This window comes from Hemiscyllium ocellatum, chromosome 31 (assembly GCF_020745735.1).
Source record: "Hemiscyllium ocellatum isolate sHemOce1 chromosome 31, sHemOce1.pat.X.cur, whole genome shotgun sequence".
In the NCBI taxonomy this organism is placed as follows: Eukaryota; Metazoa; Chordata; class Chondrichthyes; order Orectolobiformes; family Hemiscylliidae; genus Hemiscyllium; species Hemiscyllium ocellatum.
The window spans coordinates 49,415,209-49,703,566 of record NC_083431.1 but is presented as its reverse complement, the minus strand read 5'-3'; the positions used below and the strand labels follow the sequence as shown (position 1 = coordinate 49,703,566).

At 43.4% G+C, this 288,358-nt stretch overlaps 3 protein-coding genes and 1 non-coding gene across 5 annotated transcripts; 2 read left to right on the top strand and 2 right to left on the bottom strand.

Annotated features, from left to right (window-relative positions):
* Positions 1–7,857: 7,857 nt before the first annotated feature.
* LOC132830385 (sphingosine-1-phosphate transporter SPNS2-like) lies at positions 7,858–102,664 on the top strand. Its single transcript, XM_060848042.1, has 13 exons — positions 7,858–8,228; positions 24,589–24,654; positions 58,898–59,034; positions 72,416–72,567; positions 74,433–74,499; positions 76,107–76,249; positions 77,107–77,259; positions 78,865–79,054; positions 86,638–86,703; positions 88,603–88,701; positions 90,829–90,992; positions 97,495–97,536; positions 98,854–102,664. Exons 1-12 carry the CDS (start codon positions 7,931–7,933, stop codon positions 97,529–97,531), a joined length of 1,572 nt encoding a protein of 523 aa, XP_060704025.1. The 5' UTR covers positions 7,858–7,930; the 3' UTR covers positions 97,532–97,536; positions 98,854–102,664.
* Positions 102,665–110,592: 7,928 nt separating this feature from the next.
* Positions 110,593–204,521, bottom strand: mybbp1a (MYB binding protein (P160) 1a). The gene is made up of 27 exons (XM_060848179.1): positions 204,250–204,521; positions 201,566–201,661; positions 199,412–199,495; positions 194,281–194,355; positions 192,872–192,979; positions 184,713–184,903; positions 183,480–183,647; positions 180,824–180,941; positions 175,706–175,995; positions 173,729–173,839; positions 172,733–172,858; positions 172,310–172,516; positions 167,626–167,734; positions 165,577–165,670; positions 163,774–163,925; positions 162,743–162,841; positions 160,289–160,435; positions 158,713–158,886; positions 155,835–155,992; positions 151,056–151,190; positions 149,787–149,901; positions 146,514–146,645; positions 145,069–145,137; positions 124,211–124,324; positions 118,257–118,358; positions 117,571–117,695; positions 110,593–111,431 (listed from the first exon to the last, which is right to left on the bottom strand). Exons 1-27 carry the CDS (start codon positions 204,418–204,420, stop codon positions 111,023–111,025), a joined length of 3,879 nt encoding a protein of 1,292 aa, XP_060704162.1. The 5' UTR covers positions 204,421–204,521; the 3' UTR covers positions 110,593–111,022.
* Positions 157,006–157,142, bottom strand: LOC132830628 (small nucleolar RNA SNORA50). Its single transcript, XR_009646408.1, has one exon. It is a non-coding gene; the product is annotated as a small nucleolar RNA SNORA50 (small nucleolar RNA).
* A 165-nt stretch (positions 204,522–204,686) lies between the features above and the next one.
* LOC132830429 (eukaryotic translation initiation factor 4H-like) lies at positions 204,687–255,232 on the top strand. Of its 2 annotated transcripts, XM_060848109.1 has the most exons (6): positions 204,687–204,767; positions 234,055–234,233; positions 239,170–239,234; positions 243,512–243,605; positions 247,095–247,244; positions 254,970–255,232. In XM_060848109.1, exons 1-6 carry the CDS (start codon positions 204,703–204,705, stop codon positions 255,107–255,109), a joined length of 693 nt encoding a protein of 230 aa, XP_060704092.1. In that variant the 5' UTR covers positions 204,687–204,702; the 3' UTR covers positions 255,110–255,232. The 2 variants fall into 2 exon arrangements, with proteins under 2 accessions (XP_060704092.1, XP_060704093.1); XM_060848110.1 differs by lacking the exon at positions 243,512–243,605 and having other exon boundaries at positions 254,970–255,112.
* The last annotated feature ends 33,126 nt before the right edge of the window (positions 255,233–288,358 follow it).

The window sequence follows — 288,358 nt, the reverse complement described above, 5'->3', positions numbered from 1 at the left end:
GGATTGTGGGGCAAAACTGGAGTATCCAGAGGAAACCCACACAGACACAGGGAGAATGTGCAAACTTCACACAGACAGTCACCCAAGGCAGGGATTGAACCTGGGTCCCTGGTGCTGTGAGGCAGCAGTGCTAACCACTGAGCCACTGTGTTGCCCATTAGGCATCAGGGTATTGGAGGAGAAATTGACTTGAAATTGAATCAACTGTTGATGTTTTGTGTTGTCATTCCATTAAACAACAAGTATATTTATACTGAGATAAATAATTTTTAAAATTATAATTGTAAAGACTAATAGTGTTTGATAATTTGGAGATGCTGGTGTTGGACTGGGGTGAATAAAGTTAAAAATCACACAACACCAGGTTGTAGTCTAACAGGTTTAATTGAAAGCACTAGCTTTCGGAGTGACACTCCTTCATCAGGTGACAATCACCTGATGAAGGAGCGTCGCTCCGAAAGCTAGTGTGCTTCCAATTAAACCTGCTGGACTATAACCTGGTGTAGTGTTTGATAATGTTTTGCCGGTTTATCAAGAGTGCTAGTTAATAAGATGCTGGTTAAAACAAGAGTTTGCTTATAAGTCAGTGAGTCTATGATCAGCTGCTATACCTTTCCTGCAAACTGCAAACTGCTAATGAATAGATCCTCAGTTCTCTTTGTGATGCTGATTCAGCCATAGACATTGACCAGGACATCTGAGTGAACTGCCCTGTTCTTCTGCCATGGGATTGCCGTGCTATCTACCTGAGACAGGCAGCTTAACATCTGAAGACAGACACCTCTAACATGCAGTGTAGCACTCCCTCAGTGCTGCACAAGAGTGTCAACTTTGATTTTGATATTCATTCCCTAGCATCGAGAATTTAACCCAGAGCTGTGTAGCTGAAGGGGCAAGAGAGCTACCAGCTGGCAGTGTAACAGATTTGATCCAGGATTTAGCTCAGTCCCAATCTGATCACACTCTCACTCAAGGTCAGCAAGATCCAAGATTCTCAGAGAGCACCTTCCAAACCCATGACTACTTCTATTCAGGTGGACAAGGGCAGCAAAAACATAGGAACACCATCCCCTGGAAGTTCCCCTCCGAGCCACTCACCATCCCAAACTTGGAAATATATCACTGTTCCTTCAGTATGGCTGGGCCAAAATCCTGGAATTCCCTCCCTAAGGGCATTACGGGTCTTCCTACAGCAGGTGGGCTGCGGCGGTTCAAGAAGGCAGCTCACCACCACCTTCTCAAGGGTAACTCGGGACGGGCAATAAATGTTGGCCCAGCCAGTGATGTCCCATGAGAGAATGAAAAAAAGAGGTGGCTCCTCAGGGGCAGCGGGCCTTGCTGGCTATTTTATTGAACACTTCTTTTCCCAAGAGGGACAGTGAGCATTTGTAGCTGCCAGGTATGAGTAGTTTATTAGTGATGGTACTTGGGTGGGGTAAATGCTCAGGGTTCAGAGGGGCAATCCACAAGTGAAAATTTGATGGCAGTGTTTTAAACCTGTGAAACTCTTGTTGGGGCTCAGTGGTTAGCACTGCTGCCTCACAGTGCCAAGAATCCGGGTTTGATTCCAGCCTCGGGGGATTGTCTTTGTGGAGTTCGCACATTCTCCCCGTGTCTGCTCCAGTTTCCTCCCACTGTACAAAGGTTAGGTGGATTGGCTGGTATGATTTTCGAGTAAAAAATGAGGTCTGCAGATGCTGGAGATCACAGCTGAAAATGTGTTGCTGGTTAAAGCACAGCAGGTTAGGCAGCATCTCAGGAATAGGGAATTCGACATTTCGAACATAAGCCCTTCATCAGGAATGAGAGAGAGTAGCCAAGCAGGCTAAGATAAAAGGTAGGGAGGAGGGACTTGGGGGAGGGGCGATGGAGGTGGGATAGGTGGAAGGAGGTCAAGGTGAGGGTGATAGGCCGGAGTGGGGTGGGGGCGGAGAGGTCAGTAAGGAGATTGCAGGTTAGGAGGGCGGTGCTGAGTTGAGGGAACCGACTGAGACAAGGTGGGGGGAGGGGAGATGAGGAAACTGGAGAAATCTGAATTCATACCTTGTGGTTGGAGGGTTCCCAGGCAGAAGATGAGGCGCTCCTCCTCCAGCCGTCGTGTTGTTATGTTCTGCCGGTGGAGGAGTCCAAGGACCTGCATGTCCTCGGCTGGTATAATTGCCTATAGTGTCCAGGGATGTGCAGATTAGGTGGGTTAGCCACGGGAAATGCAGGGGGATAGGATTGGGGGGTGGGTCTGAGTGGGATGCTTTTCAGAGGGTTGGTGTGGACTCAAAGGGCTAAATGGCCGGCTTCCACACCATGTGGATTCTATGGTAAGAGCCAATATGTGTAAAAATGACCAGGAAGCTGTCAGATTGTTGCCACAAGAACCCAGTTGGAGAGATACCAGACCATCATTTGGTTGTGGGTGCCTTCAATGCCACAACCAGCCACTCCCTGTACGAGGGGCTAGCATGTTTCTGTGCCCAATCACTACCATCTCACAGTACACAGCAATGGGACAATAAACATCACGCAGCACCCACGTACCAAGAAAGAACAGGAATAATGTGATAAACCCACTGCCTATTCCCTGTGTGAGCATTTCCTTAACCTGGAACTCCCAATGGGAGGTAATCTCCTGCAGTCCTGCTGGCTCTGTCTAAAACCTGATATCCAAATACTCGGAAAAGTTTACTTCAAAAAGGGAAATTATGGGTGGCAGAAGTTGAACTGCAGTCCTGTCAGATTATAATTAAGCTTGCAAAGTCATTCCCTTCCAAACAGCTAAAGTCTGCGCCTGTGCCAACAGCTTTTTCTGATGCCTCTCTGATTTACGTTGTCAAACATTTCGTGTTTATCTTTAACTAATGTCTAGGTTGAAATTATACAGCTTTCACAGTATACTTTAAAACAGTCTCTCTCTGCAGCTAAACATTGGGTATCGAGGGAAAAAATAGTTCTGTGGCTGGTAGAATGCAGAAGGAGTGCTATACTACGGAATGGGCAGGGCAGTGGAGCCCAACTTTAACTGGTGAGCTAGCCTAGGCAGTGCAGCATTTTCCAAATCATAGAATCCCTACAGTGTGGGAGCAGGCTATTCATCCTATCGAGTCCACACTGATCCTCTGAGGAGCATCTCACCCAGACCATTCTCTGTAAACCTTGCATTTCCCATCCACCTACCCTACACTTCTCTGGACACTATTGGGCAATCTAGCACGGCCAGTCCACATAAGCTGCACATCTTTGGACGTGACCGTGGTGAGGCAGCTGGCACCTCCCTGACCCAGAAACAAAAGACTGCAGATGCTGGAGAACTGAAGTCGGAGCAGCAAGTTCAGGAAACGCTCAACAATTCTGGCAGCATCTATGGAGTTTAGCATGATTCAACCAAGGAGCTGTAGAAGGTGTTATAGGAATCCAAGATCTCTCTCCTCCTGCTTTAATATGGCATTAATAATGCTGGTGAATGGAGCACTTCATTACACATTTAACACCCACAACAAAGGATCAATTTATATTCACATTGCTGCTGATTGTGTACAGCTATGTTTCTAACCCTACTGTGAACCCTATAAGAATGATGTGCTTATTTTCACGAGAATGGTTGTAGCTGTGTAACTTTTATCAATAACAGCATTGACACAACCCTCCAGCTCCCCCATTTTAGACATCAGGAAACTGCAGCTGGCTGCTCCCAAATACCTTACAGCCAAGCCTTCAAACCCTGAGCCAAATTGAGATACTGTAGGCACTTTCTCATTATTCCACAAGGAGGAATTTCATAGACACACTTTGAAATCCATTTTAAAACTATTTAAAATGTTTATAAATTAGTTAATCTCAGGTTGATCCGTTACAGTTTTGAGCTGAAATATGAATCTTGTAGCACAATGACGGTGTCCCTCACTCTAGGCTTAGGTTCAAAAAGTCTCACCTGCTCCAGTGGTGTGTACTAACAATTCTGAACAGGTTGATTAGAAATATCTCTGAGGCTGGATTGAACCACCGGAGGAGAAAGTGAGGACTGCAGATGCTGGAGATCAGAGCTGAAAATGTGTTGCTGGAAAAGTGCAGCAGGTCAGGCAGCATCCGAGGAACAGGAGAACCGACGTTTCGGGCATAAGCCCTTCTTCAGGAAATCAGTTTCTTCAGTTTCCTGAAGAAGGGCTTATGCCTGAAACGTCGATTCTCCTGTTCCTCGGATGCTGTCTTGAATCACCGGAGCAAGGCTTGGAGGTTAAAGTTCAGATAATTTGACCTAATTTTACATCATTTTGATATTGTTGTGTGCACTCAGTAAGCTGGTTGTTCTGCAATGGGCTGAGGAGGAGAAAGATTTTAAAAAGACATGAGGGCAAATTCTTTCCACAGAGGGTGGTTTTCATGTGCAATGTACTTCCTGAGGATGTGGTGGATTAAACAATTACAATGTTTAAAAGACATTTGATTCAGGATATGCATGGGAAAGCTTTGGAGGGAGGTGGGCCAGAAGCAGGCAGGTGGGACTAGTTTAGTTTGGCATTATGTTCAGTATGGACTGGTTGAATCAAAGGGTCTGTTTCCATGCTGTGTGACTGTATGAGTTGCAAAACGGAGAAATGTTCTACAACAGCACCACCAGTGGCAGGAGAGTGCAATTACAGTGTGACATGTTTACATAGGCTGTTTGCATTGTAAATGTGAACACAGACATTTATCAGGGAAAAATCTTGAGACAAGAACTGAAGTAAAGAGAGCAAAGTTTTGGATTCAGGAAGTGTGCACTGATTTTTGGAAGATATGGTTTAATACACTGCCATTTCACCTCTGAACCTTGGATTTAAATCCAAAATGAGGCAGGTTGGATTGAAATCTGTCATCTACCGGAAGAGCAAAATAAAAGAAGATGAAGCAACTCAAACTCATAATTTATTGTAATAAATTAAGACTGGAAATGGAAGTGGAAACTTGAGTCACATATAGTTTCCTTCAGACTGTGATGTCAGGATCTAGTGTTTGAAGCATATAGCTGCCAATGGTTTGAGACAGAGACAGAGCTAGCTAATGGAGGAAGTTAAAATGACATTTTAGTATTGTACTGTAGTAAGGAGACATCCCTGACCAAGGTTGTACTGACCTGGGAGAACTTTAATGTTGGTACAGGGTATAACCCCTATAATTAAATAAATCTTCTGTAGCTGGATTATTTATTAAGTTCCACTAAAGATTAAAGAAAGCAGAATTAATGGGAGGAAATACATTTTAAAAAAAACCACTTGTGCAGATAATTCTGTGTATAAATACTGTAACTGTATTTTCATCAGTGCTCATTAAGAGGGTATGAATTCTCATCAACAGTAATTAATAAAGTACATGTTTACATCCACTAAATGCTTGTGTTGTTTCTCTCACAAAAAGCCCATGACATTTCAAAGTCTTTTTTTAAAATTCACACACTAGATGCAGGAATTGCTGGCTGGGCAGCTTTTTTTTGCCCATCCATTATTGCCTCAAGACCACCTTCTTAGAAACATAGAAAATAGAAGGGGGAGTAGGCCATTCAGCCCTTCAAACCTGCACTGACATGCAATATGAAAGTAGCTGAACTCCCAGCTGAGTATTCTGGCCCCACTTTCTCTCTATACCATAGAATCATTAAACCCCTACAGTGTGGAAGTAGACCATTTGGCCCATTGAGTCCATGCATACTCTCTGAAGAGAAGCCCAGCTCCCCGCCACCCCCCCCAATCATGCTGCACTTCCCATAGCCAATCCATCTAACCTGCACATCTTTGTGACTGTGGGACAAAACTGTAGCACCCAAAGGAAACCCACACAGACACAAAGAGAATGTGCAAACTCCACACAGACAGTCATTCAAGGATGGAATCGAACCCAGGCCCCTGGTAATGTGAGGCAGCAGTACTAACCACTGTGCCACTCTTTTGATCCCATTAGCCCTAAGAATTATCTCTATCTGCTTGAAAATATTGCAACTGATGGTGTTACCCTCCAAACCAATTTTATGAAGTGTAGCCATTGTTGTAAAGTCAGAAACGTAGCAACTCAATTTGTGAACAGCAAGCTCCTACAGTTGATAACAGACCAGATGATTTGTTTTCATGATGGAGTCATAGAGTCATACAGCACAGAAACAGATCCTTCGGTCCAACCAGTCCATGCCGAACATAATCCCAAACTGAACTAGTCTCACCTGCCTGCTCCTGCCATGTCCTTTTAACCTTCATGTACTTACCTAAGTTTCTTTTAAACATTGTGACTGTTTCTTCATTCCATACATGTACCACCCTCTGTGTAAAAAAAATTGCCCCCATATCTTTTCTTTTAGATCTCTCTCTACTCAACCTCAAGAGATGGCCCTTTGTCTTAAAATCCTCCAACCTAGGGATAAGACACCTCCCATTAATCCTATCCATACCCCTCATGATTTTATAAACGTCTATGAAGTCACCTCTCAACCTCCTATGCTCCAGTGAAAAGGTCCCATTCTCTCCAGCCTTTCTCTATAACTCAAACCTTCCATTCCCGGCAACATCCTGGTAAATCTCTTCTGAACTCTCTCCAACTTGATAATATCCCTGCGAAAACAGGGCAGCCAGAACTGGACGCAGAATGTTGTTCAAATATTAGCCAGAGACGATTCCCACTCAAATAACACAATGGACTCCTTCCCCTTGACTGTAGAGAAGTTTAATGCATATCAAAGACAGCATTTCTGACAGTGCAGCACTCCCTGTAGAGCTGCACATAACTCTGGAGTGGGACCTGCACCCACAGTTTTTGACTCAAACAGGACCATTCTTTAACTGAGGAAATGTCATCTTTTGGGAGTTGCAGAACAACGCATCTTTGACAATTATCATCATATGAATTTTCCTTTGCATAATTCTGAACAATTTCTGGATATTCATCTTTGACTTCAGCTCCTGTGTCAGAAACTAGTGAGAAACGAATTCTAAGAAATAGCAACAGAAAAATGCACATAGTGCAGTCGTAGAGTCATACAGCACAGAAATAGACCCTTCCATCCAACTTATCCATCCCATTTAAGTTTCCCAAACTAAACTAGTCCCACTTCCCTTTGGCCCATAGCCCTCGAAACCTTTCCTATCCATAAACCTGTCTAAATGCCTTTTAAATGTTGTAATTGTACCTGCATCTGCCACTTCATTCCACACAGGAACCACCCTCTGGGTGAAAAAGTGCAGTGCTCTCTTTAATGATAGAACTGTACATTCCTCACAACCTGCGTTTAAATGCGAGCGAGTTTTAAACCAGAGAGTTGCAACTGGTCAAATTCACTGGATTATTTACAAAATTTTAAATGAAATATTGAAAGAAGCCTCATCGTGAAGGTTTTCTCAAATAGTTCTGACGCAGTGTGGATACGACAGATTTAAATTCACAAGTTAACTGAGCGAGGGGGTAATTTTGATCCTTGCAATGTCACAGTGGTTTGAGGCAGGGCGTTGTTGGTGGACTCTCTCCAATCACCCCGAATCCATTCCGAGGAAGGGACATAGCAGACTCGAAACACGAACTCTTGTTTTTTCTCTCTCTCTCTGCACAACCTCGACCAGGTTGGGCTGAGTTTTTCCAGCATTCTGTGTGTGTTTGTTTGTTTGAGATCCCCGCAATGTTTTGTTTTCTCTGTCGGAGCCGGATTTCAGGGGAGGGGGAGAGAAAGGGGCCCAGGACTAGAGCATTTGGCAATAATAGCACAGTCAGTGCAAAAGATGCTTCTGTCTGGGGATCCGGGAAGACTGGTGGGCTTTATACAGAGGGAGGGTGCTGATGTGAGTGTATTGGGGATGTTGGTTGGGACGGCGACATGCTGTTTGTTGTTTGAGAGGAGGGGCTAGTGTAGGTTTATCTCCGCCCTTGGTCTCTCTCTCTCTCTCTCAGTGGTTGTGTGTCTGTGTGTGTCTGTGTGTGTGTGTCTATGATCCTGCAGGGCTCCGCGTCAGTTACCCTGAAACCGACATCCCCAAAGCAGCGAGCTCTCTCCTTCGGGACTATGTGTGTGGAGAAAGAAACCTCAGACTGCCCTCTCTCCGGTTCCTCGGAGGAGATCCGGAGCCTGAACGGGGCTCCCTCCGCCGGCTCCTCCGCCGCCGCAGACACGCCGTTCAGTCCGGCGGAGAAATTCCGGGCTCTGTGCCGCCTGCGCCCGCACATCGCCGCCGGGGTGCTCAGCTTCGGCTACGTGGTGAATTATATGGACCGCTTCACAGTGGCAGGTAAGAGGGGGAGATGCTCTGGGACTTCCCAGGTAACTTCTGCCTGTTCTTAAAACGAAATCACCTTCCTGAGAGATCACCTGGGGAGGTGGGCAGACGGATGCTGCCTGACCTGCTGTGCTTTTCCAGCACCCACTCTAATCTCCAGCATCTGCAGTCATTGTTTTTACCGAAGCAGGAGATTTAGCCCTTTCTGTGCTCCTCCTGTCTGTCCAGCTTTCCTCGGGATGTTTATGTAGCTCCCCTTTTCTCAGATTTTGTGTTTCCTTCCCCCTCCCAAGCTGGCAGTAATGTTCCCCCTCTGAGACCAGGAGGGCAGTGCCAGCCTGTGGTGCCCTTGGCCGACCCATCCCCGTGCCACAGTTACCCGGACAGGTGAGAGAGACAGCCCCTAGGCTGTGGGTCAGACACTGTTGGAAAGGGTCCCAGAATCTCCACCTCCCCCCTCCCACCAATGTAACTTACAGTCTGACATCAAGTCTTGAGGCTGTTAAACCATTGCCACCACTCTGGAAGGATCTGACAGCAAGCACCTGTTTCCAGGGTCCAGTGAACACCAAACCCTGGGAAATGGAGCAGACTTGAACATGTCCAGCAGCCAAGCTGCAGCCGCTTCTCAGAGAGTGAATGTTATAGCCTGACCATCGCATACTTTGCCTCCTTACCTTTGATTCCCAATTCTTAGATTTCAGTGTTTTCTTCATCACAAACAGCTCTAAGGAGCTTAAAGGTGATCTATAAAATCAATGGATCTTGTTCTACTAAAGTTATGTTCTTGCGTGGTTGTGCTATGTTCTATTGTAATGATATACCGTAGTAACGTTATAGTAATATTATGGTGTGTAATTGTATAGTTATCTTATAATGTCGTTATGTTATTGTGTAATGTTACAGGGCACTTGTGTTATACAGTACCTACATTGTAGTGTAGCCATGTTCTAGTGTAGATATGTTCTAGTGTAATGTTACACTGTAGTTACACTATTGTAATGCTATTGTGTAATGTTCTAATATAGTCATGTTATCATGTCATCGTGCACTTACTATCTATGTTACAATGTACCAATGTTATAGTGTAGTTATAGCGAGGTTCAGTCTCTGCCTGAGCATTTATGTTCAAAAGAATGCAACATAGAGGTGGAGTCTCACCCTGCCCTTTTGCCGTACAGGACACTTGGCTATTTTGGGTTAGTATGGACAATTCTAATTAGACTCTCCTCTTAATATCATTCTAATTAATAATCATCACCAAAAAGTGCACACATTATTTATAATATTACTGTAGGTAATCAAAATACACAGGCAAGTAATTCAAGGACAGTACCTTCATTAGCTGTAAACTAGTATTGCTAAGTGTAAAGATTATGTCTAGTTTGAATTCCCTAGCAGTTAACCTGGGCTACTGTCTACCTATGGGAGGTCTTCTGGGACGGTGGATAATTTTCCTGTCTCCTGATCCAGAAGCTCATCCCAGGAGCCAATGGCTTAGGAAGATGTATGCACAACAAACAGGGTGGGTATCAACTAAAATCAAAGTTCTGAATGTTTGAAATAAAAAGAGAGTGCTGGAGGAATTCAGCAAGTCTGGCAGCATTTGTGGAGAGAAAGCAGAGTTAACAATTCGAATTTAGTGCCTCTCTTCTTTGGAATAGGTTAATTATCAATGTGTAAATTTGTCCTACCCAATCTTAATAAGTTAATGATCCAGCCCTGAATGTAAAATCTATCCATCTACAGGAGCTACATAACTGTCTCAAACACTATCCTATTCAGAATTTGTTGCTAAAATATAGTGCATTAATGAAGATGCTATTACTTATGTGTAAATCATCCAGCAATTTGTGACAAGGAAGAGATATGTTGGGAATGATAAACTCAGTGCACGTTGTCAAAAAGCGTGTGTTAGCCTCATCAATGCCACCAATTGTTTTCACCTGCTGTGTTCAGTGTATATAGTTGTTTCAGTTAAAGCTGAGGTTTCCAACTTAGGCAGATTTTTAATAAGGATTTTTATTTTCCTGTAATCTCACACATCCTCTCCACCTCAGAAAGGAAATGAGTGAAGCTGAGGAATAATTTCTGTAGGTAGAAAAATGTTTCTAAAGGAATTTAAAATTTGAATTTTACATCATGCTTTCCTTTCATATCATCTCTCATTGTCTCACCTCCTCTTTCTTCCTCTGTTTCTCTTTCTGTCCCTGATTTCATTCCAATTGAGAATATTTCCTTCTGTGATACCTCTCTTTCCCACTTCAGCTTTAGATCTCTCTTTGGTGGAGAAGATGAACTCGTGATCCCCATTGTTCAGTAAAGTTCAAGATTCCCTGTTGCCCTCAATGTGTCAGTCAGAATTAGAGTTAGGTTTCATTTTCACGTGTACACAAGTACACGAATACAGGGCAAAGTCACCATTCTGCTCACACTCACACAATTTGCAGGACAATTTGAGCTAAAGGTTGAGGCATAAAGGATAGATAAAAAGGTGCATCATGTAATGATCCACTGCAAGAAAATCTAGAGCTTATATTTTCTTGTATTGCGCTTTTTATGATGAGGCCACTTTTAACACTGACATGGACCAGTCACAGACTAGTAGGTATATGATGGGGTCTGTATGTTGAGTAGATTCAGTGCTCGCACTGTATTTGCTGTGACCAATTTGTTGTTCGCTGGGTCAAAACTCCCTCCCTAATAACACTGCGGGTGTCTCTGCTGGGCAGACACTGTAATGGTGCAAGAAAGCAGCTCAAAGATAATTAGGGTTGGGCAACATAGGCTTACCCTTCCTAGCAAAGCTAACATTCCATGAACAATTTAAAATAAAATCCATTTGAGTAATTTTAATGAAGTTTTTTTTACTTCTGTCAAGTAATATAAATGACCCAGAGCAAGCACTTTGAACTGCATTGTGAATATAAACTGGCATGAAAATGAGGGCACGTAAATGAGCTAAGGTGCAAGATATCTGAAGCATTGTTCAATGTTTAAATCACAGGCATAATGGATCACAAAATTTCCTGTTTAAATTGGCTGAACTGGTTACCCAGAGAAAAGAAGTATCACCAGCATCTTAGAAACGATGGTGCAGTGAGGTGTGAGTCTGTCAGGAAGATGAAATGATTTGTTTAGGGAGGGGGTCTGCTGAGTGAAGAATGTGACCCATTGACTTAAAAAAATCCATTAAATGATTTGAAGAAGATGATGTTCATAAATAAAAATGTATGTACGTCCCATATTGAAACTACCTGAAGAGGACTGTCCCCATTTCTGTTGCCAAGAATCGCAATTAGTTTCTCAAGAGACACGCGACTGAATCATATTTATTGTACAGTACTCACTCTTGGTGCTCACACAATTGTATATTTCACAAGTGGGGACATGGTATTTCTGTATGTTGCAGGGAGAAGGGGTAATTAATTTTATATTTCGTAGATGAGAAGGGGATAATGTATGCAGAAATAGGTGAAAATTTCCATTTCACAGGTGACGCCAATTGTATATTTTAAGGGGGTGTGGGGTTAATTGTATATTTTAAAGCTGGGGAGGGGATAACTCTATATTTAAAATATACAGAGGGATTTAATTGTATATTTTAATGATGGGGGAGTCATTATATATTTCACAGCTGGGGAGGGGTTAATTGCATATTTAAAATATACCACGGGGTGTAATTGTTCACTTTAAAGGTGGGAGTAATTGTCTATTTTAAAGGTGGTGAGGGGTCATTGTCTATTTTAAAGATGAGGTTGATTGTTACATTATGTGGGTGCGGGGAGGGTAGTTATGTTTATCCTCCCACACGCCACCCTCCCCCCATCCCATCGCCACCTCCAGTGTTTGTTCAGCTCGGTCAGTCTGATCTGAAGAAAACTAATGCAGGTGAAATACTTTCTCCCCTCAGCAGTGGATCAATTGTAAAGGACAGGCAGAGTGAGCACTCAATTATTCAAGTCTGAAAGCAGACCAGCTGGACGCAGAACACAGTGATCATTCTTTGTCCTTTTAAGCTAAGGGGTAGTGGGAGCCATTGCTGGGTTTACCTGTGAAGTACATCACTGCAGGCTAGTGCGTGTCAGCGTTTGTGTGAGATTTTGTGTGTGAGGTTGAGTGCATTACCGACTGATGCAGGGTGAACAATTACAAATGAGAGAGGCGAAGGCTGTGTCTGCTTTTGTGGCGATTCTATAGCTGCAATAGATTCAGTGACCGGGGCGGGAGGGAGACTTTAGAACATCTTTCCCTTTCATTTGATGGAAAGCTGCTTGAGGTGATCTTGAGTCAGCAGCTGCATCATTTAGCTAAATACTCAGCCCAGAGCTGCACATCAGCAAGGGGCCCTGACCAATGTCTGATTTGTGCTGACATTGTCTGGAGTGGCAACAGAGCAAGGACAAATGGGGTTAGCACCTAGTCCAGAGAAGGGAAAGATCAGCATAGCCTCAATATAATCTTTAGCTGGGCAGAAGATAAGAGCTGTCAGACTTCCTTCACACACAAAAAAAATCTTGAATTGGGTTTTAGGGTGAAAAGTTAAAATTGTAAGAAAAGAATCGAAAAAAGTTCTAATCAAAGTGAACATGATCATGTTCCTCTGATCTGTTCAATGTTGCTTTGTAATGGTCCAAAACTGATAACTGATCGATAACCATAAAGCATAAATTAACGTGTCAGCATTTCATTGTCAAATGACCACAGTTTGTAACAATGCATGATGTTCATATTGTTCATCTTTGGCCTCTGCCTTCTGGGAGATGCCAGGCATGTAAGCTGGACTGTGGCGTCAGCAAACAACTGGAGAATGAGTAATTTCAGAAGTAGTTCCTGATTCCTGCAGCACAGTAATCATTTGGGCTTTGCACTGAATTGTTTCATGGAAGTATAAGGAAATGGGCTATTGTTGAGAGAAAATGGAATTCCTGCTCAAGACGAACCTGCCACCGTTGGAAAAGAAAGGGAAGGGAACAGACTGTTTGTTTGTGTTGATATGACTCAGCAGGGAGCACTCTTGTCTCCAGCTCAGAACATTATGTCTTCAAGTTCCCCTCCACAACTAAGGGAGTATAGGAGTCAGGGCATCATGTGGAGTTTACAGGACATTGATGAGACCTCTTCTGGAGTATTGTGCCCACTTCTGGTCCCCCTAACATAGGAAGGCACTGGAGAAGGTTTAGAAAAGAATTACAAGGATGTTGCCAGGAATGGAGGGCTCGGATTGTAGGGAGACGCTGGATAGATTGGGACTTTTTTCACTGGAGCATAGGAGGTTGAGGTGTGAACTTATGGAGGTTTATAAAATTATGAGGGGTATAGATAAGGTGTCTTTTTCCTAGGGGTGAGGAATTTCAAGACTAGGGGGCATACTTTTAAGGTGAGAGGAGAAGGATTTAAAAAGACATGGGGGCAACCTTTTTACACAAAGAGTGGCTCATGTGTGAAATGAACTTCCAGAGGATGCAGGTACAGTTACAATGTTTCAATGGCGTAATAATAAGAAATGTTGGAGCAATATGGGTCAAGTGCAGGTAGGTGGGACTAGTTTATGTTGGGATTATTGCTGGCATGGACTGGTTGAACCAAAAGGCTTGTTTCTGTGCTGTATGACTCTGAGTGTTACATTGTCAAAGTTCCATCTTTCAGATGAGATGTTAAATAGAGGCTCTGTCATGATGTACAAATCTCAAAAAAGAGCAGAGAGGTATCTCTGGTATCCTGACCAATATTTACCCCTGAATCAACAGCATTGAGACAGATTAATGTTGTTGTTTATGGGATCTTGCTGTGTGAAAATTTGCTGTCACATTCCTATATTGGAACAGTAACTACACTTCAATACTCCTTTGTTAAATCTGCCCTTTACCTCTTTCATGTCACATTATGCATGATGCTCCAGTCGAGAGTTCTTGTAGACATGTAGCCTGTCTCTAGCAGTAATTGTACACTCAGACATGGTAGAAACAGTGGGATAACATCAGCACAATTGAAGACAGCCCAGTCTACATTCATTGCCCTCTTTGCAAAGCCATAGCTTAGATTATCCCAACTTTACAGCAAGACAATTAACAATTAGCAGCTGTATAATCCAGAAAGGGAAGGGTCAGTCACAGGGTTAAAATCATAAGAAACAGAAAAATGGGATATCTGGTCGGTATGGATGGGTTGGACTGAAGGGTCTGTTTCCATGCTGTACGTCTCTATGACTCTATGAGTAGGTCATTCAGCCTCAAGTCTGCTCCACCATTCAATTGCTGATCCGGTATTCACTTTCCTGCCCATTCCCCATAACCTTGATTTTCCTCCTGATCAAGAATTGTTTAATCTCAGCCTTTGTCTGAGGGTAGCATGGGAGTTCAGTGATTAACATTAATGCCTCATGGCACCGGGGACCTGGGTTCAATTCCAACATTGGGCAACTGTGATGTTTGCACATTCTCCGTACGTCCGTGTGGGTTTCCTCCGGGTGCTCCATTTTCCTCCCACAGTCCAAGATCGTGCAGGTTAGATGGATTGGCCTTGGGAAATGCAGGGTTACAGGGAATGGGTGGGAAGTTCTCGGAGATGTGGTGTGGACTCAGTGGGCTGAATGGCCTGTTTCCACACTGTAGGGATTCCATGATTTTGTCAGACCATGCATGATGTATGCAAGAAAGACCTCCTGGTATAAATACATCTTTCAGGCCTGGGATCATTTTATTTCCATTGTTGGCTTCAATCAAACTTTTCTGCATCAACCAGCTGAGATACTTAAGTGATCTGTTTGTAGATGGTTATTTCGGGTATCAGCAGCTGGTTACTTAATCTAACTAGATCCATACCCTGTCTCAGTATGTGGATGATCCTGAACATAAAAATCAAACTAAAATATCACTAACTCCAGACTACAAACAGAAAGTGTTGCAGAAACTCTGTGGGTCTGACAGCACTAGTGGAAAGGGAAACAGAGTTAATATTTAACATTGAATCTGACTTCTTCATAACTGTTGTCGCTGCAGTCTACTGTCTGGTTAGTGCACACTGCTACCACAGTACATGGAGAGAACACCACTGTCTCAGGTTCCGTGTTTGTTCTCGCAGAAAGAAATGCCCAGTTCAAAATCCCTGGCCATCAGTTAATAGTAAGAAGGAGCGGCCTCATTGGGAGAGGCCAGGATAGGACCCTAAACCTGTACGTGAATGGGGTGTTTAGTCCAGCTTGCTGGAAACTGTAACATTTAGCTTCCTGAGCTATGTGGTATCTGTACCGATGCTGGAGAATGTTGTACAATCCCAGCTTGATACTATATTCCAAACAAATCCCAGGAAACCTTATCTCCTTTGGAGGACACAAATTAGAATATTTTTCTCATGCATTAATAATGATCTATTCATCAAAGTGGCTCGAAGAGGCAATACCATGTTCAGTGTGATGCCCTGTCAAACTCAATTTAACAAATCCCTTGCTTCCAAGCAGTCTCGGGGTGCAGGCATAGCTGCCAACTCTGGCATTTTCAACCCCGTCTCTAGATTCTCCCAAGAGTTCTCCTGCTTGCCCCATGAACTGATACAACTGTGTGGCCTACCAGGCAATTTCAGAGGGCAATGAACAGTCAGCTGTACGGTGTGGGACTGGAGTCATTTATAGATCCAGCCTGGGGGAAGGAAGGAAGGCAGGTTTCTCTTTCAGAAGGATGTGAGGGAACCTGATGGATTTTACACCACGGACTTTGTGCTTGCTCTTTGAGATACGGTCTGTTTTGTTCAAATCGAACTCTTAAGCTGAAAGGGTGGGATTTGATTGTATGTTTTTTTCTGATTGGTAATCCAGTATTGCAATACCTACATGACGACGCCTCTTAACAATGTCTGATTGCAGCCCGAGATAGAATAAAATCAATTAAACTTTCATCTCCTCAGTGCAACATGCTTTCAAGCAATCATCCCCAATACCAAAGCAAGATTATTACTGTGTCAAAATTGCATTTTGTCCCACTATTTGAAATGACAAAAATGAAATAACTAAATTATTGTCAAGTACACCTTCATCAGTTCCGTCTTAAGGATTCCTTGTGCAGTTTTGGATTAGCACCAGCAAAATCCAAACAGGTTATCAGCAGCTTGGATTACACTCTGTCATTCAGTTCTTTGGGTGGTTTCAACATTATCTGGTGCACTTTTGATTTATTTCTATCCCAGTCCTGGCAAACTCACACCTTTCACAATTGCCCCACCTAACTGACCACTTTAAAAAAAAGCTCACACATGAAGCAGTTCAGAAGACTCTCTTCAACCAAGTGTTGATAATTTTTTTCAGTGGCATCTAATGTGATGAGCTGTAAAAATAGCTAGAGTGTGTAAACACACAGGGTGCAAAGATCTTTCGTTTTACAGTGTGTTACTGTCAGGTTGTTTCATGTATTTTGGGGGGTTGAATTTTTAGACTCTGTAAGGTGAGGAATTAAACACTTCTATTTTTGGTCACCTGTTGCAGGGATTTACTGATTTACAGGGACAATGAGAGTAAAGATTTAGAGATGAAATAAAGCTCTGGTTATTCACTCTCAGCAATGTTCCTCTACATTGTATAGCACCTCCTACTGCCACAACGTGAGTTTCTCAAAACCTCCTTGTATTGAGCTTTCTGTACTTCACATCATACCTGCTCTGTCTTCAAGAGATCATGACTTTTCTTGCTGTGCGGAGCACTCTATTGCTAGGAGATAATGGTGTGGAACTTGAATGGAAACCAAAGTTGGGGTGGGAGAGGTGAGGGGGGAAGGTGGAAGATAGAAACAAGCTTTGATCATTCAGGATACACTCTGTGGGATATGGGATGGCAGAATATTGTGATAATGGACACATTATCAATGGACCAATGCACTGGGGTGAGGCAGTTGAGAGTGGAAGGCCATGTGATGAAACCTCCGAGACAATGTCAAAACCAGAGTTGGCAACGGTGTATGATTCATTTTACTGACACCCCTGAATATTCAATGATTAGAAATGAATGTAATTGAAGACAGTTGAAAACAGGGACATTTCTAACTGGAACAGCATTTATTGCCCATCCCTCGTTGTCCCTTGAGAAGGTGGTGGTGAGCTGCCTTCTTGAACCAGTGCAGTCCTGTAGGTTGATCCATATTGTCATTAAGGAAGGAATTCTGACCCAATGATACTGGACAAACAGAAAATACTTTTCTGAGGCAGGATGGTGATTGGCTTGGGGGGGAACTTGCAGGTGGTGGTGTTTACAGGTACCTGCTGTTCTTGACCACCTTGTTATATGCAATCTATCCAATCTCAGACACAACTGAGTGGCTTGTTAGATAATTTCCAATTCAACCGCATTGCTGTGGGTCTGGAGTCACATGTAAGCCAGACCAGGTAAGGATGGCAAAATTCCTTCCCTAAAGGGCATTAGTGAACCAGGGTGTGTTTTTCCAACAATGGTTCAGATTATGCGAGCTTTTCTATTGAACTGAAATTCCATCATCTGCTACAATAGGATTCGAATCCATCATCCCTGAGGTTCAGGATTACTAATCCAGTGGCATGTTAGTGCATTACCACCTCTTTCTATGACAGTAGGTGTAAATGGATGGGTTATCCACATAAGTATGCAAGCTCGCAACCCTTTTTTTATTACATACATTACCAGACATTAAGAAGGTGTGTTAATATCATTCTGTGTGATTCCCTCAGGAATTAATTTATCTGCCATTATGTTAAGTAAATGTTTCCATGTTATCCAACATGTTATGCAGCATACCCGGATGTTGCCAATGGTCACATGCAGCTGCAGAACTCTCCTCTCCTTAGTCAAGGATGTTTCCCGTCACTGACATCCCCCAGTGGTTCCTTTGGAGTTTCCCTGTCCAGGCTCTGCTTGCTGCTAACTGCTGATTAAGACAAAAGAAGGTGACCAGCCCTTTCTTACTGCCCTTCCTGGTTGCTGGGCTGGGTTTGTTTGAGCCCCGGTCTGTGCCTGCAGCATTTGTCTGAAGGCCCTGACAAAAAGGTCCATCCCATTCCTTTTATTGACTCAATTGAGACAAAGCTGAAGGGAAACTTTGAACAAAAGGACCTCACGTGGCCAAGAGTTTTATAGTAAGCCTCTTAATTGGTAGTTTTACAGGAATCTTGTGATCATAGCTTTCCTGTTTTTGGTATTAAGGAATTCCAACCCCTATAATTCCCTGAGAACTATTTACTCGTTGGAACAGAATACCTATTGAGGCTCTTTAGTGCACAGAGCTTCAATTGACTCGAAATCTCACTTAAAATGCAAGGTGTGACCATGTTAGAACAGCTCTTCACTGTTGGCAGTGAAGATAGAAGATGGTGTAGGGTTCTGCATCTCCTGGGAATTTGGGATTCTTTCAGGATGCTGTTTATAAGGGAGGGAGCTCTGAAATTCCTACAAAATGCCAGAATCCATCCAAAAGCACTGGTGAGAGGTGAGGTGATCAATTTGATCAGCTGTTTGTCAAATGTCACAGTCCCACTCCAGTCCAGGGACAATCACCATAGGGGTGGCACGATGGTGCAGTAGTTAGCATTGCGATCTCATTGCAGCAGGGAACCGAGTTCGATTCCACCCTCAGACAGACTGTCTGTGTGGAATTTGCATATTCTCCCTGTGCCTGTGTGGGTTTCCTCCCACAATCCAAAGAAGTGTAGGTTAGGTGGATTAGACATGGGAAATACAGGGATAGGTCTGGGTGGGATTCTGTGATTCCTTCTATTACAATGATTACACTGTACAAAGTAAAGTATATGGGGATGTCCTGAGGTTGTGAGGCTGCCAGTAAATGCAATTGATTTTTACAGAATCCCCACAATGAGTTAAGAGGCCATTTGGCCCATCAAATCTGTACTGATCCTCCAAAGAGATATGTACCCTATCCCTGTAACCCTGCATTTCCATGGTTAACCCACCTAACCCTGCATGTCTTTGGACTGGGAAAAGTGTGCAAATTCCACACAGGCAAACATCCGCAGCTGAAATCAAACCCAGGTCCATGGTGCTGTGAGGCAGCAGTGCTAACCACTGAAGCATCATTGTCATGCATGGTACCCTAGAAATGCAGTAGGAATTGCTCTTTAATTACTTGCACTTTCCTGACCCAGTTTCTGTGGCAACATTTTCTCTTGGGCAAAATCACTGACTCAGCTTGACGTGTTCATTGTGTGGCACATCGAGTTAGCTCCGTCCTCTTATTTTTAGGTCTCAAGCGAGTGTCATTCCACTGTGATAAAAGTCTTATCTCACTTCGGGCCATAGAAGAGATGACATTGGAGACTGTCTTTTTAGTCTGTGTTAATATTCGATGTCCTTCACACGCCTCCTCATCAGTTCCTTGAAAGAAAGAGGACACTTACTACTGACAAGATTAGAGTGGCACTGGAAAAGCACAGCAGGCCAGGCAGCATCCAAGGAGCAGGAAAATCGCGCTTCAGGCAAAAGGCTTTCAGTCCATGGAAAGAGTTTGTGCATGGAACCCTTTGTTGCCTCCTGGTTCTGACTGAGCAGAAGGATCTTTCCCCTCTATTAAAAGGATTTACAGAGTGACAATCTGACCACATTTATTTGTTTGGTCACATGCAGTTTGACAACATTACAAATGCACTTCCCATTGAGTCCCAGTGCGGGAGTTGAACCCAGAACTTCTGGCTCAGAGGCAGGAGCTACCCGCTGCTTCACATGCCAACTTCCCCAACCCAACCCTTCCCATCTCCATCTAATTCATTAAAACCACAAACATCCGCGAAACCACATGAAAAACCAGACTCAAAGAATGTTTACTCAAGTATTCATCATAAAACAAACCACAGCACAATAAGCTGTGCTACTTATCCATCAGTAAGGAGTCCACGTTTTCTTCATTATTCTGTCTTTTTTTTACTGGAGTTAAGGTGTGGGATGTCTGAGCACAAGGTTCACAAATTCATTAATACCACCTTTGGGGTCAGCTTTTAGTCTGCAAAGAGCCATAATCTCAAAATACTCCTGATCTAATATACATCACTCCTGAACTTCACTCCTGAAGAAGGACTTATGCCCGAAACATCGATTCTCCTGCTCCTTGGCTGCTGCCTGACCTGCTGCGCTTTTCCAGCAACACATTTTTCAGCTCTGATCTCCAGCATCTGCAGTCCTCACTTTCTCCTAATATACATCGCAACATCTTTCCAAGTGCTTTGGGAGTGAAGAGGCTGAGGCTAATAAGGAGCTTGGTTGTGGTTTGAGAAGTGGGGGGTTAGGGGGGATTGCACAGAAATTTTAAAAGGCCCACTGGTTTTGGGGTTAGAGAGGAATGATTTTTATACACTCAGATGAACTGCATGCTATTGAGAGTAGTGTCTAAAAGGAAAAAAAAGTACACTTTCTCAGAGCTGAAGTTCCTCAACTTACCCAATCTTTCCAAACAGAAGGAGGCCATTTGGCCCCTCTTATCAGAACTATCTGTTTAGTTCCTATCCTGTGCTCTTTCCTTGTAACCTCCAGAGTGGTTTTCTTTTCACAAATTTATTCAATTTGTTTTGGAGAGGTAGCATTATGTCTGTTGTAACTCTTTGTGTTAAAAAAAATTAAGTTCTCTTCACCTCTTGCCAATTATTTTAAAGCTGTGTCCTCTATTTTAAACATTAGAAAAGCCACTCTCTGAGAGAGAGGAAAATGTTTTCTCTAAGTGTGCCTGTCTGGTTTGATGTATGACACGGAATTGCACATTAAAACTCAATTATAACAGGAGGGGACATGCTCACAAGACAATCCCACTGTGAGTGACGGTCCCATTGTATTGGGAGGTGCAACATTGCAGTGTCAATTTGATCAGATAGTCTCAATAAACACACTCAAATTTCCCTTTTGCATATCAACAGAAGTGCTGATTTGTCCAGATTTAGAAGAGCAGCTCAAAAGCTCCAAAGATATTTCCTGTCAACAGATTTTTATTTTTATTGGCTCTCCTTTTTAAGCCACACTTCCCTACACAGATTCTTGTGTAAGTGGCACTTTTCAGCTACAGAACTGTGACTATGAGGGAACCTCGTTTGACCACAAAATTACAGTTCCCACTAATTTCCCTCTGGCTGTGGCATTTGTTTCTTTATATGATCCCTTTTAAGATGAATGTGTGGCCATGCACTTGTGCATTTTGTAAAAAAATTCATTCATGGGATGAGGGCATCTCTGGTTAGGTCAGCATTTATTGCCCAGAGAGCAGCTAAGAGTCAACCACATTGCTGTGGGTCTGGGGTCACATGTCGGCCAGACCAGGTAAAGATGGAGGTTTCCTTGCTTGGCATTAGTGAACCAGATGGGTTTTTTTCCAATTATCAACAATGGTTACCATTGTCCAGGGGCTTTTGCTGGTGCACAATCTGTTTGTTTCTTGTGCAGTACGGTCCCAATTTTGACTTTTTTCGCCCATTAGAGGTGGCTGGGCCATCCATTTATTGCCCATCCCTAATTGCCCTTTTAACTGAGTGGCTGGCTGGGCCATTTCGGATGATAGTTGAGTCAACCATGTTGCTATGGGTTTGGAGTCACATGGAGGCCAGGCCTTGTAAGAATGGTCCATCTCCTTCCCTGAAGGACATTAGTGAACCAGATGGGTCTTTCCCAATAATTGACAATGGTTACCATCTGGCTAGCTTTGAATTCCAGGTCTTTATTGAGGTCAAATTTCACCATCTGTAATGGTGGGGACTAATCTGGGTTAGTATCACTAATATACCCCATTGCCACAGGAGTATACATCCACATAGTTTAAACCAAACATTGCACATATTTGTGGGCTTTGTCTGTCAGAGTCCAGCCAGTGGTCTCTCATAGGACCTGTGTTGGTGTCTCATGATTCACCACATTTATTAATGTCTTCCACACTGAAATTGAAAGGTGCATGCACAACTTTACAGCATTGTAAGCAGCTTGAATAGAAGCATAAAGTTGTGAAGAAGTATTTGTAGATTAAATCAATGGGAAAATCATTGGCAAATGTATTCTAATTTATAGACACATGTGAGGCCATCCATTTCAGATCTAACAAGGATAGAACTGGGTCCATTCTAGACCACAGAAGTGTTACAGTACATTAACCCTTCAAATAGTGATCCAAAGGTTGAAACCGAGGTGTAAAGAGACTTGGGATCCAGGTACACAGATCATTACAGTGTCATGAATGGGCTGACAAAAGTAATGGAGACAGACAGCATGGAACAGACCCTTCACTGCCCATGCTGACCAGATCTCCAAAACAGAACTATTCCCATTTGTTTGTGGTTCACATATATTCCTCTAAACCTTTCCTATTCAAGTCAAAAAGCCACATGGAATTCTGGCCTTTATGCCGAGAGGACTAGAACACAGTGGAGGAAATGTTGGGCTGTAACTTTACAATGACACAGTTGAATCGCACTTGGAGATTGTTCTGAACACCACATGGTGGTAAGGATAGTGGACACAGTGTAGATTTAACAGAATGGACCACCGTGAAATTCCAAAGAGACATCACAATTATGGGTTGTATTCCCAGGAAGTCTTCAAGATGTTTCCACTAAGTGGTGAGTCTGGAGATTTGAGGAACTGTACAAAGATTAGAGCCAGACCTGTCAGGAGCGAAATTAAAGAGCGCTCCTTTGTCCAAAGAGTATTAGAGATAGCAAATGATGATTGCAAGGCCGTTGTCAGTTTCTGAAAAAGAGTCACAATGGACTCGAAACATTAACTATGTTTCTCTGTCCACAGATGCTGCCAGACCTGCTGAGTTTCTCCAGCATTCTCCGTTTATATTTCAGATTTCAGTTTTGCTCTTTATTAAAACTGAAGTCATATATTGGTAGATTTTTGTTAAACAAAATCCTTGAGGGATTTGGGACTGGGGATGTGGAGTGAGATTGCAAATCAGCCAGGATTTCATTGAACAACAGAAGGGGCTCAAGGGTCTAAACATTAGCCTCCTGGTCCAATGTGTTAAGGCGTTCTTGTTGTGCTGTTCGGAAGGAGCTGCAAAATCTTAGCACAAATGGTGAAATTTAGATCCAAATTGGGATGGTGCATGAGTTCAAGGAGAATGTGGAGGTGTTGATGTTCCCATGTTTTGCCTGAGTTGTCTTGCTCCCAGGCAGGGGGAGATATTGACTAAAATGCATTGGTGAGTTGCTCCAGTGCCACTTGTGAACAGCACAGAGTGCTGTTTCTTAATCTGAGACTGTGTCAGCTTAGAGGAACCTAGGGGAGCTGAAAATTAAATTTAAAAATTGCTCAAGGAGGTGAAGCTATAGCTGCTTTGCAAGTTGGAGGAGAACGTTTTGAAGGAGAACATTACAAAATGCTAAGCAGAAAATTCAGATTCTTTAAAGAAATCCATTGATTCTGTTGTTCCCTTACAAAGTAATTGATAGCCATTTATAATTGATAAAATATATTAATTATGCATTTGCTCTGTCAGGATTCCTTTTATTAATTCCCCACCTTTCGGCGGTTTAATATTTTTATGAAGTTTGTGCAGGAGCTGTGGTCATGCCAAATACAATTTGTTTGCATTGTGACTAACATTTACAATTCAAGTCAACTGACAGGGCTGTACTGAGATGTTATACCCTTCGGTCCTACTGATCCATGCCAGATATCCTAAATTAACTTAGTCCCATTTGCCAGCAATTGGCCCATATCCCTCTAAATCCTTCCTGTTCATAGCCCCATCCCGATACCTTTTAAATGTTGTAATTCCATCACTTCCTCTGGCAGCTCATTCCATTCACACACCACCCTCGGCTTGGAAAAGCTGCCCCATAGGTCCCTTTTAAATCTTTCCCTTCTCATCTTTAACCTATGCCCTCTGGTTTTGGACTCCCCCACCCTGGGACAAAGACCTTGGCTATTCATTCTATCCACCCTACTAATGGGACAAGATCATTGTCTGATACAGTGGAAAGTCAGACATTGAAATCTACCTGATGAGTGAATTCACGAGCAAGCACTACACTTCCCATTGTTCAAACAACTCAACGTTGCTTGCTGCACTCAAAGCTGAGGAGGTGAAACATGTTGACTCTTAAGGACAGCAATTGTCAGTGATTGCTGGTGGGACTGTGCCAACTCTAGACCTGAACGGCAGCTCAGCTCCAATGATTAATCACAGACGCAACCCCTTTTTTGAACCACAGCCACTTCATCCTTGAGTATGATCGAAATCCTTGATCTCTTCATAACGAGCAAAACCCTTTTGTACCAGTGAGTCAATCAACTGTGACTGTGTATTCTTCCAAAGCCTGAATTTATTATCATTAATGATTCAGAGAAATGATTTAGATGTTTAATCGGTTTCTATTACTTATCTTCTCTGTCTTTGATCTAATTCCCATTCTTAATTCTCCTCAGGTGTACTGGCGGACATCCAGAGACACTTCGGGGTCAGCGACAGTAAATCCGGATTGTTGCCTACAGGTTAGTGACCAGCCGCTAACCTTTAGTTTTGACAAACATCAGGGTAACACCTACAGAGGTCTGGCCTTGGCTGTCCAATTATCCAGCAGTGAGTAGCTGAGCCCTGTGATCGATAAGCACTTTACGATACACTGAAACCAACTGTTTATAAACAGGGACCGGACTTCCTTCAGAGTAATGTTGTGGAAGTGGAAACTGTAGTGCCAGGAGATCAGATGTCTGTTGTTTGGTAGGGGGTTCTGTCACTAGGTTGCGGATCTCATGGTGGTGACAGCTAACACCATCTTAAAGAGTGTGTTGTACTGCAGAATTTTCTCTCTGAGCTCTCTCAATTCCTACTCATTATTTGGAGGAATATCATACTCTAGATAGCTTCCGCTGACATTTCACAACTTGGACTCCTGGACTCAACACCTTTCCCTGACTCCATCTCCTTCCCCATCTCCATCTATGTCCCCTTCCCCTTCTCCATCTCAGTCTCCGTCTCTTTCCCTGTCTCTGTCTTTATCTCCTTCCCCTCCTCTCTTTCTGTCACCTTTCCTTTCTCTGTCTTCTTCTCCTTCTCTTCTCCCTCTGTCTTCTTCACCTTATCTGCTTCCACCTTTGTCTCCCTCCACTTCTCTGTCTCCATAGCTTTCGCCTTCCCCCTTTCCTTTTGCCTTCTCTACCTCCTTCCTCATCTCTGTCTTCATCTACACCTCCTCCTCCATCTCCTTCTTCCCCTTCTCTGTCTCCCCTCCATCACCTACCCTTCCTCCTACCTATTTGCAGCTTCCTCTTTCCCCACCCTCCCAAAGTTTCGCTCCCACGTACCACTCGCCCATCCCTGATTTTTTACATTACTTACTGTGTGGAAACAGGCCCTTCGGCCCAACAAGTCCACACCGACCCGCCGAAGCGCAACCCACCCATACCCCTACATTTACCCCTTACCTAACACTACGGGCAATTTATCCTGGCCAATTCACCTGACCCGCACATCTTTGGACTGTGGGAGGAAACCGGAGCACCCGGAGGAAACCCACGCAGACACGGGGAGAACGTGCAAACTCCACACAGTCAGTCGCCTGAGTCGGGAATTGAACCCAGGTCTCCAGGTGCTGTGAGGCAGCAGTGCTAACCACTGTGCCACCGTGCTTTTGGAATGTGTGGATAATGCGAGCCATTCCTGGAATCAACATTCATTTAAAAAGGAAAAATCAACATTCCACTCAGGCAGAGTGGGAGAAATTCGAATTCTAATGAAAAGATAATATTATCTTATCTACAGGGAGCAGCGCTAAGATCATTTCCCTGGGTGTTATCAGATTGAAAGTAGGTTTGCAGTGAAAGGTTTAGGACAGACCTGCTCCTTTCTGTTCTTTGAAAGAAAAGGAGAGAATTAGCCCTTTATGCTAAATAGCAGCTGCAGTGCACATCTAAATCATTTTAATGCAAATGTCCATGCACTGGGACTTAGCATCACCAGCTCAGTGTCTGTGTGAAAGAATTATAGAGGAGGAAGTGAAAGGCAGGGACAGAGATTTTCAGCTGTAATGTGGAAACTGGACTTTAATACAGACATGGGGTGGGGAAGCAAAAGTTAACAATTATGTTTTTGACCCTGGATTTTAGAGAAATGGATTCCAATTTCTCAGATACTGGAATACCGACAGACTCCCCAGACACTGCAGGTAGCTCTTCAGAGAAAATTCTGCCCCATTCCCCCTCATACCCAAGTTTCCAACGTGGTATCAGTTCAAGCTGGGCAGATTTGTGTTTCCTATCTCAGAAATATCAGCTGTGGAGGAGTGAGCAGGAGAGGATGGGGGTCAAATGTCTGCACAATTTGGGGTGGAAGGATTTTCTGATGTGGTGATCATATCTTCTATCAGTGTACCTGCAAAGCACTGTCACAGTTGAACAACATTTCAGTTTTTGCATGTAAACAAAAAATGCCTCAAATTAAGAAACAAACTTGTGGAATTCTATTACTGTTTGGGTAAGATTGCCGTTACAGCATTGTCAGCCACTTGATGAAGTGTTCTTTCAGATTCAGAATATATAACCTGCAAGTTACTTAAATCATTTCCAAACAGTTTCCCCTCTGCTTGAAAAAGGATGTATTCAGAAAAAAAATGATTAATACCCAGTAATCAGTGCTCCGAATCTTAACTAGCACTGTGAGTTTGCAACTGTCCATTATATGCCTGCATAACAAACTAGGAGAAAGTGAGGACTGCAGATGCTGGAGATCAGAGTCGACAAATGTTGTGCTGGAAAAGCAAAGCCGGTCAGGCAGCATCCGAGGAGCAGAGAGTCAACGGTTCAAGTACAGGCTCTTCATGGGGAATTCCTGATTAAAAGCTTTTGCTTGAAACATTGAGTCTTCTGCTCCTCAGATACTGCCTGATTGGCTTTGCTTTTCCAGCACCACACTTTTCCACTCTGCATAACAAACCAATCAGGTTCAAAAGCTTGTAATGGAAACCTCACTTTACCACAGACCAATCCTATTCGCACAGAGTGTACGCGGGGCAGTCATGTTGGATTCACAGAATGAAGCTTTATTATAAGTTGATTATATTGGAGGGGTTGTAAAATTTGATTATAATGGAGGGGTTGTAAAACTTGCTAAATTCCTGATTTCTTATTGAAGCACTTTTGAATGGATTGATAGAGACAAATGTAGCCTTGATACAGCCATAGGGAGAAGGAATTGGGAATGGGGAGTTTCAAACTACCTTCCTGCAGGGTGTGGTTAAGGGATAGAATACTGCAATGTTTATTTAAGCTGAAAGTTAACCACTAACAGCAGGAGTTCTTTGTTTCTGGCCTCATGTTAGCTTCCTAGAGAAAGGAGGTCCTCTGGCACAATTCTGAGCTCAAAGCTCTGGGTTTAAGTCTTAGGATGGCACGGTGCCTCAGTAGTTATCACAGCTACCTCACAGCACCAAGGATCCAGGTTCAATTCCAGCCTCGGGCGACTGTCTGTGTGGTGTTTACACATTCTCCCAGTGTCTGCGTGGGTTTCCTCTGAGTGCACCAGTTTCCTCTCACACTCCAAAGATATGCAGGTTAGGTGGATTGGCCGTGCTAAGTTGTCCATAGGTGGGTTAGCCATGGAAAATGCAGGGTTACAGAGCTACAATGAGTCTGGGTGGGATGCTCTTCAGAGCATTGGTGTGGACTTGATGGGCCGAATGGTTTCCACACTGTAGGGATTCTATGAAGTGCCACTCCAGGACTTGGAAACCATTCATAATGTGGCAAAACAGGTAGATTATTACTCAGTAAATCACTCCTACACTTGCCTATGGCAGGCAGTGGAAGATTCCTGGTCAGCCATGAGAGGGGAAAAGATTGGATCCTCCACTATTATTATGTATAGCTCCAGCTACGATATGCATGTTCCTCAGCTACATGGACATCTTGGGGAGGAGTGCTCACTTGTCCTGCCAGTGTAGATAGTTCGTTGCCAACAGAACGGGATCCAAAGCTGGGCTGGTGTCTTGCTCTGCTGGGTCAGACCTGCTTTTGAGGAAGAGGACTCAGGGTGAGGTTGTGGTTGGGTTGTTTTGGATGTGTTGACAAGAATAAGCTCAGAGTGGGAGAAGGCATAGGGAGTGAGTGAACACAACATGCCCAGCCCTGGTATGTTAACCACAGTCTACCTGAGTCAAGAGAGGCCAAACCATAATCTCACTGGGAGGGGGAGGAGGGACATCTCCCCCGATTAATGCTCGAAGCCACCATTCCATGAAAGTGAAGGACAGCTGGTGAGTGATATTAGGGCAGTCACTTCACCAAAGCTAAGTTGGCCATGTTTTCATCATAGATCATAGAATCCCTAGAGTGTGGAAACAGACCATTTGGCCCAACAAGTCCACAGCGACCCTCTGAAGAGTATCCCAACCAGACACATTCCCCTCCCCTATTACTTTACATTTCGCCTGACTAATGCACATAACCAACACATCCCTGAACACGATGAGCAATTTAGCATGGTCAATTCACCTGACTTGCACAGCTTTGGATTGTGGGAGGAAATCTGTGCAGACACAGGGAGAATGTGCAAACTCCACATAAGACAGTTGCCCAAGGTTGGAATCAAACCTGGGACCCTGGCACTGTGAGGCATTAGTACAAACCACTGAACCACTGTGACACACTCCCTGGATGGATTGAGCTGAGGATTGATGGATGTGGCAGTCTGGTTTTTGAATTTGGCTCCAGATGGGAGACTTGGTGGGTATGGACGAGATGAACCAAAGGGGTCTGTTTCTGTTTTGTATGACTCTATGTATTCAGTGTGACAGCATGAGTAATTTCGCCGAATACAGTGGCTTTGCTTCTGAGCTTCTGTCCTGGCAGCTAACTGAATGATTGCAAACTGGAGGGAACTTCTGACAACAGCTGCCTGAAACCCCCTGCCAGTGTTTTATATACGAATACATCAGTTTGAATTTTAAATAAAAGCTTATGCATGCAGCCACAACCACACTGTTGTTTAGCTGGTGAGTAGTTCAGAGACTGAACGATACATCTGTTTGTAGAATTGCTGATTAGATCCTTTGCAGACTCCCACTGGATTTGCAACTCAATTCGGTGTTGGGGGAGCATTTCATTTTACACATAATAGCTGATTGAACATTGCACTGCAGTGGTTGGTCAGCGCAGTTGCTGCTTCAGTCTATGCACTGATTCCAATCCAGTCCAAGAGGTTTTGTTTTATTCAGCCCTGCAGTGCGCTGGGGTTGATCACTGCCGGTGAGTGTGGGGAAGATAGGTTCACTCATCGTGGGCTTTTTGTGAAGGGCATTGGATAATTAACTGAAGGTACGTTTCTAGAACTAAGGGACAGGGTCTAAAAATTAACGTCAAAGTGTTTGGAAGTGATGTGAAGAAGCAATTCTACACACAAAGGGGTTTGGAACTCTCCTCCACATACAGCAGTGGATGCTGGATCGGTTGTTCATCTTAGCTCTGAGATTGGCAAATGTTTGTTCAGCAAAGGTATTAAGCGATATGGGCCAAAGGCAGGTATGTGGAGTTCAGCCACAGATCAGCCTGGATCTCACTGAATGGTGGAAGAGGCTCGAGGGGCAGAATGGCCGACATCCTGTTCCAAAGTGACTTGTGTGGGGACTGGGACTGGCTGTGCAGCTCTGACAGAGGGCCTGTACAAACACCAAGGGCTGAATAGACTCTTCCTGTGCTGTCACCATTATATGTTCCAATTCTGCAATTGCCCCCATGGGTCATGTAGGGTCACCAATGGAGGCTGCAGCAGGAACTGGATCAACCAATCAGGAAAGATGTGGGCATTGTGATATGAGCAAGTTGGTCAAAGACGACATGACTCTGTTCATCTCCATAAAGAGGGTTTTGGAAAATCCTGAAGTCATGACAGGCACCATACAACAACAACTTGCCTTGATATGGCATCTTTGAACATTGTGAATGATTCTCGGCTTTCTACCTTGTAATCTGACAAAAGCCACTAGTAATTTTGGTTCTGAAGTGTCGACTCTGCTTTCTGATGCTACCAGACCTGCTGAGTTTCTCCAGCAATCTCTGATGGTGTTGCTAAGTTTTGGTCGTTCTCCAAATGAGGGAGCACTTGGGGGCGGGGGGGGGGGGTGGGGGGGGTGTGCGGAGGGGGCTGAGATTTTGACCTGGATGGATTTCCTGCCCATTATCAAACCAATTCCAGCTGGAGATGCAAATTGTGAAGTCTCCATCATGGACCAACATGAGCTTTGAGTCCCTGTAGCTGAGTTGGAGCTCTCCTCCTGTAGCCTTTCAATAGTTTTCAAGCCTCATAGCATGCCAATGTCGAAAGCATGATGGGAGCTTGGTTTGGCTTTATCGGTGCAAAAGGTTAATGTTGTATTGTATTGATTAGATTACTTACAATGTGGAAACAGGCCCTTCGACCCAACAAGTCCACACCGACCCACACCTCTAATCTAACACTAGGGCAATTTAGCATGGCCAATTCACCTGGCCCACACATCTTTAGACTGTGGGAGGAAACCAGAGCAAACCCACACAGACACAGGGAGAACATGCAGGCTCCACACAGTCAGTCGCCTGAGTCAGGAATTGAACCCAGGTCTACTGGTGCTGTGAGGTAGCAGTGCTAACCACTGTGCCACCATGCCGTCCATTGTTGTCTATGGTTTAGACAACAACCATAAAGGTAACATGGTGAGAAAATGGGAGGGGGTGTGAAACTTGCCCCATTATGGAAATAAGCTGTAGTATTGGCTTAATCTTTAGTGAGCTCCCAGTTTCTGTGATTCGGTCAATCCCTTTCTATTGTAATACTGTAGCTTTTTTATTAAGCCAAATTATACTGTACACAGAGGTGTGAGTGTAGTTCAGGGCTGTGACAATCCATTTATCAGGCGCATGTGTAAGGCACATGTCTATCTCTGCCCTTACCCTCACAGTGGAAGTCGAGGTTATTGCTGATTCACCCTTGTCCATCTTCTGCGGTGATGTGCAAGCAGATTTGCAGTGAAATGAGGCTCTTTTCTTTCCCTTCCCCCCTCTCTCTCTCTTGCGCTCGCTCTTTCTCTCTCTCTCTCTCTCTGTCTTACACTCACTCAAAAGCACATGCAGACAGACAGACACTGAGATGACAGCTTCATGAGACAGCAGCTTCAATTGGCACTGTGGGCACAGCCCTACAATGCCCTGGCATCATGCGATGTAGGCAGCATTTGAGGGTCATCCCTAATTGCCCTTGAACAGAGTGTCCAAGGCAGTTAAGAGTCAACCACGTTGCTGTCCACCAGAATTTGGATGCTGGTAATTAAAAATCCAATTGATTGTACTCATTACTCAAGAAATATGTCGCTAAATACACCGACTTGCACTCATCAGGATATATTGCAAGAATGCCAAACTTCAAACAATCGGAACAATTTATGCGAGGGGAGAAATGGGTCTTTTTTCCATGGCAGCCAGCAATCAGCACCCTTTTTTCCCCATCATTAACACATTGTTCTGAACACTCACCATTTGGCCTTCTTTTGTCTGTTCAAGGTGAGAAGCTGTAACAACATTGTATTACCCTGCAACTTGCTGCACTTGGCTTGCGTTCAGCATTTTAACCACCTCCAATGTCTCTGCACCCTTTCCCCTTTTAACTTGAGTATTTGCTGCATTTAGTTCAAAGTCAATTTGGGATAGAAATCAGGAGCAGGAGTAGACCATTCGGCCTTTGAACCTGCTCCCCATTCAATACAATCATGGCTGTTTCAGTACCCTTTTCCCAATTTGTCCCCATATCCTTTGATCCCTTTATCCTGAAGAACTATATTCAACTGGGGTGGCACAGTGGCTCAGCGTTAGGGACCCGGCTTCGATTCCAGCCTTGGGGGACTGTCTGTGTGGAGTTTGCACATTCTCCCTGTGTCTGTGTGGGTTCCTCTGGGTGCTCTGGTTTCCTCCCACAGTCCAAAGATGTACAGGTTAGGTGATTGTCCATGCTAAATTGCTCATAGTGTTCGAGGATGTAAAGGTTAGGTGCATTATTTAGGGGAATGGGTCTGGGTGCTGGGTGGTTTACTCTTCGCAGGGTTGGTGTGGGGACTTGTTGGACCAGATGGCCAGTTTCCACACTGTAGGGATTCTATGACTCTAACTCCTTTTGAAAATATTTAATGTTCTGGCCTAAACCACTCACTTTCAGCAATTAACATCCATTATCTTCATGATTACTCCATATAATAGGTGGAAATTATATTTTCTGGGATGGGTTAGAAAAATGTCACAAAGCAGCCACATGAAATGTGAAAGGAAGGAACCCTTTTCCCATGAATTTTCACAATAATATTAGTGTTCAGTGAGATCTTTCTTTGAGCTAGTTTGTACAAACTCTCAGAATGACCTTGACAAAATTTTGCATAAAATGTTTCTAATTAAACTAAAAACCACAGGAATACAGAGACAAACGTGGCAGGAAAGTCAATTAAAAATAAATTGGAAATAGAAACTTTTGACAGCAGGGCAAATTTAGATTGCAGTGGTGGGTGTTAGGGGGCCGGAGCAGAGTCAATGTTTGGAGCCCAGCTCCTCAAATGGCTATGGATTACTGCAGATTGAATATAAATTGGTCAGCACAAAGTGGGAAGATGTGTAGAGACAGAGCAAGTAGCTTCTAGATTGAAACAACTGACAGATAAACAATAAATGGACTTTAATAATGAACTACTGAAAGGATATATCCAATACAATGGATTGAACCAGGATTATGAAACCTGGAGCAGGGGCTGGAAGAAGTCTCATACTTTTTAATATATGGACAGTGGAACAAATAGACTGTGTAACATTAATCATAATCAATGGGATATTGATTGTGATCAGTGGATATCGGTTCTGATTCTTGTGATATTGATTGTGATTAGTGGGATATTGACTCTGTGTGGGTGTGATATTAATCGTGATCAATGAGACATTGATTGTGATTGGTAGGAAATTGATTGTGATCAGTGGGAAATTGATAATGAGCGGGGTGATACTGATTGTGATATTGGTTCTGATTGATGCAATATTGATCATGATCAGTGGTATATTGATTCTAATTCCTCTGACATTGATCCTAATCAATGGGGAAATTAATTCATAGAACATAGAAAAATACAGCGCAGTACAGGCCCTTTGGCCCTCGATGTTGCGCCGATCCAAGCCCACCTAACCTACACTAGGCCACTATCCTCCATATGTCTATCCAATGCCCGTTTAAATGCCCATAAAGAGGGAGAGTCCACCACTGCTACTGACAGGGCATTCCATGAACTCACGACTCGCTGAGTAAAAGATCTACCCCTAACATCTGTCCTATATCTACCTCCCCTTAATTTAAAGCTATGCCCCCTCGTAATAGCTGACTCCATACGTGGAACATGGTCTGGGGAGAAACAATGTTATCTACCCTTCTGTATGTGTCCGAGACGTGGACAATGCTACAGCCGACATCTCAAATCCCTCAACACCAAGTCCAAACTGTGGAAGCAGCTTGTGAAATCCAGAGCATCCCACCCACCTCAATTCCCATCCACCTCGCCAGTGGCAAGGTGACTGGATCCAGCATTGGACTGTTCAGTCAGCTCAGAATGGAAAGGTATTATCCTCAGTCTGCTTAAGAAGGAGAGGAAGAAGGACTCTGGTCGGAAGCCAATCACGCTCCGTGGGATATTGAGTAGGTTGGTGAGGGACCCGTTTGTTGTAATTAGAGACAGAGCTTTCAGCTATAGATACTCAGAAAGCCAATTACAGATGGGGCTTCTGTACGTCACATATTTCCTGCCGATTGTTTTGTCTTGCGCTAATGAGGGTGTGTTCCTTTGTCCCAACAAGCAGGAACTGGCTGGAAAATTGGGAATGGGATATTTCCAGTGCAGTGATTGGAGGGAAGGGGAGGGTTAGTGGAAAGAGCTTGTTTCACTTCCTTGTTGGAACAGTCTGTTATTATCTGCAGATTTTAAACGCTCAAAATGTTTCTCCTTGTGTTTGGTGGACAAATTTTCAGCAATCCTCCCCCAGCTTCTGTACAATGATTATTGTGGTTAGCTGTTGCTGTATCCCTCAGTCAGCCCTGACTCTATCACTGTAACTAGTCAGCCATTAAAAAGAAAGATGTGTATCTGTCTGGCACCTCTTCCTGCTGTAAGATGTCTCAATGCAGCCAGCTAAGCATTCTCAAAGTCGTGTTGGGATACAGCAAGTGAATTCATGTGCAGTAAGATCCCATAAGCAGGAGCAAGTGAAACGATCAGACAATCTGTTCTAGTGAGCGTTAATATTTTGACAAGGCCGCATTAGGAGTCTATACTTTCAGCTGGGATAGTGTGTGGAACTGGGGGCCCGAAGCACACAAATGAGCCCGAGTTCAAGTTTTCATCCAAAATGCATCTGGGGGAAGGGTATGAGGGTGGGGTGGATAAATGTGTGGGGAAGGCGAGAGGGTAATTGCCAGGAAGAACTGGTCGAGTTGAACTGTCTGTCCCCGACTTTGATATCGAAGCCAGTCCATTAGCGTCTGCCATTTCCCTCCCACATCGTTCCCCCAACTGCACCTCACCCCCATCCCACCTCACCCCAAGACCAGCTGATGGCCCATTTCTCTTATCTGACCTTCATCCCCCTGTGCACTTGCTTGCTGTCTCTCAAACCTAGGATGATCTACACTTTAAAAGCAACAATACAAACGCAAGTTCTCCTCTAAGTCATTGAGTCTTACAGCATGGAAACAGACCCTTTGGTCCAACCAGTCCGTACTGTACACAATTCCAAAATAAATTAGTCCCACCTGCCTGCACCTGGCTCATATCCCTCCAACCTTTCCTATTCATGTACCTCTCCAAATGTCTTTTGAACATTGTAACTGTACCCACATCCACCACTTCCTCAGAAAGTTCATTCCACACGCAAACCACACACTGTGTAAAACATTTGCCTCTCATGTTTTTTTTTAAATCTCTCTCCTCTCACCTTAAAAGTGTGCCCGCTAGTCTTGAAATCCCTCCACCAAAAACAAATTTTGGAACTTCCGCTGTTGTCCAAAATCAAGGAATTTGAACATTGTCTTTTTCTATCTCCCCGACATGGAAGATTGTCACAGCGTGTCCCCATGTTGCACATTCTCTGGATTCACTCCGTAGCGCTCTACGATCTGAACTTTGGTGCGAGGTATGCTGGAGATTTCATCACATTATCTCATTTACCCCCCCAGACGTGATTATTAAAGTCCTGACTTCTCTCTCGTATTCCATAGCTTCTGTAAGGTCACTCTGAAGTCTGCTTCGCGTGTGTTAATTAGCAGCAAATCCTATTCCCTCATCTCACCCTGTTCTTGCTAACTATTATCAGTTCCCAGTCAAGTAGTCTTCAGTTCAAAACGTTCACCCTTGTTTAAAACCCTTCCATCACCTTGCCCCATCCTATCTCCCCCAACCTGACAGCCCTGTGAAATATCTGTGCTCCTCTAATCCTAGTCTCCTGTGCTTTGTCAGTTTTGACCAGTCCATTATTGTTTGCCCAGGCTTCAGTCTTCCTGGCTCCAACCTCTGAAACACCCCCTGTATATCTCTGCACTCCCTTTAAGACGCCCCTCACTCAGAGCTTACATCTTTGACCAAGCCTTTGCTCATCTGACCCACAATGCCCTTGTGTAGTTCAGTGTCAGACTTTAAAACAATATGCCAATGGAACAGAGCCACACTGTTCAGCCCATCATGTCTGCCATTCTATGAAATCATGGTTGAGCCAATAATTCTCATCTCATTTCCTTCCTTTTCCCTTTAGCCCTTGATCACCTTACTGATTAAAAAGCATCTTTCTAAAACTCACTATTTTGTTTTATCACCACAGAATAGAAGCTCTTACGGTGTGGAAGCAGGCCATTCAGCCCATACCAACGCTCTGAACAGTATCCCATCCTGTCAGCTTGCATCTCCCATGCATAACACACCAAGCCTGCACCTCGCAGGCAATTTAGGATGGCCAATCCACCTAACCAGCACATCTTTGTGACTGTGGGAACACCCCAGAGGGAAACCATACAGACGCAGGGAGAATGTGCAAACATCAAACAGAGATTTGCCTGTTGGGTTGAATTGAACCCAGGTCCCTGACACTGAGGCCACCGTGCTGCCCTGCAGTGAAATACCTTGAGATATGTCACCTTGGGACACTGTGCACTGGCGAAACACCTTGCGACATTTCAGTCCTTTAAAGGTGCTATATCATGTAAGTTGTTGTTGATCACCCACCTCCACATCTACCTTGCTTAGTCAAACCTGCCCCTTGCTCATTTCTGAAACTGAAACAATTGAAGTCACAGTTTGTATTACATCCAGCATGAATTTACTCACCAGTGTTCGTCTTTAATTCCAGTGATGTCTGGGGCAGTGCTGGAGCATCAGCAACAGTACTCCATTTCCCCCACGTGGAATGACACTGGGCTGATGTTAGCTCAGTCCTGACAGAAATCTGCCCTGTGCAGCAGAATTTGGAGCCCTTCCACCAGGCAAACGCACGGTCAGAAACAGGCAAACCATCAGTAAAGAAAGATATAAGTGCATTAGAAGTGGGTTCTTGGGCTGCTGCACTCTGAAGTCGCTTTTGGAAGGAGTTCAAATGTATCTCTGCCAAATTTCTAAATCTCTCGACCAACAACATGTTACCAGACTGTCTGGTTGCTGTTTGTGTGGATGTTGCTGTGTGCAAATGGAGTTATTATGGAAAATACAATGTTGCCACTGGCAACAGCGAGGGCTATGAGCTGACCAAGTGGGGGTTCGGGAAACGGGGATTCAGGTGGAGTGTGGGCAGAACAAAGGCTGTATCCAAGGGGCAGGGGATTGGGCTGAGGAGGGATTGGGGGTGCAGGCGAGGAATATTGGGGGTCAGGAGCTTGGGAGTGGGGAGGCCCTTTCCAGGGCGGCACGGTGGCTCAGTGGTGAGCACTGCTGCCTCACAGCACCAGGGTCCCAGGTTCGAATCCAGCCTCGAGTGACAGTCTGTGTGGAGTTTGCACATTCTCCCCATGTCTGTGCGGGTTTCCTCCGGGTGCTCCGATTTCCTCCCACAGTCCAAACATGTGCAGGTCAGGTGAATTGGCCAGGATAAATTGCTCATTAGGTGCATTAGTCAGAAGGAAATGGGTCTGGGTGGGTTACTCGTCGGAGGGTCAGTATCGACTATGTTGGACCGAAGAGCCTGTTTCCACACTGTAGGGAATCTAATCTAGTCACTTCCTTGCCTGGGACAGTGCAAACTGTGACTCATACCTAATAAGGCTGATGATACCTTAGCATCGCTTCATTGGCTGTGAGGCATTTGTGAGGTCACGAAAGGTGCTACATATATGCAAATTTTACTCCCAGTGCAATGAGAGGTAATGCTTGCCACCCCTCCCCACCCCAGCCCAGGGAATGTAGGAGATGCTTTGCCAGAGGGTTTATTGCTCACACCATAAAGCGTAGGTCAAGGACTTTGAATATCTGCCAACTTTACACTTAACTTCAGTGTAACAGATAATTATGTTAAGGAGGCTGCTGAAGTTATGGGTGGCACGGCGGCACAGTGGTTAGCACTGCTGCCTCACAGCGCCAGTCCGACTGACTGTGTGGAGTTTGCACGTTCTCCCTGTATCTGCGTGGGTTTGCTCCGGTTTCAGGTGAATTGGCCATGCTAAATTGCCTGTAGTGTTCGGTAAGGGGTAAATATAGGGGTATGGGTGGGTTGCGGGTCGGTGTGGACTTGTTGGGCCGAAGGGCCTGTTTCCACACTGTAAGTAATCTAATCTAAAGTTCAGCTCCATCAGTCTCTGCTTCAGATGTCAGCTTTGGGTTTTTGTTTTGATAGCAGGCGAAGTGCAGTTAGATCAGATGTTTGTGGTTTTGAGTCCTGTCCCAGAGACTGGAGAATAGAATGTAGACCTGTCACTGTGGTACACTGCTGATGGACAGGCTGCCTCTCAAATGAGCCGTTAAAGTGAGAGACCGTGGCAATATTCAGAGAAAATGCAGGAGGTTATTCCCAGGTGAAAATATATGCTTTTGGAATAATATCACAAGATTACCATTTTTGCAGGGCTATTTATGGGACCTTGCTGTGTGCAAATTGGCTGTAGTGGCTAACATTTCAAACCTACTCATTGACCTGTGAGGTCTGAAGTCACGGAAGGCGCTATAAAAATTCCCAAGCTCATGCCAGGAAAGGGAAAGTTTGGGAAAGGAAGGAGAGTGCCATATTGGTTACTGTGGGCACTGCCCAGAGATCCTTACAGATCATCACATCTTGTTTTCTAGAGGAGGGCATGGAAACTTGTTGGGGCAAATGTGGCTCATGATTTCCCCAGTCCCCTGCCCACCTCTGAGTCATCCAGACCACTGTGGGGCGCAGTTGCATGGAGATTGGACATTTCTGCCGGAAGAGGTAGGAAAAGGCCTCCTCTTTTTTGTTTGTTGATATGTCAAGCGATGTCCGGGAAGATCGAGGGGCATGTTGTCCACCTGAACGGAGGATGGGTTTGTTTTGGCGAAAGGAGGCCTGAGGAAAAAAAATTGAAAAATATCTACAGGAACACGCTGTGTCCTAAGAACACTGCTATGAGAGAAATCATGGGGCATTGACACCCATGGTTCTGTCGTTATCTGTGAACACTTCTGCTAGTTACTTATAAATGTATTGGAGATAATGGCGATGGGAAGTTTGACAGCAAAGAATCATCCAATCAGATGATTAAGAGCCATTTTTGTTTTGCAAATGACTGTGAGAATTACTGCGAGAATGGACATTTTAGATCGCCAGTGATGTGAGGGGTGGAGGTCACACATGATGGACACACCCAGATAGAGTTGGCAATCTAATGCTGGGGTGAATTGATAAACAGAAAAAAAACACATTGAATCTAAGAATCAGTGGAACTCCAATGTGCAGACTTGTCCCACGAAAACCTGACCCACATCGAGACTGTTCCAGGAGGTCTGATTATCCCCCAGGTTTCTTACCACGTAGGCCTGAGCTAGATTTGCAGTTTGTATCCTAACAGTCATTAAAATTCTTTCATAATGAAACTCTGTCTCTTGGATGAGAGCGTGAGGGATAAGATTTGAATGTTTCTCCAGCTGAAACAACCCAATCAGTGTGTGAGAGGATTATTTACCAATTGTTTTGTTAAAGAAAGTGCTCCCCTCGCTGTTGGTGGCAGAGACCCACCATAGTGTCAAGGGCTGGAGGTTTAAATCCCAGTTTGGACTTGGGCAGTTATTCCCAATGGAGGGGCATAGGGACAAAGCTGAGCTTCTAAACTTTACCCCCAGCCATGAGGAGGATTAACTCCAGGTTCTTACTGTTGATGCCATCTTAGACTATTATTGGCTGGATCTGACATTCAGAGGGCAGCACTGAATCTATCCATGGATGCCCCCATAACCCAGGTAAGACCGTGAGGATTGGCATTTGGTGAAGTATGTGCAGTTTATTCTCATGTTGACTCCTCACCTCAAATCAATTAGGTCTTTGGATGCAATGCATTCCTTATTTGAGCATCACCATTCTGTCATACCTCCAGTTGGCACCTTGATAGGATCTTGAGATTATAAAGTGCCCTGGTGCACCATCCACCTCTGCAAGTACTAACTACCCACAATGCCTCTTCATGACCATATACCATATACCCACAATGCCTCTCCATGACAATGTACCAACTACCCTCAATGCTGGACAGGACTTCATGAGCTCCAGAACCTGCAGATTCTGGTCCCTGTCCGTACACCAACAACAACTTACAATGGTATAGCACCTGTAAAACTGGAAAACATGCCAAAGCACCTCACAGAATCATAACCAGTCAAAACAAAATTGACCCTGAGCCCAAAGAAGCGGACATTATGTAGGATGACAAAGCATTTGGTCAAGGAGATGGGTCTTTAGATGAAAGGAAGTTCAAGAGAGCGAGAGGTTTAGGGAACAAATTCCAGAATTTGGGACTGACGTGGCTGAAGGCATGGTTGTTAATGATGGAGGAATGGAAATGGCAGACATGCAAGAGGCTACGGTTGGGAGATTTCTGAGTTTTTTGAAGCTAAATAAGGCCAGAGACAGGGAGGGAAGTCATTGCTGGGACAGAACACTCGATGAGAACTTTACGGTGTCTGCATCACTAGTGTTTTTTGTGGGAAAATCATTTAATCCAGACCCTTTGGCAACACCGGGGAGATCCACCAATCATTCTAGACTTGCAGAAGATCCCAGTGAATTGTGACAGTGGACTTTGGCTCTCAACAATTCAATGAAAGCATGGAGAGGCATTGTGTGTAGTTGGTATATTGTTAAGGAGAGGCATTGTGGGTATATGGTTTATGGTCATGGAGAGGCATTGTGGGTAGTTGGTATATTGTTAAGGAGAGGCATTGTGGGTATATGGTTTATGGTCATGGAGAGGCATTGTGGGTAGTTGGTATATTGTTAAGGAGAGGTATTGTGGGTATATGGTATATGGTCATGGAGAGGCATTGTGGGTAGTTAGTATATGGAACAGGGACTGACTGTCATAGCGAGGAAATGATGCTTATACCTTTTACATTTTCACTTGAGATGACAGGCAATACTGATACTAATCAGGTGCTCAGCGGCTGTGCTGAATCCCCTTTTTGTAAAAATAGTATTGTTGTTGGCATCTTTCCAGGGAAGCTGGTGTCAGTCGATTGAGGATGTGTATGTCAGTGTTACGCAGTCTTAGGGTCAGTTATTTTAAGAATCCAAGCTACCCATTCTGTGACACCCAATTTGATTGCTGCAAATGAAATGGTCTGAGATGAGTGAAGTGAAAGAGGATAAAGGGGCATAGGAGCTTGGGCGAGTCAATAAGATTAGGCTCTACTTGCTGAGGTGAAGGGTAAGCACCTATGTAGATTTGAATGGTCTGTCTGTCGATATCTTGCAGTATCAATGCTGAGAAGGAATGAAGCCAAGCACTATTAGAGTGGAGTCTATTAAATTCTACAATTGAAAGATATAACTGTTGAGCTGAACACTGATGATTAGATTTCTAAACAGCTTGATTAGTTTCATTTGTTTACTTTCTGCCTTTCTCCCACTCTATACAGAATTGAGATACCCACATTTCAACCCAAGCCCATCATTCTGCTGTGAATACCAGAGGTGATGAAATCAGTGTACACAATGTACCTCTTACAGTAAAACTTATCTAAAGACATGTGCGGGTAACTCAGAACCACTTGTTGTAATGTGTATGTGTGAGTGGCTTTGTCTATATGAGAATGAGTGAATATATGTTTTTGTTTAGTCACTCTTGAGATGTTAGCATCACTGGCAAGGGCAACTTTTATTGCCCAGAGGGCAGTTAAGAATCAAGCACATCACTGGCAGGCTGGAGTCACATATAGACCAAGTCAGGTGAAGATGGCAGATTTCCTTCCCTCAAAGACCATAAGGAATAGGAACTGGAGAAGGCCATTCAGCCCTTCAAGCCTGCTCTGCTGCTCAGCAGGGCCATAGTTGAACTGACATCCCTTCTGTCCACTTTACTGCCCTTTCCCCCGTAACGCTCAAATCCCCGACTGATCAAAAACCTATCTGTAACTACGCTGAATTTTAGTTCTGAGGGAAGGTCACTGGACCCCAAACCTGACCTACATTGAGTCTGTTCCAGGAGATCTGATTATCCCCCAGGTTTCTTACCACGTAGGCCTGAGCTAGATTTGCAGTTTGTATCCTAACAGCCATTAAAATTCTTTCATAATGAAACTCTGTCTCTGGATTGGGTTGCTTCCTCACAGTGCCTGGGTTCGATTCCCACCTGTCTGTGTGGAGTTTGCACATTCTCCCCGTGTCTCGTGGGTTTCCCCTGGGTGTTTCCTCCCACAATCCAAAAGATGTGCAGGTCAGGTGAATTGGCCATGCTAAATTGCCCACAGTGTTAGGTGTGTTAGTCAGGGATAAATATAGGGTAGGGGAATGGGTTTGGGTGGGTTTCTCTTTGGAGGGGTGGTGTGGACTTGTTGGGCCGAAGGGCCTGTTTCCACACTGTAGGGAATGTAATCCTTTGCTCATAAGACAATCCTTTCATACCAGGGAACATCTGAGGGCCTTCTCTCAACCACCTCTGATTAAACTATGTCTAAAACTGCTCACAGTGCTCCAGATGTAGTCTCACCAGCACCTTGTATAGTTGCAGTAAGCTTTCCGGACTCCCATACTCCAATTCCGTTGAAATAAATGCCAGCATTTCATTAGCCTTCGTGATTACAGTGCATTGAAGCAAGTGCATTTTTACAACAACAGTGGTTATACGGCCACCATGGGGCTAGTTTTGTTTCGAATTTCAGACTTTATTCACCTGGTTGCTACTAACCTGTGGAATAATGCTCCAGATTGCCTTCCTCTGCAGAAAGCCTGAGGGAGCTGGCTGTGTCCTTGCTGGCAATATGCGAAGGGTCCAGCCTGACACTCGAGTCAGGCCTGGCTGAACCGAGGTGACCCTGTTCTGCTTGGCCCTGCTCCTGTCGCTAGTAGCAATGGCTGTGGCCTGTAGACACTGTGAGCACCATGAGTTACAGCAGCAGCACTGAGTGAGGGCATGGGGGTGGGTTGGGGAGGGGGAAACGGAAGGAAGAGTGCAAGGGAGGAGGGGGGTGTGGTCAGAAGGAAGAGTGCAAGAGTAAGGCACTGGAAAGAGTCTCAATACCTCCCCAGGCTGGGAAAAGTGAATGGCCTGCTAATATTGACTCCCAGGTGATGTGGGTAACCTGTGGGCACCATTAAATCATTTGGATCATGATGGCGAGGGTTGTTGCCTTGGTAACTGTGTGTATGTTTGGGAGGGGGGAAAAGTGAGGGAAGAGTGTCAGTATTGAAAGGAGAGGGGGTAACCGGTGAAGCCTTGAGTTGAGGGTGGAGACGAAGAGGGGGAATAAAGGAGGAGAATGGAGTGACCAAAATGGGAAAAAAAATTGAACAATGTGAGCCCATGAGACAAAGGAGCAGACGTAGGCCATTCGGCCCATGGCTGATCGGATGATCATCAGCTCCACTTTCCTGCCTTTCCCCCCTTTCTCTTACCGATTAGAAATCTGTCCATCTCAGCCTGGACGGTACTTATTGACCCAGCCTCAACAGGCCTCTGCGGTAAAGAATTCCGCAGATTCACTTCCCTCTGAAAAAAGAAATGCCTCCACATCTTGTATCTTCAGTGTGCGGTCTCAGAGTGTAGTGGTGGGATGGTGTACAGAGGGCAAAAGAGGAAGTGATACTCAAGGGGCTCTGCTGTGAGTGCCTAATGTCAGGTGATTTGCCTTTCCTTTACAATTTGAAAAAGGGAAGACTTGTGAAGTGTGAAAATGCACAAGATGAACCAGGATGCATCTGGTTTAATGCAAAAGTTGAGCACTCTCTATGGGATCTTCCAACTGCATTTCAACCCTTTGACTCTACTGTGCCTCTCACACTGAGGTCACCCCCTCAGCGAGTTACACATGTGGGTTTTCACCCACCCATTCCATTGAAAAACTGAATAGAGTTGAATGATCACCTTTCTCAAACGGGATTGGAGTTGCTGGATTTTGGACTTGAGTCAGTTTAGTTTAAGAAATTGGTTTGTCATCAGTGGGTTAGTACATTTCTGCAGCTTTGATGATACTGGCAGGCTAGCACTCATTTACACCAGGGTGACAAAGGGTATGCAGTGTTGTAGTTTGGGAAATGGTGGTATAGTGGTAATGTTAAGCTAGACCAGTATTCTAGAGGCCCAGACTAATGATTTGGGTTCAAATCCCACCATTGCATCTGTTGGAGTTCAAATTCATAAAAAATAGGAATTGAAATTCAGTCTTAGTAATAACAGCCTGAAATTATCTTTTTCTATGTTTAAAAACCCGCCTGGTTCACTAACATTCTTTAGGAAAGGAAATCTGCTCCTCCTTACCTGGTCTGGCCTATATGTGACTCCAGACCCACAGCAATGTGTGGTTGACTCTTACCTGCCCCCTGACATGGCCCGAGAAAGATCCTAAGTTCAAAGGCAATTCAGGAATGGTAACAAATGCGGATTTTGACAGCGATAGCCACATCCCATGAAGGAATTAAAAGCAGATATGAGTAGATTAGGCAAAGATTCTCAGAGGATAGAAGTGAATTACTTTCATTGCTGAAGCAATCTGATGACTTTCGTGGGCATCTTTCTGGGTGAGATCTATTGAATTCAGTTTCACAAGTTACAAAGACCTTGTAGCTTGTTGCTAGTAACTCCTTGCCAGTAACACAAAACTACCTCATCTGTGAAGGATAATTACAATCTGACGTTTCTAAATCAGTACAGATCAGAAACTGTACTTTGATGCCATCCCTCAAAGGTGTTGGTGTTTGTAATGCAAACCTGATGAGTGACCTCTCACCTTTGCTGCTCTGTGCAGATTCTTCCCAGCTAGAGGCTGGTGAATAAGATGGAAATCAATGTTGTTTTTTTCTCTCTACCTTTGGTCCTGAGAGAAAGCAGATGAATTCTTAATAGACATCTATAAAAGATTGTGAAAGCTGTGGATTCATCTAAGCCGGTCTTTCAGCTCCACTATTAGCTCTTTGAAACAGTATTAGTTATTCAGTAGTATTTATTCAATTCCCTTTCAAAAGTTCCAACTGAGTCTGCTTCCAACACCTTCAGGCAGAACATTCCAGAACAGAACTTAGTGCCTGTCAAAAACTTTCCTCATCTTATGGTTGGATATTTTTCCCAAGTATCTTCAATGGCAAGCCTACCTGTTGGTAGTTAAAGCTTACAGCCCACCCCGATTCCTTGTGGCAGATGCTCTGTCAGAGCCCCTCAGCATTTTGAGCTCCCCACCTAATTCCTCCTTTAGTAATGTGTTCTCTGTTATTAGAGGGAACAATCCTAGTTTCTCCGTGTTACTCTGCTACTGTTCAGTCACACCTCCTCTGATCTCTACCCCGAGTTAGAGTTAATGACGCTAAAAAATGACTCTAAAACAATTCTTTTTTAGACTTTAAAAAAAAAATCAAAGGTGGCACGACTCTGAATTAGCTGAAGATGCTCGCTTGTGCATTATCCTGGCATTGACGACGAATTGGAATGAGAGAGTTGGTGGAAGTTGTTTGATGCGCCGTAAGAAAAAGGCCAATGGTTTTGAAGGTTCCTCACTCAGGGGCAGAGTGAAGTGAGAGTAGGCCTGAGCTGGAAGGGCTCTGTTGCGCTGACATTTGCCGAATTGAGTGGATACAACGGGCCCACTCGGCAACTGCAGCTTTTGAACAGATTTGACTGGGGGTTCGAGTTGTGAAATCATTAAAGGTCTGTCACTTTCTGAAGGCCAGAAGTGGTTTCCTTGTCCAGCAGTGTTCCCCGGAATACTCTGTAAAGTAGTGAGGATGCTGCCCAGTAGTGAGCTGGTGTCTGGGCATTTGCACATGCCCAATGGCAGAGGGCATGACCTGACAAATGTCAGAAACCTGAATATTGGCAGAAACAAAGCAATCTCCCACTGTAAAAGGTTTCCAATAAAGTCAGATTTCCGCTACAGCTAACCATGTTGTCACTGAACTTGTTCAACTGATCTGAAGGGAATTAAAACAATTGTGGCCAATGGGCACATTCTTCATTCGTTACCAAGCAAAATGGTGTGGATTTTACTCCACAGGGCACTTTTACCTGATGGAGTCATGTTTATTGTATCTCCTGTAAGATAAAGAACTATATTGTAATATTGAAGAATCTAACAGACATTTTTTAGTATATGCATTTCCCAGGTACAGAAAGTTTGGGCTAATAAGCGTGCTGCTTACCAGTAGCGTGCTATGCTTCAGGTGAATCACAGAATCCCTAGGGTGGAAGGAGGTCATTTGACTCATTTCATCCACTGCTGTGCTTTTCCAACACCACTCTAATCTAGAATCTGGTTTCCAGCATCTGCAGTCCTTGTTTTTACCTCATTTCATCCACACTGGTCCACCCCATTGCAGTAATTCTGCATTTCTCATGGCTCATCTATCTAGCTTGCATACCCATTGGACACTAAAGGATAATTTAGTACAGCCAAACCAGCTGCATGCATATCTTTGTGACTGTGGGAGGAAACTGGAGCACACCCACATGCAGAGAATGTGCAAACTCCACACAGACAGTTGCCCAAGGCTGGAATTGAACCTGGGTCCCTGGTGCTGAGGTTGCAGTGCTAACCACTGAGCCACTGTGCCTCCAGTGATCTGATGGAGGATGAGATTGTTATGTCCTCAGGTCACATGCTATGATACAGTGTTGACAAGATGAGCATGTCTCTTAAAGGTGCAATGTCACACAACACAAATTTCTTCCAGTAGTGAATCTATCCAGTACGTTAGCACTAGATGTTTATCTTCATTCACTTTAACTTGTGAATGGAGGAACTACTGCCCTGTGAGACGCAAGGGCTGATGTTATTCTCTCTTTATTTTGACTTGGCAAGCACTGGTACCTGCAAACTATTTCCATAGCAACTGAAAAGAAATGTGCTGGGCGAAATTTGAAAACTCTTCTTCATCTCATGAGTTTTGGAGACTTCTTCTGGAAGATGACTGATAGGGACTGATAAGTGCAATGTTTAGCATGAAAATTAATCAGTTTTGGTTATGGAATCCAGGGATATAGAATAAAGATGGGAGGTACAGAGCAGCTATGATCTCAATCCAGTGCAGCAAGCTGAAAACAGCTGAATGCCCTCCTCCAATTCACCTGCAAATAATGTCCCACAGGATTCTGTTGTGGAGAAGACCATTTCATTGCAATGACATGAGGGTTTGAGTTTCCTGAGTGAATCTACCTAAAGACAGCAGGCAGACTCAGTCCTGGGCTATAGGCTGGTCAGTAATCTAGACCATGTTCAATCAGACTGAGCTTATTGAGGATTAAATCAATGATGGTGTCAGGCCGAGAACAAGCTGAAGCGGGACTAGCCAGGAATTTGCCCTCCCGGTCCATAAAGGCCCATTTTTACAATGTTGGGCACGATGTAAGGGGCTGACAAGGACCTAAACTCCCACTGGGAACAAGAAGAGGACAGTGAGGTCGCCTTCTACCTGGAAACAACTGAGATGGTGTGTGTCTGTCCCTCTCAGGGCGAGATGGCGCATCTGTCCCTCTTGGGGTGAGACGGCGTGTCTGTCCCTCTCAGGGAGTGATGGCATGTCTGTCCCTCTCAGGGAGTGACGGCACGTCTGTCCCTCTTGGGGCGAGACGGTGCGTCTGTCCCTCTCAGGGAGTGACGGCGCGTCTGTCCCTCTCAGGGAGTGACGGCGCGTCTGTCCCTCTTGGGGCGAGACGGTGCGTCTGTCCCTCTCAGGGAGTGACGGCGTGTCTGTCCCTCTCGGGGTGAGACGGCGCGTCTGTCCCTCTCAGGGTGAGACAGCGCATCTGTCCCTCTAGGAGTGACGGCGCGTCTGTCCCTCTCAGGGTGAGACGGCGCGTCTGTCCCTCTCGGGGTGAGACGGCGCGTCTGTCCCTCTCGGGGTGAGACGGCGCGTCTGTCCCTCTCAGGGAGTGACGGCGCGTCTGTCCCTCTCGGGGTGAGACGGCGCGTCTGTCCCTCTCGGTGCGAGATGGCGCGTCTGTCCCCCTCAGGGTGAGACGCCGTGTCTGTCCCTCTCGGGGCGAGACAGCGCGCCTGTCCCTTTCTGTAAACGAGATGATTCAGTGCTGATTTCTTCAGGCTTCTATCAAGATGTCACACTAAATCAGCCAAAATGGATTGGTGTTTGGAAACCCATTGCACACACCTATCTGTTGATGGATTGATCGCCTCGCAGTAATGATAATAACAGGGTAATGGCAGTCATTAGGGCACATTAAGGTAAAAGCTGCTGCAGGTAGGGAGTCACCTGTACCTGCCCTGGAGACTAGAGTGGCCTAATGGCCATGTCCGAATTCTCAAAATGCTCTCCTGCTGTGCAGTCTCCATCAGCACCATCTATGAGAAAGCTCTTTGTTCAAGTCTTCCCACTAACCAGACCTGGCCCAGGAGCGTTCTTTCCCCCACGACTCCCTTTTGTTTAAACACACACTATCTCACACAGTGCAGACCCAGCAAGTCATTGATCCCCTTGTCCCTCCATTGCTGGGTCAAGATAATATCCATGTTCAACTTGCAGCACAGATCAGTTCTGTTGTCATTGCTATTCATCGTAAATCTATCGCTTTGACAAATTCCAGCTTGACCTTGTCTTTTCATCCCTCCCATTCCCACGCTGCACTCCTGTCTGAATTACGCTGGCCAGATTGTCATTCATTGTGTTTAAGTCAGTGACACAGATCAATAGCTGGGAATTTGTTCCTGATTTCACCACAATTATGATAGCGAGCAGCTTCTTTCAGCTTGAGCAGGTTTACTGCTTTCTCATTTTTAAAATGTCCTGCCCACATCGTCTTCCTCTTCTGAGAGCAAAGATTTTGCGCTTAAAAAATACTTTTCATGGCTATTTCAGAGCCGTTAGCAAACTCGGTGTTGGAGAAATTCAGCTGCTCAACCAGTATCCAGAGAGAGAGAAACAGAGTTAACGTTTTGAGTCTGTTATCCACTTTGATCACAAAAACAGGAAGGCAGCTTATTGTCTGATGGGTGGCAGTTTAGGAAAAGGTGAGGTGCAACGAGACCTGGGTGTCATGGTGGAACACTCACTGAAGGTTGGCATGCAGGGGCAGCAGTCAGTGAGGAAAGCTAATGGCATGCTGGCCTTCATAGAGGGAGGATTTGAGTATAGGTGTAGGGATGTCTTGCTGCAGTTATATGGGGCCTTGGTGAGGTCACTCCTTGAGTATTGTGTGCAGTTTTGGTCTCTTAATCTGAGGAAGGACATTCTTGTTATTGAGGGAGTCCAGTGAATATTCACCAGACTGATTCACGGATGGCAGGAGTAACATATGAGGAAAGACTGGATTGACTGGGCATGTATTTGCTGGAATTTAGAAAACTGAGGTGTGATTTCATAGAAACATATGAAATCCTGATGGGACTGGACCGACTAGACATGGGAAGAATGTTCTTGATTTTGGGGAAATCCAGAACTGGGGGTCACGTGTAATAATAAAGGGTAAGCCATTCAGGATCGAGATGAGGAAGAATTCCTTCACTCAGAGTTGTGGACCTGTGGAATTCTCTCCCACAGGAAGCTGTCGGGGTTATGGTTAAATATATTCAAGAGGGAGTTGGACATTGCCCTTGTGGCCAAAGGGATCAAGGGGTATGGAGAGAGGGCAGGAATGGGTTATTGAGATTGCATGGTCAGCCTGATCTGAAGTAATGTCGCCTCCAATCCTTCAAGTAGTACACTGTCAGCAATTCCAAAAGTCAACTTGCTGATGTCAATTGAACAATGCTTTCCAACCAAAGATAGGCTCATAAACAAAAAACAAACACAGGGAAGTTGAAACTGAACTGCAAAATGTTGTCCAGTAAATCATAGAAGGTATCGTAGAAAACCTACTGTGTGGAAATAGGCCATTTGGCACATCAAGTCCACACTGACCCTCTGAAGAGTAACCCACCCAGACCCATTCCCCTACCCTATTATTCTACATGTCCTCTGACTAATGCACCTATACATCTCTGAACACTATGGACAATTTAGCACATTGTCTCACACGGTCTTAGAGGGGCATGGGATACAAGTATTTAGAAAATGGATTTCATTACATTTTGCAAAACCCAAGTGTGCTGATTCGCCTTGAACATACCCTTCCCCCCACCCCAACCCGCAAGTGTTCCCCTCCCTTTCCTGGGATTCCACTTGAGCTAATCGTCAGTGTTTGATTCAGCGCTTGTGTTGTACAGATGTGGCTGAGGGGCCCAGAGGCCTTGGCTCGGAGATAATGCTGGATCTCAGGGAGTGGCCTCAAACGCTGATGTGTTGAAGTTTGAATTTCGGACTCGACCTTCTCGCTGAGTTTAAACACAATGCAACGCCCGGTACTATCGCAGTCACCTCCCATTCCCACGTTGCAGAATTTCAATTCGTTTTATGCGGTTGATTTTATTCGCTGTTGAGGTTAGAAATCTTTTTGCTGTTATTTTGGTCTTGTGAGCTCCATTTTACTACCCAGACAGCTCAAGGATGGAGGGTTCATTGCTTCAGTGTGAGAGAAAGTCCTGACAAAGTTTTTCGATCCGAAACCTTGACTTGCTGCTCCTCGGGTGCTGTCTGACCTGCTGTGCTCTTCCAGCTTCACATCTATTGACTCTGATTTCCTTACTGTCTCCAAGTGAAACCCCTCCCTGGAAATATGCAATCTCCCCACTGCCTGGTGGGAAATTCCAACCCATGGCCAACAACGGTTGGAGGAACAGACCATTGCAAGTCTTTCCAACAGACTTGGGGGGGGGGGGGAGTGGTTTGCAGAAGGTTATTATCCCACTGGCCCCCCTGCCACTCCCCGCCACTGGGTGAGCAGATCCATTATTTAGCCACCTCTCACCTCCAGAGGGAAGGCAATCACGCTCAGTCCCCTCAGATGAGGAATGACCTCAGAAGAAGCTGTTCCAATTTCAGAGGTTGTACTGCACTTTTACAGATGGTTTTGCATACCAGCGACATTCCATGGAATTGCAATGAGTCATGAGGGCCTTTCCCAGCAGGACTGGCTGCCAGACTTTCATAATTCCTGCATTGGATGTGGGCATCAGTGGCAATTGTTGCCCGTCTATCATTGCCGTTGAACTCTATGGCCTTTTCAGTGGACAGTTAGGAGTCAACAAAATTGCTGTGGGTCTGGAGTCACGTATAGGCCAGACTGGGTAAGGGCAGCAGACTCCCTTCCCCAAAGGCTACAAGTTCTGAGGAAGGAACAGTAGACTCGAAACATTCTCAGATGTTGCTAGACCTGCCTGTAATTTCTGTTTTTGTGATTACAATTTGAATTGGTCGCAGTGATACTGACCATAATAATCACGGTCTGTTGTTGTAGAAATCTGGTTTGCTACTGTGCTTTGGGGAAGCTGTCTCTACCTGGTCCAGGCTACATGTGATTCCAAACCCACAGGAGTGTGATTGGCACTCTGAAATTGCCCCCTGAAATGGTCTGACAAGCCACTCCCTTCAAGGGTAATTCAGGATGGGCAGCAAATGTATATCTTGTCAGCGATAGCCACATCCCATGGAAGAATTAGAACAGTCCTGGGTAGACCCCTTCTCAGAGGATCGAAGTGAATTGTTTTCATTCATGTAAAAATCTGATGGCTTTTGTGGGCATCTTCCTGGGGTCCAATTCATGCCCACATCCCATGAAAGAATTATGAAACAAAGATAGACATGGGTGATAACCAAGTGACTACCAGTGAGACAGTAGTAATGCCCAACTTACATGTGAGGCCTAACTTTAGGCCTTGCCTAAAATACAAAGCCCAACTCCAACATGATTTCCAACTGTATTCATGGAACAAGTGATGACAGATTCCTACTAAAAGAACACTGACTGCCGCACTTTTAGTGCTTTTTTTGACACACAGCCGGCACATTCCAGTTAAAAAGGATGTTATTTGTCTTCACAAAATGCCTGGTATTTCATTGGGAATAATGGCTACATCCTCTGCCGATAGACCCTGGGGACCTACATTTCCTGAAACCCAGCTAAATGTTGGGAAGGATCTGCTCGCAAGCAAGTTAAATAAAGTCAATACGTGCATGGAATTCCCCTTTTCTAGAAAATTCCTCAGCTTGGCTGGTGACTTCCGTTGGTTGAAAAGGGACTGAGAGTTCCTTGACTGTGATCACCACAACCAGGCCATTCCTTACCTTGGTGATAGCTCAGTAAAAAATGGTGAGCTGCCAGACCCTTTCATGCACACCGCAGTAGCCAGCAAAAGCAGTGAGTGGGTCAGAGGCACCTATTAATAATTTCTTGTGACGCAGGAGTGTCAAAGCAGCCTTTAGAAGTGATGTAGCCATCAGGTTACTGATAGATTACTCATAGTGCGCGGCCTGCTTTAATGAAGTGGGTAAGCTTTCCCACAATTGAGAGAGAGGAACGTCAACGCTTTACTGTACGCACAGACTCTCACCACCTTCTAACATCCTGAATTGTTTTACGGACCACGAGATACTTTTGAAGTATAGTCATAAAAGCGTGACAGCCAATTTATGCACAGTCTGTTCCCACAAATGACAATGTAATAAATGACCAATTCATTTCTGTGTGTGTGTGTGTGTGTGTATCAGTTGAGGGATGAGTATTAGTTGGGACACAGTGTAGAGGGAGTACCATTCCCCTGCGCTCCTTCAACATTGTGTCATGGAATCATTTCCTTCCACATCTCGCCACAAAGACAGCACCGCTGACAGTGCGGCATGACCTCTGTACCGCGCTGGAGAGTCAATCCAGAGTAGTCCTCATCCCCTTCTGTCTCTGGAGGTGGGGATTTGAACCAACAAACTTTGAACACGGAGGCTAGATTTTTGACACCAAGACAATGGGATTACAGTAAATTGCTAACCAATTAAATTATAATCACTTTGTTGGGCGTTTTGTTTTAATTTCAAAATTAGCAGCCTCAAGTCACAATAAAGTAAAGTCATTGTGTAATTTGTTTTAAAAACAAACAACCCTACTTCAGTTCCAGGGCCTGGGAACAGTAATGTACAATTTCAGCATAGCTGGGTTACAGCTTTCTCCTAGGCTGGTTGTGTTGAGCTGTGTGATCAGTGAAAGGGAGAGCAGACAGAGAACGGGCAGTGATGATATCTGTCTGCAGCCCAAGATTCACAGGTCCAACCTGAAGGACCAATGGACACTCGTGAGAATGAAATAAAGACATGTCTTCCAAAGACACCATGGTGAATGAGTATCTAATCCACAAGGGGAATAGAAAATAAAGAACCAATAATTCTTGGAAATGAACCTACTGCTCTTAATGGAGCTTCACTTTGAAATATACAAAATGGGTCAGACGAGAATGTGTAATTTATACGTCTTATTACTTTTTTCTTCTGGGAGAGTAGAAGCCATGATTCTTTGTGACACAAGTGTCCACTTCTGGCAAAGTCACTGTAACTCTTTGGAAAAGATCTACCTTTGCAACTTGGCAATGCCCGTGTAAATTCTCGACTCGACCCAATCTGCCATCTTGGCAACTCTGACTATTTTACTCGCCCATCTTTGCCCAGCCTTTGTGGTGTTCTATCATTTTTGACTGAACCTGTTGGCAGTCTATCATACACTCATTCTGTTGGAACCACTTCCTCCCTCCTCCTCTGCCCGTTCATTGCAAAGATTTATTTTTCAATTATTTACTAAATTCCTTTTTGAAAGTTTGCATTGAATCTCCTTCCATCAACCGTTGAGACTGTGCGTCCCATGTTATAACAACTTGAGGCACTGTTCAATCCCTTCCCCTCTGGGGATCTTGGTTGTGAGGGGAGCATCTGAATCGAGTGAGGATATTGACTGTGTGGATCCCACTGTTTTTTGTTGCTCCTGGCTTGGTTAGATTTTGAGACAGCCCATGGACAATCTTTGCCCCACCACCCCCCTCTAGCCTCCATAACTGATGGAGTGGACAGTTAGTAGTCAATAGCTTCAACCCTGGTTTACACCCAGTGGTGGGAAGTTGGGCGCTCAAGTTGGATTTGCTCACGGTAGATTCATTTGGTGCTTTTGAGAGAGGCTTAGCACCAACTTGGTGTTAACATGCCCCTTAGCAGCCCTGCAGCTCCAATTCTTGGCATCACCCCATGGTCTGGGACTCTCTGTTGTCATGGCCCTCGGCAGGGTGTATGATCATCAGAGGCCACCATGGTTTGATGGTGCTACTGACTGATATGCCTTAACCTGGTATGGCCCCAGCCTGCACCCCTCTACCCAAGGAGTTGGCACAGGGGGCTGTGACCAGCTCCCCACCAAGCAGTCAAGACCTCTAGAGACCTGTCACAGAACCAATGACTCCCCTCCATCAAAACTCTTCATCATTTTCAACACTGATCAGTGTCCAGAGCTGCTTCCCCAGTCTCTCCAACTACTTGAAGCCTCTCAGTCCTGTTCCAGCTAATATCGCAGAGTTAAGACAGAAACAGCCTGCCCTTGTCTCAGACACATACACATTCACACATTTGCACACACAAATATAAACATACACACACACACAAACACACAGACAGACATAAACAGATACCTACAAAAACACACACAGATATAAACACACAGACAAACACGCATACAGAAAAACACACATACACAAACACATACACAGACATAAACACACACATACACAACCACACACACACAGAGACATAAATTCACCCACAGACACACATACACAAACACTCAGACTGACTGACTGATGAGTCCTAGCTTTGGGTGACCTCACTGACAGAGGTTGAAGGGATCACAATGAGATGTCACTCACATTTTGATTATTATTGAACGTCACAGCAAATGGATGGACACACCAAAACAGCCAGACTTTATTCGTTGGTGTCAGCCGTTAATCTTTTGTTACCTTCCTGTAAATTGTTCTGAAATGCCAGCAGAGAGTAAACACAGGAAGGAAACCTCGGCGAAAGTTACAGAGTGTGCTTCCTGTTTTGCACCGACACCGCTGCCCCATTATATATCGGGAGCAGGATCTGATCATTTAACTGATGTATTTAAAGAAAGTCGTCTTTATCGGGCTATAACAGATCTCCCCCTTCAACTCCCTTCCAGCCATGTGTATGGAATAATGAAACGGGTAATGGGTCAAGGCTGTCACTCATGAATAGACCAGAATCAAACAGGCACGTACTTAGCTCCATGTGCCACGTACGTGTTTCCTCATCCATCATCCCAACTACTGCCTGTTCACTTTACTTTGGGATGTAACATTCCTGGCTTCACATAACAATGAGTCTCAGTGTCAGCAGGTAACTTATGATATTGGAGAGTTCAGGTTCTGGTTAAAGGCAGTCATTTCGTTAACACAGATATAACCAGATGGAATTAGAAGCAGGAGTAGGTTATTCAGCCCCTTGAGGCTGTTTTGTCATTTCAGCCAAGTCATGGCTAACCTGGCCCCCCAACATTCTGGATCATTTTTACGCCCCCAGCCTTTTTACGCCCCCAGCCTTTTTACGCCCCCAGCCTTTTTACGCCCCCAGCCTTGCTTATCAAGAATCTCTCTATCTCTGCCCAACACATTGTGTGGAGAACGTGTGCTGCTATCCCCTTCTAAACTGGCTTCTCATTTCACCCAAGACCACGGTCCTGGAATCATTAGTTTTGTTGCCTGCAAACCACTGAGACCCTTTCATTGAGTGGGGAAGGCTGTGTCATTTGCTATACAAGTTAAATGTAGAAACTATGAACTATGGTGTGATTGTGTATCTCAATACCATCTTCCCACTTTCTACTCATAACCGTTAATGCCTTTATGACATAGAAATGTATCTATCTCTTTCTTATTTATAGAATACCTACAGTATGGAAACAGGCCCTTTGCCCCAACAAGTCCACACCGACCCTTAGAAGAGTAACCCACTCAGATCCATTCCGCTACCATATTATCCTATATTTACCCCTGACTAATGCACTTTACCTACACACCCTTAAACACTATGGGGCAAGTTAGCATGGCCAATCCACCTAACCTGCACATCTTTCTATTGTGGGAGGAAACCCACACAGACACGGGGAGAATATGCAAACTCCACTTAGATAGTCGCCCGAGAATCACCTGGAATCGAACCAGGTCCCTGGCCCTGTGAGGCAGCAGTGCCATCCCGTATATATTCAGTGACCTCCCATCCATATTCTCCTGTGTTAGTGAATCTTCACCATCTTCTGAGTGAAGAAATGTTTCCTTACTTCAGTCCTAAGTGGTCTTCCATGCATCCTGAAATCCCTTGGTTCTAGACTGCACAACCAGGGGAAACAAACCCCCATCATCTAGTCTGACTAACCCTGTTAAAACTTAGTGTTTCAATCAGATCCCTGCTCATCCTTCTAAACTCCTGTGAATATGGGCCCAGTTGAATCAATCTGTTCATATGGGACAATCCTATTATTTAGTGAACCTTCACCGGGGGATGGGTTACTCTTTGGAGGGTCAGTGTGGACTTGTTGGGCCAAATGGCCTGTTTCCACACTGTAAGGATGTGATTCTATGTCTCCTGTGGTTGTGCAGTTCAGGTAGCTGGGAAGGTCATAACCTTGAAATCAGAACCAGGCCATTTGGAGTAATGTCCAGTAAAATGCCCTCACAGAAAGGGAATCTGTAACACTGCCCTCTCTCACCCAAAAAAACTGCTCTTGAGGCTGGGGTCAAATAAAAAATCACCTTCAGTCAGTATGTTAATGATGGCAGAGCAGAGGCAGTTAAGATAGAATGGCTACACAGTAGACTTCCTCCCATATAGAGGTAAAAATCCAGTCAACTAATATATTGTTCAGAGTAAGTGTATTCTGCAAAATTGTTTTTGTTGTTGTTAGGTTTTCAGTTTGATCTACTTACCAGAATGCTTTAATCTCACTCCTTCCACTACACCCTTTACTCAGACTATTCATCGAGTTGACTTTGGATGGGTACTGTTTGTGTCAATCAAGAGCTTTGGCTTTAGACTTCACTCCAAAGACTTGAGCACATACTGAGGGAGTGCTGCACTGTGGGAGACTCCTTCTTTCAGCAGAGTAATTAAACTGAGGCCAGTGCCATCCTCAGAGGAGTGAGGGTGGGGCGTTGTGATGAAGACAGTGGCAGGCTTTATCTCTCAACCGACAGCGCCGAATAAAACAGATGAGCTTATTATTTATCAGGCAGCTGCTAATGGGAGCTTGCTGTGTACATGTTGCTGGGATATGACCGACATCACAACAATGCAACGTTGTCAGAGATCCTCGCTGAGACATCCTGAGGTCATGAAAGCCACAATATCAAGGAAGCGATGAAGCCAGAGGGTAGGCTGTATTGGGGGAGTGATAGTTTTGTTAAAGGGAGCAGCTCCCTCACTACTGCACTACATTAGAAAACTGTGCATCTCTCTATTATAGGGAATGATATGCTTCCTGCAGTTCCAAGGCAGTAACACATCAGGGAACTGGAGTTGGGTCACGATCTGCAAGCTGTTTTCCAGCGTTATAAATGAGATGTGTCTCTTTCTTGAAAGACACTCATTACACAGTGACCTCGTGGAGATAAGCGACCCGAGCCTGCTCTATTTTTAGAGATTCCTTTTGGCTGGATGATACAGAGCCAGGGATGTCAAACTGGGCTCTCCCCCTGTCAGAGCCATACTGTCATCCTCCGATTTACATTACCACAACCCAACAGGGACATACTGTAGCTTTTGTAAATTGTGTTTTCAATAAGAAAGAATGGTCCCTTACGATGAAACACCACTTGAGGAGGGAGTCAGAGATTCAATCCTCTATATTTGGAAACTTTGAACTATTCTATTATCGGGCAGCAAACTAAGGCCTTTTCATTCATACGCTGTAACTAATTGATAAACTATATAATCTCACATACTTATACACATTCACACGAACTCATACACAGTCCCATAAATATTTCTCCAAACTCATACGCACACTCCTACACGCACTGACTCACACACAGACTTGAGTACACACTAGCTCTCACACATTGTCTCTCACACTCAGGGTAATTAGACAATCTAGCATACAGTGAGGATGATTCTTGCAGCATACTGTGGTGAACGTTAGTTCTCATTGAATCAGGCAGAGCCTTTCCTGCTCGACTTCTCTTGTTCATTTAGAATTTGCAGCTTCAAGCTGCCAGATGAAGTTGTTTTATTTTTCAGGTTAACTGGACCGGTTCAGCTGAGTCTCATTTCAGAAAAAGATCACAAGGGGAAAAGTTATTAAATCCCACTGAAATCCACCTGCAGCCTTCCTGAAAAAAAAATTCGGGCAGAAACTGGTTCAAAGTGTTGAGGACTGGGGAGGCAGTGGTACTGTCACTGGAAAGAGTCCCAGGTTGGGGACATGGGTTTGAATCCCACATGGCAGATGGTGGAATTTGAATTGGAAATCATGCTGATTGTTATAAAAACCCATCTAAGGAAATCTAATATCCTTACCCAGTCTGGCCTACATGTGAATCCAGGCTCACAGCAAGGTGGTTACAAATAACTGCCATCTGGGTGATAAATGCTGGCCTGGTCACTATTACCCATGTCCCATCAATAAATATTAAAGAAACACCGTGTAACCAAGCCGGTCAGTTGCTGGGCAGTCAGAGTTGTTCCATGGCTACCATTAATCTGCGACAGAAAATGATTGGGCTCAGTAAGGATCAGCTATAGTTCAGTGAGTAGCACGTCCACATCTGAGCTAGAAGGTTGCGTGTTCAAGTCTGGGGTAGCATTGAGGAAGCTGTTGGAGGTGCTTAGAACCTTTGGGATGTTGTATCACTGAAGCACTCTGGACAAAACCTGCCTGGGTGACTGCATGGTTAAAAGATGGACCCCAGGGAAGATGTCCTCTGATAGATCGTGGGCTCATTCTGAGGCCTTGGTTTAACATGGCGATGACTTAGGAGTTTCATGGGGTGCTAGCAGCAAAATAAATCCAGTCGGTGATCAGATTGTGGAGCTCTAGACCTAACAGTGACATCCACTACAAGACATTTAGTATATTATCAGTGCTACACACTGACTGGAAATTGATCTAGAATTTATACAGTGTTTATATGAATAACATTGCCAGAGTGAAAACTGGATAACTAATTTGCTGGTTTTCTCTCTCTCTCCCTAGTTTTCATCTGCAGCTTCATGGTGGCCACCCCGATCTTTGGTTTCCTTGGTGACCGCTTCAACAGGAAGTTCATTCTGAGCTGTGGGATCTTTTTCTGGTCAGCAGTCACCCTGATCAGCTCCTTCATCACTAAGCCGGTGAGTTATAGAAGCTCGCTTTCTCCCTGTACCCATGAAAGGACAGGCCATCACATTGGGTGGCACGGGAAGGGTCTCACTACCAGCAGAGCTGGTCATTACATTTCTTGCTCCCCCTGCCTCGTCCACGCCCTGGCCACTCTTCCAGCAAAGATGTTGACTCCTTGGCCTCTGGGACGGTGGCCAGGTCAGAGGCTAGGAATAGTGCAGTAAGCAACTCCCCTCCCAACTCCTCAAAGCCTATCCATAAGGCATATGTCAGGAGTGTGATGGAATACTCCCCATTTACCTAGATGGGTGCAGCTCCAACAACACTCAGGAAGCTTGACACCATCCAGGACAAAACAGCCCCCACTTGATTGGCACCACATCGACAAACATTCAATCCCTCCACCATCGGCGCTCAGTAGCAGCAGTGTGTACTATCTACAAGATCACTGCAGAAATTCATCAAAGACCCTCACACAGCACCTTACAATCCCATAGGTAAAAACAATGACTGCAGATGCTGGAAACCAGATTCTGGATTAGTGGTGCTGGAAGAGCACAGCAAGTTCAGGCAGCATCCGAGGAGCAGTGACATCGACGTTTCGGGCAAAAGCCCTTCATCAGGAATTTTATTCCTGACGAAGGGCTTTTGCCCGAAACGTCGATTTTACTGCTTCTCGGATGCTGCCTGAACTGCTGTGCTCTTCCAGCACCACTAATCCAGAACCTTACAATCCCATGACCACTTCCATTTAGAAGGACAAGGGCAGCAGATACACGGGAACACCACCATTTGCAAATTCACCATCAACTCAGTCACCATCCTGATTTGGAAATATATTGCTGTTCCTTCAGTGTCACTGGGTCAAAGTCCTGGAATTTCCTCCTTAGGGCATTGCAGGTCTACCTACAGCACATGGACTGCAGCGATTGAAGAAGGCAGTTCACCCCCACCTTCTCAAGGGGGCAACTAGGGATGGACTTGATACACATGTGCCATAAGTAATTTTTTAAAAAGAAGTCAAATCACCGTCATTCAGGTTAAACTTTGGTAATTAAAGCCATTGCTTCCTGATGTTCCAACCATTATTCCTCATGTGATTCATACCCTGAGATAAAGTTCCCCTTCATTCCGCTGAGATTTGTGGGATGTTGCTGTGCAAATTGTAGCCAACTGAAAATTGTATTGTGAATTCAGTCCACGTTGAGACTACAGTGCACATCAGTAACAGCAGACAAGGTGTGTTAGGGAGAGATCGCGAAGGACCCACCTTTAACGGCTGAAGTAGAGATAGCTGTCTTTGTCCCAAGAACTTCACAGAATGGCTGCTATGTTTAACCATGTAACAAAAGTCACTGCAATATACCCCGTTGAGGTTCCATCTGACTGTCTTAATTCCCCTGTAATGGGGTGGGAAAGGCCAAACATTGAGTCACTCAGTGATGCTACCAACTCCATTTTGAAAGAGGCCTACATTAGGTGTCAAGCCCATCCCTGATTCAGATAACAGGCTCAGTTTTAGTGGGGAAATTGAGATCCTATGATATAAATTGGGACTCCAGTTGCCACCTCAGTTCTGGATGGGTGTCATCCTGGTCTGGATACATGAAAATAAAACACCGGTAACACTTGGAAATGAATGTACTGGTGAGACTGGGACCTCCAGTCAGTTGGTGAGTTGGACCGCACTTACCTTCTGTTACCTCAGCCACTTTGACAGAAAGTGAAACCAAAGCGTCAAATTACTTTGAGTGGACCGTGCAGGATATTGAAGTGCACGAAATGATGGGGCCTGTTCACCTCTCGAAAGAGCAGCCCTCAGCCCACGTAACTCACCCTAAGCGCTGGGAGAAACACAAATCTTTTGCGAATTCCCTGCCTGTACATTTTCAAGTGATTTTCTTTTACTCCCCCTGCATCGATCTGTGAACGTTTGAACAAAACCACAAACTATTCCCAATCATTTTTCAACCAAACCACAAAAATGAGGAGGGAGGGATTGTTTCTGTTGGCAGTCTGGTGACAATTGCCTCAGCTTGAATTGGGTGAGCTAATTGCACAGGAAATGGAACGATCAAGTAGAACATGGGGAGTGGGTGTGGGGGGTGGGGAGTGGGGGGAGATGGAGGAGAGGAGGGGCTGAAGGATTAAGCTATCAGTCTCAATATCAGAAAATCCCTGTCTCCCTTTTGATTTTCATGAAAGATATAGGGTGCAGCAGCCTGAACTTTGAAATTCTTTTCAGACATCAACAAGCTCTTCCTACATCAGAGGAATGTTATGTTTGAATTGTGAAAAGGCAATGAATGATCAGCCCCACCCCTCACAATTAAAAGCCCACCCAGAACATCCCAATAGCAGAACAGTAGCTAATAACATCCCACTGCAGAGAAAGAGACACTCATTCTCTAAGGGAAGCAATGTTAAAGTCGGTCTCTGTTTCTATTTGATACATTCCACACATTTTCTGCTCTTTTTGAGGATTGAGAATGTTTTCAGTTCTAATTGGGAAAGCTATGATTTAATTTATGTCTCAATCAAGTCACCTCTCAACCTTCTCTCTAACGAAAACAGCCTCAAGTCCCTCAACCTTTCCTCGTAAAGATCGCTTGGTCCAACTCGTCCATGCCGACCAGATATGCTAAACCAATCTAGTTCCATTTCCAGCACTTGGCCCATATCCCTCTAACTTAGCCCCCATTCCAAATGAGGGCTTTACCTTTCTCCCTCGTGGGATGTGGGCATCGCTGGCTAGGCTGGCATTTATTGCCGACTCCTAATTGCCCTTAAGTGGCTCGTCTACTCGAGAGGGCGGTTGACACTCAATTGTACTGCTGTGGGTCTGGAGCCACATGTGGGCCAGACCAGATAAGGACAATGAGACCCTAAAGAATATGAGTGAACCAGATGGGTCAACTTATACCCTTGAGTTTAGAAGACTGAGAGGGGATCTGATTGAGACATATAAGGTTATGAAAGGATTGGACACTCTGGCAGCAAGAAACATGTTTCCGCTGATGGGTGAGTGCCGAACCAGAGGACACAGCTTAAAAATACGGGGTAGACCATTTAGGACAGAGATGAGGAGAAACTTCTTCACCCAGACAGTGATGGCTGTGTGGAATGCTATGCCCCAGAGGGCAGTGGAGGCCCAGTCTCTGGATTCATTTAAGAAAGAGTTGGATAGACCTCTCAAAGATAGTGGAATCAAGGGTTATGGAGATAAGGCAGGAAGTGGATACTGATTAGGAATGATCAGCCATGATCATATTGAATGGCAGTGCAGGCTCGAAGGGCTGAATGGCCTACTCCTGCACCCATTGTCTATTGTCTATTAACTTTAAATAATTGTTCCATGAAGAGAAATGGGGCAAATTGGGCCTGTAGTCCCTAGAGTTTCGAAGACCGAGAGATCATTGACATTTAAAGAGAGAGTAGTTGCAGGAAGATGTTTCTCCTGATTGGGGAGTTTAAAACCAGGGCATCACGCTTAAAAAGCAAGAGGAATTCCAGTTAGGCCTGAGTCAGAGAGAGTCATAGAGACATTCGGCACAGAAACAGACATAGACCACAGAACATGGAACATTATAATGCAGTACTGACCCTTCGGCTCTCGATGTTGCGGTGACCTGTGAAACCAATCTGAAGCCCATCTAACCGGCACTATTCCATTCTCACCCATATGCCTATCCAGTGACCATTTAAATGCTCGTAAAGTTGGCGAGTCTACTACTGTTGCAGGCAGGGCGTTCCATGCCCCCACTACCTTCTGGGTAAAGAAACTACTTCTGACGTCTGCCCTATATCTATTGCCCTTCAGTTTGAAACTATGCCTCTTCGTGCTAGCCATCACCATCCTCAGAAAAAGGCTCTCACTGATCATCCGATCTAACCCTCTGATTATCTTATATGTCTCAATTGAGTCACCTCTCAACCATCTTCTCTAAAACAAAAACAGCCTCAAGTCCCTCAACCTTTCCTTGTAAAGACCGTTTGATCCAACTCGTCCATGCCAACGAGATATGCTAAACCAATCTAGTTGGTTTAGCATAACCCTCCCCCACTACCCCAGGGAAAAGGACCTTGCCCTATTTACCCTATCCATGCCCTTCATGATCTTATAAACCTGTAGAAGGTCACCCCTCAGCCTCCGACGCTCCAGGGAAAACAGCCCCAGCCTGCTCAGCCTCTCCCTATAGCTCAAACCCTCCAACCCTGGCATCATTCTTGTAAATCTTTTCTGAACCCTTTCAAGTTTCACAACATCCTTCCCATAGAAGGGGAGCTGAATTACACACAATACTCCAAAAGTGGCCTAACTAATGTGCTGTACAGCTGCAACATGGCCTCCCAACTCCTATACTTGATGCCCCGACCAGTAAAGGAACGCATGAGGAGAAATTATTTTACTCAGAAGGTTATAAATCTTTGGAATTCTTTGCCACAGAGGGTTGTGGAAGCTCAGTCTTAAGGTGGGGATTGGTAGATTTCTGATTATGTGTGGTGCACAGGGTTATGGGGATGGGGTAGGTAAAAGGCATTGATAAATTCTTAATCAGTCATAATCATATTAAATAACAGGGCAGTCTCAATGGGCTGAATGACCCACTCCTGTTCCTATGTCACATGAATGAGTCTAGCTTTTAAGTTCACATTTATGAGTAGAATTTAATTCCACGAGTTGCTGTTGTGGGATTTGAGCCCGTTGTGGGATTAGCTTCATCACTGTGCCAACATGTCCCCGTGGAAACAGTAATGTGTAATGGTCTCTCAGTTCTGGGTTTGAACGATGGGCCCTAATTCCCACCCACCCCTACCTTCACCATACCCAGCAGTAATCATGAGCTAGAGCTAAGAGTATCAGGAGGAACCCATAGCAGATAAATAGGGCTGATAAACTGAATAGCGGAATGGGAATAATGGAATATGTAGTGAGTTTGTAACTCTGGTCGAACACAGTTAAAAATCAAACAACACCAGGTTATAGTCCAACAGGTTTAATTGGAAGCACTAGCTTTTGGAGCAATGCTCCTTCATCAGGTGGTTGTGGAGTACACAATTATAAGCCACAGAATTTATAGCAGATGTTTACAGTGTGATGCAACTGAAATTATACATTGAAAAACCTTGATTGTTTGTTGAGTCTCTCATCTGTTAGAATGACCATCGTCAAACACATTGCTAGAAAGTTTCCACCCATTCCCTTCCACTCCCACGTTCCATATGTTATCACCCAGTGGTTAGCTGATATGCCCAACATTGAAGTGTCCCTCTACCTCATGTGAATAATCTCCATCTGGAGCTTGACTGTTAGTCAAACTGCATTTATTTTCCCTTCTTTGTATTTTTCTCACTGCCCCGACAATTTCTCCTCTGGTTTCACTCTCGGCAGAGCCTGAGAGATTCATCTTTATTTCCAGGAGACTCCATGACAAGCTGGGCAGGTTAGAACTATAATTAGGTGTAATTAAGTTTTGCCTTCAAGCTATAAAGAGATTAAATTGAATCTAACCTTATTCTGGATAACAACATTGTCAAGAAAGGATTGTGATTGTTTAGTGCCTCTTATCGGGTCCCAAAGCTTTTTTTACAGCCAATGACAAACTGTAGTATTGAAATGCAGTCATTGTGATGTCAGAAACACTGTTGCCAAACTGTGCACAGAGAGATCCCACAGACAGCAATGTGGTAGCGGTCAGATGCTGGCTTCAGAGCTGCACTCACGCTCTGGGGTTTCTGGGATGTGAACATCAGATTCAGAGGCAGGTCTGAGCCTCTTCTGAAAAGAGAAGGCAAAGAGATCCAACAAGATGCTCTTTTCCAACAATCAGAGCCGGAAATAGGCCACTCTGCCCCTCAAGCCTGCTCCCCCATTTGATGAGAACTTACTGGAAAATGGAGTCAACCTTCCTGCCTGCCCTTCCCATGACCTTGACTCCCCATTGATCAGAAGTTGAGCTTAGCCTTGAGTATACTCACTGATTCAGCCTCTGCTGCTCTCTGGGAAGATGATTAGCAGCACCCGCCCATGAGGTGCTCAGTTAGATGAGGCGACACAGGAAGTTTATCCATCCTGATTGCCTGTGATCACAGAGGCCCACAACTCAGGGGGCTGACTCAGCGATGACCACACTCTCCAGAAGGTCAGTGCAGACTTGATAGGCCAAATAGCCTCTTTCCACATTGTAGGGATCCTGTTATTCTATTCTATAAAACTCAAGTAGACTCGCTGACCATTACCATGATGGGACATTGAGTCGGAGGTTTCTGTGGTTGGCAGCCAGTGATTCTTCCATTTGTTAAAGAAATGGAAGTCAGTCCGTAGACTGGTGAGCGATCAAGTGAAAAATCCCGACTTTGAGTCAGGGCAAGGGATTGGAGGGCAGCTGAGAACTTCAGGGCAGTGTGAACATTGAGACTGAAAACATTATAGGAGGAAGCAGAAACAAATTGTAATGTGTGCTGCTGATGTAGATTTTTCACAAGGTTAGGCGGGAAGTGCCCAGGAAATTTGGGATGGTTCAATGAAGACAGTGGATTTGGGATGTCCTGGTGTACAGGCACCACCGATCTGTAGGTGGCAGTGCAGAGAGAGTAATTAGATATTTTTCCTACACGCTACTCATCAAGAAATGGTTAAGGCAAAAAATGAGACCATTTGGCCCATCGTACCCATGCCAGCTTTCTGCAAGCCCCATTCCCAGCCCCTTTCCTTTGTTGCAAATCTTTTCTCTTCAGATAATCTTCCAAGAGCCACAGCTGCAATCTCTCAGGCAGTGCATTTCATCAGTGTTCGTGATTACGATAGAATCTCTACAGTGTGGAAGCAGGCCATTCAACCCATCGAGTCTAGACTGACACGCCAAACAATATCCCACCCACACCCACAACCCTACCCTGAATTCCTGTATTTCTCATGGCTAACCCACCTAGCCTGCACATTGTGGGGAGCACTCGGAGGAAACCCACGCAGACACAGGGAGAATGTGCAAACTGTTCCTCATCCCTCAAATTACCAATCTGCATTTTAAATCCCTAAAGTAGTACAAGAATTATCTTCAGCCCGTGTGTCTGTGCTAATTATCTGGCGTATGCATTAAATGGTGAGTCCAGTCATAAATAAATCATGAACCTGTTCTTTCTTGGAAGACTGCCATGCTAACCTCAAATGCTCATTTTATTCCTAAAACCTTGCAACGGTATTTTGCCAGATTGTGTCTTCAGACGGAGCTCTGAGTCAGAGCTGAGCTGGATGTAGGTTTTCTTTTGCTTTGTCTGAAATATCTTTTTTATTTCGAATCACCCAACTGTCAAGGTGAGCTGCTGTAATGTTCTGGCTGTTGATTGTTCAAAGTCAGTCTGGACCGTCAGTATTTAATGTGTGTGAACTGTTTGGTCCCTGAGGCAATTATTAAATAATCCCCAATGTGCCTCAGCTCACCTCCTGTAATCCAGCGTCTGTGTCTTGGTATCTAATATTAGAAAACTGGGCCAAATGCATAGGGAAGGGTTCTGCTCCATGAACTTAATCCTTACAAGTGTTTGTACAGGTTAATGCAGCTGTTATACTTGCTGCGTTGAGTTTTACATCTTGAAAATTGAATGATGTTGTTAATATTCACACCACGCTGATCTTCCTGTCTGCTTATGCTTAGCTTGTAACATTTGCTCTCTTTATCTGAAGCTCGCGATGACCTTGCCCCTCCTTATATTGTGGCCTCCTCCAATCCTACTCCCGCTAAGATGTCCTAGTTCCAGTTTATTGGCTTTATTCTCTCCATCACCGCTATTGCACCTTCCATTGCTGAAGTTCCAGGACTCTGGAGTTCCGTCCTTACACCTCTCTGCTTCTCTCCCGCTGTTCCGACCAGTTGGCTTCTGCTAAAATCCATTGTTCCCTATAACCTACCATTCCGGATCATCTTATCTTAATATCTATCTTAAAAATCGCATGACACCAGGTTATAGTCCAACAGGTTTAATTGGAAGCACACTAGCTTTTGGAGCTAGTGATTGTTCACAATCACCTGATGAAGGAGCATCGCTCTGAAAACTAGTGTGCTTCCAATTAAATCTGTTCGACTATAACCTGGTGTCATGAGATTTTTAACTTTGTCCACACCAGTTCAACACCAGCTTTTCCAAGTCAAGATTAATATCTGTCATGTGACTTGGTGTCAAATTTTGTCTGATAATATATCTGTGGAGAACCTTGAAAGGTTTTACTTTGGTAAAAGTGCTACATGAATGTACGTTATAACATTCTTAATCAGAGACAGAAAGTGCTGGAGAACTCAGCAGTTCTGTGGAGTTTTAAACAAAGTTAATGCCTTGTTCAGAATGATTCTTCTTTGGAACTTTGAAGACATTCTGTGGAAGAGTCATGTCAAACTCAACACTTAACTCTGTTTCTCTCTTTGCAGACATTGTCTGACCTGCTGAGGTTCTAGTTTCCATTTCAGATTTCCAACATCTGTATTACACATTATTTTTATTTCTGCTCTTGTCAGAATGATCTACTTATTCTGGATAACTCCTTCATTGATTTGCAACCAATTCCCTCAGTCTTAGCCTCCACGGAACCAATCAGTAGGTGCTAGTTTGGCCCTCGACTCAGGGTACAAGCACAATCAGAACTCCTGCCCACTAGGGCCTGGTCATCAATAAAATGTCCCCAGTGTGTGCATTCATAAAAGGATAGAATTAATGGCATGAATGGTCTTTTCCTCATTCTTTAACGTAGAAGGTAGGATTAGGAGTAAGCGTTTCAACCCCTCGTTACTGCTCCGCCATTCAAGCTCATTACTCTAATCCCACCCTCCCCCATTCCCTTTGATCCCTTCAGCTATATCTATCTCCTTCTTGAAAATACATAATGTTTTGGCCTCAACACTTCCTCTGGTAGTTAATTGCACAGGCCCACGACTCTCCAGAGGAACAAATGTCTCCACATCTATCTTATAAGGTTTACCCCTTATCCTTAAACTATAACCCTCGGTTCTGCCTGCCTAACCTGCCTGGTCCTGTTTGAGGTTTATAGATTTCTCTGAGATCCCCCTCAATCTTCTAAATTCCAGGGAATATGATCCTAACCGACTCAATCTCTCCTCATATTGTCAATCTTGCTGTACCAGGAAACAATCTGGTAAACGTTAAGGGCAAGGAGCTCAAAGTCACAGGGCCACCATTTAGTCAGACCATGTGCTGAATGAACTCGGACTGTGTGACAGTGGCTGTGCCGTCTAGTCATGAAGAGTCCAACTTCCTGTTGGGACAAAGGAGATACTCAACCCCAAATCCGATACTTCATCTGATAAAATGGTTTGACAAATCTTTCACACTGTGTTGGAAAGTGGCGTTGAGGTAGAAGGTCAGCCGTGATTTTGTTGAATGGCTGTGTAGGCTTGAAGGGGCCGAATGGCCTATTGCTGCTGCTCCAATTTCCCAAATTTCTATAAACTGCATAAAGCTACACAGGCGTGAAAAGTGTCGTCAGTCACATCGGCGACATATTAGCAAATCCTAATGAAAAAAAGAACCTGCCACATCCTCTACAAATATCCTTTCGAGGATTGTGAACTGTATTCTTAGTCTGCAAGCTCTTTCTTTGCACAAAATTATATGAGCAGGAGTGTTCCTGACACATGCAGATCTAGGCAAATGAATCTAATTATAGGTTATCGTCATCTGTGGGGATTTTAACACACCAGAGAAAGAGTCCGTACTGATGTAAGGATTAACTCCTTTGATTGATTTTTTACCGTAACTTTAATAAGGACTGAATCTCATAACCACTTCTAATTTCTAGGCTGCTTTCACAGAATCACTGAGCACTGACGGTGGCCATTCAGCCTATCACGCCTGTACCAGTTCTATGCAGGAGCTGTCCAGTTAGTCCCTCTCCTCTGATAGTTCCTCTGCAGATCTTACCTTTTTGAATGTACATCAATTTGCTATTTTTAGTTATCACTACACCTTCATCCCAGATCATTGTAATTTGTTTTATCTTTGTCTTGCACATTTCACCTGAGGAACTATTTGGGACAAAGATGCCCTCTCAACTGACAGCCCATCCAGCATTCACTCCCTCGGTCATGGAAGGACAGTGTCAGCAGTGTGTATCAGCAACAAGATGGACTGCAGAGATTTAGCAAGGCTCCTTAGACAGCACCTTCCAAACCCACGACCACATCCGTCTAGAAGGACATGATACATGGGAATACCACCCCCTGAGAGGAGCGATTCAACATCCTGACGTGGAAATATTTTGCTGTTTCTTCACTGTCGCTGGGTCAAAATCCAAACAGCACTGTGGGTGTACCCATATCCTGTGGATCACACCATCTTCTACAGAGATATTGGGATGGGCAATAAATGCTGGTCCAGCCCACAATACCCAAACCAACCATCTAACCAAAAAACAATAAAAGTCACCGTGTTCTTATGCTAATTATCTCAAGTCTGTGTCCTTTCTACAGTCTCTTAGAAGTGCAGTGTCATACAGCACGGAAACAGTCCATGACAAACATAATTCCAAACTAAACTCATCCCGCCTGCCTGCTCCTGGTCCATAGCCCTTCAAACCTTTCCTATACATGTACATCTTTTAGATGTTGCAGCTGTCCCCCATCCACCACTTCCTCAGGCACTTTATTCCACAAGCGAACCAACCTCAGTGTAAACAATTTGCCCCTCATGCACTTTTTAATTCTCTCTCTCCTTTCACCTTACAAGCGTGCTCCCTAGTCTTGAAATCCTCCATCCGAGGGAAAATGCACCTACCACTAACTCTATCTTTGCCCCTTATTATTTTATAAACTTCCATAAGGTCAACCTCCTACACTCCACTGATAAAAGTTCCAGTTTAGCCAGCCTACCTTTATTACTCAAACCTTCCCTACCTGGCAACATCCTGGTGAATCTCTTCTGAATCCTCTCTAGCTTAATAATATCCTTCCTATAACTGTCTATCTAGTTAAGAGAACATCTAAATTCTTCACTAAAAGAAAAACACTGTGGATGCTAGAAATCTGAAACAAACACAGAAAATGCTGGAGAAACTCAGCAGGTCTGGCAGCATCTGCAGAGAGTGAAACAGAGTTAACATTTAGAGTCCATTATGACTCTTCTTCAGATGTTATCTAAATTCTTAAACTCACTGAATGTCTTTTCTAGAAAAGCTTTCAAAATCTAGGTCTAAAATGCCAAGAGTTTAAGATTTGGAACAAAATAAATGTTAACTGAAATTGGCAGAAAGGGGTGCAATTTGTGTAAAAGAACACAATTTCCAAGTTGTGACTTTATCCAACTGCAGGCAGAATAGACGGTGGGGTACTGGCCCATTAGTTATCATCTCTTTAAGGAGGTTCTGCCTAAGAGTCTTGGCTGAAACCCAGGGAGGACGACGGATGTTTCTAGAAGAAGAGGAGGCCATTGGGCCCCTCAAATATTCAATCATTCCAAGAGATGGTATCTAATCTGATCTGCCAACAATCTAACAAAAATCTATCAATCTCAGTCTTAAGAATTTCAAAACTCCTTGTATTTTGGAGTTAGAAGGTGGGGGGGTGGGGGGGGGGGGGGGTGGGAATTGGTTGGAGAGGGATTTTAAGTGAAATATCGCTTCCTCATTTCCTCCCGGACAGTCTATCCCCACTTTTAGATCTGTGTTTCTGTGTAGACAAAAGCAGAACAATCAGTTTCTCAGTATCAAGCACATTGAATACTTTTTGATTATTATAAATGGTTTTGATACAAGCAGTCTTCAATTCCCTCTGCTCCAGGAACCTGCCTGATCAATACAATCTGCACTTATAATTTAATCTTTTTATCCCTGGTCTTGTTCTGATCAATGTGCACTGTATCTTCTCCAAGGTCAGTGTATCCTTCCTGAGTGTAATTCTCCGCAATGAACACCGTACTCACTCCAGATTGACACAAAACAACTGAGGCATTGCCTCTTCTCCGTTGTATGTCAGTCTTACAACAACAACTTGCATTCGTCTAGCACTTTCAATTTAGTTAAAAGTCCGAAGGCACCACACAGAAGTGTCTTCAGGCATCTGCATCTACCAAAGGATATTAGCAGGGTGAATCAAGTACTTGGTAGGTTTTAAGTGAGTGCGGGGAATCAGGGTGCACAGCGCGGATCTCCCTCAGGATAATAGCCTGTAACCATAGCAACCGCAGGGTAACGTGCTGGATCAGCTATAGTCCCAAATGCAAATTGAGAGCACCTCCCAAATGGAGATTTGAAGCTGTGGCAGTGTCTAAATCACCAGCGTTTCGAGATTGACCATGAAACTTGTGAGTTACAAGGAGAGGCTGGATAGGCTGGAACTTCTTTCACTGGAGTGCAGGAGGTCAAAGGGTGGCCTTATATTGATTTATAAAATCATGAGGAGTACAGAGAAGATGAATGGCATATGTCTTTTCCTTTGGGTGAGGGATTGCAAGACAAGGGGGCATATTTTTGAGGTGAAAGGAGAAAGATTCCAAAAAGACATGAGGAGCAATTTTCTTTTAAAGGATATTTAGGTAAGTACATGAATAAGAAATGTTTGGGGACAATGGCCAAATGCAGGCAGGTGGGACTAGTTTAGGATTGTGGTTGGCATCGACTGGGTGGACCGAAGGGTCTGTTTCCATGCTGTTAGACTCTATGAATTGTCCATAGCAGTGATTATTGTCCATCCCTAATTGCCCTTGGGAAGGTGGTGAGCTGCCACTTTGAATGGGCTGCAGTCCTCAGGCAACTCCAGCAGAGGACGGACCCCACTCTTTGTCTCATTTTTGCAGTACCTCCACAATCAGACAGGCCTGACCACTCCACACATTCTATCTGTCCCTCTGTCTGTCTGTTTGTCTCTATCTCTTTCTCTCTCTCTCTCTCTCTCACTCTCACTCTCACTCTCTCTCAGTTTTAATGGTAGAGTGAGCTCAATCTCTGGTTTTCTTGCAGAGAACGCAAACCGCAGTCATGAGAAAAGAGTGACAGGGCAGACAAGTAGTGCATATTCTTCAAGGCTGTAATATCAGTCAAATAACTTTCCCAAACAAATATAAAGCACGCCACTGGTCCCCGTTGGGTGTGTAGCAAATGCTATTTAATGATAACAATCTGCATTGTTACACTCTTAGTGCCAGATGATAAGACCCGGATTACTTCAGTGAATTATTTGGTTTTGCCGATCAATATTCCCATCTTTCCACAAGGAACTGAGCTTTTAACCATTGGTAGCACCATAGAGCTGGAATGTTGGAGCTCTGTTTTGGCAAGGTTTGTTGTGAAAATTCCAGGAATAGGCGGAATGAGAATGGCATTGTTCAGTTTGAATATGAGGAAATGTGTGCTCACTGCCTGACCTTTGTGTCAATGTGCTTACTCCTCAGAACTTCTGGCTCTTCCTCATCTCGAGAGGTCTGGTCGGGTTTGGCGAGGCCAGCTACTCCACAATTGCTCCCACCATCATCGCTGACATGTTTGCCAAAGACACCAGAACCTGTATGCTGTCCTTCTTCTACTTTGCTATTCCACTGGGAAGGTACGGCACTGGGGCTCTGCGCTTTCAACCTTCGTTCTCAAGTTGTGACCGTTTACTATTAGTTCCCCGGTGTGTTTATTCCCTTCATGGGATGTGGGTGTCAGTTGCAAGGCCAGCATTTGTTGCCCATCCCTAACTGCCCTTGAACTGATCAGCTTACTCAGCCATTTCAGGGGGCAGTTAGATGTCACTGGGTGTCTGGTGTCACATGTCGGTCAGACCAGGCCAGGACTGCAGATTTCTTCCTCCAACGATATTAGAGTCTTGAAGATGTGCAGCATGGCAACGCATCCTTCGCTTCAACTCGTCCTTGGCAACCAAATATCCTAAATTAATCTAGCCCAATTTGCCAACACTTGGCCCACATCCCTCCAAACCCTTCCTATTCATATACCCATCCAGATGCCTTTTAAATGCTGTCATTGTACCAGCCTCCACCACTTCCTCTGGCAGCTCATTCCATACACGCACCACCCTCAGAGTGAAAAAATTGCCCCTTTGGTCCCTTTTAAATCTTTCCCCTAAACCTATGCCCTCTAGTTTTGGACTCCCCCACCTGGCTATTTACCCTGTCTGTGCAGCTCATGATTTTATAAACCTCTATAAGGTCACCCTACAGCCTCCGGCACTCCAGGGAAGACAGCCCCAGCCTATTCAGCCTCTCCCAAGAGCTCAAATCGTCCAATCCTGGCAACGTCCTTGTAAATCTTTTCTGAAACCTTTCCAGTTTCACAACATCTTTCCTATATCAGGGAGACCAGAATAGAACACGAATATTCCAAAAGTGGCCAAACCAAGTGCTGTACAGCCCGCAACATGACATTCCAAGTTCTATATTCAATGCACTGACCAATAAAGGCGAGCATATCAAACGCCTTCTTCACTCTCCAGTCTACCTGCAACTCCACTTTCAAGTGTATTAATGAACAAGATGGGTTATTACAACATGTGGTGATAGGGTCACCATTGCTGAGACTAATTTCAGTTTCAAATTTTATTCCATTTAAATCCCACCAGCTGCCATGGGGAGATTTGACCCCATGTCCCCAGACCATTTGCCTGGGTTTCTACTCCAGCCACATTACCACCATCCCCCCACAGATCCCTTGAGAACGTCGCCACCATCTAGAACTTGATCAATCCCATGTGCTTTGAGGAGATGCAGCAGCCTTGCAAAGTTAGAGAGTCCACCATGATGGGTAGGGCATTTCTGTCACACAGATGCCCAGCTCGATCGTGACATGAATGAACCATTTGGGGTTTTGAGACAATCTGACAGCTACGTTTACAAAACAGATATTTTCTCATCCACTCGTTCATGAATGTTTCGATGTACTTCTGATGTAAATGGGACTTTAATTTGGACCTCCAGGTTCAGAGGTTGGGACATCACCACAGGAACCCACTTTTACTAAATATTGGAGCTAAGAAAGCCATTTATCTGCCTCCCTCCTAGTTATCATAATTATCCCTCTTCCCTGAAATCAGGGACCTTGGTCCCACAGAGCCCCCAACCTATGGAGACATAGGCCTCATTAAATGCTGAGCTGAGCCACCTACCACCCGCCCCCCAACACCTCCCAAATTCACAGCCCACCCGATTACAAAGCATGCGACCATCCTCATGTTCAATGGAACAGATGACGTCAAGTTGGAGGGTGCATTGAGCACATAAATCACTGACCACCTCAGCCACTGGGTATTGGTGGGCAGTGCCCGGGAGAAGAATCCCAGGAAATTGCTGCTTGCTCCAGGAGCGTTGGGAATGCTATCCCTCCCCAGTGTGAGAGTCTCCCGACTCCCCTGTTTCATGGACATGTGCAATAATGATGCTTTAATAATGCTTCCTATCCCATTCCTCACAGTGGACTTGGCTACATTCTGGGATCCTGTGTGACACAGGCATCTGGAGACTGGCACTGGGCACTGCGGGTGAGTGTTCACTCTCTTCCTATCATGTTCTCCTGGTTTGAATTTTTCATGTTAAATCTAGGGCGTATTCTTGCAATCCAGCTGCTTACTGTGGCCTATATTTCTGGAATGTAGGTCGATGGGGAGTGGGGGGGGAGGGGGAATGCACTGCTTCTGTAATGACAGGGGAGCAGTTTCTAACATTTTGAGGACATGCAGCGTGAGACATGTTTTTAGTGATGGCACAACATAGGGAATCTACTGTGTGTGTGTGTGTGTGTGTGTATCTCCTGGATTCATGCAGTTCATCTGGGTTTATAGAATGCACCTTGACTGCACCAGCTATATCATCCCCTTAAAGACAGCTTGACCAGGATATGATGACAGCAGTTTATCTGGTCATTCGTGGGAACTTGTGCATTAATTGACTGTTGCATTTTCCTACTTTGCAACAGAGTTTACATTCCCAAGTTTAAATTATCTGGTTGTGGGCCTTTATTACCAATCCACAATTGGCCCAATAATTGTGATAATTATAATTCTTGACCCCACTGCAGTTTATTCGGATATAGAAACACTCAGTGCTGTGAGGAAAGGGGAGCCAGGATTTTGACCCAGCGACAGTGAAGGACAGGGATTCCCTGATTTACAAACTCAATCCTTCCAGGGATGTCATTTTAAAGATCTGACATGTGAGTGCGTCATCAGACATATCAACAGCTCTTTTATGTCATCCTGGATTGTGTATTTACCTGACCTGCTGTGCATTTCCATCACCACTCTAATCTCCAGGAGCTGCAGTCCTCATTTTCTCCTATTTCCCAGACTTATCAATGGACTCAATACAGAAGCTGTTGGACCCGGGGACTGCCTGTAACTGTAGTTAACTGGCTGTGATGCACTTTAGAATATTCTAAGGAAAGAGGGGCACTGTAAATTTCTGGTCCTTTCTAACGCTGGGCTGCAAGTACTTGTTGAATGCAGTGATAGCTAGACTGGAGTTCTAGCCACTTGGCTGAAACACGCAAGATGTTCTCAACAGGCTGGATGAGAAGGGGACGTTTCCCCTAGTGGGAGAATCGAGAACTACAGCTTACCAGGGTTTCAAAATAAGGGATCACTCCTTTCAAACACACATGAGGAGAAACATTTTTCCCTCGGGATTGTGAGTCCTTGGAATGCACTTCCAAGGTGGTGGAAGCAGACTCCTTAATATTTCTAAGGTGGATGTGATGAATTTTGTCAAGAAAAGGGGTGAAAGGTTATCTGACATCCCTACATTGTCCAATCTACAATGTAGGGATCGAAGAGTGTGGTGTTGGAAAAGCATAGCCAGCATCCGAGGAGCAGGAGAATCAACATTTCAGGCATAAGCCCTTCATCAGGAATGTAGGGATATCAGATTTCCACCCCAAAAGAACTTTAATAAACCAAGGTGTTTGTTTTAGCAATAATTGATGATCGTTGTCATGGCTGGGATGAGTTTTGCAATACCACGTTTGCTTCATTGAATTTAAACTTCACTGGGTGCCCTGGTGGGATTTGAAGCTGGGAACATGACCAGTACGACGTGATTGCAGGGTCAGACTGTTTTCTCTATGCCTCTTCTTTCATTTCTCCCCAAACAGGTGACTCCAGCCATGGGTTTTACTGCGGGGACCCTCATCATCCTATTGGTCCCTGAGCCAAAGAGAGGAGCGGCAGAACAGCAGCTGGTGCAACTCCGAGCCAGTACATCCTGGACCAAAGACATGAAGGCCGTGGTGAAAATGTAAGCACTGTGATGGTGTGGGAATGGGATGGGATGGCTGCTCAGTCATGAGTGTGGAAGTCAGGGAATGCTATCAAAGTGGGGACAGAGAATGGAAGGAGTGCTGCACTGTCAGAGGGTCAGTACTGAGGGAGTGCCACACTGTCAGAGGGTCAGTGCTGAGGGAGTGCCGCACTGTCGGAGGGTCAGTGCTGAGGGAGTGCCGCACTGTCGGAGGGTCAGTGCTGAGGGAGTTCCGCACTGTCGGAGGGTCAGTGCTGAGGGAGTGCCACACTGTCAGAGGGTCAGTGCTGAGGGAGTGCCACACTGTCAGAGGGTCAGTGCTGAGGGAGTGCCGCACTGTCAGAGGGTCAGTACTAAAGGAGTGCTGCACTGTCAGAAGGTCAGTGCTGCACTATCAGAGGGTCAGTGCTGAGGGAGTGCCGCATTGTCAGATGGTCAGTGCTGAGGGAGTGCTGCAATACCAGAGATGCTACCTTTTAATTGAGACATAAACCTGCTGTGCTGTTTGCCCCCTCAGTTCGAGGTAAATCTCCCTCTGTCCTATCTCGAGAAATGGTCTGGGAATTCTCCCAGTTTTCTGACCAATGTTTAACCCTGCACCCACAACCCCCAAGCAGGTTGAAAAGCCTTCAACACTCCTGTTTATGGGAGCTTGCTGTGCATAATCTGGCTACCTCTCAGCAGTCGGTACACTTCACTGGTTGTAAAGTGTTCTGGGAGGTTGACACAGGCTCTATAGAAATGCAGATTTCTGCCTGTGTGGGGTTTTAAACGCTGAAACGGGAAATGGGAGGGCAGGGCTCGCAGTCTGTGGGCTGAATGTCTAATGCGTAGCCTGGTCTGCCCCCTCACAGCCCAAGCTTTGTGTTCTCCACTCTGGCCTCAGCCTCTGTGTCCTTCGCCACCGGGGTCCTGGGCGTGTGGATCCCGCTGTATCTGTTCCGGGCAGAGGTCGTCCAGAAGAACATCGAGCCGTGCACCGCGGAGCCCTGTAGTGGTAGGGACAGGTAAGCACCTCCGTGTGATGGGGCACAGACACTTTACCAGGTTTCCCAGGCAGGTCAGCAAGGGGAACTGTTACAACCTCAGTCATGTACCCCTCCTCATTCTCCAACCACACCAACCAGAGCTTGGGTGCTGCCCAGGATGTGGAAGGGAGGTACCTACAGTGGCCTGGCTTCAAGTCCCACCTGCTCCCAGATATGTCTGAACAGATCGATTTTTAAGAAGTCTATCCCCGTGCTGCCCAGTAACACAGTTTTGATTTTGTCCCCTGCCTTGTTCTCCCTTGTCACGTTGCCCCTGGTGAGCAGTGTTGTGTTACATCAGGACTCATTTAAGGGGTGACTGCATACATTTAGGGAAAAAAAATCACCAGATCTGGGTTCTGCTCCATTTGGTTTCTGGACGGGGAAAGGGTCCGGAAGGGAAAGGTGGAAACTGGTGTTCGTGCTAAGCTGGCCATCCACAATAGAACCCTTAGAGATCTCTGCAGGTCTTTTACTGCCTAGTTCAACATTGGTCAGTGAAACACAGGAATCAGCCGCGATCCCACCCAATTATCCAACCTGGAGCCACCATAACCCAACATGGCCCACTTTACTACATCAGAGGGGATTACAGGGTAGCCCACGAGGGTGTGGGGACTGTGTCACCAGACTCTGAGACCAGGCTGCTCTCGTGGTCTCCTACCCCTCCATCAATCAAACTCCACTGAAGGCTCTCAGGCTAGGCCACGGCCTAGTTGGGGAGATCCTGTCAATATTAGAGATTAAGCTCCCTTATTTGATTTCCACAAAGACTCACCAAACTGGAAGAAGTTAAAAATCACACAACATCAGGTTATAGTCCAACCTGTTGTGTGATTTTTAACTTTGTCCACCCCAGTCCAACACCGGTACCTACAAGTCAAACTAGAAGAGGCTTCTGAATGGACCTGTCAAACTTCAAACCTAAAGTTGGTCTAGCTTTTTATGCACCTTTTTGACAGTCATAACTTTGTGTTCTTCGTTGTGTTCAATCACCATATGATCTTTGTATGTTATGATCTGCCTGTACTGCATGCAAAACAGTACTGTCACTGTACTTTGGTACACGTGACATTAATAAATCAAGTCAAAGTTGTAGCAATGTTTTGATGCCAGTTCTTGAATATGAGAATTAGCAGGTATAGGCTGTTTGGCCCTTTGAGTCTGTTCTGTCATTTGATGAGATTATGTCTAATCTGGTTGTGGCCTTCATTCTATTACCTGGCCTCCCACCACACCATTACCTTTGTTCCCTTGGCCTTCCAAAGATTTATTGAAATTGGCCGTGAATATATTCAGTGACCCAGTGTCCACTGCTGTCTAGGGGGACGAAATGTACAGACTAAGGATTCTTTGAGAAAATATGTCTCCTCATTTCTTAAATCTTTGCAAACTTAACCATTAATTGGCCAAACGGTTTCTCATGGAGATACCTCTCCTCCAAACAATGGATGGTGGTTTGGGGATTTGTTTCTCCTCTGTGTTCCAATGAACCCAGGAGCTCACCAGCTCTGCTATCAGTTTTGATGAGTGTGTCATTGATGATGTGGGGTGTGGGTTAACTACGTTGTGCTCTCTTTGCAGCTTGATATTTGGGGCGATCACTTGTGTGACGGGATTCCTTGGATTAATAGTAGGTGTCGCAGCCACGAGGTGGTACCGGACAAAAAGCTCCCGAGCTGATCCGCTGGTCTGCGCGTTTGGAATGCTCAGCTCCTCTATATTCATCAGCCTCATCTTTGTCTTTGCCCGGTTCAACATCGTGGGAGCCTATGTGAGTGTCACTCCCGGTCCATTTCCCTCTCACTTGGAATGATAGTGTGCTGTAGAAATGCTCCATGGTCTTTGGAATAGGAAATTCAGCCCTTCCAACCCATTCTGTTATTTAACATGATTAGTGCTGGTCTTATCCTAGTCTCAACTCCACTTTCCTATCCTTTATCCTGCTTTTCATCAGAAACATACCTATTTCCTTCTTCAACCAGTTGATTGACTCTGCCTCCACTGCGCTCTGGGACAGTGCATTGCCCAGATTCACAACCCTCTGAGTGAAGTAATTTCTCCCTATCTCAGTTTTGAACCTACCTCCTCTCACTCTATAACCGTGTCATCTTGTTCAAGACTGTCCCGCAAGGGGGAGCATCTGTTTAATGTCCACCTTATCAATCCCCTTTAGCATTTGATATACTTCAGTCAGATCATTCTTCTGAACTCCAGCAAGTACAACCGCAGGCTATTTAACTGCTCCTTGAACAGCAGCCCTTTCATCTGTGGCACGGTGGCTCGGTGGTTAGCGCTATTGTGTTACAGCACTGGGGACCCTGGGTTCGATTCCAGCCTCGGCAACTGTCTCCATGTCTTCATGGGTTTTCTGTGGGTGCTTTGGTTTCTTCCCACAGTCCAAAGGTGTGCAGATTAGGTGGACTGGCCATGCTGAATTGCCCACAGTGTCCAGGGATGTGCAGGCTAGGTGGGTAAGCCATGGGAAATGCAGGGTTACAGGTATAAGGTAAGGGATGGGTCTGGGTGGGATGCTCTTTGGAGGGTTGGTGATGGGCTGAATGGCCTGATTCCACATTCCTGTGATCCCTGGAATCAATCTGGTGAATTGCCTCCACATCCTTCCCCAAGTAAAGATTCCAAACCTGGAACAATACTCCTCAGGTTGGTCTCACCGACACCTTTTATAATTGGAACAACGCTTCTTTACTTTTATAATCCAGTCCTTTTGCGATAAATGCCAGGATTCCATTTGCCTTTCTTGTTATATGCTGCACTGCATACCCACTTTCTGCGATTCATGATCCGTCTGCTTCCCGTTTAGATAATAATTTGCTCATTTACCTTCCTGGCCAAAATAGACAACCTCCCACTTTATCTGTTCTACGAGCAAGCAGTTTTTCAGAATGACTGTTACTCACCAAGCAATCTCTGCCTGAACTTTATTCAAAATAGTCCTCTTTTCTAAAAGAAAGGGGGCTCCACACACTGACTAGAAATGTGGTTTGAGCTCCTGGCTTTGAGATCCTTTTATAATGAACTGAGTGAGCTGAAAGTGTGTTGCTGGAAAAGCGCAGCAGGTCAGGCAGCATCCAAGGAGCAGGAGAATCGACGTTTCGGGCATGAGCCCTCCTTCAGGAATGTACTGAATGACCAGGTTACAGAACAAAGTAGGCAATGGACTGTTAATCCTGGCCTTCCCAGCGATGTCTACCTTGCCAAAATATAAGGGAGAATGCAAAAGATGCTACTTGCATTTGTATAGCACCTTTTGTGACCTCAGGATCCCAAAAGCACTTTCGTTGACAATCTGCCCACAATATTGACCAGAACAGCTGTACATTTGGGTGAGGGATAGAAATTAGTTGGGACCCCACTTATTCTCAAAATGGTACACTCACATCCACTTGGGAAGGCAGGCAGTGTCTGAAAGACGACATCTCTGACAATGCAGCACTCCTTCAGCATTGGATACAAGCCTCAATTTTGTCCTTAAGTGTCAGAATGAGACTTAAAGAATCATCTTTTTTTAATTTCAAAAATATACTTTATTCATTAAAAAAACCTCTTTGTATATAAACATTGTCACAAAAGCAGGATGGTTTTGTACAGTTGCATGTCAAGTAATTAAGCAAAATATTGGACTTTGACTCTATCCAAAAAAAACCAAAGAGCTCTCTTCACACACACAATACTAACATTTCTATATATCTGAGACACTGAGAGGATCTGATAACTGAACTCTTACTTTCTGATTCATTGGTGACAGCACTACCAACTGAACTGTAGCTCTTTGTGGGCGGCTGGGCGGCATGGTGGCACAGTGGTTAGCACTGCTGCCTCACAGTGCCTGAGACCGGGGTTCAATTCTCGACTCAGGCGACAGACTGTGTGGAGTTTGCACGTTCTCCCTGTGTCTGCGTGGGTTTCCTCTGGGTGACTCTGGTTTCCTCCCACAGTCCAAAGATGTGTGGGTCAGGTGAATTAGCCATGCTAAATTGCCCGTAGTGTTAGGTAAGGGGTAAATGTAGGGGTATGGGTGGGTTGCGCTTCGGTGGGTCGGTGTGGACTTGTTGGGCTGAAGGGCCTGTTTCCACACTATAAGTCTAATCTAATCTAATCATGAGTAGAAAAATAACCACAACCTCTTTCTCAGACACATTCAGTCTACAGTACAGAAAAAAAAACACTGCAGCCCACTAGTCTGTGCCCGTCAAAGACAAACAACTAACTAATAGAATCCCATTAGCCAGCACTTGGCTCATAGCCACCATCATTTACTTGTTTTTATTTAAACTGCTGCAATCATTATATTCAAATTTCTTCTATTCCTCCAAAGTTACGCAGCCTTCCTATGCAAGCTGAGAAGGTTTTCAGACTGAGCAACAGATTTAATATTCCCTCATTCGTCTTGATGTTAGCTTCTTAAGGCTTTTCAAAGCCAAAGCTCAGTATCATCTTAACCTCACCTGGATTGTTTTTTAAACTTGGTGTTGTGCTCTCTGGATAACTTTAATCAGAAACAAAATCTAAGATTGAGGCACAGGGGATTTGCGAACCTGATCTTTCTCTGAAAGCAGGAGTCCCAGTTTCTTTTCAGATTCAGTTGGTGTTGGATTTGATCCATCTCCCCAGAAGCCAGAAAGCTCCTCTTCTCTCTGTTTCTGATTTTTACTATTTTTGTGAAGGAAGACTTGACTTGATCATATGTTTTAATAATCTGGCAAACAGGATTCTTTCATCCGGATTCAGGTCACATTGTGTAGAGAACCCTGTTATCTTGCTGTGTCTGTCCATTATACACATAGCACCATCTTGCCATCTCTCTGTTTCCTGGCTTCACTTCAGGCATGTTTCCTATTTAGTATGACACCAGATGGGACACATTTAATCAAAGGAATTAATTTCAAACCACTACCCTGGCTAATGTGTCCCACCTGGGATTTATTTTTAAACAGGACAATTCTGAACAACTTTCAGTGGGAAATCTTTCTGAGTTCTCTGCCTGAGAGGTAGGTCCCACCAAGCGTGTTGTGAACTCCAACATTTGCAATTCCCAAATCTGGGTTGGGGATCATACCCTGTGCAGTTTTAGTCTCAATCTGATCCACACTGGCCAGACTGGGCCAACCCCCCCCAGGTGGTGTGAGTTACTGTGACGCATTTACATGCATGTTGCAGCCTGGAGCTATAGACAGGGAAGGTGGAAGCTTCAGCTGCTCCACACCCTCATGGTCGAGCAGGAATCGCTCTTATCTTTACTTGGGAAGTTTTGCTAGTTGATACTCAACCACGCAATGGACGCATCTTAGAGTCATAGAGTCATACAGCATGGAAATAGACCCTTCGGCCCAACTCGTCCATGCCAACCAAACTGACCCAGTCCCATTTGCCTGAGTTTGGCTGATATCCCTCTACACCTTTCCGGTCCATGTACCCGTCCATGTGTCTTTTAAATGTAACTGTATCGGCCTCTACCACTTTCTCTGGCAGCTCGTTCCATACACACACCGCTCTCTGTGCAAAAAAGTTGGCCTTCAGGTGCTTTTTAAATCTTTCCTCTCTCAGCTTCAACGTCTAGTTTTGGACTCCCCTACCCTGAGAGAAAGACCTTGGTTATTCACCCTATCCATGCCCCTCATGATTTTGTAAACCTCTGTAAGGTCACCCCCACTGCCCCCCCATTCCCCCCAGTGTAATCACACCCTTCGTTTGGTGTGGTGGCCAGAACTGCAAACAGTGCTCCAGCTGTAGCCAGACCGAAGTCCTGTACAGTTCCAACACTGGGTCAACTCATCCAGCACCTCCCTCCCTAACAGCAACATGGCCGTGCCTACGCTCCAAAGACTGCAGTGGCTCAAGAAGGCGCCCCCTCCAGGCACAATTAGCAATGACAATAAATGCTGGTCAAGCCAGCATTGTCCAAATCCCAAGAATGAATAAAGAGAAAATAAAAACATGTGACACGCTGACAAAATCGTGGTCTGATATCGGGATTGCTCGTGTAGTTTTGTGTATCTTTTCCCTGCGGTTTTCACATCAGCACTTCCTTCAGTAAAATGTAATGCTTAATAAGTCTGAAAGTCTAGCTCTAGCCTGAGAATAGCAGTCTAAAGATTTTCATCCCGGTTATAGTTCTACCAGACGTCCAGGCACTGTAAATCCAGGTCCTGTGAGCAAGCTCAGAGTCATTGTCTATAGAAGGCATCTTGCGATAGGTCAGTGATCAGACCATTTTGTACCGTGTACCTCCTGGAGAAAGATACATAAAACAGTATCAGCTCTCGTTGGAGAAATACTGTGTACAAGCAAACAGACACTACATTTTGAAACAAGACAGCTTGATGGGGATCACCCTGGACAATGCAGGAACTCTCTTTTCATGTACTACTTGTGAATGTCTCAAATAGAGACAGTTTTCTAATCGATCCAGGCTCCAGCACAACACCCACATTCTCAGATACCCACCACACTGATATTTTGATCATCACTAATTGGAGCAAGGTGCCCCTTTTGCAGGCTGCTCTCTCTCTCTCTCTCTCTCTCTCTCGGCACCAAAGTTCCTGGCTAGAGTTGCACCTCTTGCGGAGAGCTGAGCAGAGAAATCTCGGCTGAATGGCCACAGTGCAGCGCTGAGGGCGTTCCACACTGTCAGAGGTGCCAGCTTTCAGCGGAGAGGCAAAACCGTGTTCCTGTCTGCCTCCACGCACTTGCTCTTCACCACTATTCATGTCCCCTCACCACAACACCACCTCCAGGTGTCCAACAAAAAGATCTGACAGCACTTATTTTGAAGAACAGGGGAGCCCTGACTGTCAATATTTCACCTTCACATATCTCGGGGTTTGCTGTGCATTCATTAACTGCTGTAGAAATGTCAAGGATCGCTTAATTGGCCTTAAACATGCTAAGAGATCAGAAAAAGTCCTAGATAAATGCAAGATCTTGACTGCTTTTGCACATCTTGTTTGCTGTATCCTTTCCCTTTGTCTCCTTATCCTTCTTTACGCCCTGGCCATCTTTACTGGTTGTGACATTTCATGTACTCCTGCCTGTTCCCTTCGCCCACACAGTTTGAGCTGCTTGGCGTTCCCTGCATTTTCCGTTCCAGGGTTCCTCACACAGAGAGAGAGAGAGAGAGAGAAAAAAGTATAACTTTCAAAACCCTTATTGCAATTGAATTGTCCTGAGATTTATGAAGCCTATTTGCATCAAACGACTGGGGAGTATTCCAGATGGACAAAGGTTAGACCACTCAGTGTGCTGCCAGATCTCAGCTGCAGCAGCAACCTCTCGGAGTTGTTCGTTTACAATGCTGTAGAATGTTGAAGGGAAATTTCTTGCAGCCAAATCTGCTGCCTTTGAGCTCGATTGTGTTTGATAAGGTGCCAATTCAACTTTGGTGCCCTTCTCTGGTCCGCTTCCACTGGTGACCTCCGAACAGTCGGTCACAGATTACTTCAGCTTGTTTGTCTGGCCTCGAGTCAGAGTTAGAAATTAAAACTGTGTGGCGTGATCCTCACCAACACCCCTCAGCTCTCTGCTGCCTTAACGTCGGTACCTAAAGCCTGGGGAAGAATTTACTTGAGAAAGGAACAAGGTGCCCGAAGAGGTTCTTTGCAGAGACAAACAACTCCGATTCTCACCAATCAGCATTCTCTGCTGCGAGGATTGACAGGCACACTGTACATCCTTCCTACATTCCCTCTCCTTCCTTCGTTTCCATTTACTGAGGGAGCAAGGTAGACAAATTCACTGTTGATGAAAATCGCTTTTTGAGAATTAATTTGGAAAAATCCAAATTTTTATTTGAATCGTAGAGTTTTGACCATTTGGCCAGTCGTCTTCTGGTAAAGGAATCTCAAGCCAAAACAACGGGTCTCCCAGATAAGACAGTGATGTGGACAACTTTATTAATCTCTCAGGAGGTCATTGGTCTTTGGAAGTCTCTTCCCCAGAAAACTCTGCAGGTTTAACATCGTTGAATATATTCAAGGTTGAATTAGACAAACCTTTCATTGACAAAGAGAGCCAAGAGTTATGGGGGAGAACAGACAGAAAGGTGAGATTTAGGCCACAGACATGACGTTATTGAATGACAGGGCAAGCTCAAGGGGCCAAATAGCCTTCTCCTGCTCTTATTTCTTACGGCCCTATGTTCTGTGATTAGATTAGATCCCCTACAGTGTGGAAACAGGCCCTTCGGCCCAACAAGTCCACACCAACCCTCCAAAGAGTAACCCACCCAGACGCATTTCCCTTTGACTATTGCACCTAACATTAAGGACAATTTAGCATGGCCAATTCACCTGACCAGCACATCTTTGGATTGTGGGAGGAAACCCACGCAGACATGGGGAGAATGTGTAAACTCCACACAGCCCCTGTGGCAGCAGTGATAACCACTGAACCGCTTACCCTCACTGGTTCTTTTGAAAGAGGGTTATTTAATTTCATTGCCTCTGCCCTTTCCCCATTCTCTTACCATTTCTAAGTTTTTAAATAAACATTCACCTACTTTTTAAAGTAGATTCAGCTCACTTCCACACCTGCACTCCTCCCACCCCCCACTCCCCATTTATAATCTGCACCTAACACTTGGTCTTTATAACAACAAGTGATCTCTATGCACCCCAGTGTGATATGTAAATAGCCGTACCCATAGTTTGCAAGGATGTGAAGTAAATAAACTTTATCTGTTTAGTCCAGGAGACCAACATTCACTTGCTTGGGATTAAATGGGAGCTTCCTACCAATATTTTACTGTTACCTTTTAATGAATGAATGTTGTGTACCTTTGTTGGAAGTGAGATTATATTTTTTTAACTCATTCACAGGATGAAGGCATTGCTGATTAGGCCATCATTTATTATTTCAGTCAGTTAAGAGTTAACCACATGTAGACCAGACCAGGTACGGATGGCAAATCTCCTTTGCTAAAGGACTTTAGTCATCCTTAGACTCTTCATTTCAGATATTTATTGAATTCAAATCATCTGCCACGGGAAGGGGGGGGGGGCAGATTTGAACCCATGCCCCCAGAGCATTACTTGGGCCTCTGGGTTAATAGTCCAGTGATAAAACCACAGGGCCATTACCTCCCCTGGTTGTGCAGAGACTGAGTTTGTACTGATGAGAACAGACCTTAGCAGTTAGGTGACTGGAAAACAGAGCCACACCAGGTACTGCCAATCTCTTGCCCCACTCTCCCAATCCGAACAAACCTGCTGGCCAGTTTCAGTGGGCTTAAAACCCTCAGTTTTTAAAGTGGCCCTGAACATTCACTCAATTTCATACAATGTGGTCTCTGTTTATTGACACCAAGGTTCTAACGTCCACCTTTCTTTCCTTTAACAGATGTGTATATTTATCGGAGAAACCCTCCTGTTTTTGAACTGGGCCATCACGGCAGATATCCTCATGGTAGGTATCCGATACACAGTTGTAAAGTGTAATTCCTTTCCTTCATGGGCAGTGAATTTTTTGAGCAGTCCAATATGTGTGTGTACCAATTCTGTGCCGTAGCAGATGAAAAACGGGAGCAGTCATTGGGAAAAGACTCGCTCCCTCTTCTCGCCACTGACTAAATCTTCTAAATATTCTGAAAAGGAGGATTATGAAGGGGTACGAGGAGAGAATGGGAGAGTGAACTGGCTCCCTAAGAGGGTCAGCATGGACATGATGGTTGCAATGGCCACTTTCCATGCTGTAGCACGAATTCCACATCTGCTCATCTCATCTAGGGGCAGGAGAGGCTAAACTCTGGGAACAAAGAACTAGCATCAGTAATAGCCTGCTAACTTATGAAATCCCAAACCGTTCAGTGCCCTCTTTCAGGGAAGATTGGCCACCTTTACCCGTCTGCGCGACATGTGATTCCAAGCCCCGCGGTAATGAGAGTGACACCAATCCAACCTGTGAAGTGACCGCATGAGGCACCCGGGCGTGCCAGCTGGTACCTGCCACCACCACCTCAGGGCAGTGGGAGATAAACATCATGCTCAGAATGTACAATCTTGAGAGCTATTCTACTCATCCTTCACTAGGTGAAGGTTAACAACACTTCCCCACTAAAGGACCCAGAGTCATGTTAATCCCATACACTGTACCATGACAATAGATTGCTAAACTTGGGCACAGAGAGGGCTTATGCCCGAAACGTCGAATTTCCTGTTCCTTGGATGCTGCCTGACCTGCTGCGCTTTTCCAGCAACACATTTTCAACAGAGATTCCTGTGGACAAGATGTTGTGCTCAGTTGTTCAGCGTCTAATTGCGTGAATCTGCTTATTACTGATGCTCACTGTGCTTGCTTGGTGAAGCTTAAGAGTGGACACCGGGAAAGTAAAGCTTGTAGGAAAGGCTAGAATAAGGGACTGAAGCATGGAGCTGGTTACAGGCTGAGAAATTCAAATCCCTGAGATAGCACCTGTACAATATGAACCTACCTTGGGTGATGTTGCAGAGCTCCTGGCAGCTGGTTAGACAGTAACACTGGCTGTCAGCCAATCAGGGGCCTCAGTTGGCATTTGCGCATAAAGAGAGAGAAAATGAGCAAATGTATCAGCTTTTTCCAATATGGCTGCAGTCTTGAAAATTCTTACTCTTGTGTTAAAGACCTTCCAAATCCCATCTTTCCCTGTCTTTATACCCTCCGACACTTCCACAAGTTCCTGTAATTTTGGCTCCTGCTGTATCTCCATCTTCACTTGCTCCATGCTGCTTTTAGCCATCTCTGGTGCTCCATGCTGCTTTTAGCTCTGGAATTCCATCTTTGAACCTCTTCACCTCGATTTCCTTCTTTAGGACATAACTTGGAGCAAGTCTTGGCCCACCTGCTGTCATAAGCCCTTCCTTTAAGGCTGGTGCCAAGTCTGATGTCTGTTATGTTCATTGTAGTGACTTACTATATCAAAGGTACTACATACGTTGCAGTTATTGCTTGAAGGAGCCTTCCTCAGTGTCTCTGTTTGGAAACAGGGATAATGGGGGCCGTTACACCATGGGGCAGTGTGCCATTCTCAGGAGATAAAGAGAACTGGCCTCTGAGACTCAAGTTGCTTTGTTGGGATGTAAACTGAAACTGTCTTTTAATTTTGATGTGGACATGCTGGTGTTGAACTGGGGTGGACAAGGTCAGAAGTCACACGACACCAGGTTATAATCCAACAGCGTTATTTGAAATCACAAGCTGTCAGAGTGCTGCTCCTTTGTCAGGTGGAGTCCTCGTATTTTAGTTTGAGGAGTAATGAGATCCTCGTTGACTTGACAATGATGGGTGATGCTTAAATCAATTAACTCTCTCTCTCTGTTCTGTTCCTAGTACGTTGTTATTCCTACTCGTCGCTCGACCGCAGTGGCCTTGCAGAGTTTCACCTCTCACCTGCTCGGAGACGCAGGCAGCCCGTATTTAATTGGTGTTGTAAGTACAATTTGGCTTTCACATTCATTTCTGATTAACTAATGAATGACTGCGCACATTCTGGCTGCATAATAGACCAGAGGGCCTCAGGGTGGGGCTAACTTGAGCTCCCAATCCCAACTGTGCTGTTCTGGGAATCTGTACAGGAATAAAGTTAATCTGAGGCAAGCTGTCATCCACTGTCTAGTGATTGGTTCAGGGTGGAAGTTTGGGACCAGGTCAACTAATGGCCACTTTGACTTTGGGAGATTAGTGGGAAGGTGTGGAGAAAGCAATTACAAGCCACAATTACAGGGAACAGAGACTTAGAAGCAGCATTGGGATTGGTAAGGATCTTTTACCCTTAGCTCTTGAGCTTGATGCATAAACTGAGGAAGACTGCAAATGTTACCTTTAAGGATAAACCCTGCAGGTATAATCCAGCCAGTTTAACCTCAGTGGGAAAATCTTTAGAAATAAATCAATTGGGACATAAAATGGGCCGTCCCTTGGGCAAGAATGGGTTAATAGAAGACAAACAGCAAGGATTTGTCCAATCATGTTTACTTAATTTGGCAGAGGTGTCTGGTCTGACTTGGAAGAGAGGGAACTATTCCCATTAGCAAAGACACTGGTTTTAAGAGGAATGACAAAAGGATCAATAGACGAAAAATGTTTAATACCTGATGAATAGTCTGCCTGAGAGTGCAATAGAGGCAGACTCAATCCTGGATTATGGGAGCAGATTGGTATCCAAGGAGAGAAACAATTACAAGGGGAAAGTGAGGGAGTGGGATTATGTAAATTGACCTTGATGAGAGAGCCAGCACAGGCCCAATGGGCCAAATGGCCACCTTCTGTGCTCCACCCATTCTGCTATTCCGCATGGAATGATTTTATGATGGAGAAAAAAGCTAGCAATGTTTAAATATTGTGGCTCCACTTATTGTTTGACACCATCACACAACCATCATCGCTACTGGTTTGAATAAATGATTTGATCAGCGTTAGCCTGGCCGTTGTAATTGTTCCAAAATCTGCCTGCAGGAAATAAAATTCTTTCTTTTCTTCACTGTGACAATATTACAAAAACAGAGACATCTGTTCCCATTAATTAAAATGACTTTCTGGACTCAATGGTAAACTGGGAAGGTGGCTGGGTGTCACCAGGTAGTGCAGTGTGACCTACAGATCTATCAAACACTGATGTGCAAAGCCTTTATTCTTCCCCAGCTTGATGTGTAGTGTCACCTCAGCATCTATATAACAAGGGTGAGGATTACCTGAGACCTCCAACCAACATCAATCTTCACTTATGTAGCACCTTTAACATGATAGTGAGCCACAGGTGGAGGCGATATTAGGTTAAATGATGAGTAGTTTGATCAAAGACCAAAGGTTTTTAGAAATATTTTGAAGGGGTCTTAATGGGATAGGGTAGGGAAGACATTTAGGGAGAGAATCCTGAAGCTTAGAGCCCAAGAAAGCTGTTGACTCTGGGGAAAGAAACTGGGAATGCATAAGGAGCCGGAGATGGAGTGCAAATGTTTTCTGAGGGGGCATACAGGGGGGGATGTTGAGAAGATGTTCCCACGACTAGGAGAATCTTGAAATGGGGGTATAGTTACTGAATAAGAAGGCATTCATTTAAAACCGAGATGAGAAGGATTCTTTCCTTTTTATAGGATGGTGGATGTCTGGAATCCTTTATCCCAGAGAGTTGAGGAGGCTAAATCACTGAAAATATTCAGGGGGATGTAGATAGATTGTTTTGAAACATTCGGGTATTCAGGGCTATGAGGTGCTGGCACAAGAGAGAAGTTGATATCTGGAGCAGATCAGCCATGGTGTTATAGAACAGCAGGGGTAGTTTTGAGGGGCAGAATGGCTGACTCTTCCTATTTCTTACATCCTTATTAAATCCCACTGGATGTTCCCGTGGTCCACACTGAGAGGCAGCTTGTAATTTTGCCCCGTGTTCCATTATTGCAAACATTTCAAATTCTATTGTTTCTTTCAGTTGCTCCATCTCCCTTCATCAGTCTCACGACCTTTCACTCTGCTACCTCACCCGTTTTTCGAGGAGCGATTTCCCTCAGTGGACAGCCTTGATTTTGATCGGCGTTTGCTTTCTCTTGTCTTGCTCAGATCTCGGACGTGATCAGACACAGGAAGCCTGACTTGGATCTGTGGGAGTTCCTCAGTCTGGGCTATGCTCTGATGCTGTGCCCCTTTATCATTGTCCTGGGAGGAACATTCTTCTTGGTCACAGCCCATTTCATTGTGCAGGACCGTAACAGAGCACACCAACAGTGAGTATGAAGCTATTGTCCCTCAACCTGTTAGAGAAATGAATCATTGCCCTCAAAGAGCTTTGTACCCGCTTCATTTGAACCTTGTGCAGCTCAGTGCCAGCAATGCTGTTTGCCCCTCCAGTATTGCTCTGTCTGTCCTTACACGTGGCACTGCCATCTGCTTCCTCACCAATTACTCCTCAGATGTGAGACTAGATGGTGAGGCTATTTCACTTCAGTGGGCATCACAATGGAACCAGAAATCGCTGCTGTTTTATAGTCACCCTCCTTGGACACGTTTCTAAGGCAGGTGCTATTGGGTCAGCTGTTGTGTAGGGGTAGGAAATGAGAATGAGCAGGGACGTGTGAGCAGCATCTAAGTCACTTCTTTGATATCAGTGGTGGCAGCCCGTTTGTGCTCAGTACTGGATCACATGGGATAGTTATGCCAATGAGCCTTCCCATCATCTTTCTGAACCTTTAGAGTTCATTCTCTCCTTCAAAAGATAAATAGATAACTTCACAAACCAGGACCAATCCCCTCTATGATTCAAAACCAACAAGGCAACAGCAGAAAAAACAATCTGTTAGCAATGCATTCAACATTTGGTTGGTAATACTGCAGATATCTTCTACCTTCAGGTTTTTGTAAAGATAAAATGAAGTCTGCCAAGAATTACCTACAGCTTAAAAATGACAGGTCAGCAATGCACAACAGTGGGGAGCTGATGCCCCGAAGAGGAGGTGGTGGTGGGGCTGCGGTTAATGTCACCGGACTGGCTCTGGGACACAGGTTCAACCCTGCATTGGCACTTGGTGGAATGTTAATACTGGAATCACCAACCTCCCCTGAGCAAAAGGGAATGAGGTTGTGAGGTAACACATAGAAATCCACAATGGTTACTATCACAGAATCACAGAAGGCCATTCAGCCCATCAGGTCTGCTCATTAAATGAGCACCATTCTGTAATGTCAATCTCCTGCTGCTTTGACCCCATACTCTTTCACGTCATTTTAATCCAAATGATTCATCAAATGCTATCCAACACTACACAGAAATATCCCAACCCTTCAGATTGGATGTTTATTCTTTATCAACAGATAAGCTCTGGTAGTTTCTCATTAGTCTGTGTTTATCTCTGGTTGCCAATGTTTTAGAATTATAACTGAGGCGGGATGTGTGAATGAGTGACAACATCAAGGGGCACCCTTCGTAATCCTTCAGGTCCAGCCAATGCCAAGGTGTTAGCACCAATAGGACTGTGTCAGCTGGGCTTGGAGGCACAGACTAACAGTGACTGGAAGCTGCATATGACCCTAACATTGAAGTTAATTGTTGCCTCCTCTGTACCACATGCCAGGGAGCGAACCTGTGATCCTTCGATCAGCATGGTGTCTGCTTCACCAACTGAGACTTTTCTCCAAGAACATATGTCGCAAATGCTTTCTGTATTTGACAGCTTTGCACTGATGACAATCAGTGTCACGTCTGACAGCACAATCGACAGGAACCATCCTGTACTGCATCACTGCTCACTCAGTGCATAAGGAAGCAATGTTATTTCACAGAACTGATGGGTCTTTTTAAAAAAAAATATTCATGGGATGACTTCATCACATTTATCACCCATCTCTAATTGCCCGGGGGGCAGTTAAGGGTCAACCACATTGCTGATGTCATATGTAGGCTAGACTAGGTAAGGATGGCAGTTTCCTTCCCTGAAGAACATTAATAGACCAGATGGGTTTTTCCCACAATTGTTTCAAGGTCATTATTAGACTCTTAATTCCATCTTCTTAGTGAATTCAAATTCCACCATCTCCCATGGGGGAATTCGATCCCTGGGTCCCCAGAACATTACTTGGGTCTCTGGATTTAAGCCCAGCCATTATACCACTGGGCTATCAGAGTGGCGGGCTGTCATTAACTCTGTGTTCCAGGCAATATTCTCACATTAATTCCCACAGCCTATCCTCTACACAGCCCGTGGTCTGGGTGCTGACTCCTGTTGCTCCTGGTGTGTGACTGTGAGATCAATTCAGTCGATCAACTCCAAATTTTGACCTTTGGCTGGGGTCAATTCTACTGACTTGTGCTGGTGATGAAGGGATGACCTTTTAGTCTAAGGGCCTCAGTACCAGGTCACACAGTACAGTGTCACCAACGAATGAATCAATCAGTTTTGCTACCTTGATTGAGTGAGAAATATTGCCCAGGACATCATGGAGACTTTACCCCGCCCCCGACCCCCATATATTTTCTTTTACTGCATAGTCACAAAGCTGTTCCTTTGCTGCTAAAACCAAACTGGTCCCACCAATTGGCATTAACTGTCAGCATCATCTGTCAAAAAAAACATTGCTTCCTCATGCACCGAGCAAGCAGCTTTGAGGGGATGTAGCACAGGTTGGGTCCTGTCAGTCGTGACCTGACACTGAACATCGATAGAAAAGGATCACTAGATTGATCTTGGGTATGAAGGGACAGTCTTATGAGACAAGATTATGTAGTTTGGGTCTGTATTATGGAATATGGAAGAATGTGAATTGACCTTGTTGAAACCACCTGATGAAGGAGCGTCACTCCGAAAGCTAGTGCTTCCAATTCAACCTATTGGACTATAACCTGGTGTTGTGTGATTTCTGAGGCATCTTGGTAGGGGAGAAGTGGAGAGGTTGTTCCCTCATGTGGGAAGAGTGCACAATCTCAGAATGAGGGGTTTAAGACAGAGATGAGAATGCAGAATGCAGAAGGCTGTTAAGACTGAGCAGTTAAGTATTCTCAAAGCCCAGTCAGACAGATTTTTAATCATTAAAGGGAACCAATGGTTATAGAGGAAAGGAAAATGGAATTGATGGTCATCAGATCAGCCATGACCTCATTGATTGGTGGAGTAGACTTGATGGGCCAAATGGCCCACTCTTGTTCCTACACCTTGTATATTCTGAACATGTTTTCTCTGAGGAGTGGAAAGGTTAAAGCATGGATATTGTCTCAAATGTTTGACACCAAGAGCTGACAAAGCCGGGGCAGGTTTCCAGCTGAGGTAATAAATAACCCTGTGAGGCTCTTTCCTTTCTGACAAAAAAAACAGTCGATTATTCCTGGCAAGTTGATGAAAAGACCAGAGTTTGCAAAACAAATTAAGTGAACTTCCTGATGAAGAACGATGGCATTTTTATTGTTTCTGAGGTCTGGGTGACAAATGTTTCAGTCAGACGAGACCTTCAGAAATCTCTGGAATGTCGGCGTTTCCTAAAAAACATAATTTGCATTTTGCATTGACAGGAAGAGTTGACACAATGAGTCAAACAGGTTATTGTGAAGTCAGCCGCAGATAAGGGAGCAACAATGGCTGCTGAGGAAATGCATGTTTACATGTGGCCAGGCTATGGCACTGAGGCTCTTCAGGAGAACGGTTTTCTGTCAAAGAGTGACTGAATTCTGATCTGGAAGCTTTTGAGCAACAGCTCGATTTCCCTCCCGGCCAATCTTTCAAGCCAGGATGAGAAACATGGGGTACTTAAGCAGGTTGCACTTTCAGTCCCTTAGTCACAACACTGTGTGGGCACCAGCCATTGGCTTTAATTGTCCTGATAGGCCGTGAATAAACTGAGACTAAAAGCAAAATGGTATGGGTGCTGGAAACCTGAAACAAATGCTAGACAAACTCAGCAGAGTGGAGAGAGGGAAACAGAGTGAATGTTTCGGGTCCACTGTGACTATTCTTCAGAACTGAAGGTTGAAACAAGCTTCACGTTAGGAGTCCATGTTAGGGCAAGAAGCAGACTGGGGCTGGCTGTAATATAGAAATATAAACGTCAATATAAATACATGGACACAATCTTGACGTGACCTCTTATCCTAAGATTTCAATTTTCACAGCTTATGGGTGCGGACCAGCATTTATATTCCATCCGGTTCAGCTGAACCAATCTACACTGGTGTTTCTTCCCAGAAGTTACAATCGTCTTCCCTCATTCCATATTTATCCATTCCTTCGTTCAGCTGTTTATCTCAATGGCCTCTGTCTCTATCACAATCTACAGACTGTAAATTCAAAATTATCCTGCTCTCGTTCCTCAAGTTCGTGCACTTGACCCTATCGATCAAGGAACAATCATTCCTGATCTCCTTAAATCCATCAACATTCTAATCATCCTCTCAAGCATTGGAACCTGTCTGATTCACATCTGCAAATGAGACCTTTGAAAAGCTTGGCTTGAGAAACAAAGACCAATTAGCTTGTAATTCCAGGCCGTACTGACCCTGGCATCTATGGTCTGATGATCTGTAACCATGCCATTAGTAGCCAGGGCACTTTGTTGCTGATGTGCTCCAGTCATAGCTGCAATGCCTTCATAACATTTAAATTCCATGGTTTATAATGTAATTACACAGTAATTGACTCTTAATTACAACGTTGCTAAAACTGAGATGTAACTAAAATAATACAATAACCGATAGCATTAGGATTAAGTTAATTGTTTCTTCATCTCTACAGCTGTATGAGTTAATCATTTTCAATGGGACTTTCAAAGGTTAGGGCAGACAGTTTTAGCAATGCAAATCCAGCACTCAGATTTTGTTGCTGTAGGAAGATTTACGTTCCTGTAACAACCTTTTTCAGAATTACTGTTGAATCTGGCCTTCCAGACAGTCCACTCCACCAGTTTGAGGATTGTCAGGCCTAATGAGTTTCTCCAGCAATGGTGTGTGCTTGTCCCAACACTTTGAGGAGTTGCTAAGTATTGTCAACTCATCTCATTCTAGTATCTGTAAACATCTCTCATAAAACTGCCTCATTGGCAACAAGTCATGGAGAACTGGCAAATGGTAATCGAAAGTCAGTTGTGAATTTTTGTTACATGGTCGGCCTTTTATATTACTTACATGGTGAGGTTTGTTGAGGTGTATATGAATTTCCAAAGGTGTATGAGAGTGTCATAGCTGAAGTCTATGGAAAAGGAGAGAGAGAAATAGATTGGGAAAAGCTATTTCCATTAGTGGAAGACTTGAGCCAGAGGATACTGAACAGTATTGAATCCAGAAGGAGAGATGGAGACATGAGGAAAATTATTTAGTGCAGAGTGGTTTAGGTCTGGAATGTACTGTCTGAGAGTGTGAGGGAGACAGATTCACTCAAGGGGTTAGTGTCTGGAATGTACTGTCTGAGAATGTGGGAGAGGCAGGTTCAGTCCTGTCTTTCAAACGTGTAGACACCAGAACGGGGAGAGATTGCAGGACTACAGAAAAAGGGCAAGAAAACAGGATTGGCTGAGTTAATCTTGCAGATGAGCAGCCTCTGTCTGTGCATAACTATTCTGACCTGGAATTGACTCAGTGTGCTTTCATTTACTGAGTGCACATTGAGGAAATCCCTTCCTCATAGCACTGTGGATACCCTAGCCCACAGTTCTGCAATGGGTCCAAGTGAAAGTTTACCATCACCTCTCAAAGGCAGTAGAAATTGGACTGTAAATGTTGGCCCAGCCAGCCACACTCACATCCCATGATTGAATAAAAAGAAACATTCGAAGTTATGAATTTGATGCGCAACCTGGAAAGGTGATGGAGCCAGATTCAACTTTCAAAGGGAAATATTTTTTAAAAATGTTCATGCCTGTTGGGAGAGAGCAGGGCTGTGGGACTTACTGAATCACTCTTTCAAAGAAGGCGATCGAAGTAACCTGGAGATGATTGGCCTCACTCTGTGCTGTGAGACTGTAACTGAGATTAAATGACATGTAGAGATTGATGATTTTTAGGTTTGTCTGTGGCTGAACTATTTCTGCACATAACTAGGTGGATACCTACCCTAGACCACACATTATTCCTTGGTAGGTCCTTGTTCAGAGAAGCCTTCTTGGTTGTTCGTGAGAGGGTCATGAATGTGTGGGAGTACAGTTCAGATAAGTCAATTGGAAGTGTGACACAAGTGTGAAGTGTGTAACCCCAGTGAGGGGTAATATGGGATGCCTCCAAATTAGCAGAACGGTGCAGCACTGCACTTGCTACAGTATAACTCCAGTCTGATAAGAAGCCTCATTGACAGACGGTGATGGGAGATGCTGTGTACTGTGTAAATTTTACCATGTTGTCAGAATAACAAGGAAGCTATGTGTCCTGTGAGTGTCACCACCATTGGAATAGGACCAACCGGGTGGATGCTAGGGCATTCAGACCCTGTGCAAACCGTGAGGAGTTGGACCCACATGGCAGTGCCCAGTAGACAAGTTCATGGTTTGCTCCTGGGCCGGGGTGGGGGTGTGGGGTGGAGGGTAGGGGTGGAGGGTGAAGGTGGAGATGGTGGAGTAAAGGCCATTTCTTGTTCTTTCTGAGTGGTGGGCAGTGCCTAGGGGAGTAACAGAGTCCAGATGGGTAGCACACTACCTCCCTGTGTGATGCTGCCTTGGTGGATGTGGTAATGCCCATTGAAGCTATTCTAAACACCCCCCCCCGGACAATATTTTTGCTTCTGCTCCCTGACCTCACGAATGTGTTTGCTTTCTCTGCAGGGTGGAAGAGATGAGGCTGGTTTCGGTGAAAGTTTGAGAAAGGTAAGAAGCAAATAATCCGGTCCACCCTGTTGTTGAACTGGGCTTTCTAACGAATTGCAAAGTTGTGAAAAACACCAGAACTCTGGAATGCTGCCTGAGATGTGATTTATACCAGTTTCCTTTGATGTAATAACTTGCTTTGATGAGGAGGTTTGCGGAGTTAGATTCACAGGAAACAAGTTTCCAAGGCAGTGACCAGGGTGGAGATTTATTATCATTGGGTGAGGACAGAGGGAGTGCAGCAGGAAGACATGCAGGATACAGCTCTGTCTCAATCTGAGCAGCTCTGTGCTGGGATGTGTTTTGTGCTGGAGTTCAATGTCACTGTAGCCTGATCTCTCAGTAAAGATGTTCGGAGTGATATAATATGAATGATGGTACAAGCTCAGTTGAGGGAATCGAAGATCCCACAAAGTTCAATGAATTTTAAAGGGGGTGTTTTCTCAATTACACAGACTCCACTTAGAAAGTTCCTTCAATCAAACATCTGGCCACCCCCACCTTCGCCATAGCGCAAACCCCTTGCTCTTGGCTTAAGTTATAAAGCCTGCAACCAAGGTTCATTCCTTTTCCAGCATCTGACCTAACCTGGACCCCTTTAACAGTGTTAGAGATCAGAGAGACTGTACTGAAGGGAGATAGTCACAGGAACTCACTGGGCTCCAGGCACCAGCCAGACTGTCAGCAGAACCCAGGAGCTGGACTGAATGGCCTCCTTTGTTGTTGCATATTTCTATAAAAAAGATGAATAAATATTGCATGATTTTGCCTTTGGTTATCAGGCAGTATTTGTGCAGAATGTTTCCTGACTTGATTAATTAGTCCACACTATATTTGGTTGAGCAGGATTACAGAACAAGATGAAATATATTGGTTTGAGTCAGTACCCCAGCAGTTGGCAGTAGAGCATTAAAGCTATTAATTGTAAGACATCAGGATGAGTTATTCTAAATAACCAATATCCCTGGGATGTGTGCAGAGATCTATTTCCTCCAGTTGCATTCTGAGATTAATGTCTTGCTGTTTTGCAAATACCAATTCTTGGGACTTTGTAGACAGTTTTGATAACTTGCTCCAGGATAGATGCAGAGGTACAGGTGCCTAAAACATGGCTGAATGTTGAATAATGTTTGTCACTGAGAAAAGTAACCACTAGTGTAATACCTACACCCTAAATGGCCCTGATCAACTATTGTGCTTCACAGAAATCTCCCTTCTCACCTTAATTTACCTCACCCTGTCAGTATGACTTCTCCCTCTCTGTTTATGTGACTTCCCTAAGACTGAACCCGCTTCTCTTGCTTTCTTTCTTCCTAGGAGTTATGGATGGAGCGGGTGAAAATGTCTCACAAATTGGTGACATTTTGCCTTCAAATGGCCATGCAGTTTCTTGTCACCGTGTGATTGGACCTTCCGAAACGAGGAATCTCCCAAGCGAGGAATGGCATAACTTCCTCAAGGCACCCAACTGTATGGAACCTCTCCTCCAGTCAAACATGACTCTCAGTTCCTTGCTCCTTGCAGAAATCCCTGCGGAAGAGCAAAGTCTTAGTCGGTCTCTGCTTTTTGTTTGTCTCCCCCACTAGGTTGTGTGTCAAGGGCTGACCTCAAAGCTTGCAGCCAACATTCCCAGCTCCAGCCGAGGAAAAATGTTCCAAGCTCTGCTTTGGCAAGGTGGGGGGGCTAGGTTCGATCTACACAGAGCTTCAAGCAGCTTCTGGGACATTGAATATCATCCCTATCATTTAACGCTGAGGTTCAGAATTGTCACTTGGATGTGACTAAAGCCTGGTTGGAGGAATGGGTGAAGTCTCCTCTGAGACTACAACATAGGAAACAGTCATTGGGGGAGATATTGCCTTTAAATGAGACAGAGCACTTTGAGCTGTTCTAAAGTTGGATGCTGTTATTCTGTTACTTTTAGAGGCAGTATTAGCAGTATTATCTATCTATATATATATATATGAACTAGTGAATTGAATTTCACCTTTTAAGCTGTATTGGATTGTGATTTATTTTTGTACTTATGCCAGTGATATGCAAATAGCAAAGTAACCACTGGCTTATGGATATGCACTAAAGTGAACCCCTGAAGTGAAGCAAGATGTTCCAGATGATCCGAAACGTTTTCCTTCTGCACCTACTTTGTAAGCTTATATCATGTTAAGGCCAATGAAAAGGTCAAGGACTAAGGGATGAAAAGTGATACGTGCCAGTGTCTAAAATCCTTTTGGATATTGCAACAAATCTACTTTTTTCAAGAAAGTCCCAGTAAGTCATTTCTAGCCAGTCCTCAACCCTCTGCTCATAAAGCGCAAGTGATGAATTCACAAACTAGAAACTGGCTTGGGCATTTCTCAACAATTCCCTCTCCGTGCCTCTCACAAAATCTCTTTGCCCAGGCAACCATCCATCAAGTTCCCAATTTGCAATCTATTTCCCTCCGGAAGTCCTTGTTTTCACCCAGTGAGTGTGGAAGGCACTGCCTGGAAATGTGGAGGAGGCAGGTTCAATTCAAGAGGCCACTTTTTACTTTAAATAAATACCCAATGTGCAGGACATTGGCTGAAAATTGTAATGCTATGAGAGGTGGTGCAGACATGATAGACTGAAAAGTCTCTTGAGCACCACAAGTGTTATTCAATACTTCCTACCTGTAGTATCCACAGAAGATACCATTGTACTCAAACTGTCCTCAAGGCAAAGTTAACAAAATCCACATACAGCCAGTCAAGAGTCAATTGGACACTAGTCAATGCTGCAGCTTAAACCTGGGAATTCCCATGCTTTGTGGCCAGGTATTGCACTGTCTATTGATTCATTGCAACAGATTAAGAACATTAGGCCAGGACCAATTATGTAACAGGACTTATTTTGTTACAGACAAACAAGCAAAAACAATTAGAGGTAAATATTTTTCAATGTACGTTAGAACTAAGCTCTTAACTGAAGATAGAATTGCAGTGTAGTGCTACCATGATGACACGTGTATTAGAATCATCCAATTTCCTTTGCAAAGTAGCTGTCTTTTTGAAAAATTTCTCAGTTGCCTCTCAATGCTTCCTTCCTCAAGTGTCTCCTGTTAACCATTTCCCACTGACTTCATGGGCTTCGATGGTTTTGAGATTCCCAGGCAGTTCAGGCACGCACAGGTATGTGCACCAGAGGTATGCGCCCATTAACTGTAACATCCAGAAATGATGTGTATGCATAAGCAGGTCACTAAAATAACTTACCGGAGAAACTGGCCTCTCTGGAATGTACTAGTCACATGAATTGCTGCTGTTTCTCAGACACTGGGTGTTAACTGGTAGACAAACCTTGTTGTACTTTTGCACATTGAGTCACTTCGTGATGTTACCATAGTAACAGCAGTCTCTTAGTAAAATTAAAAAGTGGCAGATGTGAGAGTCAACCAGGATGCTGTTTAAAAAGTCCCCTTGGCAACACTTGCTTCGGACCACTTTGAAACTCTGCCCAGCTTCTTAATTAGCTATAATAGCACCTTCTAAACTTATAACCAAGGTCATCTGGATGGACACGGGTAACAGATACATGGAAACATCATGACCAGCAAGTTCCCTTTTAATCCACTCACCATCCTGACTTGGAACTATATCACCCTCCCTTCAAAATCCTGGAATTCCCTCCCTCAGGGCATTGTGGGTCAACCTACAGCACATGGACTGCAGCAGTTCAAGAAGGCAGCTCGCCACCTGCTTCTCAAGGGGCAACTAGGGATGGGCAATAAATGATAGTCCAGCCTCTGCATGGGATAAAGGGAACAATAACCTGGGAAGCTACTCTACGAGGTTATCACTATCCCATGTCTCATTCAACACCACCAGGAGCTTTATAATCCACCAAAGGCAATATAGACCAAATTTTGTCAAACACTTGTCGAAAGTTTAACTAATTCTCAGAATATGTCAGAAAATTCTCGGGTATTGAAGTGAATAGAATCACGTCACTTGTGACAGTGAAATACCGACTAGGGAGAAGGCACCAGTGAATCCATCATTTGCACTCAAAGAGCTAAAAGTGATACTCTTTAATATGAATGAAAGGGGTGTGACATAAACTTGCATTGAGTTTGGCCTCGGGTCTTCTAAAGAATGTGCAACTTTTTAAAAAAATGATTATTTGATAGGTTATTCGGATAAGCAGGTAACTGAAGGTCCATGAAGCTGTGAAATACTTGGCAGCTGGGATAAGTTGAAAACTTACAGGGTGTGACAGTCAATCAACAGTTTCAGAAGCTTCTTAATAATTCATATCACAATGGCCCAACAACTAATAAAAGATGCAGGAAAAATATAGTTTAGGTGCCATTATTAAAAGCTTGGGCTGTGCAACACAAGCTGTGAACCAGAGACATTGCCATGGCCACAGTGTTTCAGTCCCATGCCCCAAGTGTGGTATAAAATGATGTACATTATACAAACAAAAGCATTTCACATGTGGATATTTGCTTACATCTTAACAAAACTGACAGCTTCCAAACAAGTGCACAAAAAGACCAAAGGTTCATAGGTGGCCACCATGCTGAATGCCTGGAGAGATCATCTAACCAATAAAATGTCTTAATTACAATTAAAATTGCAATTAGTGGCTAACGTGATAGACAACAGAGCTAAACCAGTCAGAGAGCCAGGACCATTAAAGGAAGCTTCAGATCAATTTCAAGTTGTGGGTTATGATTTTATATAGTGTGATGTGAATGTTTGAAATTACTAACAAGGGAGGTGGTTTTCCATCCCAGTTATCATCACAATACTCAAACCTATATAAGGAATTAAGTTCAGAATTTACCAATGTAGAAATTAAATATACTATCTATTGCCAAAAGCAATTCGTTCATTGAAAAGACTCCCATTTGCTGCTGCCTGATATTCTCAGTAACTGAACCATATACGATGGTTGATCGTGTGTTGAATCTTATTTTTTGCGTAATATGCATTTGTTCCTGTATAAATTCCATCCGCACTGTTCAAGTGTTTGTCACTTCTTGTCAAACAAGAACTTTTTTCTAAAAGAAAATCTATTTTATCTGATTATTCCAGATATATTTTATTGTTTAAAGCCAAAGTATATAAATTATACACAAGAATATAGCTCAAATGTATCTACAAATCATGTAAATTAATAAACTATTTGAATGCAGTGTTCTGGTATTTCATATTCTGTATAGCACTCTGTCCAGACTGCATCATTATTCAGGAACTGTATTTATGTTTCCCCCAAGTGCACTTCACAATTTGTGTTGTCTACTTTTGCAAAATATGGCAGTTACTCATGAGCAACTTTGAAGAGGAGATATGATAGCAATCCAGGAATTAATGTTGAGCCAAGTCTAGATTTTGATTTTCAAAGCCTGTTGACTGATAACAGACTGAGGAAGGTAAGAAGCAGTTTGAGGTTTAAGATCCTCGATCAGTAGAATGCAGTACTGGAACACATCAGGGCTGTAGATGCAGATCACCCTAAACAAACTCAGATCACAGCTCTCCCCTCTCCCAAACAAACCAACTCTCCACTCTCTCCCTAACAAACCAACTCTCCAATCACAGCTCTCCCCTCTCCCAATCAAACCAACTCTCCACTCTCTCCCTAACAAACCAACTCTCCAACCACAGCTTTTCACTCTTGCCCAACAAACCAACTCTCTAATCATAGCTCTCTCCTCCATGCCAAACAAAGCAACTCTCCAATCACAGCTCTCCCCTCTCCCAATCAAACCAACTCTCCAATCACAGCTCTCCCCTATCTCCCAAACTCTCCAACCACAGCTCTTCCCTCTCAAACAAACCAAATCTCCAACCACAACTCAGTAGTCTCCCCTCACCCACCAACTCCCAGAAATGACCTCTCTCCCACCATACCTTATCAAGCCTATGCTTCTATTGCTGTTCAAATTACAACATGGGATAGACACTTTGCAATGCTGTAGCAGTGAGTCTGTTTCTACCTTCAGCAGAGTGAAGGTTGGGTACATGGGGAGTGAGCACTTCCTAAGACAGACTTGCATTAAAGCAGCACCTTTCATGACTAGATATCCCAAAGTGTTTCATAGCCAATGGAGTACCTTAAAGTGTCGTCACTATTATAGGAAACACAGCCAATGGAATACATACAGCAATTCGCTCAAACAAGCAGTGTGATAATGACCAGGTATCTGCTTTTGTGATATTGGTTCAGAATTAAATATAGGCCAGATCTCTCATATGCTTCATCAAGATAGTGTAAGGGGATGTTTTATATCCCCCTAAAGAACAGATAGAGCCACAGTCTAACACTGAAATTGCCAACAGCGCAGTGCTCCCTCAGGATACTGAAGTGTTAGCTTGGACTTTGTATGCTCAGATTTGGGAATACTTGATGCTATAAGTGTGTGACTCAAGAATACTACCATCTGAGCCACAGTTGAGAAGGAAGGAAACAGTAATTCCCACTCATTATTCAACCACAGTAACATGTCGTTATAATTACTGATCAAGCCGGCACTGCCAATTCTACATGAGGCAGTTTGCAATGATCTTTCCCTGTCAATAGTGAAGGGTTCATGGTGCTATATGTTGGAAAGTTACTTATTGGAGCCTCTGACCAGATCACACCTACATGGGTCACTCAAGGTTTTGTTGTTTGCATGTTTCAGGGAACCAATTTCTTTTTTCTACAATCACCAAGCACCCTCAGTAATGAGGGGAATACGGTCTGCTAAGCTGCCTTCAAGAAAGTCACCATTCCTTGGGCAAGGGGAGAGGGTGAGGAAGAGTCCTTCAGGGTAACCTCAGCTAAAGTGAGTATTGAACCCATGTTGTTGGCATCATTCTGCATTGCAATTAGTTATTTAGCCAACCGAGCTACCTGATGATACATACCGCACTACCCTCCACAAGCTGCGCATTGTTTAATGGTGAGGCCTCCATTGGTGCTCTGAATAGCCCCATCTTTAACACGAGGGTATGGTCGTGCTGCCATCCTCAAGAACTGTAGATAAACCCACACAAGTGCCATTTGGTATTCTTCTGCATTTCAATCACATGTTGAGACTATGGAGCCCACGTATGAATTAAGTTGTGGAATGGAATGTGTGGAACACCAGTGACTGAGTCAGTCCCCATAACCCTGCATTGAACAGCTTACAGTCAAGCAAGTAGCTTTACTACAATTATAGGAAATAGGATACAGACACAAGTTTTAAACAATATAAATGCAAGGTTATCAAAGGCACGCAAATCCCTTCAGTAAGCTTCTTACATTAAGGGAGGTCTTTCTCAGTAAACAAATCTGGCAGTAGCCTGTATTGGCACTGGCATTTAAATTACAGGCAACTTCAGACTTACTGTCCAATGTCTGCATTAAGGTCAACCGCTTCCAGCCAGATTAAAACTGCACAGCTCGCATTACTAAAAATTGAGGTTTAATATGGGGAGCAAACTGACCTTTACTGCCTCCGTGTGATAACATTGACAAGGATCTGTTCACTCAAGCTAACGTAGTATTTCCAACAACTAGGCAGGCTATGAGTTGAGCTCTCCGAGAGATTCTCTTCGAAGGGGAGATTTACTAGAACTGCTTAAAACGCAGTTTTGTTCTAAAATGAACCATGAGCTGGAAATTAGTGCCTGGAAGCAAATCTAACGCTACTATTCAAAAAGGAACTAGAAAGGGACAAAAACATGGCATTATTCAGGGAGAGCAGGGAGGTGGGACTAAATTGGGCAACTCTCTCAAAGTGGCAGTAGTGGAGTGCTGGGCTGAACAGTTTTTCTGCAAGATTTTTGCTTGGAATGCACAATTCAATGTGAGGCAGAGTACCTTAATTCCAACATCAAACAACATTACTCAAATTAAAAGGTTGAACAATAAGACCTGTTAAGCCTACAAAGACATTCACAAATTATATTAACAAGGATCTCAATAAGCACATGGTCCCCTGTGTTCACTTTGAGTAGTATTGAGACGTACTGGAACCCTCATTCCCATCCTCCATCTTTCAACTAAAATCCCATTGGCGTAGCCTCATATTCCACCTCAAAAATGTCTGTGATAAACTTACCTTATTTTTAAACAATTCCTTTGTAGTTTTGGCTAACTCGGCACCATACCAAGAGGGCAGCAGGAAGTGTCGACCCAGGCACGATGAATGCCTTTCCACAAATAGAAGTGGATTGCAGCCAGATCAGATGAATTGTTTATACTGCCCAGTGATCTGGGATACTCCACAATGAGTGACCAAGAGAGCCAGACTATGGTTCAGGCTGGATTTACTGCCTTTAAAGATACACAAACAAGTATAGTCGCCACAGTCCTATTGGACCATAGGTCAGTTCTCTCATTAGAGAGAGACAACTGTTGGTGCTTTAATCTGAGGGTCACCACACCTCAGGCAAGGAGAGGCATTGAGAAGCAGAGTCCTTTACAGTAACCTCAGCCAGTGTGGGGATTGAACTTACACTGTTGGGATCACTTGGCATTGTAACTAGTCATTTAACCAGTGAACTAACTGATCCCCACAGGACTGTCCAAAGCTGCAGATTTTGATGGTGAGGCCTCCGTTGGTCCTCTGAATTATCCCACCTTTAACAATAAAAGCAACAAACAGAGGGGGAACAGGAGTCAGCCAGTTGTGCTGCCATTCAAGAAGACCTTGGTGGATTGAATTGCAACCTCAACACCACATTCCCATCTGCCCCTCAACTCCCTGGTTTGGCAAACATCAATCCCTCAGCCTTGAACAGGTACAATGCCATAGCTTCCACTGATTTCTGGGGAACTGAACTCCACTGACTAACAACATTCAGAGGAAACAAACATTCTTGTCTTGGTATTAGAAGGGAGGCCTCTTATTCTTGAACTGCATTACTAGTTCCAGGCTCTCCATTAAAGGGAAACATTCTCTCAGGATTCCCCTCTAGATCCTGGTGATTGCAGGATCAGTGACCTTCCCATCACTTTCAGATCCTCACCAGCCAGCAGAACATTTAACATAATACCTGGCTTCTCTAAGTGTCTGTACAATGTCTGGTTACTCCCTACCCTCTGTCCTGGTCTACAACTGATCTTTGGACAATGTTATTGAGCAGTGAACTGACAATATAATCGCTGCTCAGAGTACAGCTCAATGGTAACTGATGGCCAACTACAAAGTACATCTTGGACTCAGCCAGGCGTACAGAACACATGACAAAGTGGTGAGAAAGGAATTCAGTACATGCTTCATTCCTTTTGCTAAGAGATAGGGAGAAGGTGCCAAACACCACTGGCATTGAGACTTAGGCAAGTGTCCAGTTTCTAGGATGAACTCAAGACAACAAAGGCAATCAGCGTGTCATTTTCTGTTCTAAACATATGGACCCATTTAAAACACTGACAGCTTTTCCTATAATGAACACATGACAGAAATGTTGCTTCTTTTAGCTGGTTTATGTACCAACAATAAATTGTTCAATGACTTGAAAGTAACAATTTCTTTAGGTAACCAAGGCTAAGCCCAGCAGACCACTTTGGTGTCAGTTTTCCCAGACATCTACCCTCGAGATTTTTGTGCTGCAGTGCACCAGAAGCTACAGGCTTGAAGCCCACCCTAGGGCTTGATGGTCAAGGAAAGTGTTTTGGAACGAGGCTCCAACATATAAATCCTTCCATACACATGCCAATGGCAGGGTAAAGGAATCTGGGAAAAAATGCTGAGGGGAAGTACCAGCTAAAACTACCGATGGCAAGATAAACCACAAAACGTTGGACATTCACAACACCGAAACGTTCAGTATCTGAAGCAAGAGTGAATGTACGCCGAGTCAAAAAGCGCAGGAGGTCAGGCAGTGACCGAGGAGCAGGAGAGTCGATGTTTCGAGCATAAGCCCTTTATCATGAATGTGGAGGGCTGAGAGATAAATGGGAGGAGGTGGGGATGGGGGTAAGATAGCTGGTAATGCAAAAGGTAGATGAAGGTTGGAGTGGATAGGCAGGAAGAAAGATAGACAGGTAGGAGAGTTCAAGAGGGTGGTGCCAAGTTAGAGGATCCACTCCATCCTCCTCTCCAACCTATCACCATCACCCTCCAACATCTTCATCTACCTATCACATCCCAGCTACCTTGCCCCTAGCCCCATCCCCCCTCCCATTTATCCCTCAGCTCCCTTGGGTCTCCCCCACATTCCTGATGAAGGACTTATGCTTGAAACAGCCACTCTCCTGCTTCTCAGATGCTGCCTGACTCGCTGTGCTTTTCCAGCGCCACTTTTTTGACTCTGATCTCCAGCATCTGCAATCCTCACTTTCTCCTGAATGTGTGCCCTGGTCAGCCATATCATTGCACCATCACTGGAGACTTTTACCAGCATTATCTGTTGCACCAGAGCATAACATGCATCTGAAAAATATATTGTCACAGCACATAGACTGCAACAATTCAAGCAGGCAGCTCACCACTACCTTCCCCAGGATACTAGGGACGGGCAATAAATGCTGGCCCAGCCAGTGATGCCCATATCTTGTGACTATAGAATAAATATTGCAATTATGTGTTTGCTCCAGTGCTGGTCATTTGGACACATTCCACCCACACCACTACAGAGATAGGACCTGAAGCAATGAGGAAATCAGGCTTTATGACAGCATGATCTACAGGTAATAGACTCCCACCCAGAAGCGGATACGGGCGCAGTATCTAAAGGCAACGAATACACAAGTGGAATCTGTAGTCAGGCTCAGACCTGGTTTGGAACAGAATTGTAGCATCCCCAATGGCATCACATTTAAAATGAAGGGCTGAATGGCCTAGTCCTGCTCCTACATCTTTTGATAAAACTAACCAGGTGTGAAACTGAAGGCAACAGATGAACAACAAAAGGACATTCTATAAAAAAGAAGTATTATTTGAAGGGATGTATGATTTGCTACCCATCAGTAATGTGCCTTGAACCGAGTGGCTTGCTAATCCATTGCATTGCTATGGGTCTGGAGTCACACATAAGCCAGACCAGGTAAAGATGGCGGATTTCCTTTCCTGAAGGATATTTGTGAAGCAGATGGGTCTTAACAACAATTGATGATAGTTTCATGGTCACCATTACGGAGCACTGTTTCCAATTCAGATTTAATTTAATTGACTGTAAATCTCACCGGTTGCCATGGTGAGATTTGATTTCACACTCAGTGAGCATTATCTTGGGATGACTAGTCCAGTGACATTATGGTCACTCTTCCGTCTCGCAGATGCCAATAGAATTGGATAAAGTAGGGTAGGTGGTGGCTCCTGGGGAGCATAAAAATCAACAGATTGGGGCTGAATGGCCTGCTTTTATAGTATCATAAGTTGCCTCAATGTCTTACTTCAACATGCAGCAGGTCATGGGATACAGGGGCCGGTCTTTGGTCAATGCCAGTGGGGATAGATGCATAAAACGCCATGAGACATTTTTACCTCTGTGCTGCTCCAGGGTTTTATAATGTGAAGTATCAGGTGTATTCACCACAAAGATGGTGCTCCTTTAGCATCTGAGTGCATAGCAGTGATGGAGAAAAAAGCAACCAACATTACTGGCCCACATCACTGCCCATTGGCACTGCAGCCTGTAATCCAGAACTTACCTCCTTCTCTGTATTTAAAGATAGAATTAAACTCAACATTCCTCAGCAATTTTTGTTTTGGATGTTGTTAAAAGACTATTTCAATTTTGGCTACAATCTTACCAAAAAAAACTGAATGTTAATTAAACCCATCATCATTTCAAGTCAACAGCTTAACAAGAGCATCAGTGAAGAAACCACTAGCAGTATGAATACCCTGTTTCACAGAATCACTATAGTGCAGAAAGAGGCCATTTGGCCCATCGAGTCTACACTGACCCTCTGACCAGTAGGCCATTCAGCCCCTTGAGCCTGCTCCACAATTCAATGGTTGAACTGTGGCCTAACTCCACATATCTGCCTTTGGCCCATATCCCTTAATACCTTTGCTTAACAAACATTTATAGGGACCACGCCAGCCACGCAAATGGCGCTCAGTACAGAATTAGGTTGACAGCATTTCACACCAGGTACCTTGGGGATGGGAATAGAATTGACTCCAACTAGTAATACTGCTTCATAGAGATGTACAGCACGGAAACAGACCCGTCAGTCCAACCCATCCATGCCAACCAGATATCCCAACCAATCTAGTCCCACCTGCCAGCACCCGGCCCATATCCCTCCAAACCCTTCCTATTCAAATGTCTCTTAAATGTCGCAATTGTACCAGCCTTCACCACTTCCTCTGACAGCTCATTCCATACACGCACCACCCTCTGCGTGAAAAAGTTGCCCCTGAGGTCTCTTTTATATCTTTCCCCTCTCACCCTAAAGCTATGCCCTCTAGTACTGGACTCCCCCACCCCAGGGAAAAGACTTTGTCTATTTATCCTATCCATGCCCCTCATAATTTTGTAAACCCCTACATGGTCACCCCTCAGCCTCCGACACTCCAGGGAAAACAGCCCCAGTCTCTTCAGCCTCTCCCTGTAGGTCAGGTCCTCCAACCCTGGCAACATCCTTGTAAATCTTTTCTGAACCCTTTCAAGTTTCACAACATCTTTCTGATAGTGTTGCAACAGAACAGGTGCCCAGGATTCAGGACAACTGCATGTATAAACGGGAAGTCATTCAGCCCCTCAAACCAGTTACACAGGAACATGAAGAGTCCATTCAGCCCTTTGGATCCTTTAACACAGGAAAGGGAGTAAGTCATTTATCCCCTCAAGTATTTTACATCTGAACAGATGGTGTTGTTCATGTCCTCATGAATGTTCCATTAGAATAAGCCATTCAGCCCTTGAAGGGCTTATGCTCGAAACGTCGAATTCTCTATTCCTGAGATGCTGCCTAACCTGCTGTGCTTTGACCAGCAACACATTTGCAGCTGTGATCTCCAGCATCTGCAGACCTCATTTTTTACCCTCAATTAAGGCCGACTCCCCAATAAACGTTCATCCATGTCTCAATTCCATGTACTTGTTTGTGTTCCTTAATCCCCTGTGACCTTTATTGAAAACAGGCAGCGAACAGAGGTACAGATGATTGTTTTATTTCAAAGTACAACATGAAAGTAACTTGTTTTTAAAGGGTCTGGGGGGCTCATGGCCCTCACACTTCCAGACAAATTTTATATTAGAAATGGTCTCAAAGGCAGGTGAGGCCCTGTTAAAAATAACAGGTATCAATAAAAAAACAGGTAAGACAAGTTATTTTTGTTTGGGGAGGGTGGGGTCATCTAAAGTGGTGTAAAGCGTATAGGGGTTCACTTCTTGGACTCCAACCATTCAATTGTGTTACTTGTCTGATTAACAGTCTAACTATTTAGACATTGGTCATAGGAAATGTTTTAAAACAAACAGAAATCTCAGTCTTCCATTACTGAGTTCGTTCATGACCCAGCGAGTGTCTCCAGGTTCTTCAATACCCTGCAAGGATTCCCTGGCACATCCCTACAGCCCAGTGGTTACTCCGTCACTCTGCCTTTTTGCTTTCTTAGTTTCACGGTCACCCGTTTGCCCAATTTATCACCTTGGCCGACCTCCACTTGGCTGAGCTTGGCCTTTTTAGACAGTGTACCTGACTTCTCCCACGAGTTTCCTTTTGCCCCTTTCTCTGAACTTCTCTTTCTCTTGTTTTGCTTTTGTGTCTGACCTGCAGCCTTTGGAACCTTCCCAGCCTTTGGAGCTCCCTCAGCCTTTCCCATGGAGTCTCTCCCTCCCTCCTGCACCTTCTCCTGAGGCAGGTCTTTCTTCTTCTTCCAGTTCTTCCGTTTTTTTGTCTCTGGGAGAAATCCTTTCTTTTTCTTCAAAGTCTTCTCTTCTTGAGCCTGTGGGTTTTGTGTTGCCTTTTTCACCACCTCCTTCGTGGGTTGCCTGCCAACACAACATTAGCAAAGAACATTTAAGCCAACAAACACTCACTGTGAGACACAACAGTACAGTATCCCAGAGCTGTCAGAACATTTTACTAAAATATATCGGATTGTGTGGGGTGGATACAGGGAGGATGGCTCCTTTGGGTGGACTGATGAGAACAAGGAAACATACGTTAAACGGTTTTTAAGTCAGAGATTAGGAGGCCTTCTTCCTCTTAAGATTATCATTAAGCTGTGGAAGTCTCTTCCCTAGAAATCAGTGGTTGCTGGGTCAGTGAATCCCTTCAATATGGAGTTAGATTTTCGACAGACAAAGGAGTCAAAGGTCATGGGAAGAGCACAGAGTTAAAACCACAACTTTATTGCTGCTACTTTTCCTTCTCATTATTTTCCCCCTGTGCAGATAGGGTCATGAAGTCATAGAGGTGTACAGCATGGAAACAGACCCTTCGGTCCAACCCGTCCATGCCGACCATCTCCGAGGTCTGTGTCTAGTACCAATTTCTAAAACTGGACGTTATTCACTGAAGTGACGTTAGCACGTTGATCAGTGCACACAGACCATTGGAGCAGCTTCGAGGGAAAGCTTCTCATTGAAAATCCTGCTCCTTCAACTCTGGGCAGACAAGAGAATTCCTGCTGCTGAACTTCAACTGAAAATTTTAGTCAGGTAAAAAATGGACACCAGCTCATCATAAACGTACTGAACTTCAACGGGAAAACATAATTGCTAATGTATTCCTGGATTCCATTTGAGCATTGACCTGCACATCAACCTTTCTCCATATTCCTCAGTACTCAAATTCTTTTTATTCTTTCCGCCAAAGTGGACAATTTCGCATTTTCCAACATTATACTCCATCTGCCTGATCTTTGCCCAGCCATTTAACTACCTACATCCCTTTCTGTTGTTGCCACCACAACTTACTTTTCTACCTGTCGTTATCTTTGCTAAATCGAACATGTAAACTTACCTTCAGTTGCTTCATCTAAGTCATTTATAAAAATAGAACATAGCAAAGTACAGCACGATGTTGTGCTGAGGTTTCATCCTAATGTAAAATATAATAACTTAACCAACGCACCCCTCAACTCACTGCTATCCATCTGCATGTCCAGCAGTCGCTTAAATGTCCCCAATGACTCTGCTTCCACCACCACAGCTGGCAATGCATTCCATGCATTCACAACTCTGCGTAAAGAACCTACCTCTGATGTTCCATCTATATTTTTTTCCTAATATCTTAAAACTATGACCCCTCGTACCAATCAATCCTGCCCTGGGGAAAAGTCTCTGGCTATTGACTCTATCTATTCCACTCATTATCTTGTATACCTCTTCCTCCTTCTCTCCAGAGAGAAAAGTCCGAGCTTATTCAACCTTTCTTCATAAGGCAAGCCCTCCAGTCCAGGCAGCATCCTGGTAAACCTCCTTTGCACCCTCTCCAAAGCCTCTGCATCTTTCCTATAGTATGATCAGACCTGGACACAATATTCCATGTGTGGTCTCACCAGGTACCTATAGAGTTGTAACAGAACCTTGCGGTTCTTAAACTCGATCCCCCTGTTAAAACATTAAGGCCCCAGCACTGATGGTTGTGGCACCAACATTCCCCATATATGCCTATTCTTGGTTTGCAGTTAAGTAGCCAATCTTCTATCCATGCACTTTACCCCCCTTTCAATATGGCACTTTAACAAGCGTCTCCTGGAAATCTAAGTACTCAGCAGTTTAGCCACCACATACCACACAACAGCAATACATTAGTTAAACCTGATTTCCCTTTCACAAATTCATACTTACTTTTCCCAGTTTGTTTACACTCTTCCAGGAGCTCTGCTACAACACCTTTAATAGTCGCTTTGGACATCATCCCTGCGAGGTGTTAAGCTCACTGGCTTGCAATTTCATGCTGTCTCCTTTCTTTTGTTGAACACAGATCTAGAGGAGACCATTACCTCACATACAACTTACCATAGTTTCTGCTGCTTTTAGCCACCTGATCAAGTTTACACATGCAACTCATTGGACTTCATGTCAGCAACCCTGGATTTTAGAATTCGTTTCTCTAAGTCATTCAAATATGGTGACAGCTGAGGCCCCAGTACAGACCCCCGAGGAATATTGTTAGTTCTTCCACGGGATGGGGATGTTGCTGGCTGGGGACAGCATTTATTGCTATCCCCCAGCAGCTTTGAGAAGATGGTGGTGAGCTGCGTTCTTGAACCACTACACAGTAAGGAGGTAGAAAATAAAGCCTATAAGGAACTAGATAATGAAGTCAGCGTGACTAAGGGGAAGAGCAGGCAGGGAGCAGATGATAAGCACAAAGGGACACACAAGTGGTCTGAGGTGCATTTGTTTTAACGTGAGAAGTATACTATAATATAGTATAGATGAAATTAGGGTTTCGAGTAGTCCCTGGGAGTATGATGTTATTGCTATTACTGAGACCTGGTTGAGGGAAGGGCATGATTGGCAACAAAATATCCCCAGGATGTAGATGCTTCAGGCGGGATAGAGGGAGAAGTTAAATGGGTGGAGGAGTTGCATTATTGTCAGAGAGGATATCACAGCTGTGCTGAAGGAGGGCACTATGGAGGACTCGAGCAGTGAGGCAGTATGGGCAGAGCTCAGAAATAGGAAGGGTGCAGTAACAATGTTGGGGCTGTACTACAGACCTCCCAACAGCAAGCGTGAGGTAGAGGTACAAATATGCAAACAGATTATGGAAAGATGTAGGAGCAACAGGGTGGTGGTGATAGGAGATTTTAATTTTCCCAATATTGACTAGGATTCTCTTAGTGTTAGAGGTCCAGATGGAGAAGAATTTGTAAGGAGCATCCAGGAGGGTTTTATAGGCAGTATGTAAACAGTCCAACTGAGAAAGGGCCATACTGGACCTGGTGATGGGGAATGAGCCCGGTCAGGTGGTTGAAGGTTCAGTAGGGTATTCCTGATGAAGGGCTTTTGCCCGAAACGTTGATTTTATTGCTCCTCGGATGCTGCCCGAACTGCTGTGCTTTTCCAGCACCACTCTAATCTAGACTTTGGTTTCCAGCATCTGCAGTCATTGTTTTTACCTAGGGGATTACTTTGGGATAGTGATCTCAATTCCACAAATTTTAGAACACTCATGGACAAAGACGAGAGTGGTCCTCAAGGAAGAGTGCTAAATTGGGGGAAGGCCAACTATAGCTAAATTTGGCAGAAGCTGGGGAATGCAGACTGGGAGGAGCTATTTGAAGGTAAAACCACATGTGGGAGGCTTTTAAAGAGAGGTTGGTTAGAGTGCAGGACAGACATGTCCATGTGAAAATGAGGGAAGGAAATGGCAAGATTAGGGAACCACAGACAACAGGTGAAATTGTGAGACCAGCTAAGAGGAAAAAGGAAGCATACATAAGATCTAGGCGAATGAAAACAGATGAAGCTTTAGAAGAATATCGGGAAAGTAGGACCAATCCGAAAGGAGGAATTAAGAGGGCTAAAAGAAATCATGAAATATCTTCAGCAAACAGATTAAGGAAAACCCCAAAATCTTTTATTTATACATAAGGAGCAAGAGGGTAACTAGAGAAAGGGTTGGCCCACTCAAGGAAAGTTATGCATTGAGTCAGAGAAAATGGGTGAGATTCTTAATGAGTACTTTGCACTGGTATTCACTGAGGAGAGGGACATGACGGATGTTGAAGTAGGGGATAGATGTTTGATTAGGTCAAGTCGGCATAAGGAGGGACAAAGTTTTGGGCATTCTAAAAGGCATTTAGGTGGATGGGATCTATCCCAGGTTACTGAGGGAAGCAAGAGTGGAGCCTTAACAGAAATATTTGCAGCATCCTTGAACATAGGTGAGGTCCCAGTGGACTTGAGAATTGCTAATGTTGTCCCCTTGTTTAAGAAGGGTAGTGGGAATGATCCAGGTCATTACAGACCAGTGAGCTTGATGTCAGTGGTACGGAAGCTGCTGAAGAAGATACTGTGAGATAGGATCTATTTACATTTAGAAGAAAATGGGGTTATCACTTATAGGCAACATGATTTTACGCAGAGAAGATCATGTCTTACCAATTTAATAGAATTATTTGAAGAAGTGACAAAGTTGATAAGGGAAGGGCTGTAGATGTCATATACATGGACTTCAGTAGGGCTTTTGATAAGATTCCCCATGGTAGGCTGAATTCTCATGGAGTCTAGGGTGTACTAGCTAGATGGATATAGAACTGGTTGGGTAGCAGGAGACAGAGTAGTAGTGGAAGGGAGTATCTCAAAACGGAGAACTGTGACCAGATGTGTTCCACAGGGATCCGTGGAACTGTTGTTTGTGCTTTACATAAATGATTTGGAGGAAAGCTTAGGCGGTATGATTAGCAAGTATGCAGATAACACTAAGATTGCTGGAGTAGCAGACAGCGAAGGGACTGTCTGAGAATACAGTAGAATATAGATTGGAGAGTTGGCAGAGAAATGGCAGATGGAGTTCAATCTGGGCAAATGCAAGGTGATGCATTTTGGAAGATCTCATTCAAGAATGAACTATACGGTAAAGGGAAAAGCCCTGGAGAAAACTGATGTACAGAGAGATCTGGGTGTTCAAGTCCCTGAAGGTGGCAATGCAGGTCGATAGAGTAGTCAAGATGGCTTATGGCATGCTTTGCTTCATTGGACGGGGTATGGAATACAAGAGTTGGCAGGTCATGTTATGGTTATGAAAGACTTTGACTCAGCCACATTTGGAATACTGCGTACAGTTCTGGTTGCCATATTACCACAATGATGTGGATACTTTGGAGAGGGCGCAGAGGAGTTTCACCAGGATGTTGCCTGCTATGCTAGCTAAGAACAGAGATTGAGTAGATTAGGATCATTTTCATTAGAAAGGTGGAGGCGGAGGGCGGACCTGATTGAGGTCTACAAAATCATGAGAGGTATAGACAGGGTGGATAGCAAGAAGCTTTTTCCCAGAGTGGGGGGGGGCGGCTCAATGACCAGAGGGTTAGGAGTTTAATGTGAGAGGGGAGAAGTTTAAGGGAGATGTGTGTGGAGGGTGGTGCCTGAAATGCTTTGCCAGCAGAGGTGGTAGAGGTGGGCATGATAGCGTCATTTAAGATTTATCTAGACAGATACATGAATGGGCAGGGAGCAGAGGGATATAGATCCTTAAAAACCAGGCACGGGTTTAGATAGACTAAACAGGCTTGGAGGGCCGAAGGGCCTGGTCCTGTGCTGTAACTTTCTTTGTTCACTGCAGCACATTTGGTGCAAGGAGACCCACAGTGCAGGTTGGGAGGGATTTCCAGGATTTTGATCCAATGACATTGAAGGAATGGCAATATGTTTCCAAGTCAGGATGGTAAGTAACTCGGAGAGGAATATCTACTGCCTTGTCCTCTTAGATTTTAGTAGCCTTGGGTTTAAGGTGGTGTCTAAGGAGCCTTGGTAAATTTCGACAGTGCATCTTGTAGACAGTAAACACTGCTTCTACTAAGCGTCAGTGGTGAAGGGACTGAATGTTTGTGGATGTGGTGCTAATCAAGCGGGGGCTGTTTTGTCCTGGATGGTGTCAAACTTCCAGAGTGTTGTTGGAGCTGCACCCATCCAGCCAAGTGGGGGGTATCCAATCACATCCTGACTTGTTCCTTGTAGATGGTGGATGGGCTTTGGGGGAGTCAGGAAGTGAATTACTCACTGCAGAACTCGGACCTAGTCTGATAGCCACAGTATTTCTATGACTGGTCCTGTTCAGTTTCTAGGATGTTGATTACTTGAAATATTCCAATAGAGAACATTCTGTTGGAATCCCAGAATATTTAACTCTCAGTTGTACCCTGGTTACAGCTAGGTCTCTGTAATGGCTACTATATCACATTGGGCAAACTGAATTTGCACTCAAGTGTTTTATTTCTTGCACTACCTTTGTGTGTGCACATAATCACCTTGGCAGTCTTTTAATCACCCTCAGATGACCCACCATGTGGACTTTCTTCCACTTCCTTTCAATGTCAGCTTTTGTAAGATAAGCAATGGCCAGGAAACAGGTTAACAGGCAACTGGCTAAATACTATATTTGATACAGTTTCCAGACTGGGATACGCTGGTTTCAGAAACTGACGAGACAGAAGTTGAAAGTACTTACTTGAATCCAAACAGTTTCATCACATGCCAGTATGTGTTGTTCACCTGTGAGGTCTTGCCAAATTCTTCCAGCTGCCCCAGTGACTGTAGTACAGGCACCAGGACCTTCATTGAGATATCCAAATTCTGCAGAACAAAATGGACAGATTGATCAGCTTTTGACAGTCTGAATAGTGACAATCTGGGAGAGGAACCAAAGCAACTACACACAGGAAGTGACCTTAATGACCTAAAAGTTGAGAAACTAGGATGCAGATTTTCAATATTTACAAGTTGGGAAACATGCGTCTTCACACCTACAGTCCCCCTCTGTCACCTTGTGCCCCTCACTTGCTTCCATTTCTTCTCACGTCACTTCCAATAACCACAAAAGGCAAACCTCAAAAATCAAATGGACAGTCCAGGCCTTGGTTTATTGTCTGATCTGAAAGACAGCATGTCCCATGGTACTGCACAGAATTGCCCAGCTACAAGGAGTGGTGCTTGGCCAGTCTGGCCTCCCCACTAGCAGATCACAACTTCTGTGGTCTTTTAGAATTAGATCACTTAGCCCAAAATACTCATTAACTCCAACTGGTTATTGCTCCCCACTCCTTCCACCTCTGGACTTTGAGATTGAATTCAATTGTCTGCTTTATAACAAATCATTCACAGAAAGGCCGCCGTTTTGAGCATATCATCTCTTACCTGGTTCTTCACAATCTTGTCAAGAAAGGAGATTAGCTTCAAGCAATTTATTATTTTTGCCTGCTCCACCTTCAGTGTAACCTTTGTTATGGTTTTCAAACACTGCGCCGAGAGAAAGGGAGAGGAAAAAAAAGCAAAATGAAATTTTCCAACTCAACCAGAAAATCCTCCCCCGTAACCACGGAATCAGTTTCTTATTTCAGAATATTTGTGACCTGCTAGCTCATCTGTCCGATAGCATCACTTGGTTCGATGATTTGAATATAGTACAAAACTCTCCGCCTCTGGGCCTATTCTGATCTCCTTTAAATCCTCCACTTCCTACAATCCAGTATAGTTGGCCAAGAGCTTCAGGCTCTGCAATTCCCTACTGACGCCCCAGAACGTAACATTGACCACACACATTGCCTGCCTTTAGGGTAGATGGCAATGTTATTAAACGTGAACATAGGTCATTGGTGCTGATGTATGGCTAGATGGCACCAGTTACTCTCACTCAGCCCACCCCACCAACACTGCCAAAGAAGCACTAGTTCCTTGGCCACTGGGTTACACAAATCTCCGCAACATGATGTAGCAAGTACTCAACCCTGGGAGGCAGTACAGCAGAGCCCCATCTCAGCCTATTGCATGCAATTTCCCAGTTAACAGTTAAATGTGGAAATTGTGGCTGACTTTTCATAAAAAAAAGTCACAAAATCAACAATGTGCTTTTAACCTTCCTAATACGTTGGAATCTAATGCAGTTCTTGGAGGAACTCAAAATATATTTCTGCCTCTCCAGTACCCTCATGTCCCCATTATTATAATTACATTGTGAAGCAAAACGATCACTGGGTTCTGCTCCACTGTCCGGCTGAGTGCTTTTCTTATTCATTCATGGGATGTGGGCATCCCTAGTTGGGCCAGCATTTATTGCCCACTCCTAATGGCCTAGAAGGGCAGTGGAGAGACAACCACGATCTTGGGAGTCACACGGAGGCCAGATCAGGGAAAAATGGCAGTTTCCTTTCCCAAAGGACATTAGTAGAACCTGATGGGTTTTTCCCAACAACAACAGTTTGTGTTCATAATTAGACTTTTAATTCCAGATTTGTATTGAATTCAAATTCTACCACCAGCCAGGGCAGGAGTCAAACTCTGGCGCCCAGAACAAGGCCTGGGTCTCTGGATTCATCATCCAGCAGTTACTGGGGCAAATTTCCTCCCTCAATGATATGCATCGTACTATTACGTTCATGTACTTTTTGTGGGAAACGTGCCTGAGCATACCAGACTTGCATACTGGCCGAGAGCTGGCAGACTTTCAGACGATTTAAAGCTGCCTTTACTCCCCATCTATAAACATTCTTGAACAATGCACCTTACAAGGACTGAAAGCCTGCTTGACAATAGAAAACCAAGCTCAGATAAATATTTGGAAGCAAAACAAAGTTAGATAAATATTTTGCAGCTTCCCTGAATTATTTAAGGGAAGTAAGGAATCCAGTATTGTGGAGCATTTCCTCAGAGGATGGAATAAGTTAGATTGAGTCCGTGAGAAGGCAAAGTTTACAAGGACGAAAGAACAGATGCGATGGTTAATTTACTTCCTTATGTTATGTAGAGGCCATTAGGTCAGGCTACTGGTCAGCATGGTCATCTTTTTATCCTTTTCAGTAAGAAATGGAGAAATGAGACTTTGATGGGACAGGGATGAACTAGAATAAGATCCCAAGTTGGAACAAAGGCTCAGAATCTGCTCAACTAATGAGTGGAACAACAACTGTCTCTTATAAGACTAGCCATTGCTCAATTTCAATGAGCTTTTGCAAAGTAAAGTGCTTCTAGTGTGGGATCAAAACGGTGCAGTGCCCTCTACGGAACATTGAGGGGCCAAGCAGGTAACTCTGAATCTCCTTAACAAATCAGACTGAAGTATTATTAACTTCTGAATCAGTCAATTGTTTCTTATTCACTCATGAGAGCGGGTGACTGAACGGGGCAGAATTTATTGACTGTTCCTAGTTACACTGGAGGTGGTGGTGGTGAACTGCCTTTCTGACCACTGCAGTCCATTCGGTGTACACCCACAATGCTGTCAGGGAGGCAATCCCAGGATTTTGATCCAGTGACACTGAAGGAATGGCAATAATGTCTAAGTTAGAATGGTGAGTGGCCTGGAGGGGAACTTGCAGTTAGCACTGTTCTCTTGCTGCCCTTGTCCTTCTACAGTTATCATCATGGGTTTGGAAGGGGATGTCTAAGGAGCCTTGGTGAATTTCTGTAGATGGTACACCTTGCTACTGCTGAATGCAGACTGATGTTTGCGGATGTGCAGCCAATCAAATGAAATGCCTTGGATGGTGTCAAGCTTCTTGAATGTCATTGACAGCTGCACCCAACCGGGCGAGTAGGCTGTATTCCATCACACCCCTGACTGTGCCTTGCAGACAGTGGAGAGGCTTTGGGGAGTTAGGTGATGAATTACTCAGTGCAGGTTTCCTCACCTTTGACATGCTTTTGCTGCCACTGTATTTACATGGCTAGTCCAATTCAGTTTCTGATCAATGATAACCCCCAGGATGTTGTCAGTGGGGATTCATTGATGGCAAAACATTGAATGTCAAGGGGTAGTGGTTAATTTTCTCTTTTTCAAGATGGCCATTTCCTGGCATTTGTGTGGCACAAATATTACTTGCCACATGTGAGCCCAAACTGGAATATTGTCCTGGTCCTGCTGAAGTTACTGCTTCAGCTGTCCAAGCAGTTGTGAACGGTAATGAACATTGTGCAGTTACCAGAGAACATCCCATTTCTAATGTCATGAAGAGGAGAAGGTCATTTACGGAAACATTAAAGGTGATTGGACCTGGATATTTCCCTGGAGAGGGGATGACTAACCTCACAATGTCCAAAACTATTTTCCTTTGTGCCAGGTATGACAAACTGACAGGGACACTTCCCTTGATTCCTATCAACTACAGTGCTGGTAGGAATCCTTAGTTGAATGCAGTTTGATGCCAAGGGTAGTCAAGGGCTCTTTTGTCCATGTGTGAACTAATGAGGTCAGGAGCTAAGACACTCTGGCAGAAACCAAACTGGGTGTCATTGAGCAGGTGATGCTTATAGCAATATTGTTGATACCTATCACTGATGATCAAGACTAATGAAGCAGTAATTGGTTGGTTTGGATTTGTCCTGATTTTTGTGAATTGGGCATGCCCTGAACAACTTTACACATTGTCAGGTGGATGCCAATGTTGTAGCTGTAGTGGAAGAGTTCTGAAGTGCTAATCTTCAAGACCATTACTAGAATGCTGTCAGGACCCATAACCTTGGCAGTATCCAAGGCTTTCAGCCATGTCTTGATATCATCTGGAATGAATCAGACTGTCTGAAGACTGGCACCTTGGAACCTTGAGGGACACGAAAGTTTGGATTGAGAGATGAAAAAATAAGATAAACTAGATAATTTTATAAAAGTCCACACCAATTAAGGGACAAGGTTCTGCGCTTGTAAAAGTTCCTTTTCAGTGTTGAGTAGAATTTGATGTTTGCTCATGGGATGTGGGTGCCGCTGGCTTGGCAAGCTTTGACTGTACTTTCCCAATTGCCCTTGAGAAGGTGAAGGTGAGCCACCTTCTTGAATCAAGGCAGTCCACGTTACCTAGGAACACCCTCAGTGATGTGAGGCAGGGTGTTCTGGGATTTGGACCCAACATGTGTGAAGGAATGGTAATTTTGTCCAAAGTTAAGATAGCACGTGACTTGGAGGGAAACTTACAGGTAATGTTGTTTCTCTGCATCTGTTGCTCTTGTCCTTTTAGGTGGCAGAGGTCAGGGGTTTGGATAGTGCTATCAGAGGATGTGTATGTGTTATAAGTAAATAATATTTATTCAATCATTTAAAAAAAAAGGCACTTACACTAAAAAGGAAAAAGTCTTAACTTTCTGTGCTGTTTCTTGTCGGTATTTAGGTGATGTCCATAAAACCATAAGACATAGCAGCAAAAATTAGACCATTCAGCCCATCGAGTCTGTTCCGCCATTCAATCATGGCTGATAAATTTCTCAACCCCGTTCTACCACTTTCTCCTGATCTATCTCAGTCTTAAGTTTACTCAATGACCTGGCCTCCACAGCCTGCTATGGCAATGAATTCCATAGATTCACCACTCTGGCTGAAGAAATTTCGCCTTACCTTCATTCTAAAAGATCTTCCCTTTACTCTAAGGCTATGCCCTCAAGTCCTAGTCTCTCTTACCAATGGTAACATCTTCCCAACATCTAGTCCGTCCAGGCCATTCAGTATTCTGTATGTTTCAATTTTTCTACACTCCATCGAGTATAGACCCAGAGTTCCTGGGACCATTTTCATGAACCTCCTCTGAACACACTCCAAGGCCAGTACACCCTTCCTGAGATACGGGCCCCAAAATTGTGCACAATATTCCAAACGTAGTTTGACCAGAGCCTCAGAAATACATCCCTACTTTTATATTCAAGTCCTCTCAAGATAAATGCCATCACTGCATTTACCTTCCTAATCACAGACTCAACCTGCAAGTTTACTTTGAGAGAATCCTGGACTAGAATTCCCAAGTCTCTTTGCTTCTGAATTTTCTCCCCATTTAGAAAATAATCCACACCTGTTTTTTCTACCACAGTGCATAACCTCACACTTTCCCACATTGTATTCCATCTGCCACTGCTTTGCCCACTCTCCTAACCTCTCCAAATCCTTCTGTAGCCTCCGTGCTTCTTCAAAGCTACCTGTCCCTCTACCTGTCTTTGTATCATCTGCAAACCTAACCAGAATGCCCTCAAGTTCCTTCATCTAGATCATTAAGGTATAAAGTGGAAAGTTGTGGCCCCAATAGTGAGCCTTGTGGAACATCACTTGTCACCAGCTGCCAACCTGAGAAGGACTCTTTTATCCCCACTCTCTGCCAGACAGCCAGGCTTCTATCCATATTAGCACCTCATCTCTGACACGATGTGCTCTTATCTTACTCAATAACTTCCTGTGCGGCACCTTGTCAAAGGCATTCTTGAAGTTCAGGTGGATAACATCCATTGACTCTCCTTGGTCTAACCTGCTTGTTACTTCCTCAAAGAATTCAAGCAGATTTGTCAGGCATGACCTCCCCTTGACTAAACCACATTAACTTTGCCCTATTTTATCATACACTTCCAAGTATTCAGAAATCTCATTCTTCACAATAGATTCCAGAATCTCCCATGACTGAGGTTGGGCGAATCAGTTTACAATTTTCCATCTTTTGCCTGACTCCCTTTTTAAACGGGGTGTCACGTTAGCGATTCTCAAGTTCTCTGGGACCCTCCCTGATTCTGGCAATTCCTGAAAGATCTCTTCAGCTATATTTGAGGCATTAGTGGTGATCTTTCAGGATCTCCAGAATCCTTAGAACTCTAGGTGTTATCCATCTGGTCCAGGTGATTTATCTGCCTTCTGGCCATTCAGTTTTTCTAACACCTTCGCCTTGGTGATGGCCACCAGACTTAGCTCTGCCTCCTAACTCTCTTGAATTTTTGGGATATTACACCGTTAAGACTGACATGACGTTATTGTTCAGTTCCTCAGCCATTCCCTTGCTCCCTACTACTATCCCTCCAGCATCATATTCCAGTGGCCCAATGTCCACTTTTGCCTCTCTTTTGCCCTTTATATATGTCGAATTCATTTAAATGAGAAATCAAACGGTGAGATGCTGTCATCACACCAGTTATGGTGGAGCAACACATCTTGACCAGCAACTTCAGATTGTTGCATTTACCTGCACATCTGTGCATGCCCAAGTTGCTGAGACTTGTGATTGGTAACAATGAGAGATAACAATTATACCATTAACTTCACAGTCAATTCTGGTCCATTGTCTTAGATTAATCTAATTTTGAGGATTTTTTTTGCTGTTCATTCTTAATGTAAAAGCCTTGAATAAGTCAATCACCTGTTTAACCTGATTGATGATTTGATTGACAGTTCTTTCCCCTTCATGATCTATCAAGGTATTTTTCACCTCTTGGGTCTTCAGAGCTTGTTGGACAAGGAGACAGGCCAGGCCCTGTAGAACAGGAAAATGAAACTGGTTAGTGATCCAAACAACATGTTTCACCAAAGGTACCTTCCCGCCGACTGTCCTCATCTGTGCCTCGAGTAAAAGCTATTCTACATGAGTTAGCAAAGCTGACAGAGTTGGAAATAAACAAGTCACACATTAGTATCAAAGAGGTAATGTCATTATTAATGGTTCCCCTGTTTCATCCTCAATGTACTTGTCAAGTACAAAATGAGTCCAATGTCACCACATTATCTAATGCTTCATTCAACAGAATTAAATGAATCCCAAAATCTGCAAATACTGACTACAGAGATAGGAGATAAATGCCAAGTTCAAATGGTAGATGATCACCCAAACAGATGTCAAAAACAAACGGAGAATTTTCAGGATTGTCATTTCGCGAACTTGCAAAATGTGGATTTTAGCGAGTGTGCCATTCTCTTGATGACCAGAGTTCATGTTTCTAAAGCTAGAGCTGTGAAATAGTGGGACATGCAAGTAAACTGTAGACAGGCCAACTGATTGCACTATTGTGCAGGATGCATTCATGTGTCAGACAAAGATTTCTGTATTATAATTTGTTGTCTGGAAGCACAGAGATACAGGACAAATGCTTTTTTTAAAAAGAAAACTACAGCGGGGAAGTCTTACCCTGCTATGTAACATGGAAATTGGTACTTGTTGTTGAAGACAGGATTTCATATACAATGTACTCAGGATGTGAATGTTTCACCTTGGGATGGATAATTTAAGCTGGTTATAGTATCATTGCCTAGGTGAGGTGTGACTGAAATCTTGTTATGTACCTGCACCATCTCTGAGGAGAAAGTGAGGTCTGCAGATGCTGGACTATCAGAGCTGAAAATGTGTTGCTGGAAAAGCGCAGCAGGTGAGTCAGCATCCAAGGAACAGGAAATTCGACGTTTCGGGCATAAGCCCTTCATCCTGATGAAGGGCTTATGCCCGAAACATCGAATTTCCTGTTCCTTGGATGCTGCCTGACCTGCTGCGCACCATCTCTGATGCAAGTTTAACCATCATTTTAGGAATCCAGTGACCCATTGATCTGCTCTAGCCATCTTCCATAACTTAAAGCAGACAGATTTTATTTGTTGTAAATGTGGAATAATTATTTGAAACAGATTCAAGAATTAAAGAGTCATAGAGATGTGCAGCATGGAAACAAACCCTTCGGCCCAACTTGGCCATGCTGATCAGATACTTAAAAATAATGTAGTCCCATTTGCCAGCGCTTGGCCCATATCCCTCTAAACCTTCCCTGTTCATGTACCCACCCAGATGCCATTTAATGTTGTAATTGTAGCAGCCTCCACCACTTCCTTTGACAGCTCATTCCATACACGCACCACTCTTTGTGAGAAAAAGTTGCCCCTTAGGCCCCTTTTAAATCTTACCCCTCTAGTTCTGGACTCCTCCAAGGCAGGGAAAAGACGTCCTCTATTTAACCTATCCATTTCCTTCATGATTTTATAAGCCGTTATAAGGTCACCCCTCAACCTCCAACACTCCAGGGAAAACAGCCCCAGCCTATTCAGTCTCTCCCTATAGATCAAAACTTCCAACTCTGGCAAATCTTTTCTGAGCTGAAAATGTGTTGCTGGAAAAGCGCAACAGGTCAGGCAGCATCCAAGGAACAGGAGATTCAACGTTTCGGGCATAAGCCCTTCTTCAGGAATCTTTTCTGAAACCTGTCAAGTTTAACAACATCCTCCCTATAGCAGGGAGACCAGAATGAAACACAATATTCCACAACTGGCCTAATCAATGTCCTGTGCAACCTCCCAACTCCTATACTCAATGCCCTGACCAATAGAAGAAAGCATACTAAACGCTTTCTTCACTATCAATATCTATCAAGCTATGAACCTGCATTCCAAGGTCTCTTTGTTCAGCAACACTCCCAAAGTATATAAGTCCTGCCCTGATTTTCTGTTCCAAAATCAGCACCTCACATTTATCTAAATTCAACTCCATCTGCCAATCCTCTGCCCACTGGCCCATCCGTTATAATCTGAGGTAACCTTCTTCGCTGTCCACTACACCTCCAATTTTGGTGTCATCTGCAAACTTTCTAACTATACCTCCTATGTTCATTTATTTACACAATAAAGCAGTGGACCCAGCACTCATCCCGTGGCACTATTGGTCACAGGCCTCCAATCTGAAAAGCAATCGTCCACTACCACCTTCTGTCTTCTACCTTTGAGCCAGTTCTGTATCCAAATGGTTAGCTCTTTCTGTACTGTGGGATCTAACCTTGCTAACCAGTCTACCATGAGGAACACTGTTGAACGCCTTACTAAAGTCCACATAGATCATGTCCACTGCTCTGCTCTGAGCAATCCTCTTTGTTACTTCTTCAAAAATCCCAATCAAGTTTGAGAGATATGATTTCCCACGCACAAGCCAATCTGTCCTTGCCTTTCCAACTACATGTACATCCTGTCCCTCAGGATTCCCTCCAACAACTTGCCCACCACTGATGTCAGGCTCGCTGGTCTATAGTTCTGTGGCTTGTCCTTACCACCTTTCTTAAATAGAGGTATTACCTCCAGTCCTCCAGCACTTCACCTGTGACTATCGATGATCCAAATATCTCAACAAGAGGCCCGGCAATCACTTCTCTAGCTTCCCACAGAGTACACCTGATAAGGTCCTGGGGATTTCTCCAGAATTTTCTGTTGTAGATGTCCGACATTAAAAAAAATTAGTCCAAAGGATGTGGGCATTGTCAACAAGACCAGCTACCCATCCCTAGACTATACTCGAGCAAGCCATAGTCCTCAAATACGGAAGTCCACCTGGGATTGGTTCAGTACATTTGAGTGGCTTGCTAGCTCATTTCAGAGGGCAGCTAAGAGGCATCCAGATTGTTAGTAACCATCCCATTAGTATGGCAGCCGTCTTCCCTAAAGAATGAGCAAACCAAATGGGTTTTTCTGACAATTGAGGAGAGCTTCACGACCATCGTTACGGAGACCAGCTTTAATACCCAGATTAATCGATTTAAAATGTTAGATTTAAATTTAATGAATTATCAGTTTCCACAGTGGGAAATGAAACAGTACCCCCAGATCATTAACCTAAGCCTCTGGTTACTAGCTCAGTGACTGTACTAATCATTTAGCTTAAACAAAGCGATTGGAAATGAAATATTTACTGGTTTTTGGAGTGAACTATTGTCAACAGTGCAGAGAAAGGTCAACACTCTCATGCTTGCCTTGCACAGGAGTAAATATTAGTTGAGGAGAGACACCATTGAGTTTATGGGAACTGATAGCTCATTCTTAGAACACTGCTTGGAAAGACACAAAACTGTATCAGCTACACAGTGATACCACTTAATTTGGGGCAGCAGTACATAGCTGCTCCAAGAGCTTAGTACAAAAGACTAACATACTGGTAAAGTGTTGAGGGAATGCTGCACTGTCAGAGATTGTAACCTCGGATGAGACACTAAAGCTTGAATTGCCCCTCTCAGGTGAATATCAAGAATACTATAAAAGTACTCTGAAGATCAGCAATTTTCTCCAGTGTCCCAGAATAGATCTGTCTGCATCACAGTTGCAGACCATCTAAGCGAGCAGTTTAGAGTGATCATTGCTAGTAGTACCACCACCCAAAGATTATCTGCTCATTGTACATGATGCTCGTCGGAGCTTCCTGTGCAGAAACTGGCTATGGTATTTCTTACATTACAACAGTGACTACACTTCAAAAGGACTCAATTGCTGTTAAACACTTTAGGACATCCCGAAGTCATGAAATAATGGTAGTTTTTTTTCTCTTTCCCTTTGATAACAAGGGATCCTCAAAGGTCCAGAAAGGAAGAATGGGCAATGCCAAATTGCAAGAACAACAAAGGATCAGAAAAATGTTGCTGTCACCGTAGAAGTTCATGAGCAAGGTTAGAGAATTCATGAGAAAGAAGACACAATAGAAAGGTCTGAAGGGTGTCATTATCTGTTGTTAAGGTTGTAATGACAGGCACATTCCTGCATTAATGAGAGGCACATTCCTACATTAATGAATCACTAAATACACAGCAGAAAGCGTTCTTCTAGTTCCCACATCAAGGCCATTAATTCAAATGGGTTTAACTCAATCTCATTTGTAAACCAAGGTGTACCAGTGAAACAAAACTAAATACAAACACAAACTTCTGGCATGCCTCCCAACTTGTCTGGTCGAAACCATCAGTTGCTCATCAACCTCTAAGCAAACAGCAACTATTTTGACAATGCATCCAATTAAGATCCACCCATTTTAACAGTTACCACAATTGGAAGGTTTTTAAGATTAGAGAGGATCCAAACGTTTACTCACAAAGATTGTCAGAAACAATGAGTTTCACACTGATGCTCAATTTTGATGAGCTGCACTCTATAGGCACTGTTTGCATTGGAGCAACTGTTGATCAGAGGTGGCAAAAAATGGCCGCCTATTGGCATAGAAATGGCAGCAACAACAGGATTAGCTTGTTTGGTCATAGGTTAAGCACAATGGTAGCTTTAAGAATGAGATAACCGAAGGTAACAGGGTCCATTTTGAACAAAGAATCGGACAAATTAATATACCGTGAGTTCTGTACAAACTAGGTGTAGATATCTGTAAGAGAAAGTTTGATAAGAAATATCTCAGAACAGATAGGTTGAAGTTTGAAGCAAGCATCAAAAAGTAGGACTCCACAATATGTGACAAATGATAAATGTGGGATTACATCTTGTAAAAATCTAGGATGTCAGATAAGTTCATTGAGCTGTGAAAGTGATTGAGTTTTAGTCTTATTAAAAAAAAAGTTATTGTTTTATTAGGTTAAAAAGAAGTTAGTCAGAACATGGGTAGTAAATTCTATGCCAGACAATAGTATGTGTGACTAGAATGCAGCTGCAAGATCAAAGGGACAGTGTCTTTCTCACTCTCTCAGGTCAGGTGGGTCAGGTCTGAAAATGTGTTGCTGGTCAAAGCACAGCAGGTTAGGCAGCATCTCAGGAATAGAGAATTCGACGTTTTGAGATGAAGGGCTTATGCTCGAAACGTCAAATTCTCTATTCCTGAGATGCTGCCTAACCTGCTGTGCTTTGACCAGCAACACATTTGCAGCTGTGATCTCCAGCATCTGCAGACCTCATTTTTTACTCAGGTGGGTCAGGAACTGCTCTCAACTCATTAACTAAAGAACACTAACAATAGGTGTAACCATAAAACTTTACATATAACTAACTTCATATTAGAGCTAATATCATGAATCTTATAGAAATTAGGAAGAACTAACTTGCTTTTGTATTTCCTGTGATCAGGACAGTGGGAAATAGAAGATGAATAACAGAATTTGATAAAAATCGCAATAAATACAATGAATAACAGAATTTGAGCAGTCCAAAGAGATAGGCAAGTCTGGGAAATGTCTGAAAGAGAGTATAATTATTGGGACACACTGTAAGATCCCAAGGCCCGATGATACAATGTCCGGTAAACATCATGAGGTCATGGAGAACTTGGGGTTGTCCAGAGCAGTGTCCATCATTGATTAAGTGTATCACTGGATTGGATGCATGAATTAAGGGGGAAGGAACAATGACAATGTTGCATGCAATTATTGTAACATGACATGCATAAAACCTATATCCCACTGGGGAAATCACAGTGTCATTGACCTTTCTTCTGATCTGAACTAGAACTAAGCAGGTGACTGGGCCTCACGTGAAAGCTAGATTTAGAGCAGTCTCTGGTCTCTCTTGTATGTGTGGTAAAGACCTAGAGAAAAAAACTATTATACTTCTGAACACAGAGCTCGGGACTGCTCTTGCAGTCACTCCCCAACAGTCTGTATTGCAGAAGCAGACTATCAGTGTTCTGTGCCTCTCACAGGTTACCAGAATTCTGGCAATGATTATGCAAACAAATTTGCGACCAGTCTTTTATAATCCTCAGTCCTTTCATTAATACTCCCATCTGCACTTATGATATTGTGGATTGGGAGAGGTCACAGGATGAAGTGAAGGAGTAAAAATAATGAGATGATGGCTGCAGGTATCACAGTGACACTGCTACACTATTCTGCCCAGCTAGTTGTCTTCCTTAGCACAACTCTTCTACATGGGTCAGAGCTGACTGGTTCTCAGGTATTTTAGTTCTGTTGAAGGAACATATCCCTTCTATGAAGAAAAAACATATTTGAAACCACATATAAGTTTTGTCTTAGTAAAAAGAAAATCAAGACATCCTGAAAATTTGAAACTAGCTTTGTTCAAAATCTCAGACTGGTGGGCAAAACGTACCCTTTAACACATTCCCCCCCCTCTCAGGAGCAGATAGCACAGAAAGAAAACACATTTTCCAGCATTGCATTAAGGATGAGTAAATGCTCTTTGGAGCACTGAAATAGTGATATTGCAGGCAGCAAGTCCATAACTCGCTGCAAGTGGCAATGTAAGTGAATAATGTGATAAAGGTGGCATACAGCATGCTTGCCTTCATGAGTTGGGGCACTAAGTATAACCTTCTAGGAGAAAGTGAGGACTGCAGATGCTGAAGGTCAGAGCTGAAAATGTATTGCTGGAAAAGCGCAGCAGGTCAGGCAGCATCCAAGGAGCAGGAGAATCGACACTTCAGGCATGAGCCCTTCTTCAGGAATGAGGAAAGTGTGCCAAGCAGGCCAAGATAAAAGGTAGGGAGGAGGGACTTGGGGGAGGGGCGTTGGAAATGCGAAAGGTAGGAGGTGGTTAAGGTGAGGGTGATAGGCCGGAGAGGGGGTGGGGGCGGAGAGGTCAGGAAGAAGATTGCAGGTTAGGAGGGCGGTGCTGAGTTCGAGGGTTGGGACTGAGACAGGGTGGGGGGAGGGGAAATGAGGAAACTGGAGAAATCTGAGTTCATCCCTTGTGGTTGGAGGGTTCCTAGGCGGAAGATGAGGCGCACTTCCACCAGCTGTCGTGTTGCTCTGGTCTGGCAATGGAGTCGTCCAAGGACCTGCATGTCTTTGGTGGAGTGGGAGGGGGAGTTGAAATGTTGAGCCACGGGGTGGTTGGGTTGGTTGATCTGGGTGTCCCAGAAGTGTTCTCTGAAATGTTCCGCAAGTAGGTGGCCTGTCTCCCCAATATAGAGGAGGCCACATCGGGTGCAGCGGATGCAGTAAATGATGTGTGTGGAGGTGCAGGTGAATTTGTGGCGGATATGGAAGGATCCCTTGGGGCCTTGGAGGGAAGTAAGGGAGGAGGTGTGGGCACAAGTTTTGCATTTCTTGCGGTTGCAGGGGAAGGTGCCGGGAGTGGAGGTTGGATTGGTAGGGGGGGGGAGGTGTGTAGACCTGACAAGAGAGTCACGGAGGGAGTGGTCTTTTCGGAACGCTGATGGGGAGGGGAAGGAAATATATCCCTGGTGGTGGGGTCCATTTGGAGGTGGCGGAAATGACGACAGATGATACAATGTATATGGAAGTTGGTGGGGTGGTAGGTGAGGAACAGTGGGGTTCTTTCCTGGTGGCGATTGGAGGGGAAGAGGAGCGGGAAGTGGAGGAGATGCGGTGGAGAGCATCGTTGACCACGTCTGGGGGAAATTGCGGTCTTTGAAGAAGGAGGCCATCTGGGCTGTTCGGTATTGGAACTGGTCCTCCTGGGAGTAGATGCGACGGAGACGAAGGAATTGGGAATATGGGATGGCGTTTTTACAGGGGGCAGGGTGAGAGGAGGTGTAGTCTAGGTAGCTGTAGGAGTCGGTCGGTTTATAGTAAATGTCCGTGTTGATTCGGTCGCCCGAGATAGAAATGGAGAGGTCTAGGAAGGGGAGGGAGGAGTCTGAGACGGTCCAGGTAAATTTGAGGTCGGGGGTGGAAGGTGTTGGTAAAGTGGATGAACTGTTCAACCTCCTCATGGGAACACGAGGCAGCGCCGATACTCTCATCGATGTAGCGGAGGAAAAGGTGGGGGGTGGTGCCAGTGTAGCTGCGGAAGATGGACTGTTCCACATATCCTACGAAGAGGCAGGCATAGCTGGGGCCCATGAGGGTGCCCACGGCTACTCCTTTGGTTTGGAGGAAGTGGGAGGATTGGAAAGAGAAGTTGTTCAGAGTGAGGACCAGTTCAGTCAGTCGAAGGAGAGTGTCAGTGGAAGGGTACTGGTTGGTACGGTGGGGAAGGAAGAAGTGGAGGGCTTTCAGTCCTTCATGATGGGGGATGGAGGTGTACAGGGACTGGATGTCCATGGTGAAGATAACAGTGAGTATAACAGTTGGCAAGTCATGCTGCAGCTGTATAAAACTTTATTTAAGTCACATTTGAAGCAGCCATGATGTGGAGTTACTGGTGTTGGACTGGGATGGACAAAGTCAGAAGTCACACAATACCTGGTTGTAATCAAGATTAGAGCGGTGCTGGAAAAGCACAGCAGGTCAGGCAGCAACCGAGGAGCAGGAAAATCGACGTTTCGGGCAAAAGCCCTTCATCAGGAATGAAGGACGATTCCTCGAAATGTTGATTTTCCTGCTCCTCGGATGCTGCCTGACCTGCTGTGCTTTTCCAGCACCAATCTAATCTTGATTCTGATCTCCAGCATCTGCAGTCCTCACTTTTGCCTAACACCTGGTTATAGTCCAACAAGTTCTTAGTGACAGGGGAAAGGTTAAAGGAAATGTGCGAGGCAAGTTTTTTTTTTACACAGAAAATGGTAGTGCCTGGAATATGTTGCCAGGTGAGGTAATAGAACTAGATACAATAGCAACATTTAACAGGCATTTAGACAGACACATGAACAGGCAGAGGATAGAGGGATACAGACAAAGCACAGGCAGATGGGATTAAGGTCAGAAAGGCATCAAGGTCGGCTGAAGGGCCGGTTCCTGTGTTGCACTGTTCCATGTTCTTTCCCAGACCTTTCAAGACTGTCTATTTTTTGGATTGCCATGTTACTGAAAGTGCATTTCTGCTTCATTAGCAGAAATCCCTTCTAATAATGTGATAAATTATGTCAAATTCTGCCAGGTAGACGTGTAGGATTTGCATTTATAGAGCACTTTCAGGATTATCAGATGGCTGAAGCTTTATTGTTAAAGAAACATGAAGTAGTAAAAATCAAATTTTACTTCAAAAGCCTACAACGACAATGATGTCAAAATAAAACTCCCCCTCAGTTACAAACTAAACTCTAACCACGCCATTACTCTCTCATCTGCCTTCCAACACTGTAATAGCTCCCCTTCTAATAGGGCTTTACATTGAGGGTTAAGTGGGAGTGTAGAGTAGTCTAAGTCTGACCTCTAATGGTCAATAGACAGATCAGTCCTAGCTACCTGCAGCAGTCATTTATGATCAGAATAATTTCAATAGCGAGCAAGCAGTTTGACACTTGGCATGAGAAGCAAACTCTCATCATTACCCAATGAGATGGCGGGGAACAATCGCTTATATTTTGAATGTTTCCAAAGTATCAAAGAGCAGACTATATGCAGCTCATAAAGCCAAGTGCTTTCTGGAGTTGATCCTATATTGTACTTATTAAATAAAAAAAACACTGCCTAGAACTCAAAGTAAATAATATGGGCAACTATTTTAAAGAGTGCATATCAGTGGTAAAAGTTGGTAAAAGGTTTATTTGTATAGGTGTGCGAACTGCACTCCCAGAAATAAAGCTGTAAATCATTTCTGAAATTTTACACTAACTTAAACAGAATTTTCCTCCAGCAAAACTGCCCAAATCTGCCTGCTTTCTTTATTGTTAGAGAATGCAAACATTTACTACATATGCACTGTCTCTCAGCATTAAGAATACAGACAGTGATGGATTGAAATTGTTTAACAGCAGGTTCAGGACATGCTGAAGAGACCTCTACAATGCAAACACATTTCTACCTCAAAGCGCCATGGTCTCAGCATGATAGTATCGATCCTCACTTTCATTAAACTCTTACATCCAACTGGAGTAAACAATACACTTCATTCTTGTTACTTGGCTGCAAATTTAGAAACAAGTAGCACTAGCTGATGCCCCACGCAGTGAAGTTATCCACTGGGATCCTACACAAGATGGAACTGATGGCACTAAGAGTCTTTAAAAGGGAATTGGAAATAAACAATGTCATAAATCCTGTGGTGCTCATTACTTCCAGACAAATCAGTATAATGTGCACTTTCATGTCTGCATGACCATCATCAAAAAGGACACTTCTGTAAGATCATTGGAATTCATTCTTTGACTATCAAAACAAACTGCAACCATGATCTGTGCCTCCCATTTATTTCATCAAATGATTTAATCTCTTTGAACAGGAGGCATATTGCAAACTGGCATTTCTTAATGAAAGCGCTATTCATTTAATGCTGTTTAATTCATCACTAACAGTAACTAATATTTTCTCAAAAGATTAATTGCGGTCTGGTTTTTATACATGTTTGAGAAGGCACCAGACTGGCTGCTCAACTCCAGAAAGGTTTTTCTCTTTTATCTCTTCCAGAAGGTTCTGCGTACACATGGCTGGGGGTAGGTGGTTGAGAGTACAATTAAGGTAAGCCTGGGCAGGGTAACACCACGCTAGTATTCAAGAAGCTCAATAGACAGGTTGGACAGTGACCTGTCCAGGTCTTTGGCCTTGAACATCTTAGATCTGGCTTCCAATCCAGGAGGCCAAGGGGAGTCTCGATAGGAATCTACAAAATTATAAGATGCACAGACAAGATTCAAGAAAGGGAACAGGGATATCCCTGAGAATTACAGGCCTGTCAGGCTTACATCGATGGTGGGTAAATGATTGGAGAGGATTCTGAGACATGATTTATGATTATTTGGAAAAACATAGTTTAATTAGAGATAGCACGACTTTCTGAGGGGCAGATCATGTCTCACCATCCTTATTAAATTCTTTGAAGATGTGACAAAACACATTGAAGAAGGTTGACAAATGGATGTGGTATATATGGATTTTAGCAAGGCATTTGATAATGTTCCCATGGTAGGCTCATTCAGAAAGTGAGGAGGCATGGAAGACAGGGAAATCTGGCTGTTTGGATACAGAATTGGCTGGCCCATAGATGACAGAGGGTGGTAGTAAATGGAAAATATTCAGCCTGAAGCTTGGTGATCAGTGGTGTTCCGCAGGGATTGCTTCGAGAACCTCTACTCTTCGTGATTTTTATAAATGAGTTGGACAAAGAAGTGGAAGGATGGGTTAGTAAGTTTGCCAATGACACGAAGATTGGAGGAGTTGTGGACAGTGTGGAGGGCTGTTGTACGTTACAATGGGACATTGACAGGATACAGAATTGGGCTGATAAGTGGCAGATGGAGTTCAACCTGGAAAAGTATAAAGTGATTTTGGAAGGTCAAATTTGAAAGCAGAATACAGGGTTAAAGGCAGGATCCTTGGCAGTGTGGAGGAACAGAGGGATCTTGGGATCCATGTCCATCGATCCCTCAAAGTTACCACCCAAGTTGATAGGATTGTTAAGAAGGCGTATGATGTGTTGGCTTTCATTAGCAGAGGCATTGAGTTTAAGAGCTGCAAGATTATGCTGCAGCTCTATAAAGCCTTGGTTACACCCCAATTGGAATATTGTGTTCAGTTCCAGTCACCTTATCATCAGGGGGATTTGGAAGCTTTAGAGGGGGTGCAGAGGAGATTTACCAGGATGCTGCCAGGGCTGGGGGACAGGTCTTATGAAGAAAGATTGAGGGAGCGAGGGCTTTTCTCATTGAAGCGAAGAAGGACGAGAGGTGACATGATAGCGGTGTACAAGATGTTGAGAGGCATAGAGAGAGTGGACAGCCAGAGACTTTTTCCCTACGTTGGAAATGGCTATCACGAGGGGGCATAATTTTAAGGTGGTTGGAGGAAGGTTTAGGGGAAATGTCAGAGGCAGGTTCTTTCCACAGAGAGTGGTGGGTGCATGGAATGCACTGCCAGCGGTAGTAGTAGAGTCAGATACATTAGGGACATTTAAGCGACATTTGGATAGGCACATGGATAATAGTAAAATGAAGGGTATGTATGTTAGGTTAATCGTAGACTAGGATAAAAGGTCGGCACAACATCGAGGGCTGAAGGGCCTGTTCTATGCTGTTGTGTTCTAAAGTTGATGGTCAGAATCTTTTCCCCATAATTAGATTGAGTGGGGGTCAATTAAAGGGGGAGGTGGGGTCATGCATTTAAGGTGGGGGTGGGGCAAGTTCAAAGGCGATCTGAGGGGCACGTTTTCTCCCCCCACAGAGAAATGGTAGGACATTGGAAAGTGCCAGCTGGGGTGGTGGTGGTGGTGGAGGCAGATGCAATAGGGCTACTTAAGGGACTTTTAGGTAAGCAAATGAATATGCAAGGAATGGAGGGATTATGGACCTAAGGCAGGTAAAAGGGAGTAGTTTAATTTAGCGTCACGTTTGGTACAACATCTTGGGCCGAAGGGCACATTCCTTTGTTGTATGTTCTATGTTCTATCTGAAATCAAAACAAAAAGCATTCAGCAAGCCAGAAAACATCTTTGGAGAGATAAGCACACAATGTTGAAGGGCCTGTTTCCGCACTGTTGGGAATCTAATCTAATCTAATTTCAGTTCGATGACCTATACTTTTATGAATTTCAGAAATGCTGAAGTAGTGCATTTTCACATGATTAATAGTCCATATTTTCTCTGCATTTTAAAGTACACATATTGCTATATACTTCCTACCACACACCATTGAGAGAGCATCTTCACAACAAGGACTGCACTATGGCCCTCTGGCAACTTTTTCAAGGGAAACTCCAGAGTTGGGCAATGCCAAACTGTCAGTTAGCTGTCAACATTTCTTGCTTAAAAAAAAGTCTGGGTTAAGTACAGCTAATGGTAGGAAAACATGAATCCACTAGAGGCAGTTCCCTTAGGAAGGAATAGAGGTAGTAGGGAGCAGAATACCCTTTCATCCCTAAGTGGGAGACAAACAGAAAGGTGACTACATTTATAACCACAAAAGCACACTGCAGCTGCTGGAGATGTGAAACGTAAACAAAAATTGCTGCAATTACACAGCATTCTCACGAGATCAACTGGAAATATTAATGTTGTTTCTCCCTCCAACAATGCTGCCTGTCCAGCCGAGCATTTCCTGTTTTAACCTCACAATCAGTGTTTACTTAATGCTTTATAGGACTGATCCAGATTTCAGAATCGGCAAAGGCTGACTGGGCCTGAATGGTAAGATTTCTGCACCATATTGGGCAGCATGGTGGCTCAGTGGTTAGCACTGCTGCTGCACAATGCCAGGGACCCAGGTTCGATTTCAGCCTCGGGTGACTGTCTGTGTGGAGTTTGTACATTCTCCCCGTGGCTGCGTAGGTTTCCTCCGGGTGCTCCAGTTTCCTCCCACAGTCCAAAGATGCGTGGGTCAGGTGAACTGGCCATGCTAAATTGCCCATAGTGTTCGGTGCATTAGTCAAGGGTAGATATAGGATAGGGGAATAGGTCTGGATCAGAGGGTTGGTATGGGCTAGTTGGGCAGAAGGGCCTGTTTCTATATTGGAGGGATTATAATTCTAATATCCTATGTGGGTTCATGCCCTTTTAAAGTTTTGTACAGGGTATTAGCAACACTGGCATTTGTTACTCATTCTTAGTTGCTCCTAAATTGATTGGCATTCAACTGCTATGGGCTTGGAGTCACATGTAGACCAGACAAGGTAATGATCATAGATTTCCTCTCCTTAAGGACATTCGTCACCCAGAGGGGTTTTTCACAAGAAAGATAGTTTAAAGGTCACCATCACTGAGAAAAGCTTCTGATTCCAAATGTTGCCAAATTAAATTTCACCATTTACCATAGTAAGTTTTAAATCCATACCCTCAGAACATTAGTCAAGGCTTCTCCATTACTAGTCCAGCTACCTTACCACTTTACTGCCTTTAAAATTAAGACAACTTCTCATCCTCTCCCTCAATCTTTCCAACTATTGTTGAGATTAGCTGGCAGATTGGAATAGTGACTCATGCTTAACTGTAGGAATCATGGCACAAGTTTTCGTGCCACAGACAGCAAAAACCTAAATGGGCTGGATTTTTTTTTAAAACTTATTGTTGAATTACTCCAAACATAAATGTTGCTCATGACATGGAGACTATTTCCATTTCTGCAGTAGGGCCATGGGATCTTTACGAACACTGGAAGACCAATGAAGCTTTGGATTTAAGTCCTAAAACAGCACAATATCATAGTATCATAGAATCACAGAATCCCGATAGAGTGGAAGCAGGCCATTCGCCCCGAGTCCACAAGGACCCTCTGAAAAGCATCCCACCTAGAGCCACACCTCATCCTTGTAACCCTACATTTTCCATAGCTAACACACCTAACCTGCATATCCTTGGACACTATGGGCAATTTAGCATGGACAAGTCAACTAACCTGCACATGTTCGGACTGTGGGAAGAAACCAGGGTGTCCGGAGGAAACCCATGCATTCGGGGGATAACGTGCCAACTCCACACAGATAGTCAACCGAGGCTGGAGTCGAATCTAGGACCCTGGTGATTTGCGGCAGCAATGCTAACCCTTGAACCACCATGCCACCTAATAGTGCAGCATTTCTTCAGTGCGCTGAAGTGTAAGACTATGTTCTCGGCTCAAGTGAGCAAGCTAGCAGGAGACATTCAGGGTTAAGGTACAAAGAACCCTTTGTTCTGCAAACAAGCCACAGCTATGGTTATAAGCATTAAACTGCCTGAGTTCAGGCTCAGCTGCATCCCTGGAATGTTTTCTGATTTTGTCAAGTCATATTTTTTCCACATGCTACATAATGACTGCACATTTTCTTTCTGCATTCCTTAATACCGCACACAGGTACAAAGGCAGGCATTATGTAGCATGACCAGACAGGTACCTGTACTGCAGTGTACTATTAATGAACTTAACTCCACCCTACACCACTCAAATAACTATCAAGGTGTGTACACTCATATTAATAATGGAGCGAAAGTTCAGTTCAGTTCAGAGTTCGGTCACAAAATATGCACACCAGTGTTTAAATACAGTGGGCAGGCTTGGGAGTGGTTGCAGACTTTGCATCTGCTCCCCCCCCCCCCCCCCCCAAAATCGCCAAATGGCCCAGGGAAAGTCATTCACAGGGGACAGCAATGGAAGACATGCAAAGAGCTGCCTTTGGCCAGGACAGGGATACTTTTGCCAGGGTGGCTTTTTGCCGAGGCTGGAAGTAAGAGGCCTCTTGCTGGGTCTGGAGTGAGGTCATCAGTCAGACAGAGCCTTGGGGTGGGGGCAGAAGGCAGCTCTCCATGGCTTTGGGAAGGGAGAAAGAGACTGCTAGAAGGTTGTTAGCATGAGAAGGTGCAAATGAACGCTGAAAGGGAGAGAAGGAGGAGAGAAATAGGTGGCAAGATGGGTTAGGGGAGAGACTGAGGCAACAATAAGGATGACAGGCATGGAAGAAAGAAGTGGCAAAAGATGTGACTGGGAAGGGTGGGGAAGACAACTGCAGAGGTGAGGGGGGAAAAAGACATTGCAAAAGAGGTGAGGGGAGAGTAGGAAGGTGAATGTGGTACAAGTCGGGAGAAGGAAGCTGCAAGGGAGGTGTGGGGGGTCAGGAAGGTTGCAAGAAGTAGTGAGATAGGCTGCAAAGGAAAGAGAACAGTTTTAAATATAGCAACACTGAAGCACTTAGCTAATGAGATCCAAAAAAAATTTAAATCACAAAAGTAATTAATTATTTCCACATGAATGTGGAATGTTGAGTTTAAGGCTGCGAAACTCCAGGAGCTACTGTATTAGAAAAACAAATTATTGTATTGAACATCGTCAATAAGTATATTTAAATGTGAGATTGAAATCAAGATATACTAGTGTTTTGCTTCATGATTAAAATATCGCAACTTTGTGCATGTGTAATGAAAATATCGTTGAGACCTCACTTGTTTCCAGAAGGTAGGGTGATGGCTTTTTGTGTGTACATGTTTCTATAAATCATTTTGAAATAAAAACATTTTGTTGACTTGTCCGTTGTCTTGTATCTATTTAAATATTGCAGATTCTAGGAAATTAATGTATTTCTTTGTGTTGTGATTTAATTTTACTGGAGAGTTGATAGTTTTTGACGATATTTATGAATCTTCTATGCAGGATCAAATACTCCAGGGTAGTGCATGGTAGTATAAATTAAAAAGTTAGTTCTCAAGAAAATTTCAAGAGTAGCCCTTGACAAAGAAAAAGTATCTTGACCAGTGGCACAAGCATGTACATTGGTAAATACCGATGACTGTTTTCTTGCACCTAGCATTTACTGGAATCAAAATCAATTTGGAAAGACTTTGTCAAGAGGACAAAGAGCTCTTGAACAACAGTGGAGACAAAATTGATGGGGAGTGAGTAGGAAAGTAGAATTTAGGGCAAGATCACATCAGATCAACCAAGATTTCACTGAAACTACAAAATACTTAAAAAGGTAGCTGCAGCTAAAATATTCCTTCTGGTTGGAGAGATCAGAACCCAGAGGCTCAATTTAAAAATAAGGCGATACCATTTAGGCCCAAGACAAGGAGAATTTTTTTTTAAATCAGAGGGTTGCGAATCTTTGGAATTTCTTCTCACAGAATACTGTGGAAGCTCAGTCTTAGTATATATGATTTCTGACCACCGATGTCATAAAGGTACGAGGAAAGTGTGGCTTAAAAGCACTGAAGCTCAATCTTATTAAAAGTTACAACAGGCTTGACAGACTGAATGGCCTACGCTTGTTCCTATGTTCCAATGCATTAGGGTAGTGCACTGAAAATTTACAATAAAACTTAAAATATTGCCCTTTTCCTTTCACCTTACATGAAAGGGCTGAATGACCTGATTCTGCACAACTGGGGATGGTGGCAGTGGTGGGGAGGTAACTTCAATTCAATGACAAAATCATTTTAGTTGAAGGCAAAATGTGGAGTTAAGGGTATTTGGCTTCCTTCCAGTTGGAGGGGTAAGGTATAATTGCAACAAGACAATAACTGTCTTCAGTACATCAGGAGCAAAGCGAGCTGACAAATCAAAGCTGCAATGCCTCCCAGTAATTAGCAGGGATGGTTAATTATAAAATACTCTGCATTCAGTGAGCTTGCAATGCCAGAAGCAGAACAAGCAGGAGTCCTTGTCCAATATATTCTACGTGGTATCTAGAATGGACATTAAGTCTGGGGCATTGCATATAATGGAGGGCAGGTGGTGTTGTCCAAAGTAAGAACAATAGTTTTTTTTCAGGGTGCAGCCTATTAGCTGTGGGGCTTGAAGCTCTGATCTTCTCCTGGCAAGACAGTCCTTTATCTGAACAGAGCCCCTCTAGCATCAGCCGCTTGGAACAAAAGGATGCAGTTAAATATGGCCCATCTCCCTGGTCACTATCAGATATGCATATCAGATAACTAACACAGTTAGTAACAATGAAAGATGATTCCATTGCACAGCAAATGGTTTGAGGCTTAACCTGGACGTGCTACAGCAAAGGGATTGCATTTTTTTTGAAAAACCGAAGTGAAAAGAGGAGATGTGGTCTTTTCACAACGTGGACCTGCACTCTTCCCCACCCATCCTTTGTAAACGCCTGCCCTCCTGAAACTCTCTGCAGCACCTGCACTGAGCCGAGTGCCTGATTTCTTGCTGCAAGTTCATTAATTCGGGATGATCACAGCACTTGGGAGCTTTCAAACCACAGGAGATCAGGGAGCTGAAAACGCCAGTGACGCGTCGAGTCTGGCGAGAGAGTCAGACATCAGGACAATGGAGTTGCAGAGAGTTGTGCTCCTTTTCCATGCGCTCAGCATGGTCTTGGGTCATGCAGGCTCAGTAAGAGCTAATTAGTGGAAAATGATTACCTTAACTGAATAGTACCACACACTTTGATAACAACAGCACAGTTAATGTAGAATAACTGAAAGAACTGAAATTATATCCACAAGGGGATGGTAACTGTTGAAGTCTGCTTATGAAGGGTGACAGATCTTGCTGCAGACATTTCTTAAAGTATACTTTTATAAATGCAGTCACAGCTTGCCCAGTACATTTACTTCCTCAGGCAATTTACTGTTCTAATCAAAAAAGGCTGTGCTAATATTTTGTATTCAAACAAGGCCCATCAATTTCTGCATCACAAATATATAGGAACAGACAAAACTGGACTCTGCTATGATGCCTGCCACTGCTTAGTAGCTTGCAGACACTCTCAAATCAGGCTCACATGTGAAAGCTAGCTCTTGAAGGAGAAGGCAAAATGTACCTGTGGAATCCTACCCCATTGCAGCTGGATGTTACTTTGGATGCTTTCAGGAGCAAAACAATGGAGAGAGGAAATTAAAAGAATTCTTGTAATACTTTGACAGGGAGGCAACTCTTTTAAGGGATTGTACTCCGAGCTATAATTGCTGTTTATGATTGTGCAGATTACACTCTGGAATATACAGCCCTCAATAAATTGAAGTCTCTCACAACTTGCACTGCAACACTAGTTGCACAGAGCAAGAAATATTTGCATTTATATAGCACTTTTCACAGTTAGATATCTCAAAGTGCTCTACATTCAAATCATATTTCTGATGTCTAGCTATTGTGATGAGGGAAAAGAGGCCATTAATTTCTCACAAACTCTCACAAACCGTAAAAAGATAATGACCAGATAATCTTGAATTTTTTTGTGATGTAGATAAAAGGTAAGTAGGAGTCAACTGTGGCCTTTGTTTAAAATAGCCTGAAGGTCCCCAACGTTCATCTGATTATGACATCGAGCCTTGGTTTAACATCTCTTCTGAAAGATGGCATCTCCAACAGTGCAGCACCTTTTTTTTGGTAGTTCAGTAAAGCAGACAGAAACCAGAGTCTGCGAGTCCTCAGAACTTGTGCAGTCAAATTTACCAGGAGCAATAAAGAGCAGACCAAGCTGAATAAGATGGAGCCAACATCCTGAGCGCCACTCATGCCAGGCCCTATTTTCTGGCTCTGTGCTGGGTGAGGCAACATTCCAAGTGGCACTAAGTCAGAGTGCCCTACTGCAACAAACACAGGCCTCTTGTTACTCAGCTGGCAGCCATCAAACCCCACAACAGTGGCACAAGCCTGCAACAAGTCAGTTGAGAAAGCGCCAAAACGTTGCGATGGCCAAAGAAAGCTGCTTCACAGAAACAGCCTTGCTAAGTGAAAGACTCAACTGAATATTGATCATGTCACACAACATATTAATAAATAACATCTAGGATCCTGGGTGCTGAGTTTAAAAACGGTAAGTTTAATGCTAAGCCTTCATAAATATCTTGGTTAGTCCTCAATTGCAGTACTGTGGCTCACACTAATCAGCACACTTCAGAAAGGACATCAGACCATTGGAGAGGATGCAGAGCCTGATCTAGAAGAATGGCCGAAATAAGCTTAAAACCGGCCTCACTATTAGGTGTAGGAAAATTACTGTAGTCTCAGTTATAAAGGATGTGATAACAGGGCACTTAGAAAAATACCAGATTGCACAAAGTGAACACAAATATATGAAACTGAAAACAGTTTTAACAAACCTACTGGAACTATTCAAGGACACAACTGGGAGAATATATGGATATGTAGCTTATCTGGATTTTCATAAAGTCCCACATCAAAAAATCAAAATCAAAGGATGAGATTGGAGGTAATATGCTGGCAATTGGACCAGAGTTAGTTTTATAAAAACTCAGCCGGTCTGACAGCATCAATGGGGAAAATGCAGAATTAATGTTCTAGGTACAGTGACCTTTCCTCAGACATTCTCGCCAGAGTGGGTAAACAAGATGGCTAGCTAGTTATATTAGATTTATGTGTTTGTACGTGCGAGTGCACGAAAGAGAGAGAGAGAGAGAGAGAGTGTGTGTGTGTGTTTGGGGGAGGGGAGAATTCATTAAAATGCTGAAAAGCCTTGAGAGACTGGACGCATGGAGGATTATCCCTCTGTCTGGTGATTCCAGAACAAGCATCACAGTTTCAGGGTAGACCATTTTGGAACAGAGAAACTTTGTTACTCAGAAGGTAGTGAACCGATGGAGTTCTCTGCCACGGAAAATTGTGGAAGGTACAGGAAGAAAGAAGCAGGCTTTTACAGACTAAAGATGTCAAGGGTTGTGGGAAGAAAGCAGGAGTGTGGCATTGAGACAGGGGATTGGCCATGATCATGTTGATTGGAGAGGGGGACGTGATGCGCCAAATAGCCTACTGCCACTACTATTTTCTATGTTTTGATAAGGAACATTGACATTGGAGGAACTGGAGACACTAGAATTGTTTTCTTTGAGAGAAAAAGACACATTGAATAAAGAGATTTCGTGATTATGAGGGGCTTTGATAACAGGTCTGCGGAAAAGCACTTTCCAATCCCAAGAAGGGAGGACACGGAATTAAAATAATTGTGGAAGATGGTAAGAAATTGTTCGAAAGGGTAAGTTATGATGCATTACTCGAAAGTGTGGTGGAAACACCTTCAATAGTAACTTTTAATTGGACTAGTACTTCAAGTGGAAAATTTGCAGAGACTACAAGGAAAAGGTTGGTGAGTTGAATCAATTCGATCTTTGAAAGAGTTACACAGGTATGATGGACTGAATGGCCTCCACCCTAGGCCGCAAGAGCCTTTGGTTCTAAAGAAGCAATCCTCTAGTAAAGAGCACTACTCTACCATCGTTAATTCTCTCCCCAGAATGAAACCAGCCAGCTGGTATCATCGAAGCGCCTTCTGCAAAGGTTTGGTGGACTGAGTGGAAACAGGAGTCTGGTTCCTTACCTGTTGATGATGCCGCACACCGTCAGTCATGTACTTGATAACAGACTGCAGCAGCCGTTTACACATAACCTGAAACAGACGAGGAAACAAATCAGCAATGTCAATTACCTGACACATGGCGGAATCACTGAGGACAAAGGAATGAACAAAGCAGGGAGAAAGTGCCTGGCTGGCAGTCATTCTGAACAGTTAGCAGTTACCAGAGACATGACGCATACAGATGGAATGGACTGATATGATAACTACAGCTAAGGTAGCCAGATGGCTCAGCTTACATTTCAGGCAGCAGAAAGGATGGCCAGCATTTAATAAAAGACATGTGATGTCATGGGGGTAACAGCAGGATTAATGTCAGAGTTGAATTAGTTAAAAATTTACAGTTTTATATACTACACCCCAGACTTCCTTCCAAACTACAGCTAATATCTGGTGGTATAACTATCATTTCTATCTTATAACAATCCAATCCAATGTTCTCAGGGTGAATTGTTATAGTGAACAACATTCATGTCCAATCTGGCTGCCACAGCACTCAGATCCTCCCCACAAGGTCAAAGTGACAGTGTCAGTTCCCGTGGCATGATCACAGGGTCTGAATATAAGCTGAGCACACAGACTGGCAACATGCTGTGAAAATGTTTCACTGTGGGATGTGCCTACACTTCATGGATCATGTGAAGTATTTGACAAGCAAAAATAAACAAAAGTGTGTAGGGGAAGGGGAGTGTTCAATAACTGGGACCAAATGATTAGTTACATCACAAAATAAAGAGTATGTACTGGGGGTTAACCCTCACCATTTAAAAACAGCAGTGAGCAGGTCCGTGTCAATGGAGGGAGTCAATAAATGCACTTGATAATCAGTGTGCGACAATGCAGGTATAGTTCAGCATAGTCTGCCCAGAAACGGGCAGCAGGATACACCTCAAAGTGATCTCCTGCACTTACAAGATTCCACACATTAAAATGTTCCTGGGCCAGGGTCAGACTCTGCAACAAGCTCCCCCACAGTAAAACAGCAAGTCACCACTAAATCTGCTTACTGTCCAGTACAAAGAGAGTTAGATTTCTGGGCAATCTGGTCAGCTGGATGGAGTGAGCAGCATCTGCTGCTGACTGGAAGTCACTGGGCCATCATGGCTATGGGGTATTAGCTTGGCAGAGTCACTATCCTAATCACAGTCTGGGCACCTCAGCTCCTGTAACTGCATGAGACTGAGATTTGGAGTGACTTGATACAAACCTAATGTTGACACTTTGTTCCTGAATCTAACTCAACAGTTGCTTCAACAATGCACAGGTGGCCGCTTCCCCTTGTGTAACCCAAACACAAGAGTGCTCTTTTAGGAGAGGAACTTGAAGACAACTCTCACATGCTTTCTTCTTGACAAAGTTTGCAATGGAACTTGTGCAAAAGCTGATTTAAAAGTGCTGGTCAGACTTACTGGGAAACGTTCAAAAAGATTGTTGAACATGCTGATGGTGAGGGAACAGTTGCGTTTGGTCATGAAGAAGGTCAGAGCTTTCTCGTAGACTGCAGTCACTCTGTCAATATCCACACTGCCGAGTGATCCAACCTGCAACAAACAGACGAGAGTACATTCCTACTGCTGAAAACTGCAGGACACGTGCAAACTAAGGTGGACTTTTAAAACATTTAAGGTCATGCATTTGAGGGGGTAGAAAAGTGGTGGGTATTTGACTGCCCACAATACCTTCCCTCATTTGCCAAAGCTTCTCCCCCAGGTCCCAACACTGCTGTGCTTCAACACTAATGCTGTGTTAAACACTGATACTGCAGAGACATCATGGGTTGACTGCAAAACCCATCCCCCTACACAGGCAGTCGGCTTCCCTTTCTCTGCAAGAAGTTGCACTACTCCCCTCCCTAGCCTCGTTGGCCTGTGCGATGTCCCCAAACCCTTGCCTGAGGCTGTGTGTGTGTGTGTGTGTGTGTGTGTGTGTGTGTGTGTGTGTGTGTGTTGACTCTCCCCCACCCCCCCACCTCCTCCACTGTAAGACGGCATATGGAAAGGGGCGAGCTAAAACCATCCACTGGGGACTGGCCAGAAACCAACTGGAAGCGTGACAAGTTATGGGGAGCTCACTGCTTACCATCCGTCATCCTCTTATTTATAGATGATGTACAGTAGAGATATCGGTGAACGAGGAAGGCCTGGCCACTCAAGCGTGGAACAGCCTGTGTATTCCACAGTCCCCAGTGTGCAGCCTGCTTTGAACAGCAGGTGTGAGCCAGACAATGTTAGGGCTGCGTCGCTTCCAGAGGATTTTGGGTCAAATTTCACAATGTTTGCCTGCGCAGGGATGATCAGCTCATAATGAACATGCAGAGTCTCTCGGTGATCTCTTTATTAAAGCTCTGAAGGCAGTACAGTCGATTTTATAACGTCCGAGGGGGGAGGTCTGACTCGACCTTAATGTTTGCCAGTGAGTGAGTAGATGGGAATGCTTGTTCTCTTCCACCTGCTCCATTCCCAACCGCTTTAGAACCAGACTGAAGAGCACAGGGCCCTGCTTGTCCAAGGTAGGTGTCTGCTGCTCATTCACAGCGGCAGGAACCGATACCAATTTACCATGGGGGCTGTGTGGCATGGGTTGATACAGCTCAGTTCAAGACAGTCAGATTCATCAATCAGAAAGGCTTTGGAATTGGAGGGAAATAGAGGCTCTGACACAAGTGTTCTGTGGACAGTCAGTCAGTCATGACTGGTCTCTTGGCGACCATGTATGGGAAGAAAAACACAACAGTCAGCGTGTAATCAGGCCCCAGATTAGATGACAGAAAACAAAAAGGGCAGACAGTGTGACTAAAGCAGCCGGCTGCCTGACCCGCAGCCAGGCCAGGACTGAGAGCCATCTCCCACCACCTGCAGGGCCCTGAGCCCATCCAGCAGAAAATAAAAACCCAGAGCATCTCAACGCTTCAAAACCACACAACGGACATCTGTACAGGCAGGCAGCTGCGGAACAAAAATTACAGGCTACAGCAAACGTCAGCTTTGACATTATGCTAAATTATAAGTTAGCTACATTTACAGCAAAGGATGAGATTGAAAACTGAAGTGGAAAATAAATTCAAGAGTATTTTGGCTTTAGCAGGGGAAAAAACTGATAGGGAAAGAGTGAGAGAGAGCATGGGCTGGGGGGAGGAGACAGAGAGGGAGCCGGTGGGGAGTGGGGTGGAGATACAGCACGTGAGAGATGGGGCGATAGAGAGTGCAAGAGATGGGGCGGTGAGATTGTGGGTGAATGAGAGACAGACTGAGGGAGGGTTGAAGGAGGAGACAGAATGACAGACGGTGGGGGTGGGGGAATGAGACAGAGCAAGACATGGGGGAGACAGAGAGCAAGTGGGGGGGGGTAGGAGACAGAGAACGAGAGATGGGGGGGCAGGGAGACAGAGAGTGAGAGTTGGGGGGGGTGGGGGGGGAAGGATGGTCAGGGAGAGAGAGCCCATTTGGGGGGGGGGGGGGGGAGAGAAGAAATGAGACAGAGAGCGATAGATGGGGAGGGAGAGACAGAGAGTGAGAGATGGGGAAGGGGAGACACAGCAAGACAGGGGCAAGAGAGACAGAGCGCGAGAGACGGGGGACGGAGAAAGACAGAGTGCAAGAGACGGGGGGTGGACACACAAAGCGAGACAGTGAGGGGAGGAGAGAGAGAGAGTGAGAGACGTGGGGGGGAGACAGTGCGCGAGAGACGGGGAGGAGTGGGAGAGGGAGACACAAAGCGAGACGGGGAGTGGGAGAGAGAGACGTGGGGGGGAGAGGGAGACACAGACAAGAGACGGGGAGTGGGAGCGGAAGACACTGACGAGAGACGATGGCGGGGAGACAAAGAGAGAGAAAGGACAAGAAAAGCTGACAGTTTGGTCCTCAATTGTCAATACCCTAGAGAGGTTTAACTCAGATGCACCGTGATTTGCATTCGACAGTTTTGCATTCACTGATATAGGAAAATAGTCAAAAGAGCATAGGATTTAAAAAAAAATTGCATGTGCAGGGAATAAAATCTGGATGTTACTGGCATTTATCAGGCTATAATACATTCTTAGCAACTGAAAACAACAAATGCTGAAGATCACAGGTCAGGCAGCATCCATGGACAGAGAGCAAGCTAATGTTGAGTCGAGATGACTCTTCATCAGAGCAAGTATTAGCAAGTTGGAGTCTCAGATTAAAGTAATAATAGAAATTTGACATTGCTAGCACAGCAGTGCTGTATACTGTCCTTTCATTTGGGAAGGAAGTGCTTGAACATGCGCAGCACTGAGGGTAGGGGCAGAGCCACACTGACAAGACAAAGAGGGGGATACTGGGAAAATAAATCATTTACAAATGTTCAGGGAGGGACATACTTTAACACTGTTAGGTCATAGGAGAGAACACCCACTTTCAGTCATGCAACCCCTGCTCTAGTTCAAATGCCAGTGGATAGAAAACAGGACATATTTTTCTGCAGCACCCAGAATCCCTCACCTTAAAGAACAGTTGTGTTTTTGACAGAATCAAGCTGCCTAATTAGATGCGTAAAACCCATTTTATTTAAAGAAAGGTAAATGATCACCTTACAAACCTCACAGGGCTTTTACTGTTTGCACTGAGTGCCAGGGCACTAATTTGAGAACATACTGCAGTTATCACTGAAATGTCACTGTTGTTAAGCCTGGCCTCTATTCTCCAGTCTGACACATGTACCTGTTGAGATCCAGTTTCTGCAACCTCCTCATGATCTTCCTTCTCTCTATACGTGCCATTGGCTGTGGGTTCAGTCGGGTTCCCTTTCAGAACTCTGAAGAGGTAAAGGCTCCCACTGCCAGAGAACAGGTTACGAGATGTTTAGGAAACAGCCAAACACGTGAAACTATTTTAATCCAATTTCTTCATAATCGAGGAATGAACCAAAAGAAATGAAATGTTATTGCAAACTGTGAAAATCCAAATCCAATTAACTCAGCTCAGGACTTCTGGGATATTGGGACTAGGCTTGGGATACAGGTTCATCAATGGTGCCATCTCACATGCTCACATACAGTATGTGGGACTGGAGCAGAATGCATCGGCTTAAAGTGCAGGCCACGTAGAACAAGCATCCACTGATTCAGTTCAGCCCACTATAACTCTGGGACTTACCGAATGTTTAAACAACATAACTGAAAATCCAACATAAATACAAATCAGAAGAGACTTTTGGTGTCCCCACTTCTGTTCCCAAAACCGAGCAAACTAAACAGTGATACAATCTCAAAGATCTCTTTGGCAAAGAGGATTTCTACAGTCCTCTCGGAAACAGTGAGGTCTGAAGATGCTGGAGATCAGGGTTGAGAGTGTGTTGCTGGAAAAGCACAGCAGGTCAGGCAGCATCTGAGGAGCAGGAGAATCAACACTTTTGGCTGGAGATGGGCTCCGCCCCGAAACATCGATTTTCCTGCACCTCGGATGCTGCCTGACCTACTGTGCTTTTCCAGCACCACTTTCTACAGTCTTTGTCAGGTCCTCAGCATGTCCTGCTATGCTCCAGAGTCAATAAGGTGCTTCATAAGGCTCATTACTGTAGTTTTGAAAGGAAACACGGAAAACAAATTTCTCACAACAAGACTCCATAAATGCCATGGAGATGGGAAAGTTGTTTTTGCAATGTTATGAGGGGGATGCAAAATGCCAAGACCTCTTCTGCATTTTGTTTTTTACAACAGCCTGTAGGACCTTCCATTACAATGACAGTGCTGCATTTTTCATGTCCTCCAGTTCTGGTGCAAGGCTTGAGCCCAGCACCACCTTTTAGCAATAAGCCAACGATCCTCACAGCCATCAATGAACAAATAATCGCCTCCAAAAACCCTGACCAAAGCAGACCATGCCCTATGAACTCTGACATGAGTAGACCATGCTCCCATGAACCCTGACCCATGCAGACCGCTCCTCTATGAACCGTGACCTGAGCAGTTTCTCTTGGACATGATGTACCTAAAACAATACAGTGAAACTGAAGAGTCTGGCTGCTTGCAGGCTCGATCTAGCAATCGCTCCATCAACTCATGCAGGTCGTCCTTTATCTCAGCGATGTGTCGGCAGTAGTGCTTGGACTTGCACAGACAATTCCTGCAGAACAACAGAGATTTCATTTGGAGAGAGGAGTTATATATTGTGTGTTTATCAGAACATAGAACAACACAGCGCAGTACATGCCCTTCTGCCCTCGATGTTGCGCTGACCTGTTGAACTAATCTAAGCCTATCCCCTACACTATCTCATCATCATTCATATCATCATCTAAGGATTGTTTAAATCTCCCTAATGTGACTGAGTTAACTACACTGGCAGATATGGTGTTCCACACCCTTACCACTCTCTGAGTAAAGAATCTGCCCCTGACATCGGTCTTAAATCTATCCCCTCAATTTGCAGCCATGCCCCTCGTACGAACTGACATCATCATCCTAGGAAAAAGATTCTGACTGTCTACCCTATCTAATCCTCTGATCATCTAGTATGTCTCTATTAAATCCCCTCTTAGCCTTCTTCTTTCCAATGAGAACAGACCCATGACCCTCAGCCTTTCCTCATTAGACCTTCCCTCCAGACCAGGCAACATTCTGCACCATTTCCAATGCTTCTACATCTTTCCTGTAATGGAGCGACCAGAACTGCACACAATATTCCAAGTGAGGCTGCACTAGCATTTTGTACAGTTGCAGCAAGATATCAAGGCTCTGGAACTCAATCCCTCTACCAATAAAACCCAACACACCGTATGCCTTCAAAGTTTGGGAGAAGATTTGTAGCTCGGGTGCTCGTTGTTGTGGTTCTGTTTACCGAGCTGGGAATTTGTGTTGCAGACGTTTCGTCCCCTGTCTAGGTGACATCCTCAGTGCTTGGGAGCCTCCTGTGAAGCACTTGTGTGATCTTTCCTCCGGCATTTGTAGTGGTTTGTATCTGCCGCTTCCGGTTGTCTCCTGTGTTGACTGTATAGAGTGTCTGGATCCGCTGATCAGGTGTTTCAGTTTCTGCTGTAGCTCTTTAGCCAGTTTGTGTGATGGTGTCCCTGGTAGTGATACTATGGGTCTGAGTGGGATATCTGGTTTGTGCACTTTAGGTAGTCCATAGAATCTGGGGGTGCTGTTGCTTTGAGGTTTCATTCTTTGTAGGTCAAACCTGGTTATCTGTCTGTTTTTTGTAGATTCCTCAGTGTGTTGTTTATCCTATTGGTGAGCTGTGGGGTGGGGTCAAGCTCCCTCTTTTGGTAGGTGTTGGTATTTGCTTTAGATGTAGTGGTAGATTCCAACCACTACAAATGCCGGAGGAAAGATCACAGAAGCGCTTCACAGGAGGCTCCCAAGCACTGAGGTTGTCACCTAGACAGGAGACGAAACATCTGCAACACAAATTCCCAGCTCGGCGAACAGAACCATAACACCGTATGCCTTCTTCACAGCATGATCAACCTGGGTGGCAATTTTCAGGGAATCTATGTACATGGACTCCAGGATCCCTCTGCACATCCACATTACCAAGAATCTTTCCATTCACCCAGTACTGTCTTCCTGTTATTCTTCCCAAAGTGAATTTTCTCACATTTATCTGCATTGAACTCCATTTGCCACCTCTTGGCCCAATTCTGCAATTTATCCAAGTCCTCCTGCAACATTCTTCCACATTGGCAGGGTAGGTGACTGAGGTGTTCATGGGGGAGCACTTTGGGGCTAGCGACCATAATTTGATTAGATTTAAAATAGAGATGGAAAAGGATAGACCGGATTTAAAAGTTGAAATTATAAATTGGAGAAAGGCCAACTTTGACGGTATTAGACAAGAATGTTCAAAAGCTGATTGGGGGCAGATATTCGCAGGTAAAGAGACAGCTGGAAAATGGGAAGCCTTCAAAAATGAGATAACGAGAGTCCAGAGAATGTATGTTTCTGTCAGGCTGAAAGGAAAGGCTGGTAGGTATAGGAAATGCTGGATGACTAAAGAAATCGAGGGTTTGATTAAGAAAAAGAAGGGTGCATATGTAAGGTATAGACAGGGTAGATCGAGTGAATCCTTAGAAGAGTATAAAGGCAGTAGGCGTATACTTAAGAGGGAAATTAGGAGGGCAAAATGGGGACATGAGCTATCTTTGGCAAATAGAATTAAGGAGAATCCAAAGGGCTTTTACAAATACATTAAAGACAAAAGGGTAACTAGGGAGAGAATAGGGCCCCTTAAAGATCAGCAAGACGGCCTTTGCGTGGAGCCGCAGAAAATGGGAGGGGAGGATACTAAACGAGTATTTTGCATCAGCGTTTACTGTGGAAAAGGACGTGGAAAATATAGACTGTAGGGAAATAGACGGTGACATCTTGAAAAATGTCCATATTACAGAGGAGGAAGTGCTGAATGTCTTGAAATGCACAAAGGCGGATAACTCCCCAGGACCTGATCAGGTGTACCTTAGTACTGTAGAAGCTAGCGATGTAATTGTTGGGCCTCTTGCCGAGATATTTGTATCATCGACAGTCACAGGTGAGGTGCCTGAAGACTGGAGGTTGGCTAATGTGGTGCCACTGTTTAAGAAAGGTGGTAAGGACAAGTCAGGGAACTATAGACCAGTGAGCCCGACGGTGGTGGGCAAGTTGTTGGAGGGAATCCTGAGGGACAGGACATCCATGTATTTGAAAGGGCAAGGACTGATTAGGGATAGTCAATATGACTTTGTGCATGGAAAATCATGTCTCACAAACTTGATTGAGTTTTTTGAAGAAGTAACAAAGAGGACTGATGAGGGCAGAGTGGTAGGTGTGATCTATATGGACTTCAGTAAGGTGTTCGACAAGGTTCCCCATGGGAGACTGGTGAGCAAGGTTAGATCTCGTGGAATACAGGGAGAACTCACCATTTGGATACAGAACTGGCTCAAAGGTAGAAGACAGAGGGTGGTGGTGGAGGGTTGTTTTTCAGACTGGAGGCCTGTGACCAGTGGAGGGCCACAAGGACCAGTGCTGGATCCTCTACTTTTTGTCATTTACATAAATGATTTGGATGCAAGCATAAGAGGTACAGTTAGTAAGTTTGCAGATGACACCAAAGTTGGAGTTGTAGTGGACAACGAAGAGGGTTACCTCAGATTACAACGAGATCTTGATCAGATGGGCCAATGGAATGAGAAGTGGCTGATAGAGTTTAATTCAGATAAATGCGAGGTGCTGTATTTTGGGAAAGCAAATCTTAGCAGGACTTATACACTTTATGCTAAGGTCCTCGGGAGTGTTGCTGAACAAAGAGACCTTGGAGAGCAGGTTCATAGCTCCTTAAAAGTAGAGTCACAGGTAGATAGGATAGTGAAGGCGGCGTTTGGTATGCTTTCCTTTCTTGGTCAGAGTATTGAGTACAGGAGTTGTGAGGTCATGTTGCTGCTGTACAGGACATTGGTTAGGCCACTTTTGGAATATTGCATGCAATTCTGGCCTCCTTTCTATTGGAAAGATGCTGTGAAACTTAAAAGGGTTCAGAAAAGATTTACAAGGATGTTGCCGGGATTGGAGGATTTGATCAACAGGGAGAGGCTGAACAGGCTGGGGCTGTTTTCCCTGGAGCGTCGGAGGTTGGGGTGACCTTATAGAGGTTTAGAAGTAATGAGGGGCATGGATAGGATAAACAGACAAAGTAGTTTCCCTGGGGTCGGGGAGTCCAGAACTAGAGGGCATAGGTTTAGGGGGAGAGGAGAATCATATAAAAGAGACCTAAAGGGCAACGTTTTCATGCAGAGAGTGATGTGTGTATGGAATGAGCTGCCAGAAGTAGTGGTGGAGGCTGGTAAAATTGCAACATTTAAAAGGTATTTGAATGAGTATATGAATAGGAAGGGTTTGGAGGGATATGGGCCGGGTGCTGGCAGGTGGGACTAGATTGGGTTGGGATATCTGGTCAGCATGGACAGGTTGGACGGAAGGGTCTGTTTCCGTGCTGTACATCTCTATGACTGTGACTCTATGACTGTCCACCATTCCACCGACTTTAGAGTCATTTGCAAAATTACTAACCCATCCACCTATGTCTGCGTCCAGGTCATTGATAAAAATGACAAACACTTGTGTGGGGTGAAGGGACTGTGGAAATCAGAGGAACACAAGAAATTATGGATTCTTAGAGGAGGTTCTCATGATAGGACTTACTTGATTGTGAATGGAGGGAAAAGCGAAGAGGCAGATTTTTTTTTCAAGTTAAATTCATGGTCTGAGATAAGAGTGCCACTGGCATTAGAGAAAAGTAAAGAGAGCGATCTATAGTGAGCCAGAGCCTTGACGGACTGAATGCCAGTCTCAATAATAAAGCAGCATAACTGATTGAGTGGCACAAGTCTCACTTTGCCAATGTTATCCGTGGAAGCAGATCACTGTGAACTACAACTTCTGACTCACACAGTCTGCTGTGCATCATTGCCTAATCCCTGAGATGTACAAATTCACTGGTTGCAGCCATCGCAGTGCGTGCTTCAATGTAAAAGAATGGATCCCTGTACTCCATCCAAACACACCTCCCATGACCATTCCAGCCACAACCCCATGGACAATGTGACAAATGAATGCAGGATGAAATTTCAGGCCCTGCTCAGAAGCAACTAGCTCCCTATAAAATTAACCTGAAATAATCAGCGCAGGAGCATTGGATGATCCCAAAACCTTACTTACAGATCACAGTACTGCAGCACAATCACTACAGCAACTAAATAATTGGCAAAGGCACAAGGAGAGTGTAATCACTGACTTGAATATGTCCGCTGTCTTGCGTAGGAAGTCCTCCTCCTGCTTGTCTGAGAGAGAGTTGGGGGTTGCTTCAATAATTGCAATCAAAGGCTCAATAAGGTCAAAGACAAGTGGACTTCCAGGCTGTTTCACAAGGAATATTTCAATGAAGTCCAGTACCTGAAGGAGACCAAGAAGGGAATCTGTTACAACGTACAAGAGACACCTAAGCTGGGAAAACACCACCCGAATACTCGCATAGGAGAAAATGCAGGATCACATAATTCAAATATATACCCAAATAAAAGTGGGACAAAAGCAAAATGGGATAAGGACTGGAGTGGGTGCAGAGGAGATTCAGTAAAATGTTGCCTGAGTTGGAGCATTTTAGCAATGAGGAGGAGCTGAATAAGTTTAGGTTTTTTTTTCTGAGTGCAGAAGTTAGAGGGTGGACCTGATAGAGGTATACAAGATAATGAGGGGCACAGACATGGTGGATAGAAAGTAGACAGAAAGTCAATGTGCCAGTAATAAAGGGCCATAATTTAAAAGGTGAGAGGCTGGAGGTTTGGAGGGGACCTGAGGAAATATGTTTTTACCCAGAGGGTGCCTGGAGTCTTGAATGCATTGCCTGGGAAGGCAGTTAAAGCAGAAATCTCAACCTTTGGTACATGGTATTATAGCTTTGGTAAGAGGTACGTGGACAAGCACTTGAAATGTCATAACATTCAAGGTTATGGGCCAAGTGCTAGAAGGTGGGAGTACTGGAGGTAGGTCAGCACAGACTCAATGGGATGAAGGACAGCTTCTTTGCTGCATGACTCTCTGACTGTCCTGAAATTGGGACATCCTTTTTCAGTGTTCTTCAATTGTGATATACTGCCTCCTAATGGTCAGAAGAAGACGGAAAAACTGCAGCGAAAACCACATTCAGCAACATCCCTGAACTGTGACTGAAGATTCTGAAATAAGTAATGTGGTCAGCTAACTAAACATGACAAGGAAACAGTAACCAGGATTGCAGTTAAACACTTTAGTTACTAAACTTACAAAAGGGAATCTTCACATTAATTACAAGCCTGGGATCATAAAGAATTATATCCCATCAGAATTGTTTCATACAGTTTTGTTAAACTATGGTTATTGCATTAGTTTTTAAATTAAATTTTCAAAAGGTAAATTGATTAATGACGGTATGTGGCTCGCTTTTAAAAGAGCTTCGCAGTTTGCAGTGTTGAGAAGCCCCAGTTATAACAAGCATTTTCTTTAGCACTATTGCTTGGCCTGTGAAGTTACAGATCAGGACAGCACAGGTTCAAAGATAGTGCATTACTAATATTATTTCAGAATGATGGCTGTCAAATAGGCACTTTTGACTCATCAGCAAACATGTTAACAAAGTTTGGCAATATTGAGTACAGCAGTTGCGAGGTCATGTTGCGGCTGTACAGGACATTGGTTAGGCCACTGTTGGAATATTACGTGCAATTCTGGTCTCCTTCCTATCGGAAAGGTGTTGTGAAACTTGAAAGGGTTCAGAAAAGACTTACAAGGACATTGCCAGGGTTGGAGGATCTGAGCTATAGGGAGAGGCTGAACAGGCTGGGGCTGTTTTCCCTGGAGTGTCGGAGGCTGAGGAGTGACCATATAGAGGTTTACAAAATTATGGAGGGCATGGATAGGATAAATAGACAAAGTCTTTTCCCTGGGGTCGGGGAGTCCAGAAATAGAGGGCATAGTTTTAGGGTGAGAGGGGAAAGATATAAAAGAGACCTAAGGGGCAACTTTTTCACACAGAGGGTGGTACGTGTATGGAGTGAGCTGCCAGAGGAAGTGGTGGAGGCTGGTACAATTGCAACATTTAAGAGGCATTTAGATGGGTATATGAACAGGAAGGGTTTGGAGGAATATGGGCCAGGTGCTGGCAGGTGGGACTAGATTGGGTGGGATATCTGGTTGGCATAGACGGGTTGGACTGAAGGATCTGTTTCCATGCTGTACATCTCTATCATTCTATGACTCTAAATTGGGCTTAATACAACAGCACCGCCAGCTGGTGTGGAGATGTACTGCACCTCTCTACCAAAGAATCAGGCACTATTAAATACGTTGAGTAAATTAAAAACACAGTCATTCTGAACAGGAACTAAATTATAATATCAGATTACATGCTCCGAGATCACAAATTTACAACAGAAAGTATTTCATTAGCTTGCTGCAAAAGTACAGTAAACTGCTACTTAGTTCCTCAACACTGGTTAATGCCTACGGCACTGTTCACAACGAACTTGGGATTCAGAGCAGTTACAAAATACCACTGTTTGCATGTCCCTTTAAGGTTTAAGATGCCTTCTGCAAAGATACCAACTAACTGGCTGGAGGAAGTTACCATGGACCTGTAAGATATCAGTAAGCTGCGCATAAATCTCAGGCTACAGATCAGAAGAATCGGACAAATGTGGCCAAGTCAATCAAATTCTTCTGAAGATTCCAAATGCCTGGTTTACAAAAATCAATTTCCTTTTGCCCAAGCACTTAATTTTCATTTTTGAAGAACAAAAGGGGAATTGAGATGTCAAAAAAAAACAGAAGTAAGTAGTTGATGTGCTATGGAATGCACTATCTGAAGGGTGGTTGAGGTAACTTCAACAAGAAATTTCACTAAGGAATTGAATAAATACTTGCAAAGGGGGGAAAAAAAATTCCAAAGCTCCAGAACAGCCACAATGGGCTAAATGGCCTTCTCTGCGATATTGTTCTGTTCAATTATTGAAGGAGACATTTTTGAAATTCTACAGAGAAAATAACAAAATGCCATTTTGATCAAAAACAACATTTTGCTAACTTTCAAAGTTTAATCCAAAACTGTGTGTCAGCCACCTTTGCATTTTGCCATTTACCTTCATTTTGAAATCCGTCGTCAGGGTCTTCTCTTTCCTACGCTTCACCCTCTGATCTTTCTTAGCTTGAAGATGCTTCTTGTGTTCAGCAAAGAGGGAGGAGATGTTTTTGTCCAGTGCCATCATTGTCTCGTCATCCACCTCCTCGTCGTCACTGCTCTCCCCTTCTTTGCACTGTGGAGGGATCACAGAGATGTGGGCAATGACCAGAGCTGCAGCTTTGATTTCAAAAGCATCCTTCAGATCAGATTCCAGATAGGCTTTGATCAAATGTCTACTGAACCAGCCTGATTGCTATAAATCAGACTATTTTTATTCACTTCTGGGACATGGACACTATTTTTATTGCCCTTCCCTAATTTAATTTGATTATGACACGATCGTAAGCACAGTGAAAAGTTTTGTTTTGCGTGCAATACAGGCAGATCATGACATATGAAGATCATAGGGTGGATTGAACAGAGAAAGATTACAAAGTTGCAGCTGCAGAGAAGGCACACGAAGAGCAAGATCAACATTAGATTTGAAATTTGACAGGCCCATTCACAAATCTAAGAACAGTGGGGAAGAAGCTGTTCTTGAATCTGTTGGTATGTGTGTTTAAGCTTTTGTATCCTCTGCCTATCAACTACCCTTGAGAAGATGGTGGTGAGCTTACTTCTTGAACCATACAGCCAGTGTAGTCTAGGTTGACCCACAATGCCCTAAGGAAAGGAATTCCAGAATTTTGACCTGGCGACAGTGAAAGGACCGCAATTTATTCCCTAGTCCGGATAAATCAAAGTAGAAAATGCACATTGCATCATAGCTGACTGTAGCCCTGTGTCACTGCAAATACATCCAAGTCACAAGATCATCAGCACAAACTCCAGGCTGATACATTGCAGCAGCGCTGAAGGAGTGCTGCCCTCCTGATGTTCTAATAACTGAGGCCTCTTTAGCCCTCTCAGATGACAACAAAAGATCCCCATGGACCTGATGTAGAATGCAACAGCTTTCCCAGGCATTGCAGCAAATAGTCACCCCTTGACCATAATCACACCATGATTCAGAAACTCTCCTGTGTACTAATTATTGTTACAAAGCAATAGATTTCAAAAATACTGCTGTGGCTATAAACCATTTCAGTACATTATTAGGAATGGAAAGTGCTATATGTCCATGCAAATTCTCTCTCATAGAATTCGCATAGTGTGAAAGCAGACCATTTAGCCCATCGAGTCCACACCGACCATCCAGAGAGCATCCTACCCAGAGCCAACTCCTACACGGTCACTGTAATCCTGCATTTCCCATGGCTAATCTACTTAGCCTGCACATCCCGGGACACTTTGGGCAATTTAGCACAGCCAATCCACCTCACCTACACATCTTTCTTTCCTTTAAATGCACCCAGTTCAAGATTAGTGCAGTGAGGTATAGATTTGTAGAGATGTCTTTTTTTTAGCTTTCATTGCTAAAATATGAAGCACTCAGCTCCCATTAATGAAGGTCAGAACTATTCTCAGAGGATCTACACTGCAATGTACCCAAAGTCTGACTTGTGATTCACCCGCTTGCCAAGGCTAAAACTTACTGCTGCATGGCCTGCCTGCAGAACTTTCATCAATTCCATGCGAAAGTTGTCATCTACTGCCTCGTCCTCAGCAATTTCCTCCTCACTATCATCATCGTCGTCATCTTCATCCCCCTCAGATTCATCACTGTCATTCTCGTCCTCCATCTAGAAGAGTAACACGTACACACTGAGTCATTACAAGTATCAGGAGACGTGAAAATAAACAAACATATAAAGCACAGACAAAGATGACTATGATACACCTTGGGTCAACAATATTACTTGCTATAATAATATATCACAGTCTTTGAAATATTTCAGCTCACCCAGGAGATCATAAGGCACCTTGTGTGATAGGAGACAACACCTGCAAATACTTAAGATGTAGGAAGAGTATTCAATAAGTCACAATTACTGGGGATCTAACAAGTACCTACATATTGAGAAGGAACTGAAAAGAATATCTGTAAAAAATAATTACTTAGCTATTAATAATTTTTATTCCACATAGTAAGTGCAATGAAAATTCACTAGACTGATTACTGGGTCATTGCTACTGTCCTGCGAGGAGATTGGATCTGTACTTGCTAGAGTTGCAAGGTGATCTTATTCAAGTATATAAAATTCTTGCAAAGTGGATAAGATACAGGCCACCTAGAACCTAATGAGAAACTAAAACCAGCATGAATTTCTAAAGGAGAAATTGTGTTTTAACTAACTTGGAAATTTTTTTTTACATACAGGGTACAGAAAACATGAATGAGGGTAATTCTGTTAATGTGGTGGTATGGGCTATCAGCAGGTATTCAATACAGTGCCATTAAGTGGATTTTTGAGGAAAGTTGTAGGTGGGTGAGTTAAGCAGAAAGGTGGCAGATCATGTCCAATGCAGAGAAATGTGAAATAATGTATCTTGGGAGACGAACATGGAGAGACATTATAAAAAAAGGGTACAATTCTCAAGGGATGCAGCAGCAGCCCATCTGAATGTATATGTGGACAGATCCTTGAAGATGGCAGGACAAGGGGACAGAGTAGTCAATAAAGCGCACAGTATTTTGAACTTTATTAATAAAGACCTATGGTACAAGAGCAAGGAGTGATGGTGAATGCATTCTAGTCCCTTGTTAGACCTCAGCTGGAGTACTGTCTATTGTTCTGGGCACCACACTATCGGAAGTATGTGAATGCATTGGAAGAATTATGTTTTTATTCATTCATGGGGTGTGATGTCACTGGCTGGATCATCCTTAGTGTGACCCTTAGGTGCCCATCCTTAGTTGCCCTTGAGATGTTGTTTCTTGGTGAACGTAGAAGAGATTTATCAGAATGATTCCAGGGATGAGAAACTTCAGTTATGAAGTGGAGGTCCTGGCGTTGGACTAGGGTGGACAAGGTTAAAAATCACACAACACCAGGTTATAGTCCAACAGGTTTATTTGGAGGCATTCGCTTTCAAAGCACTGCTCTTTCATTAGCTGGTCACCACAACCACCTGATGAAGAAGCAGCGTTCCAAAAACTAGTACTTCCAAATAAATCTGTTGGACTATAACCTGGTGTTGTGTATTTTTTTTTTTAACTTCAGCTATGAAGACAGACTGGAAAGGTTGGGATTATTCTCCTTGGAGATGAGGCAACGGAGAGGAAATCTGATAAAAACCATGAGGGGGCTCGGCAGAATAGGAAGAAACTGTTCCCACTCGTAAAAGAATCAGGAACAAGATGACACAAATTTAAAGTGATTTACAAAAGAAGCAAACGTAAGGTGAGACAAAAACTGATCCACACGACCAGCGGTTCAAGCCTGGAATGCACTGCCTGGAAATGTAGTGGAGATCGGTTCAGTTGTGAGATTCTGTGAATTTCTTCACTCAATGGTTGGCGATTTTTTTAAATTAACTATCTCCCCCAGAGAGTTTTGGATACTCACTCACTATGTTCAAGGCAGAGACTGATTTTCAGATACCAAAGACATTAAGAGTAGCGTGGGCAAGTGGTGTTGCGGTGGAAGGTAAACCATGACCCAGCTGAATGGTGGAGAAGGCTTGAGGGCTGAATGGCTTAATTTCTGTGCACCTACCTGTTACAGCATTGAAACTGAACAAGCAACAGTTAGAACCTGGTAAACAATTCCATTTCTGATCATGTTATTTAAGGGGTTCTCACAGAGTCAGTAATGTGTCATTCAGATCACAGCAACTGCTGCAGGGACACTACACATTATCAGGAAGCATTAGAAATGAACACTGTGCATTCTGTCCATCTACAGATAACTTTCCCCAAGGAGCAGGCAGCAGCTGTGAAAGAGGTCAATAGTGGCATTGAGATTAAAAACAAGGGTCGACAAAAAAAAACGGACTTGATGCCTTTTCATAATAATTGGACATCAAAATATCAATATATAGCCCATGTTCCAGTTTCTAAAATACAGAGTTACACTACAGCTGGAGTTTCAGGTGGGAAGTCTAACCTCATCTCCAGATGACTGCTCGACCTTCTTTGTTTCATCAGGCTCTTCAATCACTGTCACAGCGCTCTCTTCACCACTTTCAGATTCCGGTTTCAAGACCTGTTTAAGAGGAGGTGATTTTAGAACTGATTCATTTCAGGGAGGGAGCCTTTAGTCCTACACAGTCAGTTTATAACAAGGCAATGCCAACATTATTCAATCCTGTACACAATCACCCCAGTGCTGGACAGGGTCAGCTGAAGTTGCTGCTAACATCTGGGGATATCACAACAACTGGATTAAAATGTTGCTCAAACAGGACAACAGCAGATACAGAAGGAACATGAGGAAGGACATTCTGAAGCATCAGGTGCCAGTGATCTGAAACTTGCTGTCTACAAGGTGGGCGGACGTGGAGACGACCAATGATTTCAAAAGGATATTGGAAATATACTCAAGAGAAATAATTTGCAAGGCAACAAGGATAGAGCAGGGGAGTGGGACTGACTGAATGGCCCTTGAGAGTGCTGGCATGGAAGCAAAGGACTAAGTGTCTTCCCCCTCTGTGCCATTACCATTCTATGATGTTTCAATCCACTTCGTGCATCTGTCAAGTACCTCATTCACAGCACTCTGAATATGGACTGTCAATTATTTCTAATAGTTGGGTTGGTGGTCAAAGATCCCCCCTGGTATGTAGCAGCCGTCACAAAAAAAGATGTTTACATGCAAGTGAGTTCAATGACACTACGCAAACTACCACCAAGCAGCCCAAGATACCTGAGGAATGAACCCAGGCGTCAGTCCCCAGGACCCCGAGAGATTGACCCAGCCGTCAGTCCCCAGGACCCCGACAGACTGACCCAGCCGTCGGTCCCCAGGACCCCGACAGACTGACCCAGCCGTCAGCCTCCAGGACCCTGACAGACTGACCCAACCATATAGTCCAAAAGATAACACTTTGTCAGGATTACACTGGAATGTTTCTGGGATCAGAACAAAGAAAGAAGGAAAGAGAAGTACAGAATGTGGAAAATAAAATTGGTACTCACATCCAGAATGAGTTGCAAGGCTGCCTTGGTGACGCAAGGACAAATCTGTGCAAACACTGTTTTCGAGATCTGCCGCAACAAACGACTCGGCTTGGAGAGAAAAGACAGCAAGATTTCAACCACAACCTCCACCCACTCTGGTTCTTCCTCGTCTGAAAATGACAAGAGACAGCTTGAGAGAGTTAAAATGCCTTCATCATGTTTGTTCAGAAGCTTAGCTATCGAGCATTCCCGTTACACAGGGAGGAATCTGTAACGAGGTTTCGTTTTCGGAAACTGAACTTGTCCTTAAAAGTCCGTCACACCAACAATCGATGAATGTGCCCAAGAAGCCTTCATCTACTCTGCACTGTTCCCAGCCAGGGACCTGGTTATTTTGGCTGGTGGGGCTGCTAGAACACTCGCAAATATTGTTCCTCCTGAACCACAGGCTCACCAGTGGATTCATTAAATCCTCTTCACCTCCCCAAGAAGTTAACAGTGATCTGAGTAAAGAATGATGGAATCCTTAAATTGAAAATCTATCAGGTAAGATATACAACACTATATTAGTTCTGTGCATCACACCTTGGGTGGGATATCCTAGCTTTGGAGTGGGTGCAATGAAAATTCACCAGAACTTTGCTAGGGACTAAAAGTGATAAATCATGAGGACAGATTGCTTAATGAGACTTGCAGTCTCATGAATACATTGGATTCAGAGTGACCTAACTAGGGTTTCTAAGGTGATTAAGATTGGTTTTTAAAAAAGTACTGTTCCTTTTGGTGAGTGTCCAGATTGAACATAACCTAAAGTTTACATGAAGTCATTCAGGTTTATAACTTGAGTGAATGCCTTCACATAAAGGGTCATGAAAATCTGAAACACTTCTCCAGTAAACGCTGCTGAGGTTAGAGATCAAGTGAAAGTTTCAAAACTGAGATTAATAGAAAGGGTAAGGTTATCAAGAGAGGTAAAGTGAAGGTACAAGATGGCTGAGAGATTCAACTGAATGGGAGCTACAAGATCAAGGCACTGAATACTTACATTTCTAAGATTATTGATTTATGTTCCTTCTTGTTGCTGGGAGTACTTTAAACAGATTATGCTTCCACATTACATCTGTAGGTTCAACCTACTTCACACTGATTTATACTATGGTAAAGAACTGACTAGCCCCAGACCATTTTAGAAAATAGCAGATCCGTATTTAAAAATAATTGTGTTGCTGTGTTTAAGAACATATCTATAAAAAATATCTTGTCAGTAACAAAAACTCAGTTTTGAACAGGAATGGGCTTTAGTTTCAAAGCCACACTTTTACAAACAAGTAAGTAGACAGCATTGGTCTCTACTCCTTACAGAACAATCTTAGTTAGGGTAATTTAGGGTGAAAATCCCCTTTAATATATTCAATGGAATCCTCTAAATACACTCTGGCAGCAAATGACGGTTACTAGATATGATACAGACCAAGGAATTCTGCTCTGTCCTGGAATTATGGAATTAATAGAACTAAAAAGGGTCTTCCAAACCAACTCCATAACAGCCCCTTCCCATTTAGTATCATTCTCTCTCAATTCCACCCTCCTGTAATACTGCCTCAAGGTTCCTATTTAAAATGTCAACGCTATCCACTTGAAACATTCCACAAGGTAACAATTTCCACTTTTGAGCCCTTCGAAATTGCTGAGAGATGTTGGGTTACATCCTGCTGTTACACAGTTGGGCCAAACATAACCATCTTGTACTGTCTCCAGAATGTTTGTGTTTCATTTTTGCAACCCACCAACACAATCTGTGTTGAAGGGGGTGGTACTGACCTGTTACGGACTTGGACTGCTGTTCCCTTTCTGCAGATGCTTTCTGCAGACATGTGTGCAGGTCACTCAGCAGTGCCACAGATTCGTCACCGTTCTAAACGGGGAAAGACAGAAGTGCTAAAGATAGTTCAGGAAGACAGAAATATTGGCAAGGTGCCACATTTACTCTCAACACGTGAGATGTGTGTTCATTTTCTTAATGCTTGCCCTTTGTGCATGGTTTGTTAAAGCTGTTTACACATCTTTGAATTCATAAGATGCACTGCAAACATTAAACGATGAGATCAATGAGCATAGGCACTGGAACAAAAAAGCTACAATTACAAAATTCCTGTTCAGTCAGGATTTCTGCCACAATCCAAAGAGATCATGTCTCACCTTCAAATCCAATCACTAAGGGAATAGGAATCAAAGCAATTCCCTGTTGAATTAAAAAAAAACATTTAGATAGGTGCATGAATAGGAAAGGTTTGGAGGGATATGGGCCAGGAGCGGGCAGGTGGGACTAGTTTAGTTTGGGATTACGTTCAGCAGGGACTGGTTGGACCAAATGATCAGTTTCCGTGCTGCATGACTCTACGTGGCCGTCCATGAAAAGGCCAAGCTGAATGGTTCAGCTTTTTTAGTACATGGGAGGGAGTGAAGAGGGGAAGACAAATGTAAAGGAAATGGTGTTCTGGATCAGAGAATGTCTAGATTCAGGGAAAATGCACTCGCCACCTGGAATGTGCCTGGCAACTTGGGAATCTCGACACATCTATCAGTTAGCAGTACAGCAGTTAGCTCACTCCAAGATGGCAGCTCGGGAGCATATATGGTAGGAAACTATTTAACGATATAAATATAACATAAATACTATTGTTATTAAGAAGCTCCTCAATATACTGGAACAATACTATACCGATTGTAGAGACTAATCCTTACCATTCATACTCATTCTATATGCATAATTTCAAAATGCACCTTTGTTGCAGGATTATTGACAGCTGTTGGCTACAAACTCTAGCTGCAAAGAGTAATAGGTTTGAATTCCCACCTTCTCATGTCCTGATGCCACCCTCAGTAGCAATGAGGTCTCGACATTGATTTGGAGAGTGTGTTTTCTTGCCATAAAGCTAGAGGGAGGGTTGCTCAATGATAAGACTGGTGTCTCTATTGTGGGGTGGACTGGGAATCTGCATGGAGACACCTTTGGAGTTCAGCCAATTGGAGAATGAACTGTGTCCCCAAGAGTGCAGGGTTCCTAACAGAGGCTGTGATGTGATGGCTAATCTATCGTTCCCTTATCAACACACCAAGGGGCAGATGAATCACCTTAAACTCAGCAAATGAGGTATCTACCACTTGACAACCAATGAACTGTTTAGTTTAACTCACACAATAATTAAAATTCTCAGCAAATTGTATTGCCTCTGTCAATTGTTTGCAGCTACACAAAATTTTCACTTTGCCTCTATGGAGTTTGCCAACCTATTTCTCAGAAAGAAAACCTGTTATCCTTAAACAATGTAGCCTGCATTCAGTTTCACACTGACATGAATGGGATCAACTCACAAGTGTTGTAGTTAGTCAGTTATCCCAAAGGGTGGACCATCGCCTCCTCAGGTTAATTTAGAGATGAGTAATAAATACCAGCTTTGCCAGCGGCCCTCATATCTGAAGCACAAAGTATTTCTGTGAAGAATGGCTCCTGGCAGTAGTATCAGAGAAGGGTCAGAGTGCTGACCTCTCCCCTTATCAGGAAAGGAAATTAGTTAACCAAAGGCCATGTAGTTTATCACTTTCTGCAGACTTCAGGCAGAAAATGAACTGAACGCATCAGGATGAGAAATTTTTCCAGACACCAAAGAAAATAATGAGACTACATGTTATACTGTCCTAAAACACTGTTGTGTCATATAAGATGTTTGCATTTAAATTGCACTGCTTTACCAGCCCCCACTCCCCATATGCTGGGCAGATATAATATGACTGAAAGGTATATACTGCATTAAAGAAGCCCAGTGAATAGGTGAAACATACCACACTCAGAGAGTGACCTCGAATTACCTTGAAGAGATGAATGCCAACAGGCAGGAAGAACAACTGAAAGACTGAAATAGCCAACTGCTCTGATGTCTTTAAATTTTTCTGCAGCTCTTTGACAGTTTTGAGCATTCTGTAAATGAACAAATAACTTGTGAGCACACACAGTGACTGCTTCAGTGTAGCTGGTGACAAACGTGGATTAACTTAGCACAAGGAATGCCATGTATCTATTCTAATTTTCATATACATGGCACAGATCTATTGTGTTATGGTATGATTTTGATTATGTAAGAAAAATTGGTATGTGAACATTTGTGGTTGATCTTAGTAGGAAATGGTCATAGGACAGTGAACCATTAACCAGTACAACCAAAGATAAATACAGCCAGAATAACACACAATTCAGTCAGGCCCTGCTCCTGAGGAATGGCGAGGAAAAAAATGGAATTTGATTCAGCTGTCTCGGTGATGTAGTGTTAAAGTCACTGGGCTGAAGTTAATGCTGAGGAAATGGATTCAAATCCGACCACAACTACCAGTGGAATTTAACTTTTATTAATAAAATTGGAATATATGACAAGTCTCCATAACAGTGACCATGACAACAATTTTTTTTCAACAATAATCAATCTGGTTAATTAACAGAAACAGAAATTGCTGGAAAAATTCAGCATGTCTGGCAGCATCCTTTTCAAAACGGTCACTGGATTCTAAATGTTAACTCTCCTCCTTTCTCCTCAGATGCTGCCAGACCTGCTGAGTTTCTCCAGAAATGTCTGTTCTTGTTTCTTCTGCATCCACAGTTATTTGCTTTATCTGATTTGCCGACATCTTTTGGGGAAGAAAACCCGCCTTTGTTTTCCAGGGTGGCCTACATGCAACTTGAAGTCCCCAGCAATGTGATTGCCTGCTCTCTGGAATGGTAGGCCACTCAGCTCAAGAGTAATTAGGGGCAGGCAAAGTCCACTAGCCCATGAATGAATAAAGAAAAAAAAATTTACACCATCTTTAATTCCCACATTCAAGAGTACTTTCCATCTTCCATCTATCTACATCCAACAGGAGCACACCCAGGGAAGTCATAGAAACGTATAGCATTGAAACAGACTCTTCGGTCCAACTAGCGCCTGCTGGCTAGACATCTTCAATTAATTTAGTTACATTTGGCCCATATTCTTCCTATTCATATACCCACCAGAGGCCTTTGATATGTTCTAATCGTATGGCCTCCACTGCTTCCTCTGACGGCCTCCTGGGAAAATTGCCCCAGCCTATTCAGCCTCTACTGATAGCTCAAACCCTCCAAATCTGGCAACATCCTTGTAAATCTTTTCGGCACCTTTTCAAGTTTAATAACATGTTTTCTATAGCAGAGAGGGAGGTGAAATTGAACGGAGAACCCGACATTGGGTTATTGGCCTGAGCCTTGATTTTCCAGGCTGTGACCCCAAGCACGTTTCTTCACAAATTAATTAAACACTAACTTAAAGCAGGAGCAACTTTAGACTCCAAATGCCCAAAATGATAGCATGCCAGTGTTAGATAGCTTAACCATATCATTTTCTCACAAACCAGGTAATATAGAAACATAGAAAATAGGTGGAGGCGGCCATTCGGCCCTTTAAGCCTGCAATATAATTATGGTTGATCATGGAATCTCAGTATCCCATTCCTGCCCTCTCTCTGTACCCCTTGACCTCTTAGCTATAAGGGCGATATTCAGCTCCCTCTTGAATATACAGAGGAACCTTGATTATCCAAACAAGATGCGAGGGCACGATTTCATTCAGATAATTGATGAGTTGGTTAATCAAGTCAATGCCTCTCCTCTGGAACTTGGAGTTTTCTATGAAGTCTGCTCCCTATTCAGGAGATAAGGCAGCATCACAGTGCATGCGAACCCCTGTCCCCAAACCCCATCCAAGACCGGTCCCACCCCCCAAATCCCGTCCAACACCGCCCCCCCAAACCCCATCCAACAACGCCCCCCCCACACACTGTCCAACACTGGTCCCGCCCCCCCCAACCCCCGTCCAACAACACCCCCCCCAGACACCGTCCAACACCGGTCCCGCCCCCCCAACCCCCGTCCAACAACGTCCCCCCAACCCCCGTCCAACATCGGTCCTGCCACCCCAAACCCCGTCCAACAACGCCCCCCCCACACACTGTCCAACACTGGTCCCGCCCCCCCCAACCCCCGTCCAACAACACCCCCCCCAGACACCGTCCAACACCGGTCCCGCCCCCCCAACCCCCGTCCAACAACGCCCCCCCCAAACGCCGTCCAACACCGGTCCCGCCCCCCAACCCCCGTCCAACACCTGTCCCGCCCCCCCCAACCCCCATCGGTCCCGCCCCCCAAACCCCGTCCAACAACGCCCCCCCAAACCCCGTCCAACACCGGTCCCGCCCCCCAAACCCCATCCAACAACGCCCCCCCAACCCCGTCCAACAACGCCCCCCCAAACACCGTCCAACACCTGTCCCGCCCCCCCCAACCCCCATCGGTCCCGCCCCCCAAACCCCGTCCAACAACGCCCCCCTAAACACTGTCCAACACCGGTCCCGTCCCCAAACCCCCATCCAACAACGCCCCCCCAAACACCGTCCAACACCGGTCCCGCCCCCCCCAACCCCCGTCCAACAACGTCCCCCCAACCCCCGTCCAACATTGGTCCTGCCCCGTCCAACAACGCCCCCCCAAACACCATCCAACACCTGCCCCGCCTCCTCATACCCCGTCCAACACTGGCCCCACCTCCCCAAACCCCGGTCCCACCCCCAAACCCCGTCCAACACCGGCCCCGCCCCAAACCCCGCCCAACATCGCGCCCCCAAACCCGTCCGGCACATGGATTTCAATCCAGACAAATGTGAGGTGATGTATTTAGGCAAGACTAATTCTAGAGTGAATTATACAATGAAGGGAAGAGCCTTGGGAAAAGTTGATGAGCAGAGAGATCTGGGAGCGCAGGTCCATTGTACCCTGAAGGTTGTTGCATAGGTGGATAGAGTAGTCAAGAAGGCATATAGTATGCTTGCCTTCATTGGACGGGATGTTGAGTATAAAAGCTGGCAAGTCATTATGAAATTGTCCAGGACGTTGGTTCGGCTGCATTTGGAATAGTGTGTACAGTTCTGGTCGCCACATTACCAAAAGGGTGGACGCTTTGGAGAGGGTGCAGAAAAGGTTTACGAGGATGTTGCTGGTATGGAAGGTGCTAGCTACAAAGAGAGGTTGAATAGGTTAGGCTTATTTTCATTAGAAAAAAGGAGATTGAGGGGGAACTTGATTGAGGTTTACAAAATCATGAGGGGCATAGACAAGGTGGATAGAGTCGAGCTTTTTCCCAGGGTGAAGGATTCAATAACGAGAGGTAATGCTTTCAAGGTGAGAGGTGAAAAGTTTAAGGGGGATACAGGCAGCAAGACACAAAGGATGGTGGGTGCCTGGAACGTGTTGCCATCAGAGGTGGTCGAGGCAGGCATGGTAGATTCATATAAAAAGCGTCTGGACAGATGCACGAATAGGTGGGGAGCAGAGAGATACAGATGCTTAGGAATTGACCGACAGGTTTAGACAGTGCATTTGGATCGGCTCAGGCTTGGAGGGCCGAAGGGCCTGCTCCTGGGCTGTACATTTTCTTTGTTCTTTGTGTGGCCTTAGCAAGGTCCTGTATGACTGCAGCAAGACAGCATTAGTCCAATACTCAAATTCTCTTGCTTTAAACTTTCAAATATAATTATTTTCTGAAGGCATCAGATAATCTTCCCTCCAGCCTTCGATCATGGGGAAAGCCATTCCAGGTTTTGATCAAATTCAAGTCCAGCTTCAGCACTTTTCTCTCTCCAAACCTAGAGTTTTATTTATTACAATTGCCTTTACTGAAGATTCCCTTCTTCATACCTGCCATTCTCAGACTAAGAGAAAAGCTACCTCCCCCTGATTTCAGATTACATCATCACATGATGAGACTGGCACCGTATTGCAGGACTGAGGCATTGCTGCCAGGTCAGAAGCACCACCTTTTTGGTTTGCACTTTCATTTGGGCCCAAAAGATCACAAACAGAACCATAACTGGGCAGGGGAATTCTCCTCCATCTTGTGAATGTACATCCCTCAACCAATTTCACTAGAAACAGATTGACAATCTTTTTTTTTTAAAAGATCTCTGTATGCTCAATGTCTGTTAGGTTTGTGTGCTGTTACTGCTTGACCAAGCTATAATTGAAACAGATCAGGAACTGTCACAAACATTAATGGGGTAATAAACTACATCATTCTTTGGATATTTAATACATTCTGCTGTAAATGGAAACATTAAAAAAGGATTTGCATTGAATAGCACTTTCATTTTCAGGACATCAAACTGCTTTATGACTAATTAAATCTTTTTTGAATAGGATACACACTAGGACAATGAAGAAAATTCAGTCAATTTTGTGCGCAGCAAGTTCCTACCAACAGTAAGGAAATAAATGATCACATCATCTGCTTTAACTGCGCAAGTAGCATTCCTATCTATGAACAATCCAGGCACCAGAGTGTGCATTATTGGCAGAGTTTTATTACCTTGAAGGATATACATCCAGGGCAGCTGCTTAAGACAGTATTCAGGAATAACTGCACTAAAAGGCAGAGGGATAGGCCCCGATAAATGGCTTCCTATGGTTCAACTTAATTAGGTTTGGGTTACATACCGGCTCCAGGCTTCTCTCTGCTCTTGTGTAAAGGGTTGGATCAGTCTGATTGAGGTAGTCTTTGACAGCAGGGAATCGGCGTAACAAACAACAGAATAGATCCACAATTTTCCATCCGCTTTAAATCCTAGCGTGCGTTTTTCATTGCGGTCAATTGATTTGGTGGAGTTGCCCAGTGGAGGTAGAGTATTCAGATGGTTCAACAGACTAGGGACATCAAAAACATACACACCTTAATTATGTAAAACTTGTCACTGTGGATATTAAACAATGTGCCATGAGTGATGTGGAGGAAGAGGCGGAAAGCAACCTCCTCCTAATAGATATATTAATTTTAAGCTCTCAGGAAATCCAGAAATAAAAAGAAGATAAAACTGCGTTTGTTTTTGATGCACAGTACAGTCAAAGTCCCTAAAACCTTACCTAAAGAAATAATTTGCAATTGTATTCTGGGTAGATGGGCTCAGAGGAATGGACGGTGTCTGCTCAGTCTCTGGGATATCAGGTGTTTGTTGTTCAGTTACAAAAAAGGCGTGGAAGAAAATGAATCTGGATCCGAAAAGATTTAAAGATATTAGTTTAGTTCCAAACACAGAATCATACAACATGGAAAGAGACTCTTCCATCCAACCAGTTCATGCTGACCAAATTTCCCAAACTAAAGTAGACCCACTTGCCTGCATTTGGCCCATAGCCTCTAAATGTTTCCTCTTCACGTACCTCAAGTCTTTTAAAAAGGTTGTACACAAGGAGAATGAGATGGCACAAAGGCAACAGAAACAAGACTGCACAAACTAGGGCATGTGCAAAAGGAAGTGGACAACAAACAAACGTGCACAGATGAAAGAGTGGGAGAAAACACAGAGGTTACATTATGCACCTCCTAGACTTCAGTGAGTGAACTGCACTGAAATAGCAAAGACCCCGAGCCCCAGATAAGGAAGGAAGGTAGTTTCTCTAAACACCTGGGCTAATAGAGTCACTCCCATTCCGGGGCACTTTACCATCACTGGAGGCAACTGCTACTAAGTGAACTTTGCAGCAGCGAGGCCTTTCCTCCATGTATTTTTTTTAGTGGAAATAGTCTTTCCACGTAGTTAGTTTTGTTTCCCAGCCACAATAACTGCTGAGACCTAAATACCTTTAATAGTTTAGTAAAAGAAAGGTTCACATCTCGCCAATTGAGAAGCAACATGGACAGAGGTTCAGCCATCTCCCCCTCACCAAACAAGAACGAACACAGAACAGATCAGATACAGAATATCAGATCAACTTGGCACTTGATCTGCTGCTCCTTGCCTATTCATGGCCACAACAATCTCTTGGAAATGAATTAAGTTGAAATTGAGGTGGTGAAATTTACAGTGGGGAAGTCCTGAAAAGCTTCATTATGTACAGCCTCATGCATTTCCTTCTGACCTGGTAATGTCCATAACTAGGTCCTCTTCTTTCTTCACTTTGTTATCTGACACAATTGAGGTTAGCCTTGCAACCATCCACATTCGTAGCTTTGTCACTGACTGCTGCATTCTGTAAGATATCAGAGGCATAGTCAATGCAAGCAGTTTAAGCATGACTTACCAACTCTTTTTTTTCTTACCCACCTGTCAGACAGATAGACCACAGACCCAGAATGCAGCCGGTGGTGGGAGTGGGTAAGCAACCACAGATATGTGGAAAATAGCAGCAAAAGTAGGCCATTCAGTCCATCAAGCCCACTCCACATTGCAACAAAATCATGGCTGATCCTCTATCTCAATGCCTTATTCCCATGCTCTCCCCATTCTCCTCGACTCCTTTAGCATCTAGACATCACTTTCTTTCTTCAATATATCCAGTGACCTTACCTCCGTGTCCTTCCATGATAGAGAATTCCAAAGGTTCACCACATTCTGAGTGGAGAAATTTCAATTTAGTGCAAAATAGTTTACCAAATTTCTTGAAAACGTCTGGACCCCAGCCAGAGGAAAATCATTCCTGTATCCAGCCAGCCCAGTCAGAATGTTATAAGTTTTGATGAAGTTCCCTCTCTAATTTCTAAACTCCAGTGGAAGCTAGTCAAGCAACCAGCCCGATCATTGCATCTTCAAACCTCTCTATAGGTAGCCTCCTAAGCTTGGCTGAATTCAAAACTCATGCTGTTCATTTACTATTAACTCCAGTAATGTTCCAAGGCCTGCAAAGAGGTAAAGAATGGACCAACTGGCCATTTTGTTTTCACCAACGTTTTGAAATTATGACAAAGATAACTGTCTGCGGTATAAAGATGCACCATACTCTGGAAATAGCAGCAGGGCATTCAGCCTATCAAGCCTGCTCCTGTCAGTCAATATGATTACGACTGAACAGCAACTTTAACGTCACACTCTTGAGATCTCCCCATACCCTGTGATGCACTTAGTAATGCAAAATGCATTTCTTTGTTAAATATACAAAGATTTGGTCTCCATAGTCTCATGGAATATGTTTAGTCTATTTTCTCTCCACAGATGCTGTCAGACCTGCTGAGCTTTTCCAGCAGTTCCTGTTTCGTTACCCCTGTGACTTTATTTCGAGACTTGAAATCTGTCTCAACCCCCAAATGAGAGGAGGGAACATTGGGGTGGGAGAAAGGCTGTATGCCTTGGGTTCCTGAACCACACATTGGGAACATCCTGCCTTAAGGAGTGCCTTGACGGAGGAAAGCTAGGAACAATGGAGAGCGGTGGTGAGTCGTAGGATTGGCATTTTGGAGCTTGGGGCCAGCGTAGCTAAATGGTTTTGCTTTTAGCAACATTGGAGAAAAGCAGGGGTTCTTACTTGAGAACCAGACACTCAAATTTTATCTCAATTTAGGAATTCTGACTCCTCCATTCTGATTTTTTGGCAACGTTCATCAGTTTTGACATAGTTACATATTGCAGGGAGACTGAAACTTTAAATAGTCAGACATACAAAGGACATATTTGGTTATAAATGACCACGTTGACAGCACAATTGCCAGAACACTTCATCCGACTCTCCTCAATTTATCTTTGATATTCACGCACATGCAGAATGCACTCGTTGGTTGTTTAATCCTGGGGCCTCGACAACAATCCCATCCCCTACACTCCAGCCTCCCTCCCATGGCCTGACCAAGTGGTTTCTTATTTCCTCAACCAAAAGCTGGTCATCCCATTTGGGGACTAGCAACTGACAGTATGGCTGAACCTGGATATGGTGAAGAGGCCAGAATTAGATAAGTGCTGTGATCTCAGCGATTTGAGTGGCTGGAGGAGAGAATTATGCTTCCCAAGCTGAGAAGGTCACAGGTGTGCTTGCCATAGCAAGCTTGGCTCTCTAGTCATCTTGTGCTAGCTCCTGTTTAAATGTGGAATCATGGGATGCTCCATTGAACACTGCTACACAACTTACAGGTCAGGTTGTTGCTTGTCCTTCTTCTGTTGTTCGGTGCTGAAATCAATGCAAGCTTCAAGGTCTGGATTGATGAACATATGTTTTAGCCAACTGACATAGTTCAATAAAACAGAGGGTTGTAGGTGATGGATCACGTTCCAGTGGCTGGAAATCACAGGGTAACCTTTGTTAGTGAGGCAGGAGAACTTCGTAATAACTGTGAACTGTTTCTCAGCATCTTGGATTCTTTCAAGAAAGGAGTTAACGTAGGTCGCCATTACTGGTGCAAAACTGAACCTGTTTGACGTCTGAAAGAGAAATGTTGCAGTTAAATGATCTGATCCTCAACCAGAGGCTCACTTGGCATAATGCTGCATTACTTTGCACAGAACAAAATATGGACACATCGAAGATAATCCATCTATAGAGCCACTTCTAATGGAGAAACATGCCCCAAAACGGCAGTGTAATCAGAAAAATATCAACCATGAATATATTGAGATGATATCTTGGACGTAGTGACTGAGGGTGGATCCAGCTAATACCGCAGATATAAAAGTGGACCGGCTTAATAATAGCAAGGATGCATAGTCAGCAGCTTAACCTAGGGTCAGTTGGGCTGTTCAGGCTGAGTTAAGGCCAGATGGTGGCCAGGGGAATAAAGCTGTGGTGGAGCCTGATGAGAGTGGTTTTGGACACTCAATAATTAATTGGAAAAAAAATCTCAGTACATCCATGTTGGAAGGTCAGGTGAGTAATCTGGCATGGCAGAGGTAGTAGTTTATTTTTAGAAGAACTGAAGAGGACAGCGTGATAGTTCAGTGGTTAACACTGGTGTCTCACAGCGCCAGGGACCTGGGTTCGATTCCAGCATCCCTCTGCATGGAATCTGCATTCTGTCCACAATTCTGCATGGTCTCCATTTTCCTCCCACAGTCCAAAGATGTGCAGCTAATGGATTAGCCATGGGAAACGCAGGGTTACACGAATTGGGTGGACAGAAAGTCAGTGTAGACTTGATGGGCCAAATTGCCTGCTTCCATACTAGGGATTCTATGAGAAACCGCATGGGCCATATTACTGCAGAGCTGCTTTGGTCACTAATACACTCTATTCCACCTACACACCACAGCAGAAACTGGAATAATTTCTTTGGGCTAGATTGTACAGCTGAAACTTTGGTTGATCAGAAAAGAAACCTGAAACTTCGGGTCTTAAGCGGAGATAGTTTGTCAACTCTGGTGCTCTTTAGTTTTTTAAAAATTTCTTATATCTAACTGAACCACAGAACTCTGGAATTGCTTTGTACTTACTTCTACAACTATTCAAGGTGCTTAGCGCAGTTAATAAGTAAAACTATAATGAAAAGTTTAATGCAGCGCACAGGACAGTTGGCAGTTAACAGTAAACCACAAGTTCAGTTAATATAGGTCTCCACACAGCCTCAAAATGGAGATGACTTCCTGCATTCAATTCAAAGGTCAACCAGTTGAGCCTGGACGATTTTATTGAGAGACCAGCAGCAACCATCTAAATAGGTGAGGTTTTGCCTCACACAGAAGCAGTAAGGGTTGTACAATTCAGGGCTGCGAATGTGTGTCAAGGAATTCACATTCTGGGCCTGAACAAATTCCTTTTCAAATTTACTCCATTCTCTGGGGCTGTCATGCTTGGCCCAAGATTGCTTACCTGGCCATCAGTGTATGGCAAGACTTGACTGCAGATTGAATGAATATCTTTGTGCACTAATTACTTTCCTCCATAGGTTATACACTCATTTTTACATTTTCTGATGTATTAGCCTGGGCTTAGAAAGAGCCCCACTGCAAAAATGAACACAATTCCTAAGCTTGCACGGAGGGTATGCAGCACTGTCAGCCAATCTCTATCCCATGACCAACACTGCACAAACATATGGTCTGATCGTTTCCCACATTACTACAGAGGCTACTGTTGAAGTACTGGTTTGACAATAAAATACTCTGGGAAGCCCTGAGGTTGCACAAGTACAAGTTTTTAAAAAAAGATTCTCGTTGCGCCTACTAGCCTTACCATTGCAAGGGAGCATTGGGAGGGGGGGGGGGGGGGGGTGTGTGTGGTGAGGGGGGTAGATTTATCAGAGCAAAGATGGGTTTGACCATTGCTGCCTCAGAGTTCATAGTCCTATTTGGGGTCCTGATTCCCACTTTGGGAAGCCTAGCTCCACCATTCCAACATCAGATGGAGGAAGTCTGTATTAGATTTTTGTTTTTATTTTCTGGGGAGCAGACTTTTGCCAACAACTTCATTATGCCCTGTCCAATTCATGCCAGCTCCTTGCTGTGTGGGGAACCCTGTATTGCGGCCACAGCATTGTAAAGATTAAACAGGAAAGGGGGCCATTTCCTTTCATACAAGGTGTACTCATGGAGTCCCACAATAAAACGTTCAATGTGTTCTGCTGAGTGCTGATCGAAGCAACTGTCTCCTCAAATTTTTACACCTTAACCACTCAGGCTGTAACCACACTGGTGAAGTAGTTTCAGCAAGGGGATCTCATTGGTTAACCAGCAGCTCCTGCAGCAATGAGATAACCATCTCTTACCTCCCAGACGCTTTGCTCACTCGGGTCTCAGGCCGCAAGCGGCCTGCATGTCATACACCGAGTGCTTGCAGGGACAATGCAAAAATGCACATTTCAATGAAAGAGTCAGAAAGAAAGTTTAAAGGCCTTATGCTAATTTCTATAAAGGTCACTGAGGATCTTCACAAGTCACTACACTGAACCTGTAATTATAACCACAATGTGCATGCTGTCAGGTACCATTTGGAAAGAGAAAGGAAATACATTATAAAGGGCAGGTTGCTGCAAATTGTTAAGAAACAGCGTGGTGGCCTCTAACAATCTCCAAGTATTTCCCTTCACGTTTTCTTATACATTTTCCCCCAAGTTTATGTCAGTTTTCCCATTGTCTTTAGAAATCTACCAAGCTGTTGAGAAATAAGGACCAAATGCCTTTCCACCTGCTTCAACACATTCAGAGTTCCAAAACCACAGAACTTCCCAAATTGATTAGAATTTTGAGGCACTCACATATGTACAGACATTCAAACTCAGGACATTGTCTAACCATTATTTTATCTGTCTTTCCGTGCTTTTCCTAATCTTTGCAAGCCTGAGCTGCACTTTTTCATTCATTCTGGGGATTTAGGCATTGCTGGCAAGGTAGGCACTTATTGTCCATCTCAAGTTGTACCGAAATGGCAGCGAACCAGTGCTGTCAGGTCGCAAGGTCAAGCAATGACATGGCCCTATGTTTTTAAAAATGATTTATTCTTTCATGGGGTGGCAGGGCTAGCGTTTATCACCCATCCTGAAATGCCCATGAATTGGAGTGGCTTACTTGGCCATTTCAGAGGGCATTCTAATAATCTAGCACATTGATGTGGGTTTGGAGTCACATGTAGGCCAAGTCATGTAAGAATAACAGCTTCCTTTCTGAAAGGGCATTAGCGAAACAGATGGGCTTTTATGACGGTGTCATGGTCACCATTATTGATTTATTCTTTTAAAATTTTCAAGTTTTTAAAAATTGAATTCAAATTCTTCCAATTGCTAGGGTGTGATTTGAATATATATTGCCAAAGGCTTCAGATTACTAATGCTCCGTAACTCCTTCGTGGATGGGCAAGAAGCAAATTGGACAGGTTCGAAGAGTAGGCTTGCAATTTAAAGAGGACATGCATTAAATCAGGGCAGTAATTATCACCCAATTAATGGTATTCCATTACCATCGACCAAAACAGAGGGGCCATTTTACCCACTCAGCCCTTCTGAAACTCAAAGGCTACCAAACTCAATACTGATATCTTCTTCGAATTTCCCCAAGTGTAAAAACATTATTTATGGAGGGAATTAAAGTCCTCAAAACTGACAATGTAACTTAATTATATCTTTTTAAGTATATCCCCTCAAAGAAAAATGCCCTCTTTATGATTTCATGGCCACCATTACTGAGGCTAGTTTCCAATTCCAGAGTTCTCTTACCTGAATTTAAAATTTTCCCCATATGTCATGGTGGGTTTTAAACATTAGCCTGAGATTAGGATTCACTGGTTCAATTATCAAGAGAACACTGTAGAGCTATTTGAAACTCTAAAGATTGAGAAGAATGAATAATGCTGGCCCTGAGCACCAATTTCCAGATATTTACGTGATACCACAGACCAATGGAGTTCACAATGACAGATAATTGCTATAGTTCCTCTAAAAACCTAGAATTTCTACCATCATAGTGTCATGGTCACTGAGAAATACAGCACAGAAACAGACTCTTTGGCCCAACCATTCCATGCCGAACATAATCCCAAACTAAACTAGTTTCACCCACTGATGTCTGGCCCTTATCCCTTTTCTATTTATGTACCTATCCAAATGTCTTTTAAAATTGTAACTGTACCCGCATCCACCACTTCCTCAGGAAGTTCATTCCACATGCGAACCACCCTGTGTGTAAAGATTTTGCCACTCATGTCTCTTTTAAATCTTTCTTCCCTCACCTTAAAAATACATCCCCTAGACTTGAAATCCCCATCCTAGGGAAAAGACACCTACTATTAACCTTATCTTTACTCATGATTTCATAAACTTCTCTAAGGTCACCCCTCAACCTCCTACATTCCAGTGAAAAAAGTCACGGCCTTTCTTTATAACTCAAACCTTCCATACCCTGGTAAATATCCTGGTAAATCTCTTCTGAACCCCTTCTAGCTTAATAATTAATGCTGTTTCATCAAAGCTGCATTTGCCTCATAACAATAATAGTGATCATGGAACCATCAGAGGGCATTGGAGTTACAATGTGATTCAAGGTTTGCAGAAATTTTCCTGAGGGAGAGGTTGAGTAGGTTAGACCTGTACTCAGTGGAGCTTAGAAAAATAAGAGGTAACATCATTGAAACATGGAGGATTCTTAGGGGACTTGATAGGATAGATGCTGATCTCACAATACACATTTGCCTGCTGCATTTCCTACAACAGTCATTTCATCTCAAAAGTACTAATTGTAAAGTGTTTTGGGGTATCTTGATGTCATGAAAAGCACAACACATTTTCAATGTAGAATTCGCACACCATGAAACAAAGTTGGGTCATACCCGAGTTGAAACCACATGGTTCCCAAATTGTCGCATCACCTGTCCTGTCAGAACAAGTATAAGCTGGGGCAATGTTAGGAATGGTAATACTGCACCAAGCAATTGGAAACACAGGAGGCTGAAAGATAAAATATATAAATATGCCGTTATAAAGAGACAGCGCAGTTATTTTTAAGGCTAGCAAATTAATTCATCAGCAGCACGTCACGATCAAAACATACAAAGTAAAAATACTTTTATCTACTTTGCTGATTTTTATTTTTGCCCATTGGTCTTCAAAAGAATGAGAGTTGATTTTATTGATATCTACGAGATCCTGAGGGAAGTGACAAAGTTGTCTCTGAAAGAATATTTCCCACTTGCAGGAGAGACGAAAACCAGGAGACACAATTAAAATGGAGATGAGAAGGACTGCTCCCCCCCCCCGTCCTCCCACTAATGTTTTGAATCTGGAACTCACTGTTCTTCACAGAACAATGGAGGCAGGATCACTGAATACCTTTTAAGACAGAGGCAGATTGATTCTTGACTAATGAAGGAGTCAAAGGGTATCAGGAACTGGCAGGAAGCGGCAGTTAATATCACAATCGTATCAGATTTGAAGGGCCAAATGGCCTACTCCTTGTCCTATTCATATGTAGATCTACTTTTTCCCATGAAACAATTTCTGTGGTGGGATTAAAGGAATTCTCTCAAATTTGTTCCTCCTGATGGAAAGTTACATCCTGAAATATTAACTCCCACTCTCAGATGCGCCGGCCTGGCTTTATGTCAGATTTCCGTACAGATCTTTTGGAAAAGTACTTTCTCCAATGTTGCTCAACGACCATCTACAGTTTGGCTGTAATTGTGTGCTGCTCATTTGCCCAGTCCATCTATGTCTATGGCTCACAATAGGCAAAGGGGTCATTGTAACTGGTAGCAAAGTGTCACAATCTGAGATTAATTGTAGCCATTTATGTAATGATGAGATGGCAAATTTAATACTGTTTAAAGTTCAGGCTCAAAACCAATGCATTTTTTTCCTTCCTGTATTTTAAAAATAAGACAATAGTTAAGACACAAAATCAAGCATTTTGAGCATATTCATATGTTAGACATGTCAGACAGGGACTGAGACGCAAGATTCTTTGCCATGTTAGGTCCTCACTGCTTTGCTATTGTGAAACATGCAGGAAGGACCAAAATCCAAAACACAGACCTTAACACTCACCACTGTTTGACCAGTGCTGTCTGATTCCCCTCCTGGCCCATAAAACGCAGGGAGAGTTTTAGAGTCAGACTCTTCAGTTTGCTAAGAAACCAATGGTTAAATATATAGTGAAGGTGATGTCTAAGTTCTGACATCTAGAAGGTTGTGCCTTATGCATCACTGAATTCTCTCTTTGCTGTCCAGCTTAAAATTCATCAAAACAACTTGCAAACTCAAGTCTCCAATGAATGACCCAGAGAGGAACCTCGATTATCTATAGCACACGGGCGGGGAGTATTTTGTTTGGTTAACCAAATGCTGGATAATCGATGCAGGATAACACAGTTTAGCCAAGCATCGGGACCTTGTGATCTTGTCTGGATAATCTGAAATTTGGATAAACGAATGCTGGCTAATCGAGGTTCCTCTGTACACTGAATGCTCTTTTACAAGGCTTGGGGAGCAAGGCATGTCAACCTGTGCACAAAGAAGTCTGATTTTTTTTTAAAAAAAGTATGTGCTGTCAAACAGTGAGAGCTGTTCTCCAACCGGCAAATTGTGGCTGCTTAATTTTTTAAAAATTGCATGTTGACTCTAGTGTCTAGGAAAACCAGAGCGTCTGGGTGTTTGTAGCTCTCCCAGCCATATTAAGTCAGTCTATTTTAGGCAGTTGTTTGAGTGTGGTTTTGCTAGAAATTGGTTATAGCTGTGGATTTGAAAACTTGCATCTTGCAGAGCAACTATACTAAGGTGTATTTCCTTCCTCGAAAGGTTAATTTATTAGTGGTTAATTTATGAGACATTCACAGGTATGATGCAATGAATCAGGTCAGGCACTAAGTAATAGGAATGGAAAACTATTATTTCAACTTGGTGACAGTACAGTAACAGGTTTTTATGCATGTACAGGGGACTGGATTTCATAGCTCCCTTTCTTCCAATCCCTGACCTTGCCTTTTGCTCTGCAAACACCAACCCCTCACCCCACTCTTCTACCTTTCCAGATCTGTACTTGCTTAAAACCGTTCAGCTCTCATTTTGTCCAGTTCTGACGTAACCCGAGATGTTCAATATGTTTCTCCCTGGGCAAACTAAATATTGCTAAGTTACTCTGTAACTTGTTCACACATCAGAAATTTCAAAATGTGCTTTTCTGATTACACTGCTCAATAGTTTTTCTTGCAATTTTGTCTTAGGCGATGCTATTGGCTTTGTAATATATTGGGATTTCACCTTTAAAAGCCTGTCAATTGTTACACTAGCCATTGATTATTGAGAGTCAGCTGTATTTGCAAGTGCCTTGACAGTGAGGGGTGGGGACTGTATTTTCATGCACAAGTGATAGACCAAGGCTGAATGGTCTCTACTACCCAGTGAGTGCAGTTGATGCAAGACCCTGCATTGGCACCTCATGTTTAGACTGCAGGCTCTTGATTGTACACTTGGATGGTCATTATCACGTACCAGTTGGGCCACCCCTGGGATTTGAGCAAGCTATTCTCCACCACCTCCTTCCAAAAAGTTTCAAATGTGCCTTCCTTCAAGGTAACGTGCACCAGGCTCATGGCGAAAGGGGGCAGACTCTGAGACTTCTTCACAATCCTGGCAGCAATTTTCAGCAGCTCAATTAACCTGAATCAAAAGGAAGGAGAAGAAAACAGTGACTCAAACATGGAACACAGCCAGACCTGGAATGGACTGTGGCATTGCCCAATTACACTTTCAAAAGGGGTGTGAAATCCTTGCTACAGAAAGATTCACAATAAAGGCTCTGGGATCAGTGACGTGGATATTTTACAGAAGCTAGAGCTGTTCCCATTGGAAAGGATTCTTGAGAGGAGCTGTGGGAGAGGTGTTTAGACTGAGTGGGCAGGGCAAAACCCAAAACATTTAAGAATAAAGAACTCAAGGACACTGGTTTAAAGCGAACTGCTGTCAACGTAAGGAAAACATATCTGTAGCTAGTACATGGTTAGAAACTATAATATACTTCTTGAGAGAATCTTTTGAAAAATGTATTCATGAGTTATGAGCATCACTGACCGGGCCATTGACCATTACTCATCCCTAGTTATCCTTGACAAGGTGGTGGTGAACTGCCTCCTTCAAACGCTGCAGTCCATGTTGTGTGGATAGACCCACAATGCCATTAAGGACCGAGTTCCAGACTTTAACCCAGCAAGTGGGGGCATAGGAGAAATGTCACACAATTAGTAACCCAGAACCACAGGCTCATATTCTAAGGATGTACTACAGTAACTGGTGACATTTGAATTCAATAAAAATCTAGAATTTTGAAGTAGCCTCATGGTGGCCCTCAAATACCCACTAGGCAATTTGCAATGGACAACAAATGATGTCTTCGCCAGGAACACCCACATCCCAGGAACAAATAAAAACCTAACTTCAATCCAGGATGGCGAACAGCTTGGAGAGGAACTTGCAGCTACAGTGTGCTGAAAGCAGATTGACTTGCAGCATTCAAAGAATGATTGGATATTTGTCTGAACAGAAAACATTTGCTGGGTTCCAAGGAAAAGATGGGGTGTGGGACAAGGCAAGCTCCTCTTGAGCTGAATGGCCTTTTCTCTGCTATAACTGTTCCATGATTGATCACACTCGATTTATCTTATGTCATCTCCCACTCCACAACCCCCTGCTCCCATCTCTTTGTAAACCCTATTCGACAATACTTACTTGGGAATATTTTCTGATGTCACAATGACAGATGATCCAAGCAAAGTCTTTAGCTCCTGGGGATTCAGAACATTTGGGAAGCGTTGCAGTACAACCAGCAGCAAATGTAAATGCTCTGGGCTGGTTAAGGCCAATGACAAATCTGATTTTAAGACGTCAAACAGAACCTCCTTGAAGACAGCCTCTGGGGTCTGCAGCAACAAAGTGGTAATTCAAGAATGAATACTACATACCATCCTACACTATTAATTATCTTTTTTTTTGCCAAAACAACACATTCCTTCATGACATCAGGATAAGGTGTTAATTCTTCTCTGGTATTTTAATCAAGTGGCATAGAATTTATAGCAATGCACCAGTACCAGTGTGTACAAGCTTCCTCCCAACACAGCTTCATTTAACTTTATCAGCACAACCTTCCATACTTTCAGCATACTTAGTGAGTTTCTACTTCAATGCATCTACGATGATTGTCACAATTGCCCTCTTGGTGGCAAGTTTCATATTATAATCATTCTATGGATAAAGAGGTACCTTGGTGGATATCCTTTAGCGTTCATTCATGACGTATGGATTTTGATGGCAAGAGGCCAGTGTTTACTATCCATCACTAATTTCCCTGGAAAAGGTGGTGGTGAATTGCCTTCTTGATATCCCTAGGGTGTAGGAACATTCAGCGCTGTGAGGGAGTTTGAGGATTTTGACTCAGCAGCATGGATGGAATGGCAATAGATATTTTCAAGTCAGGATGGTGAGTGGCTTGGAGGGGGGTTTACAGGTGGTGGTGTTCCCAGGTATTGGCTGCCCTTGTCCTTCTATTTTCAGACAATCCCACAACTGGAACCATTCTTTACATTTACCTAATCAATCCCCTTCATAACTTTAAAGAACTCTAATAGGTTAACACTCCACCTCTTCTTTTCCAGAAGAAAAACCTAAACTTGTTCCACTTTCTTTATAGTTACAATCAGAGATGTACAGCACGGAAACAGACTCTTCGGTCCAACTCGTCCATGCCGACCGGATTTGCTAAATTCATCTAGTCTCATTTGCCAACACACCCCTTAGGTCTCTTAAATTTTTCCCCTCTCAACCTAAATCTATGCCCTCTAGTTCTGGACTCCCCCACCCCAGATAAAAGAACTTGTCTATTTACCCTATCCATGTCCCTCATGATTTTACAAACCTCCAAAAGGTCACCCTCAGCCTCCAATGCTCCAGGGAAAACAACCCCAACCTATTCAGACTCTCCCTATACCTCAAACCCGCCAACCCTGGCGACATCCTTGTAACTTTTTTCTGAATCCTTTCAAGTTTCACAACATCCTTCCTATAGGAAGGAGACCAGAACTGCACGCAATCTTCCAAAATGGTGTAATGGGTGTCACTGTAACTAATGAAATTTGTAGCCCCAGGCCAGATTTGCAGGATTCACCACTTCAGAATCAATATGGAGTCTTTTGTGGGCAGGTCAGCATTCAGGAGCAAGCAGACAGGTCAGAATTGTGTTGGGTATGCTGTAGTGACTACTTACGAGATAGTCAAAATGGGATCACTCCCTTCTCATTTATCAGCGCAAGCAGTGGAGCCGATTGCCTTGACTGTAAATTCACTGAGGGAAAGACAGTGGATATTTACACTGATAGCAGACACGCATTCAGGATTGTACATGATTCTGGAACCCTATGGAAACACAGGGGCTTCTTGACCTCCACCGGAAAGCCCATCACACACCGTGGCTTGATTTCTGACCTTCTGGAAGCGGTCCTGTTGCCTAAATCAATTGTTGTGCGTAAGTGTGAAGCCCACACAAAAATGATGATTTTATTTCTCAAGGTAATTCAAGTGCAGACTCAGCAGCAAATACAGCAGCCCAGTAGCCAATAAGTGAGCAGATTGACAGGTGTATGACAAAAGTTTGTACCCCAATGGAAGACGTACTGGAGTTAGTCACAGGGCACGCAGGAAGAAAGGTGTGAGCGGACGAAAGCAGGATGCAGTGTGAGGGAAGGAGTATGGTGTGGCCCCAATGATAAACCCTGTCTACCACCATCATTATTTCCATTCTATGCCAAACTGATACAGGGTAAGGACCATGTGTCAAAAAGGTGGGGGGGGGGAAGGAGAAATGTACGACAATATTTTGACACACTAGTACCCTAAGGGATTTAGTCATTACTCCCAGAAATATTGTGAGCGTTGCGTTATCTGTGCCACTAATAATGTGGGGAGGGGAATACTGATGAGTCAGGCAGCACACACCCAATCCCAAAAACCCTTTGAACATTTACAGATGGATTTCATTGACCTAACGCCCAATGAAGGGAACAGGTATTGTCTGGTAGTGGTTAATATGCTTTCCAAATGGGTGGAATTGTTCCCCACGTCTAAACAGGATGCCAGTACAGTAGCCAAAGCTTTGCTGAGATAATTCCAAGATGGGACATCCCTAAAAGGCTTAGTAGTGACATTGGAACACCATTTGTCAATAATGCCTTATAGCAGATCAGTGATTATTGGGAATAAATATGAGACACACAGTGCCTACCACCCAGCGAGTAGTGGAAAGAGAAAATGCTACCATAAAAAATAAATTGACAAAATGTTGAGAGGAACTAGGGGTGACATGGACAAAAGGTACTCCCGATTCTGCTAATGTATATGAGATCTAGGAGGAGAGGAAGAGCTAACCATAGCCCATTTGAGATTTTGTTTGGTAGACCGCCCAACACAGGAATTGACCCAAGACCTAAGTTAAAACAGATAACAGGCCACTGTGAGGATGAGATGTTGTGTTACTGTAAAAAACTCTCCACACTTTTATCTCAAATACAGAATCAAGTGAAAGCAGCACTACCCCAACCAGCCGAAGGGAAGCTGCACGATCTAGAACCTGGAGACTTCAGGAGGAAAAACTGGAAGGTGAAGAGATGGCTTGGACCGTTTCAAGTGCTCCTTGCAACACAAACAGCAGTTAAGATCGCAGAAAGAGCCATGTGAATACACGCCAGCCATTGCAAGCGTGTAGCTGGGCCTGAGGTGACATCAGACAGCACCAGAACCAATTAAGTGCAAGTAGCAATTAGAAGCCTCATATGAATATGGGGTTGCCCCAGTTCACACTTCTAGCAAGCGCCCTGGTAGGACTATTCGTAAGGGGGGGGCATTGCGTGGACCCCACCCTACCATGGCTTTGATGGGTGTGACGTGTGAACATGGGCTGTGTACAGGGCACACCAGAGCAAGTGACGATACCACCACAAAGCTGTGTTTCAGGTCGGTGGTGTCTGAGGAAAGGCCTGGTGTTTCCTAAAATATTTTCTGATGAATAGATATTCTGGCTCGGTATTTTTTTTATTGTTGCTGTAATTGTCCTTGTTGTCATAAAATTACAAAAAAGGGGAAATGTAATGGAAAATTATCCATTTACTATGAAAGTAATTATCCATTTACTGTGAAATTTAAAGACAATGCTTTGTTCAAATCAATGCTGTGCTGAGCTTTGTAAATGATGCTTTGATGAAGATTTGCAGTTAACTTATTTCTGTTTGAATTCTGTAAACATCCAACTCGACCTTGTGATAATTGAACTCTGTGAAAGCTGATTAACTGTTATGTCTGGGACCAGGGGATGAGAGGATAACAACTTGAGTTTCCCCAGTCTCTGCCCTTGAATGTGATAAGGAACGCTATAAGGCAGACGTCTGTGCAAATGTTTCAGTACTCAATGCATTAAGGCATCTGACTTGGTGTAATGAGTCAATCTTGCAAGATTTTTAATAAAGACCCTTGCTTTGCTCTTGCTAATTATTGAGTCAGGTCGATTTAATTTCCACGACAAATGGCCAAACCAATGTCCTATACATCTGCCACATGACCTCCCAACTCCTATACTCAATGCTCTGACCAATAAAGGAAAGCATACCAAATACCTTCTTCACTATCCTATTTACCCAAGAATCGACATTAAAGAAACTATACTGCAATCCAAGGTCACTTTGTTCAGCAACATGCCCCAGGACCTTCCCATTAAGCGTATAAGTCTTGCCCTGATTTGTCTTTCCCAATGCAGCACCTCATATTTATCTAAATTAAACCATATCTGCCATGCCTTGGCCCATTGGTCCATCTGGTCGAGATCCCGTTGTACTTGGAGGTAACTTTCTATGTTGTTCACTACATCCCCAATTTGGGGTCATCTGCAAACTTACTAAGTATACCTCCTATGTCAATATCCAAAGTAATTATATAAATGACGAAACACAGTAGATCCAGCACCGATCCTTGTGGCACTCCACTGGTCACAGGCCTCTAGTCTGAAAAGCAACCCTCCACCACCACCCTCTGTCTTCTACCTTTGAACCAGTTCTGTATCCAAATAGCTCATTCTCTCTGTATTCCAAGTAAATCTAACCTGACTAACCAGTCTGTCATGAGGAACCTTGCCAAATGCCTTACTGAAGTCCATATGGATCATGTCCACTGCTCTGCCCTCATCAATCGTCTTTGTTACTTCTTCAAAAAACTCAATCAAGTTTGTGAGACATGATTTCCCAAACAGAAAGCCATGTTGACTATCCTTCATCAGTCTCTGCCTATCCAAATACATGTAAATCCTGTCCGTCAGGATTCCCTCCAACAACTTTCCCACCACCGATGTCAGGCTCACTGGTCTATAGTTTCCTGGCTTTTCCTTACCACCTTTTTAAAATAGTGGGACCATATTAGCCAACCTCCAGTCTTCTAGCATCTCACCTGTGACTATCGATGATACAAATATCTCAGCATGAGGCCCAAAAATTATTTCCCTAGCTTCCCACAGAGTACTAGGGTACACCTGATCAGGTCCTGGGGATTTATCCACCTCTGTGTGTATCAAGACATTCAGCACTTCCTCCTCTGTAATTTGGACATTTTTCAAGATGTCACCATCTATTTCCTTACAGTCTATATTTTCCATGTCCTTTTCTACAGTAAACACTGATGCAAAATACTCGTTTAGTATTGCCCCCATGTCCTGTGGCTCTGCACACAGGCTGCCTTGCTCATCTTTGAGGGATCCTATTCTCTTCCCAGTTACCCTTTTGCCCTTAATGTATTTGTAAAAATCCCTTTGGATTCTCCTTAACTCTATTTGCTGAAGCTATCTCATGTCCCCGTTTTTGCCCCCTTGATTTTCCTCTTCAATGTGCTCCTATTGCCTTTATACTCTGGATTCACTCAATCTCTGCTGTCTATATCTGACATATGGTTCCTTCTTTTTCTTCACCAAAACCTCAATTTCCCCAGTCACCCACCAGCCTTGTCTTTCATACTACCAGGAACATACCATCTCTGGATTCTTATTATCTCATTTTCGAAGGCTTCCCATTTTCCAACCGTCCCTTTACCTGCGAACATCTGCACCCAATCAATTTTTTGAAAGTTTTTGCTTAATACCATCAAAATTGGCCTCCCTCCAATTTAGAACTTCAACTTTTAGATCCGGTCTATCCTTTTCCATCACTATCTTTAAAATAATAGAATTATGGTCACTGGTCACAAACTGCACCCCCACTGACACCTCAGTCAATTGCCCTGCCTTATTTCCCCAAGAGTGGGTCAGGTTTTGCACCTTCTCCAGTTAGTACACCTACATACTAAACCAGAAAATTTTCTTGTACATATTTAACAAATTCCTCTCCATCTAAACCCTTAACACTATGGCAGCCCCAATCGATATTTGGAAAGCTAAAATCCCCTACCATTACCACCTTGTTATTCTTACAGACAACAGATCTCCTTTCAGATTTGTTTCTCAATTTCCCGCTGACGATTAGGGGTATATAGTATAATCACAATAAGGTAATTAACGCTTTTTTATTTCTCATCTCCTCCCAAATGACTTCCCTGGATGTATTCCCAGGAATATCCTCCCTCAGCACAGCTGTAATGCTATCCCTTATCAAAAACGCCATTCCCCCTTCTCCCTTGACTCCCTTTCTATTCTTCCTGTGGCATTTCTATCCTGGAACATTAAGCTGCCAGTCTCTCCATCCCTGAACCACATCTCTGTAATTGTCATGATATCCCAGGCCCATGTCCCTAACCATGCCCAGAGTTCACATGCCTTCCCAGTTAGGTCTCTTGCTTTGATATAAATGCAGATTAATTTCCCTCATTTTATGCTTTGTTCCTGCCTGCCCTGTTTGACTTGCTCCTTTTCCCACCTGTAACTATTCTGGCATCATTCCTGTTAACGTTTTTGCATCTTCGCCCATGCCTCTGGTACAGCTGTGTATGTCCCGTGACTAGAAGTCTTTGAACAAAAAGACATCACAAGCAAATAGGAAAGAGTCCTCACCCGATCTTCATACACATACTATCCTCAAAGTATACAGCTTGCCTCAGAGGGTGTCTTGCTATTAAGACTTCAATTTTTGTTTTAAGTGCCAAGTAGATTAGAAGCAATTATGGAGCGAAGTAGTGTAATGGATCTGAACTAATACAGTTAGCTTAAAAAAAGCAATTGATAATATGTAGAGTTGCTGACTCATTACAGATGTTAATTAATATCATTTACTCTGACACTGAGTAATTTCTTGTCCTATGGCCAGGCCAGCAGTAGTCACTATTGTAATTTGCTTCCAGTCACTCCATATGCTCAAGGTACTCCCTCATAACTCCATTACCATTTTAAAAACGTCAAATAGATTACCATTCAGCTATCTAAACTCAAGGGAATAGATGTTATCGCAATTTGGTTCACACTTAAAACCTTTAAGTCCTGGCTCATCTGTATTGTACCCTCTCACTCTGAAGTGGGTAATGCAGCCTCCTTCATTTAAAGGTGGACAGTCCATGAGCTATTTTTATTGGCTTCATAATTGTCCACTAGCTTAGTGATTTGCAATCAGAATATTCTAATTTCTCCACAGCCTGAGTCTCACCATGATGAGAGTTTACCGATTTGCCTTTCTTGGGTCTAACTTGAGTGAGCCGAAAATGTGTTGCTGGAAAAGCACAGCAGGTCAGGCAGCATCCAAGGAGCAGGAGAGTCGATGTTTCAGGCATGAGCCCTTCTTCTAACTTGAGTAAGCTTGCACTTGCCTGCACTGAACTCCACATTCAATAGTTTTGCTCACTTGCGCATGTATCTGTCTAGTGTTTACAAACAGTTGGCTCACACTAATAAAACTCAGTTAATAAAAAAACAAAAGAACTGTAGAAGCTGGAAACCTGAAACAAAATAGAAAGTTCTGGAGGTCAGGCAGCATCTATGGAGAGAAAGCAGAATCAACGATTCCGTTTGAAGGAGGGTCACTGAGCTCACATATCCTGCAAGACCTGCTGACATTCTCCAGCAAATTTTTTGTTTTTACGTTGAATAAAAATTATTGTCCCTCTTTACATGGTTTCATCAGTGGACATACTCAAATTCTCCACCCTGTTCATGGAGATCATTGGAGAAAAGCTTAGGGCATGGCACATTTCCATAAGAACTCCACTCATCATATCTCCTGGACAGACAGCATTTCCATCACCCATTTGTTCTCTGTTCATTGGAATGCATTCCAGAGTACATCATAGTCGGTGATGTTTGCAAATGATTCAAAAGACTGACTGCGTACATGCAATATGCAATGTACACACTCCCAGACAGTTCTCGACAAGGCAACACTGGAGTTGCAACAGGAATAAGCTTTAAAATTATTGTGTGGATAAGCATAATATCCAGAGTACATAAAGAGACACTGCTGGGACAATGTTAGTAAATGGGGGCAGACACACAAAATCTTGCAATCTGTAAATAAATCAACTATCAAAAAAATACTATGCATCTAATTTCATACTGCAGCATTTGGCTTGAGATCCAATTTTCACCCACATACCTCCGAGCAAATTGCTAACCTCTAACACATGTTTATTTCTAATTGTGTTTAATAATCTGTTGTGGATCAACTCATCAAATGCTTTGATAGCCATAGTGATCACATTTGTGGACACTTCCCAACATCCTCCCCCACTCCTTTCAAAAAATTAGTGGCCCCCATCAAAGAAATTCAACAGGATTGAGGGGTGATTCCTAAAGAGTCTCTGATAAAAACCATATGTTTACAAACTGAGCTATTCAAGAACATTACAATGAACACATTTCATTGATAAAACATAAACCTTACCTCAGACAGGATGTCCACCAGAGTTTTGTGGGGCAGATCCGAGAGATGATTTCTAAGCGGAGCAAGGCTCTGCAGCAATTGGATCGACTGCAGAAGTACATTTGGCTCCTAGCAACAAACAATTTTGAAACACTTCATTTTTTCATGCACGAGTAAACTAAATTACAGCCCCAAAACCCAAGAAGCACCAGCCACTTTGCCAAGAATGTCACAACTGAGTTACAACACAATGCTTACAACACATGAGCATTCAAGGTCAGGTACTGGAAACATACATTAGTGGCGTAACAAGAAAGAATCTTTAGAAAACATGACGAAAACTGGCAGAATACGCAATTATGACAAATCAAAGGGTAAGAGTAAACAGAGAAACTATGGGATATATTATTTACAATAAAACCGGTGCTTTGCTGAAAGGGCAGCAAGAGGGAAGGAGAAAGAATAGATGTCAGGCGTGAGTTAAGTGACCGAGCGGCATAATGACAGATTTAAAGGTGGAACTAAAGGGAATCAAGGAGCTGTGGTCCACACAACACAAACACTGGAGTAGCAGCCACAGATCAAAGGAAACAAGTTAGAATGAGTTGATGCCTCAGAAAATGGGTTAGATGAGGTTAAGAGATGATGGCAGTAGGCAACTGCACCCAAGGACACAAAGGGCATCAATGGTGAGGGACTTGAGTTGCATAAAGAGCAGTCATAGCCGGTTTCTCTCCCTGGAAGATGGTACTGAACCAGATGGATTTGTACAAGAAAGCCCCCAAAACATTGCAGGAGATTAGAAGCAGTGGGTTCAGAAGGGTCGAGAGTTGAGGAATTTAGGAATTCCATTAGCGTGTTATGATTTTTACTGTTATGAGTCCTAACTGGGCTTTTTTACTGAATCATTTCTACATTCTGCCAGAATAATGCAGTCAAGAATAATCTTAATTTTTCAAAAATGGCAAATGCAGTCCACAACAATAATGGAAATGGAATTTAACAGAGAACTTACAGACACCGAAACCAAGTAATGCTCTTAAACTCCCTTGGAAGAGTAAACGGTTACCTGCCTCAGTGCCTTGTTTCCCAGCTCACTTCCTGATCATTCAGACATTAATGAAAACGAGCCCTCTCACCTCTGTTAAATGACTATTATGATAGTTAAATAAGAATGTCTGGTAAACCTGAATGGCAACTTGTTACATATGAATTAGCAGACCTAAGATTTATGTTGGATTGTCATTAGGCTAGTGGTTAAACATTAATGGATAATGGCTGAGATTTCATAGCATTATTGTACAGAGAATCAAAGCAAAATTTTAATACCCAGGGTTGATTCAGAAAAGCACCATTAAGTGAATCTGAAACACTTGTTCACGTTAGCTGCCACTCATTTTTCAGAGGAACTGAGAAAGGTTGCAACTTACCTTTGCGAGCCGGCCAGACTGCGAAAGTGCCAAGATGCCAAACAGACCTCCAAATGCAGCATTCCTGATCAATGCCTGGAACAAAAAATACAGCACACTGAGTTATCCAGTCTTTGCTAATCACCTGTACATTCCGATCTTCCTAGTCACGTCCTTGCATCGACTTATTGGTGGGTAACATTGGAGACCAGTCACACAAACTGTCTGCCAGCAAGTTCTACATGTAGCCAAGTACCAATCAAATGGTCAATTGTGCAGACAAAAAACAGCATGTCACCTGGAGCCCAGGCCCAATTTACTGTCACTAGGTCATTCTTTAGAATGTTGATTTTCACTCTGATTCCAAATATTAATCATACTAACAGGGACCTCATGTCACAAACAAACAAAACTGATCCTACCAGGTAGATTCCAACCACACCAGATACTTGAATGAGAACTTTGCTGAGGTAAGTCACATACGAATATTTCACAGCACACAACCAAATACAATGTCATGCTTGGAAACACTGGTTGTCTGGAACTGTTTTAACAGATCTGCCAAAGACACGGTGTGCCAACACACTATAAGCACCCCAAATGAATACAGTATCTCCTCCATCCTGAGTTTACAATTAATCTTGAAAATGTTTGGAACCTATCTATGTTTTGGAATGGAGGAGTAAAGATTATTAGAAGTACAGCATGCTTTTTGAACTCTAAAACTAAAGAAAGATGCTTACAGAAACTCAAACAAACAGAATTAATAAAACAGCTTACCATCATAGAGTCCTACATCACTGGATATGGCCAGTGAACCCACCATTTATTGTCACCTCCACTGTTGCTTAACTCATTCATCTGCTTGTTTGACTTCAGGACTGAATGAGTAGAAATTCCCTCCAAGTAATATATGCAGATAATATTTCAATTGTTGATCTATCCAAATTCAATCCCTCTCCCTGGCAACAGTCTGAGGTTAACCAAATAGGTTTGCAATGTTTGATTCGGAGGTAAGCTTCCAAAGCCACAGAATTGTTACAGCACAGAATGAAACCATTGTGCCCATCATGCCCATGTTGGCCCTCAGAGCATTTTAAATTAGTTTCAATCTCCTGTCTTTACCCCACAACCTTGCACATTATTTAAGTAGAATTAAATCATCCAAAGCCCGCGCAAAAGCCTGATTGCACCTGCCTCTACCACACTTCCAGGCAGTGCATTCCCCAACTAGCTGCTGTATGAAAAAGCGTTTTCTCATCTCACTTTTGCTTCTTTCACTTTAAAACTGCGCCATCTGGTTTGTGATCCTTTAATATTTTATCACTATGCCCAGACCTGTCATGATTTGGAAGATCTCTATCAAACATCCTCTTAGTCTTTTTGCTCTCCAAGGAAAAGAGTCCCATATTCCCTAATCTTTCTTCATACTGAAATGTCTTCTCCTTGGAACAATTTTCCTAAACCTCTCTGTATTCTGGCCAATGCATTCACAACCTCCCTATGGTGTGGCACTTATAAATGTACATGATATTCCAGCTGAGGTCTAACTGGTATCGTCTATACAGGAATCATAACCTCCCTGCTCTAGTACTATATGCCTCTTATTTTTTGAATACTGCATGCTTTTCTCTAGCTGTGCTGCTACATTTAAATGACTTAAGTGGATACAATCAGGTTTCTCCACACATGCACACCCATTAAAAAGTACCCTTTATTTTATACTGTTTCTGTGTTTAACCAAAGTGTATCAATTCAAAAGTCTCCACATTGAACTTCATCTGCCACTTATCTGCCTGCTCCACCAACTTGTCAATGCCTTTTTGAAATTCTACACTGTTGCCCTCAGTTTCAGAATTCTTTCAAATTGTGTTGTCTGCAAACTTTGAAATTGTCCCATGCATCAAGACCCAGATCATTTATATCTCAGTAAAGGCAAGAGTACCAATACCAACTCCTAGGGATCTCCACTACAAATGTTCTTCCATGATTCTGCTTGCCATCCCTCATATTCATGCCGTCACTAGCACCACCTATTTCCTTCACAGTAATATTGCCTGACATTGCCCCTATGAACTTTATCAGTGCACTCCTAAACTGTTAGCCAAATTCAAGACTCCATGAACTTGAGACCATGCTAAATGCTGGTGCCTGTACAATAACTTGCAGCAAATCCCTTTTCCCTCACCGTCCTCTACTTGATGACTCACATTGGCTACTGGCCAAGCAACATCTCGATCTTAAAATGTTCAAATTCATCGCTGACCCTGCCACTTAGTGTCTGTCACTTTCTCCAACACCAAAATCCTCTGTGATATCTGTGCTTCTCTAATTCTTCTCTTCAGGGTTCCTATGTGCAATCACTGCACCGTTGATTCCTGAGCCTTCAGTTTCTCCCTAAACCTCTCTACTTTCTCTACCCAATTTTCTTCCTTTAAGATAATCCTTAAAATATCCCTGTTTGACCAAACCTTTGGTTAGATGACCCAATATCTACTTATTTGACTTGGTATCATCTTGCAGTTTATAATATCCCTGTGGGGCACCCACCTTTAGTTAAAGGCACTATATAAATAAACGTTGTGGCTTATTCTTGTGGGAAACACATAATTAAAGACCATAAATAGAAGACAAAACGCCAAGAAATCAAACAGTAAATTTAGAAGGAACTTCATCTACAAAATGCTAGGATGAAATTCACCAGCATTGGGAGTGGTCAAGGCGAACAGTTTAGATGCATTCTAGGTTAAGCTAGACAAGTATTTGGGAAGAAGGGAAAAGGTAATTTTATTGGTTGAGGTCAAACCACCAAATAAATTTAAGTGAGGCCCAAGTTGGGCTGAATGCCCTGCTTCTGAACTATATAATCCAGATGCCCTCATAAGAACAGGTATGATACTCAACTCATTGATTGCTAGTTCCGATGTGCCACAGCAAGAAACTGTAATGACCTCCTCAGGAGACAGACTCAGGATGCAACTGATAGGTTACCCTTCGTTCTTCAATATTTCCCGAAGTGGGGAAACTACGCCATGGTCTTCGCAGACTGCAACACGTTATCGATGAGGATGAGCACCTCGCCAAGACCTTCCTTACACCTCCACCTCTAAACAACCACTAAACCTTAAGAAGACTACAAGCAGACTGCCCAGCCTTCAGGACAACATCGACCACAACACCACACAACCACATGGCAAACATTACAAGAAGTGGGCGGCATGGTGGCACAGTGGTAAGCACTGCTGCCTCACAGTGCCAGACACCCAGGTTCAATTCCCGCCTCAAGTGACTGTGTGGAGTTTGCACATGTCTGCTTGGGTTTCCTCCGGGTGCTCCGGTTTCCTCCCACAGTCCAAAAACGTGCAGGTTAGGTGAATTGGCCATGCTAAATTGCCCTGAAGGACTTATGCCCGAAACGTCGAATTTCCTGTTCCTTGGATGCTGCCTGACTTGCTGTACTTTAACCAGCAACACATTTTCAGCTCTGATCTCCAGCATCTGCAGACCTCACTTTTTACATACTAAATTGCCTGTAGTGTTTGGAGATGGGGTAAATATAGGGGAATGGGTCTGGGTGGGTTGCGCTTCAGCGAGTTGGTGTGGACAATTTGGGCCAAAGGGCCTGTTTCCACACTGTAAGTAATCTAATCTAAGTGATAGATACCATCATTACACAAGGGGACACCATCCACCGCGTACACGGCAGGTACTCATGTGACTCGGCCATGAGTACCTGCAGGCAAAGATGCCCTGAGGCATGGTATATTGGCGAGGCCGGGCAGACGCTGCAACAACAGATGAATGCACACTGCGCAACAATTGCCGGACGGGCTGTTCCCTCCCAGTCGGGGAACACTTCAGCGGTCAGAGACATTCAGCCTCGGATCTTCAGGTGACCATCCTCCAAGGCAGACTCGGGACACGCAATAACGCAGAGTGGCCAAGCAGAGGGTGATACCAAAGTTTGGTACCCATGAGGGAGGCCTCAACCGGGACTTTGGATTCATGTCACACTACAGGTGACCCCACTACATTATACACTCTCTCACTCACATACATACACAAACTCTTACATACTTAAACAGATCCTCTCTCATACACACAAACTTATACACTCCACACAGGCTTATACTCCATCACACACTCACACAAACTTTACAAGCATGCACACATACAAACCCACACTCTCATACAGACATTCACACTCTCTCTCTCACGCATACAAATTCACCCCATAGACTTATGTGTGTGTGTATTTGCAGAATGTATTTATCAATACATTCTATTTTGTTCAAAAAGCGCACAACCTGCAGGCAGTCAATCTATGTAATATTTTATAAATTCCACTTTGGAAATAGAACCAGTCTGACTCAAGGTTGGGATACAGATAGTCTCTAACCTCAATGCATTGCCTGATCTGTGATGTCACGTTTTTTGAAATAAAAGCTTGTTACCTCGAGAATATGACTTAAAAGTTGTTCTCAGATTCACATATTAATGAACCAAAATCCACAACCAATTCTAAAAGGATGAAGGACTTAGCAGCAATCTAGGTTTGTTAAATATATCATTTCAGTCACATGACATTGTAATCTTTTGCTATAAATTCTGTGTCTTATGGTCCTGCTCCACAGCACCCCGAAAGCTAGTGCTCCAAATAAACCTTGTTGGGACTATAAGCTGGTGTTGTGTGATTTTTAACTTTGTCCACCTCAGTCCAACACCGACTCCTCCTCATCATATATAATCTAGAATACACGTTTCAAATTTTAAATTTTCACCATTCTTAAAAACATCTGAAATCAAGCAAAATGTGGCACGTTCCACCCTTGAAGAAGCTTTCAATTGCAACACTTTCAAAATTGCTTTTGATCGCCCCAGCTGTTTCTGAAACCTGAACCGGTAGTTTGCATTGGGGTAGAAAGTGAAGTCTGCAGATGCTGGAGATCAGAGCTGAAAATGTGTTGCTAGAAAAGCGCAGCAGGTCAGGCAGCATCCAAGGAACAGGAAATTCGACGTTTCGGGCATAAGCCCTTTGCTGGTTACGAGCTTACTAAACAGATATGCAAAATAACTCCATGCTTCTTCCTCATCAGCTGCTGTTGCTGCGTCTAAAACCAAGTATAACTGATAATCAGATATTGCCACTCACCTTCTTTGCTATTGCTATATTATATTTCTCTTTGATTTGCTCTAGGACTGTCTGTAAAGGGATATCCTCATTGGAACGCAGGAGCTGTTGGAAAATAAATTAGCAAGATGTTACAACTAGTGGAAGATTGTATTCAATGCAAAAATGGGAGAGCACATTCATACATCAATTGTTATTTGGATCATTGCCTCAGTCACACTCATTGTACTGTCCTAAAGTTCTGCATGAAACTACATTCTATTGTTTCACAAAGAGCATCTAGCGACTCGCTCAGGCACTCCAAGCATAAAAATGCCAAATCCTATTCCCAGGAGAAAGTGAGGACTGCAGATGCTGGAGGTCAGAGATGAAAATGTGTTGCTGGAAAAGTGCAGCAGGTCGGACAGCATGCAAGGAGCAGGAGAATCGACGTTTTGGGCATGAGCCCTTCTTCAGGAATGAGGAAAGTGTGCCAAGCACCACCTTCCTAACTTGCAATCTTCTTCCTGACCTCTCCGCCCCCACCCCCACTCCAGCCTATCACCCTCACCTTAACCTTCCACCTATCGTATTTCCAACGCCCCTTCCCGAAGTCCCTCCTCCCTACCTTTTGTCTTAGCCTGCTTGGCACACTTTCCTCATTCCTGAAGAAGGGCTCATGCCCGAAATGTCGATTCTCCTGCTCCTTGGATGCTGCCTGACCTGCTGCGCTTTTCCAGCAACACATTTTCAAATCCTATTCCCACCCTGGCATTTTTATAGACTCTGTCCAAGTTCGGCAAGTGTTCACAATAGCAGAAACAACATTTTTACTTCTGATGGAATCAACAACCTTCAAAGAAATTTTGTCTCCTTGATGTAATAAACCATACAATTGAGTTTCACAGAAGCAGTGGCTAAACAAAAAATTGCACTGAGCCAGAGAAGATGCTCAGATAAGTCACTGAAGGTTTGTCTGGAGGACTATACAAGGATAAGAAGGGGAACAAGGCAATGGAAAACAAGGATGAAAATTTTTACTCACCACATTGTCGAATCTGGAGCTATTGAAAGTCGATGAGAATAGGAGTGATGAATGGTCAGAGCCTGATGCAAGTCAGGAGATAAGTAGCCAAGTTCTGAATGAGTTCAAGTTTAAGAATGGTGGAAGCCATCAAAGTCTGCAGTAATAAAGTCCAGAAGATACAAAGGCACTGCTGAGGATTTCAGTAGAAGATTGCTAGAGTTTGTGTTTGCCACAGGCTATGTCGAAACATGGGAGGAGGGATTCTTGGTGATTGAATGGATGCGATATCATATAGTAAATGGCAGAACCCTTTGTAGTGTCAATATACAGAGGGATCTGGAAGTACAGGCCCACTGTTCCCTGAAAGTGGATATACAAGTGGATTTGGGGGCCAAAATGGCATTGGTCAGGGCACAGAGATTGAAAATTGAAGTGTCATATTGCAGTTGTATAGAACTTCAGTTCAGTCACATTTGGAATCCTGTGTATAGTCTGGTCACGACACTGTCAGAAAGATATGGTGGTTTTGGAAATGATACAAAAATGATTTACCAGGATATTGCCTTGTTTGGAGGGTACTAGTTCCAAGGAAAATCAGCCAAACTTGGTTTGTTTTCACTTGGATGTTGCACGACGAGAGGTGACCTGATAGAATTTTGCAAAATTATGAGAGGCCTGGAATGGATAGTTGGAGACTCTCAGGGTAAAAATGTCAGTTACCTTGGGACATAGATTTAAGGTAAAAAGGCGTAAGTTTAAAGGAGAGTCAAGTTGCTTTTTTTTAAACACAGAGAGGGTGGTAAGTGTCTGAAATGCACTGCCAGAGCAGGTGCTGGGGGCAGATACAATAGCAATGTTAAGAGGAATCTTGACAGAAATATGAATAGACAGGAAATAGAGAAATGGACCACATGGAGACAAGTGGTTTTTAATTTAGAATGGCATCATATGTCAGTGCAGTCTTGGTGGGCCCGATCGTGTGCTGTAAATGTCTTTGATCAGTAGCGACAACTGAATCAAAGAGAAATCGTGTAGGGGCCTTGTGCTTCAGTCTGTTGTCACGCTTTGCAATTCCAGGACCAGAAGTTAAATTCCTCGTGTGCTGTACTCGGTCTGCCAGCTGTAATAGCTCCATGTGCAATAAACGTTTGTTAAACTGAGAGACTGACCTGTGCCAGGGCCAAGCTGAAGCCCGGACGAGCTGTTTCACGGGTTGCTGCCAGTCCTTCAACTAGTCGTCTGATTGTATATTGTAACTCATCATCCTGAAAACAGATAGGGAATGTTACTAGATATTCCTGCTGGAATGTGTCCCTAATAGACTAACCCCAGCTATAACCTTTAGTGGCAAAGTGAGAGATACTTCTAGCAACTAAATAAAAGGAACATTGAATGAAAGAATACTCTAACAGGAGGATGACAGACTGCCTGAGGAATAACAGATGGTGAGTTGGGCAGGATAGCTCAAGGAGACGGACGGATTGGAGAAGTGAACAGGTGGCTAGGGATGTTTTGGGGAACATGTGCTTCAACAGTGACCCTGAGTGGTGTAACCAGTCCCTGATCCCATAGAGTATCCTCAAACCAGAACCTTCACACCTGTACATGGTCGAAGACAGGGTTACCTACATACGGACTGGATCTCCTGGTTCCTTCACCTCTTGTGATTCTCACCCTCTGGTCAGCTTTCCCCTCACTTCTGACACACCCCAGTCACCCGGCTCAACCCAGCAATCAATCTGCACCTCACCAAGTGACGAGCCCGCAGTTCTCAACTCTCCTACCCAGCTTTCCCCTAATCTCCTCACGCTGCTCTCAATCTCAGCCTTCCATTTCGGCACACTTCTACTCACCTCTCTCCGGCTCCCTGCATTCATCAGTCTTGCAACTCCCTCACCAACTCGCATTCTCTGTCTCTGTCTTCCCTGCAATTCCCACCAGACTCACTCATGTCCCCATCAGGCTCAGTCTCCTGCTCCTCTCTGAACTGGCTCTCTCTCCTCCTCCCTTGACAAACACCAAGCTTTCTTCCCAACTGCAACAAGTTCTCTTCTTTCAATCCCCCTGCCCTATGTGCTCCGTCTTCTACTTCCATTTAGCCCCCTCAGATTTCAGCCTGTCTTTACATCATCCTCCCCCCAACCCTCACACTCCCCCAATTCCCATGCCCCTCCCTAACCCCATCCATCTGACCCTCCGCCACATGCTCCCAACTCCACCACACTGCCCATTCCTCTCCCCTTTCACACCCTTATCCCCACTCATCCCATAAAGCTCCCTCCCCATTGGCCTTCCCCTCCTATACCACTCACTCTGTCCATTCCTCTATTTCCCTCACCCTCATTCATCACCTCTCCCCCTCCCAGCTTCGTCCAAACCCTCCCCTCATCCCGCCTCCTCCATATCATACCGCCCCATTCCTCTTCACATCTCTCCTCCCTACTCATTCCTCTTCCCCCTCACTCCTTTTCCCTCCCCTCATTTCCCTCCCCATATTTTCCCATTCCCCACTTCCTCACCCTGCCTACCATGTCATCCCCTTCCCCAAACCTCCCTCAACTCATCCCCTTCCCTCCACCCTCGCTCTCAACCCTCCTTCTCACCCACTCCTCCTCCCACTTCACTCCACCACCTTTCTTCACACCCTTTCATCTGAAACACCTCCTCCCCAACACCTTCTCCTACCCCCTTCTAACACCTTCCCCATGCCTCCCACCTTCCCTTCACCCCAACCCTTACCCTTCACCCACGCCCCCACCTCCATTCCACCCATCTTCCCCACCCACACCCCCTCTCCTTTCCACCCATCTTCCCCACCCATGCCCCACCTCCACCCCACACCCCTCCCCCTTTGCACCCATCTTCCCCATCCACGCCCCACCTACACCCCACCCATCTTCCCCACCCACACCCCATGCTCCTCCTCCACCCCACAGCCCCTCCCCCTTTCCACCCACGCCCCACCTCCACCCCACACCCCGCCCCCTTTGCACCCATCTTCCCCACCTACACCCCACACCCCTCCCCTTCCCACCCATCTTCCCCACCCACACCCCATGCTCCTCCACCACCCCATGCCCCCTCCCCTTCCCACCCATCTTCCCCACCCACACCCCATGCTCCTCCTCCCCACACCTCATGCTCCTCCTCCCCTTTCCACCCACCTTCCCCACCCACACCCCATGCTCCTCCTCCACCCCACGACCCCTCCCCCTTTCCACCCATCTTCCCCACCCACACCTCATACTCCTCCTCCCCCCACATCCCCTCCCCCATTTTCCCCACCCACACCCCATCTTCCCCACCCACGCCCCCTCCCCCTTTCCACCCATCTTCCCCACCCATCTTCCCCACCCACACCCCATGTTCCTCCTCCACTCACACCCCCTCCCCCCATATTCCCCACCCACACCCCATGCCCCTCCTCCACCTCATGCCCCCTTCCCCTTTCAACCAATCTTCTCCACCCATTCCCCCTCCCCTCACCCATTCCCCCTCCCCTCACCCATTCTCCTCTCCCACCTTACACCCCCTCCTTCAACCCCACCCCCATTCCCTCCCACACAACCAATTCTCCCATCCCATGCCTCAGTCCGCTCCCCCATTCCGACCTCCCGACGCCACCCCCTTTCAACTTTAACCCTTATCCCTAAACCCCCAGCAACTCCACATCCCCAGCCCCTCCCCCGCACCTACTTCTCCTCATCGCAGCCCTTTCCCCCAGCCCCGACCGCTCACCTCTGTCCCCTTCCCCCTCAATCTGCTTCCCCTCACTCAACACCTTTCCTCCACCCCCATGTCCCTTCACTAATCCCCCCTCCCCCATACCCTCCCTCTAATATCTCCCCCTCACCTGGCTCTCTGGTTTGCTGAGATAATCCAATAGACCCTGGATTCCTTGCAGCCGCAAGTTTTGATTGTCTTTGCCGATGTCCCAGAAGAAGTCGAGGAAGCGGCGGTTTTGCTGTAAAATGACGGATTTCTGCGGCGCGGCCTCTCGGTCCATCTCACCCTCTTCTGCCATGCTTTCCCGGGGTCCTCACACAGACAAGGTCATGACGCATGGCGACTGTCTCTTTCTCCCTCACTTATCTGCCTCAATATTGTTTGTGAGATTAGACGAGCTATCGATCAACAGTAATATATCAAATTGGTTCAGTTGAGTTTGGAAACAACAGAATGTGATTGTACGGGGCTGGTTGTTTGGAATCGTCCCTGAGGGAGATTGCTGCCGGCACGGTCTGGGACAGCCGCGGTTGTCATGGTGCCGGGGTCCTAGCAGCCGTGGCCTGTCTCGAGCGGGGACATGGCGGATTTCGACAGTTACGATGAGCGGCAGCAGCAGTACAGCAGCTTCGGGGGAGGCCGGGGGTAGGTACCGGGGCCTGACCACACCGGGCCGGGGCCGGGGGGGCTGGGAGAGAGGCAACACCGCACTGAGACCACTCTGAGCTCTGACCCACTTCACTCCCAGCCCACACAACTCCCCCCCCCCCCCCCCATACTCTCCCACCCCTACCCTCACCCTCACCCACCCCCACCCTCACCCACCCCCACCCCCACCCCCACCCTCCCCCTCCCCCACCCCTACCCTCACCCTCACCCACCCCCACCCCCACCCCCACCCCCACCCTCACCCACCCCCACCCTCACCCACCCTCACCCTCACCCACCCTCACCCTCACCCACCCTCACCCTCACCCTCACCCACCCTCACCCTCACCCTCACCCACCCTCACCCTCACCCTCACCCTCACCCTCATAGACCCCACACCATCACATACCACCCAACCCTCATACACCCCCCCACCTTCACACCCCCCTAATACACGCACCCCCACCCACATGTGCACCCCCACCCACATGCGGCCCCCCCCCCACCCTCATGCGGCCCCCCACCCTCATGCGCCCGCCATCATATACCCCCCACACTCATGCACACCCCACTCCACGCACCCCCCCAGCCTCATGCATCCCCACCCTCATGCACTGCCCCATACAGCCCTCACCCTCCTACGCCCCCCCACCTCCCCACGCCCCTCCCGCCCCCCCACCTCCCCACGCCCCTCCCGCCCCCCCCACCTCCCCATGCCCCCCCCACGCCCCCCCCACCTCCCCACGCCCCCCACGCCCCCCCACCTCCCCACGCCCCTCCCGCCCCCCCACCTCCCCACGCCCCTCCCGCCCCCCCACTCGCTCTCGCCCTCCCCTCACGCCCCCCCGCCCCCTCACGCCCCCCGCCCCCTCACGCCCCCCCCGCCCCCCGCCCACTCACGCCCCCCCGCCCACTCACACCCCCCCGCCCCCTCACGCCCCCCGCCCCCCGCCCCCCCGCCCCCGCCCCTCACGCCCCCCCCGCCCCCCCCGCCCCCTCACGCCCCCCCGCCCCCTCACGCCCCCCCGCCCACTCACGCCCACTCACGCCCACTCACGCCCACTCACGCCCCCCCCGCCCCCTCACGCCCCCCGCCCCCCGCCCCCTCACGCCCCCTCACGCCCCCCCGCCCCCTCACGCCCCCCCATCCCCTCACGCCCCCCCATCCCCTCACGCCCCCCCATCCCCTCACGCCCCCCCATCCCCTCACGCCCCCCCATCCCCTCACGCCCCCCCATCCCCTCACGCCCCCCCATCCCCTCACGCCCCCCCATCCCCTCACACCCCCCCCATCCCCTCACACCCCCCCATCCCCTCACGCCCCCCCCATCCCCTCACGCCCCCCCCATCCCCTCACGCCCCCCCATCCCCTCACGCCCCCCCATCCCCTCACGCCCCCCCATCCCCTCACGCCCCCCCCATCCCCTCACGCCCCCCCCATCCCCTCACGCCCCCCCATCCCCTCACGCCCCCCCATCCCCTCACGCTCCCCCATCCCCTCACGCCCCCCCATCCCCTCACGCCCCCCCATCCCCTCACGCCCCCCCATCCCCTCACGCCCCCCCATCCCCTCACGCCCCCCCCATCCCCTCACGCCCCCCCCATCCCCTCACGCCCCCCCCATCCCCTCACGCCCCCCCATCCCCTCACGCCCCCCCATCCCCTCACGCCCCCCCATCCCCTCACGCCCCCCCCATCCCCTCACGCCCCCCCCATCCCCTCACGCCCCCCCCATCCCCTCACGCCCCCCCCATCCCCTCACGCCCCCCCCCATCCCCTCACGCCCCCCCCATCCCCTCACGCCCCCCCCATCCCCTCACGCCCCCCCCATCCCCTCACGCCCCCCCATCCCCTCACGCCCCCGCCACCCGCTCACGCCCTTCAAGCCCTCCCCTCACGCCTCCCCCACCCCCTCTCGCACCCCCAACACATACACATTCCCATACACATTCCCCATACATACTCCACCCTCCCCATTCCCCCCACACACCATCCCACTCCCACACACCACCCTGACCCCCCCCACACACCACCCTGACCCCCCCACACACTTCTACTCCCACATAAACCCCCCACACAGACACACCCACCCCCATACACACGTTCCCCATACACACTCCCCCACCCCCCAACATACATCCACCCTCCCCGTATTCCCCACACACACCACCCGCCCTCCCCCTTACACCACCCCGAACCCCTCCACACACACCTCACCCCCCCCACACACTACACCCACATAACCCCCCCACACACAACCCACCCCCATACACATTCCCCATAAACACTCCCCCCCCCCCCCCCACATACAGCCACCCCCCATTCCCCACACACACACCACCCGCCCTCACCCATACGCCACCCCCACCCCCCCACCACCACACACCACCCCAACCCACCACTCCTCAATACACACATGCCTCCACCCGCCATGCACACCCACACCCCATATACAACCCCACACATCCTGACCACTCCCATACACACCCCGATCTCCCCATGCACACTCTGACCCCCCCCCCCACGCGCACACACCCGATCCACCCCTGATGCACACAAAAGCCAATCTACACCGACACACCATGCGACACATTCACACACCCCGACCTACCCCAACACACCCTCACACAATCCGACCGACCCTGCACACCCAGCCCCCTCCACAGACAACCTGACACCCCTCCACACAGAAACTGACTCACGTCCATGCACACACCTTGTCCACTCCACATGATGACCCTCTCACACACCCTGACCCACCCCATATAGCCAGACCCCCCCACACCCTGACCCCCCCCACACCCTGAATCTCGCCTCACAACACCCCCATGCTCCCACACCCAAACCCAAACCCTGACTCCCCAACTGACACACTGAACTGAGAATAAAGTTCTTCCCAAAATAGTTGATTGCAATTAATTTGCAGTTGTCTGGAAACACTACAGTTTATCGCCTTGAGATGGCTTTAGTGATGTATTATTATTCTCAGTCTCATAAACATCAAGGATTCCTAATTTCATGAATGACTGGAATTTGTCACTTCTGATCTTGCTGAAGTGCCATTTAGTAGCTCATTTTTGAAAGCACAGTTGCTAAACTGAAGCCTTCTGATATCCTTTACCTGTTCAGACAATGGCATACAATCATAGAGCTGTAGAACATGGAAATAGACCCTACGGTCCAACTCATTCATGGGTAGATCTCTGTTGCTTTTATTGGGCAACTATAAAGCAGTGTTCCCACAAATGCTGAAATGTGAATTCCTTGGCAATTTTTTTTCTCTCTCAGCAATAATCAGATTGACTGTAAAATAGTTTGAAAATGTTGTGGTGTTATACACTTGACTATTGGATAACATACACCACATTTCTCACTTTCCCCATTAACCCTTCGAGTCATATTGCATGGAAACAGACCCTTTTGTCTAACTCATCTGTGCTGACCAGACATCCCAATCTGACCTAGTCCCATTTGCCAGCATTTGACCCAATGTCCCCTTCAAACATTCCTGTATCCACCTAGATGCCTTTTAAATGTTGATAATTGTACCCGCTTCCACCATTTCCTCTGGCAGCTCGTTTGATAAATCCACCACCTTCTGTGTGAAAAAGCTGCCCCTTTGGTCCTTTCTAACACTTTCCATACTCACCTTAAACCTATGCCTTTTAATTTTGTACTCCCCACCCTTGGAAAAAGATCTTGGTTCTTCACCCTATACATCCTCCCTCATGAATTTGTAAACCTCTTTTATGTCACCCTTCAGTCTCCAATGCTCCAGGGAAAAATTCCCCAGCCTATACTTATAACTCAAACCCTCCAGTCCTGGCAACATGCTTGGAAATCTTTTCTGCACCACCTTAAGTTTTACAATAATCTTTCTACAGAAGGGTGACTAGAATCATATGCAATATTCTCACCAATGTTTTGTACAGCAGCAACACAATGTCCCAATACCAGTACTCAAAGTTTGGACCAATGAAGGCAAGCATGCCAAATGCTGCCTTCACAACCCTGTCTATGCACCTGCATCCTCAAGTCTCTGTTCGTCAACACCATTCTACCATTCACTGTATAAGTCTCTGCACTGGTTTGCCTTACTAAAATGCAATACCTCACATCATCTCAGTACGTTCTCTGTCCAGCCATTTTTTTGGTCCATTAAGATATTGCCTAATTCTTCTAAACTGCTAAAAAAAAAGTCATTCCTCTTAAGATAATTCCTTCATCCATAGTCAGCCCAGTGAATCTTCTCTGATCAACTTCCAATACAACTATATACTTTATCCTTATTTGGATAAGAATATTAAAAATTGTTCTCTACTTCAAGTGTAGTGACTAATGTGCTGCACAGTTGGAGCATTACTTCCATACTCCCCATCCCCCTTGCATTATAGGCCAACATTCTACTTACATTCCTAATTACCTGCATGCTGAACTTCTGTAATTCCAACTTCCTGTGATTCACATACAAGAACACCCTTCCTACAAAGTTGACATATCTCATATTTCACATTAAACTCACTGCCAAATTTTTGCCTACACCGTTCACCTGACTATATCCATTTGCAGACTCTCTTGTGTAAAGCTGATACTGGAAATCTAAAATAAAAGTAACGTGCTGGAGAAAATCAGCAGGTCTGGCAGCATCTGTGGAGAGATAAAAAGAGTTAACGTTATGAGTCCAGTATAGCTATTACTGTTTAAAGAAGAGACATATGGAGGAACGCTGCCTCATGTTTACTGTATCATTTGTATATGATAGAAATGACAAATAAAAGCTACTCTACATATCGAATTTGAACCATTCACTCTGTTTCTCTCTCCACAGATGCCGCCAGATCCGCTGACTTTCTCCAGCACTTTGCTTTCACTGCAGACTCTTTATACTTCTCACAGTTTAATTTCATCCCTATCTTTGTATCAAAATTGGCTGTAACACAGTCTTTTCCTGCATTCTTGTCATTAATATAGATTGAAGGTATTAGACCTGAGATCTGATTCCTGCAGCACGCTACTATTTATTGTTTGCCAACCTGAAAATAATCTGTTTATCCAGCCTCTGTTTCTTGCAATCATGCCAGTATCATCACTGATATCATAAACTCTTGTCTTGTGTAGTAATCTTTGGTGTGGCACTTTATTGAATGCCTTTTGGAAATCTAAATACGCTACACATACTAATTTCTCCATCTATGCTGTTTATTACATCCTTAAATGTCTGAAGGTGTGCTCATTAAGTATATTTATCATGGAAATAGCAAGATTCTTGTTAAGCTCAGGAATGAAAGGGTAGATGGTGTACTCATATTTTCATTCTGTCTCTTCCTTTCACACACTGGTTGTCATTACTTGCATTCTATCCTGTACAATTGCCTTTCCTTTTCTGTTAACTCTTCAAATCTCCGTCATGGAAACCCCCCTCCCGCTGTAAACCTATTTAGTTTAAAGCTCTCTAATGTCTTAGTTATGGCTTGTCAGCACACTGGTCCCGTTGATGATCAGTAAATGTCTCTTTTCCCTATTACTGGTGTGGGTGTCCCATGAATCAAAGTGCATTTTTCTCTCTCTCTCGATCTTTGAGCCACATGTTCGATTCCCTGATTTTATTCATTCTGTGGTAATTTGCTCGGTGCACAAGGTACACAGCTTGAGTTCTACTCTTTCCCCAATCTCCTCAATTATAAACTGGAAACAGTGAATTACAGGTAGAATTTTTTGCATAAAGTATTTCCTGGGAATTTTCTAAAGTGTGTGTCTGTTTTTATCCAGCATTCCAAAAATGACATTAGGCAGGCTTGAAAAAAGGTAAATATGCAAAGCTGATTCTATCAGGATTATTCACCATTTCAGAAAAAGTAGTTGTCTTTCCTGTCTGTTTGAGAGGGGCTAGGAATTCCATAATAAGTAACTCAACATGACTTTCCAAAGCCTGCTCACTTCACAAGACACAGGTCTGGAGCCTGATGGAATATTCTCTCCACTTGCCTGGGTGATTGCAGCTTGAAAAACCCCAGAGAAGTGCAAAACCTGTCTGGTTGGCATTACATGCACCAGCTTCAACTTTTACTCCCCTCAACACTGATGCATACTGGCTGCAGTCATATCATCTACAAGATGCACTGTCAGTAATTCATTAAAGCTGTTTTCCTAACACCTTCCAAAACTCTGACCTCTACCGTCTAGAAGGGTAAGGGCAAGCTGATATATGGGAACAACAAAACTTACAAGTTCTCCTCCAAACCATCCCAACTTGGAACTGTATCATCATTCTGTTAATGTCATTGGATCAAAATCCTAGAATCCCTTCCTAACAGCACTGTGGGTTTACCTACACCTGAAGAACTGCAATGATTCAAGAAAACAGCTCATCACCAATTTCGTCTGAATGCAAAATATTTTTCTCCTTTCAGCAGTATCAATTTTTTGTTTTGCTGAGAAATTTTCTTTTCTAGATCTCAATCAAAATGCAATTGTCTAATTAATTTGACATTGGAAATTTTCCCTTTAGCCATCTTCAATTTCACTCCTGGCAAGGAGTTTCAACTGCTGTATCAGCATAATGTTGACAAGGAGTTTTGCAAACAGTTTCTCATTTTCAAATTAGAAAGAATTATACAATATTTAAGTCTGAGGAATTTATTTCCTTCAGTTAATATTATTTTTAAAAATCAATTCTGAGTAGTAGAAATGATGTGAGCAGTTTTGTATTTACAGTTTTTTCCTAAACTTGTTGAATGGAATCAATAACCCCACATTTTTTTAAGCCATGGCATTCATATTATCCCAAAGAAGTTAATGGAAAAGTTGGAATATTTAAGCAGAATCTTTACTTAGTTCTTCTCCATCAACTGCCATCTTCTCATTTGCCATTGATACAGATGTTGCAGCTGTGAGGTAAGATTAGCTTTGTGAACCAATATTTGTGTTCTCAAGAGCATTCTCTCAGTTTTGCAAGTCAATGATTCATGTACTTAGAAAGGAGCACTGCTGCTATAACATTTGATTCATGTTTTTATTGACAGTTGAACAGTGATTGGATTTTGAAAGAAGCTTTGATTAATTGGTTGGGCTTTACAAGAATTGTGTCCTGTTGTCAATTGGCATCAGTATTCAATTATTTGTCTTTAAAGTGAGGCAAATCTCAGTTATCCTTTGTTTTTGTGAGTAGCTCAAGCAACTAGAGTAACATGTATATGAGTGCCATCTTAATAAATGGGAATGAGATACAGCATTACCAAATGGGAATAAATTCTCAAGGCCAGAGAGTTTAACATGAGCATCATAAAAAAAATTAAAGTTTCTAATGTAGAAATTGAATCATTGTATTCAAATAGAATGGTTTCATATCTTAGGAGTTGTGCGTCTAAACATTTAGACCAGTTTGGATGAACTAAGATGGATGGTTATATTCTAGGAAAAGTTAGCTTTCATAATTTTGAATTATTGGCAATACATTGGTAAAATAATATCACTTTGTTATAAATTTGGATCCAGGGAACTGATGGTGTTTTTTCTTCTCATTATCTTTTATGCATAGTGAAGGTGACTTAGATTTGATATCAAATGCATTTGAATTAATGGGGAAGAGAAATTGTCCAGTGGATAATTCAAAAACAAAAAAAACTGTTGAAATTTTGGTATTGATTCAGTGAGTCTTCAAATGTTAATTAGCACCTGAAGGCTTGTTAAGTGCATGGAGGATTCATGAGAAAGACACTGACAGATTCATAAATTAAAATGAGATCTGAGTGATGTGATTTGTTTTAACTGGTTTACTCTATCTTGAATTATGTGGGAAATAACACATTTTGCAAGAAATTTTATGAACTTGATCATGAGTCAGAATTTTGTTAATAGTTGGTAGGTTCCAGAAGCAGTGTGGGAGTTGTTCTGCAGTTGTTAATAACATTGACTATTTTAGTGATCAGTTCTGTTGTTGAGGTGCAGCTCAATTTGTTTGCTTTTCATCAGTTTAATTTGTGGATCTCAAAGTAATCGATTTCTACTTTTGCTAGCACAGTATGTCATCTTAATCATGCTGTTCTTTTTCCCACAGTCCACAATTTTATTTAATGTCTAATCTGTTGCATTGTATTTGGTCCAATTTGCTGGCTATCTTGAATTCATTCAAGGCAATTATAGTACTTGCTGGAAGTATGAAGCTTATGATTCAATTCGTTTACCATTCAGTCTTCTTAGGTCCTGTCAGTAATGAAGCAAAGATTTCAAATCCGTGCTTTTCAGTTGAGCTGATCAATGCGATAAAGTGAATTGGTTGGGCATGGGGTGGGTTAGGCGTTGGGAGGCATTGGGAAGTCTTGGCTGGGCAGGGGTGCATATATAGTGTACCTGTCCCAGATTGCAGATAAAAATTAGAAATTTCAGATACTACCCAAGTAGTTGGAACCTTGAGATTATTAGTGTAAATGAAAAGCTTGGAAATAATGATGTTAATGGAGTCTACCTGTAGCCATTGACCAAAATGACAAAAATAGAACCACAACTCAATAAATCACGTGTCCATGTATTATGTCAATACTGTAATGCCATTTCAAATGTACAGCGTTGCTTAGTAAAATCGTTTAGTTTAGCACACTGTAGTGCTTGAGCTTAGGTTTATTCTAGGCATGTTCCGTATAGCACAAAACTGTCTTAATTTCTCAATTGCTGTTGTTAGTTGTAATTCATCATTGTACATGGTGTTCTGAATACACTATTCATCTATATCAAAGTGAGAGACTAACAAGCAGACTACTAAACAAATATAAAATGTACATAATACATTTTTAAAACTTTCTCAGTTAAATGTATGCTACTTCATCTAAATTAACAAGTTATTTTTTGCATGAATAACATTTCCCTTTAGCTCAAGATCTCTACACAAGTGTGATCTATTTGTGACCAGATAATTCTGCAGAAGTTTTGCTTGACACTTAGATGTTTTTCTGCTTGATATAAATTAATTATTAATTAGATTATCTAATATGATTAGCTTACATGTTACTGCTATGCATTGTAAGAACGGGAAAATGATTAAACCAGATATTCTGTTAAAACAATTATTTTTCAATGAGTTTGTCAATATACTGTACAATTAAAGCCTGAAAGTTTAATTTGTTTTGGACCCGGATGCTGCCATAGCAGTTCTTGCCACGAATGAAGCCTGTGAAATGGATTAAGTGGCTCCTGTACTGTACCTAGCTCATCCTCTTGAAACTGCTGCCCTGTCAGGGTGACTGTTCAGATAATCTTGGAAATGAATATTTTTATTTTTACTTAAACATTTTATTGTTGGCTGAATCCTAATTTACATTGAAGGCTGTTACCATTATTCATAGAATGCTGCTCTTTGAATTATGAATAAAGCGTGATTTAACTGAAATAGCCACTTTGAGAAGAGAAATGTTCTGAATTTCCTGATTTTAATTCTGCTCTGATATCTTCTGGTCTCATGATCAAGATTAAAGTTTTTGAGCTTATGACATTATGCAGTCCATCCCTACTGTGCAACACAAATCAACTGTAGGCTTGGTTCATAAAGACAATGTATAACATCAAAATTATTTTATTTTGTATATTGTAAGCTTTGTGGCAGTTCCTTTTGTATAAAAACATCAAATATATTTAGGACAAAATGTCTTCTGTAAATGTTGAAGAATAAAAATGAATGATACAGCACTGGTATCTTGTCAATATTACAGTTTTGTGAGCACTTGATCAATTGCTGCCGTATTTGTTTACCCCTGCCATCATCAAAGCAATAGAAAGAGTCATCAATGGCACCTTTTCATCAGCAATCTGAACACAGATTCTGCGTGTGGATTCGACCAAGGTTGTGTGACATCTGATTTGTTCCAACCTTGACCCAGATTGGAGGAGAGAACTGAAATGCAGTGGTGCGGTGAGATGAGGGCATTTGTCCTAAACATCAAGGCAATATTGAGTATGGCATCAAAGAACCTTAGTTAAATTGAAGTCAGGAGGAATTCGTAAGTGGGGAACTCTCAATTGACTGGACTCATACTTAGCATAAAGGAAAATGGTTGTGATTGTTGCAGGCCACTGTTCTCGGGTACATTGCTGTCAGTGTTCTTCAGACTAGTGTTCTAGATCCAGTCACCTTCTGCTGCTTCATCAATGAACCTCAGCTCATTGTAATTCAGAAGTTTATGGATAATTGCAGTTTTCAGTTTTATTTATAACTCCTCAGAGCATGATGCAGCCTAAATAGCAGATAACACTTGTACCCCGTAAATATTACCTACAATAAGACAGAATCTAACCATCTACCCATTACTTTATGGAATTCCCTACCATCAACATCCTGAGAGTTGCCTTTGACCTGAAGCACAATTGGACCAGCTACATAAATACTGTGGTTACAAGACCAAGTCAGAGGCTGCGTATTGAGTGATAAGTATCTGATGTCCTAATTCTGCAAAGCCTGTCCTTCATCTGGAAGAGTCCAGTCAGGAGAATGATCATATACTTCAGTCTTGCCTGGATTTTTGCTGTTCCAAAAACATTTGAGAACCTTCGCATAATCCAGGGAGAAATTTAGTACTAGCCAGGTGGATACCGTGCCTACTGCCAGTAAATTGTAACTGTAACGTGCAAATTACAAGATGCCCAATCAACATGAACTTTTTTTTGACAGAACATTCCACAATTATGGCCCCAAACACTTTGAAGGGCATTGGGTAAATGGGAACCTGCAATTTCTCCACATATCACATCATCCTGACATGGAAATATATCACTGTTCCATCATTGTTGTTGAGTCAAAATCATGGAATTCCCTTCCAACTAGTTCTGTCAAACTCTTGGCACCATGTGGCCTACAACCCACCAGTGCCATCTCAAGTACAGTTAGATGTGGGCACCAAAGGCCAGCTGTGGTAACAATGCTCACATCCTATGAACAAAGAACAAATAATGCTTTTCATTGTGGTAGCAGTCACTAGTACAAACCTTGCTCAGAAATGGCGCTCAAAGATTCAGCTATTCAAATTGTTTTAATTAAGAAAAAAAGATTAGAGTACGTTCAAATTTTCCATGAGTCTAATGGTTTCAAAACTCTCACCTCATGTCTCAAAAAGTTACAAAACTTGACTTTCATCATAAACGGCACCATCTTGTTTCTTGAAGGCAAGGTAACTTGGTTCAGTAAGGTATGTTGTTCTTCCTCAAAATTACACTCCTTGCAACTGTCACTTTGGATCATCTGAAGCCACGTTTCCAAGCCAACCTCATCAATTCATAATATTTTTTATTTATACAACTGCTGTCAGTAACCTCATTCAGCTGCTACTTCTGTTGCAGTATTTTTTTCTTGCCAAAGCTATGCCTTTCTGCTTTTATATATCTTCCTTTTAACCCCTCCTCTGTTGATCTAGTAACTATCTTCAAAAGAGTCTGTTTTTTACTGTGATCCTAATCATGGTTATCAACTTCCATTTGTTGCGCCATCTTTTTCCTACTCATCTGACCTACATTATGTCTGTCCCTGCGCATTCTATAAGATTCTTCACTGACCGGACACCAACTCTGGACGAGATAGTTTCCCTTCAGTTGCCTTAAACGTGGGTGCCCTCTGGTAATTTCTCTCACAACAGTTGTAACTTCAAAATTCCTATTGTTGAATTCTGTTAGTAGAAGATACCGAATTAAATGAACAGACCTGGATTCCAGTTCAAATTATTGAACTGTGATTATTACTCTCTCTAAGATAGTAATGTTGCTGGTTAAACAGCCCAATAGATTAGATTAGATTACTTACAGTGTGGAAACAGGCCCTTCGGCCCAACAAGTCCACACTGACCCGCCGAAGTGCAACCCACCCATACCCCTACATTTACCCCTTACCTAACACTACGGGCAATTTAGAATGGCCAATTCACCTGACCCGCACATCTTTGTGACTGTGGGAGGAAACCGGAGCACCCGGAGGAAACCCACGCAGACACGGGGAGAACGTGCAAACTCCACACAGTCAGTCACCTGAGGCGGGAATTGAACCTGGGTCTGAGGCGCTGTGAGGCAGCAGTGCTAACAAATCTTCATTCTGATGTGATGAGCAAAGAGATGTAGAACTACAGCTGCAACTTTTGTAGATAATGCATTTTCACTAGTTGGGCCTTGGACCAACTGGATAAGATAGGAATACAGGAACAGGAGAAGACCATTCAATTCCTGGAGCCTGCTTCATCATTTGAGATTGTAAACCATCATCTACGTCACTGTTATTTTCCCATACAGACCCCATATTGCTTCATGTCACTATATTGAGCAATCTATTGTCGTGAAATTCAGTCAGAGGTCACACCACACCAGGTTAAAGTTCAACACGTTTATTTGAAATCACAAGCTTCTAGTGTACTGCTCCTTTGTCAGGTGACTGATTGACTGATCAAAGGATATATAAGTAGCAAAAGGTATAAATGTGACATTAAAATTGACTGTGGAACAGAGCCATGAAGAGGGTTAAGCAAAAGGAAAGTGTTACATTTTGCAGGAAATTAAGCAGAAGTGGGTTTTTTTTGTTCTGTTTGTAAGCTGTTATAGTGTCCTTTACAATGTTAATGACAGTGCAGTTGTCTAAAACAAACAAATATTCTCATTCTATGGAGTATGAAACTCGTCCATCACAATGGAACAACCAGTGGGGAGCACTACCCCACTGATGTAGCAACTTCGGGATTGCTCAATGAGAATCACAGAATTGTTATGATGAGAAGGAATTGTGCCTACCCAACTCTCCAAATGAGTATTATGGCTTTGTGTCATTCTCTTGTCTTACCTGTAACCCTACACATTGCTGATTTATAAACTTTCTAATCAATGTGTTCCAAGATGTTGTTATATAACTCTGAAGCAGGTGAAACTTGAACCCAGGCGTCCCAGCTCAAATATAGGGACACTACCATTGTGCCACAAAACCCCACATTGTTTCTATTCAAATAATCATCTAATGCCTTGATTGAACCTCTCTCCACTTATTTCCAAGGCATGGCATTCCAAAGCCTAATTATTCATTGTAAAAAAAATATTTTTCTCAAATCATATTTGTTTCTTTTGTAAATCACTTTAAATCTGTGCCCCCTTGTTCTTTATCCTTATGCACTTGCAAATGGTGTTTCTCTGATTATTCTATTCAGACCCCTCAGGATTTTGTAAACTGCTATCAAAGCTCTTTGACTTCTCGTCAAGGTAAACACTCCATATAACTCACTAACCACCATTCTGGTGGTCTTATGACGCAAGTAGAATGAATGATATGATAAATATTTGCAAAAAGTTTCAAATTAGTCTGTCAACAATCAGAAATATCACAAGAAAAATCTCAGTAGTGGAGAGCTTTGACATTGTAATGTCCAAAGGCACACTCTTCTTCCTAAGCATACTACACCCATCATGTATCAAAATGTTTTATTCTAAATATTGTAAAGGGTATGCTTGAAAATTCCATCTAAATTGTATTTGCATAAGTGACCCTATTCTGAATGTTGCCACATTTAAAAAAGACTTGCTTCTCAATAATAACGAATTGAAGAATGAATGGCATGACTAGCACAAACAAAATGCTGCTGACACAAGTTTTAAAAGGCCTCCAAAATAATTAATTCCCAACAGGAGTCAGACTCCACAGCCTATGGCTCATTTCTGAGTCTGTAGGTTTGCATGTCATATCAGAGCCATAATTATCGTATTACCAGCAACTGCCATGACCTTATATACCGGTCCCAATGGAAGAGATTGAAATAATTCCAAATAAAATAATATTAACAATTTTTCAAATTGCATTAAATGGTTGCTTCAGGGCAACAGAGAACTTGACTTAGCTTTGCTCAGTATAATGATGGATTGTTGGAAATTATCCTGATTGTGGAGAAGTGGAACTTAAATTGTCTTTCTGCAAACTGCTGGGTGTTTACAAATTTATAATGATGAGCGACATTCATTCATCATTCTAATATCACCCGATTTTCTAAACATTTCTCAACAGATATATCTTATAAAAACAAAGATGTAATGTCAGGCACTAGTCTCTAAGTAGCTAACTAAATGCATTGTATCATTATTTTCTGTTAAAAGAAAATTTTCTTGAAGTTCAACCTCTGACATCACACTTCCAACCTTTTAACTTTGTTCGTATACTCAATCTGCAATTTTAGAATGAATAAATTAGAGCTTCAAATTTCTGTCAAAGACTTTTAATTATGTGCTAATTTGCATTTGCTACTGTTTTGCATCCCACAGATCAACATGTCCCTTACCTGGGTGAGGAGAGTTAGTCTACTTCTTGGTTTTTGTGTCATCGTAAGCCTGTTATTTTCAGCCTACACCACTGTCTACAAGCACTGTGATAATGAGAGCAAAATGTCTCAGTTTTTCCCTGTCATTACATAGTCTGTCCAATGGCTTTTTCTGATCCATGCTATCTCATGGCAATAACGAAAGCTTCAAAAGGATTTGGCTCCCAGGCCCATTCTTGCAACCAGGAACCAAACGCTCAGGTTCTGAGGAAGGGTCACTCGACCTGAAACTTTAACTCTGATCTCTGTCCATAGATGCTGCCAGATCTGCTGAGCTTTTCCAGCAATTTCTGTTTTTGTTTCTGATTTACAGCATCTGCAGTTCTTTCAGTTTTTAACCAAGCTATCAGCTTTGGCAAGTAGCTTCCCTGTGGGCATCTTGGAAGAGTTTAAGGCAGAGGGAGTAAATCCTAACATAAATATGAAGCCATGCCTTAAGCTGAAGCCTGTTCTGACAAAGAGTCACTGGATTTGAAAGCATTTACTCTGCTTCTGTCCCCATAGTTGCTGTCAGATCTGCTGAATTTCTCCAGCAATTTCAGTTTTTGTTTCAGATGTCCGGCAAATGTAGTTCTTTGTTCTATTTACCCAAAGGGTGAATGATGTGTAAATATGTAACTGTCCTGGCAATTCATGCAAAGGAGGCAGTGCAAAATGTCATGTTTTGCGTTCCTTTGGACTGAGCCAGAGTGATTGATGAAAGGACCCTGACATTTGGGCAGTCTGGTCTCTATACATTTTGCCCATGCCTGAACTCTGAAAAGAGCTGTCCTGTTTTCTCATGAACATTAACAAAACCCGGGTGACCGCAGTTATGTTTGAGAAATTGTAGATGTTAACTTAAAATTTGCATGAACAAGATAAAACGTATGAAGCCTGTTGATGACCTAATGATTAGAAAGGTCACTGGTTTTAATGTGTTTCTCTGTTTTGCTAAAGGAATGTGTGTGCTTAAAGTGCTGTAAATTCAGCAGTGGTAAAACTGTCACAGTGTATGACTGAAGTACTGTTTAAAGCACACAGTGAATCAGTTATGATAATGTGGGTAATTTATCGGTTCAAGTATTTGATTAGAGTTGGGCTGTGTTAAATATCATGATTAGATTACACAAAAGCTGCAAGGAAATAGCTAATATAAACCACCTAAATAAGCTGGTCAAAGTTTGTTAAAAGAGCTCAAGAAATAAGCCTCTTTCCAGGGACATAAAAGCAATCTTGATGAGCAATTAATCAGACTAGCCAGGGAAAATATGACACATTTGTGATTTTTGCCAGTGGTCAAAGTGATCATTTGCTGGAGACTGGATAGTGTCAAGGTTTGAACTCACAGCCTTGTCCGTATAGAAGGAATGTGATGAAAATTTGCCTTACAGCATAGTTAGCTAGATTAGGGAGTCATTTAATCAGTAGCTGGTAGTTGGGTTAGAATAGACTGATCACCTGTATTGGTCTGGATCTCAGGCGAGTCCATGTAAACCAGTTCACTTGTGATTATAAGGATTGTAATAAGCATTGTAAGGATAAGGTTTTTTTTGCAGTTTTTGTGTGGTGTCATTTGCAATAATAAAGAACATTGGATACATACCGTTGTTAGGGCTCATGCACGAAACCTCGACTCTCCTGCTCCTTGGATGCTGCCTGACCTGCTGCGCTTTTCCAGCAACACATTTTCAGCTCTGATCGCCAGCATCTGCAGTCCTCACTTTCTCCTTGGCTTATTGATACCCAGAGCAGACCCAGGCAATCAGGTAAAGTGGGATTAAAAACCGAACAAATCCAGAAGGGTGCTGCAGGATCTAATTAAGGGAGGGAGGGAGGAACCATTGTGTCCCACTGGTCAAACATCTTCCAACTGTCAGCCAACCTGCGTTCTGCCTCAGTGGCTGCCTAGGGATTAGAGTCTGCATAACAAATGGTTGGAATCTACCATGCAGGGAAGAGTCTTCTCAGCCCATTGTCTTCCACTGCACCTGATGGAGTGGATTCTGCCATGGCAAGTTGCAGTGGAGTGGGGTTACAGAGTTGACCACCACAAACACAAACCATTATCTGTCTGATGAGATGGGAGGATATCACTACTCTGCCACAATTTTAACTTTCTTGTGCCATTAGTTATCCACAAAATTGCTAGGTTCTTTTTAGTTATTTATTATGCATCAGTGATTTTTGTCAATCAGTGTCAACTCAGTGTCCTGAGATCTATTATTCAATGTGGAAACAATATAAATTTAGTTTAAACAGATTATTCAGTGCAATCTTTATTCCCTGAAACTTGTTTGTGAAGACTTTGCTCATCTGATATCTTCATGATCTGATTTGACATCTGCACTAGGTAAATTGCTCTGCTTATATATTTGATGTTTTGTTTTCTGACTTTTTTTTTCCATTTCCAAGGGAAAGAATTCCCATTTTCTCTTCTGTGTCAGTGATATCTCACCTTTCATCAATCACCATTGTAATGTTGGTGAAACCCAGCAGGTCTGACAGAATCTGTTCAGAGAAAGCAGAGTTAACGTTTTGAGTTCAGTGACCCTTCTTTCTGAGTCTCTTCTTGAATTTCTGTTTTTGTTTCAGATTTCAAGCATTTGCAGTCTGATGTTTTATTATAATATAATATTGTTTTGCTGATTGTTCTGATGAATGAGCAGCAATTATCATTTCTCTTGCAATGTAATAGATGAAACCTTGTAAGCCCACTAAGCCCCTTGGCAATGAAAATCACAATTTCTTTTATTCCTTGAAGGAAGCACAATTGCTATGCATGTGATTTGATTGGATTTGATTTATTATTGTCACATATGCCTAAGTATGGTGAAAAGTTTTGTATGCAGTAAATATCATAACACATAAAGATCATAGGGTGATTGAACATAGCAAAGAATACAAAGTTACAGCTGCACAGGAGGTGCACAAAAGCAAGATCAACATTAGGTTGAAATTTTAGAGGTCTAGTCAGAAGTCTATTAACAGTGGGGTGGTAGCTGTTTTTGAAATCTGTTAGTATGTATGTTTAACCAGGGTGGGAGGGGCCTTTGATGATGTTGACTGCCTTTCCGAGGTATCGAGAACTGTAGATGGAGTTTGGCTTTCATGAAGGATTAGGCTGTGTTCACAATTCTCTGTAGTTTCTTATAGTCCTGAGCATAGCAATTGCCGTACCAAGCCGTAATGCATCCACACAGAATGCTTTCTGTGGTGCATCTATAAAAGTTGGTGAGAATCCTTATGGAGAGGCCAAATTTCTTTAGCCTGCTGAGGAAGAAGAAGCACTGGTCCTTCTTGACCATTGCATCAATGTGGGTGGTCCGGGACAGATTGTGAAGATTGTTACCACCGGAAGTTTATGGGCGGCACAGTGGCACAGTGATTAGCACTGCTGTCTCACAGCGCCAGAGACCCTGGTTCAATTCCCGCCTCAGGTGACTGTCTGTGTGGAATTTGCACATTCTCCCCGTGTCTGCGTGGGTTTCCTCCAGATGCTCCCGTTTCCTCCAACAATCCAAAAATGTGCAGATTAGGTGTATTGGCCATGCTAAATTGGTCGTAGTGTTAGGTGAAGGAGTAAATGTAGGGGAATGGGTCTGGGTGGGTTGCGCTTCGGTGTGTCAGTGTGGACTTGTTGGGCTGAAGAGCCTGTTTCCACACTGTAAGTAATCTAATCTAAAGTTGATGCTCTAGGAACTTCCTAGAGCTCTTAACCCTCTCCACCTCATCTCCCTTCTCCTTTCTTCCTGAAGTTGATGATGAAATCTTTAGTTTTGTTGACATTGAGGGAGAGATTGTTATCTTTGCTCCATGCTACCAAGCACTCTATCTCTTTCCTGTATTCTGTCTCATCATTGTTTGGTATCTAGCCTACAATAGTGGTGTCAATAGCAAACTTGTAGATGGCGTTCAGACGAAATTTCACCACTCAGTTATAAGTGTGTGTGGATTACAGTAGGAAGATGAGTACCTTGTGTGGTGCCAGTACTGAGGATTGTTGTCGAGGAGGTGCTGTTGCCTATCATCACTGATTGCAGTTTGTGGATCAGGAAGCTGAGGATCTAGTTGCAGAGGGCAGAGCAGAGACCTAGGTTTCAGAGTTTGGAGATTAGTTTGATTGGGGTTATAGTGTTGAAGGTGGAGCTGTAGTCAATACGCCTGAAATAGGTAACCTTATTATCCAGATGTTCAGGGATGAGTGTTGGGCTAGGGAGATGGTGTCTGCTGTGGAACTGTTGTGCTAGTGACAAATTGCAAGGGTTTGACACAGGCTAGGAGGCTAGAAATGAAGCACTTCATAATTATGGAGGTCAGAGCTGCTGGGTGGTAGTAGTTGAGGCACATTGCATGTGTTTTCTGCGATATCAGGATGATGGTGGTCTTGAAACAGGTGCAGACTTCAAATTGTAGCAAGGAGAGGTTAAAGATATCAGCGAATGCTCCTGTGTGCTGCTCCACACAGGATCTGAGTGCATGGCCGGGGATTCCATCTGGACCAGTCATTTTCAGTGTGTTCACTCTAATGAAGGCCAATCCAACTTATGCAGCAGTGACTGAAGGAACAAGTGTATCTGAAGGTGTCAGGGCAGGTGACACCGTTTCATTAACTGCTTGAGCGTAAGAAGTATTGAGCATATTAGGAGGGGATGGGTTTTTGTCTGCTATTCTGTTCTGCTTCATTTTATAGCCCACAGGTGGCGGGTGTCCGATTGGTTAGTTTGGGTCTGGAACCTTAGTCCAGTATTGCTTCTTGGCATCTCTCATGACCTCACCGAGGTTGTATCTGGATTTCCTGTAAAGGTCCAGGTCGTCTGAGTTGAACACCACATGCAGGTCTTCAGTAGGCAACATATTTTCCGGTTCATCTGTGGTTTCCAGTTTTGGAACATATGGAATGACTTCATTAACCCTTTAGAAGCCTAGGCATTGGTTGCCATCTCACCTTCAATTGAGCACATGGCCCATTTGCTGACAATCTTAGCCTCACTTCTTCCTTTGTTTTCAGTTTTGGTTTCACAGAATCAAAGGCGTGTTATGTTGAAGGAGGAGGCCTTTCAACCCATTTTGTGGCCCTGGCTCTTCAAATGGGCATCATTACCTACTATCAATCTCCTAACCTTTCCCCTTAACCCTGCATGTTGTTTCTATTTAAATAATAATTTTATGCCTCAATTGAACCTACCTCCACCACACTTCCAGGCAGTGCATTCCATATCCTAACTGTGTGCAAAAGGTTTTCTTTTGACAATCACTTTAAATCTATGCCCTCTCCTTGTTCATTTTACAAGTGGGCAGTTTTATCTTCTTCCACCCTACTCACAGGTTTGAAAACCTCTATTAGATCTCCTCTTAGCCTTCTTCTCTCCAAAGAAAACAACCCCTCCTTATTTAATCTATCCTTATAACTGAAATTCCTTATCCCTGAAACCATTCTTTTAAATTACTTCTGTATTCTCTCCAATGTGTTCACACACCTTCTACAATGTGGCACCCAGAATTGTACACTTACCTCATCTGAGGTTTAACGTTTGTTTTATATAAGTTCAATATCACCTCCCAGTCTTGTACTCTATGCCCCTGTTAGTAATACAGAGGATACTAAATGCTTTATTGACTATTCTTTCTCCTTGTCCTTCCACCTTTAATAATCTGTGCATTTACATACAGACAGGGTGTAGTTATGGCAACTGCTCTGCCCAGGACCATAAGAAACTATGGAAAGTTGTGAACACAGCCCAGTAGGGCTCCCTAACCCTACCGGCCTAAAGTTATAGACCCAAACTAACTAAATAGACACCCACCGCCTGTGGTAAGGTCTACCTGACATAATGAGCTATAAAATGAAGCCTGTCTGCTCCTAAGTCCCGTTCAGAATTGTAACCCGTATTTTCTAATGTCTTTCAATTTTGCAAAAATGCATTGCCTCACACTTCTCTGCTTTGAAGCTCAATGATGACTTATCCTCCCACTCCGCCAACTTGTAAATGTCCTTTAGGAGTGCTGCACCTTCCTCAGTTTACAATTCTTTTAGGTTTTGTGCCACATCACCTGTTTTGATTTGATTTATTGTTGTCACATGTACCTAAGTACAGTGAAAAGTTTTGATTTGTGGGCATTACAGGCAGATCATAATATACAAGGACATAAAGACCATAGGCTGTTAAAAGAAAGCAAAGCATTTAAGATGATGGCTGCAGAGAAGGTACACAAAAACAAGGTCAACATTACATTTGAAATTTGAGAGGTCCATTCAGCAGTCTAATAATAGCAGGGAAAAAGTTGTTGTTGAATTATTGGTACGTGTGTTTAAGCTTTTGTGTTTTCTGCCTGGAAGAGGTTGGAAGAGAGTTTAACAGGGGTGGGAGGAGTCTTTGATGACGTTGTCTACCTTTCTGTGGCAACGCAAAGTGTAGATGGAGTCCATGGATGTTGGCTTGCTGTCTGGGCTGTGTGTACTACTTTCTGTAGTTTCTTACGGAGCTGGGCAGTTTGCCATATCTGCACCCAAATAGAATGCTTTCTACAATTTTTAGATTGTACCTAAACGTTGATGAAAGTCCTTATGGACATGCCAAATTTCCTTAGCCTCCTGAGGAAGAAGAGGCATTGTTGTATTATCTTGACTGTCGAATCCATGTTGGAGGTCCAGAGCAGTTTGTTGGTGATTGTCACTCTGAGGAAATCAACACTTTCGACACTCCACCTCAGCTTCATTGATGTCGAAAGGGGTGTGCCCTCCTCCTTTCTCCTTGAAGTCAATGATCAGCTCTTTAGTTTAATTGCATTGAGGGAAACATTGTTATCTTTGCGCCATGACAGCAAACATTCTATCTCCTTCCTGTATTCTAACTCATCATCCTGCCTAAAATGGTGGCTTATTAGCATACTTGTAGATGGCATATGGATGAATTCTGGCCTCACAGTAATGAGTGTATGGGGAGTATGGTGGGTCTGCGTAAACATCCTTGTTGGGCGCTAGTGTTGAGGATTACCGTGGAGGAGGTGTTGGTGTCTATCTTCACTGATTGCGGTCTGTGGTTCAGGAAGCCAAGGATCCAGTCGCAGAGAGCAAAGCAGAGACCTAGGTCTCAGACTTTGGAGATTAGTTTTGTTGCGATTATAGTGTTGAAGGCCGAGCTGTAGTCACTAAGTAGAAGCTTGACATAGGTACCCTTATTATCCACATGTTCCAGGGATGAGTGTAGGGCTAGGGAAATGGTGTCTGCCAGGGACCTGTTACGCTGGGAGGCAAATTGCAAGGAATCGAAGTAGACTGGTAGGCTAGAGTTGATGTGAGCCATGACAAACCTCTTGAAGCACTTTGTAGTTATGGAGGTCAGAGCCACTGAATAAGGCGGCACGGTGGCACAGTGGTTAGCACTGCTGCCTCACAGCGCCAGGGACCTGGGTTCAATTCCTGCCTCAGGCAACTGACTGTGTGGAGTTTGCACGTTCTCCCCGTGTCTGCGTGGGTTTCCTCCGGGTGCTCCGGTTTCCTCCCACAGTCCAAAGACGTGCGGGTCAGGTGAATTGGCCATGCTAAATTGCCCGTAGCGTTAGGTAAGGGGTATATGTAGGGGTATGGGTGGATGGCGGGTCGGTGTGGACTTGTTGGGCCGAAGGGCCTGTTTCCACACTGTAAGTAATCTAATCTAATTGGTCATTGAGGCATATTGCATGTGTTTTCTTTGGTACCAGGATGATGATGGTCTTCTTGATGAGGTGGCAACTTCAAATGGTAGCAAAGAGAGGTTAAAGATGTCAGCGAATATTCCTGCCAGGCTGGTCCACACAGGATCTGAGTGCATGGCTGGTGACTCCATCTGAATTAGTCACTTTCCTCAGGTTCATGTTCAAGAAGGTCAACCTGACATCTGTAACTGATGGGACAGGTGTATCTGGGGCTATCAGGGCAGATAACACCATTCCAATGGCATGCTGCTTGAACTGAGTGTAAAAAGCATTGAGCGTATCAGAGAGGGTTATGTTTTTGTCACCTTTTCTGTTCTGCTTCATTTTGTACTCTGTTATGTTGTGTAGGCCTTGCCATAGGTGGTGGGTGTCCTTGTGGTGAGCTTGTGCCTCTAACTTGGTCCAGTACTACCTCTAATGGCTTATGGAGGTTGTATCTAGACTTCCTGTAATGGTCTGGGTCTAGGTCCCCTGCACATTGAAATATAGATTATTAACATAAATCAGGAAAAGCAAGGGCCCCAATACCCAACCCTGTCGACCTCTACTCCAAAATATTCCCTAGTCTAAACAAAAATCCATTTGTGACTACTCTATGTTTCTAATCTCTCAGCTAATTTCGTAGCCATCTTGCTATCGTCCCTTATATTTTTTATTTACAAGTAAATTCTTATATCCCCTGTCTTAACCTTTACCAGTATACATCAGTTCAGTTCTTGTGTATTTTTGAAAGTTGTGTAGAGTTCATTGCAGCTATGAACTCCGTAAGGGTCATGGTAACCCTAAACCACATCTGATCAAACCATGGCAGATGCGAATATGTGATACACAGATGGAAAATTATGATGTATATTTGTGATCAGCAAAACAGACAAATGGAGATCTCATAGTGATGTACTGTGCTATTCTTGACACAGTTAGCTAGTTGAACCACCTGAATATGTGATTACAATTATTGCTGTACATCTCCAACAGCCACAAGAGGGACAGACTGCTAAAGCAGCCATCTTAAAACTGTTAACTCTCCAAAACTTAAAGTTTTGTTGAAAAAAAAAGATTTGATTACTCAAATTGGGGAGACTGCTAAATTGGTTTAGTTGCAATCCCAGCTCGAATATGAGAATATTCAATCCATCTTAAGCCTTCAATCTCAGTCCATTGCAACTTTTCTTATTAGTTGTGCATGTATAAATATAAAAATCAGGGTCCTTTTGGAATATTATTCCCTTTAGAAAAATCTAATTTGTTAATATATTGTGGTCTTTTAAATCCTAAGGACTATTTCAATGGTATCACATTGGCCAGTCGGGATCATTGGCAAGATGCATATCCTGTTGCTTTACTTGTGTGATGCATGATGCATATCCTTGTGTGAATTATTTTTAGTCAACCCATTTAAACATGTTATGACAACACTCAATGGCAAATGACTCAGGAACTTGCATCTCCTGGTCCAGTGATACAGACTCTATCATTGTATCAGAAGTCCCTTTCAGCTGCGTATATATATGTATTTAATTAACCTGTTCAAGCACATCTGGGGCAAGTGGGACTGGAACCCAGAGCCTTCAAGGCAACCTAATTGTTCCAATTTTATTGGCTGAAATAGACAAGGTGAAAGGGTTTTTCAACACATCTATTTTGGGCCACTAATACTGACAGCATAGTCATTGCTCATTGCTTTTATGCCACATGTAGAAAGTTTTGTGCACACGCACCTTGCTGGTAACAAATATGGTGGCAACCCAAATAAGCAGAATAAATACGAGTGGATGGGACAGAAGGACATCACTGGCAGGGGGTACTTGTATGCACATTTTGCACGTGCATACTGACAACATGTTTGGGGAGTCAGCAGATGTACCCTTGATTATATGAGCCATCAAAAACTATGTAACTGAAAAGTTTACGCTGTCAGCTGTAAAATGAACAGCATCACACTGTTGATGTTTCAATTGATAATTCTTGGCCCAATAGCACAACCTTCTAAAAATGAATTGGAGCATTGAACAGATAGAATACAAATGGGTAAGAGAGTTTGGTACATTTTCTATTCATTATGAAATGGTAATGAAAATGTGTAGTGCAGGCAGTTGAACAAAAGAACAGCAAGAACATTAAGTCATGGGACAGTTTTCATCTGAATCATGCTGGTACCAGAGTCCTAGTGAATCGCATAACTAGGGCTGTAGACAGGCCTTTAAACTAAATGGAGGGATGGGATGGGGGTGCGTTCTGTTATTGGGGAAATTAGAAAACTCACCTTAAAGGAATAGGTAAGGTGCAGTTTAGTGTTGTTACTAGACAATAAAACTGAGGGAAGAGCAGGTGAATATGTTTATGCACCAAGGAATTATAAAAAAGTAGGGAAATTTAACAGTAGAACAAATTTTAAAAGCTTTGTATATAAATGCATGAAGCATTCAAAACAATTAATGAGTTAATAGCGCAAATAGAAACAAATGGGTACGATTTGGTAGTGATTACTGAGACATGGTTACAAGGAGATCAGGTCTGGAATTGAATATCTTGGGGTACTCAGCATTTCAGAAAGATGGACTGAAAGGAAAAGGAGGTGGTGTGACCTGCTGGTGAAGGAAAGGATCAGTGCTGTAATGAGAAATGGCATAAGCATGGGAGATCAAGATGTGTAATCAGTCTGGCAGAAATAAGAAATAGCAAAGGGAAGAAGTACTTAGTAGGAGTAATCTATCGATCCCCAAGCAGTGGTTCTACAGTGGGGCACAGTATAAGCCAGGAAATATTAAGAGTCTTGCAAGAAAGTTACAGCAATAATCCTGGGTGATTTTAACATGCGCATAGATTGGAAGAATTAAGTTGGCAAGAATAGCCTGGAGGCAGAGTTCATTGAGTATATTAGAGTTTGTTTCTTGGAGTAGCATGTTGTGAAACCAACCAGAGAGCAGGCTACTCTGGATTTAGTCTTGTATAATGAGGAGAGATTAATTGATGACATCATAGTTAAGGATCCTCAATGGAGTAATGATATGATAGAATTCAATATTCAGTTTGGAGGTGAGAAAGTGGACTCTCACAGTAGTATTCTGGAATTAAAGAAAGGAAATTATATAGGTATGAGGACAGATTTGGGCAGGAAGGCAAAATGGTAAGACAGTGGATGAGCAGTGGCAGATATTTAAGGAGCTGCTCAATTCCTCACAGTTAAAATATATCCCAATGAGAAAGAAAGATGGTAAGGAGAGGGGTGGGGGGATAAAAACATCCATGGTTGAACAAGGTGGTCAAGGACAATATAAAGTCAAAAACTAAGGTATACCATATTGCAAAGGCCAGTGGCAGGATGGAAACTTTCAAACATAAACAAAGGGATACCAAAACATTAATAAAAAGAGCTAAGGTATAAGAAAACTAGTGCAAAATATCAATAAGGATAGCAAAAACTTCTATAGGTATATAAAAGGGAAGAGAGTTGCTAAAGTGAATATTGATCCCTTGGAAGATGAAACTGGAGATTTAATAGTGGGGAACACTGAGATGGCAGAGATGCTGAATCAATACTTTGCCTCAGTTTTCATGGTAGAGGACAATAGTACCATTCCTGCTAGGATGGACAAATCAGAGGCAATATTCAAAGGGTAGCTACTCATACACATTGCCAATTTCTGTGACAAGGATGTTTACCTCCAATCAAGAATGTCCAAGGTGTCCTTAAATCTTCTACTGTCACAGAGAAGGAAAGTATAGGCTTATAAAGTAAAAGAATATAGCAGCATGGTAGTGTAGCTGTTTAGATAAGAATACCCCAAGTGGAAGGAAGGGACTAAGAGTGTACAAACACAAAAAAAAGCAGGAAAAGGTTAAAAAAAATCATAAAAATGTAAAATTTATGTTTTTTTATTTAAATATATATAGTATTCAGAAGAACATGAATTAATGGTACAAATAGAGATGTTAATGGGTATGATCTTACAGTCATTACAAAAACATCATTATAAGAATATCAAAGCAAGGAACTAAATATCCAGAGGTGTGAGACTTTTGGAAAGGACAGGCAGGAAGGAAAGAATGGTAGAGTGACTTTGTTAGTATGGGATGGAAAAAATAAAATAGCAAGAAATGATGTTGAACTGTAAAATGTAGAATCTGTTTCAGAGGAGTTAAGAAATAAGAAGGGGAGGAAGACGTTTGTAAGAGTGATCTATAGGCCCCCTTCAGTAATTATATTGTAGGATAGGGGATAAATAAAGAGATCATGAAAGTGTGTAAAAAAAGACTGTGTGTTAATCTTGAGTGACTTTAATCTTCACATAAATTGACAGAAAATCAAATTGGTAACCATGAATTTATAGAGTGTATTCTGGTTAGTCTCTTAGGACAATATGTTGTGGATCCAATCAGGAATCAGACAGTTTTTGATTTGTTAATATATAATGAGACAGGTTTGACAAATTATGTCATGGGAAAAGATTCCTTGGAAGATAGCAACCATAGCAGGTCAGGCAGCATCCAAGGAGCAGGAGAGTCGACGTTTCGGGCATGAGCCCTTCTTCAGGAATGAGGAAAGTGTGTCCAACTTTCCTCACACTTGGACACATTTTCCTCATTCCTGAAGAAGGGCTTATTCCCGAAACGTCGACTCTCCTGCTCCTTGGATGCTGCCTGACCTGCTGCGCTTTTCCAGCAACACATTTTCAGCTCTGATCTCCAGCATCTGCAGTCCTCACTTTCTCCTAGACAGCAACCATAACATGACAGAATTTAACATTCAGTTTGAAAGGGAGAAACGTGGGCCAGAAACAACTGCGTTAAATTGAAATAACAGTAATTACAAAGGAATGATGACAGTCTTGGTTAGAGTAGGTTGGGAAAGATGTTTAACAGCAAAGACAGTTAATGAACAATGATGGATGTCTAAGAAAATAGTTCATGACTGACAATAAAATGAGGAGGAACAATTGTTGGAAACAACTATGGCTAAACTATCCTGGGAAATTCAGGATAATATCGAATTGAAAGAAAAAAAACATACTGTGTGGTGGAAATTAGTAGTAAACCAGAGAACTGGAAATGTTTAAAATCCAACAAAAAATGATCAAAAAATTGAGGAAGAAAAGAAACTTTGATGGTAAACTGTTAAGTAACAAAAAGAGATAATAAGAGTTAGGTTAAGTATATAAAAAGAAAAAGGGAGACCAAAGTGAACATAGGCCCTTTAGCAAATGAGAATGTGGAAATAATAATGGGGAACTAGTAAATGGTAGAGGAGTTGAATAAATACTTTGCATCAGTCTTCACAGTAGAAGACAATAGCAGTATTTCACAAATAGTAAATAATCAAGGGGCAGGAGAGGTAGTAAGTACAATAGCAAGCACTTGATACAAGTTATAGGGAAACTGATGGTACTACAGATGAAGAAGTCACCTGGCCATGCTAGGATATTAAAAGAAATAGCTAAGAGATGTTGGATGCTCTATTAGTAATTGTTCAAGTATCCTTAGATTCTGTAAAAATCCTGGAGGATTGGAGAACTACCAATGTAACAGCTTTATTTTTAAAGGAAGGAGGAAAAGATAACAGTAAACTGTAGATCAGTAAGTTGAACATCTGTCATTGGTAAATATTAGGGTTTATTATTAAGGATCTGTTAGCAGTGCATTTAGAGGTAAACAATATAATTAAGCATGACCTCATTCTTTGTGGAAATAACAAACAAGATAGATAAAGGGGAGCAAATAGATGTAACAGATTTGGACTTTCAAAAGGCATTTGAAAGATGCCACATATGAGGTTACCGAGGAAGATGATTTTGGAGGTAGTGCATTAGCATGGCCCGAGGATTGGTTAACTAACAGAAAACAGAGAGTTGTAATAAAGGCAGCATTTTCAGGATGGCACCCTGTAACTCGTGATGTGCTACAGGGATCAGAAATGGGACCACAATTATTTGCAATGTATATTATTGAGTTTGAGTAAGTGAATGTCCTATAGCTAAGTTAGTGGATGACACAAAAAATAGATGGGAAGGTAATTGGTGTTACAGTGGGTGGTCTGCAGTCTGTAGAGGGATATAGATAGTAAATAAGTGGGCAAAGCTTTGACGCATGGCATATAATGTGGGAAAACATGAGGTTATGCACTTTGGCATGAAGAATAGAGGAGCTAAATGTTATTCAAATGGAGAAGGACTGCAGACAGCTACATAAGAATTTGGATATCCTTGTGTATGAATCACAAGATGTTAGCCTACAAGTTCAGTGTGCAGCTGCTCTAATCACCCACCTCGTGATTGGCGACGCTATGCCAATGACGGCATTGACATTTGGTTCCGGTAGTCAGTGCCATGGATGTGTCTAAAAGGCTCCTGTGACCAGAGTGAAAATTAGAGAGAAGAATACTGAAGGAGGAGTTAAGTAAGTTTGGCCTGTACTCATTGGAGTTTAAAAAATGAAGGGAGATCTTATCAGGATTCTCAGGGGTCTTGACAGATTTGAGATGTTGTTTCCCTTGTGAGAGAGTCTAAGAGGGCATAATTTCAGAAAAAGGAGTTGCACATTTATAACAGAGATGAGGAGGACTTTCTTCGATTAGAGGTGGGGAATCTATGGAATTCTTTACTGCAGAGGATTGTTGAGGCTAGATCATTAAGTATATTGAAGGCTAAACTAGACAGATAGATCGATAAGGGAATCAGGAAAAAGCAGGAAAGTCGAGTTGAGGTTTATCAGATCAGCCAGTGAATGGTGGAGCAGACTAGATGGACTGAATGATCTATTTCTGCTGCTGTGTTTTATAGTCATCATGATGGTGTTATGTGCATGGGTGACACAGTGTCCTCAAAGTGTCTGGGACCTGGATTCAATTCCAGCCTCAGGCAACTGCCTGTGTGGAGTTTGTACGTTCTCCCCATGTCTCCGTGGGTTTCCTGCTGGTGATTTGGTTTCCTCCCACAGTCCAAAGATGTGCAGGTTAGGTGGATTGACAATGCTAAATTGCCAGTCGTGTCCAGGAATGTGCAGGCTAGGTGGATTAGCCATGCTAAGTTGCTGATAATGTCCAGGGATGTGCAGGCTCAGTGGATTAGTCATGGGAAGTATGGGTTATGGGGATGATTGGGTCTGGGTGGGATGCTCTTCAGTGGGTCAGTGTGGACTTGATGGGCTGAATGGGCTGCTTCCACACTGTAGGGATTATATTCTTTGATAAGTACTGAAATCTGATTTTGCTGATGCTAAATGTGTGAAAAAAGACTGGTGGTAAAGATTCGAGAAGTTGACATTTTGCTTCTAATAATGTTTTCTATTGTTTCAGAAGATCTCGTGTCACTAGTCCTCGAAAACAGAAGGAATTACCCACAGAACCCCCTTTCACAGCCTACGTAGGAAATTTACCTTTTAATACTGTGCAGGGAGACATTGATGCCATCTTTAAGGAGTTAAACGTAAGGAGCGTTCGACTAGTCAGAGACAAAGAAACAGACAAGTTCAAAGGTATAGTACAAATCAAGTTTTGCCTTTTATTTTTATGTGAATGCATATAGAATCGTTGTTTTGTAAACGTGATTTAGCTGTCTGCTTTTAAAGATCTATATTCTTTAACTTGCTCTTGTTTCCTGTCCTATAAACTGCACAAATGATTTTCAATCAATTTTGATGAACATTACAAAAGTTTCTGAATTCTCTTATTAATTCACAATTTGATTGCAAATGTTTGCATTTGGAAAGAAAATCTTTAGATTTTCAATGTTGTTGGAGACATTGATTCTAAAATTATGCTATGAAAGTATTATCATTGCCCCAACCATGCAGTTATACTGCCACAATCAGATTCGAATATAGTGAATATAGTTCATCTCTCTGCACACTTTAATGCATTTACTTAAAATTCCAGTTAAATATTGCAAGTGTTCTTACACTTTTTTTTCCCACAAGCTTCTGGAACAGTTATTTTTCTGCCATTGCTTTGGTTATGTTATACATTCTGAGAGCCAGCATTTGTTGTCAGTATTCATATACTAAGACGTGGAAATTCTGCTCACACTAATTGTTAAATTTTGGAATAATCACAGTAAATCCTGCTATCATCTGGGACTGAATTTCTGGGTCCCTTTGAATTTGTTGATGATGGAAGATGGGGCCGGAAAACCCCATTGTCAGCTGGTGTGGTTACTTGACCCCATTCTTGCTACCTCCCATTTTCATCAAGGCAATTTGCCCCACAATTTACTCCCACAAGGCAAGCAGCCAATTAGGCTTATTAAAAGCCTTGACCATGGTTGGAGAGGCCAACAGGGATCTTCTAGTCAGCCTCCAGTTTCTCAACATGATGGAGGTCAGTTATAGAGTCGTAGAATCAAAGGAAACAGACCCTTCAGTCCAACCTGTCATTGCCAACCAGATATCCCAACCCAATCCAGTCCCATCAATCATATCCCTCCAATTCATATACCCATCCAAATGCCTCTTAAATGTTGCAATTGTACCAGCCTCCATAGGTAAAACAAGGACTGCAGACGCTGGAAACCATATTCTAGATTAGAGTGGTGCTGGAATAGCACAGCAGTTCAGGCAGCATCCGAAGAGCAGGAAAATCGAAACTCAGAAACCCTGATGAAGGGCTTTTGCCCGAAACGTCAATTTTCCTGCTCCTCGGATACTGCCTGAACTGTTGTGCTTTTCCAGCACTACTCTAATCTAGAAGCTCATTCCATACACGTACCACCCTCTGTATGAAAAGGTTGCCCCTTAGGTCTCTTTTATATATTTCCCCTCTCACCCTAAACCTATGCCCTCTAGTTCTGGACTCCCCACCCCAGGGAAAAGACTTTGTCTATTTACCCTATCCATGCCCCTCATAATTTTGTAAACCTCTATAAGGTCACCCCTAAGCCTCCACTTCAGGGAAAACAACCCCACCCTGTTCAGTCTCTCCCTATAGCTCAAATCCTCCAACCCTGGCAACATCCTTGTAAATCTTTTCTGAACCCTTTCAAGTTTCATAACATCTTTCCAATAGGAAGGAGGCCAGAATTGCATGCAATATTCCATAAGTGGCCTAACCAATTTCCTGTACAGCCACAACATGACCTCCCAACTTCTGTACTCCATACTCTGACCAATAAAGGAAAGCATACCAAACGCCTTCTTCACTATCCTATCTACCTGCGACTCCACTTTCAAGGAGCTATGAACCTGCACTCCAAGATCTCTTTGTTCAACAACACTCCCTAGGACCTTACCATTAAGTGTATAAGTCCTGCTAAGGTTTGCTTTCCCAAAATGCAGTACCTTGCATTTAACTGAATTAAACTCCATCTGCCACTTCTCAGCCCATTGGCCCATCTGGTCAAGATCCTATTGTAATCTGAGGTATCCTTCTTCACTGTCCACTACACCTCATCTGCAAACTTACTAACTATACCCCTTATGCTTGCATCCAAATTATTTATATACATGAGAAAAAGTAGAGGGGCCAACACCGATCCTTGTGGCACTCCACTGGTCACAGGCCTCCAGTCTGAAAGACAACCCTCCACTACCACCCTCTGTCTTCTACCTTTGAGCCAGTTCTGTATCCAAATGGCTAGTTCTCTCTGTATTCCATGAGATCTAACCTTGCTAATCGGTCTCCCATGTGGAAACTTGTCAAACGCCTTACAGAAGTCCATATAGATCACATCTACTGCTCTGCCCTCATCAATTCTGTTTGTTACCTCTTCAAAAAACTCAATCAAGTTTGTGAGACATGATTTCCCATGCACAAAACCATGTTGACTATCCCAAATCAGTCCTTGCTTTTTCAAATTCATATACGTCCTGTCTCTCAGGATTCCCTCCAACAACTTGCCCACCACCGACGTCAGGCTCACTGGTCTATATTCTCTGGTTTGTCCTTACCACCCTTCTTAAACAATGGCACCACGTTAGCCAATGTCCAGTCTTCCGGCACCTCACCTGCGACTATTGATGATACAAATATCTCAGCAAGAGGCCCAACAATCACTTCTCTAGCTTCCCACAGAGTTCTCAGGTACACCTGATCAGGTCCTGGTGATTTATCCACCTTTATGCGTTTCAAGACAACCAGCACTTCCTCCTCTGTAATCTGGACATTTTGCAAGGTGTCACCATCTTCCTACAGTTGATATCTTCCATATCCTTTTCCACAGTAAACACTGATGCAAAATACTCGTTTAGTATCCCCCCAATTTTCTGCGGCTCCACACAAAGGCCGCCTTGCTGACCTTTGAGGGGCCCTATTCTCCCCCTTTTGTCCTTAATGTATTTGTAAAAACCCTTTGGATTCTCCTTAATTCTGTTTGCCAAAGCTGTCTCATGTCCCCGTTTTGCCCTCCTGATTTCCCTCTTAAGTATACTCCTACTGTCTTTATACTCTTCTTGTACAGGCCACTTCTACCCCAAAAGAGATTCCAGTAATCCAAAAATGTGAATCCTTTCCCCATACACCAACTCCTCAGCCATGCATTCATCTGCTCTATCCTCCTATTCCTGCCCTCAACTAGCTCGTAGCACTGGGAGTAATCCAGATATTACTACTCTCAAGAACCTCCTTTTTAAATTCCTGCCTAACACTCTGTAATCTCCCTTCAGAATCTCAACTTTTTCCCTTCCTATGTCATGGTTCCACTATGGACAGTGACCTCTTGCTGGCCCCTCTCCCCCGTGAGAACATTCTGCACTCTCTCTGAGATATTCTTGATCCTGGCACCAGGGAAGCAACACACCATTCTGATTTTTTGCTGCTGGCCACAGAAACGTCTGTCTGTACCTCAGACTAGAGAATCCCCTAACACAATTGATCTCTTGGAACCCGATATACTCCTCCTTGTATTAGAGCCAGTCTCAATACCAGAAACTTGGCTGTTCGTGTACATTCCCCTGAGAATCCATCACCCCCTACATTTTCCAAAACAGCATACCTGTTTGAAATGGGTATTGCCACAAAAGACTCCCGCACTAGCTACCTACTTCTCTTACTTTTCCTGGAGTTAACCCATCTATGTGACTGTGTCTGAGACTTTCCCTCCTTCCTATAACTGCCATTCATCACATACATTGCTATTGCAAATTCCTCATTGCTTCTAACTACTCTCCAACCGATCCATTTGATCCTAAAAAGTAACTGTTTTCCTCTAAAAATAAATCAGGAATGAGGTAACCGTTCTGGCTTCCTTTGCCCGGGGGGCAGGCTCCCAGCTGGGACCCACCCTCTAGCAGCATCTTCAGACCCTCCCCGCAGAGAGATTCTCTTCCCCCTTATCCTCACATTGATCATTTAGTTACTGAATGTGTTTTTATTTGAAGCTTTTAAATGTTGGCAAGAAGGCCTCCCTTTGAAGTACCCTCATTGTTACTTACATTTTACTGCAGCATGCTGATTTTCTCAGACTGGAAGTCCTCTGTCTCTGCAGCCTCATGAGTCTTTCTACTGCTTTTAATTGGACAGGAAATCTGCTTTATTTGACCTAAGGGAATGCTTCCCTGAATATCCTAAAAAGTAACTGCTTTCCTCTGGGAAAGAGTGAAGAATGAAGTAACAGTTCTGGCTTCCTTTCCTTCGAGGGAAAATCCAACCCCAATGTCTGCTTTTCCAGCAACACTCACTGACTAGCAGCAGTCAACAGAGAGGCCATGGTTAGCTCCATGCCTTTTACCACCATTATAGCTGAAAACCATCTTGCCACAAACCAGGGATCAATTCTTGGGCCTAGTTCCCTGGTCCGTTTGGTTCGATTTCTAAATAGATCACTCACTGAGTCTTTAGGGAAACTGACCATCGAATTTTAAGTTTCTAGATTAGAGTGGTGCTGGAAAAGCGCAGCAGGTCAGGCAGTATCTGAGGAGCAGGAAAATCGATGTTTTGGGCAAAAGCCCTTGCCCAAAATGTCGATTTTCCTGCTCCTTGGATGCTGCCTGGCCTGCTGTACTTTTCCAGCACCACTCTAATCTAATCTCTGGTTTAGATTAGCATCTGTAGTCTTCATTTTGTCAGAGAATTTTAAGGCAATCCAATCTGACTATTGCAATTACCAATTGAACCATTGAGATATAAAACTGGAAAGATCCTAATTCAGATTTTTAGTTCAAAATGAGACAGACAAATTCAATTATGGTGAAAATAGGTATACTGATAATGGCCTCAACCTCACTGAGGCATAATTAAAAGTAATTAGCACTGCTATCAGAATACTCCTGCCATGGACCGTACACACGTGGATGACAACCTTAATCCCTCCAATAGGAGAATAACTTATCAAATTTAAGCACCAGTGGAAGTTATTTTGTCTAATTTTAGTGATTCTAACTCGTGAAATAATGTTGATTTGGTGTCTTTGCAGTTATGTTTACATACATGCTTCTGTTGGCAATCAATACTTTGTGTAAGTTGAGTTTAAATGTTTTTTAGGTTTTTGTTATGTGGAATTTGATGACTTGGAGTCTCTTAAAGAAGCACTGACATACGATGGAGCAGTAAGTATTTTCAGAAGCAATTGATAAAATATTGATCAAATTACTCTAAATAAATTCTATAATGGTAGTAATGTCTAGTATTCTGGAATACTAGACCTTTGTGGACCTTTGTGATAGTGACCATGACAACTTCCATTGATTGTCATGAAAATATATCTGCTTAACTCAAGTTCTCTAGGGAAGTAAACCCACCATATGTAACCGATTTAATCTATATGTGGACCAGACTCATCGCAATGTGGTTGACTCTTAACCGGTCACTGAAATGGCCTTGTAATTCACTCAGTTCAAGGGGAGTAGGAATGGGCCAAAAATGTTTGCCTTGCCTGTGATGCTGCCATCCTGCAAAAAAAACATGATGAAAGCATATTTAAGCTTATTTAAGAATGTTGATGAAATGTCATTTTTAACTTGATGATGTGTAACTGTCTTTTACAATACATAGATTTTAAGATGAGAGCATAGGCAGGCCTCATGAATTATTTTAGAGCTTAACTATGGCATCTAATGGAAAGTGACTTCCTTCAGCATGATATTAGGGTAACTCCAGACTTTTGAGAATTTGTTTTGTATATGATTATTATTTATTTAATATTAGAAAAACATTTGTGTCATGCTGACCAAATGTCATTTAAATTATGAGCGTTGAACCTGTCGGATACAGTGATGTATAATAATATAGTCATGTACAAAGGTTTGACATCACAACTGTTAGTTCATTTCATTTGGATTCTGTACCTGCCAGTTAGGGTCCAAAGTTGTGTCTGTGATGTGTTTTTGGGTGTTTTCAGGACATCTTATGTTAACAGCAATGGTGGTGCACAGTGAATGGCTGCCAGAAGTATGCAGTGCAAATAGCTCACGCAGCTGATTTGACATTAGCAGAAGTCCAGAGCTCTATTTAACATTCCCTCTTGTCTTCACATGGCTGAAGAAGAGACCAACACCTTAATTGGTCCTTTTCAATGGGATCAGCAAGCTAGTTGCAGAGCAAGATGGACGGAGAAGTCTCATACAAATGGGAACTCAGTGTAGAAGGTGGGGGAAAGGATCCTCCTCCTTCTACATTTTTTCAGCCTCCATTGACTGGTGAATTTTCATCTCATTTTCCATGTTGGGAGAGTTTATTTTTCTGGTATTTTAGCTGTGAAAGTGAGTAGCTGTGACTAGCAGAGAGCTGAAAGGATCAGTGCTGGGACCTCCGATGTTTACAGTCTATATTAATGACATAGGCAGGGCTGGACACGCCTGGATCTTGTGTGGGTGGGGTGGGAGCGTGGGCACGGTGATGTATATTCATGACATAAAAATCCAAGCAATAATACATCCGGGTTTATTGATAATACAAAGCTAGGAATGAAATCATGATAATCTTGAATGGTGGAAAACTATACTTCTGCTTTTATGAGTTATGCCCATTCATGCTTATGAAGGAATATGAGACATCAGCCATTAGATGTACCATAGTTATGTCTACAGGATGCTGATGGCAACTATTTCCATGTTGGAAAGAACGGGCTCCAAGCTTTGCAAAAAGTCCGGTTGAAAGTTGGTGCTTGACTTCTCCTTGCTCCTTCGCAACAGGCTTTTTAATATACTAAGTTGCTATTGTGGATTGGTGGTGAGTTTAACCTGAAGGTCACCACACTTCAGGTGAGATGTGAGGTCAAGAAGGTGGACCTTCATGGTGACCTCAGTGAGTATGGCACTTGAATCCCACTGTTGGTGTCACTCTACATCACAATCCCAGGCACCTGAGCTAACCTAATCCCCAAAGTTCAGTTCCATATCAACTGAGGTTACCATGAATGTCCCACCTTCTCAACCTCACATCTTGCATGAAGTGTGGTGACCCTCAGACTAAACCACCACCAGTCATATCTCTGTAACACTAGAGCAGCACTGTGCTCTTCTGGGACTATTAACTCTACCTTTTTAAATTCACCATGTATTTTATTCACATACCCATTTGTCTTCTCTATCAGATTCCTCCACGAAATGTTCACTGAGTCCTCTGCAATGGAGTGTTGAGTACAGGAGTTGCCATAGTCCCAGTCCAGTTGTTATTGCTATACAAGACATTAGGGAGGCTGCATTTGGAGTAGGGCAAGCAATTCTGGTTGACCTACTATAGAAAGGATATTATTAAATTGGAAAGAATGCAGAAAAGATTTACTAGAATGCTATCTGGACTGGAAGGTTTGAGTTATGAGGAAAGGTTGGATAGGCTGGGACTTTTTTCTCTTGAATGTAGGAGACTGAGGAGTGACTTGATAGAGGTCTATAAAATCATGAGAGGCATAGATGAGGTAGATAGCCAACAGCATTTCCCCATGATTGAGCAGTCTAAAACTAGAGGGCATAGCTTTAAGGTGAGAGGGGAGAGATACAAGAGGGTCCAAAGAAGCATTTTTTATCACACACAGGGTGGTGATTGTCTGGAACGGACTGCCAGAGGTAGTGATGGCTGTGAGTCATTTCAGAAACATTTAGTCAGGCACACGGATGGGTTAGGTATAGAGGTATATGAATCAAACGCAGGCAAATGGGACTAGTTTAATTAGGCAAATCTGGGTAGCGTAAACAAGTTGGGCCAAAGAGCCTATTTCCATGTTGTAAACCTCTCTGACTCTTTGAGACTATAATCATTGAATCATAGAATCCCTATAGTGTGGAAGCAGGCCTTTTGGCCCAATGAGTCCATATCATTAGGACAGTGGGATGCTGGCTAAAAGATAAATTACTAATCATAATGTAATCAAGTTGCAATTTACAAGCCAAAACCACATTTTGGTGACTCTGTAGTTGGAGAGAGAATGTCATTTGACTAACCAGCCTTTTGTATATTTAAGCACCTGCTTTCTCTGCAGAACATGTCAAGTAACTGAAATGCTGAAGGAGGAAGACCTTCAGTGAGTTTCTTTCCTTTCTTTGTCTCGCTCTCAGTTTAACTTGCAAATTTTTGAACCCTTTCTGTTGATTTTGACTATCCAGGAGCAATTGAGAGACATGTTAGAAAAGATGTAAGCCAGTGCTGCTGTCTCTAGAAGAATAATTAAATCATCTGTCTACATCTTCAAAGCACCTTGATGCCAAAAGCACAGGACCTCCTAATTTAGCCTGAAAAACACCTAGTATATGAACATTCTTACTTTAAATTGCTTAGTCTATCCTTCTCATCTTTTAATCTGATTGTGTATGTGTTGGGAAATTGAGATCCTTTCTGTTACTTAGACAGGTCACGTATAAATAAAAAAGTATTCTTCACTTTTTTAAGCACTCAAGGAGACCTGTCTTTTATGATCACAGCAAGTAAACAGTTAAAAAACTTGCAAATATAAGTTTTGTAAAAGTAAAAACAGTTGCTGTCAAATGTGGAGAGTAAATAGACAGGTGCCATCCTCCTCACCTGATCGTAACATTTTTAGGAACCTAGATTAATATTTGCCAAAAAGTGGGATGCACATTTGGGCCTTCTGTCCCATTGTCCATTGCTTTGACTTATCAATTTCTGATTCAATGTTATTAGAGTTTTTACTTTCAAGTGTGAAAAGGTCATTATTCTTGAAGTTTGCTCCACATGTCATAGGCTGTTCGTCAGCAGTTGTTTTAAAGACGTTTGCGAACAGAACAAGACATTTCCCAGGTAGCAAACATCATGTCTACTGATATTATGGTATTCACTCAGAAAGTGACCTGAGAGCAATTTGTACTGTATTAGAAACAAGCGATCCAGTTAGAAATGATGTGAGAAGGAATTGGCAATCAGAACACACAGCATCTTTCATCCCCTCAATGTGTTCAGATTCAGTCCCTAGATAGATAAATGTTTTTTCACCAGGGAACCCAAACGTACTATCATACAAGTTAGGTGAAGAAGGAGGCCATTCAGCCCCTTGATCCTCCTCTGCCATCATTAAGAATATAGCTGATCTGTTTATGATTCAATTTCCATATTTTCATTCAATCCCAGTAACATTTGATTCCACGCCAATCATAAATCTACCTATCTCTGCCATAAAAATACTCTGTAACTTGACTTTGCTGAACTGAACAAGAATTTAAAGGCAAATTAAACTTACATTTATTTAACACAGTATATTATTTTGTAATCTTTGACACTTCTACAATATTGAAAAGAAGTTTCACTGCAAAGAGGACCAGAACTGAAGAACAGCATTAACTATAATAGAAGTTCGATCTGATGGAATTTAATTTGATTAAACTAATTAAAAGGTTGATGCCAGAAAAGAGACATATTCCCTCTTTTCCCACAGCTTCTTGGTGATCGATCTCTTCGGGTTGACATAGCAGAAGGCAGAAAGCAAGAGAAGGGTGGTTTTGGCTTCAGGAGATCAGATGACAGAGGAGGTGAGAAACTTCTTCCCTCCTGTATGTTGATAATTGTTGAGGTTCCTTGAGTTTCAGGTATGCTGCTTTGTGAACATTACTATGTTCGAATATGACAGTGTGAATTGGTTTGCTCTGCTGTCAAACTTTTAATTTGAGCTGAGTCAGGTGCAAACTTTTAAAATGTGCAAACTATTTCTCATATTATTATAATTCAAATTATTTCTGAAATTATATCCCATATTATTCCCATATATTTCATATATTATTACTAACATGTGGTACAGTTTATTTTTGCGATTTTTTACAAATCAGTATTTTGCCCATTTTCCTCCAGTCTTCCTATTGATAATTCTTGAAAGGATGGAATTCATAGATTTGCCTTGGAAGAACTTTCAAAAAGTATTTCTTATCTAAAGGTCCTGTCCAAAGCTCACCCCAAATTCACTGAGAAAGAAAGAAGAAAGGCTTACTTTTCTGTTACCAAATAAACATCTTCAAGACATTCCAAGCTACCCCACAACTATTGACCTGTTTTTGAAGTTGTCACATTGCTACTTAGGGAAACATGGCAGCTAATATGCACAGCACGTTCTTGCAAATAATAAATTAGAAGACTAGCCAGTTATTTTTCTTTAGATTTCTTAGTTCAGGGAGGAATTTTGACCAGAATACTGCAATATTTCTGCAGAGGTACTGATTCAATAGATGCGTTGTGAGGGAGTGACTACATTCCCCTAATTAACCTTTTCATAGCTGTAGCACTTAGAAGGAACATCAGGTAGTGGCACCAGAAACGCATTGGTTTATTGATTAACAGAGCAAAAGGATGCAGAACTCACACTTGACAACTTGTTGTTTGATAATACAAAACTTCAGTATTGCTTAAAAAACATACGTAGTTTGTCTTGCACTCATCAGAACATTTCACAAGAATACCACTTCAAGGTGAAAACCAATATCAATTCTGCCTGAGAGGAATGTGCTGGTTGGTTGACAAGTAGGTTATAAGTGACTGAAATAGTGCAATAGAGAATGCACCCATTCATGCTGAATGACTACAAATTCTGAACTTTCCTATTCAATCATTTTGTCTCGTTTGATTTTAATAATGTAAAAAGTATGATGTGGGAGGCAATATTGCTGAAATTACTGCAAGAACAGTTAGATGTCGGGTAGCTAAAGCAAGCCAAGTTACTTGAGTATCATAACTTGAGTTTGAAATTTAGTTTGCACTGTAGGATTAATAGTCATGAAAACTGCAACTTCTAGAAAGCAACTGTCCTTTGTATGAAGGAGAAAGCTTCTTGATCTCAATCCTAATTTTAAGGCTATGCCCCCTTCAAGTGGATTCTACTATGAAAGAAGTAGTTTTGCTGTACCTACCCTGTGCTCCAGTTTCCTCCCACAGTCCAAGGATGTACAGGTCAGGTGAATTGGCCATGCTAAACTGCCCGTAGCTTAGGTGCGTTAGTCAGAGGGAAATGGGTCTGGGTGTGTTTCTCTTCGGAAGGTCGGTGTGGACTTGTTGGGCTGAAGGGCCTGTTTCCACACTGTAGGGAATCTAATGTAATCTTACCTGGTCTGGCCTACATGTGACTCCAGACCCACAGCAATGTGCTTGACTGTTAACTGTTTCCTGAGCAATTAGGGATGGGTGATAAATGCTGGTGTAGCCTGCAATGCTCTCATCCCGTAAATGAATTTTAAATACTTGTAGGAAGGAACGTACAGGGGTTATAACACTGAATTCTATATCCTCGGATACTGCCTGACCTGCTCTGCAGTCTCCACTTTTGCCTTTGGTTTGTATTCCTACAGGAAAGTACAGACTCCGGTCAGTTATACCAAATTCTACATAGTCTGTTGAAGGAGTGTACAGTCAGTTCTTCTATAACGTTTTTGTGCAACCCCGTGTTATAGAAAAACCACTTAAAGTTTGATGCTGTAATTGTATTACAGCCAACACACGTTTCAAAAGTTCGTACTGTAGAAACAGCGTCCCCAATTTGTCAACTGTGTTGACGAAATGCGCATTATAACAGAATGACCTGTGCTTGGGTCTGTAATGTGAATTTTAAATGGCCTGTTGGAAGGAACTGGCATATATTACTAAAACCTAATTCTACACAGACTGTTGGGAGGACTGTACTTGGGTCTGTAGTGCAGAATTCTACATGACCTGTTGGAATGAGCAGATTCCAGACTCATACTGAATTCTACATGGCCTGCTAGAATAAGCATACTTGAATCTGTAATACTGAATTCTACATGGACTATAAGAAGTGGCAGAGTTGGATCTGTAATACTGAACTATAAATGTCCTGTTGGAATGAGCAGACCTACATCTATAATACTAAATTATTGATGGACTATTAGAAGGAGCAGACTTAGGTCTGTACTGCTGAAGTCTACATGTCTGTTGGAAGTAGTGGTCTTGTAACACTGAATTCCTTAGTCTCATGTAATGAACGCATTGGATCTGTGATACAGAAGCATTAAAGGAGCAGGAGAATCAACGTTTCGGACATAAGCCCTTCTTCAGGAATCCCATCAATTCTCCTGCTCCTTTGATGCTGCCTGACCTACTGCGCTTTTCCAGCAACACATTTTTCAGCTCGGATCTCCAGCATCTGCAGTCCTCATTTTTTCCCTCTGTGATACTGAACTCTACATTGCCTGTTAGAAGGAACAGACGTGGGACTGTTACATTGAATTCTATGTGGCCTTTTGTAAGCAACATACTTGAGTCTTTGGTCTGTAAATGGAATTCTACATGAACTGTTGGATGTACCAGGTTATGTCTGTAATGCTGAATTCTATAAGGTCTGTAGGAAGGAGTCTCTGTCTATCTGTAATTCTACAATGCCTGTTGGAAAGATAGTATTTTGGTCCGTAACATGGAATTCTACATAGCCTGTTGGAAGTACCAGATTTGTAATGCTGAAATCTACATGGCCTCTTGGAAGGAAAGTACTCGAGTCTGTAATACTGAGTGCTACAAATGTCTGTTGATAGTGCACACGTGGGTCTGTAATATGGAATCCTGCAAAATGGAATGAGTGTAATTTGGTCTGTATTGCTGAATTCTACATGGCTTGTTGGAAGTACCAGATTTATGTCTCTACTACTGAATTCTACATCGACTGTTGGAAGGAGCAGAGTTGGGCCTGTTATATTGAATTCAACACGTCTTGTTGGTAGGTGTGTACTTTGGTTTGGAATGCTGAATTCTACATGGCCTGTTGGAAGAAGCAGACTTTTCCTCATTCTGCACAAAATAGATCTTCAGTAAAATATCACCCTGACAAATTAATTGTCATAAATGGTTTGAACTAATATGTTAAAACACTCCATATCTCTGACAAACCAACTTACAATCATTATCTCAGAGCCCTTGCATCGAATGATACCGTGCTACAATGTCAGCTCAGAACAACTGTAGCGTTACTGTTCAGGGCTTGCCTGACAGTCCTTTGGTTTTACTTTCCTTGATTGTTTCTTGCATAGGTTTCAGAGATGAAGACTACAGTGACCGGTCTCTGGGTGGATTTGGAGGAAGTAGGTCCAGAGGTGGTCGTCTTGGAGACAGACGAGGTGGCCGAACTAGAGATGGACTCTTTCGTGGCTCCTCTATGGAATTCAGAGAGGCAACAGAAGGTACGTACTTATTCAATTATGTTTGGTACATTTACCTTATTTTATACTTATGATCAGTTGCCTGTTCATTTAAATTCTTTAGTATTGGGTGTGTGGTTGACAGGTATTGCATACACACTGTTGCTTAAAGAAATATTTTTATTTTATATCTGGTGACATTAATATTCTTTTGTGATGTTCAGTTCATGGCCCCAACCACAGTCTCTGTCCCTCAACCGTTGTCAGTTATGCTGATGGTCCCTTCCCTGAACACTACACATAGATGCCACTAGTTGGTGAAAGACAATTTTACAAATTACAAACACAAACACAGAAATTGCTGGAAAAGCTTAGCAGGTCTGGCAGCATCTGTGGAGAGAAATTGTAATTTATAACTTACCATTGACTTGTTGCAAGGAGCAAGTTTGGACCTATAAATTACCTTATCAAAATCTCTCCTAATTCTAAACACATTACTCGGACCTTCTTTAACATCCTGTCTAGTGAAAAGTGATCAAGTATTTAATCTCTTTTTACACTAAAACTGTCATGTATACTGTTTTTATGAGTTTTGATGTTTGATTGAAGTAGCTTACTGACAAATGCGCAAAGGTTCAAAAAACAGTCGCAGGGAATCTGTAACGAAAACAGATAATGCTGGAAACACTCAGCAGTGAACGCCATTGTCTTTCATTGGTTTATCAAATAAATGGAACAGAAGTTCCACAAGCAGGGTCAGTGCCATTTTCTTCTTGGATTTCAACCAGTTGAGATTGAAAGGTTTTTTGTTCATCCTGTAGGCAATGTCCGCACAACTGGGAAGCTTCATCTTGACAAGGTGAAGAATGATAGTGATGAAGATGGCGAAAAGGGTAGGGCTGATGACAGGTTCCAACTTGACCCCGATCTTTACCTCCAAGGATTCTGTAACTTTACCTTTGGTGAGGACCATTACCGACGTCTTATCATGGAGGAGATGGAGGATGTTGTTGAATTTCACTGGACAGCTGGCTTTCGACAGGATCTTCCACAGCACTACCTCAGTCAGATTGATAAAGGCCATGTAGAGTGGTTGGTGTTGTTGCTGTCATTTCTCTTGGAGTTCCTGAGCAGTGAAAATCATATACTTGTTACACAGTGTGGTCAGAAGCCTCACTGGTTTTCAGGAAGGATTTCCTCAGACACTTGGAGGAGGTGCCTAGTGAGGATTCAGGCAATGATATTCTTGATAAAGCAGAGAACTTGTCAAACAGCAAAGGCAGAGATACAAAGAAGAATGAGGGAACAGAGAAACCTAAGGAGTTGCAGCTCCTTGCTAAACAAGCATGACACCAGGGTTCCTTCAGTGCCACCAAGGCAATATATGGACCCAGCACCCTTAGCCTCAAACTGGTGCGGAATAAAGGTGACACTGTTTTGAGAGATAGAGAAAACATTAGCCTCCGATGGAAAGAACATTTCAAAGAACTCAACCATGATACAATCATCAAGGAGGATGTGTTTGAGGAAATGCCCCACGTCCGTATCAAAGATGATCTTGGACTCCCACCTAGTGTAGCAGAAGTTGAAGCCTCCATTTGATACATGAAGAATGGAACAACATGGGAACAGATGGGATTCCAGCAGAGATGTTCAAAGTTGGAGGAGCAGAGCTTAACTGTCACGTCCTTCAACTGTTCCTGAACATCTGGGACAAAGAAGAAATCTCTGCTGAACTCAGGGATTGTCACTGTCTTCAAGAAATGAGATAACGTGGACTGTGGTAACTACTAGGGAATCTCAGTTCTTCTGGCAATGAGTAGGAAGCTGTATAGATCCAGGGGATGACCAGAAACATCTGATGATCTAGCGATTGAAGACTGGATTGAGGACACATAGGTGGTTATGATGTCCAGGGGTCTCAGCACAAGTGAGCAGGCAGTGTTTGTGATGGACCATCTGTATGAAAAAGGCCATTGGAAAATACTAGGAACAGGTACATATACATAAAGGCCCATGGTAGATCTTTGAGCTACTGACATGAAGTTTTGGGGAGAACAGTAGCTTGTCCCAGCTACAGCAGAGGTTTAATGAGTAGGAGAAAGCCCAAGGGGAGGACCTGGTTTCTAGATCCCTGAAGCTGATGAAATTGTTTTTATCACATCATCCTCCTGGATTCCTCTTTCAATCTTTCCCCTCTCATCTTAAACCTATGCTGTTCAGCTTTGGACTGCCCTGGTTGTTCAAACTGACCAGGGAATGGTCTGCCTAGATAAAGCAGTGATGAATAGGAACATCCAAATGGACTTGAGGAGGCTTAACAGTGACAAAGCTTTGATATCTTTCGATGAAGCACAGGATGGGATCACATAATCCAGGTCATGGAGAAGGATTTGATTCCAACGTAAACAAGTGTGACATGAGTGTAAGATGATTGATGTTTCTTCCATCATCCGGGTTAGATCCCCTATCATGGCAACATCGACCTCCTCCTCTATATCTTCAATTTTATATTTCACAGCCTAAGCTTTCTGATAGTTTGTAAGCTGACTAAAATGAATGTAATGACATTGAGAATACCTGTGGTGTTGGGGTTGAACATAATTAGAGATATCCTGTTCTTAGAAATCATGTATGGTCACTGCTAGGAGTAGCACATTGAGTTTGGCAGATCATAGAATCATAGAATCCATACTCTGTAGAAGTAAGCCGTTCAGCCCCAAGAGTCCACATTGACCCTCTGAAGAGCATTCCACCCAGACACCCCCTTACCCTATCCCTGTAACCCTATGTTTTTAATGGCTTATTCACATAGTCTGCACGTCCCTGCACACTACAGACAATTTAGTGTGGGCAAACCACTTAATGTGCACATCTTTGGACTCTGGGAAGAAACTAGAGCACCTGGAGGAAACCCACACAGACATGGAGAGAATGTACAAACACCACACAGATAGTCGCCCATGGCCGGAATTGAACCTGAGTCCTGGTGCTGTGAGGCTGCAGTGCCAACCACTGTGTCACCGTGCTGCCCAATGATTATGAGTGCAATTGTTGAGAACCAAGATCCAAGAAGCATTTTGCAAGTTCTATGGCATTGTTAACAGCTGCACAACTTTCCATCATCCAGAGGGAAATGGACAGTATGAACACTCGGATTAACGAGTTCAACACGTAGCGAGACATTGAACAATTCTTCTGCCGCCTTCGCCTCCGCGCCTATTCTTCAACCAGGATTCTCGCCCACCCTATGACGACCCCTTCTCACACCTCCAACACACCCCATCCACCTGGACACCCCGTGCTGGCCTCTTACCCGCCCTCGATCTCTTCATAGCTAACTGCCGCCGCGACATTAACCGCCTCAACATCTCCACCCCTCTCACCCACTCCAACCTCTCACCCACGGAACGTGCAGCCCTCCACTCCCTCCGTTTCAACCCCAACCTCACTATCAAACTGGCAGACAAGGGAGGCGCGGTAGTAGTTTGGCACACCGACCTTTACACCACTGAGGCTAAAAGCCAGCTTGCGGACACCTCCTCCTACTGCCCCCTTGACCATGACCCCACCTCCCACCACCAAACCATCATCTCCCAGACCATCCATAACCTCATCACCTCAGAGGATCTCCCATCCACCGCCTCCAACCTCATAGTTCCACAACCTCGCACTGCCTGTTTCTACCTCCTGCCCAAAATCCACAAACCTGACTGCCCCGTCTCAGCCTGTTCCTGCCCCACAGAACTCATCTCTGCATACCTCGACACGGTCCTGTCCCTCAGTCCAAGAACTCCCCACCTACGTTCGAGACACCACCCATGCCCTCCACCTCCTCCCTGATTTTTGCTTCCTCAGTCTCCAACGCCTTATCTTCACCATGGACATCCAGTCCCTGTACACCTCCATCCCCCATCACGAAGGACTCAAAGCCCTCCGCTTCTTCCTTTCCTGCCGTACCAACCAGTACCTTCCACTGACACCCTCCTTCGACTGACTGAACTGGTCCTCACCAAGAACAACAACTCTTTCCAATCCTCCCACTTCCTCCAAACCAAAGGAGTAGCCATGGGCACCCGCATGGACCCCAGCTATGCCTGCCTCTTCACAGGATATGTAGAACAGTCCATCTTCCGCAGCTACACTGACACCACCCCCCACCTTTTCCTCCACTACATCGATGACTGTATCGGTGCTGCCTCGTGCTCCCACGAGGAGGTTGAACAGTTCATCCACTTTATCAACACCTTCCACCCCGACCTCAAATTTACCTGGACCGTCTCAGACTCCTCCCTCTCTTCTTAGACCTTTCCATTTTTATCTCGGGCGACCGAATCAAAACAGGCATCTACTACAAACCGACTGACTCCCACAGCTACCTAGACTACACCTCCTCCCACCCTGTCCCCTGTAAAAACGCCATCCCATACTCCCAATTCCTTCGTCTCTGCCGCACCTGCTCCCAGGAGGACCAGTTCCAATACTGTACAACCCAAATGGCCTCCTTCTTCAAAGACCACAATTTCCCCCAGACATGGTCGACTTTCCTCTCCACCACATCTCCTCCACTTCCCACTCCTCCACCCTTGAGCCCCACCCCTCCAATCGCCACCAGGACAGAACCCCACTGGTCCTCACCTACCACCCCACCAACCTCCACATACATCGTATCATCCGTCGTCATTTCCGCCACCTCCAAACGGACCCCACCACCAGAGATACATTTCCTTCCCCTACCCTATCAGCGTTCCAAAAAGACCACTCCCTCCGTGACTCCCTCGTCACACCCCCCACCAACCCAACCTCCACTCCCGGCACCTTCCCCTGCAACCGCAAGAAATGCAAAACTTGCGCCCACACCTGCCCCCTTACATCCCTCCAAGGCCCCAAGGGATCCTTCCATATCCGCCACAAATTCACCTGAGCCTCCACACACATCATTTATTGCATCCGCTGCACCCGATGTGGCCTCCTCTATATTGGGGAGACAGGCCGCCTTCTTACGGAACGTTTCAGGGAACACCTCTGGGACACCCGGACCAACCAACCCAACCACCCCAAGGCTCAACACTTCAACTCCCCCTCCCACTCTGCCAAGGACATGCAGGTCCTTGAACTCCACCATTGCCAGACCATAGCAACACGACGGCTGGAGGAAGAGCGCCTCATCTTCCATCTAGGAACCCTCCAACCACAAGGGACGAACCTGATTTCTCCAGTTTCCTCATTTCCCCTCCCTCCACCTTGTCTCAGTCAAATCCCTCGAACTCAGCACCGCCTTCCTAGCCTGCAATCCTCTTCCTGACCTCTCCACCCCACCCTCACTCCGGCCTATCACCCTCACCTTGACCTTCTTCCACCTATGGCATTTCCAGCGCCCCTCCCCCAAGTCCCTCCTCCCTACCTTTTATCTTAGCCTGCTGGACACGCTTTCCTCATTCCTGAAGAAGGGCTCATGCCCAAAACGTCGATTCTCCTGCCCTTTGGATGCTGCCTGACCTGCTGCACTTTTCCAGCCACACATTTTCAGTATGAACACTTTAACCACACTGTGGGTGACTATCTAGCCCTTGGTTGTCAGAGTAAATGAAAGTTACATGAGTATCATCTGGAGCTGATTTATATTTATAGTAGCACCCTGCAATCAAATATTCTCTATCTCTTCTAGTCTTCACCTTGAGCCATTTCTGTGGGTTAATCAAACGCGATGGCTAGGACAATAAATGCGTGACTATGCATCACACGAGGTTAAGCCTGGTATCCAAGAGAAGTGAAAGAGAAATACTGGGAAGATAAGCGCTGAATGATCACAAGACTGAGAGGACTCACCTTCCAATTGGCGCAAGTGTATTGTTCCAAAATCAGAATATATGGGATCAGATTAAGATAGGGAATGTGAGGCATCCTGAATCCCACAGAATCATTAAGTGACTGGATACGAAAAGTGACATTTACGTTGTTAAAATGAAAGCTGGAGGACAGCTACTGAAAATGATTAGATTACCAACGGTATGGAAACAGGCCCTTCGGCCCAACATGTCCACACCAAAGAGTAACCCACCTAGACCCATTCCCCTACATTTATCCAGAACACTATGGGCAATTTAGATTAGGTTACTTACAGTGTGGAAACAGGCCCTTCGGCCCAATGAGTTCACACCGACCCGCCAAAGCGCAACCCACCCATACCCTTACATTTACCCCTTCACCTAACACTGTGGGCAATTTTAGCATGGCCAATTCACCTGACTTGCACATCTTTCGACTGTGGGAGGAAACTGGAGCAAACCCATGCAGACACTGAGAGAATGTGCAAACTCCACAAAGTCGCCTGAGGCGGGAATTGAACCCTGGTCCCTGGCGCTGTGAGACAGCAGTGCTAACCACCGTGCCGCCTAACTGTGCCACCGTGCCGCATGGCCAATTCACCAGACCTGCACATCTTTAGATTGTGGGAGGAAACCGGAGCAAACCTGCACAGACATGGGAAGAATGTGCAAACTCCACACAGGCAGTCGACCTAGGTGGGAATTGAACCCAGGTCCCTGGCGCTGTGAGGCACTGGTGCTAACCACTGAGCCACCATGCCACCCCCAAATGATTCACAGAAAGGGGGTTGCTTAAGGCCAAACGGCTGATAGATGATGTGGAGGGAAGCAGCTCACTCAACACTGTTGTGGGGCTTGAAGTGTTGGTGCATAATGAGGAGGCTTACTCCTCCCCTGAAAAATGGTGCAGAAAGGATCTGCGGGAGGTGGAAGTGGCAAGTGCTGCCAATCATACGACTCCTGGAGACCTAACAGACCCTAATGATTTGCCTCAGAGCCTCGATCCTTTGGAAGGTAGTGATACAGTTGAGAGCCTCAGGTGGTATGTTTGAACAAATACTGATTGTCAACCCAACCCATTTGTTTAGATTGATGATGCAAGAAGTGAGTGCTGCCATTATGTGAACTCAAAATATTCAAGCCAATATAGCGAAATTGAACTTGCTAATCTTCTAGCTGCTTAGCAAACCATGACTGTGTGCTATGTGGCCAAATTTCAAGCATGGAAGTGTGTTACAGAACCTCCTGCAGAAGGATGCGACATGAGGGAGGGAACTGAGCAGCAGATGGCGATAGTGAAGCAGTGGAATGGACCCTCTGGACAAAGGGGTTTCTTTCGGGGAAGGAGGGCTCACAGGAAGAAGGAGTAGGCAGAAAGGATTCTTCAGTCCTGTGCAAACTCCAGGCTTCATTGTGTGTAAATTTTCCTTCATGTTTTTAATGATCTGATGCCAGTGGAGTAAAGAATCTCTGCTTCATAATGTTTGGGCCATCTTGTGTTCAAATCTCATGTAAAATATAGTTACATGCACATATTATACACAGTCACACATTTATGTATGAGCTCCAGTAAAAATAGAATGACTGTGTTATCAGCCACATACGGCCTCACTGTAAACTGCACCCATCATCTTTAAGCTGCTCCTGAAACCACCTTGTAACATCATATATATTTACCTCAACTTTTTGGTTCAGTGTTAGGTTTTTTTTGATTGAAAAGAAGAGGAATAGAGTCTGTGCTTCAGTCATAGCTGGTAGCTATTTCCATTTTGTTCTCTGCTGATTTATTTCTCAGCTAACAGAAGTGGGCAAACTGTTGATGTTAAATTTGCAGATGTCACAATAATTTCTATTGACTGAGCAATGTCATCAGTTTCAAAATCACCTTTTGTATGCTGCATTGTTAAAATTGCTTTTCTTTTGATCTTCTGTTTTTCAGAGGAACGGGCACAAAGACCCAGACTGCAGCTTAAACCTCGCACAGTCGCTGCCCCACTTAACCAGGTAGCCAATCCAAACTCAGCCATATTTGGTGGAGCCAGGCCTCGGGAGGAAAAAACTGGACATGAGGTGCCCTAGCTGACTGGAATCATGGAAAGTTAGGCACGGTACTTTCCATCCCTACCACTCAACAGACTTCCTTTGGTCTACTCTCCCAACTCTCAATGTAGTGGATTGCAATGGATTTTTCTAAGAACACTCCAGCTTATCTGTATTTTAGCGCCTGCCTGGTACCATCTTTTAGCATTGAACAGTTTGTTTCTTCAAGTGGTAACTGCTCCACACAACAACAAAAAAAGTCTTTTAAATGGTACTTGTGAATATTGCTGTACTGAGTTTCTCAGAAATACAGATTTGGCTGCTCATTCGAACCTGATGTTTTATGAACATCTTTCTCACTAAATACTGTTGACCAACCTGCACGTAATACTCTCTGACCTAAACATACATGTGTGTGTATTTTTTAATATATACTAGATGTATACACACAGGTGAACACATTATTCACACTCGCACTCAGAGATATTTTATAGATCTAAGAATATTGCATGCCTTGGAGAGATACTATTTCAATGACACTGAAAACTCGGTAGCCATGGGATCAAGCATTCAGGAAGACATGGTGCATTTTGTATAGCCAGACACTGAACAGCATACTCAGCTTCTACTCAGTGACCAGTTCCCAATAGTTTTTCAACATCTTGTGCCGTGGTTCTGTTGCATAGGAGTTCCAAAAAGATGACAAACAAAAAAGGTCCTTTTTGCCAAACTGTGACCTCCTGTAGTCCTGTAAGTAAATTCAGAAGAATCCGGATCTAATAAATCTCATTTTAACTAAAATCTTCAGAATATCGGAATTTTGAAGTCATGTTTTTAGACCATCCTAGAGAATTAATGTCCCACATAGAACTTCACTTTAAGTATAAGAATTCCCAACATTTTACAAATTCTGTTTCATAATATATAAAATAAATTTGACATTTTGTGAATGATCTTTTAAATAAAAGAGAAGAGCAATATTCATTAACCCTGTCTCCTAATGGGTACCATATTTACCTTTTAAGTGCAACTACAATTTTTGAGCAAGATTATGTGATTTCCCCACAGGGGAAATTTATCATCCTTAAGTCTTCCATCAGTCCCCAGGAGAGAATGAGGTACAAATTAGGGCCATTGTCAAGTTAACTTTAGCTGTTGTACCCATGGCTTGCACTGTGCCAACAGGAATAACATTTGGAAGAGGTCTCATATTGTCCCTTTCAGACTATTTCTTGGAAGAGGGACCCTGAACAAGGATGCGTCAAATGAAAGGGAAGCTTGAATAGCAACATATACTGACAAAGATAAAGTAACACTCATCCTGAATTATTTCATGCCATGTACACTGGAATGTTAAATTGAACAGTTATGATATAAATTCAAATGCAAATTACTACAAATTCAGGCAATATGCAAAAAAAGTGAGGCAGTACTGGTTGGAAAGAGAAATAGGTGATGTTGCAGATCAGTAATGTTCCATCAAAACTGGAAAATCATAGAATCTGTACAGTGTGAAAACAGACTGTTCAACCCATTGAGTCCACACTACCCCTCCAAAGAGCATCCCACCCATACTTAAGCACTTATCCCATCCCTGTAACCTTGTATTTTCTATGGCTAATCCACGTAGCCTGCACATCCCTTGACACTATGGACAATTTACCCTGGTCGACCCACCTAACCTGAACATCTTTGGACTGTGGGAGGAAACCATGGGGAGAATATGCAAACTTCACACAGACAGTTGCACAAGGGTGGAATCAAACCCTGGTGTTGTGAGGCAGCTGAGCTAAACACTGAGCCATCATGCTGCCCACCCAAAATGTTTTAGGTGTTTTTGCAGAGGCAGGGATTTGGGGAGAGGAGGAAAGAGAAAAAAACCCAGCTCTGTGTTAAGTTGGAGGGCAGGCGGAACGAAATAACAAAGTTTCAGATGGTACAAGTCTGAATGGGGTGGAAATAGGAAATATAAATGAGAATTTCTTCAGCATTTGCAAAGACAGTAGAACGTACCAACCGAGTTAATACTGATTCCATGTCAGAATTTAAGAAAGGTTAGGTAAATAGTGAAATCAAAGGGCAACGAAGAACTTTGAGAACAGAGTAGGGATGTGGGATCAGGATCAATGCCCATGTAGATAATAACCATCAACATGAATTGATGGACTTGACCAGTTGTACTTTTTATGTAATTCTTGGTCCTTGTTATTGCAAACCATTCAAAAATGCAGATGGACATACAAGGTACATGAATGGGCAAAATATCTGGAAGCTTGAGTGGGAACATTCGAAGTTGTTCACTTTGGCATGAAAAATAAAGTAAATATTAAATGGAGATTGATTGCATGAGTCACAAAATGTTACTGTGCAGATACAACACATAATCAGGAAAGTTAGTGGGATACTAGTCATTATTATGAGAGGAATTAGTTGTAAAAGTAGTGATGTTTTGCACTGGTAAAACCACATCTCGAATACTATGTGCAATTTTAGTCTACTTAGTTAGATTGTTGGAGGTGATTTAGTGAAGTTTACAAAATTAATACCTGGGATGACTGGGTTGTTTTACGAGGAAAGGGCTTGTTTATCACTGGAGTACAGAAGGGTGGGGCAGGTAATTTGCTTGAAATTTATAAGACCCTAAATAGTCTTGGCAAATTGGACATGGGAAGGATGTCTTCTCTTGTGTGTGAATCCAGAATTTGGGGTGGGGGTGGGGTCATTGTTTTTAAATTTGGGATTGCACTTTTAGAATAGAGATAAGGTGATTTTTTTTATCTCAGTGTTGATCAACTTTGGAACTCTCTACTTCAGAAGGTGATGGAGGCAGGGTTAATGAATATTTCAAAGGAGGAGCTAGATAGATTCTTCTTGGGCTTGGGAATCAGTGGTTATCAGGAGTAGGTGGGAATGTGAAATTTGGAACACAAATAGATAGGCTATGATTTTACTGAATGGCCTACTTCTGTTCTTAATGCATACGTTTGTATAGATATAATAAATGGAACAACAGTGGGACGTCGGGGTCCACATAAATAGATCCTTCAAAGTTGCCACCCAAGTTGATGGGGTTGTTAAGTAGGTGCATAGTCTTTTTGGCTTGCATTAACAGGGGTATTGAGTTTAAGAGCCGTGAGGTTTTGCTGCAGCTCTATAAAATCTTCGAGGAGAAAGTGAGGTCTGCAGATGCTGGGGATCAGAGCTGAAAATGTGTTGCTGGAAAAGCGCAGCAGGTCAGGCAGCATCCAAGGAACAGGAAATTCGACGTTTCGGGCATAAGCCCTTCATCAGTAATGTAGGTTAAAATCGTGATGAAGGGCTTATGCCCGAAACGTCAAATTTCCTGTTCCTTGGATGCTGCCTGACCTGCTGCGCTTTTCCAGCAACACATTTTCAGCTGCAACTCTATAAAATCCTCGTTAGACCACACATGGAATATTGTGTTGAGTTCTGGTTACCTCATTATAGAAAGGATGTAGATGCTTAACAGAGGGTGCAGAGGAGAGTTACCAGGATGCTGCCTAGATTGGAGGGCTTGTCTTTTGAAGAGAGGTTGAATGCGATAGGGCTTTTCTCACTGGAGAGGAGAAAGAAGAGAGGTGACTTGACAGAGGTGTGCAAGGTAATGAGATGATGTGGAGGAGCCGGTGTTGAACTGGGGTGGACAAAGTTAAAACTCACATAACGCTAGGTTATAACAGGTGATGAAGGAGCAGCACTCTGAAAGCTAGTGCATCCAAATAAACCTGTTGGACTATAACCTGCTGTTGTGTGATTTTTAACTAAGGTAATGAGAGGCAGAGATAGAGTAGATAGCCAGACCTTTTCCCTAGTGCAGAAATGGGTGTCATGAAGGGTCGTAATTTTAAGGTGATTGGAGGAAGATTTTGGTGAGATGTCAGAGGTAGGTTCTTTACACAGAGAGTGGTGTGTGTGTGGAATGCCCTGCCAGCGGTGGTAGTAGAGTCAGAGACATTAGGGACACTTATGCAGCTGCTGGGCAAGGACATAGATGGCTATAAATTGAGGGTTGTGTAGATTAGGTTGCTCTTAGAATAAGATAAATGCTTGGCACAACATTATGGGTTGAAGGGCCTGTGCTGTGCTGTTCTATCTTCTAAACAGTATAGGGATAGTTCCTCCTACATTTTGCATGCAAAGATTCATTTAACGAATATTTGTGCTATATTATGGAAATACGTGTAATTAATCAACTAGAACTTCATTGTCTTTGAGAAGATTACATGCAGGTTTGCACCCATAACCCATCATTTAGTGCTGTCCTTTTCAATAAATGTCACAGATCTCCGCCAATGCTACTTGCACCAAAAATCTTCGGAGGAGGAAATTGCAAGACTGCTGTTGAAGTATTTTTTCTCTCTGCGAGCCTACTTTGTTTCTAAACTCCACTGTTTAAGCTTTTTTACTGGTATTTGTGCCCATTTCTAACATTGCTACTAACCTCGTTTTCATCTACTCTACTTTTGAATTGATAATCCTGAGCATTGATAATTATAAATTGGAGGAAAAAAATTGATAGGCCCGAAATTCAGATTCTTTATAATTGTGAACAGTCGAACATTTGAGATAAGATTCATTTATGTGGGAATTGGATTCATTTTATAAATTCCATAGGAATTCACTGTTGTCATTAGATGATCCAGGCTTGTGTTAGTGGTAGCCTTACAAGGATCAAAGCTGCTGTTTCAGAAGTTCCAACTCTTAGACCAGAACTTCATCTTACAGAATGACAAAGGAAAGAGGACCGGGTTATCTGCATCATTGTCAAACGAAGAGGTAGTTCAGGTTGTAGACTTTGTCCGATACTTTCGTTTTGAGTGAAGCAATTAGAAAAATTGTCTCAGCTTTGATACTAAAAAATATTTTTCAAGCTGCATTCCAGAATTTTGAGACAGATAGATTTTTTTCAAGTCCCCCCTTCTGCCTTGTCCATGGGGTTGCCTTGGCCACGTACTCTTACAAAGGAAGACACAGCAGGAGCAGGAGAAAGAGACAAGGCATGGAGGAGAAGGCCACGCCAAAGGAGAAAAACCTTCTTTGAGGTAGGTAAAATTTCAAAATTCACCATGTCTTCAATCAAAACCTTAAGTTATAACCTGCCAACTTCATATTTTCTTTTGTTTTTCTTTTGACTTGCTATGATCACAGACACTAACTCCTCTAGCTCCTTACCCAAGATCCATTACTTATGTATTTGCTTATGACAGTTTCCATGGCCTCAGTGATCTGTGCAGCAATTTATAGCGAAACCTAGGCCTGTCCTCTTAGTCCTTCTCTAAAGTGTCCACCTTCCAGCAGGCAGCAGTGAGTTGTAATTGTTGAGGAGGGTGCATTGGTTGATGTCAGCTCTATCCTGGTCTCAGGACATTGTGGTTAATTAGGTCCAATAATTGACACAGCTGATGACAGCTCATTCAGTGTAATCTATTCAGAGAATCATAGAATCCCTGCAGATCAGATAGAGGCCATTTGACTGATTGAGTCTCTGAAGAGCCCCCCCACCCCCCCCACTCCAAAACCCCATCCTACCCCCATAACTGTGAATTTGTCATGACTAATCCACCTAGTCTACACATTCCTGGACACGGGGGGCAATTCAACATGGCTAATTCACCTAACCTGCATTTCTTTGGACTGTGGGAAGAAACTGGAGCACCCAGAAGAAACCCAGGCAGACACAAGGAGAACGTGCAAACTCCACACAGATAGTTGTCCAAGGCTGGAATTAAATCTGGATCCCTTGGCACAGTGAGGCAGCAGTGCTAACCATTGTGCTACCATACTGCCCATTGTTCTTGAACAATGCCCCTACCACTGAGCCAGAAGGCCTGGATTCAAGTCCCACCTTGCATATATTGGCTGCCATATCAGTCCTGGTGGTGTCCGTTCTCAAAGGATCATCAGTCGATCTCAAACATAATCTCACTCAAATGTTTATTGGATACATTTGTGTGAACACAGTACTTGAAAGAAAATGCGATAACGTTAATGGTGTAGTCAGCTGAAAACTGAACAGGCCCAGGTAATTTAGTCCTTCAGACTGCCATCCTGCCTTCAGATAGGATGATATTGCACACTGAGCACTGTTGCTCCTGATCAGATTCAAGCCCTCTTTCAGAGATTTTGCTGCAAAATCTAGCATGAGGCTTGACTGAGTGAGCGGCTGCTGCTCTGTCACAGTGTTCACTTGCAGATGAGACAACAAGCAGAGCCACTATCCTATTGGGTGGATGCAAGCAATCCCACAGATTTATTCGAAGAAGAGCAAGGTGTGCAAACAATTATCCTTCAGAAAAACTGAAGCAGGTCATCTGATCATTTGTTGTATAGATGTGGAATTTGCTGTGTGCTGTGTCCTGGGTTTGTTACATGACAAAAGTGACAAAGGTTCAAAGGTGTTCCATTGACTGACAATTGCTTTTGAACGTCCTAGGATGTGGGATTGGTGATACTTAAATGGAAGTCTTTAAACATTGGCTGTCTCACCTCACAGCTTTTCATACATACTACTTTTGGCAGTGAAGAAAGATTTGATGAACTGATGTGATCATGCATAAAAGTAACTCATCTGACTTTATTGCAGGTGCAGGCAGGATCTACCTCTGGTGTTTTTAATGCCAGAAAAGTTCTATATTAATGCTTCAGTGTTTCACTCTATTCTAAAGGTCTTCCTGTGGTTTGCATGAAAGCCCAGCTGCAGACAATACTAACTCCTTACATGTCTATTTGAGTGGTTTCACAAAACAGCAAAAGAGCTTTCATCCTGAATGCACAATGGTTTGCTGCTGACTGCCAAAGATTGTATATTCCTGCTTTAAAGTAATCGCAGTAAAGTCACATAAGTTATTGTAGAACCTGAGGAAATATTGAAGAATGCAACTATTTAGGAAGGTTGTACCATCTTGTTAAAGCTAAGGTAAGCACTGATCAAAATCATATTTAAACTATTTTGCCATTGAGACACAAATTAACTTGCAGTTCTTGTCAGATCCACAATCAGAATGTTGAGATTTTGGCTGATTATCAAACCACGGTTTTCGTTATTAATTTGTCATGCATGTTGTGCTAAGTTGTGCCACCTGCAAATGTCCCACTTTATAGTAACATTTATGGTGCATGTTCGCAACAATTTGAATTGGCAGATTTCTGTTTTCACTGCCTTGGTCTTTATAAATGTCTTTTCCTTCCTGTATAGGGTCCCTATCACCCTTCTCCCATTTGTTGTTCCCTGATCAAGTGGCAAGTCAGGTCCTAGGGGTACCTGTGTCTTCTTGCTGTGTAACTCTGTCAGTGAGATTTTTCAAATAAGCAGACACTTATTCTGCTTTCCCTCTCTATTCCACTTCAGCCTCTCTATTCCAATAGACTGATCAAAATGAGAGGCCTTCATATATAAAGGATTGATTTTATTGATTCATTGTCATGTGTACTGAAGTACAGTGAAAAGCTTTGTTTATGAGCAGTACAGGCAGATCATAGTAAGGAAGGATGTACAGAGCAAAAGATTTAGACAGAGGCATACAGGTTACGTTGCTTAGGGCATGCAAGAGAGATCAACACTAGCAAGATCAGCATTATTTGAGGCTAAAGGGTCCATTGAATAGTCTAATAATGGCTGGGAAGAGGTTGTTTGTGAACCTGCGAGTGTTTGGGCTTCTGTACCTTCTGCCTGACGGAGGAGGTTGTGGGAGATTGTTACCAGGATGTGAAAGGTCTTTGATGATGTTGGCAGCTTTTCTGTAGCAGCGAATCGTGTAAATGGAGTCCAAGGATGGAAGGTTGGCTGCCGTGATGGCCTGGACTGTGCACATCACCTTCTGTAGTTTCTTATGGTCCTGGCCAGAGCAGTTGCCATACCAGGCCGTTACGCACCTGGACAGTATGCTCTTGATGGTGCATCTGTAGAAGTTGAAGGGCTGATGAAGGGCTCCGGCCCGAAACGTCGAATTTCCTGTTCCTTGGATGCTGCCTGACCTGCTGTGCTTTAACCAGCAACACATTTTCAGCTTTGATCTCCAGCATCTGCAGACCTCACTTTTTACTCTTTACATCTGTAAAAGTTGGTGAGGGGCCTTATGACATGCTTATTCAATTTAGCACTTAAATATTTAGTTTCAGCAATATCAACACCCTCGAAAGCTCATCTCACTGCCTCGTCTTCTGAATCATATCAGCTTTATGTATTTGCCTTCCAAAAAAATAGTTCAGTTTGAATTCACTGCTAGTGCTCTGAGGTCTACTTGATGTACACAGCATCAGCTATAATAGATAAACATAATTTGTGTTTTATTATACTTCATTCATTAGTTCCATTTTCAGTCTACAGCCCTTTCGTATTGACTGGAAACTGGCACTGCTGGCTTGTACAGGTGAATTCAGCCCTCAGCTTGCACAGGTAAACTCGACGGTTAGACTGTGGAGGTAAACTGGGCAGTTAGAATGTATAGGTGAACTGGTACTCAGATTGTGCAGGTAAACTGAGCTCTCATCTGTACAGGTGAACCAAATATTCGCCTGTGTATATGAACTGGATCTTGCCTTCCACATCAACAGTATTGTTGAAATCACTCAGACATGAGATAATGCACCCACTTCAGTATCCTACTTTGCAATTTCTGAGGGAAACTGCCAAGTTTGGGCAGACATTTTGAAATGGAATTAACCTACAATCAAAATTTTGTTTACCCATCATCACACAACGCAATGTCTTTGACAAAATGGCAGTTTTGATTTTATGCAGGATGCTCCATTACCTTACCACCTCCTTGTGAGAATAGGAATGTTACAATTGGGAATTTGAATATGTGTGATGAATGCAAAAATGATCAAAGGTTTATACTGTGGGGCAACAGATATGTAGCATTGTTTCAAATCCATTATGAAATAAAATAATCTATAAACCTTGAAGTTTGTAAGAATCCTGGTGTATACTGATACATTTCATGTTTCTGTCTTTTAAAAAACTAGTTCAGCTAGTTTACTCGGTTAGCACAACCATAAAAGGTTGATCTGCCAGTGATATCGGATGTTGTAGGGTCCAATCCTGTCCCAAGTTCTGGTAACCCAGTCTCATAATTTGATAAATTAGCCCTGTGCCCTGGTTTACTTAGGTTCTTTGGGAAAGGCACTTACCATCCTGACCTAGGTTGTTTCATAAGAGCAACGCAAATGTGAAGACTGCAGATGCTGGACACCAGAGTTTAGATTAAAGTGGTGCTGGAGAAGCACAGCAGGTCAGGCAGCATCCGAGAAACAGGAAAATTGATGTTTCAGGCAAAAGCCCTTGATCAGGAATGAAATCATAGTTTCAGAAGAGCTCCAATCCAAATCAAACTCAAAGTAATTGATTCCACTGGAGAGAAATGTATCTCTGATGGTGGGATCTGATTGTAGGTGGCGGAAATGGTGGAGGGTAATGCGTTTTACCTGGTGATTAATGGGGTGGAAGATAAGGACCAGGGGAGTACCTTGTTGCGGTTGGAGGGGTGGTTTTCAGGGGTAGAGGTGCGGGAAATGGAGGAGATGCGCTGGAGGGCATTATTAATCATGTGGGAGGGGAAATTGTCCTTGAAATGGAAGGCCATGTGGGATGTCCTGAATTGGAATTGCTCTTCCTGGGAGCAGATTCGGCAGATGTGGTGAAATTGGGAGTAAGGTATTGTGTTTTTATGGGGTTAGTGGGGGTGGGGTTCTCGTCCAGGTAACTATGGGAGTTGGTGTATTTGAAATAGATGTCTGTGTTGAACTGGTTCCTGGAGATGAAGTCGGAGAGGTCCAGAAAGGGGAGGCAGGTGTTCGAAATGGTCCAGGTGAACTTAAGGTCAGGATGGAAGGTGTTCGTGAAGTTGACGAACTGTTCAACCTCCTCATGGGTGCATGAGGTGGCACTGATACTGTCATCAGTGTAGTGGAGGAAGAGGTGGGGGATGGTGCCTGTGTAACTGCAGAAGATGGACTGTTCCCCTTCCCTATGAAGAGGCATGCATAGCTGCATTAGAAGTTGGCTTTAAAGATAAAAAAAACAGTGGGGAAGTGTAGATGTTCATTTCTCAGACTGGAGAAGAGTTGAAAGTGATGTTCCCCTTGTGTTCCAGAAATTGCTGCTTCCCTAGCCAAGCTGTTTCAGTACTGGCATCTGCCTGACAATATAGAATTTGGCCCAGGTAAGTCCTAGACATAAAATGCAGGACAAATCCAACCAGCCAGTTACCACCCCATCAGTCTCGATCATCAATAAAGTGATGGAAGTTGTCATTAACAGCACTATTAGGCAGCACCTGCTCAGCAATGACCTGTTCAGTGACACCCAGTTTGGGTTCAGCCAGGACTGCTCAGCTCCACACCTCATTCCAGCCTTCGGTCAAACGTGGAAAAAGAGCTGAATTCCAGAGGGGAGATGACAGTGACAGCTCTTAACATCAAGGCTGCATTTGACTGAGTGTGACATCAAGGAGCCCTAGCAATACTGAAATCAATGGTATTAGGAAGCACAATCTTTGCCGGTTGGAGCCATACCTGGCAGATAGGAAGATGGTCGTGATTGTTGAATGTCATTCATCTGTGCTCCAGGACATCTCTGCAGGGGTTCCTCAAAGTCATGTCCTAGGCTCAACCATCTTCAGCTGCTTCATCAATGACCTTTCCTCCATCATAGGGTCAGAAGACGGGATGTTCACCCATGATTGCACAACATTCAGCATCATTCGCAACTCCTCAGATACTGAAGCAATCCATGTTCAAATGCAGCAAGATCTGGATACTATCCAGACGTGTGGCTTAAAATGGCAAATAACCTTCAAGCCGTACAAATGCCAGGCTGTAACAATCTCCAATAAGAAACAATCTAATCACTGCCCCTTGACATTCAATGATGTTACCATCACTGAATTCTCCATTTCAACATCCTTGGGGTTACCAGAAACTTAACTGGACTTGCCATATAATTACAATGGCTAAAAGAGCAGGTCAGAAGCTAGGATCACTGAGGCAAGTAACTCACCTCCTGACTCCCCAAAACATGCCCACCATCTACAAAACACAAATTAATTGTGTGATGGGACACTCCCCACTTGCCTGGATGGGTGCAGTTCTAACAACATTAAGAAGTTTGGCACCATCTAGGACAAAGCAGCCCACTTCGTTGGCACCAAATCCATAAGCATCCACCCTCTCCACCACTGACTCTCAGTAGTAACAGTGCGTACTATCTTCCAGATGCACTGCAGATATTCACCAAAGATCCTTAGACTGCAGCTTTCAAATGAAGGACCACTTCCATTTAGAAAGACAAGGGCAGCAGATTCATGGAAACACCACTGTAAGTCACTCACCATCCTGAATTGGAAATATATGACTGTTCCTTCACTTGCTGGGTCAAAATCCTGGAATTCTGTCCCTCAGGGCATTGTTGTCCAGCCTCCAGTATGTGGGCTGCAGTGGGTCAAGAATGCAGCTCATCAGCACCTTCTCAAGGGCAACTAAGTTTAGGCAATAAATGCTGCCCCAACCTGTGATGCTCATGTTACATGAGAGAATAAAATAAATCTGAAAGCAAAGATGTGGGAATTTTAAACCTGAGGTGTTGCTCAAATGTGAACCAATGTACATCAGTGAGCATATGGGTGATGTCTGACTAGGATTTGGTGCATGTTAAATATGTGCAGCTGTGACCTGAATGACTACTTGCGGACCGAGGATGGTTGGGTGCTTTACAGAGGCGGAATCAATTGGTGTCTAGATGATGGAGCAGATATGTGGCTGAAAACTCATCTCTGGGTGAAACAGAGCGCCAAATATGCAGAGTCTACTTTATTTTCATATGGTGACCAGGAAGAGGGATGGAATCAGTGCCAAGTAGATAAAAAATAATGGGGAGAAATTTGTTCATCAGGTGTTGCTTCTATGCATTATGGTACAAAGGACAGCTCATGACTTCACCTGTCTTTAGGACATTGAAGTGGTTCTGTGTTGTGTGAAGCTAAGTGAACAAATTTCTCACCCAATGGTCCGATGCTTATTTGCTCATCCAGGACTGAATCCTGGATGAGCAACATGACACGTCAGATGCTTTGGAAGGATGAGGATTAAGAACACTCAAGTGGTTTATATGGGGAGGTGCTGTACATGTCATTGCATGAGCCTGTGGTTCAGGGAAGTCCCCAGAAGCAGTGTACATTGTGATCTGTGCCTATAAGTGACTCATCATGCCAGCATTGGCTGTGTCCTGGAAACCCATTGTATGAGGGTCACCAGTTTTGCCAAGTATGAAACTAGGCAGATCAGGTAGATTCAGAAATCATCATTAGATATTGATTGCAATTGTTTCATAGAAGAGACTTAACCAGATCTAACAGAAAAAAATCAGAAATGGGATCACGAGAAGTTGGGATAGGTCAAAAAAGTAAAGAGTGAGATCACAGGTTGACATCATGGCAAGATGTCACAGCAGTCAGGGTAGGGATCATAGGAATGTTATTGAGATGATGGAGTGTAGCAGGTTGAAAGGTGACTGGATAGAAGTTTATAAAATAATGAGAGTTATAGATAGAGTTAATGGTAGTTGTATTTTCCCTAAGATGGGGGATTTCAGGGCTAGGGGGCATACATTTAAGGTGAGAGCAGAGAGATTTAAAAAAAGACACGAGGAGCTTTTATTTTAACAAAGAAGGTGATTTGCATGTGGAATGAACTTCCTGAGGAAGTGGTGGATGCATGTACAATTACATCATTTAAAAGACATTTGGATAATTACATGAATAGGACAGGTTTGGATGGATATGGGCCAGGAGCAGGAAGGTGGGACTAGTTGAGTTTGAGATTATGTTCAACATGAACTGGTTGGGCCAAAGGGTCTGTTTCCATGTTGAAAGATTCTATGAGCATCCTCTGTCTAACAAATCAGGATTAAGAACACTCAAGTGGTTTGTATGGAGAGATGCTGTGGGTATCAGTTCAACAGCCTGTGTTTCAGCAAAGTCACTAGAAACAGTGCACATTGTGACCTGTACCTGTAAGTGACTCAGATGACATGCGGGATATGGAACTCAAGGTTAGGAAAACAATTTCAAAAGAATTAGCAAAGCAGTTCCAAAATATCAAGGATCAGCAACCAACGATGTAACCTTAAAAAGGTTAGCCTTAAAGGTATAAGGAAACAACTGAATTGAATTAGTTGGGAAGGTATTCAAAGCATTTACACAAAGGGTAGATGGAAACCATGGACAATTTCAGCAAGAGTAAGAGGAAGCAGAATGGGTTCCCGATTTAATCATCTATCAGATAGGGTAGAGGAACAAACTCTTTTGCAGGCAAGAAAGGACAAAGCAGTTCACTGGGACATACGCAGAAACTGACAAAAGCACAATTAAAGAATGATCAATGGGGCAAAGAGAGCTCAGAGGAAATTATCACTATATGCAAAATACCACAAGAAGCAATTATTTCAGTACTTCTACAGTTAGAAGATAAAGATGTGGTAAGTGCTTTATGTTTTGATTGACTGCTGCAAACATTTTATGATACCACTTCAATTTATCTTTGTGCTGTTGGTATTTACATAACAATAGAGGCAGCTTCCTTTTCTATTAAGTGGTCTCTAGTATCCCTAGTGCATTCTTATCTTGGAGTAATATGCTCACTTTCTTCAGGAATAATATTCTTTATTTACATTTATGTAATCACAGGTTACTGATATAGCTATATGCGTAATATTCAAGTTCTTTTCTTTCACGTGCTTATTTTTGCTGTTCTTCTCTGCTGATATTTACATATTCAAATGACTTCCATCTCCCTCCAGTTTCTCTCTGCCTTGATTTACATAGGTCAGAAGTCACACGACACCAGGTTATAGTCCAAGAGGTTTATTTGAAATCAGAAGCTTTCAGAGCACTGGACAGCAGCGCTCTGAAAGCTTGTGATTTCAAATAAATCTGTTGGACTATAGCCTGGTATTGTGTGACTTCTGACCTTGTCCAATCCAGTCCAACACCGGAACCTGGACATCTCGATTTACATAATTCCGGCAACTTGTTCTTGATTACCTATATTATCATTATTATCCCACTCCTCCCCAAATTGAGATAGTCAAGAATTCCCACTGCACACCCCAACCTGGTTTGCTTGATGTCCACAGAAAGTGATGGTTCTCTATCATTCCTGGAACTGCTGTTCTTATTCTGTACAGGAATCAATGTAATACACTTATCCCTGTCTCACAGTCTGTGACAATCATATTTAGGCTTTATTTTTGAACTGAATAAGATCAATGTCTTACTGTTTGTCTTGAATGTTCCCTCAGGTATTCATATGTTCTTGGTTCTAGTAAACACTCTGATCTCTTATCCAGACTTACTGATCGGGTCAAAAAGCTTATGCTCGAAACGTCGAATTCTCTATTCCTGAGATGCTGCCTGGCCTGCTGTGCTTTGACCAGCAACACATTTGCAGCTGTGATCTCCAGCATCTGCAGACCTCATTTTTTACTTGTGTCTTGAGTTTGACCACTTCTGTTTACTTTGCTCAAAAACTTCATGAATCCATGTAAGAATCTGTAAGTCCGTTTTTATAGATTAGGATCAGTCTGACCATTGTGGCACAGACAGCCTCATGGGGAGCTAACACCTTCAATACATTATCTGGGCTGACATGACACTACTTGTTAAAGTTCACTTGAGAATGTAACTTTTTAAAAAAAGTTTTGCGATTTACATATGAAAGAACTGAAACAAACGTGGTCATTCTAAAAGATGAGAGACTTAACAAACAATCCGGGGTTTTTTTCAATATATAATTTCACACTGTAAATTTTTGCTATAAGTTCTGTGTCTTACAATCTTATTCTCCACAACACCTGATGAAGGAGCAGCGCTCCGAAAGCTAGTGATTCCAAATAAACCTGGTGGACTATAACCTGGTGTTGTGTGATTTCTATCTTCCATCTTCTTGACCTTTTTGTTGTGGAGAGAGGTTATATCTGGCCTGAGAGTGCACCTTAACAACATATTTCCATTTTTAATCATCTTCCTATGAGTAATTTTGCAGGTGAATAGCCAGTATTTAATGTTGTTGCTCTGTATATCAGTGATGCTAATTTCCAGTGCTCATGGATGTTGCCAACTTTATGGTCTGATCGTCCTCTCAGCTTCTCTGTTTGATTGAAGGTGAATTGGAGAACTTGTCACATAGTTGATACTGCCTCCAAAGTGAACTTTCTGAGTTCCTAATTCAAAAATTGAGGTCCATTATCCAAACTGTGTCCTCTGGGAAGCCATGTGCTACAAAATCACATTTCAGTGCTTGAATCACTGACTCTGCTATAAATGTATAGTAGTCTGCCAGGAATAAATATTTCTTACCTTTTGAAGACGAATAAATCTAGTGATAACCTTTCCCAAGGATTTTCTGGATTTGTTGATAACAATAATGGTTCCTTTGGCACTTGACTGTTTTTGGCACACATGCAATGCAACTAGATAAATTTTATATTTCTTTCTAAATACTTGCCCACCATACAGATTGTTAAGGTGTCATCGTGATTTTTGTGACTCTTATGTTTTAGGATCTCTTGCCTCATTGACTTCTGTCATAATTTTTTTTAATACTTGTTCTGCTAGATGTTATTTGGATCCTTTTCAGGCAGAGCTTTTGGTTTTGAATGTGATTCATTTTTGATGAGGATTAATTTCTTTGTCAGTCTGGTCCACTGTTGACTTGGATACTGTGCTGCGCCTTAGACATACGCCACCATGCTGTATCTCATTAGTTTGAGCCTGAATCTCTGTATTTGAAATGCCACTTCTGTGATTTCCTTTTATTCTGGTAATTGAACTAGTATCCTTGGTTCTCCTTCGACCTGGAATTTTCAAATCTTTCAAATCTCCATGTAACAGTCATTACCCCTTTTTCAATTGTGGCATCTCTCTCTCTAGTTTCTGATGATGTTTTTGATGTGAAATATGTGAGTTTGTTGGTTCCATCATTCTGCACTGGAATGAAAACTGCAGCTAATTCCATGAATGTTGTAACCATGGATACTTTAGTAAGTTATTATGAGATAATATGTCTGAGTGGAGTACCTTCTCCTTAATCTTCTGAAAAGCTGCAGTCCATTTCTGTTTCCAGTACCATTGCTGACCTTGCTTCAAAACTTCCCCTTATGGTTTGTGTGAGTCTGGGTAAGTTAAGCATGAACTTTCCTATTTGGTTCACAATGCCTAAGATGCAGTTATGTCATTGATGCAATTCAGTGCCAGAAATTCACTATGGCCTCAGTCATTTTTGGATCGCTTCTCTAATATACTGTCCCAAAGACATATTTGTCATCTTTGAGAATTGAATTTCTCATTGAGTGTAAGGCCTGCATTCTATAATGCTTCTAAAACTTCTCTGATTCCTTTTTCATCTGACCATGTACCAGGATATCATCCATGTGGTAAATGGTCCTTGAAATTGCTCCCTAAATATTTTCTGATGCAGAATAAATCTGATAGATAAATGGTTAAAGCAAAATCATCCAAATGGCATGATAAACCTAGTTGGCAATCTTGACTGAGTGTGGGAGTAACTGCCAAAATCCACTGTTTGCATCTAATTTTGGTAAAGAATTTGTTTTTCTCTAATATGATCAGTCTGTCATGAATTGGATGAATCTCTTTGAATCCTGAGTGAGATACATACGCATTATCAGTTCTTTATTTGGTTTGGGAAGTGTTGGCAGTACCAAGCACCATTTTCCAGTTCTGTATTGTCATGATGGAGCTTTCAGCTTTTCTGATAGTGAATGAGGAACTTTCCTTGGAGTGTACAAGCAGATGAGCTTAGCATCTTGTTGCAGAGTAGTATGGTACTCATGCTAATTTGTCCAATTCTTGGTGATGTTCTCTTTCATTCTCATCTTGGAGCACTGTATCCATTATTTTGAAGAGATTTAGTTGAGTATATGCACTTCTACTCGGTAGTGAAGGGTTGCAGCTCTTCAATATGCAGAAATTTACATTAACTTCTTGTCCTTTATAACTGAGTTTAGTGGTGATTAGACAAAGTACATAAAGAAATAAGCCTCCTCGACTTTACAATTTTATGTTTTTAGGTTTATGTTTTTGTTCATTCAGAAGTGAACTGGCTGGCTAGCATTTACTGCCCACCCCTAATTGCCCTTGAGAGGTGGTGAGCTGCCTTTTTGAACCACTGCAGTACATCATTGTAGGTACCCACAGTGCAATTCGAAAGGGAGTTTCAGAATTTTGACCCAGCAACACTGAATAAATGACAATATTCCAGGTCAGGATGGTGGGTGACTTGGTGAGGAACTTGTAGGTGGTATTGCTCCAAAGTATCCACTGCCCTTGTCTTTCCAGATGGAAATGCTTGTGGCTTTGGTTAGTGCTTGGTAAGGGGCCCTGCTCATTTCTGCAGTGCATTTTGTAGATGGTACACACTGCTCCAACTGTGCTTTGGTGGTGTAGTGTGTGAGTGTTTTGTCAATGAGATGCAAATCAAACACCAGCTTTGTCCTGGATGGTGTCAAGCTTCCTGAGTGTTGTTAGAGCTGCACTCAAGTTGGGGGGGGTGGTTATTTTATCACACTCCGACTTGTGCTTGTAGATTTTAGATCGGTTCTGGGGAGTCAGGTGGTGAATTACTTGCTGCAGAATTCCTAGCCTCTGACTTGTTCTTGTAGCTTCTGTCTTTATATGGTTAGTTGAGTTCAGTTTCAAGTCATGGTTACCCTCAAAATGTTTTTAGTCGAGATTTAGTGATGGTAACATTGAATGTCAAGTGGTGATGGTTTGATCCTCTGTTGCTGTACATGTTCATTGCCAAGCACTTGTGTGGTGCAAATATCACTTTGCATTTGTCAGCTCAAGCCTGGATATTGGTCATGTTTTGCTGGATTTTGACATGGACTACTTCACTATCTGAGGAGGTGTGAATGGCACTGAACATTGTGCAAGCATCAATAAGCATTCGCACTTGAATGAAAATGGAAGAACTTTGAACATCCATTGACTTTAAGCATGGTAAACTGTCAACTATATTTAAACAGGCCATGCATTATGTTTAAATTCTGTTTCAAGCCTTTGTACATTGAGACGATGTTCCAGAATCTCTACTAGTCTTTCTTTGATGTCACTTAGGAATACAGGCTTTGTCGTTTGATCCCCAACCCTAATTTCTTAGACTTCTTTTCCAAATGATTTCCATTTGTTAGTTCTTTGCACCTTGGTAGGACTTAGGTGTTTCTGTAGTAATATCATTGCTGCTGCTTTGCAGTATTTCTTGAAAGGTCCTGTTATCCAACATTGATAGTCCTTAGCTCCCCACTGCAGGGCGCTTGCATTGCCTTTACACACCTTGAGCTGCCTAATGTACATTCCACTATTTTAGAAAGCTTTTGGGAAGGTGCTGAAAAATGTGTTGCTGGAAAAGCGCAGCAGGTCAGGCAGCATTCAAGGAGCAGGAGAATCGACATTTCGGGCATAAGCCCTTCTTCAGGAATCCTGCTGCATTTTTCCAGCAACATATTTTCAGCGCAGGATATTGGTGAGGCCACTTTTGGAATACTGCATTCAGTTCTGGTCTTCCTGCTATAGGAAAGATGTTGTCAAACTTGAAAGGGTTCAGAAAAGCTTTACAAAGATGTTGGAGGGTTGGAGCTACAGGGACAGGCTGATGGGTGGGGCTATTTTCCCTGGAGTGTTGGAGGTTGAGGGGTGACCTTATGGGGATTTATAAAATCATGAAGGGCATGAACAGGGTGAATCGCCAAGGTCTTTTCCCCGGGTAGGGGAGTCCAAAACTAGAGGACATAGGTTTAAAGTGAGATGGGAAAGATTGTAAAGGGACCCAAGGGGCAATTTTTTCACGCAGAGGGTGGGTGTATGGAATAAACTGCCAGATGAAGTGGTGGAGGCTGGTATAATTACAATATTTAAAAAAGCATCTGGATGGATATATGAATAGGAAGGATTTAGAGGGTGTTATAGACCAGGCCACACTACCCTCAAGATATTTTAAGAAAGTAGCCGAGACCCTAAACTTTTCATATTTTAAAGGTAGATGTGAAGTGGATGTTCCAGATGTGATGCAGCTTGTCAAGTCACTTGGCTGTAAGCAAAACAGAATTTATTTAAACACTGTAGTTGAAACACGAACAAAAGAAAACGGAATTTAGAGTAACTTAACTATTGGAAAGTCTTGATGAAGGGTTAAGCCTGGAACATCGACTCTCTTGCTCCTCAGATGCTGCCTGACTTGCTATGCTTTTTCCAGTGCCACACATTATCGAATGTATTGGAAAACGTGACTGACCCAACACAGTAACTATTACTAAATAACTGTTCCAATGTTGTAACATCCCATAAACACACCCCTTGGCAAAAAGGTAAATTCTAGCACAGATTCCTACAGGCAGGAGGGAACAACATCCAGAGAGAGATTTTAGAGAAAGTCAGTCAGGAATTCTTTACTGAACCTTGCAACCCTTCTGGTACTCAAAACATCTTGTCACTGCTACAGCTAAAAAAAATAAAAATCTGAACTGGGAGAACTGATTACTCTGCTGAAAATGTGTTGCTAGTTGAAGCACAGCAAGTTAGGCAGCATCCAAGGAACAGGATGCTGCCTAACCTGCTGTGCTTTAACCAGCAACACATTTTCAGCTCTGATCTCCAGCATCTGCAGACCTCACTTTTTACTCGAAGAACTGACTACTCCCCTTCCATAGTTAAACTGTTACTCTCTAGATTGTTTGGCCCTCTGCTTTTACAAGGTCTCTTAAAAAAAAACAAGAACAAAATATCCTTTTTAAAGTCACAGCATTGTCACAGGGAATATGGGCAAAATGCTGGCAGATGGGACTGGATTAATTTAGGATATATTGTTAGCGTGGACTTGTGGACTGAAAGATCTGTTTCTGTGTTGTACATCTCTCTGACTCTATGATCGCCTGATTGGCCTACTTCTGATCCTATGCCTTATGGTCTTATTTTACTTAAAGTTTTCCAATTAACCATGTTTCCTGTGCAGTCTTCCCAACATATTGCTCAGGCTGTGAAGTTTCTTGAGGTTCTTTTCCTGCCCTTCAGAGTCCTCCCACTTTGCTGGTTTGTGTTTTAAATCTAATGAAGTTCTGTTCTGCCTTTCAAAGTTTTGCCTCTTTCTTTTCCCATGCACTTCATGACGTCAGTTTGATAGTTTTGAAGTTTCCTTTGCCCCAACTAGTGCTTTATGCAGACACCACAGCTATCATTCTTTGATACTATTCTTATTTATTTCTGGGCTGCTGGTGTCTACACAAACACACTTTGAAACTGCTGCCTTTGTCTAAGTTACAAACCCTTTTCACTTTAGCATCATTTGTTTACCCTTATCTTGGAGTAGTATTCTCTTTCACTTTCTTTAGTACTGTAACACTATTACATTAGTATAATCACAGGTCACTGACTACAGCTCTCAAATTTATAATATCTTAGGCCTTCTTCTTAACATGCTTTCCCTCATCTATTCTCATCTCTGCTGTGTGAGAGTAAAATAATAAGTTACATCATCATCATTTGATATTCCATTGTACGACAGCCAGAAGCTCTGGGTTCTGGGGCAGCATGGTGACCCAAGTTAATACTGCTGCCTCACAGAGTCAGGGACCCAGGTTTGATTCCATCTTTGGCTGACTGTGTGGAATTTGCACATTCTCCCTGTGACTGCATGGGTGTCCTCCCAGTGATCTGGTTCCCTTCCACAATCCAAAGATGTGCAAGTTAGGTGGATTGACCAAGTTAAATTACCCTATAGTGTCCAGGGATGTGTAGGTTACTTAGGTTGACAATGATAAAAATTTAGGGTTATGAGAACAGAGGAATTGGGTCTGGATGGGATGCTGTTCGGACTTGATGGGCCAAATGGTCTGCTTCCATGCTGTAGGGATACTATGTTCTATCCCCACCCAGGATTTCACAGCCAAGGAGGGGATGATTATAACTATGAGAAAAGGGTTGATTATCAACCTACAGATCCTTCCCACTCATCTCTGCGGCAGGCAGTCAAAGCATGGCAAATTCCTGGTCGACCATGTGATAGAAAGAACTGCAACAATATGCATGTAAAAACTGCATGATGCTGCAGCAACTCTGACTGCAGATTTCCAGGTATTTTACAAGCAGAGTCTTGTAACTCTCCATCTAGTGGACTGCCTAAGAACTCAGACAAATCAACCAAATGCTAACATGTTTAGTGTCAAAAGGCACATATTCAGCTGATTGTCTCTATCAACACGTCTTTCAGACAGAAATTGAATCAGAGGGTATTTTAAAAACTATAACAAAGCTGTTAAGAACATTCTCTAGAGACTGCATTGCTTTCTGTTTTGGAACTCTGGTTAACCAAAATAAAAGTTGTCCGCCCGCACAATTAATTTATATAAATACACCCACTCTGGTCCCTCATTCACTGCTGAGTGATTGAGGTCTTTGAACTCAATGCGTCATGTGAAAATATGGTACAAATGAACATGTTTACTTGTGGTGTGGTGAAGCTGGAAAATACTGACATATTAGTTAATTTGTTGTTTAAATTTAGCATTATAAACAAGTGGGCTTTCCATTAGATGGTTGTATGGAGTGTTTTTGAAATTCTACAAAGGAGAAAGGTTGCCACACTATATTTAGAAATGTGACTTTTATATATTGATTAAATCAGTGAGATTGTTTTTAAGCTGCAGAAGGTGCGTATTTTGTATTCTATTGTGGTGATGTATTATCTTTATACCACTTTCTGCTTGATGTAAACACATTTTGCTGTGTTATTATTCTATGTGAAAATATTCGTTCTCTCAGAAGCTATTTCTCATGTGGATTATGAGTTGTGCAAGTTATTTACTGATAAGAGCTTTATAACTAGGAGCTGTTACCTATAGGACTGTTCAACTGGGAGGCATTTAACTGTGGGAACAAGGTATTTAATTCAATTCATGTGACTACACAATCACTACACAATCAAGCTGGCTATATATCTGATCAGGAGTGGGATGAAGCTTATACGGTGCATGTTTGGTGTCCCTGTCTTGGGTGCAGACATATAAGGTGTTTGAACAGATGGATTAAAACTATCTTCACGGGATATATAGTGAAATGTAAAGACCAGGCATTTCTTATTGTTTACTTTCTAGATTGTGATGTTCCAAAGGGACAAAGAAATCTCAGAACACAAATACAACAATCACCGTAAGTCATGCCATCGGTTAGTAAGGATGTACATAAAGAAACTCAGCATTAGGAGTTATTTCTCAAAGGATAGAATTGAAAAGTGGGGAAATGATACTAAATTGGTATTGAACTTTGTTAGATGACACTTAATGCTGTTCTAGTTACCACATTATAAAAAGCATATCGAGGCACTGGAGAAGGTACAGGGAAGAGTTGATAGCAAATTCAAAGGAAACTTCTTGACCCAAAGAGTGATGAGAATATGTAAATCACTACCACAGGGATGGTCAAGGTGAGTAGTTCAAATTGATTTTAAAGTAAATTAAACAAAAGAAGGAGAAGGGAATTGGGTGTTGTGCCAGTAGTTTAGATGACTGGAGGAAGCTCGGATAGATCATAAAAGCCGAGATGAAATGAGTCAAATTACCTTTTTTAATGTTGTCTATCCTATGTCACTTTGCCATTGCTAACAATGCAAACATCTGTGACCAGGGACTGAGTGTTTGCACAGTGTGTATGTATTAGGCTGATACAGGTATGGAGGGACTGTCTAATGAGAAGAGGTTGAATAGGATTGGACATATATTCTTCAGAATATAGAAGATTGCGAGGTGACTTTAGTTTAGCATAAATGATTGTAAGGAGACTTGACAGATTAGATGCAGAAAGCTTGTTGCCCTGTGGAGAGTGTTGGACCAGATGCCATCATCTTAGAAAAAGGAGTCAAACATTTAAGACAGACATAAGGAGGAATCTCTTTCCAGACATAGAGCTGTACAGTATAAAACAGACCCTTTGATCCAACTCGTCCATGTTGACCAGGTATACTAAATTAATATAGTCCCATTTGCCAGAATTTGGTCCATACTCTCTAAAGCCTTCCTATTAATTTACCCATCCATAAATCTTTTAAATGTTGTAGCTGTACTAACCTCCATCACTTGCTCTGACAGTTCACTCTATATACATTCATGACAATGCTGTCACTTTAAAAAGGGTATTTTGTCCTTGGTTTTTTCATGAGAGGTTGTAAAGGTAGAGGCGCTGAAGTGTCTAGTTTAGCAATGGCAGGGGTGTGGACAGTTCTCCCAGTTTAGGTTTCTTCTAGTTTGGTTTAGCTGTAGCAGTCACAAGCTACTGGAAGGCTGCAAGCTTCGGTGAAGATTCCTGACTGACCTTATTTTCTGAAATCTGTTTGGAATTTGTTCCCTCCTGCCTGTAAGAATCAGTGAGGTAAAAACAATGACTGCAGATGCTGGAAACCAGATTCTGGATTAGTGGTGCTGGAAGAGCACAGCAGTTCAGGCAGCATCCAAGGAGCAGCGAAATCGATGTTTTGGGCAAAATTTCAATTTACCTTTTTGCCAACTGTTACTGGATTGAAACAGCTCCTTAGTTAAGTTGCTGTATCAGGTTGGTTAAGGTTTCCAAAAGTTAAGTTATTATAAAGTTCGTTTTTGTTTGTTTGTGTTTCAACTGTAGTATTTAAACAAATTCTATTTTACTTAAAGCCGAGTGGTTTGATCAGCTGCATCACACTTGGAATATCCACTCTGTATCTGCCTTCAAAATAAGAAAAGTTAGAGTCTAGGCTACTTCCTTAAAATATTTTTGATGGGGTCTGGCCTGGTCTATAACAGATTGGGAGCATTTGTCAGGATTGTTTCTATAATTCCAATTTGTGTTTAGGGTTGTTGAACTTAAAGGCAGCAAGATGTTGGTATTGGTGTCTTTTGTTTTAGGTGTTCGATTCGGTGAGCTTAGAGTAGTAATGGCTGTTTCAGTTGCTAAGAATTTTCTGGGGGTGGAAGAAGTGAGTGGGGGTTTTACAGAAGATGAGCAAGGCAGTACAGCTGGAATTGGCAGATGAGCTAGAGTTGGGGTTGCCTTTGTAAAAAAAGGAGAGGCAATTACAGCATTAGCTCAGCATTTAAATTTGCTGGAAACACCAACAGAATCTTTGGAAATGGCTAGAATTCAATTGCAGATGAAACAGCTTGAACATGAAAAACTGAGACGGGTTGAATTACGGTTATAAGCAGAGGAAAGCCCGAGTAGAACAAAATGAAAAGGACAGAATCGCTTTGGCAGAACAAAAAGAAAGATAGACAAGAAAGGGAGAAGAAAAGGAAAAAGAGAGAAATGAAAGGATGAAAGAGAGAGAGTTTGAACTTCAGCAGTTGACACTTAGACAGAAAAGTCAGCTTAAAAGGATGGAGGTGAAGGTAGAAGGTAGGCTTAGTGAGGAGGATAGTAAGGATGAGCAAACACATCGTAACCAAAGCGTGACGATGCTGCTCCTTTTCACAAGGTTATGTTGTCCTTGGTTTTATTCAAGAGGGCTCATAAAGACAGAGGTGCCAATTAGTCTGGAAATGGTTACTTTGAACAATGGCAGGGGAGTGGCCAGTTCTCCCAGCTCAGGTTTTTCTTTCTAGTTTTGTCTGTTTTTAGCAAGCTGGTAGCAGAGAAGCAACTACAGTGAAAAGAGGTTCCATGCTTCAACAGAGGCCTTGCCTGGACTTTCTGTCTGAAACCTCACCTGCCTATAAAAACTTGGGGGTTTGAATTTACCTTTTGCCAAGGGGTGTGCATATGGAATGTTGCAGGGATTGGAATAGCTTCATTAAAGAGGGCGGCACGGTGGCTCAGTGGTTCGCACTGCTGCCTCACAGCACTACGGCCCCAGGTTCGATTTCAGCCTCGGGTGACTGTGTGGAGTTTGCACATTCTCCCTGTGTCTGCGTGGGTTTCCTCCAGGTGCTCCGGTTTCCTCCCACAGTCCAAAGGTGTACAGATCAGGTGAATTGGCCATGCTAAATTGCCCATAGTGTAGGGGCATTAGTCAGAGAGAAATGGGTCTGGGTGGGTTACTCTTCAGAGGATCAGTGTGGACTGGTTGGGTCGAAGGGCCTGTTTCCACACTGTAGAGAATCGTGCTGGTTATAGACTTTAGTAAGGCATACGACAAGGTTCCCCATGGGAGACTGCTTAGCAAGATTAGATCTCATGGAATACAGGGAGAACTAGCTATTTGGATACAGAACTGGCTCAGAGGTAGAAGACAGAGGGTGGTAGTGGAGGGTTGTTTTTCAGACTGGAGGCCTGTGACCAGTGGAGTGCTACAAGGATCGGTGCTGGGTCCACTACTTTTTGTCATTTACATAAATGATTTGGATGTGAGCATAAGAGGACAGTTAGTAAGTTTTCAGATGACACCAAAATTAGAGGTGTAGTGGACAGCGAAGAAGGTTACCTCAGGATTACAACAGGATCTGGACCAGATGGGCGAATGGGCCGAGAAGTGGCAGATGGAGTTTAATTCAGATAAATGGGAGGTGATACATTTTGGGAAAGCAAATCTTAGCAAGACTTACACACTTAATGGTAAGATCCTAGGGAGTGTTGCTGAACAAAGAGACCTTAGAGTGCAGGTTCATATTTCCTTGAAAGTGGAGTCGCAGATAGATAGGATAGTGAAGAAGGCGTTTGGTATGCTTTCCTTTATTGGTCAGAGTATTGAGTACAGGAGTTGGGAGGTCATGTTGCGGCTGTACAAGACAATAGTTAGGTCACTTTTGTAATATTGCGTGCAATTCTGGTGACTTTGTGACCTTGTTACCACATAGTCAGGAATAACCCCAGGATATATTTCCTGTAATACCTCAGTTGCCTGATTTTCCACTGGCTTTTCAACCACAGTAGGCAGCACTCCTACCTGTGACAAAACAGGAACTGGTGGAGGACAAAGTGGATATTTTTAACTCAGAGAAATTAACTGAGTTACAATAGAAAGATGAAATGCTGAAGCAACTGTATCAAAAAACATACACGAAAGAGAATCTGAGTGTATCCCTGAGTGCTACTATCTTAGAAATGAAGTCTTGATGAAGAAATGGACACCATCACATATACAGGCAGGTGAAACATGGGCAGAAGTTCATTAAGTTATATTGCCAGTGGATTATGTAAAGAAGGTATTGTGGGTAGCACATAGATTGCCAGTATGAAGTCATTTAGGGGTCAGAAAAACGCAAGCTAAAATACAAAAACATTTTTACTGGCCTGAATTGCATAAGGATGTAGTTGAATTTTGCCAGATATATCATTAATGTCTGTTAATTGGAAAACCGCAGGCAGTAATAAAACCCACACCCTTAATACCTATTCCAGCATTTGAGAACCTTTTACAAGGGTTTTAATTGATTGCATAAGACTCCTCCCTAAAACAAAAAGTGGGAATCAGTCTTTATTAAAACAATGGAAGTGTCCACTAGATTTCCAAATGCCATTCCATTATGCAATATCACAGCTAGAAGGATTGTAGAAGAATAACTCAAATTTTTCACGAGATATAGACTACCCAAAGAGATACAATCAGATCAAGGGTCAAATTTTACATCAAAACATTCAAGGAGTTATGCACAGCTTGGGGAAAAAAAGTTCAAATCCACTGTGTATCACCTAGAATCACAGAGAGAGTTCCAAGGTGGCACCAGACATTAAAGACCATGTTAAGGGCTTATAATCAGGACTATCCAGATGATTGGTATAAAGAGTTCCATTTGTACTTTTTGTCAAGAGAGATGCACCAAATGAATCAACCAAATTCTGTCCATTTGAATTAGTTTTTGGGCATGAGGTGTGAGGACTATTGAAACTAATTAAGAAGAAATTAGTGAGTCAGAATTCGGAGACGACATATTTGAACTGTTTATCAAATTTTAGGGAATGGTTAAATAGAGTGGGGGTGTTGGCTAGATAATATTTAAAATTATCACACTATATGATGAAACAGGAAGCAGACAAGAAATCAAGAACTCGGAACTTTGCTAACAGTGATGAAGATTAGTGTTACTCCCAATGTTAGTTGAAGCTTTAAAGCAAAGTTTAGTGAACCTTATCAAGTTGAAAGGAGATTGAGTGAGGCAAACTATTTGATAAGGACACCAGACAGAAAGAAATCTCACAGAGTGTGTCATATGAATATGCTCAAAGGCTAACCAATAAAGTCATTTCTGGATTTCCCAAATGTGTAGTATAAATCAGTGACCTGGTGATTTTTAATAACACACAGAAGGAACAGTTGCATAATTTGTCGGAATTATTCAATCGACTTCAGTAGGCAGGCTTGATGACAAATTTACCTAACAGTGAATTCACCAAAGCTCAAGTCACATTTCTGGGCCATGTTATCAGACATGGCCAGATGGTCCCACAGAGCGTGAAAACAAACATTATTAAGGAGTTTCCCGTACCATCGATAAAAAGGGCAGTACTATGATTCCTGGGATTGAGTGGATTTTATCAGAAATTCATACCGAATGTTAGTTGTGTGGCCGCTCCACTCACTGAATTACTGAAGAAACGCAGGAAGTTTCAGTGGATGGCAGACTGGCAGAAGGCATTTGACAGCTTAAACACTGCCCAATATTAGCTAAATCTAATTACGCAAAGCCATTCAAGGTGGCTATTGATGCGAGTGATGTCGGTGCTGTACTCTTACAAGAAGATAATGAGAAGATAGAAAGACCTATTGGATATTTCTCAAGAAATTGGACATTCATCAACAGAAATATTTGACATCTGAGAAGGAGACCTTGAGCTTGGTGTTGGCCTTATAATATTTATGTTGCCAGTAATGTGTCTGAGACAATCATATATACTGATCATAATCCATTAAAGCTTTTGGAAAAATTTAAGGATAAAAATTCCTGTTTAGATGGAGCTTATTATTGCAATCATTCAATTTGAAAATTATATATGTAGCAGGATGAGAAAACATAATTGCCAACACATTATTGAGACTTGGATGAAAAGAAACAGAGGCATTCAGTGCCAGGACTAAACAGACTGAAATAGAATGTTAAAAAGCACACTACACCAGGTTATAGTCCAACAGGTTTAATTGGAAGCACACTAGCTTTTGGAGCGACGCTCCTTCATCTATCACCTGATGAAGGAGCATCGCTCCGAAAGCTAGTGTGCTTCCAATTAAACCTGTTGGACTATAACCTGGTGTTGTGTGATTTTTAACTTTGTACACCTCAGTCCAACACTGGCATCTCCAAATCAGAAATAGAATGTAGTAGTGAACGTTTGCGTGGTTACAGTCAGTGTAAAGTATATATTGTTGTGTACTAGCAATAAGATTAAGGGGTTTAAAATGAAGCCATCTTTGTTTATTGATGGTTCTTTTCTTTAATGGAAAAGTGTGACAATGCTGTCACTTTAAAATGGATATTTTGTCCTTGTTTTTGTTTCAAGAGAGGTCGTAAAGGCAGAAGTACCGAAGTGTCTAGTTTAACAATGGCAGGGGAATGGACAGTTCTCCCAGTTCAGATTTTTTCTAGTTTAGCTGTAGTACTCAAAGATGCTGGAAGCTGTCACAAGTTCCAGTGAAGATTCCTGACTGACTTTTCTCTCTGAAATCTTCTTTGGATTTTGTTCCCTCCTGCCTGTGAGAATCTATGTTTGAATTTACCTTTTTGTATTTATGGCATGTTGCTGGATGGGAACAGCTCCTTGGTTAAATTGCTGTATTGGGTCGATTATGTTTTCAAATAGTTAAGTTATTCTAAGTTCGATTTTCTTTTGTTCGTGTTTCAGTTGTAGTGTTTAAATAGATTCTGTTTTGCTTAAAATTAAGTGGTTTGATTAGCTGCATTACACATAGTTTATTGACTTAACATCGGCCTTTTAAAATAAGAGAAAGTTAGGGTCAAGGCTACCTTCTTAAAATATTTTTGAGGGGTTCTGGCCTGGTCCATAACATGCACCACCCTCTGTATGAAATAGTTGCCCCTTAGGTCCCTTTTAAATCTTTCCCCTCTCACCTTAAACTATGACCTTTAGTTTTGGACTCCCCTACCATGGGAAAAAGACCTTGGCTTTTCACCTTATCCATGCCACTCGTGATTTTATAAGCTTCTATAAGGTCAGTTTCCGACGCTCCAGGGAAAACAGCCCAGTCTATTCAGCCTGTCCCAATAGCTCAAACCCTCCAAACCTGGCAACATCTTTGTAACTCTTTTCTGAACCCTTTCAAGTTTCACAGTATCCTTCCTATTGCAGGAAGACCAGAATTGAATGCAGTATTGCAAATGTGGCCCAAACAATGTCCTGTACAGATGCAACATGACCTCCCAACCCATACTCAATGCACTGACCAATAGAAGCAAGCATACAAAATGCCTTCTTCACTACCCTGCCTACCTGCAACTTATATTCAAGTGTTTTGAAGAAGTAACGAAGAGGATTGATGTGTGCAGAGTGGTGGATATTATCTATATGGACTTCAGCAAGGCATTCCACAGGGTTCCGCATTGTAAACTGGTTAGTAATGTTAGATCAAAGGAAATCAAAGAGAGTTAGCCATTTGGATACAAAATTGACTTGAAGGTAGATGGAGGGTTGTTTTTCAGACAGGAGGCCTATTGAAGATGGTGAATATGGTGCCAATCAACTGGACTGGATTGTCCTGAATGGTTCAAGCTTCTTGAGTGTTTTTTGAAGCTGCAATCAGCCAGGCAAGTGAAGAGTATTTCATCACACTGTGGGCAGGCTTAGATATTTCAGGCGAGATCGAGAGGATGTAAAAGGGCTGAGGGACTTGCATTACTAATTAAGGCAAATGTATTGGATATTTTCAGAGCTTCCTGTTGTCACATTCTAAAATAAGCTGTGCAACTTGCCTTTCCACTCAAACTAAAGCCTGCTTCTACTTAACTGTCTACATTAATCCTTTGTCTAAAAATTTCTCTAATTCACTTGTGTGAAAATGGGGTTTCTTTGGAGTTGCAGTTGCTCCGAAGATGATTTGCTTGGTGAAGGTAGTTTGGAAACTGTCCCTCTGGTAGTTTCAATAAGGCAATATTTGACCCAATCGCTGTGGGATAATGTCAATAATGATATATTGGCAGACCAACGGTCAGGATTCTATCCATTTGGGTTCAATAGTGTAACTTCACAATGGTTTGGTGTAGGTTCAGTTGGACAGTTAATGACAAGCCTATTAATTTGGGAAAGTGCTCCGTTCATAATCAAGGAAATAATTCACACTTAATATCAGACACAAAGGAATGAATACAGCTGTAAGTTTTGGTGTTGTTGATTTGGAATCTCTTAAACATGATCCCATGTGTAGAAAAGAAATTTCATGTTCTCACAAAATGCTGAGTTTTTGCATCAACGATAGCCACAGGTGAGGAGCCAGAAGACTGTAAGGTGGCTAATGTAGTGCTGTTATTTAAGGAAGTTGTAAGGAAATGCCAGGGAACTATAAACCGGTGAGCCCGACGTTTGTGGTAGGTACGTTGTTGGAGGGGATTCTGAAGGGCAGGATCTACAAGTATTTGGACAGGCAAGGACTGATTATGGATAGTAAACATGACTTTTGCGTAAGAAATTTATCTCACTAACTTGACTGAGTTCTTTGAAGAAGTGACAAAGAAGATTGATGAAGCAGAGTGATGGACATTGTCTATATGGACTTCAGCAAGGCATTTGACAGGTTCAACATGTTGGACTGGTTAGCAAGGTTAGATTATATGGACTCTGGAGAGAACTAGCCATTTGGATACAAATTGACTTGAAGATAGGAGACAAAGGATGATGGCGGAGAGTTGTTTTTCAGATTGGAGGCCTGTGACCAGCGGTATGAGGCAAGGATTGGTGCAGGGTCCACTGCTGCTTTTTCTCATCATATAAATGATTTGGATGTGAATACAGGAGGAATGGTTAATAAGTTTGCAGATGACACTAAAATTGGTGATGTGGTGGACAGTGAAGAACGTTAGCTCAGAGTCCACGGGACTTAATCAGATGAGCCAAGGAGATGGAGCTTAGTTTAGAAAAATGTGAGGTGTTGCATTTTGGTAAGGCAAATCAAGATAAGACTTCTTTACTTAATTATAGGATCCTGGAGAATGTTGCCAAACAAAGAGAGTTTAATAGATACTTGGAGGTGAAGTCACAGGTGGACATGGTTGTGAAGAAGGAATTTGGTACACTTTGCCTTTATTGTTCAGTTCATTGAGTATAGGAGTTGGGAGGTCATGTTGTGGCTGTTCAGGACATTGGTTGAGCCATTATTGGAATACTGTATTCAGTTCTGGTCTCTCTGCAATAGTAAAGACATTGTTAAATTTGAAAGGGTGCAGAAACAATTTACAAGGATATTGCCAGGATTTGAGGGTTTGAGTTATGGGGAGAAGCTGAATAGGCTTGGGCTATTTTCCCTGGACCATCAGAAGTTGAGGGTTCATAGGGATGTACAGCATGGAAACAGACCTTTCGGTCCAACCCATCCATACTAACCAGATATCCCAACCCAATCTAGTCCCATCTGCCAGCATCTGGCTCATATCCGTCCAAACCCTTCCTATTCATATACCCATCCAATTGCCTTTTAAAAGTTGCAATTGTACCAGCCTCCACCACTTCCTCTGACAACTCATTCCATACACGTACCACTCTCTACATGAAAAAGCTGCCCCTTAGGTCCCTTTTCTATCTTTCCCCTTTCACCCTAATCCTATGCCCTCTAGTTCTGGACTCCCCAGTGGCCTTGCAGAGATTTATAAAATCATGAGGATCATGGATAGGCTGAATAGCCAAGGTCATCTTCCCAGGCTAGGTGAGTCCAAAACTAGAGAGCATAGGTTTAAGGTGAGAGGGGAAAGATTTAAAAGGGATCTATGGGGCAACTTTTTCCACACAGAGGTGGTGCATATATAGAATGAGCTGCCAGAAGAAGTGGTGGAAACTGATATGATTACAACATTTAAAAGGGTACACGAATAGAGGGATATGGTCCAAATGCTGGTAAATGGGACTAGATTAATTTAGGATCTCTGATCAGCATAGATAAGTTGAATTGAAGGGTCTGTTTCTATGCTGTACACCTGTATGATCTCTATGACTAAACATATAATAATGAGTTTGTTGAAGAATAAACATTGAGTAAGACACCAGACTCCTCTACTCTCTGAATTCTGCCTTGAGATCTTGCATATGAGCAGACTTGTTTAACATTTCATCTAAAAAGACTGTGCTTCCAACTGTCCAGTGCTCCATCACTATTGCACTGGAGTGTCAGTGAGATCTTCTGCTCAAGTTCTTCAAGTGGGATTTGAATCCATAACCATCTGACTGAGGCAAAAACACTACTTAATGAGTCAAGTCCATGGCATTAGAGTCATCAGTCATTACTGCGGAGAAGACACATTTGTCATGGACTTGGGAGTAAACTTGAAATTTCAGTTCCTTTTTTTGGAACTGATCAGGTTTCAGTGGTGTTGATAACAACAGCACTTTCAGTCTGGCACTTCCTGCCTAAATGGACATTTTCTCTAGAACCTCGAACTTTGCAGGCTGAACACTGGTTTGTGCAACCAAAACTAGATGCAAAGAAAATTTAAGCTTGAAGTCTCTGAATCTCGAGTAAACAATCTCCTGCGAATGTAAATCTGAATAGAAGGTTGAGGCATTTGATTGCAGTGAGTCAAACCAGTCTTCATTCTTGAACTGAAATAATAATCCAACATTTTCCTTAAAAGTTCAGATTTTATTGATACTTCAATTCAGCTAAGTTGTAGCAGACCAATATTGACCTTGTAGAAAACATGAATGCTGAAAATAAAAAGCAATTAGCATCTGTAGAGATAAGGCAGGCCAATTTATGAGAGTTTCCACAGTATTACCTCACTCTATGCTGTAAAAAGGGAGACAGATGGACTGCTGTCATTCATTGATTTATCAATCTTTCAGTCATCAACCAGATAAAAACTTCCCCTTTCCATCATAATTTCCATTGTTTGTTTTTAACTAGAAGATTAATGAGTGACCTAATTATGGTGATGAAAGGTTTTGAACAGAAGATTATTTCCCCTGGTGGAGCAAGAGGTCGTAATGTTAAAATTAGAAATGGGGGTGTTGTTTGGAAGCATTTCTTTATACAAAGGGTAATGGAAATTTGGAACTGTCTTCCCCAAAATCTTCTTGAAGCCAGGGCATTGATTAAGTATTTCAATGATAGAGAATAATAAGCGAAAAGTTTTCTTTCAAA

Coding starts and splice junctions, on each gene's coding strand:
- mybbp1a (XM_060848179.1), bottom strand. CDS start 204,420: ATGGCAGAAGAGGGTGAGATGGACCGAGAGGCCGCGCCGCAGAAATCC. Junction 172,859..173,728: donor CTAGTTATGGACATTACCAG/GTCAGAAGGAAA, acceptor TTTCGGATCCAG/ATTCATTTTCTTCCACGCCT. Junction 118,359..124,210: donor TCATCAATCAGGTTAAACAG/GTGATTGACTTA, acceptor CTCTCGGCGCAG/TGTTTGAAAACCATAACAAA.
- LOC132830385 (XM_060848042.1), top strand. CDS start 7,931: ATGATCCTGCAGGGCTCCGCGTCAGTTACCCTGAAACCGACATCCCCA. Junction 74,500..76,106: donor ACTGGCACTGGGCACTGCGG/GTGAGTGTTCAC, acceptor CTCCCCAAACAG/GTGACTCCAGCCATGGGTTT. Junction 86,704..88,602: donor TCACGGCAGATATCCTCATG/GTAGGTATCCGA, acceptor TTCTGTTCCTAG/TACGTTGTTATTCCTACTCG.
- LOC132830429 (XM_060848109.1), top strand. CDS start 204,703: ATGGCGGATTTCGACAGTTACGATGAGCGGCAGCAGCAGTACAGCAGC. Junction 239,235..243,511: donor CACTGACATACGATGGAGCA/GTAAGTATTTTC, acceptor CTTTTCCCACAG/CTTCTTGGTGATCGATCTCT. Junction 243,606..247,094: donor GAGATCAGATGACAGAGGAG/GTGAGAAACTTC, acceptor TTTCTTGCATAG/GTTTCAGAGATGAAGACTAC.